General features: G+C 53.9%; 7 protein-coding genes and 4 long non-coding RNA genes across 28 annotated transcripts; 6 read left to right on the forward strand and 5 right to left on the reverse strand.

The window, feature by feature from the left end:
- The first annotated feature begins 7101 nt into the window (after positions 1–7101).
- On the forward strand, positions 7102–15019 carry SH2D7 (SH2 domain containing 7). Its single transcript, XM_072784767.1, has 6 exons — positions 7102–7305; positions 8392–8481; positions 11688–11853; positions 12079–12276; positions 13206–13868; positions 14969–15019. Exons 1-6 carry the CDS (start codon positions 7118–7120, stop codon positions 15017–15019), a joined length of 1356 nt encoding a protein of 451 aa, XP_072640868.1. The 5' UTR covers positions 7102–7117.
- A 1120-nt stretch (positions 15020–16139) lies between these two features.
- On the reverse strand, positions 16140–30610 carry CIB2 (calcium and integrin binding family member 2). 5 transcript variants are annotated; one of them, XM_072802292.1, is made up of 6 exons: positions 30415–30610; positions 25388–25618; positions 20449–20560; positions 18842–18989; positions 16860–17055; positions 16140–16735 (listed from the first exon to the last, which is right to left on the reverse strand). In XM_072802292.1, the coding sequence occupies exons 3-6, from the start codon at positions 20515–20517 to the stop codon at positions 16714–16716; spliced, it is 435 nt and encodes a 144-aa protein (XP_072658393.1). In that variant the 5' UTR covers positions 20518–20560; positions 25388–25618; positions 30415–30610; the 3' UTR covers positions 16140–16713. The 5 variants fall into 5 exon arrangements, with proteins under 5 accessions (XP_072658393.1, XP_072658383.1, XP_072658373.1 ...); XM_072802282.1 differs by having other exon boundaries at positions 18893–18989; positions 25584–25618; positions 30415–30601; XM_072802272.1 differs by having other exon boundaries at positions 25584–25618; positions 30415–30593.
- A 9670-nt stretch (positions 30611–40280) lies between these two features.
- Positions 40281–57294, forward strand: IDH3A (isocitrate dehydrogenase (NAD(+)) 3 catalytic subunit alpha). Of its 6 annotated transcripts, none has more exons than XM_072802369.1 (11): positions 40281–40417; positions 45421–45483; positions 47543–47626; positions 49270–49384; positions 50700–50887; positions 51293–51426; positions 52198–52300; positions 52401–52465; positions 53234–53318; positions 53727–53879; positions 55952–57294. In XM_072802369.1, exons 1-11 carry the CDS (start codon positions 40391–40393, stop codon positions 56033–56035), a joined length of 1101 nt encoding a protein of 366 aa, XP_072658470.1. In that variant the 5' UTR covers positions 40281–40390; the 3' UTR covers positions 56036–57294. The 6 variants fall into 6 exon arrangements, with proteins under 6 accessions (XP_072658470.1, XP_072658481.1, XP_072658506.1 ...); XM_072802380.1 differs by having other exon boundaries at positions 40311–40417; positions 45421–45459; XM_072802405.1 differs by having other exon boundaries at positions 40321–40417; positions 47568–47626.
- A 297-nt stretch (positions 57295–57591) lies between these two features.
- ACSBG1 (acyl-CoA synthetase bubblegum family member 1) lies at positions 57592–105436 on the reverse strand. Of its 5 annotated transcripts, none has more exons than XM_072802331.1 (16): positions 89325–89509; positions 88601–88751; positions 86125–86223; positions 85056–85156; positions 75429–75649; positions 74901–74989; positions 74496–74616; positions 67689–67769; positions 67454–67603; positions 66984–67160; positions 66127–66308; positions 65106–65336; positions 64317–64534; positions 60264–60403; positions 59598–59844; positions 57592–58180 (listed from the first exon to the last, which is right to left on the reverse strand). In XM_072802331.1, the coding sequence occupies exons 2-16, from the start codon at positions 88648–88650 to the stop codon at positions 58095–58097; spliced, it is 2193 nt and encodes a 730-aa protein (XP_072658432.1). In that variant the 5' UTR covers positions 88651–88751; positions 89325–89509; the 3' UTR covers positions 57592–58094. The 5 variants fall into 5 exon arrangements, with proteins under 5 accessions (XP_072658432.1, XP_072658441.1, XP_072658422.1 ...); XM_072802340.1 differs by having other exon boundaries at positions 89442–89457; XM_072802321.1 differs by lacking the exons at positions 88601–88751; positions 89325–89509 and adding an exon at positions 105140–105434.
- Positions 99153–102061, forward strand: LOC140610323 (uncharacterized). The gene is made up of 3 exons (XR_012012027.1): positions 99153–99464; positions 101176–101223; positions 101857–102061. It is a non-coding gene; the product is annotated as an uncharacterized lncRNA (long non-coding RNA).
- A 7134-nt stretch (positions 105437–112570) lies between the features above and the next one.
- Positions 112571–127690, reverse strand: LOC140619264 (uncharacterized). Of its 5 annotated transcripts, none has more exons than XR_012019182.1 (3): positions 127460–127682; positions 121864–122543; positions 112571–112877 (listed from the first exon to the last, which is right to left on the reverse strand). It is a non-coding gene; the product is annotated as an uncharacterized lncRNA (long non-coding RNA). The 5 variants fall into 5 exon arrangements; XR_012019180.1 differs by lacking the exon at positions 112571–112877 and adding an exon at positions 117555–117993; XR_012019181.1 differs by lacking the exon at positions 112571–112877 and adding an exon at positions 118014–118643.
- A 191-nt stretch (positions 127691–127881) lies between these two features.
- On the forward strand, positions 127882–139571 carry DNAJA4 (DnaJ heat shock protein family (Hsp40) member A4). The gene is made up of 8 exons (XM_072802460.1): positions 127882–128037; positions 128671–128809; positions 133044–133224; positions 134626–134730; positions 135542–135769; positions 136671–136901; positions 138969–139069; positions 139158–139571. Exons 1-8 carry the CDS (start codon positions 127958–127960, stop codon positions 139371–139373), a joined length of 1281 nt encoding a protein of 426 aa, XP_072658561.1. The 5' UTR covers positions 127882–127957; the 3' UTR covers positions 139374–139571.
- Positions 139572–141434: 1863 nt separating this feature from the next.
- On the reverse strand, positions 141435–158900 carry SKIC8 (SKI8 subunit of superkiller complex). The gene is made up of 11 exons (XM_072802449.1): positions 158826–158900; positions 156764–156813; positions 155931–155958; positions 154308–154413; positions 153776–153948; positions 146768–146916; positions 146505–146598; positions 145639–145732; positions 144226–144318; positions 143563–143641; positions 141435–141670 (listed from the first exon to the last, which is right to left on the reverse strand). The coding sequence occupies exons 2-11, from the start codon at positions 156773–156775 to the stop codon at positions 141581–141583; spliced, it is 918 nt and encodes a 305-aa protein (XP_072658550.1). The 5' UTR covers positions 156776–156813; positions 158826–158900; the 3' UTR covers positions 141435–141580.
- A 22665-nt stretch (positions 158901–181565) lies between these two features.
- Positions 181566–187809, forward strand: CRABP1 (cellular retinoic acid binding protein 1). The gene is made up of 4 exons (XM_072802473.1): positions 181566–181702; positions 182161–182339; positions 184282–184395; positions 187502–187809. The coding sequence occupies exons 1-4, from the start codon at positions 181633–181635 to the stop codon at positions 187550–187552; spliced, it is 414 nt and encodes a 137-aa protein (XP_072658574.1). The 5' UTR covers positions 181566–181632; the 3' UTR covers positions 187553–187809.
- On the reverse strand, positions 185733–190473 carry LOC140619283 (uncharacterized). Its single transcript, XR_012019199.1, has 3 exons — positions 190290–190473; positions 188111–188186; positions 185733–186195 (listed from the first exon to the last, which is right to left on the reverse strand). It is a non-coding gene; the product is annotated as an uncharacterized lncRNA (long non-coding RNA).
- Positions 190474–193254: 2781 nt separating this feature from the next.
- On the forward strand, positions 193255–196595 carry LOC140619289 (uncharacterized). Its single transcript, XR_012019201.1, has 2 exons — positions 193255–194193; positions 196071–196595. It is a non-coding gene; the product is annotated as an uncharacterized lncRNA (long non-coding RNA).
- The last annotated feature ends 18896 nt before the right edge of the window (positions 196596–215491 follow it).

The raw sequence follows: 215491 nt of genomic DNA on the forward strand, positions 1-215491 counted from the left end.
ACCTCCCTACCACGTGCTCCCATACCATCCTGCCCTGATGGGGTCATGGGAGGGAGCCCGAGTAAGGGGGGTGAGAGGGACTGTCACCACCCCTGCCTCTACCTCCATTGGGTGCTGTGCTGAGTCTCAGAAGGGCCTGGGCAGGCGGGATGGTGGCTTCAGAGAGAGAAGCCCCACCGCACCCCTCTGGCCTGGATTTGCAGACTCTGGCTTCCCGAAGGCCTCATTTCCCTGCCAAATGTGCAGGCAAATCTCACAGCCTATGGCTCCCCTTCCTGGGGGGGTGGGGTCACCTGAAGTGCTGGCCACTCTCTAAGCCCTGGGGCCCAGGGCACTGATGGAGGGCAGAGGGTTGGCAGGGGCTGGGGGCCAGCAGGTGAGGACTACACAGGAGTTGGGGGGACATACAGGCTGGGGAGCGGGGGAGGCCTGGACACAGGGCGGGCTGCAGGTACAGAGGCCTGGTCCTTTCTGTCCCAGTCCTGGTTCTCGGCCTGGCACCACAGCCAGGACAGCAGCCCGCCTGTCTTGGCTCCTCCCCAAGCCCCCTGCCCTCAGAATCCACCCCCCCCTCCAAGGCCTCCAGGCACTGCAACTCCCCTGTGAGGCCCTTTTGGGGGATGGAGGCATTTCAATGGAGGGAAGGTGCGGGCAGACGCAAACCACACAGCGGGAAGGCCCTGGTTAGGAGGGAGACCCCCGAAGGCAGGCAGGATACGAGGGCCCAGCAAGAGCCCCTTTGGAGTCTGTTGGAGTTTCTTTTGTATTTTGAAGTTTAAATATACGGCTAAATAGCTACTAATATTGATCCATTGCATTTTGAAGGTAGGTACAGAATTTGCAGGGAAAGGTGCTCCCGGCTGGGGGATGGTGAGGGCGAAGCAACAGCAGGTGGGCAGATGCCCCACACATATGGAGAGGCCCTGCCGCTGACTCCATCTTTGGCTGAGGCAGGCCAGGCTGTCTCTGGTCCTGAGTCTGTTTCCTGTCTTGGCAGTGAGGACAGACAGAGTCATACCACCTTGCCTGCCGGGACAGAGGACAAAGGAAACAGCGTGTACTGGAAGTGCTTGGTGCACATTAGGGGTGCCATATTCCCGCTGCAGGGGACAGTGAAAGTCAGGGCCCCCTGTGCAGGTGGCCAGGTGTGCCAGGCCCACCCGGCCATCAGTCTCCAATAGAACAAGGTTTTTAACACCCGGTCTCTGACCCCTGGTCTTCCCCCTGGGCCTTAATGTACCTCTCCCTGGTTGTCCCTCCTTCAGGCCTCATGAACACATGGCCTACAATTCTGCAGATTTTCATTTTTAAATGGGACTCAGAACGACTGGTGAGGCCAGATAATCTATGGAGAACACTTGTTCCTGACGCTAAAACTGAGAGGTAGTTCACAGGGAAGCCCGCTGGCCTGAGGGATGGTTTCCCTTTCCTCTGGGCAGGTGGGGAGCCCACAGCCCCAGGCGGGGTGCTCTATGGAGCAAGTGGGGCTGCTGTGGTTTTAGGACCATGGTGGGTCCAAGGCTCTCTTTGGGGTCCCATTTCACTTCATATCAAATATATATAATTTTAAAATGACAGTCACAAAAAAAATAAATAAAATAAAATAAAATAATAAAATAAAATAAAATAAAATAAAATAAAATAAAATAAAATAAAATAAAATAAAATAAAATAAAATGACAGTCACATCTTACGTTATAAACTGTGTGCCTGTGTGTGTGTATATATATATAACTTTTTTCCTTTGAACTTTTGGGAAAATATTATTTTTATGATTGGGCTTTGAGAGTTCAATTGGTGACTGGTAATGATTTCTCAGCAGTTCTCCTGCACACTCAGAGGTCCTGGCGAGGGCAGACCATCTGACCTCCAAACCATTTTCAGATGCGATGAATCTTTTGTGAATTCTCCATCAAATTGATGCAATATTCCATTTATAGACATTTGCTTGCACACTTATTGTGATTTTATAGTTTCCTATTTTGGATTCTGGAGTCAACGCTGGTGCAGGCTGGGGCTGTTTCCTTATTTGAGTTTCCAGGACTGTGTCAAGGCCCTGGGACCTGGCCATTGTCTTGCTCCTGTGTGCAGTGGGTGCAGGGCCTGAGGACATCTCTGGGGGCCACCATCCACCCCAGAAGGCATGCAGAAACAAACTTGCTCAGAGGCGCTGAGGGGCCAGATTAAGGTCAAGAAACTGGTGACCTCTCCCGCCCAGCAGCAGTCCCTCCCCTGCGGGAGGGCCCCATATGACAGCGCTTGAGAACACAGTCCATTCATCAGCCCAGTCCTTTCATGTTTACTGATCACAAATACATGCAACCCCAAAAGGAGGCAATTTGGCAACATCTGTTGAAACCACAAAGGCAGGCGTCCTCTGACTGGAGCGGCCCCACTGGGGGATGTGTGCTGTGGGTGTTCTCACTTTTGTGCTCTGTTGAGTGCTCCTGAAGCTGTCCCCTGCCACATTGTTGGACATTGGGGAACCTTAGAAATGACCCAAGTGACCCCCTATAGGGGACTGGTCACAGAACATACAGTGCAGCCACACAGCGGAAACAGAGTGGCTGCGGCCGACAAGGCCTCCCCAGCAGCCTCCTGCAGGCAGAGCTCCAAGAGGCAGCATTGAGATATTTTACAAAGTAAAACACTGAATGTATACAGAAGGTCAGATGATATCCTGCCCTCTGAATTAAGAATATACGTGTCGACTTGGTGGTGCAGAGACCTGGGAAGGACATTCAGGAAAGGAGTAGCCGCAGGTCCCTGGGAATGAGAAGGACATGGGTGCCTGGGACTGAATGCTTGGAGGGAAAATATTTGTACAGATACTTTTTAATATTTTTTATTTTTAAAAGCCACGTGGGTATGTCATCTATCTGAATAATAATTTAAAATACCAGGATGCCGGGGTGGCTCAGTGGTTGAGCATCTGCCTTTGGCTCAGGTCGTGACTCTGGGGTCCTGGGATGGAGTCCCTCATCGGGTTTCCCGCAGGGAGCCTGCTTCTCCCTCTGCCTATGTCTCTGCCACTCTCTTTGTGTCTCTCATGAATTAATAAATTAAATCTTTAAAATAATAATAATAAATATAAATAAATAAATAAATAAATAAATAAATAAATAAACCTATTGAATGAGCATAGGGTATTATATGCAGCTGATGATGAATTACTAAATTCCAGCCCTGATACTAATAGTACACTGTATGTTAACTTGAATTTAAATAAAACCTAAATCAATCAATAAAATGAAATATGCTCATCAAGCATCTAACTGTGCCACGCACTGCTCTAGGTACAGGATGGAGTAGATGATGATACAGACAACTTAAGAAACAACATATCAAGACGCCTGGGTGGCTCAGTGGTTTAGCTCCTGCCTTCGGCCCAGGGTGTGATCCTGGAGTCTCGGGATCGAGTCCCACATCAGGCTCTCTGCATGAAGCCTGCTTCTCCCTTTGCCTGTGTCTCTGCCTCTCTCTCGCAGTGTCTCTCATGAATAAATAAATAAAATCTTAAAAAAAAAATAAAAGAAAGAAACAAGAAATCAGCTCATTCGTTCTCCATGCCCTCATGTTGGGGAGCAAATCTGTGCCACTAGCAGGATAACTATGAGTGTGCAAATATAGTGTCCACAGGCAGCAACAGGCTGCCTTGGCCTCCTGTCCCCATGGCATGGGTCTGGGAAGGAGGAGTGGGGGCTGGGGCCAGTTACGTGGTCAGGACAGCTGGACAGGCCTGGGAGGGGTCCCCAGGAGGGGAAGCCAGACTCGGCGCCCTCAGGCAGGAGCCCCAAAAAGGACGGCACATTGGCATGTCTGGGTCCTACAGGAGGAGCGTGACCTTGGCAGGGGCACCCAGCACCAGATAGACACGCTTGGCTTTAGAAGACCCCTCAGGTGCCAGGCAGCTGGGCAGAGGCTGATGTAGCTTGCCAGTGCCTTCCAGCCACCCTGCTGCCTGGACTGGCCTCTGAACCCCCAACCCCTGCCAGGTAGGTAGGTTCTCCCTCCCCTCCGTTCTTACAGATGAAGACACACTGAGAGGTGGTGAGATTAGGACCCACCTCAAAATCCCCCTGCAGAGCCAGCAATGGGGGCCAGGTGTCTTAGGGGGTCAGTCTGACACCAGAACCTGTGCCCCTCAGGGCACCCTGGGGTAGAGCCATGCCAGTGTCATCCATGTGCCCAGGCCCAGCTCCCTGGGTGACCACAGTGGGGACTGAGCAGTAGGGTGCATGCCCTCAGAGACCACCCACCCCCTAGTCCTTCCCAGAGCCCTGATGCCACAGTCCTGGGCCCCCACATCCTCAGAGCTCAAACACAGACTCCCCGTCTCCACCCCCCCACCCCCAGCACAAAACGCCTTTGTCTTCACATGCAAATGACCAGGTTCTGCCCACAACAGTATCCCAGGAAGGGGAGGTGGAGAAAATGCCTCATGGAAAATCATAAAAACACATTTCTTTGCATTTGAATACATCTAGGATTGACTTTGGCAGCAAAGGGCCCTGCATCAGACTCTAGCTTCCTTAGCCTTTCCTGAGCCCTGGAGCCCTCTGGGTGTCTGGTGATGCCCATGGACTTCTCAGAATGTGTTTTCAAATGCACATAATAAAATACATAGTATGCTGGTGGGACTCAATTACCCAAAATATCTGTAATAAAGACATATGAGGGGATCCCTGGGTGGTTCAGCAGTTTAGTAATTGCCTTCAGCCCAGGGCCTGATCCTGGAGTCCTGGGATCAGGATCCAGTCCCACATCGGGCTCCCTGCATGGAGCCTGCTTCTCCCTCTACCTGTGTCTCTGCCTCTCTCTCTCTGTGTCTCTCATGAATAAATAAATAAAATCTTTTAAAAATTTTTAAAAAAATAAAGACATATGATGTGCGTCTTTATTAGTGTGTCAAATAAGACTCAGCACTGGGTCTAATTACTATAACTTTGACATAATGATGAGAAAAATCCACTTTCTCAAGATGCCCACGAAAGCTGTGATGCAACATGAGAACATCTGTGATTTCTATTGGTGACAAAGTCACAGGGGATGTGATGATGAATCACTAAATTCCAGCCCTGATACTAATAGTACACTGTATGTTAACTTGAATTTAAATAAAACCTAAATCAATCAACCAAGAAAATGAAATATGCTCATCAAACATCTAACTGTGCCACGCACTGCTCTAGGTGCAGGATGGAGTAGATGATAGCACAGACAATTTAAGAAACAAGAAATTGGCTCATTCATTCTCCACGCCCTTGTGTTGGGGAGCAAATCCGTGCACACTAGCAGGATAACTATGAGTGTGCAAACATAGTGGGATTTCTGTTCTGAGCCCAGTATATTCCAGGTTTAGATCTGTGGCAGGAAAACCATGCACCCCATCCCCACCCCCAGGGACCCCCGGCTAGAGCTGGCTCCTCGCCATCAAGGCTGGAAATTAACTGTTTATAATGGTGATACTCAAACAGCTGCGTGTCTGGAACACTTCCTGGCCCCAGCACACCTGTCCCCATACAGAGGGCCTGCTAGCGCTGTTTCTCTCTTTCCCCGGGAAGCGAGGTGAGTGTCTGTTACCTTTTGTATGAATGTGGAAAAGGAGACCCAGAGACGGGACTGGGGTCACGGGCTTGCCTCACAACATGCCTGTCCTCGCCATCACATGCATCCCACAGCTGCCGCAGGCATTTCCATCTTGCTTGGGATGACCACGGTGGGGCTGTAGCAATAGTATAATCATGTACATCCTTACCCACAGGGAAGGATCCACCGGGTCAGAGCCGTTACATCACAGTCACAGTCAACATATGGCGAATCCCCATCACTCACGGTATGCGGAGCACTGTCCTCAGGCCCCAACTCCTTAGCCTGCCCAGACATTGGAGGGCTTTTCCTGTTCCCCTCCTCCAGCCAGGATTGGAGCCAAGGACATAGGGCTGCAGCCTCCACCCATCCACCGGGGAGCTGTCTTGTGAAGCCACTATAACCACAGCAGTGTCTACCTAAATCGTGAGCGCAGAGCGCAGGGAGATTTCAAAGTGAGCACATGTCTCTCCCCCTCTGCCCAGACCAAGGAACAGGATGTCGCAGGCACCCGCTGTCCTCGCTTCCACCAAGCGCCGCCGTTGTGGGGTGCTGTCCAGTGATGGAAGTGGATGTGTGCTCTCACCTTAGCCACCATGCACTCTCACTCAGCCCAGGCACCCTGACTGCTTCTGCCCATTCCCATTTTATAGACGAGGAAGTGGACCTTCTGAGGTCCCGTGAAAGCAGGACTCTGACCTGATCCTGTCCCCAGGGCCCACACTTTACAATGCCTACTGCCCCAGGATCCCCCTGGCTGGGTTTCTGCCGTGGAACTCAGAAGCACAGGATGCATTTAGGGATGAACACATACCCTAGCTGGTCCAAAGCCTTCTTCAAAGGCCTCTGCCTGGCCCTTCCAGACCACCCGTCCACACTAGCTGCTCCTCTCTGCTCAACCCCTGACCAACCCTCCATCTAAAGGAGATAAGCCGCGTCCTCTTCCCTTCCTTTATTGGGGTGCACATGATACTTGGCACCATATTCTGTACATGGACTCGACGATTGCCTGTCTCCTTATGCTGGAGCCACGAGGGCAAAATGCTGTTTTGTGCACGACTTTATTCCCACAGCCCAGTAGACACTCAGTAAATCTTCAGTGGAAGGAAGTTAATCAGTGAACTTCACCAAAATACAAGTGGCCTCCACTAGGGAAGGATGAATAGAATTGAAAGCTACTGCTTTGCTCATGAAGCTGGGCTGAGGGCCTCAGCCAGGCCTGGCCTTTAGCTGAAGGCGGAGGCTAGAGGTTGGGGGAACGGGGCCAGGCAGTCCATAGTCTCCTCCCCTAGCCAGCCCCACCCCTGCTAATATGACCCTCCCCACAGTGTCCCCTGCCAGAGAAGATGGCCACCCCAGAGTCAGGAAGGAGAGCTAGCCACCAGCCAGGGTGACAATTGGGCTCCTGTGTGCTGGGGCGGTTGGGGCGGGCACTGATTCAGGCAAATGAGCGGGGTGCCCACACATATAGAGGCGCGTGTGTGTGTGTGTGTGTGTGTGTGTGTGGTCTGCGCTCTGCTTCCGCTCCATGCTGGCCAGGATGGAGGGCAGCCCGAAGCAGCTTGGCCCTGGGAGGGGGCCCGGAGAGTCGGGGGACAGCCAGGCCTTGGCCAAGCTGCAGGAATTGGCCCTGACCTGGTTCATGGAGACACAGGCGCCCCTCATCCTGCAGGACGGAGCCCTGCCCCCCTGGTTCCACGGATTCCTTACCCGCAAGTAAGGCTACCCCTTGGCATGGAGAAAGTGGTCTGGGGACCCTGGGATGAGGATGGCTCCTGCCGTCTCCCTGGGTGAGGCCCGGGATGGGGTGAGGAGCCTGCGGTCTCTGGGCAGCTGGGCGAGTGCAGTGGCCACTCTGGGAGTCCCGGCCTAGAGAAGAGAGAGAGCAGGTGCACTCAGACATGGCAGGGCCTTCGGGTCATTGTCCAGTCGCACACCATTCACAGGGAGCTGAGAGCTATCTTGGGTGGGGACCGCCTTGGGGAAACCTGGATGTGCACTGCCCCCCAGGAAAGGGTGGCTCTTGGATTAGCAGATGCCAGAGCTGCCTGAGCATGAGACCAGAGACAGCAGATGCAGCCTGGCCCTCCCTGCCCAGCACCAGGCACCAGCTGTCTACAGGGGCAGCTTGGGGTCCAGCACTTAGCTTATTGCCCTGCTGTCCCCATCATCAAATCCTTACCTGTTGAGCTCAGTGCTTTCATTTAGTCGCAGGCTGTGCAAAATCCACAGCTGGCCTTACAGAGAGCAGGTGCTCAGTTGGGGCCGACGTGCTGCCAAACCAAAGGAAGCTGGAATTTCTCACCATGTCGCCAAAATACTTGGCACTGTTCAAAAATATTCCTGGCTGCCCAGCTGGAAGGGACACACAGGGGACATGAGAGCCTGTTGGGATCAGGGTCCAGACAACACAGCACCTCCTCCCTATAGAAACCTGCACAACTGTACATGGTGGCCCTGAGGCCGGGACCTGCCAAACCTAAACCTTTCTGGCTCTATGGATTCGTTCTTGGTGGGGGGCCAGGGTCAGTGGCTATTGTGCCTGAGGTGAAGCTGCAGTGTGGAGGTGCACGTGGGGCCTCAGGACTCTGACCCAGCCCAAGTCTGAGTGTGGACAGGCCACAGTGGCAGCCCGAGGCCTGGGAGAGTCTCCAACCCCTACCGTGGAGAGGGCTGGCTATCTGTGCACTGCATCTGGCACCCAAAGGCATGGCCAGCAGGGATTCTGAGGCAGGTCCAAGTCGGCCTGCTCCTGCTGCCAGACGGGCACAGGCCCCAGTTAACTGCATGCCCTCTGCCCAGGCAGACAGAGCAGCTGCTCGGCGACAAAGCTCTCGGCTCCTTCCTCATCCGCCTCAGCGACCGGGCCACCAGCTACATCTTGTCCTACAGGTAGGAAAGAAGCTTGCTTTGCAGATAGGACAGGTGCCCCCCACCCCCCTGTGGGCCACACTGCCTGGCTCTCGCTGGGCCGCTGGCTCCCCCACCCCGCTCCATCCATCATGTGTTCTGCAGACACAGCCACAGCCCTCAGTGGGAATGGGTGGGGAGGGGGGGCAAGAGACAGTCCCCCTCACCGGCTTCCCGGAAGTAACCTTGAGCCTAGGGCAGAAGAGAGGGTGTGATGGGAGTTCAGGAGGGCCTCTCCACTGGATGGGACAGAATGTGCAACGGTCCAGAGGTACTGAGACAGAGGCGCTGAAGGAGCCGCGAGGGAGGTTCCCAGGAAGGAGTGCCTGCGGAGGAGGAAGCCAGGCGCCTGTGCAGACCGCCAATGGCTTCTCCAGGGTTCTTCCGGCAGGCTGTGGGAGGAGGCTGGACATGCAGGGCCATTGGGCCCCTGAAATGATGAGCTCCGGTCCAGGAGGGGGGCAAGATGGTCAGGATGAAGCCAAGAGGATGACATCAAGCCCAGTCTGGAGAGGATGAAGGGAGAAGCTCTCTGCCTGTCAGGGTCAGAGGGTCAGGGTCAGGGTCAGGGTCAGGAAGGACTGCTAGAGCTCCAGGGCAAACCTCGGAGGCCCCAGGCCGAATCCTAACCTGGAATATGTCTGGCTCCATTTCCTCCTCTGTAGGATAGGGACACTGTAGAACTGACTTTGTAGGGTTGCTGAGGGGGTTCAGTGGGTTCATCCGTCAAGAGGTGCTCAGCACAGTGGCTGGAACATCGTGAGAACCAAATAAACGTCAATCACTGTGAAAACAGTAATTATATTCCATGTGCCACCTGCTCGGCTACACACTTTGAAAGAGATGAACCCAGAAGCTTTCAAATGGCTTTTTAGCATCAGGGCTCTTTTGTCAAACATGACCGTGGATGGAATACCAACTTATCACATTTCTCTGACATACGTGACAGGGACATGGATCTGCGGACCCCCAGCATTGGGTCCCCGGATTTACAGCAGTTCTGGGGGAAAGGCAGGGCTTTCCAGTAAGCGGGTGGGAGCAATCGGATACCCAAGTGGAAAACAAGGGACCATAGACCCTAGTGACAAAAGCAAAGCAATATATTTCTTAAAGAAAACAGGAAGAATCGTCAAGACTTTGAAAAAGGCAAAGATTTCTTAAGACACAAACCTATTAACCATAAAAGAGAAGGTTGATAAATTTGATTTCTTTAAAATTAAGATTTTTTGTTAATCAGAAGACACCATGAAGTCACTAAAAGGACAGAGTATTAGGAGAAGTTACACATTGTAATAATGTATTTTTTTAATATTTTATTTATTTATTCATGAGAGACAGAGAGAGAGAGGCAGAGACACAGGCAGAGGGAGAAGCAGGCTCCATGCCGGGAGCCTGATGCGGGACTCGATCCCCGGTCTTCAGGATCATGCCCTGGGCTGAAGGCGGCGCTAAACCTCTGAGCCACGAGGGCTGCCCTGTAATAATGTATTGAACAAAGGACTCTTGCCAGAATATACAAAAAGCTCCCACGAATCAATAAGACAACATGGTAAATAACGTGGGTAGACTAGAATGGGTACTTCATAAAAGGGGTCGTCCAAAGGGCGATAGTATGTATCGTTCGGCAGCATTATAATCGGGAAAATACAAATGGAACCTGCAACGAGTGGCTGAAATGGGAAGACAGAACACAGTAGTTGGTGAGGATGTGCGGCAGCTGGAACTCTCCTGCATAGCAATGGTTTCAGGAAAGGATTTGCCAGAACCTAGGAGCTCCACAGAGGCCTGTCCCCACCCACCAAGGCGACACCCTGGCACATTCTCAACATCAGTGAGCACATGAACAGAATATCCAGGGCAGCTTTGTTTCTAGCAAATCTGGAAAGCCTTAAACGTCCAACAGAAGGGGTAAATGGTGGATTTTTTTCATTAAATGGAATTTTACACAGGGGGGTATGGAGCTAAATGTCCCTGGACATGAATCAATCTCAGAGATATGATGTTGAGTGAAAGATGCCAGACACAAAAAAGAAAGACCCTGGGATTTCTTTTTGCGAAGTTCCATAGACAGAAGGGGCAGGGGTTGGAAATGTTTTCTGTTTTGCTCTGGGGGCAGGATCCATAGGACTGTGCACTTGCAGAGTCACCCTCCACACCCTCATGACACTGGTCACTGTGGGGTTACTGATCCTTAAAGGAGGGACCGACTGAGAGGAGGGCGCAGTGAGGGGATAGTGAAGGAGTAGTGAGGGGATAGCGAGGGGGTAGTGAGAGGAGTGAGGGGGAGGAGGGGGTAGTGAGAGGAGTGAGGGGGAGGAGGCAGGAGTGAGGGGGAGGAGATGGGAGTGAGGGGGAGGAGATGGGAGTGAGGGGATAGTGAGGGGGAGGAGGATGTAGTGAAGAGTAGTGAGGGGATCTGAGGGGGAGGAGGGTGTAGTGAGGGGTAGTGAGGGGGAGTGAGGGGGAGGAGGTGGGAGTGAGGGGGGATGAGGGGTAGTGAGGGGGAGTGAGGGGGAGTGAGGGGGTGGTGAGGGGGTAGTGAGGGGGTGGTGAGGGGAAGTGAGTGGGAGGAGGTGGGAGTGAGGGGTAGTGAGAGGGGAGTGAGAAGGGAGTGAGAGGTAGTGAGGGGTAGTGAGGGGAAGGACGGGGTAGTGAGGTGGTAGTGAGCGAGGAGGGAGTAGTGACGGGGAGTGAGGCAGGAGTGAGGGGAAGTGAGTGGGAGGAGGTGGGAGTGAGGGGGGGATGAGGGGTAGTGAGGGGGAGAGGTGCTAGGGGTTTAGGGCTGCATGCAGTGGAGCCTGAAGTCTCTATCTCTTGCAGGGATGGGGTTTGGGGGAGGAGTGATGCTCGTGCAGGGTTGGACCTGTTTTGGGTGAAGATGTGGTGTTTCGTTCACCGTGGATTCCTCGGCATTGAATTTGATTTTCTACACACCGCCTTGTTGGATGTTTGCTCAGTCTGTAGGGCCCTTAGGTCTCGTGCCCAGCCTCACAGGGGCAGGGAGGGGACCCCAGGGACCTGGGATTTGGAGGCCACCCCCCTGCTCTGGACCCTGTACAGCCCCCCACGGGGCAGAGCTCCTCGAAGGCCAGGCCCCCAACCTCCAATGCGGAGCCCCCACAGACGGTCAGCGTCCCCCGAGCCTCGTCCTGCACCCAGGACCCAGGGTACGCGCACTTGTGTCGTAGGGGCAGTGACCGCTGTCGGCATTTCGTCATCAACCAGCTCCAGGACCGGCGCTACCTCGTCTCTGGGGACACCTGCAGCCACAGCACCCTGGCTGAGCTGGTGCGCCACTACCAGGAGGTGCACTTTGAGCCCTTTGGGGAGACCCTGTCTGCCGCCTGCCCCAGGGTAGGCACCCCTCTGCTGCGGCGTGGCGAGGGGGGACAGGGTGGGGTGTCCAGGCCTAGGTTGTGCCCCCGCTCAGGCCCATGACCTCGTGGTCACGCTCCCTATTTAAAAGGGGGAGACTGAGGCAACACCTTACCTGAGGTCAGGGGCTCGGTGGGCTGGTGTGGGTCCCTCACCAGCTGGGGGTGCATGAACATGCCCCTACTGTGCCCCCACTACCCTCAGCCAGAGGACAACGATCCCTATGATGCCATCACCCTGGGTCTCCACCACACCAGCCTGGGCCTGGAAAAGCCACCTGCCGCAGCAGCCCCCACGGTGGGCGCAGACGCCACCCGCCCCCAGCCCCCAGTCTCCTTCGTCCACACCAGGAAGAGCCTGGAGGCCACTTCCTGTAGCTTCTCCGAGGAGGGATGTGTGGAGGTGAGCAGGGTCCTCAGCGCTCTGGGTGGGGCTGCACCAACACCCACAGGTCCGGCCCACAGGCTGGCCTTCCTGGCTGTGCCTCAGTTTACCACTCCTACGGTTCCTCTGCACTTGAATAAGAAAATGGGTAAGAGATGCCTGAAACTCGTGTACACTGTGCGAGTGTGGGGGGTGCTGTGAGAGGGTACTTTCCCTCCACAGCACCTCCTGGGAGGGGCTCAGATTTTACTCCTATACAACAGATCACAGCACACCTCAGGTCTCACCTCACCCTGAGGCCTCACGGGGCCCTCACCCGGGGCCCTGCTGCCTCCTCTCTGCTCTCTTCTCCAGCTTCACCAGCCTTTGGATCTTCTCAGAACACACCAACCTTGCTCCCACCCCAGGGCCTGTGCACTTGCTAGGTCTTTGCTGCGATGCTCTTCCTACCAGAAAGCTGCTGGCGCACTTGGTCCACTTGCATGTCATCTCTCCAGGAAGGGCACCAGGGCTGTAGGAAAGGCCCCTTCCCACCTGCCATTCTGTTCATCCCGTTACCCTGCTGTGCTCTTCTTCATGACACGACTAACGACCTGATGGTCTAACATGTGTTGTGTCAGGCACATTAGACCATGTCACAGGCTGGTCTGTTGCCCACCTCCCCGGTTAGAAGGTGGCCTTCGAGCATTGGCTGTGTTGCCCATAGAGTCCTTGGCACCTGGGACAGAGTCTGGCCCCAGCTGGTGCCCAGCAGACATTTGTGGAATCATTTACAAATGACAGCCTGGGGGGTGGTCTCCTCCGAAGGGTGGGCTCAGGGGCTTCTGAGCGTCAGCCAATGCCCACCCATGACAGTCAGGTAAGCCGAGCCAGGACAGGGGACAAGGCTTGTCTGGGAGCATCCGTGTCCCCAAGGGTGTCGCTCCAGAGGTTCTTTCCCTCCCTAGCTCCGCGCCAGGGTGCCTCCCCTCCCCGAGAGGAGTGCCTCCCTTCTGGAAGAGTCTTTTGGGAGCCCTGGCAGCACCATCTACTCAGAGCTGAGGAAGATGAACCAGGCACGGCTGGGCCTGGGCGCAGAGGGGTCCAGCGAGCCTGGGACGGTTCCAGCTGGCAGCCGGGCTTGCTCCCCAGGCGAGGAGCCCCTGAGGAGACACTCAGTGGGAAGCCAGAACAGGCCTAATGGCCCAGAGCCTGCCCTCACTGGGGTTGGCACAGACCATGGTCGACCGGTGCCTCCTGCATCCCGGGCCCACCTCCTGGCCCCGGGATGCTCGGCTGCCTCCTGGAGCCAGGCGTCCCCGAAGCTGAGCCACAGAGCACAGCCCTGTTCCCCAGGCACTTGTACAGACACATACAAGCTCCTGCAGACAGCAGACCCACCGGAGCCCAGGGAGGCGCCAGAACAGGAAGGCAGTGCCTACGCTCAGGTCCCAGCCTACTGGGGCAGCCCAGTAAGGCCCCCGTGTTCCAGGCCCAGCCCCCCATCCAGCTGGCGGCCAGGATCCTCAGACTATGGCTGTGACAGGTTCTCGGGGGCCCCGGAGCTCCCTGAGCCCAGGAACACCTACGAACAAATTCCAGCAGCCAGGAGCACCGGACAGGCACACAAGGTAGGCTATATGGTGGGATGGGGTGGCTGCCAGGCCCCACGTGTCAGAGAGGTCATGGCCCTCATGCATGAGCAGCTCAGGTCACTACTACTGCCCCCAGGGGCCCAGACTTATCCAGGGGTCACATGTACTCGAAGATAGTGGGAGAGGCAGTTGCTCAGCGGGAACAAAGGGGGGCTCTCTCTGCAGACCAGTTTCCCCTGCCAACCCCCACACCCCAGCGTCTCAGGGCCTGTGCAAGGTGTACAGGGGGCCCTGGCTCCAGCCTGACCTACCTTCCTTCTTGTCATGGCTCAGCCACCCCCCAGCCATGTGGCTTTGGGTATAGCACTTTCCCCAGCAACAACTCCTAGCGAGAGTGTGTCCCAAATACCACAATTGCTCTTTGTTCATCTAAAACTCTAACATCACAGGGCCTCCCATACTATTTAGCCACCTGACCTGGGGCCTCCATTTCTTCATCTGAACCATGGTCTGGTCTCCGCTTGTGTCCAGAGAGGTCTGCCCCAAGGCTAGATGTGCTCACATGTTCAGGACACAGCCCAGAGCTGACTGGACAGAGTAGTCAGAGGGCAGGACAGGGAAAGGGCGGCCAGGAGGTCAGAGGGAGGTGGTCAGGGGCTCCCACAGGGCCCAGGCCCTGTCAACCCCAGCACTCTGCCTGCAGTCCAAGCCAGGGAGGGTCCACGCTCAGTGGGGACAGCCTCAATCCCAGGCACACATGGACCCAGGTTCTGACACCTCCTGGACTAGAGCAGCCTCGGAGGGCCTGCTGTCCTGGGACCACAGGCCACCCCACAGGCAGGCCCTCCAGGAAGCCCTGAAGCCACATCCATGGCAGCTCTTCCCCCACTGCAGTCTCACATCCTCTCTGGTCCCTGGTGGCGGCCTTGCTGCACCAGAGTGCTGGGAATTAGGGGACCCCTGGCCCCTCCACCCCTTAGCTTTCACTCAGAACGGGCTGGAGGTGGAATTTGGCACCGTAAAGCTAGCAGAACCAGCACCAGTCCTCCGAGCTGGCCATGGGCCTCAGCCCCCAATCAGTGCTGGACCCCTTTGTCCGGGGACCCCCGGCTCCAGCAAATTCTCCATCTTTGCAGCCTGACAAGCTCCGGAGGTTCTTCTTCACGGACAAGAAGCATAAATCCTGAGCACCTGGCTTCCTGGGGCCCAGCTATGCCAGGAGTGACTGGGAAGCCCTGAGGCTCTGGAAAGCACCCCTGCTTCCCTAGCGTCCCTCACTCTCCCAGGGGAAGGGTGTCCTGGTCTGAGAGGTGGAGAACTGACCATAGGCAGGGTCGGCATCCCCACCCCCCACGTGGTCCAGGGCAGGCCCTCTTCAGTGGGCCAGCAGAGCCACAGGCCCGGGAATAGCAGGGGAGCCCCTGCCTGAGGCAACAGTTGTAGCCTGCAGGTGCTGGGCTCTCAGGAGCAGCCCCTTGGCCTGTCTCCAACCGGTCTGTGCTGCAGATGGGGAAACTGACACCCACATAGGAGCAGCAAGCTGCCTGAGGTCTCAGAGCCTGGCTGCCTGGGGTCCGCTAGGACGCGTTCCTGGGTGTTGCTGGAGAGCCAGCCAGCATGTGCCGCCCACCCCTGTGACCAGGTTGCCCTCACTTGCCCTCTGCCTCCCAGTCCCGGCCCCCAGGGCAGCTCTCAGGGCCCTCCCACCAGGCCCACACTCAGGCAAGCGGCCCTGCCCATGCAGCAGCTCTGGACACAGGCAATCTGGTGTCCCGCTCCCCCTGGGTCCTTCCTGCTTTGTCCCACTGTCCCCTCACCTGCATGTCCCCACGTGTCAGGGTGGTCTGCTGCTCCCCGCCCATGGCCCCTGGGCAGCAGAGGTGGAAAACAGATGGACCATCCCCAGAGAGAGCGCTGCAGCCCACACCGCTCCCGCCTGTGTCCCTCAACGGTGCTGGGCCTGGTTCACACCTGGGGGAGCATCTCCCCTCAGCAGCCTCACACCTCAAAGATCGGGGACATGAGAGCCCCCACCACCTAGGGTGTGTAGGATGGACAGCATGGCAAGTGGCTTTGTGTCTGACATATGGTTAGTGCTCTGTGAATTCTCACCTAATGTCCCCCGTGGGGCTCACCAGAGACCTGGGGCACCAATGTGTCTCCCTCTCCAAAGTACAAGCATTGAAATAAACGTTAGTGCCCAAAGCAGGAAGGTGATGCTTGACCCCGAGGGGACTAACTACTGGTGGGATTTCAAGGAGAAAGGGACCTTTGAGTGTATCCTAGTGTCAGCAGGCAGACCACGGGGACATCAAAGTGCTTTACTACTGGGAATTCACATATGTGTGGGTAGGATGCACCAGTGAAAATTCCACATCTCAGGAGAGCAGGGGGTGGGGTGCCCAGGGCTCAGAGCCAGGGACAGAGCAGAGCCCTGGGCCCACCATCCTCCCAGCTTCACATTGGGGGGGTTGGGGTGCAGCCCAGCTGTGGGTTTTGGAAGACTGCATAGCTCATAAAATCTTGTCCTCTTTCCCTTTTCACTTTGCCCTGGGCAACCCGGGACGCCTGCCCAGCACTCAGGACACATCTGTGTCCCCTGCCCCATAATGTCTCTGCCTTTCCTCCCAGTGGGGCCCTTCCTGACAGGGAGAGGACCGGGGTCTGGGGGCTCAGGGGCACAGATGGAGGGCCTGGGAGGGGCCCTGCTCCCCACATCCCCCTTCCCTGGTTAAGGATTTTTTGCTCAAAGGGCCAAGGAAATGTTGGTGGGTACAACCCCAGAGGCTGCAGCCTCTTTCTGGGCAGCATGGAGGTCACACTTGCGTAGACAACAGAGCCAGGTGGTCGGCTTTGGGGCCCTCATGCCCTGGTGGTGTCCTCAGATCCGGATGTGGAAGGTGCTGGAAAGAGAGGAAGGGCCCTCAGTAGAAAGCTCACTGAACCCCAGCCCAGTGTCGACCGGTCCCTTAGGAGGACACGGCTGACTAACTCCAAGGGGGGGCCAGTCGTCCCCAGGGGCCGCACCTGAGGAAGTCAGGGGCCTTGGCGATCATGTCCTCAAAGTCAGCGAAGCCCAGCTTGCCGTCCCCATCCAGGTCCGCCTCCTCAATGACCTTGTCACACACAAGCACCACCTCGTCCTCATCTAGCTCCGACTTAGTGAGCCGCGCCAGTGTGCGCTCCAAGTCCTCCTTGCAGATGAAGTTGTCTGTGTTGAAGTCTGCGGGCAGGTAGGTGGGGGTGCTCAGGCCGGGCCCCCAACATGCCACCCTGTGCCCAGGCCCCGGCTGACTACCACAACCCACAGGCCAACACTCATGATCCCATGACACCTCCGCCATGGCTGCAGGTATGAACCTAGCCTGAGACGCTTGCAAGTCCAAGTCTGAGGCTTGGGCCACCAGGCCTCCTGCCACACCTGCAGTACGCCCCGTGTGCCCTCAGGAGCAGAGGGAAGCAAGGCCCAGGAAGGCCAGCGACTAAATCAAGCTCAGAGAGCTGCTTGGAGGGGGAGGCAGGATACTGCCTGGGCCTGTTGCCACTAAGCACCCCTGCCCAACCACGTTCTTTACACTGCACCACAGGGCCTCCCGCAGGCCCCCCAGCAGGCCGGTCATGGTCAGAAGACTCAGAAGCCCCTTGGAGGGAGGGCTGGCTCCTGGGCACACTTGGCAGAAGGCACCACCACTGCCCAAAGCACGGCCGCACGGCTTGCAGCAGTGACTACACCCTCCCCTCATTTTCAGCTCAGCTTCTGGATCTTGGCCCCCTCCTCTACCCAGAGTGCCCCTCCCACTTGTCTATCCAGCAAATTCCCATTGGCACCCCCAGGGGGCTTTCTAAGCCTTAGGGCTCCCCGCTCCTGGGCCTCTGCCACTAGCCACACCCTGACGAGAAGGGCAGTGATGAAGAGCGTGCCCACTAGCAGGCATGTCACACGCTCTGCCTCATGGCCCCGCCTACACAAGCTGAGTGGTAGGTCCAGGGAGAGTCCCTACCATACACAGATGAAGAAACAGGTCCTGCAAGGGGCATGTGACCTAAAGGGACATCCCTGGTCAGGACCAGGACCCAGAGCCCAGCCCCTTGACAGGTACCTCCATATTGGCCCGTGAGTGCCTCTGGGGTCGGCATGGGTAAGAGTCACCTCCACCCCCTTGGGGGCTCCTGGGAAGCTCTGTGGGGATGTGCTGGCTGGCTGGACTCCTGTGCCCCTTTGCTGTGGTGAAGCCAAGGCCCAGGGAGAGCGTGACCTTTGCTGGAAGTCAGGCCCCAACACCAAGCCCTGTGTCCTGGGTGTCTTTCCTGCTGTCCCGCAGCTGGGGCAGCAGTGAGCCTCGGTGCCGCCGTCCCTGCCCCCTCCCCACCCAGCTGTACTCCCATTGCTCACTGGCAGACGACAGCCTGCCCTGTGAGTGATGCCCCATGTGAGATGTGGAGGGTGGACCCACTGATGCGCACACATATGGCAGTGCTGCGTGCACCCAGACCAGGCCTCTGATGTGGGCACAGTGGCTACAAGAGGAGAAAGCATGAGAGGCTCCGGAGCCACAGGGTGGCCACAGGTGCTGGGACAGGCCTGTCGGGGCTCCTCTGCTAGCAGGGACCCAGCCCTCCCTGAACTCCACCTCAGGAGGGTAGACAGTCCATGAAGGTCCATCCTCTGGAGCCCAGTGCCCTCTGGTGGTCAGCATGACCGTGGCACTGGGAACCTGCTGCCTGGCAGAGGCCCCTCCCCAGCCCCCTACCTCTGGCTCACACCTCAGAATCCAGAACTGCCCACCTGCAATCCTGTGGCGCCCTGGAGCCCCAGCACCTGGTCCACGTTCCCTAGCTGGCTCCTCACAGCCTGTCCTGTGACCTCCTCATGAAACCCGGCACCTCCCTACTGTTCCATCCACTGGGCACAGCTGCCCCTACCTGTGGTGTCCACGTGGCCCTTGCTCCAAGGCCCCTGCACCCCTACATGCTGCCACCCACAGGTATGCAGTCCTCTAGGCCCATACCGTAGATCTTGAAGGCATAGTTTGCCTTGAGCTCTCGGGGTGCTGACTCACACAGCACGGAGAACATGTCCACAAAGTCATTGAAGGTAAGGTTCCCCTCGCCATCCTCAGAAAAAGCCTCTACGATCCTTTCCTTGAAGGGGTTCTCCTGCAGGAAACAACCAGCATCACATGGGTACATGGGGACTGAGCGGACTCAAGAAAGACAGCAACGATGTGTGTGGCCTTGGACAAGTGACCTAACCCCTCTGAGCCCCCACATCCCCATCTGCAAAGTGAGGATGACAAATGGGCCTGCTGGGCTGGTGTGCCAGGGGCTGGATAAAGTATGACAGGTGGGGGTGCAAAGCCAGGCTGAGGTGCACTCACAGCAGGCAATGCCTCATGTCAAGCAGGGGCACCCCCCACCACTGCTCAGAGGGGTGCACAGGAGTACCTGCCTCGACGTGGATGGAAGAGAAGAGGTGGCCCAGGGCACAGGCAGGGGACAGGGTTACGGGAGGCAGAGGTGGGGCCCCTGAGGCTCGGAGAAAGGGCCGGGATAAGCAACAGGACTCGGAGGGGCAGTCAGAACCCGGGCCATCACCAGACCGCTCAGGGCCTCTAGCCCCAGGGATCCTCCCTCTGATCCCAGGTCTCTCGGGGCTCTTCTTTAGAGTCCCCCACCCCAACTGGGCTTGGCCACTCCCACTCTGTGCCTGCGTGGCTACTGCCAGTGCCCCTGCCCCTGCAGTGATCCTCTGAGCCAGGGCGCAGGCTTCTCTAGGCAGAGTGGACACCTGCCCAGGGGCAAGCCTGGGCCTCACTGTCCCTCGGGACTGAGGTCACAGCCAGGACACAGGCCAGAGAGGATGCCACATGGTGCTGTGACCCCAGAGTCATACATCCAAGGCCTAGCAAGGGGCTAGTGGCAAAGTCCCACAGCAGTGTAGAGTCCTGCCCCCATGGCCAACCTCCCCTACTGCCGGAAAGCACTTGACCACCAAAAAACACACAAAATGAAACTTTTGTGTCAGATACATGTGTGGTCTGAGGTCCAGCAGGATCGGCCTTGCCTGGGAGCTTGCTGGAAAACAGAATCTCAGCCCACACCACCCACACTTGCTGACCCCATGTGCCTGTGTGTATTCTGGGCTGAGAAGGGAGGGTGCGGATGACCTGCTGTGAGAGGCCAAAGAATTATCCAAAAAAGCAGACGCAAGGGGGCGCCTGGGGGCTCAGTCAGTGGAGTGTGGGACTCTTGGTCTTGGCCCTGTCCGTGATCCATGATCTCAGGCCGAGCCCTACAGGGCTCTGTGCACCTTGTTGGCTTCCACCTCTCCCTCTTAAGTAAATACATAAAAACTTAAGGGAAAAAAAACCAGACACAAGTCCTGCCACATGGAGCCAACTGGCCATCTCACAAGGGGGCAGCAGTGAGCATGGCACCCTATGGCCCCACATATGGAACTCCTGTGTTTAGAGCACAGGGGAGGAAACAGGTACAGAGTTCAGTGACCCTTTTGGGCCCACACAGCCACGAAGGGTAGATCCGGCCTCATCCCAGGTCTGGGGGCCTCTGTTGTACCTCCAGCCCACCTGCCCAGCAGCACTGGCCTCTCTCGTACCCGGAGCTCCGGCATCTGGATGATGAGGCTCATGGGCACGTGGACGATGGGGCTCTTCCGGTAGTCCATCGGGACGAGGTTGGGAGCCAGCTCATAGAACCGTGCATGGAGCCTACAAGGGAGACAGAGGGGAAGAGCTGGAGGGGGTGCTCACCCCGAGCCCCAGCGGCCAAGGCTGCCCCACCTGCACCCAGATGCACTATGGCCCCAGCCCAGGGAGGTTAAGAGCCATTTGTCTAGGACCACACAACTTCAGAGACCAGGGCCCATAGCTGGAATGAAGGTCTGGAGATCCAGAGCAAGGATTCTTCACCACTCTGCCCCAGGCCTAAAGCTGCTGAAGCCCAGGCCCAGTGCTGGCCCGTCCCCAAGCCAGGCTCTGAGGGTTGGGTCTCTGGAAGCTGCCACTCACATCCACAGGCTAGTGTGAACCAACCCGGACCCCGGGCCAGGTCCCTAGCTCCTCCCACCTCGCTGGGCAGCCCGCCACTCAGAACACAAGTCCACCTGCACACTGCACAGAACCTCAAAGGTGTGAGGCCACCTGACCCTGGCTAAGGTGCAGGTCCCTCCCTGATGATTCAGTCCTCTCCTGCCCTATCCACACCCCTAACATCCTAGAGAACAGCCCCCAACTTTAGCCCCAAATACAGCATAGTTCCAATGAAGCCATGTCCATGACATGCTGCCAGACAAGGGGACAAGCTGCCAGGGGCCCAGGGGGGGACCCTGCTCAAGGTGAGGTCCAAGACTGCTGGGGATGGGACTGAAGTGGCCCCACCTGCCCTGCTACCCCAAAGCCAGGACACACTTCAAGATCCCCCCGGAGCAGGTCCGGCAGCACAGCCACCCAGCCCTCTCCAGCAGAGCATATAAGCACTCGCTGGGCTCCCACAGGTAACATCAGCCCCACTGAGCAAGTGCTCCCTCTGTGCCGGGCTCTGCAACAATCCCCCATGTGGATTACTCAATCTCCAAACCACCCCAACAGGTGGGTGTTAAGTCTCTCCATTTCTCAGGTATGGAAACCAAGGCTTCGACGGTTAGGAGCCTGTCCCAGCAAACCAGAGTAGTGGGGTGAGGGCTGAACCTAAGGCAGAGCCCAAAGCCACGAGCCCACTCCCCCAGTCACAAATTCCCAAAAGTCCTGAAACCACAAGGAAGTTCCATGGCTTAGATACACAGAGCTGGAGGGGAAAAACCCAAAGCCTGTCCCCTGCCAGTGAGCAGGTATTGGGTGACAGGACCAAGCAGGACTCTCCCCCAGGGGCACGAGGACTTTCTTTGCTCTTGCTTTTGGTGTTGAGGAAAAATCTGTCCCTCTGCCTGTGTCTCTGCCTCTCTCTCTCTCTCTCTGTCTCTCACGAATAAATAAATAGAATCTTGCAAAAATAAAAATAAAAAAAGATACAGGGACGCCCGGGTGGCTCAGCAGTTTAGCATCTGCCTTTGGCTCCGGTCATGATTCTGGGGTCCTGGGATGGAGTCCCGCATCGGACTCCCTGCAAGGGAGCCTGCTTCTTCCTCTGCCTATGTCTCTGCTTCCCTCTCTGTGTGTCTCATGAATAAATAAAATCTTTAAAAACCAAAAATAAGATATATATAAAAGACCTAATTCACAATAGGAAAAAAACACACCAAAATCCCCCAGAAAAACAAAGTATAAGATAAATACAAAGTGTGTAGAAGATATAACATATTTAGGCAGAATCTTATAATCATGACAACCATTTCTTCATTGTCCTGCAAAATGAATACAATCTTTTTTTTTTTAAGGTTTTATTTATTTATTCATGAGACACACATACACATACACACACACACACACACACACACACAGAAGCAGAGACACAGGTAGAGGGAGAAGCAGGCTCCATGCAGGGAGCCTGACGTGGGCCTCGATCCCAGGTCTCTGGGATCATGCCCTGGGCTGCAGGCAGCACTAAACCGCTGAGCCACCTGGGCTGCCCAAATGAATACAATCTTAACCACAATCTGCAATGGAGTGATTTGAGAACTTACGAGAACATGTGACATGTTCACAGGTCTGTGGGGCAGAATAAATGCAGGAGGGTGGGGATGGCCCTGAAGGAAGGATGTCTGGGGAGTATCGGCCTCTGGGATGCGAAAACAGTTTGAAGAACAGCAGGTCACCCCACAGCCCAGGGATGCCCAGTGTGAGGGAAGACAGTCCATAGCAAACAGCACTTGAAATCACAGACACTTGGATTCTTCTGGAAGTCACAGACTGGTGGTCCACATTTAGGACAAGCGTGCACGTTAACAATAACTAAGTTTAACTAAAATATAGATTTTATAGTTGCCCAAACCTACAAATGAAAGCCCTGGATGAAGAATCTGGATCTGCCCAAGGCAACCAACCCCTGGACTGGGGAGGGGACCAGAGACCCCTCTTACAGCAACTCCCCGACGGGGCTCCACTTATGTACGGCACATCTCTGCCCTGCCGAATGAGAGGACCTTGGGAAAGTGAATGACTGGGGGGCAAGAGACAAAGATACAGACAGCCAGTGTGCCGGGGGGTTTGGAGGTGGCTGGCGGCATGGGCACAGGGCTGGAATGGCGGATCAGCAGTAAAAATCAAAAGACTTAAAAAGTGCCTATACCTTTTAATCCAGAAACCTGTTGGAAATTTATCTCAAAGAAATAATCTGAGGTGTGAGTTATAGTCGTGGTGCCATGAGGCCATTCACTGCAGCGCTAACTATAATGGTGATGTGCAGAAAATCTACGTGTCCAACTAAATGAATTGATAACATGGCCAGGTCATTTCTTTTCTTACCTATTTTTCCATTTTGCCTAAGGAAGAGTAATTTTTTTTAATTCTTTTTTTTTTTTTTTTTAGATTTATTTATTCATAGAGATGCAGAGGGAGAGAGAGAGAGGCAGAGACACAGGCAGAGGGAGAAGCAGGCTCCATGCAGAGAGCCCGACGTGGGACTCGGTCCCGGGACTCCGGGATCACGCCCTGGGCTGCAGGCGGCGCTAAACCACTGCGCCACCAGGGCTGCCCAGGAAGAGTAATTTTAAGTAAATTATAAAACAACATGATACAATATTTTGATACACACTCTCAAAGGAAAAATACTGGACTGATACATACCACAAGGTTCAATACACAGAAGGGTTAATGGTTATTCTCTGTGAGGAGCAGGATTAGGGGTAACACTTTGTCTTCTCTTGATTGGCTTTATTTTAGAATTTTTCTGGAGTCATCATGTATCACATAAGACGTAAAAAAAAAATTATAAGTAATTAAAACAACACAAATTCTGAAAATGGTGGGAAAACTAAAGCATGATAAATTAACACCCAGGCAAGCACCACTGGGTGCCCTGAGGGGCAAGGACTCACTGGGGAGCATAGGCTCCCTGTGGGCAGAGGGGAGTCAAGCATACCCACAGGAAGGAAGAGGGGTAAATCAGAGGGGATGAGGGGGCCCAGTGTTAGGGGTGGAAAAGCTGTACCCTGACCACAACTGGATCCACTGAGACGGGGGCAGGGTGGCCGAAGAGGCCTGCCCGATAGTTCGATAGTTATCAATGACCCAGGGCTGCAAGGAACCTGCTGCTCAGGTTTCATCCCGCCATCTGGTGAATGCTCAGGGTGCAGCTCACCAGCAATGGTGGGCTGGGGGTAAGGGGGAGGAGGGCCCTGCGTCTGGGGCCTGGCTCTGCTGCTGGCCCTCTCCTTGCCCTGCCTGGACTTGAGATGTGAACAGTGGAGAGGGCTCACTCAGCAGGGGTGGTCAGTTCCTGGTTAAGTCCTCCTGGCCCTTGCTGGGGCCTAGAGAGAAAGCTGGACAAAAGTGAAAGTGCCAAACTGGTAACAGAGCTATCATGGTTCCTCCAGAGACAATTATCCCACGCACTGCCTGGTCTCACCACCCTTCCTGAGGGTGCACGGAGAGGCCCCATGACCCCAGGTAGCCTGTGTTGCACCCAGGGCCTCCCAGCCACAGGGGCTGGGCAGGAGACAGCTCCAGGGAACACTGCTATCTCCACGGTCCTCCCCAGCAGCTGCTACAACCATCTTCCTCTCAACACCAGCACTCTGCAGAGGCAGCACCAGGCCTGGCCCCTTGGGTCCCCAGTGAGCATTAACACTGTGGCAGAGCCCCAAATGAACCAGAGTATGCAGCAGGGAATTAGGGGGACATCCAGCCGCTAGGTGGGGTGCTTTCTCCCCATTTGAAATCCAGGTCTACTTCGGGCTCTGGGCTGAGCTACAGAGGCTGGGGTGCTAAAGGGTTCAGAGTTGGGTAGGCCAGGGCTGTGGGAGGCAGCCACAGTTTGGGGCCTGTCCCCTCACCCTGCCTCTCCATGGTGGTGAAAGTGGGTGTTCCTATCTACCCAAGCAACAGGTTGAAGAGCAGCCTGGGCAGAGAAAGGCCAAGGGACACTGCCATCTGAGCACAGTGGTCAGGACAGTGACACAGCACAGCTTGCTTGGGAAGCTGTTACTGGCTCTACCCCAGCCGGCCCTAAGACCTCCAGGGAAAGCAAGTAGTCCTGTGACCTTGCCAGTTTTTAATGCCACCTGGTAACTCAGGCCCAGGGCCTGCAAGGCTCCTGGGGCCAGGTTTCCTGGCATTCTGTGGGTCGTGCTATCTGATCCTGGGGCCCTAAGTTGCCAGCCCCTCCTCATCTCTCGCATCAAAGCCAAAGAATGGGGTTGTCCTGGAAAGGGAAGAGCCCGTGGGCAGCTCACGAGTGCTATGGGCATACAGGCCAGGGCCTGGACTTCTGGACCTCCCAGGAGCAGGAAGACATCACAGTTGGAGCCATGGGCCAGATCTTTGGGTCCTGGCTAAGTGACTGGACATTTGCTAGCCTCATCCGCAAAGTGGGGATAAAAGGATTCTCCTGTTACATGGTTACAGTGAGGATAAAATGAAAAGGTGCCTGAAACCACCCACCACGGAGCCTGGAGCCTGGCGCACAGTTCAGAGATGCTCGATTCCTGGCAGAAGGATGTGGGCTCAGGCGGGTGGGGAGCTCTCGAGTTCACGGCCGCCTGGCTGATGGTCGTCCACACCTCCAGCCAGCACAGCCAGACCTGCGAGGTCCCCAGCCCCCGCCCCAGCTCCGAAGGATGACCGAGAAGCCACTTACTTGAGGATATCCTTCTTATTGAAGAAGGTGCAGTCCTGCAAAGGGAAAACACACACACACAGTCCCTTGCAAGTCCCAGGCTCCTTTTCCCCTCAGGATCTCACAGGAAGGCCCTGGGGCAAAAGACTCACTATTGCCCCTCACTGGCCTGCCCCAACCCCTGCCCTACCCAGTCCCTGGCCCAAAGGGCCCTGGAAGCGGCCTCCTGAAGCTCTTGACCTGGCCCAGGAACCATGTGCATGGGGTGGGGGACTGTGAAGCTCCTTGAGGGAGCTCATTCACAGGCAAATAGAATGGTCAGAGGTGGAAGCCACTGATTTGCGGACTGCCCTGTGGGACAGCAGAGAGAGGGGCTGCGAGACAAGTCAGGTGTAAGGGCCACAGGGGTGCGCCATCCACACTATAGCCCCATGGCACTGTGTGTGCGTGGCTGTGGGCAGCTGCTCATGTGCAGAGACAGAGGATTCCAGGTACACAGGCTGGACAAGCTACAGCATCTATCTGGCATCTGAAGCTGCAGGAATAGATGAGGTCACATGGGAGACAGTGGAGGCTAGGAGTGTGGGAAAGAGTGTGGGAAAGTAGGATCAAGGAGGCAGGTGGGCAGGGAGGAACTGCTGGCATCTGGACAGATGCAAGGGCAGAGGCTTCCAGGGACCCTCGGGCAGGCATTTCCCAGGGTGGGGGCAGCTCTCAGATCCTAAGGTTGCCCGTTCATGGACTCATTTCTGGTGTCCTGCCTTTGTCTGGATGGCCTGCCTGGTGATGATGGCCACTATTCCAGGCCACGATGGTAAGTATGGAGGTGAAAAGATCCCAGCAAAAGGCCTTTGTGCCTATCCCTGCTCCCTGGCCCCTCTACCTTTGCCAGCTGTTGCCCCACGAAGGAACGCAGCACTTAGGCTCTGTTGAGCCCAGAGCCTCCTGGGGCAGCGTGCTGACCAGAGCTGGCTCCAACGAGGGGCTCACGGATGCAGTCCAGCCTTGCAGCCAGCCAGGCCTGCCCAGGATGAGACCTAAAGCCACTAGGCACTGGAGCAGCTTGGACTGGGCAAGTGACTGGGCACAGGTGACTGGGCAAACATCCAGGGACGCACTGGGTGCCTACGGTAGAGCTGAGGGGGGCTGGTAGGCTCCACATAGTCAGTGTGACCTTCTGGGCCACAAGCTACTACCCAAAAGGTAGACTACCCTTATGCTGCCCACCCACCTGGAGGGTGGGGCTTGGCTTTAGGCCATAGCTCCTCTGCTCCCTCCCCACCAAGCATGGATACCCTGCAGGCTTAAGACTCAGCTGTGTGGACTGATTATCTAAAGACCTAGATACCTGGAGCAGGCCCCAGGGGCAGACCTCCCTCAGCCCCCAGGCTGGTTCTGTGGCCTGTAGGAGATAGTGAGAAGGGCCAGGGCTTTCCCCACCAGCCTGGCGGGGGTGTCAGCATAACCAGAACAGGGAGAGGCCTGACTTCTGCTCTGTCCCCCTGGCCTGTCCTCTCTCCTTTGCCCTGGGAAGGAAGAGTCTGGGTCCCAAACCAAGGGCCCCACAAGCAAAAGATAAAAAGCTTCTCACAGGACCCTGGTCCCTTATCAAAACCACTTATACCTAACTATGTCAATGGTCTTCAAGGTGTGCTTCCTGGATCGGCAGGACCCGATTCTCAGGGCCCACTCCAAACCTACTGAATCACCAACTCGGGGGAGAGGGGGCAGGAATCTGCACCTTTAAAGATCCTCGGGTGACTCAGTGGTTTGGCGCCTGCCTTTGGCCCAGGGCGCAATCCTGGAGTCCCGGGATCAAGTCCCGCGTCCCGCTCCCGGCATGGAGCCTGCTTCTCCCTCTGCCTGTGTCTCTGCCTCTCTCTCTATCATGAATAAATAAATAAATCTTTAAGAAAATAAAAAATAAATAAAAGATCCTCCATTCCCAGTGATGCCGATGCCTGCTAAAGTGAGGGCCTCAGCTCTAGAGCAGAATCACCTGGGGAGCTCCTATGCCCTCTTTCAGCACGGACCAGGTCAATTAAAGCAGAATCCCTGAGGTAGAGCCAGGCATCAGAGTTTTCAGAGCTCTTCCGGTGATTGCACTATACAGCCCAGGCTGAGAACCACACCCCCACCAGGCCATGACCATCACAGGCCTGGTCCACAGGGGCTCTGATTACCCAATTTTATTCAATCCTCATCATTAGCCATGGTGGGGGGAGGGGGACTGGCGTTATCTCCCCATTCTGTCCCCATTCTGTAGGTGAGAAAATTGAGGTTCAGTGAAGTGGTTAGCTGGCTCTCAGCTGCACATGCAGCCCAGGACTGACTGCAATTCAGGCCTTTGTGATTCTTGACCACAGTCCATTGGGAACAGAGCCCACCCATGACCACTGTATGCTGACTGCATCTGCTGTCTTATCTCGGGATCTGGCACCTTGTGGGTGCTCAATATGGCAGGTGGTATGAGGAATCAGGCCTCCACATATGTGGAGCCTCTCATTGACTGAAGGTGTCAGTGAAGACATTGGCCCTGCCTACCCTAACCTCTCTCCTCTCTGAACACATGCAACAGCTGCCTCTAGGTTTTCTTTCTTTCTTTTCTTTTCTTTCTTTTCTTTCTTTTCTTTCTTTTCTTTCTTTCTTTCTTTCTTTCTATTCATGAGAAACACAGAGAGGAGAGAGAGAGGCAGAGACACAGGCAGAGGGAGAAGCAGGCTCCAAGCAGGGAGCCCAACATGGGACTCGATCCCAGGTCTCCAGGATCACACCCTGGGCTGAAGGTGGTGCTAAACTGCTAAGCCCCCTGGGCTGCCCGTGCCTCTAGGTTTTCAACATTACCAACAAAGCTGCCATGAACCTGCTCATCAACTGACGTTTTGCTTTGTCCTCTGTTGACTCATCGCAAGGAGGTAGCTTACAGGGGATCAACATGGCAGGAACCTTAAAAGGTTCTCAGGGTTCTGAGTAGCTTGGTGGTGTTGGCAAAAGAAAAGGTCTGTAATCATTCAAATTTCTGTCTTGCTTTGGATCCTTAGGTGGAGAGAAGAGGGGAGTCCACAGGTGAGTTACAGGACTTGCTCTTAACTGAGCACCTGGGCTGCCTGAGAACAGAGCAGAGAGCAGGGCCAAAGCTGCAGTGGTGGGTTCTGGGGAAGGCCGGGCCCTGTTTTGTAGTTTGAGGGGTTTGGGGGATGGATCGATTGATCAGGAAGGCAGAGGAGTCTGGAGAGAAGCCTGCACTTAAGAGTCACTGGCACCTGCATGGGGGTGGGGTGTCTATAACTGGGGCCCTGTCTGGCGTGGGGCTGGCTGGCTGGACAGCAGAGGGAGGGGTGCTGGGGCTCTCAGGTTCCCTGGGGATGGGGAGGGGGGTTGGTGGCAGTAACTGGGGCACTGGCTGGCGAGGGGCCAGTGGACAGAGGGAGGGGGGCTGGGGCTCTCAGGTCTCTTCAGCTCTCATTTCTCCAGCCTGTCTGGCCCTGGAGGAGGATCACAATCCAACACTGGGCCTGGCTCCGAAGGGTAACCCGTAACCCAATGCCAGGCTGGTCTGAGTGGAAACCCAGGCTCTCACCCCCACGGGGCCACTCTTCACTTGTGAGCATGGTCTACGAACTTGGCTGTGCCCACCTCCAAGCCTGCACCATCTCTGAACCTTGCAGAGCAAAAGCCCCCCTTCCCTCCTGGCACTCCGCAGCCCACTAAGGCCCTCCCCTAGAGCAGGCTGGGAAGGCTGGCCTCTGGGAAGGCTGGCTGGCAGGACTCCAGGACACCCAGCTCACACAGGCCCTGCCCCCAAACTAACCTGAAGGGATGGGCTCCTCAGCCTCCATCTACTCTTCTGTAACACAGGTGATAACCACCCGCTGTGAGGGCAGCCATTCTGGGGCCTGGTACACAGCAGGTGCCCATGAGTGTGGCTCTGGCGCCTTCCCAGGGCCTCACGTGGAGCTGACAACTGTTGACAGCCAGGGTTTCTGAGGCAAAGGGGCCTTTCTTCACCTCTGTCCACATCACAGGACTCACATGTCAAGCCCATTACCAAAATAAAAACTGGTGAAGGCAGCAGGCGGTGCTCATCTCCCCACAGCACACACTCCACCTGCGCCCCTGCCCAGGGGAGTCGGGTGGGGGCATCCAGTAGGGCCTCCACCGAGGAAGAGCACCCACCAAGGGAGGGAGGAGAGAGCCTGGTGCCTCAAGGGAGCTGTGGACAGTCCAGGGTGGCTGCAGGGCACAGGGCAGGGGAGGGGTGTGGGAGGCTGCAGGAGCCCGCGGGTCAGGCTGTGGGGCTTCATCCTGCACCAGGAACCCCCCAACCCATCAGGGTCTTCATCCTGCACGCCGTCCTGAAACTGTGGGCAGCGGGCTGTGGATCTCGCTCCAGCCGGTCTCCTGGCTCTGGACGGGGTGGTCCAGCAGGGAGGTGGGAGGGTGTAGCTGCGGAGGGGCCCGGGGAACCAGCACCTGGCCTGCCTCCTTGCTCCAAGCATCTCCATGCTGGGGCCAGAGGGAAAGACCCCAACAGACAGACAACACACCAACCTAAGCCTGCATTCGGGAGCGGACGCGGCCGACTGAGCCAGGCGGGCCCCCGGTGGTTCCTGCTCCGCACAGACCACGTCTCCTGCGCGGCGGGCCCTCGCTCCAGCCCACGGTCAGTGCCCGCCGAGGACGCGCTCGGCGGGAGCGGCAGAGCTGCCTGGGGAGGGCTGGCTCGCCCCCGGCGGCGCGCCCGCCCTCCACGCAAGGCTGGGGAAACTGAGGCTGGAAGTCCCGCCCGAGGTCACGCCTTGGCGGGAGGCGGGGGGGGGGGGGGGGGGCAGGGTCCGGACCGCCGGCTCACCTGGTAGTTGTCCAGCTGCTCCTCGGTGAAGATGGTCTGCTTGTTGCCCATGGCGGCCGGAGCCCGAGCCCGCGGCCCCGCGGCCACCCCGAGGCGGGAGCGCGACCGCGAGCCGGGCGGGGAGAGGCCGGGCGGGGAGAGGCGAGCGACCCCACCCCGTCAGCGGCCCTTCCCGCCGCGGGCGGCGCTGCCCCGCCTCTTCCCGCCTCCGGCCGGGTGCGGCCGGGACTTCCGGCAGGGCGGGGCGGGGACTTCCGGCAGGGCGGGGCCGGGACCTCCCGCGGCCGGGCCAAGACTTCCGGTCGAGCGGGACCAAGACTTCCGGTCGGGCGGGGCCAGGACCCCCGGGTGGGCGGGGCCAGGACCTCCGACTGGGCGGGGCCAGGACCTCTGGGTGGAAGCGGTGAGGATCAAAGGCAGCGCCGGGTTAGGGTGCCGAGGGCCTGGCGGCCGTCCACGTGGGGCGAGCCCTGGACAGGGTGCGGGCATCCAGGTGTCGCAGCGCTACCCCACGACCCAAGAGGGGTCAGTGAGCGGGAGGCCCACCTGGTCTCTGCCCGGACGTGGCGTCTCCGGGTCTTGCGGGGGCGGGCAGGATTCGTCAGCTGTCTTTGCATCCTGGGGCACGCACAGGGGACTGGAGACGATTTACAGGGCTTGGGAGTGTCCAGGGAGGCTCTCTAGGACTTTTAAGCAAACGCCAAAGACCTCAGCAGATAGTCACCGCCACGTCCAGCCCACACGTGCGTTCCTGCTAACCCCGGGAATGCTGATTCTACTGGTATTATCTGCATTTTAGTGGGGAAACAAGCTGAGAGCCGATCAGCCACTCGCCTCGATCCCACCCGCTGGACCTGGGTGCTGCTGACTCGTGGTTCTTCTGCAGTTGCACTTCCTGAGCTTAGGACCTTACGCTTTAAAATAGGTGGTTGGTTTGTTTAGCCATTTGGGAATCTCCAGTCCCAGGGTTTCTGATTTAGTACATCTCGGGTGGCCCAGAATGTGGCGGTCTGACAAGTTCCCGGGTGCTGCTGGTGCTGCTGGTGCTGCTGGCCCTAGACCACACTTTGAGGATCACTGCTGGAGGCTTGGGGTTCCCATGGGAGCAGGGGTCCCTCTTGGCAGATAATCCCTGCTGTTTTTATATTTTCCTTTTCTACCTGACGTTCCTGTTTGGGGTTTCCCAACATTGTGCCACCTTCAGCTGAGAACAGCAGCCATCCCCTAAGCAGACAAGCCACCCTCTTCAAATCCCAATCAGTCGCTATGAGAAGACAAGGAAGCAATTCAGAAGCCCAGGAGATTGCTGACCAGCCTTCATGTAGATTGGACACATGTGATGGAGGCTTCCGCCGCAGTAAAGGTGACAGGATATGTGAGCAGAAATTCGGGATTTTAGAACAGAAGGACTTAAGGTTCTGTGTACCTCTCTTCTCTCCTGCATTCGAGCTAGGGAGCCTGAAGCCATCTCAGACCACACAATCACTGGTACAGGTTTTTCTTTCTGCTGTCTTAGATTGCCCAATGCCCAGGAGCAGGCCAGAATTCTGTGTTCAGATTCTGCTCGTACCTTGTGTCCCAGGTAGAGAAGCCAGAACCTCTACAAAGAGGACTGTTTTTAATTCCAGGATTTTGTCCTCACAGGAGACAGAGAAGCAACCAACCTGGAAATCCCCTTAAGACCTTTGTGATGACTATTGCCATGGCCCTATAGGAGGCCCTCCCTCTTGAACTATTAGAACAGTGCTGTGAGGAGAGGCCAGTTACATTCCCTTTATAGTTGAGAAGCCCTGGGCTCAGGCAGGGGGACCTGCCCAAGGCCACCCAGCGAGGAAGGGGCAACATGATGCTCTTGCCTCATTCTCTGATTTTCTGTGCTTCCACTGTGGGGTGTGGTCCCAGAAAAACAGTGTGTGTTTGTTTGATGGGAGGGTGGACAGTGATCACCTACCCTGTGCCCAGGGTCGGGCTGGATGCTGTACACTGACCAAATATGATCATTCCATTAACGCCTCTTAAGTCTGTAGAGTTGGCGTTATCATCCATTCACGGATGAAGAAATAGTTTGAGAAGAGTGGCCAGAGGTCACTCAGCAATGTGTAGATTGAAGTCTTGACCACACTAAGGGAACCCATGATTACCGCCTTTTAAAGAGGGCCAACTCCTCATCGACTGCACTCTTGTAAATGATACAACATGAGAAGGTAGCACCAAGAGGTAGCGGAGGGCCCCGTGGCAGCACCTGGCACTTTCTGAGCACTCATTAAACACTAGCTTTTTTCATGTCTGTCTCATTCCATAAAGTTTATTTCAAAATTTGGAACAGAAACAGGAGGATTAATGCTACATAAAACCCAAGGAGTGACCTTGATAGGAGGTAAAGGGTCTGAGTACAATAAAACATTAATCTTTCCTCCTTTCCCATCCTTCCTCACTGGCTGTTACTGTTTGTGAGGAAATGTTCTTGATCTGCAAACAGTTCTTCTAAGACTCATTGTCTGAGGGGATCTTTACGGTGGAGATGAAGTGTCCTGGGCTCCTGGGCCCAGGGTGTTGTCCTTCGCTATCCCACCTCTAGTAACTTATCAGCTTCAGAGCCCCTCCTGGAATGTCCTACCACCATCTCGGCTTACTCGAGTCTTTTTTATCCCAGGGGCAATTCAGACCGGATTCTTTTCTGCAGTCTTATCCCTGCTCCCAGAGCACTTGTCAGGTTGGCCTCTCCCCAAATAGAGGAGAGCTGTTATGTTCTGTGAGCTGAGCTGTTACTGAGTCCACTGTCTTGCACACAAGTCCCCTGCAACCACCCATTTAATGTCAATCTCTAGCACTGGACAGCCTGTCTTTTCCAGTATCTCCAGCATTTTACACACAGATTTTTTTTTTTAAGATTTTGTTTATTAATGAGAGACACAGAGAGAGACACAGGCACAGGCAGAGGGAGAAGCAGGCTCCATGCAGGGAACCTGATGCAGGACTCGATCCCGGGTCTCCAGGATCACACCCTGGGCCAAAGGCGGCGCTAAACCTCTGAGCCACCCAGGCTGCCCTACACATAGATCTTAATATTTCTGGAAAAAGGAATACACAGTCCAGAGCCATCTATTTTGAAGGGGGCAGGTATTATTTCCTCTCAAATGCTAGGGTTCAGGAGGGCTGGCACCATATCCTACTTGGCTCTATCTCCAGGGTCTAGCTCAAGGTCTTAGTAAACACTCAGTCAACATTCTTTAAAAGAATACATTTCCTGGACCTGTTTGCACATTGAGTCAAGTGACTGCTGCCACAGGGTCTTTAGTACAGAGCAAACATGGTGAGCCCCCTCCCTCCCTCCCTGAATGGCTCCTGTGGGCCTGTGTTGGAGCCTCCCCCACAAGCCATTCTGGGTGTGGGAAGTTCCCAGGTGGCCTAGAATGGGACTGAGCTGATGGTGACTTTTTTTTTTTTTTTTTTTTTTTTTTATTCATTAGAGACACACAGAGAGAGGCAGAGACACAGGCAGAGGGAGAAGCAGGCCCCATGCAGGGAGCCTGACGTGGGACTCGATCCCGGGTCTCCAGGATCCCGCTGAGCCACTGGGGCTGCCAGATGGTGACTCCTCTTGTTGAGGGAGGAGGAGTCAGCCTCTCCTGCAAACTGTCCTGTCCATCCTTTCAGGTGCCTTTAAAATCCTCAGCAGCATGACCCCCTCCTTCCCTAACCCCATAGTCATCCATCAGTATAGGCTGCTCTAGCCAGAGTCCCACTGCTTCGAGCATTGTACCCCATCACTTTGGCCTGAGCCCCCTCCCCTCTCCTGGACCAGCATGACAGTGGGATGGGATTTCTGTCCTAAAATGACCATGGCATGTCATTCACCACCAGGTTCCATTTTGCTGTAGATCCAAGTCACCTTCAGTGGTGAGTGCTAGATGCACAGATCTTGCTAGGGGGGTGGGGGGTTGGGGGGTGGCCCAGCCAGTGCAAGTGAACTGGACTGTGGGCCGTGGGCCATCACTTACTAGCAAAGACGTCCTCTGCAGTCACAGAACCTGCTCTGTGAGCACAACGCATGGCTGAGGACTTGTCCTTTTAGATGTTGCAACAAGCTTCCTTGTTGATTTACTCCGAAGCAGAAGCCACAATGTTTGAGCAACAAAATCCAGCCTTGAGTTCAGGATCAGATGACAGCGTCCTCACTCAGCAGCTCGAAGCTGAGACGAGATGGGACATCTAAGACCTACAGCCCATGGAGTCTCCTGCTCTGCCCAACCGAGAGTAGAGGCCGTTGGGCCAGCACCTCACATATCGGAACAGTTGCTTGGGCCATCCTGGTGCTAATGAATAGATCCTTTGCTGCCAGGACGCTTCATTGCTGTGGAGGCATCTGGAGAAAATCCCCACTGCCTCCAGGGAGTCCCCCAAGCACAGTCCCCAGGACCTTTTCAGACGGTCTGTGAGGTCCACATTATTAATTACAACCAGTAGAATGAAGCCGCAGACAGGACAATCCAGCTGTCTTCCATTAAATTAAGCCAGGCTTTAAAATGTTTGCAAACATGTGGAACAATCCCACTTGTCTCACTTAATGTTTATGTCTTTGAAACTATTTTTCATAAAAATAAGGGAACTAAGCTAACATATAGAGGGGTTATTTTGTAATTATCTAAAGCACATGTTTAATACAGCTGTAGGGGTCATTTGCAATTTTATCTTATAAGTTTTAATAGATATAACCTGTATTAACAAAGCTTGGGCCCTCAAATTTTATTTTTTTAAAGGTTTTATTTATTTTTTTATTCGAGAGACACGAGAGAGAGGCAGGGACATAGGCAGAGGGAGAAGAAGGCTCCATGCAGGGAGCCCGATGTGGGACTCAATTCCAGGATCCCGGATTCACACCTCAAGCTGAAGGCAGACACTCAGCCACTGGGCCACCCAGGTGCCCCAAATTTTATGTTAATTTATTTTAAAGATTTTATTTATTAGAGAGAGAGAACACGAGTGGGGGGTTAGTGGCAGAGCCAAAAAGAGAAGCAGACTCTCCGCTGAGCTGGGAGCCCGACGCAGGACTGGATCCCAGGCCCGAGATCATGACTTGAGCCAAAGGCAGATGCTTCACCAACAGCCCCCCCGGGTGCTCCAAAGGGCCTCTAATTTAATTTAATTTTAATTTAATACTTTATTTTATTTATTGCCTCAAATTTTATTTTATTTTAAATTTTTATTTATTTATGATAGTCACACACAGAGAAAGAGAGAGAGGCAGAGACACAGGCAGAGGGAGAAGCAGGCTCCATGCACCAGGAGCCCGATGTGGGATTCGATCCCGGGTCTCCAGGATCGCGCCCTGGGCCAAAGGCAGGCGCCAAACCGCTGCGCCACCCAGGGATCCCTGCCTCAAATTTTAAATTGAGAAATAGTCTTGAGACCAAGACCAAGACCAAGCATTGCTGTGCGGCTCAGAAAGCTTTCTGTGTGGGCCAGGTGGGATGGTTTAGGCTTTGCAGGCCACCCAGTCGCAGTCTGTGCTGCATTTCCTTGCCTCTGCTCTGAATGCTGCCATCCCAAGCATGCGGGCTTGGCCATGTTTCAGTGAGACATTCCTTATCAACACTGCAATCTGAGTTTTATGTAATTGATGTCCTCCAAGTATTATTCTTTTGATTTTTATGAGCCATTTATTTTTTTTAATTTATTTTTTTTTATGAGCCATTTAAAAGTATAAGTGTGAAAACAATTCTTAGCTGTCCAAAAGGGGGTGTTGAGCTAATGCCTGCCTGTTGACTGTAGTTTCCAAACCCCATGTGAGTAGGTTCAAACCCGTGACACACACATAATTCACATTATTGAAACTGAAATGTTTGAAGACAACATAACAGCTCTGCCCCTGGTTCCTGACACGGAGTCTCCAAAGCTTTTGTAACCTCCTGGGTGACAGGAGCATCCTTCATTCTAGTGAGATGACCCTGGGTGGCTCCTAGAGAGGTCTGGTCATGAGAAGGATCCAGCCGTGATCAGAAGTTTGGAATTTGGGCAGCCCGGGTGGCTCAGCGGTTTAGCACCGCCTTCGGCCCAGGGTCTAATCCTGGAGACCTGGGATCGAGTCCCACATCAAGCTCCCTGCATGCAGTCTGCTTCTCCCTCTACCTGTGTCTCTGCCTCTCTTTCTCTCTGTGTCTCTCATGAATAGATAAATAAAATCTTAAAAAAAAAAGTTTGGAATTTACGGCCTCCTTCCTCATCCTCTGGAGAAGGGAGCTATTAAATGATGGTGCCCACTTGGTGCAGCCTCCATAGAAATCCCATGTGTGTGAGGTTGTGGGGAGGGGAGGGTTCAGGTTGGCAAACACACCCACAACATCCAAGTCTACAGAGACAGAAGCTCCTGTGCTCGGGACCTTCCTGAGCCGGCCCTCTGTATCTCATCTGGCTGCCTGCATTCTTTTTGTCTTGTCCTTCAATAAACTGGTAAAAGGGTTTCTCTGAGCTCTATGAACCTGGCAAATTACTCAAACCCACAGAGGGGATCAAGGGTATGTCAGAGTTGCGATGGACTGTCAGAAGCACAAGTGACTACCTGGACCTGCAACTAGCATGGTAGTGGGACAGTCTGGATGGACTGTGCCCTTGGCCTGTGGGATGTGACACTCTTTCTGGGAAGACGGTGTCAGAACTAAGTTGTGGGACATCCAGCTGGTCCTGCAGACAGCTGCTGGTTTTGGGGGAAAACCTCACATCTGGGACACAGAGGGCAGGGAGCAAGACCAGACTACTGAGGGCCTGCACACTTCAGCCAGAGCGCTGGCTCTTCCAGCGGAGGGTGTATTTGTCTTACCCTTTTTTTTGTTTTTTTTTTAAATTTATGATAGTCACACACAGAGAGAGAGAGGCAGAGACTTAGAGGGAGAAGCAGGCTCCATGCACCGGGAGCCCGACGTGGGATTTGATCCCGGGTCTCCAGGATCGTGCCCTGGGCCAAAGGCAGGCGCCAAACCGCTGCGCCACCCAGGGATCCCTGTCTTACCCTTTAACAGGGTCCTGGAGGCAGGAGATGGGCTGGAAGCAGAAGGACCAGTCTGCAGGCTACTGCACTGGTTCTGCCCAGACTGGACTCTGGCTTAGACCAGGGACAGAGCAATGCAGGTGGTAAGTATCTAATTCCAGATCCACGTGGAAAGATAGAGCTGACTCTCCCAGTCTTCTATCTGAGCCAACAGGGAGGCGGGGGCTGGATCTCACTGAGAGGGAAGTCTGATTCAGGGAGCAGAAAGAAGTGATAGCAGAGCAAACACGTTAACTTCTCATACATTTCTTACTGAACATTAAACTGTAAATAATTACCAAGATTCCAAAAGGTCTTCATAATACCTTTGAGGGCTGTATGTTCCACTCCATTACCCTCAATTATGTGACCATTTCCTCTGTTATCATCTAGACTGCTTCTCTTTCAATTAACAACATTATAGACATTCCTTTAATGAATATCTCTGATGGACTTGTCTTTGTGGTTTTTCTCAAGGGATTTTTGGGGATGGGTTTATGTATGAGGTGAAAGAGTAAGAACCCAGAAGCTCTCGAGACACACTGCTAAAGTGTTTTCCAGAAAGATGGTGACAGTGTTTAGTAGGAGGCCAGCCAAAACTAAGTGCAGCAGTACCACCGTAAATGAGACAGTAGAGGGCATTAGCATTTTATTAATATTTCCTAATAAAAGGAGTAAAAAAGTTTCTAACTTTTAGAATCCTCTTGGGGCAGCCTGGGTGGCTCAGCGGTTTAGCGCCGCCTTCAGCCCAGGGCCTGATCCTGGAGACCCTGGATCAAGTCCCACGTCAGGCTCCCTGCATGGAGCCTGCTTCTCCCTCTGCCTGTCTCTGCCTCTCTCTCTGTGTCTCATGAATAAATAAAATCTTTTTTTAAAAATAAAATTTTTGTAAATACTTGATTGTGGCTAAAGCTGAACATTTTATTTTGTTAAGCAGGCTCCACACTTAGTGTGGAACACAACGCAGGCCTGAGCGCATGACCCTGAGCTGAAATGAAGAGTCAGATGCCTAACTGCCAGAGCCACCCAGGCATGCCCCACCGTTGGACATCTTTAGAGTATCTCTGGCTGTCAACAGATTGTTCAGGTCCCTTGCCCATTTATTTACTAAAGCTCTAATATTTAGGAAATAAATTAGGGAAACCCTATTGAAGCAAATTTGTGCTCCTTTTGTAAAAAGAAGCACTTGGTATGTTAATAATGTATTTTGTTGACATTAATCTAAACATTACCATCTTGATTAAAAACATTTTCTAGAGGGAAGCAGACCTGGATTGGGTAGTGCTGTAGTCACAAACATGGGCACACCTTCTAGATCCGTCCCCGAGGGGCAAACACCTTGCTGATGGCATCTCAGGATGCTACAAAGTGCAAGGACAGGACGGAGGGGCTTGTCTGGAGAGTGACCTGCAGGCTGGAGTAGCTCCAGGATGGCTCTCAGGGATTCTGGAGACTGTGGCTTGCTCCAGGGAATGACTCCCAGTGGGGGCAGGGGTGGGGTCAGCTAAATGTCTCTCCCATGACATCCCTCCAGCTGCTTGGCAAGCCGGGAGCACCTTGTTCGTGAGAGCTGGGCCTGGGAGGTTTCCTCTGGGGTCTGTTTCAGTTCTGAGAACCCGACGCTTTCCTGCTCATTCCAGTCTCCTGGCCCCATCTCAGGCTGCTGACATTTTACCTCTTCAAGTACCACCTCCACCATAGCATCTTCCCCAGTCAACGCACCAGGTCCAAACCCCTCCAGGCACCTGTTGGGGTCTCTTCCTCCCTAGACTGGGAGGACAGGGCTCAGGCTTACTTCCTGTCCTCACTGCATCTGATAGGATGCCCCTTGCCTGGGAAGCCTTGCTGAACCGCTGACCTCTCGGTAATTAGGTTTCCCAGTATAATGCAGCACCACTGCCCGCTGCACTTCAGCTTCCTCACGGGGTTCTGGTGAAGATTAAAGAGAGTATTGGAGAAAGTCACCCCATCTTTGTTTTACAGTCACTGAGCACAAACGTGCTAGTTTCTGTCCAGAAGCAGAGACACCGGAGATCCTCTGTGGGCTGGGAAGGTCTTCTCCAAGACTGGGCAGGAAAGACCGATTGGGAAGGGTTCGGGTTCCCTGGGGACAGGGCGCACTGAGTAGGGGACGGGATGGGGGGGGCAGGCCTGGGGGGTTTCCCCAGCGGGGCTGCAGACACTGGTGAGAGGTGAGGGCCTGGGAGAGCCCGGGGGTCGGGCTGGCGGGGGACGGGGCGGGGCAGAGCAAGGGGAAGGACGGGGTGCGTGAAGGCCAGGGACAGGGGGAGGCTGGCGAGGTCCCTGGTTTGGTGTCAGTGAGGCCTTGGGCGTCATTTCTCACCTACTCCATCACCTTGCAGGGCGGGCAGGGGGAGGCCTAGTCTGCTTAAGCCACCCCCGACGCCCTCCGGGACGAGCCCGCCCCCCCCCGCGGCTCGAAGCCCCTCTCCGCCCCCCCCCCCCCAGGGCGAGGCCTCCTCCCCGGGCACGAGGGCCCTCGCGCTTCCCCGCAGCGCCCGCGGCCTGGCCCGCACGACCTTGCCGCCCGAAGCCCCGGGGACGCAGCGCTCCCCACGTCGGTGACGCTGTCCCACAGCAACAGGCGTGTGCGGCGAGAGCCAGGCGTCCCCGCACCCGCAGCAACCGCGAGCAGAGGCCGCCCGCACCCGCACCCGCACCCGGACCCGGACCCGCACAGCAGCAGCCGTGGGGGGCGGGGCCTTCCCGGCCGCTTCCGCGTCGCGCCTCCGTACGTCACCGCGAGGGGAGCCAGGCGATTGGCCAGCGGGGACGGCGGCCGCCCGGGGCTACCGAGCCGGCAGGGGCGGGGCCGGGGCTCCGGGGGCGGGGCCGGGAGGGGGCGTGGTTTCGCCGGGGGAGGGCTCGGCGGCGGGCTGCGCGGCTGCGCACTGCGGTCGCTGCTGCCGTCGCGGCGCCAGGAGGGACGCTATGGCTGGCCCCGCGTGGATCTCCAAGGTGGGCGCCGGGCCGGAGTGCGGCCGGCGGGCTCGCGGCCAGGGAGCCAGCGGGCGGGGGCGGGGGCGGGGGCGGGGGCGGGCGCGCGGGCCTCGGCGGTCGCGGGCTGTGGCGGCGGCCGGGTGCGCGGACGGTGGCGCCTGAGGCGGGGCCAAGGTCACGGCGGGGCCCGGGCATCCCCAGGAGCGCCGCGCGGGAGCCCGGCCTGAGCCCGGCCTGAGCCTGGCGCGGGGGCCGGGGTTGCGGGGCGGTGGGGACGGCGGCCCACGGGCCCACCGTCGGACGGCGCGGGGTTTCCTCGCAGCCGGGAGATCCCCGCCCAGCCCCTGCCCTGTCCCGGGGGCGAGCGCCGCGACCTGGAGAGCCGTCGCTGGCCCTGACAGCTCGGGGCGCGGGCCGGGCCGCAGGGGCGCCAGGGGGCGCGGCGACGCCAGGGGGCACCGAGGTCGCGGCCGAGCCTGCCTGCGTCTGCAAGGCGCTGCGGCTCAAGGTCACGCGCGGCGTCGGGGTCGGAACTGGGCGGCCGCGGGGTCCGGCTTGCTAGTTCTCACCCCCGTACTGTCTGCTCTGCGGCCAAGGTCACACCGGTGACGCCACGGGAAAGTGGGCCCTCGGGTCTCCTGTTGCTCCTCACAAGCCTGGCCCCCTAGAAATCTACTACAAGCAGTTCAGGTTGTTTTTGGTGAAACTTGGTGCTATTCTCCTTTTGCTTTGAGCTTAAAGAGTGACCCAGATCGCTGTGATTTAATGAAAAGAGCTCTGCGGGGAGTCTGCCCCCAAGTCCTAGGTTTGAATTCGGACAATGCTGCTAATGGGCTGTGTGACCTTGAGCAAATTACTTTACTTCTCTGAGATTTGGATGCTCGTCTGTAAAACACCTATACTTGCCTCACAGAGTTGTTTGAGGATCACATAAAGTAATGTGAAAGTACCTAGCACATGCGGAAGGAACACACATCTGAAGGTTTCCCAGCAGCCACCAGCAGACAGTGGTGCTTGGGCCTCAGTAACTGGGCTCTGCTTGGTTACCCTCTCCAGACCTGGATGTGTGTATGACGGTGACTGTTATGCCACATTTGCTCCTGGAGGTAAAAGTGATTTCTGTATCACTGTCTCAGCAGAAATCAAACCTTGAATCACGGAGTTTACCCCCACTTAACACCTGCTTCATCTTTGGTAGGTAGAGTGGCAGACTAATAAAGCAGTTCTGTTGATGGTGGATGTGTTGGGAAATTTGCTTTGCCTTTATTGCAGACTGCAAGAAAAAACCCATATAGTGGGTATTCAGAAAGCAGTGGGTTGTGGAGTCAGATGAGGTTCTCCCCTGACACGGACTCCTGTGTGACCTTGGCCATCACTGGACCTCTGTGGGTCCCGCTTCTCCCTTTAGGGGTTGGAGTGGAAGGTGCTTCAGAGACCCACGCCCCAGGATGCTGGAGATGCTGGGCTGATGTGGGTTTCAGTCACAGTAGTTCCTCTGTTGGAGTTCCTTCTAGACTTTTATTTGAAAAAAAAGTCTGCAGCTTAATTTTTTTTGAAGATTTATTTACTTATTTATTCATGAGAGACAGAGAGAGAGAGAGGCAGAGACACAGGCAGAGGGAGAAGCAGGCTCCACGCAGGGAGCCCGACGTAGGACTCAATCCCGGGACCCCAGGATCATGCCCTGGGCTGAAGGCGGGGCTAAACCTCTGAACCACCCGGGCTGCCCCTTAATTTTTTTTTTTTAATCCAGAAAAGCTTTATTTAGAGAAAACACTAGCTTTCTAAAGACCTTTCCGGTTCTTTTTTTCTTTTTCTTTCTTTTTTTTTTTTTTTAGATTTTATTTATTTATTTATTTATTTATTCATTCATTCATGAGAGACACAGAGAGAGAGAGAGAGAGACTCCATGCAGGGAGCCTGAAGTGGGACTGGATCCCAGGACTTCAGGATCACAGCCTGGGCCGAAGCCAGGTTCTCAACCAGCCACCCAGGCATCCCAAGACCTTTCTGGTTATAAAATGCAGTATTTACAATAAGCCAGTTCCCGAGCAGCAAATATTTATTAAGTGAGTATCTGTCATACGTCCAACACTGTATTTGTGTTTTTAAGTTGGATTATGAAGGTAATAAAGGAAGTAAGAAGCAATGGATTCAGATGGCCCAGGACAGGAAGTCTATGAGCCTGGCCTTAGTGTCCTCATCTGAAAGGGACCACTAATACCTACCTTTCCAGGTTTTATAGAGATAACACCATGTAAAGTATGTACAAGTACATTATAAAGTACAAGACAGTCTCTGCTTTTAAAAAAGCTCATTTTGGGGCAGCCCGGGTGGCTTAGCAGTTTAGCGCTGCCTTCAGCCTAGGGCGTGATCCTGGAGACCCAGGATTGAGTCCTAGAGTACTACATCAGGCTCCCTTCATGGAGCCTGCTTCTCCCTCTGCCTGTGTCTCTTGCCTCTTTGTCTCTCATGAATAAATAAAATCCTTAAAAAGTAAAAAAAAATAATTGAAAAGCTCATTTTACTTAAAGTTCTGGGTCATTTTACTGACTTAGATGTATACTGCCTTATTCTAAGATCACGTAGGAGAGATGACAAACATGGACAAGACTGGCTGTTAGAGAAGATGTCCTAAGTATTAAAGATGTTTGCTGGGGTGGGGACTTGTCAGATAAGAGAGATGATTGAGGCCGGCTTGTGTTTCTCCAAAAATACTCCAGAGGGAACACTTCTTGTGTGTCCCATGCTGTTCTGGACACTGGAGAGCCAACAATGAGCAAAACAAAAATCTTTGTGCTTGTGGATTGACATTTTATTTTATTTTATTTTTAAAGATTTTATTTATTTGAGAAAGTGAACAAGGGAGAGCGTGAGCAGAGGGAGAAGTGGACTCCACACTGAGCTCCCCATGCAGGGTTTTATCTCAGGACCCTGATCATGACCTGAGCCGAAGGCAGGCGTTTAACCCACTGAGCCACCGAGGCATCCCTGGATTGACATTTTAAATCATTTTGGGGGCAGCCCCAGTGGCTCAGCGGTTTAGCGCCGCCTTCAGTCCAGGACATGATCCTGGAGACCCTGGATTGAGTCCCACTTCAGGCTCCCTGCATGGAGCCTGCTTCTCCCTCTGCCTCTCTCTCTGTCTCTCATGAATAAATAAATAAAATCTTTTTAAAAAAAATAAATCACTTTTGGGTTGAGTCTTTGTCACAAAGACATGGGCCTGTTTTGTAGGATTATTTTCCCCCTCTTTCTGGGGTGGGGCGGGGGATGGGGAAAAACACTCATGCACATTTTATAATGTTGCCTGTCACAGAGTGGCTTTACATGGCCTCTCTTCCAGTAGCCCATCTGTCTGTGGATGAATCATGTTCTAGGATTAAGGTTTTTTGCCAGTGTGTTCTTTTGGGTCTGGCCCTATTTTTTTGGTTTTTCAGCCCAGAGAGATGACTGTAGATGCCAGGTTAGAGAATACGGTTCATTCATACCTGTTTGGCTGCTGCTTGGCATCTCATTAGTAGATGCCAGCAGAGGGTCGGGCCTTGGGAGAATTCTCTCCAGAAAGGAAGACTAAGCCACCATATGACAAATGTATCTGCTTATTTGTCTAGCATGAAAAAAGTTACCTTTATAATTTTTTTTTTAAGATTTTAAAAATTTATTTGTGAGAGTTAACAGGGAGAGAGAGAAGTAGAGACACAGGCAGAGGGAGAAGCAGGCTCCATGCAGGGAGCCTGATGTGGGACTCGATCCCGGGACCCAGGATCATGCCGAAGGCAAGCGCTAAACCGCTGAGCCACCCAGGGATCCCCTACCTTTATAAATTTTAATGAATTTTAGTAACTACCCTATGTACCCAATTTCATAATAGGACTTTGTACCAGTTTTCAACAACCAAGTTATTAAAGTTCAAAACAACCTTTTAAAACTTGTTTCTAGTGTCTGATAGTGTTGAGTGGAAAACAATATACTGGAAAAAAATAAAATAAAAAAAAAAAAACAAAAAAAACCCCACAATATACTGGTGGTAATATCTCATAGTGGGGTTAGTAGGTCACTTTTTTTTTCTGTATCCCCTAACCTGACAGTTAACAATAATGACCATGTTACCTATATTATCAGAAAAATAAGAAAAAATAAGTAAAATCTTCATTCTATATGACACAGGTATCAAATGGTATTAAATAAACTTTGTTAGATTTTTGTTATTATAAAGTATAATTACTAAATCATGGGAGAAGAGTAGGCATGACATGTAATTGAAGGATCTCTGGACTAGAAGTCAGCAGACATAAACTCTGGCCTCTGTGATCACTCTGTGGCCTTAGGCAGATCCTGACCCTTGAGACACCAATGTCTCCAGCTATAGAATGAGTGAGTTGGGCTCTGGAATTTGTAAGGACCCTTCCAGCTCTAAAATTAGTGATAGCTGGGTACCTGAGTGGCTCAGTGGTTGAGCGTCTGCCTTTGGCTCAGGTTGTGATCCTGGGGTCCTGGGATCGAGTCCCACATCGGGCTTCCCACGGGGAGCCTGCTTCTCCCTCTGCCTGTGTCTCTGATTCTCTATGTGTCTCTCATGAATAAATAAATCAATCTTAAAACAAAACAAAATTAGTGATAGTTTTCTTAGAGTATGGGTTCACCCCAAATTGACCCAGTAGTCAAGAACGTTGACATAAAACCTTCCAGGTCATCTGAGAAAAATCCAGTGTTTGAGCTAAAAGGGTATAGTTTCATTCCACCTTCAATATTTTTTGACAACTTCTATTCATCAAATCAACTTTAAAAGTGTATAGTACTTAAATTTTCAAAGCAAAGATAAACCAAATATTTAGGTTTTCAAATCTGAGATAGCTTGTCACATTGAGCTAATTCATGAGAAAAATATTCCTCCGAAGTTCCGGAATGTATGTGTGCAAACTTGCAGCAGCAGCAGCATCTATCAGAAATGGCCTCGTCCCCACTTGTATATGGTTTTTAATTCTATGCATGACATTTCTTTGTTGATATTGATGTAGGTCTCTCGGCTGCTGGGGGCATTCCACAACCAAAAACAGGTGACCAGAGCTTTTGCTGGTGGTGTGAGTATAATTATCTTTTATTTTTTTCCTTTTTAGAAGTTTCTCAAGAAAGATGCTCTAGCACATTTATTATATAGTTTTTTGTCACCATTTATTTAAAATTAGGAAAAACTTGTCATACTTATACTGGATATTTAAATTGTTGGCTGACACGCGTAAATCCATCCGATTGCTTGCACATTTAAGAATTATGTTACAGCTGGCTCTGTAATGTCTTAAAGGAGCCTGGTTAAAAATAGAAATTACCCTTGAGCCTACCCTTGAGATTACTTTACAATCTCATTTTCGTAAGACTGGTTTTTTTTGAAACCAGTACAAGTTGAGAGAAAATTGTTGAGAAGCTTCAAAACCTGCTTTGCATTTTTCTTTTATGAGCTTCCCTAAAAACAGTAGATTGACCGCTAATTAGGAATGCCTCAAACTCATCTGAGCCCTGTGGGCTCATATGTCCTCATGCAGTCTTTATAGACTGTCATTGTAGTGGATCACCTCTTTCTCAAGAAATCTGCTGCTTTTAGAATCTCCAGCATTAGAATTCTGTGCTTTAAAAGCTGATACCACATTTTTAGAGCATTCTAAGACTGTGGGTCAGTGACTTCCTGTTTGTTTTTTATTTTACCCCTTTCTCACAGAATCTGATTTGTATTTCATAATTCCTCTACTCTCATATATCTCTATAAGACCTGTTTCTTCCGCTTACTTTCTCTATCGCGGAGGAAAAGTAGATTCTTCTGGTGGCCTAATGCCATTTATTACTATGTGTTGGGAGAACAGGAAGAAGAAGCCAGAGGGTTCTTTGGCTTGGCTTATACAAAAGATGCAGAAGGAGGCTTATGCTTCACGCACAAGGCTGGCCATGCTAGCATTTCTATGCACTCCAAAAGCTCATGAGACCATCATTACTCTCCACTATCACTTGAAATGTCTGTTTTGTGAAGATATTCGCCTGGCAGGGAGGGGATTATATCTGAAAGAAAAAAGAACAGAGACTAACTTTTAAAAAACTTTCTTCAGTAATACAGAGGAATTCAGAAATAATGAGTCTACCTGCTCAGTGACTATCAGTGGAAGGCAAAAGGCCAGGGACACTTGAATCAGTGATTTCTTAAAAAATATAGCACAGGCAAGGAAGACTGGAAAAGTTGGGGACCACTGTCTGGGCAGACTTCCTGCTGAGAGAAGGTCCCCTGATAATGACACGTATTGTCCGCAGTTGGCGGGGGGGGGGGGGGGTTCTGAATATGATCTTAACTCATTGAAATCCCATCATGATTTCCCTTTACACATTTTTATTTCTACATTTGAAATGCTGACTGGATTGTTTGAAACCTCTGTAATAAACCCCTGATGTTACATTATAAACACACTTGCCATTCTAGGTCTACCTCAGACTCCGCTGGCGTGACCGCACTTGCTGTTCTTGTAGGTCGCACATAAAATCTCTGCCGGGCTCCCTCAGATGACATTTGTCATGGAGGAGCCAGTGTCTCTGCTCAGAAAAGCAGAGGACACCCCACCCCCACCCCCCACCCCGGCGATTGGAAGTCTGATTTTCTCTGAGTTCTAGAACAGACTGCAGCCGTATTCTGGAAATGTGTCTGAATGTTTTTTAGCCTGGGTTGGGTGAGGACCTAACTCTCCAGAATCCCACTGGAGAGGAGAGCAGTTGCCTTCATGAGAAACCCCCTGAATTTCAGTGAGAGAACATTGTGGAAACTTTGTTCTCTTTGGTTTCATAGACTTAATTGGTCTCTTTGTAGCTTGTCTGAAATGTGAATTGGGAAGTCTACTTAGTAGTTTATTTTTGTTTTATCTAAAGAGCATCACTTACGTTTTTTCAAAGCCTCAGAATTCAGGTGAAGAGTAGAGTTGAGTCTCTAGAGTCTCGCCTCCATCTTGGTGAACTCTCCAGAGGGACATCTCTTTACTCGAAGGCCTTTGAGTCTTCTTGAGCCCCTCACTGCTCCCCACCAATGAACTGGATTTCTCTGTCAGTGATGTTCTTTCCCAAACCTTCCAAAATTAATCCAGACTGTCTTTGCTGATATCTCACACTCAGGTTCAGACAGTCACTTTAATTCCAGGAGATGGTATCGGCCCTGAGATCTCAGCTGCAGTTATGAAGATTTTTGATGCTGCCAAAGTAAGTGCGTTTAAAAACTGCCTTTAATAATAACGTGTACAGATCTTTTCTTAGCCAATTGGAGTCTCAGGATAAGTTACTCCTGTTTGTGTAAAGTGGGGAGGTTAGTGCAGGGTGCACGGGCTTCGTTGGACTCAGTCACCTGAGCAGTGCTGTTGCTTGCATGTGTGGGTCTTGAGGCCCTGCCAAGGCACCTGTCTGCCTCATATCTGCCCTCCTGCCAAGAAGAATAAAACTGATATTTTAAAAAACTGTAGATGAGATTTTTGAAAGATAAAAAAAAATCTTTTTTTTTTAAGATTTTATTTATTTATTCATGACAGACACAGAGAGAGAGAGAGAGAGAGAGAGAGGCAGGGACACAGACAGAGGGAGAAGCAGGCTCCATGCAGGGAGCCTGACGTGGGACTTGATCCCAGCTCTCCAGATTCACACCCCAGGCCAAAGGCGGCACTAAACCGCAGGGCCATAAAAAAAATTCTGAAGCATTATTACCATCAAGTAGGAGATATGATTATTCTAATAGCCCAGCCTCCCATGCAGCAGATAGTTGAAAATGCTTTTGTTTGGGGAATTCGGGAAAGTTGGTTGTGTTTGACATGGCAGCTAGGCAAGGTCCTGCACTGTCATGATACCGCCCAATGTGGGGTGGGGACGGAGATTTGTTTAAACCATACATACTTAGTTTTCCTAACCATGTTTCCTAACCATGATCCTACAGAGGATCCAAGACTGGGATAGTAGAACTGGGTGCAATTGCTCACCCGCCGTCAGTGCCGGTGGGGAAGGCTGGGGCTCCTGAGCAGCTTACATGCTGTACCTGGGGTTTTTAACTGGCTTTATTGAAGTACCCCACGGTTTGTCTGTTTGCAGGGTGCGGTCCAAGTCCGTGGTCTGCAGCGCATGCAGACTTGTACAGCCAGCACTGTGTTCTAACTTTAGAGCATGCTCAGTCCCCAGACAGAAACCTGACCCACCTTCACACCCGCTGCCCATCCTGCAACCCTCTCAGTACCCTCCCCGCTTTGCTTGCCCCAGGCAGGCACTTGTCTACTTTCTGTCCACACACTTGCCTCTTCTGGACATTTCATATGAGTGGGGTTTTGTACTATGTGGCTTTTTATGATGGGCTTCCCTCACTTAGCATGTGATCCCTGGGTTCCTACGGCAGGCATACTTCTCCCTTCCTTGTGATATTCTTTTTTTTTTAAGATTTTATTTATTTATTTATTCATGAGAGACACACAGAGAGAGAGGCAGAGACACAGGCAGAGAGAGAAGCAGGCACCATGCAGAGAGCCCACTATGGGACTCGATCCCGGGACTCCAGGATCATGCCCTGGGCTGAAGGCAGACGCTCAACTGCTGAGCCACCCAGGCGTCCCATCCTTGCAATATTCTAATCGTAGCCACATTAGGGCTTTTGAGAGATAAGTGGGCAGGTGGCAGCCAGGTTTGAACCAGACAGGGTAGCACAGAGAGGCGCTCTGGGCACACTAGGGAGTGACAGCTCTTCGAATGCCAGGAACTTTCTGGATGTATATTATGTGTTATCACTCATTGCACCCAAAGTTGGAGAAGTTTGTAACTGTGTGCGTGCCAGTCACTGTGCGGCTCACTGTGCTCTGTGCCTTGACATCTAGGCGCCCATTCAGTGGGAGGAGCGGAATGTCACTGCCATTCAAGGACCGGGGGGAAAGTGGATGATCCCTCCTGAAGCCAAAGAGTCCATGGATAAGAACAAGATGGGCCTGAAAGGTAGTGGATGTGGCGGCTCCTATGGGTTTCTGCTTCCAGTGTCATGTTTCTGAGAGATTCTGTGTTGAAGCTAAATAGGGCCTGACCATATTAAAACAAACCATCCTGTGTGAAGCAGCGTACTTCTTTCTGTTCTCAGAATGTCTTTATTTGAAAAAAAAAAAAAAAAAAAAAAAAGAATGTCTTTATTTGAATGTTGCTAACACACTGTTATGTTAGTTTCAGGCACACAACCTTCTCCACATGTTGTATTGTGCACCCCAAATGAAGCTACTTAGTTATGGTCAGATTGTTTTCATTTGGGGTGTATTGTTCCCCAGTAAGAATGTTCAAGGGTGCTGACACGTTGTGTTTCGGCGACAGGCAGACAGACAGGCAGACGCAAAAGAATGTTCAAGGGTTACTGGCCAGTGTCAGTGAAAGTGTATATTTGTGCTAGGTTTATCTTCTGCAGACTTTTCACGGTTTTATTATTTTAATTAATACATGCTTCAGGTCATGATTCAAAATATGAGCATGTACCTGATTCCCATTCAATACAGTCCAGACAGACGTAAGTTTGAATCCCATCCCACTTACTGCTGGGAGGCTTAGGCAATTTTCTTACCCTTGCTTTTGATCTTTTGTTTTTTTTTCTCTTCACTTTTATTTTATTTTTTAAAGATTTTATTTATTTATTCGAGAGAGAGAGAGCACCAGCAGGGAGGGACAGAAGAAGAACCAAACTCCACACTGAGCAGGGAGCCCAATGTGGGACTTGATTCCAGGACGCTGGGATCATGATTTGAGCTGAAGGCAGACACTTCACCCACTGAGCCCCCCAGGCACCCCTTTCCTTCACTTTTAAATGACAGTAAGTGTTGTTACCTCATTGGTAGGGGCGAGGGTCAGATACTGCCGAGCCTGGCCCTCTCCCATGAGGTATGCAGTGTTACTAAGGAAGGCAGTAATGTTCCAGAAAGCTTCCATGGAACTCTTCCTCCTTCATTTGAATCAGGGAGATAAAGTCAGAGACAGACACCCTCATGGTGGCCCGGGTAGATTAGCCGGTGACCTGGGAGTGCCTGAGAGTGACAGCCATGCTTAGAAAACAGAGAACTGCCTGTCCTTTCAAGTGACCCTTGGTCTGTTGTAAAAGTGTCTGTTAGTTCCTAAGCATGCATGTTACATGTGTCACACAGCTACTTATCCAAAGTTCTAGTGGAAAAGTGAAACAAGGAAGAATTGGAATTTCAAATAAACGTTCTATACTTGTGTTTATAAAGAAGCAGAAAACCCCAGAACCCTGTTGTCATCTGGGTGCTCTTTACTACAGGCCCTCTGAAGACCCCAATAGCAGCAGGCCACCCATCTATGAATTTACTGCTGCGTAAGACATTTGACCTTTATGCAAATGTCCGACCGTGTGTTTCAATCGAGGGTTACAAAACCCCTTACACCGACGTGAACATTGTCACCATCCGGGAGAACACAGAAGGAGAGTACAGTGGCATAGAGCATGTGGTATGTTCATTTCACACACTTGCACTTGGGACAGTTTTTCCGATTCCCGTTTGTTGGACACATCTCGCACAGACAGCTGCCTGTGACCTCTGCAAGGTGTGGGCATGGGCCTCAGTCCTGGCTTGGCGTCAGGCAGTGGGGCTTGGACCCAGGCCTGGGGAGTGCCCTCTGTTGGAAGTTTGAATCCTCCAGTTCACAGCCGTGTTCTTGGGGGCAGGTGGCCACCCCTGCACCTCAGTTATCCTCATCTGTTCAGGGGGCCTTATGTTACCTACTCCATGGGGCTGGGGTGGGACTGGGGCTGATGATGTTATTAACCTCTGGGACACCCCACATCGGGGTGCATCCTCACCGGCCACGGCCCGGCGCCGGGCCAGTCCAGTGAGGCAAGGACCTGCTCTTCAGATCGTGGATGGGGTCGTTCAGAGCATCAAGCTCATCACTGAGGAGGCGAGCAGGCGCATTGCTGAGTTTGCCTTCGAGTATGCCCGCAACAACCACCGGAGTAACGTCACAGCTGTGCACAAAGCCAATATCATGTGAGTCCCGGCCAGAGCCGCACGTGCTCAGGCAGTTGGTGGGGGCGGGCAGTGATCCAGCTTCCCTTTCTTCCCCTCAGTCAGTGGGTCCATGTCTCTCTCGAGTCTCGTGTCCTGTGTATGCAGCAGATTGGAGGGTGGGAGTTCAGGTCCTGGTATGTCAGGAGAGACTGGGCATTATCAGAGAAGGATGCTGGAGTCTGGGTCCCCATGTGCTGTGGCTGTGGTGTACCCAGGCCATGCAGTTCAAAGGGCAGGGGCACTCCTGTTGTCCACGTAGACCAGGGGAGCATCTCTAAAATGGTCACACTGGGGCTGCCTGATGGATGGTTTGTGGTTGTCTTTCTGCTCACTCCACTGCTTAAGGCAGCTCCGGGTGTGTGCAGAAACCGGTTCCCTGACCTAGGAAGGGGGTTGAGCGTGTGCAATAGTCCAACCACTTAAATGATTGATTAAGTTTATCTTTTAAAGCAATTTTAACATTTTCTTATTAATAGATATTTCTTAATTCTTGCTGGACTTAGAACTAGTTAAAAAGCATAGTCTTTATTATGATAAAACGATTTTACATTTTTATGCCCTTTTGTGCTTCTGGAAATACTCTAAAACATTTTCAGTTTGCATTTTATTAACTGCCAAAAAAATAATTTTAATATAATTGAAATCTGACGTCTGGGCTTCCGAAACATTTCTTGAACTTATCTTTACTCTCTGACCTGATCCTTTTCTTTCTGCAAGTCTTTTCAACAATTTTTATTTGATTAAATACAGGCGAATGTCAGATGGGCTTTTTCTACAAAAATGCAGGGAAGTTGCTGAAAACTGTAAAGATATTAAATTTAATGAGATGTACCTTGATACAGTATGTCTGAATGTAAGTATACGTGCTTGCTTACCTGCTACTTTCTGTGGCGTGCTGCGGATGCAGCAGTGTGCCGTGTTGGTCGCTAAACACACAGATTTGTCTCTTACAGATGGTCCAGGATCCGTCCCAATTTGATGTCCTTGTTATGCCAAATTTGTATGGAGACATCCTTAGGTGAGTCCAGCTATTCCTTTTCAGTCTGTAATTTATTTATAAATGTCCTAAAATGAATGTGGCTTAAGGAGTTTGAATCAATTTTTATTAAGTATAGCGTGTGTCATATGAGTTGGATCCTAGCATTTGGGTGGTGATGTCAGTGATTAGAGGTTGGATGGGTTATTCATCTGTTTGTCAGATCGGCTCTGGGCTGTTGTCCCTCTTCCCATGCTGAGATGTATTTTTGGTTGATTGATTTTGCCGTGTTATGTATAGCCCTTGGGTGGTCATTTTTACCAAATTTTTGTGACTTTTGGCAGAATTGCAGGCTTACAGAAAAGGAAAATTGCTGTGTCCCTGGCCCCCACCACCTGAGTGCCCGCATCTTAGCACCCCTGCTGGTGTCGCTCCTCCCCTCCCCCTTCGTCCCCTTGTCCCTTGCCCCACAAAGGTGGCCACTATTCCTTCTCCACCTGTTAGTGGGTATTCTTCTGTGAGAATAAGCTTCTCTCATTTATTTGCATCCGTTTTTGTATCAATTTGACTCTTGGATACAACTGTGAGTTACATCCGACATCACCATCATTCATACTGGCCGGTGCATTGCCCTTTGAGCTGTGTTGTGTCCCCTGGGCATGGCCTACTGTGTGCTTTCTGAGACAGTACGCTGCCCCTTCCTGACTGTGGCCCTGGATCAGCTGTTTCTCAAGGAGCTCTGCTTCCTTTTGGCGGGAAGTCTGGGTGAGGCTTTCCAGAATACTCTTTGAAATGTTTTTCTGCTGCTAGTGACCTGTGCGCGGGATTGATTGGAGGTCTTGGTGTGACACCAAGTGGCAACATTGGAGCCAACGGGGTAGCGATCTTCGAGTCGGTAAGGCCCTGGGTAACCGTGAAGCCGCGGTCACAGGAATGGCCTGAGGCCAGGGTGGGTTATCTGCATGGATATGGTTCAATTGTTGAGTTTTCCCTGGGGTTCAGGTTTTATATAAGCTTATTCATTGATTTCCTCCTTAATTTTGTATCCTTATCATTTATTATGTCTTTCCTCAGTTACATTTTATCGGAAATCGGAAAAGATTGTTAGTCCATATTTTGTACTTTTTCTCTGTGACTTTGGCTATTTTTCTGAGCCTTTACCGCCAGGACCCATATCTGATGAGTTGGGCACAGTAGCCGTTCCGTAGCTGTTGCTCATTGATGAGGAGACAGGACCAGGCCCAGTGTGCTGGGAAGAGGCTGTTGGCTGTCCCCCGACTGTGGTTGTGTTCCCCACCGCTAGGTTCACGGAACTGCCCCGGACATTGCTGGCAAGGACATGGCCAACCCCACGGCTCTCCTGCTCAGCGCTGTGATGATGCTGCGCCACATGGGGCTTTTTGACCATGCTGCAAGGGTTGAGGCTGCGTGCTTTGCTACAATTAAGGATGGAAAGGTATCAGTCATCTGCCATACTTATGCTGTGCCAAATACCTTCTTTTTTTTTTTTTTTTTAAATATTTTATTTATTCATGAGAGACACAGAGAGAGAGGCAGAGACACAGGCAGAGGGAGAAGCAGGCTCCACACAGGGAGCCCGATGCGGGACTCGATCCCAGGACTTCCAAGATCACGCCCTGGGCCAAAGGCAGACGCCAAACCACTGAGCCACCCAGGGACCCCCCCAAATACCTTCTTGAACACATTTTGTCCGGGTGAAAGCAACAGGCAATGGCACCCCAAGCATACTCAGGCCGTGTGCACACACGGGAGTGTGTTCTGTGAAGAGAGGAGCCCCATGTTTCATGAGGGAGGGGTCAGGAAGCTCTGATGCGGAGACCTGTGTGCAGCAGGAAGAGCCGAGATTTGGGAGCCAGAGCCATTTAGGCCTGGATATCCTGTTGGCAGTGCCCGATCTGGGCCAGGCCCCTGATTCTACCGGCAATAAACATGTGTCATGTACATCGTGGGGTCTGCAGAGTGTAACCCAGCAAGCAAAGCTAAGGTCCAGGCCTCAGGGGCTGGAATCTCAGGGCAGATCCAGATGCTGGACATGGTACACAACATGTGTCTGTGTTAGGAAAGTAAAACAGAGCTTTTCTGAAAGTAATCATAGTGGCCAATAGAAACAAAGTACTTGCATGACTATGTTTTTTATGTTTCTCATCTCCACAAATCTCTTCTGTGAAGGAGATGCTACAGTTAATCCCCTTTTCTAAGTGAAGGGACTGGGGCACAGAGAAACGGATTATCCACAGTCCCATGGCTCCTTCATGGCAAAGTTGGGGCTCACACACAGTCTGGCTCTGACTCAGCAAGCTTTGCTGTTCCAAGCATGGGCAGAGAGTACGGGGCTCATGGACACTAAGCTGGGCCTCTAGGGCCTAGGATTCGTTTCTGGAAGCTATCCCACCAAGCCCCCAGAGCCCAACCTGCTCTGCAGAGCACCGCCTCAAGTACACGGTGACCCTTATAATTGTGCAGGACACAGTGGGACAAGAGACAAGTATCTCAAGATCCCATTCAGACTGAAGGGAGGACAGACTGTCAGAGGACCCAGGGCAGTATGGCACAATTTCTCTTCTAAGGAGGAGAGTTGGAGAGGCAATGATTGAGGGGTGCTGGGCCAGCTCCACTGGCTGAGCACAAGATTCCTTATCTTGAGCTCATGAGTTCAAGCCCCACACTGGGTGAAGAGCTTGCTTAAAAAAAAAGTTAGTGGGGATCCCTGGGTGGCTCAGTGGTTTAGCGCCTGCCTTTGGCCCAGGGCGTGATCCTGGAGTCCCGGGATCAAGTCCCACGTCAGGCTCCCAGCATGGAGCATGCTTCTCCCTCCTCCTGTGTCTCTGCCTCTCTCTCTCTCTCTCTCTCTCTATCATAAATCAATCAATCTTTGAAAAGAAAAGAAATACTTAAATTGTTAAAAAAAGAAATTAGTGATTCAAACATTACCTTAGTATTTGTTTCTCAGCTTCCAAAAATATCTCAAAGTATGTTTTTTTTTAACTTTAAAAATTCCGGGATCCCTGGGTGGCGCAGCGGTTTGGCGCCTGCCTTTGGCCCAGGGCGCGATCCTGGAGATCCGGGATCGAATCCCACGTCGGGCTCCCGGTGCATGGAGCCTGCTTCTCCCTCTGTCTATGTCTCTGCCTCTCTCTCTGTGTGTGTGACTATCATAAATAAATAAAAAATTTAAAAAAAAAATTCCCCAAGGGATTTATTTATGCTTTTGTTTAAATGTCCATAATCAGATGTTTTCTTAGGATCTACTGTATGGAGGGAAATTTTTGGAAAGCCTCCTGGCTTCCCATTGTGGTGAGAGCGTCTTGTCTTCCCCAGGCGTTTTGTGTGCGCTCACTGGACCCTAGTCTTCCTGGGTGGGAACATAGTGCCAGCCTTCGGCCTTGCTCTTCCGTGGGTGGGGAGCCAGACTTGCCCTGCCAGCATCTCACCGGGGGGCTTTCCATAAAAACAGCCTTGTTTTGGTCGAATGTGTTGGTGCATTTTTATCTTTGCTTTTTTTCTCAGAGCTTAACAAAAGATTTAGGAGGCAACGCAAAATGCTCAGACTTCACAGAGGAGATCTGTCGTCGAGTACGAGATTTAGATTGAGGATCCAGCGAATGGAGTCTGTCCGTCATTCCCACCCGATGAGATGTACCTTGATACAGTATGGCACCTCCTGTCTTGCACACATTTGGTTCTCTTCTTTCCTGACAGTACATTTTTAGATACGGCCTTTTCTTAACAAAATATGTGCAGAGGGTGCAGGTGACGTCCCTAGGCCTGCTTTCAAAGGACTTTCCCTAAGCGCTTGTTTTATTTATTAAATGTCTATCCAGTATATGTTTTTTGTAAACTCTTAAGTGGACTGTATCGTTTGCCATGTTAATCATTTTAACACTTCAGTTAAAATGGTTTCTTCAGCTATAAATACGATACAGAATTAACAAGAGAAAACAACTTTTTTCAGAAGACACTGTTTTCCTTGGTTTATGAAAAATGTAATAGAAACAAAACAGATTACAGACATGATAGCACAAGGTAACATTCTTATAGAGCTAAGTGGGCATAGGAGGTTTCCTGGAAAGTTCAGGTCAAAACCAGTGACAACGGCATATTTTTTAGTGATGTGGAAGTAGACAGGTGGGTCCTTCTACGTGGATTACTGAGTGTGAATAAAGATTTCAAACCCAAGCACTATGTAATGAGAGATGTATTTTTGGTAATAAGACATAGGTAGTATATTGGATACAAAGACACGTGTTTTGTTATCTGGAGATGCACCTTCATGGCCAGAGCTTTAATGGAGGGCAGGGGCGGCCTTTCCACTGGACATGTGAGGGTGAGGAGTCTCTGGTGCAGAGCCGGCTACAGGAGCCTGCAGCATGACTCACACCCCCCATGGCAGCTGAAGGACCCCACCGGGAATATTCTGGCTGTGAGGAGCTGGGGGTGCTGGCTGGCCTGCCTTGTCCCCACGGCACTGAGCCACTGCCCTCCATGTGCCATAGCAGTGCCAGTGAGAGCTGACCCCGCAGTGGGGGCTGGGCTCTGCTGCTGACCTCTGCCCCTTCCCCTCCCCCCCGCAGCGCGACTGTCCTTTATGTCAGACTCTAGGTCACTATTTTTGTGAAAAGCTATGCGACCCCCACAGCAAAGGCCACTCCTGTCCTCTCCTGCCCCTGTGTGGCATTCAAACCCCTGCACTTTGCACACTGCACCCAGAGCACAGGGGATTTTTAGCATGTGTCCCACCTGAGTATGTTTAGGCTTATAAAGCAGACTTCAGGCTCACATGTATTTTACTTTGTTCAGGCTGCAGCTTCCTCTGTTGTGTTGGATCACCCTAATAAAGACTTCAGAACTGACTGAGATGCATGCTTTCTCCACCTGTCTCCTGGCGAGATGCCGGAGGTCCCTTTGTCTCTGGGTATTCAGGGTGCAGGGGGCTAGCGCCAGCCACTTGCCTTTACAGAATATTCCCTTCAATGCTCTCCTGCACCTGTGCTTGTCCCAGGGTGTCAATGGTCACTCACGCCCATGGCACACCGTCCTATGGCTTAAATAACCACAACTCTGGCCTGGCCCGCCTGCTCAACCAGCAAGAAAGATTGGGTACTTGTTGGCAATTCTGTTAAACAGTTTAATATTCAAATTACACTCAGTACAATCAAACAGGCAGCAGCAATTTATTAAGCTTCAAATCAGTTGGCAATTGTGAGGTGCCCGAGTACCTGGACTCGCAGGGCAGGGTCGGCAGCAGCCACAGGATTCCAGAGTCAGTCCGCCGTTAGGTAAGTTAAACTGTTGGCTTCCCTGCAGGGCACAAAGTCACTCTGCCTCCCCCAGCACACAGCCTGTGCACTGGACTGTCCCTCTGCCTGGGACTCAGGCCAGCCACCCGCCCTATAGTTCTGGGAGGACAGCTGATCTCATTTGTCACCTGAACAAAAAGCAGTGCTGAAAATTAAAACTATGCACGTGTGAAGCTTCTTGGCATCATCAGCTACTGTTGGCATCAGACCTGGCAGAGGGCCATGCCAGTGCCGTGCCTGGACGTGGAGGCCTCACAGCCTTGCCAGGAGCTCACACGCCCAGACTAAGGGGCTCAGGATAACCCTCCAAAAGGCCTGCTGTCTTCAGCGGAAACTGGGAGGATGGCTCCAGCTCACTTTCTCTGCTCGCGGTAAAAGGAGTCGATGATGTCTTTATACTTGTCCAGAACCGTGAGCCGTTTCAATTTCATCGTGGGACCTGAAAGAGTGATTGGAAGGAGGAAGTGAGGCCTGGACTCAGAAGTCTGGGAAGGGGTGTGGACAGGGTCCGGGACAAGGCCGGCCTGCAAGGTGGTGCCCATGACCTGTGCTCCTGGGGCTGCACCCCGGCATGGTCCCAGCTCCCAGCGGAGTGATATGCATCACAGAGGACTGGGTCCTGGCACAGCCCCGATAGAGGTTCATGCCCGCCTTCTTTAACTTGCACCCATTTCTCCTCCGTATACTTTCTGCTTTGTCCTTTGGGTGAAGAGATTACTCAGACTATCCAACATAACAGCAGAATGATGGTTTCTTGGTCTCTCAGGGATCATTCTGGAACAGGCGAGCCACTGTGCTGTGAGCGCACAGGCAGCCTGGCAAGGAATAGAGGTCTCTGGCTAACACCCACAAGGGTGAGCAAGAAAGTGGCTCCAGTGGCAGCACCAGGCCAACATTTTGACTACGACCTTGTGAGACCCCCAAGCCAGAACCTCCCCACCGCCCACCGCCCCCGGTTAAGCTGCCCTGGATTTCTGACCCACAGAAATCAAGATAATAAATGCTTATTGTCTCAAGCTGCTAAATTTGGGGGTAATTTGTTACAGAACAGTAGTGAGTGACTGGACTGCCACGTGGGGCATCATGCTTTGTTCGCCTGATGGGCAGGGGACGGCCTGGGCTCGTCAGGCCTCTACCGCAGTCTCTGTGAGCGGTCTTTCCCAGACCATTGTTTTTGGGCTTGGTTCTTCCCTCTGAAGCATGGTTGAAAGGGCTCTGATTCAGGTCAGGGGCAGTGTAGCATCCATATGGCGCTAACACACTCCTGGTTGTGTAACTGGAGACCTCAAAGCCAATTGCATATGTTAGCTGTTTAGAGAGGATACCTGTCCTCCATGTGTTGGCACCAGACGAGCAAATGAGCTGCAGTGTCTATGGCAGCTCAGCAGCTCCCTCGAGGTGCTGGAGGCTCGCCTGGCCGCGAGCACCGCAATGTGCTGCAGCCCAGAGTGACCTCATCCATCCAGCAGGGGCTGCGCCAGAGCCAAGGGACTCCAGCCCACACACTGACAGGGCCTGGGGACCGGCCACTGGTCCCATTGTGATTTCAGGGGGAAATGGCTGCACGGTTCCCACAATGTTAAAGGTTGTAGTTCAAATTAATGGATTCAAAAAAAAGAAAAAATGGATTCCAGCACACATTTTGTGAATGTGGCCGGCTCTCCACAGGCTCATGCCCAGGCACAGGGCAACTGTGACCCCCCCCCGCTGGAAGGAGGTGGCTGTCCACGTGTCTGTGGCTTGCGCTTGTCCTGGCTGCTTCCCGGCAGGTACCTCGAGGGCTCTGCAAAGGCCTCCAACCTCCCACGCAGCCCCTGGAATCATGAAAACAAACAAGCAAGAAAACAAACCCCTACCCAACTCTCCACCGGAGATGGAGAAGTCCTTCTGCAGAATGGCCCACTTCTGGATGTGGTAGGGTCGGGCGGCCGCATTCTTGTTGACCCTCTGGATTCCCTGCTCAATGGCCTGGTACACAGCCTCATCCTTTGTCCCCACGATCTCAGACACGGTGGTGGCTTTGCTGCCCACCCGCTGACAGAACTCCATGGCTTGCTCAGTCAGGTTGTCAGTTGGGTCAGATGTATCGGGGTCCAGCGTGCACTGAAAAGCCAGAGGTCAGGCAGGCTAAGCCTTGCTCTGCGAGACACCAGGCCTGGTCTTGCTGCTGAGGCCAAGGGTGTGGATCACAGAGTTGTCTCAGAGAGAGGGCTCTAGAATGGATAGGCCACCCTGTGGTGGGAGGACACCTGAAAGGACCTCAGCCAGCAGAACTGTGGTCTGCCACAGGGACCTCTTGAGGCCCCACCCATCATCCTGGACTCTGAGCTTCTAGCACCTTCGGGGCTGGGCTGAGCTGGGACGATGAAGGATTGTCGAGGCAGTACTTTACCAGCCGTGTTCCTGCCCCTTAGTGCACGTGGCCAACAGAGGAAAGTCTCGAGATCTGTGGGCGTCCTGGCTGAGCGTGGCTTCTGACCCACGGAACCCCTGCCCCTCTAAAGCCAGACCCCCCAACATACCTTCAAGGTGAGAAGCATGGATAGGAACTTCCTCTGGTCCCCGATCAGCATGGCATTGCTGATGATGGGCAGCTCCGTCTTCACGGCCTCCTCGATGGGCACGGGGGGCACATTCTCTCCACCGGCTGTGATGATTAATTCTGGGGAGGCAGGGCGGAGCACCCCAGCACAGGCTTTAGTCCTGGTGCCCAGCTGACCCAGGACACCAGCCTTGGCCAAAGACCCTGGAGGCAGGAGTGGCTGACAGTCCTATGGGTACTCGGCAAGTGGGGGCATGCTCTCAGAAGCCCCTCACACCTGTTGGGGGCACACCTGCTTGGGGGGGTGGCTGTTCCACACTCAGTGTTCCCACTCTTTTGCTCATCATCCAAGACCCTGCCTGCTCAGACTTCCCATCCATTGCCCCCTCTGCCCAACTCGTTCCTCAGTGGACCTTCCCCTGACCCCCTGCAAACCCTGCCAACCCCCCGCACTGCCGTGTACCAGGTCTTGTGCTAAGTGTTGCATGTGCACTGGTTCACTGCCCCCTCATGACCAGCCCATGAGGAAGCTCATTCTACAGATGGGGAAACCAAGGCACAGGGAGGTTGTTAGGTGGCATGTCTTTGTAATGATTCTATTTATTATCACAAATGTTCACAATATCTATGCATTCTTGTTGGCATGCTAGACGGTTTTTGTAATGACATGTCTGAGGTCACATAGTGGAGCAGAGCACAGTGAGATTCCAGAGCCCCTGCTATAAGCCTCTCACCCTGCCTACACCTTCCCAGTACGCCCTCTTGTCTCTGTCTGGTGCACCCCCTGTTCTGTGGGGGCCAGCTCAGCTGCCCCCTCAGGAAGCCTGCCCTGCTTGAGTGCACGCTGGCTCTCCCTGCTCTGAGCGCCTCTCACTGTGTCCACCCCTTGTCCACCGAGTCACTCATTCAGGCTCCACCCAAGACACCTGTGTGAGACCAGGTGTGGGCACTTAGTGCTCTGGTCTCTTCTCTGGAAGGTGGCTCACTGCCAGGCCAGAGGGTAATAAGTGGGCATTTACTAAACACACTGGGACTGCCCCCCCGCCCCATTCTAGTTCAGCGCGCTGATCACATTGTGTGCAGGTCTTATGTGGATGTTGGGCCAGGTAGGGTGAGACAGGCCCTGGCTGCAGGGAGCTCACCAGGCCATGGAATAGGGGTCCACCCAGATGTTGAACACGAACTAGGTCTAACAGGCAGAGGGCATGTGTGCGCAGCAGGTAAGGCAGGGAGGCCAAAGCAGCAGGGGAGCAGGGCCAATCACAGGGTCCCGTGGCCACTGAGGGGCTGCCCAGGCAGGGGGCAGCCCCTAAATGGCTGGGGCTCCAAGTTTCAGGGCACCGGTGGTCGTCGGGGTGAGGTGTGGTTACCAAGGCATGCTGGCCAGAGAGGAAGCCTTCAGACCAGTAGGCTGGGGGTGGGGGGCAGAGGTGGGGTGGGCGGGGCTTTGGCCTTGTCTTCCTCCTTACCCCTCCCTTCCCACCAGCACCTTTCACACGTTAGTAGCACAGAAGCCCTCAGCAAACGGTATAGAAAGGAGCACCTGCCAGAAATCCTCACAAAACACTCAGGAATCAAAGGTCGAAAGCATCCTCCCCCATCAAGACCAGGAGCAATCCACAGACGACCGGGTGGTCTGTGTCTCTTCACCGCTGCTCTCAAGGCCCCACCCACACAAGACTCCAGAGAAACACTCAGAAAAAATGGAAAGGAGGAAACGAAAGTGTTGGGTATTTGAAGACAAGGTCCCAAGACCCCAATCCTGCGCAGAAATCAGCTGGCATGCCGGTGGCATGCACATGGATAACCGCAGTGTGTAAACAGCACCCCAAACATAAACTACTTCGGAGCAGATCTAAGGAGATATGTGCAGAAGTGTCTACACCGAACACAAAAAGACAGTAAACACAAAGCATCGCCAAAGGCAGGACATCTAAGGGAACAGCAGGGATGTTCTTGTGCTGGACGCCGATGACAGGAGCTGCGGGCCAGCTTCCCAGCTGTGACATTTGTCTTTGCTCTTGGTGGTGTGACTGCCCAGAGGTTTGTTTTGTCTTTAATGCAGTACAGTTTTGTGAGTCCCCCTCCACAGCTCCTGTAGCAGGAGTCCCAGGTAGACCCTCCTCCTTCCTATAGGATGAAGGGTTTCTGTGTTCCTCAGAAGCAGGGAGGGCTTCGTTCTTCATAAATAAATGTTCTATCATGCACGAACTAGTTTATTCTGTGATGCCTTCTAGATGTGCTGGCACAAGGCATGGACTCCCTGTGGCTGTCTTCTGACTTTCTGTTTGCAAGATGCTGCTGGACGGTGTGGCTGACCGTGGGCACCACGACCTGCCCCTTATGTCGGAGGCCTGGGCTCTGCATTTCCCAGGACTAGCCGGCTTCTGGCTTGGGAGACTCACGTTTCGTGACGTTGTGGAAGTAGACACCCATTTCTGTCTTTGTCCATGAATGAGGATATTCAATTTTTGTTAAATGCCTTCGCAATATATGCAGACATGATGATAAACATTTTAAAGCTCCATTAAAAGGATTTGTTACATTATATATCCTGCATTTCCTGAATAATTCCACTTAGTCATGATGGGTTATGTTTTATGTGCTGGCATAGGCTGTTTGCTACTATTTAATTTAGGATGTTAGCATATGTATTCATACAAATTGGTAATCTACGGTTTTCTTTTTAAATACAATCTTTCAGATTTTGGTGTCAATGTTAGACTCACCTCACTGAAAATTTGAAAGTTTTCCTTCTTTTCTATGCTCAAAATCAGGTGAAGTGCTGTTGTGATTCCTCAGTGAACCTGCTGGTCATGGTGTGTTGTGTGTATGTGTCAGGGGGATGGTCCCTGTTTGTTCCTTGGGAATCCATCTCTTTAAGTTTTACTGTCTTTTCTGGAACTGCTTGCATTTCCCCAGAAAATGACCTAAGTCATGTTTCTAAATATATCTGCACAGTGCTGAGCGATCTATTCCACGTTTATGGATTGGACGATGCGATATTGCAAGGAGATACATTCTCACCAAATTAATCCACAGATCTGATGGAATAAAAATAAAAATCTTGGCAAGTGTTTGGAGGTTGTCCTACAGATAAAGACAGAGGCTGCAGGCCTCACACAGCCTGATGTCAGGCCCCATCACAGAAAATCTCAGGGTCCCAGGACAGGCAGCCCAGGTGCCTCCCACAGTCCCCTGGTGGGTGATGCCCTGAGGAGAGGCTGGGTCAGGGGCTACTGACCTGGAGAAAAGGCATCTGGGTCCCAATCTCTAACCATACTGTTGTAAAAGGTGGTCCAGCTGGGCCTTCCCAGGTGCAGCTCCTCACTGGCCGGCACCAAGCCAAGCCCTAGGCGGCGCTCTCGACCCACCTGAGCCACTGGAGATTGTGTGTGCAGCCTCAAGGCTCAGTCCAGGCTCCCCGACTCTGTCCTGAAAGTCAGTCCTCTGTGGCCAGCAGGACCCAGGCTGGATGGCACCCCGGCCTGCGCGATTTCCAGAGCTGTTCACCCACTCCCTGAGCTGGTTTCCCCTGGGAAACGGTGTGGACTCCCCAGATGGATGTGTTTGGGCTTACGCTCCCTTAGGCAAAGTCCCCAGCTGACCGCTGGGAGGGCCACAATCTTCACGGGAAATTTCTTTGAAGTCTCCTGTTTTATTTTATTTTTTTTCCTGTTTTATTTTAAATGCTATATCCAATCTGTGTTCTTGATATCATGCCCACATTTGCATGTAAAATTCACACTATGTCCCAGAATCTTCTGGAAAGACCTGCTTTGCTTTTCCAGGGAGTCTGGATCCAAGCTCCACCATTTCCTAGCTGGGTGACCTGACACAAGTCCCTTCACCTCTCTGGGTGTCCTCATCAGGAAGCCAATGTGAGAGTGCCCCCAGGACACAGCAGCGAGGTCCAGGTGCACAGACTTGACTCCTCCGGGCTCAGGACTCCTGGGCACAGATGGCGGAGCGCACCCCCCACTCCCCTGCAATACACACGCCTGCAACTGCCAAGCCGGCCAGTGGCACTCACCTTTGAGGCGCCCAGTGATGTAGAGGAAGCCGTCTGCATCCAGGCGTCCAGTGTCACCCGTGTGTAGCCAGCCCTCGGCGTCAATGGCCTCCCGCGTCTTGTCCTCCATGTTCAGATAACCCATGAAGATTGTGCGGCCCCATAGACAGATCTCCCCGACGCCCTCCGAGTCCTCGTTCACCACTTTCGCCAGGCAGCCGGGCACCACCTTCCCAGAGCTGGGGTTGGTCAGGGGGCTCAGTCAGGCCTCAGCCCAGGGACAGGCCCCAGCTGGGAACTCCAGGTCTGCAACCTCTCACTCTTCCCAATGGCCAGAAGGCGTCCCCTCCCAGCATTTTTGTATTTTAACAGGGACTTAGAGGTAGAGCCAATAAGGTAATGATGGAGGAAGGACGGCACAATCTCAAGCTCTGTGATGGGCCAGCAGGACGGTGAGGGGGCAGGGTAAGGTCACAACAGGTAATCCCTCCATTCTCCCCAGAGCTGACTACCCTGCCTGCCTACCAGAGGATCAGCCCTACCCCCCCAACCTCCTCCTGTCCCCGCTATCCATCCCTGGCCAAGTGAGGCACCCTCCCACATACCCCACCCACAGGACAGAGGGAAATCCCTCCCCCAGAACCTGCTCAAGGCCCCAGGGCTGCAAGGGCCCCATGACACTTGGGTGCAGACCACCTGTGGGAGACAGGCCTCCAGTGGACCCAGCCCAGGATGGACCTGGTGACACCTGAGACCCAAACAGCAGTGGGCACCAAGGATGTCAACAAGGGCATGTGGGCACACACGTACCTATAGAGCCGGTAATTGTAGGGGCTGGACATGAAGTGCGGGCCTGACGTCTCACTGAGGCCATAGCCCGCATACAGGCGGATGTTGAGGCCCAGGAAGAAGTGCTGCGTCTCGGCTGTCATGGGAGCTGCTCCATAGAAGCTCTTCTGACATTTGGCAAAACCAAGTGCCTGGCGGACCTTGGCCAGCACTAGGTAATCTGCCAGTCTGGCTGTGAAGGGCTTCAGGTCACTGGTGGGGGAGAGAGACTGGTCCACAGAGGGACACACATGTGTTCACGTGTACCAGGTGGGCATTGGGCAGGTACACGCTGGCTTGGAGACAGATGTGTGCATGCACCTGTGTGCACTACGTCCTGAGCTTGGAGGTCAGAGTGGGCTGTGAACAGGTGCACAGGCAGCAACATACAATAAAACACAGGTGCGGAGATGTGAAGTATGTCTGCACAGACATGCATGTGCAAAGGTGTGTGATCCCACCTGAAGCCCACAGATGAGTCGTTCATGTATAGTCAATTCCCATGACTATGCAAATGAAGCCATATTTGCAGACATGTGTACACACCTCACCAGACATGATACAGTTTCACGGAATCACCAGTAATGGAAAATATTTCTAAATTGGAACCAGCCAGGTCCTTGCCACTAACCCTCCCAAACACTATTGTGTGAATCTGGGAAGCCGTCAGAAGGCTGCGGGTCCCTCGGCAGCTGGAAAGACTGAGTGCTCATCTCTGTGGCCCTCAGCTCCAGCCCCCTACAGAGTCAGGAAACCTTCAGGAGCCATTGTCAGAGGAGGTGAATGCTGCCCAGACAGAGAGAGTCAGTCTTCCTGGTCAGAACCCAGGGATGGGGTGACAGTCTCCTGTAGAATCTGGGAAGAGATCTGAAGCCCGGCCCCCGAGTGGGCTTCTGCACAGGGGTCCCCTGGACCAGCCCAGCCTATCAGATCCTTGGTTGCTTACTGGAGTTATGCCCCAGCCCTGATACCTCCCAGACTCCTGCCCCCTGTCCCTCCATACCTGCCCGGGCAGGTGAGGTTCTGCTCCAAGGTCACTGACATGGCCCAGAGCAGCATCTTGCGCCGGATGAAGCCAGACTGAGCCGTCACCTCCTGGATCCTCTCCATGATCTTCTCCCATACGCGAGGCACCCCCATGTGGGATGTGGGCTCCACCTCCCGCAGTGTGTTCAACAGGCTCCCCTGTCCAGTGCCAGAGAGGAAGGCCTGCTGGCTCAGTGCCAGGAAGCCCCCACACCACAGGCAGCTGCACGTACCTCCCAGGCACCCACCCACACAGGTGCATACACCCACCTGCACACAACCTGTCCCATACTGTCAGCCTCCACTGGGCGGCCATCCCCATTGTTCATGGGCCAGATGCTTCAATGCTCTTCAGTCCCCTCTCAGCCCTGGCGGTGGCCACTCTTTCTTCTCTAACCCAAACGTGACCATCCCGTTCCCCTAAGCAGTGACTAGTTTAGGGATGGACGAGGGACACCATTTGGGCCAGGAGGGGCAGATGGAGGGGGATCTGTGGGGGGGCGTCTGGGAGAGCTCTCCTCACAGTTGAAACAAGTTTCCAAAGAATGGGTGCGGCATAGGAGACTAGGAAGCAGGGCAGGGCCGTGGCCATCTGTGGCCTTGCTCTGAGGACAATGTACCCCTTCATGGCACGTGGACCCTCTCCTTATGGGACACCTCAGCCCCTTCTCAGGTGGTCACGTGGGCTGTGCTAACAGCAATGGGAAGAATTCTGACCGCGAAATGCACCTGCCCGCTCACAAGTGCACACGCCAGCCCTCCACCCCCCATGAGTGTACCCGGGGGTATGCTGCTGCCCACACACTCGGACACCTGCTCTGCAGAGGGACTGACCTTCAGGGCATCAGGCTCGGCAAAGCAGACCTGCGCCCCCCACTGGATGCCTGTCCACAAGTCGTAGATCTGAGCAGCAATGTGGCTGAGGGGCAGGTAGCTGACCACCACCTCCTGCTGGACTTCTGCTGGCTGAATGTCGCCAGCCTGGCTGCCATACCGGGCTGTCCATGTGATCTGGAGGACAGGCAGATGGGCCCTGGCGTGTTCCCAAGCCTGCCCTGGAAGTGCTCACCCCGGGGGCTTGGGCTACTTCTGGAGGGCCTCCTCCCAGCCATCTCTGCAGGGAGTGCCCAGCGCAGACCTCCCTCCCCTCTTCCTCACCACCACTGTATTCGCTCTGGACCACAGACCCAAGGGCTGTCCTATGTCTCCTGCACCCTGAGCAGCAGGGCCAGAGGGCTGCTAGGGCAGGTCCAGTGCACAGGTCCACCCGCAGCTCACACCCACCCATCTGGGATCTGTCCTACATTGTCCTGACTCAGCATCACGCCCTTGGGGCTCCCAGTGGTGCCGGAGGTATAGATCAGTACGCAGCACTGGTTAGGCTGCTGCGTGTTGATGATGGCGTCCAGTGTCTCCTCAAGCAGCTCATCCCCCAGCTCCATTAATTCCTCCATCTGCAGCCAGGAGGGAGGGGCCGGACACCTGATCAGCTGGGCAGCTGGGCAGGCCCCACCTGCCCCCTGGGCCCTCCACCCATACCGTGTACACATTGGCCATCTTCTTTGGAGGAGCTTCTCCATATATCACTACTGCCTTCAGATGTGGCAGATTTTTCCAGACCTGTGTTGGCAGGAAAAGCAATGGGGATTTATTAAGAAAAAGTTACCTGCTGAGAGGAGCCCCATCTCCAGGTGTCAGTCAGCCTGCCAGGCACCGGTCACCGGGTTCCCATGCTCCTACCTCTGACCCAGTGGTACACCTGCCTTCTTCATGCATAGCTATACCTCAAGAGAAAACCAAGCATCCCAAGGCCTGTTATCCCACGTTAGAGACCTTTGTAGGAGAGAAAGGGATGGGGGGGGGGGGACAGAGAAGGAGGGGAGCAGAGAGGGGAGGGGGACAAAAAGGGGGGAGGGGGAGGGAGGGAGGAGAATAGGATTTGGTTATCTTGCTGAGTGGAGGTCACAGCCCAGAGATCAGGAAAGCCATGATGGCTAGAAGCTGTGGGACCGGACACTAGTGAGGAGAAACTAGGAAGAGAGAGTTCTAGAAATCTCTGGTCATGTCCCTGTGCTCCGGAGTGTTTGCTGCGTACTAGCATGCAGGGTGGAGAGTGAAGCCCAGGGCAGGAGCTCCTGAGGGGCCAGAACCATCCATGTTGGGATGGGGTGCTCAGTGGGACCCAGAAAAGCCAACCTATAGCCCTGGCGTTAAAAGGAGCCTTAGAGCAAAGGGCCTGTAAACCTGCCCAAAAGGTTAAACACAAGTCTCAAAGTAAAGTTCAGAGAGAGAGAAAAACAGGAAAAACATGATCCTGGGAGAAGACCAGAACACCCAACATACATGTAATTGGAGTCCCAGGAAATATTTTTTAAAAATTGAAAAGCAGTCTGAGAAATTTCCAAATTTGATTATAAATCCACCAATTCAAGACTCGCAATGAAGGCGGGCTCAGTCGGTGAAGTGTCTGCCTTTGGCTTGGGTCATGATCTCGGGGTCTTGGGATTGAGTCCCACATTGGGCTCCCTGCTCAGCAGGAGTCTGCTTCTCCCTCTGCCTCTGCCCCTGCTTGTTCTCTCTCTCTCTCTTTCTTTCATAATAAATACATAATTTAAAATTTTTTTATTTTAAATACATAAAATCTTAAAAAAAAACTCACAATGAACTCTAAGCAGGATAAACACAAGTAAAAACCACACTAAGAGACAATATAATCAAATTGCTAAACACCAGTAATAAAAAAAAAAAAATCTTAAAAGCAGCCAGAGAAGAAAAAAGAACCTCTTACGCTATTGGTGGGAATGCAAGCTGGTGCAGCCACTCTGGAAAACAATGTGGAGGTTCCTCAAGAAGTTGAAAATAGTTACCCTACAACCCAGCGATTCCACTACTGGGTATTTACCCCAAAGGACATAAACACAGTGATTCGAAGGGGCACCTGTCCCCCAGTGTTCATAGCAGCAATGTCCACAGCAGCCAAAACTGTGGGAAGAGCCCAGATGTCCACTGACAGATAAATGGATAAAGAAGATGTGGTGTATACACAATGGAATATCACCCAGCCATCAAAAAGAATGAAATCTTGTCATTTGCAACAACAAGGATGGAGCTAGAGAGTATTATGCTGAGTGAAATGAGTCAGAGAAAGAAATTATCATATGATCTCACTCATATGTGGAATTTAAGAAACAAAACAAATGTGCAAAGGGGAAAAAAGAGGCAAACCAAGAATCAGATTCTTTTTAAAAAAGATTTTACTTACTTATTTTAGAGAAAGAGCACGCAAACAAGGAGGGAGAGGGACAAGCATGCTCCATGTAGAGCATCGAGCCTAAGGCGGGACTTGATCCCATGACCCTGAGATCAGACCTAAGGGAAACCAAGAATCAGATGCTTAACTGACTGAGCTCCCCAGGCACCTCCAAGGAAGAAACTTTGAACACAGAGAAGACACTGCTGGTCACCAGGGGGAGCTGGTGGTGGGGGCATGCGGGAACAGGTGATGGGGATAAAGGAGGGCACGTGTCCTAATGAGCACCGGGTGGTGTAAGGAAGTGCTGAATCACTATAGTGTTACACCTGAAACATATTAATATTGCTGAAAACTAAAATTATATCAACTACACTGGAACTAAAATAAAAACTTAAAAAAATCAAAAAAATAAAGTAAATAAAAGCAGCCAGAGAAACAAGCTACCCTAGATACAGGGAGAAGATACAAAGATACAAAGTTTCTTCTCATCAGAAACTATGTAAAGTTGAAGACCTTGGAATGGAATCTTTAAAAGGCTGAGAGAAAGAAAAAGAAAAAGAAATCCTATCAACACAGAATTTTAAACCACATGAAAAGACCTTTCAAAAAAATGAAAATAAACATGTTTTCAGATATGCATTGCAAGAAATGTCGAAGAAAATTCTCAAGGCAGGAAGACCATGGCCAAAGCAAATGTGAGGGAAGGAAAACTGTCAGAAATGGCCAATGCGGGCTGCCTGGGTGGCTCAGCGGTTGAACACCTGCCTATGACCCAGAGCGTGATTCCAGAGTTCTGGGATCGCGTCCCACATCGGGATCCCTGCAGGGAGCCTGCCTATGTCTCAACCTTCTCTCTGTGTCTCTAATGAATAAATAAAATATTTTTAAAAAATGGCCAGCGTGTGGGTAAATATGAAATACATTTTTCCTTCTTTTAAAATGCCTTTGAGGGATCCCTGGGTGGCGCAGCGATTTGGCGCCTGCCTTTGGCCCAGGGCGCGATCCTGGAGACCCGGGATCGAATCCCACGTCGGGCTCCCGGTGCATGGAGCCTGCTTCTCCCTCTGCCTGTGTCTCTGCCTCTCTCTCTCTCTCTCTCTCTGTGTGACTATCATAAATAAATAAAAATTAAAAAAAAAAGTTTAAAATGCCTTTGAATGATCCTCGACTGTAGAAAACAATGAGTTGTAGGGTTTGTAACCTGGATGGTAGTAGAATGGAGGCAAGGGCGCCAAGGATGGGGAGGAGGAGGGATGTTGGCGGGAGCCCCTGCGTGGAGTAGCAGAACCCCGTCCTGGCGTAGGCAGTGAGAGTTGTGTAATAGCCAAGCAGACCGGGCTGAGTTAAACACGCAGAAGGTAAACCCCAGAGCAACACTAATGCAATAACTAACTAGCCCCTGGAGATAGAATGGAATAATGAAAGACGAAATGTAGATAAGAAACTCAGGCCAAAGGAACTCAGGACAGAGGGGACGCAGGCCAAGGAGAAGATGGGAGATAGAGAAACAGTCGGTTTACAGACAGTGTGGTCGGGTGGGAAGGGCGAGACCCAGCTCTCTGTTGTCCACGAGAAACCTGCTGTCAACACAGGGACACAGGTGGGTTACATGGGACTCAGGGCAGGCATCAAGCAGGAGACGTCTGCGGTTTATCAATTTAAGACACAGTAGCTCCTTTTCAGGAACGTTTCTTACTGATAAAGGTGCTGTTGCACCAAGAGGACAGATGAGCCTAAAGACATGTACATCACAGCACTTCAAAGTATATGAAGCAAAACCCAATAGAATGGAAAGGGGAAATGGGCAAACCCACAGTAATACCTGCAGATTCCACACTCCCTCTCTGAGTCTTTCATGGAAAAGTAGACAGAAAATCAATAAGGACAGACAATTTAAACCTTATGGACACCATCAACCATGCTGACATCATTAACTTTCATAGGGCGTTGTACCCAACAATTGCAGAATGCACCTTCTTTCAAATTGGCCCCGAACATTCGTCAAAACAGACCACACTGCGCCTGGCGCAATGCCAACAGGGCACTCCAGAGAGCACAGAGCCCCAGATAGTGAGAGAAAATTCTTCCTCTGGAGGAGAGTCCCAGCCGATGACTTAGAAAACCAACATTTTGCCACCACTCATGAAATAATTAATTCAGGCAAAGACCATCAGGGCTCGAAGGTTAATGGGAAATGCCACAGTGGACGACAAGCAGTGCCCCCTCCCCAAATGCGCTGATGCTCAGCTGCCCGCGGGGTACGGGGCGGGGGGGGGGGGGGGGGGGGAAGCAGGCGTCTGAAATGCATGAAGCCTTTCCATCTTACAGCAACGACAGAAGTTAGCGGTTGAGTTGAGCAGCAGGGAGAATGTGGGACACTGCTCAGGACAGCCGACCTAGTTCCACAGCCTGTCAATGGCAAAGACTCCTACATGGTCAGAAGCACCCATGGGCGTGTTCAAGGCAGGGTGCTGGCCCCACGCCCAGTGTCCCCTGCAGGAGTTCCAGGTGGGGCATGCAAGGCTGCTGGTGTCCACACGGAAGCAAGGTGGGGCTTTGCTTTGAATTAAAAGACCCTTGGAGACTCTGCAGCAGCAGCCCGTGCCCTGGGGCAAGTATTTCCTAACTCAAGTCTCTTCAGTTGCAAATGGTCAGGGGGACGGCATCAAGGGTCCCTGGTGAGACCCAGAGCCAGAGCCCAAGCCCAGAGCCCGAGCTGGGCAGGATCTGCTGGGAGGCATGTAAAACTCCCCTGCCCTCCCTGCCTGGGATCCTGGGGAGCCCATGTGGAGAGTGAAGAGAAGGACCCCTGCCTGCCTGGCTCTCAGGGAAACCAGGAAGATTGAGGCCCAGAGAAGTTGGCTTGGGGGACCTGGTCAGCTCTTGGCTGCACATGGGGCTAGTGACTCCTTTGCTTCAGAGCCCTCTGGGGCCTGCAAAGCCCCCGAACCAAGGGACATCAGAGCCCACGAGTCCCAGGGCACCCGGGCAGGCCAGTGACAGGATGCCCCTGATGGTTATCACTCTCTAAACTCTTGCACCCTTTTCTATCTCGTGAATGGCCTGAGTGCTTGGGGTGTGGGTGTGGGTGTGAGCAGGGGTGCCAAGGTCAGCTCAAGTTCACCTCTACCTCTCACAGCAACTCACTATGGCCCCGATAATTCGCACCCCCTCCACTCCCTGATCTCAGGCATGTATATGACCCAGACAGGATGGAGACATCCGAATGAGATCCTGAAAACACGTCAGAGGTTCCCACGGGGGCAAGGCAGTCCCCTTCCTACAACGGTGAGCCAACTGGACGGATCTTAGTTGTAACACAAAAGCAGGTCCAAAGTGCCCATTAAAAAGAGGGTTTTCGAAAGAATCCAAAAGGGCAGGGACAAGGGAGCACTCCTGGGGACTCCTGCCAGCCATTGGAGGGGCCTGGAGGCTGCAGGCAGGACAGGCCCGCTGGGCCCTCATCTGAAACCAACCAAGCAGGGCAGCAGCAGAGTGTTCACCCAGGCACAGGCCCAGGAGACCCACTTGTTTCCCCACTGAGATGCTGGTGGGGTGCGAGGCTCCCTCTGCACCCTCCTCCCCAGCGACTGTGGCTCGGGACCATGTGATGAATTCCCTTCTGGTCCCAACGCAGCCCCTGGGTCCCCGTGCTGTCCTCACCAGCTCCCTTGATTGGCTCTCCCGGTTCCCTTATAAAACCTAGCGTCCTTCCCCTGCTGCCACCTTTACCAGGGACAGAACGTGGAGCAAGCCGTGCATCACCTCTCTGGCACTGTTTCCTTGTCTGTAGGATGGTGTTGCAAGACAGTTTCTTGGGGCCTCTGAGATGTAGGCTGGTGCTCAGCACCTGAGCTCTGTTATCACCATGGAGCTCTGGGGCCTCCTCCCTGAGACCCCTCGGCCCCTCAGGGCTGAGATGTACATGGGGTAGATGAGATGCCTTTCTAAACCTCCAGGTTATGAAAGCCCCCTAAGTCCTAAAAACAATCCCTTTCTTTCTTCCCATGAAAGTCAAGACTTAAGCAATATAATAATTGAAAAGCACATATAGGATACTGCTATGGTTTAAAAAAAAAGGGGGGGGGGTGGGGGCAGCCCAGGTGGCTCAGCCGTTTAGCGCCACCTTCAGCCCAGGGCGTGATCCTGGAGACCCAGGATGGAGTCCCATGTAGGGCCCCCTGCATGGAGCCTGCTTCTCCCTCTGCCTGTGTCTCTGCCTCTCTCTCAGTCTCTGTGTCTCTCATGAATAAATAAATAAAATTAAAAAAAAAAAAAGAAAAAGGATACTGCTATAGATTGAATCGTGGCCAAGTCTCCGGCTTGGGCCCCTCTGGGGATCCAGATCCCACAGTACTGATATCAGGGGCAGGTCAGGAGCCGGGGCCCTGATGACATCTCCAAACCAGAGCCAAGCCACCACGTCGATCCCAGAGGCCTCTGGGATGTAAGGAGCCCTTGAGATCTGGCAGGCGGCCAGTGTAGCTGGGCCAGCTCAGGGGTGTCCCTAGGCCACCACACCCTGGCCGTGGTTCATGTGGGATATAGACAATCAGAGGTGGATGTTAAGTAAATCCCACCCTGCAGTGGAGATCTAGCTGGCTCAAGGGGTGCTTTCAAGTTCTTGCTATGCCCCCGCTGTCCTTAGAAGACTTTATAAAACTTGTACCCCCTGCCCCATGGCAGCCCCCCACCCCTGACTCTGCACTAAAAGTCAGGTTCTAGTGCTCAGGCTGTCCCAGCCCTGGGCCACCCTCCAGGCACCAATCCTTCTGCCAGCAGAGGACCCAGTGCCCACGGGAAGACCCTGCCCAGAGGGAGAGCCACGGGAGGCAGTGGACCTGCAGGTGGCCCTAGCCCAAGGCCCTGCCACCCCCTCCTGGGTTCCCCAATCTTCAGTGTCCCCACCCAGCCAGTGGGTAAGCACCCTCTGCCCTGCCTTGTTCTATGTGTATCTATATTTCATGGGGTTGCTGTTGAGCATGAGGAGGACCCCAGGAGGGAGGGTGGAAAAGTCATCTGTGAGCTGGACGACCGCACGGACACCTGGCCTCTGGCCCCCACATCCGCCTCCGCCTCCCCCTCCCGCAAACCTTCAGGATCTTCTCCAGCTGCTTCTGTGTGTCAACCACAATGATGTTGGCACGGCTGTCGTGGGCAATGTACTGGCAGGCCTCAGAGGAGCTGGTGGTGTAGATGCCAGTGACAATGCCGCTGCAGGAGACCCAGGAAAAGTTTGTGTCTGAGCTGGAGCAGAAGGCCACTCCCTCAGCCCAGCCTCTGCCCCAGAGAGCTGCCACACCCGGATGGGCAGGGCTCCCAGACCAACTCAGCACCGCTGTTCCAGCAGCGGGGGCCGAGGGGTACCCAGAGGGCACCTGGGAGGAGATGGGGTCTGTGGAGGGCACAGGGGCCTCTGAAAAGAGGAAACAGCTCTCTTCCCACTCTCTGCCCGCCCCTGACCCACCAGACACTCTGCTTCTCCCCCAGCCACTCACCCTGCAAATACTGTGCCCACCGCCGAGAAGAACCACTCTGGGGAGTTGAAGCCGAGAATGGCCACGCTGTGGGCCTGCTCCAGGCCGAGCTCCAGGACCAAGGCAGACAGGTCAGGTCAGCAGGCATGGAAGGGGGCCTCTTGCTCCCAGCAAGGCCCCTTCCAGACCACAGGGACCACCCGCCCTGGCTGAACCCAGTGGGAGATGCCCTGGGCCCTCGCTGCCCCTCCAGGGGCCTTCCAGGGAGTGGGGGCCTCCACCCAGCACACCTGGCAGCCCAACCCACCTGGCACATGTGAGCACAAGGGAAAAACAAGTGTGGAGTGGCTGACAGGCGTGGGGAGGGCTCCTAAAGCATCAGAGCCCTGGTCCAGGGCCCAGCACACACCCATGGCCCCAGAGAGGGTAGTGGTTTTGCAGTTGTTTGTCCTAAAGGCTTGCCAGGTGGGGGTCAGGGGGAGGTTGTCGAGGGCCCAGAGCTGGAAGGCAGGGCTGGGGAAGGGAAGGGCTACATCTCCAGGGCCTCACCTTGAGGAAGCCCTTGGCAGTTCTCCGGGCCAGCAGATAGTACTGAGAATAGGAGATGTGTTCCCACGTGCCCTGACGCTTGAAGCCCAGAGCACTCAGGTCCCCGTACTTGTCCAAGGCCTCATAGAACATCCGGTGCACAGTGTAGGGGGGCTGCGGGCAGGCCGGGTGCAAGCGTGGGCGCACACGGCCATCGGCCCGGGTGGTCCACAATGTCTCCTCTGTGGGGGAGGGGAAACCATAGCTGGGACCAGGCTGGCCTAGGGTCATCCCTCCGGGCCCTGGTCCTCCTGTGGGCAGAGCTCCCCAGCCTCTGGCCCCAGCCATGCTTTGGGTCCTGGGCCATGGGTGCTGGTGGACAAGCAAGGGACTGGGGTAGGTGGGAGGCTGCCTGGAGGAGGCAGTCTGATCTGCAGCCCTGAAGCCGGGCAAGGGTTCAGGATGTCACGAGGAGGTGGAAGCCATAGAGACATCGGGGGCCTGGACCTTTTCCTGTCTTCATGGCACCGGGCCTGGCTCCCGGAGGCCAGGTGGTCAGCAGAAGCTGGGCCTCCTCTGAAGAGCAGGGCACCAGACCTCAAGGGTTTCCTTCCTTCCTCTGCTTCCTGAGAACTGGAGACCCAGCTGGACAGAGGGTCAAAGCCGCAGAAACAGCAGCCTTCCCAAGGGGGTGCCTGGGCACAGATGGCTGGGACTAGCCTGAAATATTTCCCAGCCACAGGGACAGCCTTCCCTCGTGCCCACCAGGTGCCCCACCCCCAAACCCCCATCCTTGGGATCCAGCCAGCAACACAGGGGCTGGCGCCTCATCTTGCAGACGGGGCAGCGGCAGCTCAGAGAGGCCCAGTCATTTTCCCGAGGCCACAGAGCAGCCTGGTGTGCCCAATGTCACTGCTCACGGGTGGGCCACCATCCAGCCTGCCAACTGCATGTAGTAGGTGGGATCAGATTTGGGTTCAGCACGTGAGACTTTGGGTCTATTTTCAAGGAGGAAAGGCAAGGATTCAATCATCAGGGATGATAAGAGGATCAAGGGAAATGGTGTATATGAAGAACCCCGGCACCTCATCGGTGCTCGATAAATGCACACTAATGCTTTTCCAAGTTCTCCAAATTCTGAGGAGGCTTGGATGTGTAGTCTAGATGCTTCTGTCCATGGGGCCTCCTTTCCCCAGGCCAGCACCGTCATTCTCAGCAGATGATCTGCGGGGGAAGGAGGGCAGCTCTGCCACCTACTGGCCGGACGGTGTGCGTGGTCCCAGTGGGCACATGTCCTTTTCAGGAGACAGGACCTCTGAACCTCAGACATTTGGCTTGCGTGTGGACTGTGAGGTTGTGACAGAAAGAGGTGCAGACCCCAGGCTAGGGCAGGACAGCTGGTTCCTCCTTCTGAGGAGGCCACTGAATCTGCTACACAAAGATGTGCATAAGTGCTACTTATGACAATCAAAATGAGGAAACTACCAAACACCTGTCAGCTGCTGAGCAAAAGTCAAATGTGGCTCTCCACACCTGAGAATACAGGTCCGCTCTGCAAAGGCACCCGGGACTGGTCTGGACCCAACGCACCTGAGCCTCAGAAGCCTGTTCAGTGAAAGCAGCCAGAAGGAAATGACAGCCTATTGAAGGAACTGTTCAGAAAAGGCAGACAGGAGACATGGTAGGGTAGTGGTTGCCTGCTGGCAACAGGGAGTCACCCCAGACGGGCACTAAAGATATTTTTGGGGTGATGGAAATGTTCTAAACTTAGATCACAGTGAAACTGGTGCAACTATAAAAATTTGCTACAAATAATTGAAAAGAATAATTTTTTTTCAGTGAAAACTCATTATTTTAAAATGGTAAATTTGATGCCGTACAATTATACCCCAATAAAGCAGTTCTAATACCTGGGCAGCTGTTCCCTTCCTGGCCCCTAAACCAGAAAAGGTGGATCCTCCCCACAGGTGCTCCTCCCTGAGGGTACTCTTCCTCCCTGAAGGTGCTCCTCCCCATGGCTCCTCTTCCCCATGGCTCTTCCTCCCCATGGCCACTCCTCCTGATGGCTCCTCCTCTCCTGCCAGTGCTCTGCTGCATTTACCCATTGTCCCCTGATTGCCAAGATCAGAGACAAGTTTTATAATCTGTTGCTACATCTTCCCTCAGCCAGAAGTTTTAACTTTATTATTTTTTTTCAAAAGTTTTAACTTTAACACATAATCTTTTTTAAAATCACAAAACAATATGTACTTGTCAGAAATAGGACACAGTTTAGAAATGTGTGATATAAAACCTCATGGGCTGTCCTGAACTCTACGCCTCTAGGGAGCCTTGCTGATGTTGGGCGTGTGTGCACCGTACTCATACAAACACGCACAAGGAAGTTAGACTTTCTCTTGTCACTGGGGCCGCTTTCATTTTCTATCCAAAGGACAAAAAGGACCCTGTTACTCTTGTGTTATTTATTTATTTTTTTAAGATTTATTTATTTACTTTAGAAATTGAGAGTGAGTGGGAAGGAGAAGGGGAGGGAGAAGCCCACTTGATCTCAGAACCCCGGGATCATGAAATGAGCTGAAACCAGGAGTCAGACACTTAACCTAATGAGCCACCAGGCACCCTGGGCCTTGTTACTATTGTATTAGTCAAGTGTAATAAACCCCAAATGCCCAAAGGAGTCAGGTGGCTCAGGTGTCAGCATCACAATAAATAATGTGTAATGATGGGCGCCTGGATGGCTCTGTCAGTGAAGCATCTGCCTTCGACTCAGGTCAGGACCTCAGCGTCCTGGGTGGGGAGTCTGCTTCTCTCTCTCCTCTGCCCCTCCTGCCCCCAGCTCATGTGCTCTCTCTCTCTCAAATAAATAAATAAAATCTTTAAAAAAAATAATGTGTAAAGATAAGAAGGGCAGGAATGAAGCGATCCAGGGTTTGCATAGGAAACAGGCCACAGTCTGCCTTCCCACAAAGACACAGGGTCCTTCTCACCATCCTGGAAACACACGGCTCTGGCCGCGCTCCTGTTTCTGTTCTTGATAAAGAACAACATTCAGGAAGGACAACTACAGTCCATGGGGACGGTAACTGTGTCAGGGAGGCCACAGGGCGTGGTGGGGATGGTGGGCACAGGGCGGTCACCTTGGCTCTGGCAGCTGGGGCCAGCAGGAGGACATCTGGGTGTCTGTGTGCAATCCCGGCATTTTTAACTGTTGGCTCACACTTTTAAAAAACATCATGCCGACCAAATCAAACGTAGCTATCAAAAATGACCTGTCCTTGGTTCTGTGACCCCAGCAGATCTCTGGGGGCACACGGGTGGGTGCAGCACCCGCCGCAGCCCCTTCCCCAGCTGCATGCACTCAGATGGCTCCCAGCTTCCTGCCCTTGATCCAGGCTTTCCAAAGGACAGATCTCCAGAAGGGGGTTCATTGAATCTGAAGAAAAAAGCCTTTAAACTTTAATGGACATTTTAGACAGAGCTGCTCCCCTCCTAGGGCATGGCCCTGCCTGTCCCCAAGTCAGCTCTTGCCCTATGGTGACCCCATCAGAGGAGGACAGAGGGGATGTAAAGAAAAGGGATGGTGGTGGGTCTTCGAGCCTGGCTGCTCCGCCCAGGGATGAGGCCGGCCTGGAGGACAGGCACCTGGCTGCGGGTGATGAGAGGCCCAGGTCTCCAGAGGCCCAGTGACTCTGCTGCACACGGAGGACCGCAGTGGCTGTGGTGCGTTGTGTGCCTGCCCGCCTCGTGACAGGTGGGGTGCCCATATCCTACTCCCAGCCTCTGCCGCAGCTGGAAGCTCTTGAAAGCAGGTGTGACTGGAGTGCAGACGCCCAGCCCAGAGCAGAGGTCAGGGGGCTTTGGGGAAGAAGGTACTACCTTCTGTCCCGTCTTGGTCCCCGGAGGCTGGGCTGACCGACCATGGGTCTAAGGGACACAGGCCTCGCTGCTCTTCCCTCCCGCTGCCCTCCGGCATGGCCTGACAGTGATGCAGGTCACCCCTGTCCCCAGCGCTGAGAGAGGCCGGCCCCCAGCAAGTGTCTGCCCGACACAGCCTCGTGAACCCCTGTGCTACACACCTGGCAGCCCGGCTCAGTGTCCTCTACTCCTGCCTGCCGCAGCTCGGGGCCTTAGGGCCTGAACGAGGGGAAGATGACGCTCCAAGCCTGGGGGCCTCACGCTGCCCTTTGTCATCACACGGCCCTGTAGGGCCCCTTGGCCATTGGCTCATGCTGCTCCCTCTCCCAACCTCAGCTCTGTCTGAAAAGAAACCCTGGATGATGAGTTGGAAGCCCCACTTTTAGCTATTAGCAAGGTGGGCAGAGCAGTTGGAAAGGCTGAGCCTTGGAGCCGGGCTTGCGCTGCAATCACAGGAGCGGGAGCCCCACGCCCCGGCCCAGGCCCATGGGGTCACCTCGTGGGGCTCTGTGCCTGGGAGCCTCTGTCTTGTGGGTCTGAATGCGACTTGCAGAGGCTGTGACGGGGAGCCTGGAGAGGCAGGCAGAGGGCTGAGTGTGTGGGAGGGCTGAGTGTGTGTGAGCACGGTGCCAGCAGAGCAGAGAGCCACGGGGCCTCTTCCTTCCCATTCCCCTGGCTGCTCCCGAGCTTCTTTTCCTCCCTATGTTCATGACGACCTCCCAGACTGAGCCATCTGGACACACCAGCCCACCTGCCTCCTGACCTGGGTCTCTCCCAACCTGCTGTCTCCAGGCCAGCAGACCACATTGTCCGGTGGCCGGAGTGCCAGGCAAAGTGGGACTGTGGGTTGGATGACTTTCCTGGGGGCAATCAGCCAATATATACCAAAGGGCTTCAAAAAGGAGTGACCTGTGAGCCACAGCCACCACACTTGCAGGGAGTGCCCAGGGGAACGGATTGGAGATGCAGAGGCCCATTTCTCTGTGGCTCTGTCTCCCTGAGCAAGGTCACTGAAATCGACCCAGTGTCCCCAGCAGCAAAGCCATGGCATGGGTTCCAGGTAGTCATTAAAATAAAGCATTTAAAGAATTTAATGACAAGGAAATCCCGCAGAACGACATCCGGTGGAAAGTGGTATGAACGCACAGGCAAAGCAGAAACTATGGGCCTCCTGCATCCCTGGGGGGAGCTGGCCCACCGGGCACTCCAGAAACCTCTCTTCCTTCTCTGGGAATAGACCTGAGCCCGTGCAGGCGCTGCCCTTGTGGCAAACGTTCACCAATAGAATAAGTACAACTATGGATGTGGCTGAGATATTAGCTGGGGGTGCGGGGGGCGTCCTTGAGAAACAGTGGGAACTCCACAAGCAGCCCATCAGCGGTGAGGAATCTGTGTCCAGAGGGGCAGAGATGTGTCCCAAGGTCACAGCAGGTCAGGAGCACAGGTGGGACCATCCTCGGTCAGTCCTGCTCGCTGGATGGGGTGTTGGTGTGGGGGTCCATGGTCCATTCCTTTGGGGATGGCATTGGGGGAAGGAGAGCATGGTGCCCAAGTCCCCTGACAGTCTGCTGGACCCAAGGGGTGGGGTTACCGTGATCTGGGGGTGTCCTCAGCCTGCTGCTCAAGGCCAGCTCCTGGGGCCCCAGCAGACTAAGCAATCAGGATGGGCTACCCGACCTTTTGCCCTTTCTTTTCTGTTTATTAGTTTTTATTTTAAGTCGGCTCCACGCCCAACACAGGGCTCGAACTCATGGCCCTGAGATCAAGCTCACGTGCTCCACCGGCAGAGCTGGCCCAAAACCCCGAGTGGCCAGCCTTCTAGAATTGTCCCCATCCCCCCACCTTGAAGTTCAACTGGGACACAGGTCTGCTGAACCCAACTAAGCTCATGGCTACAGTACCAGCCAAGAACACAGGACCCAGTCAGGGTCATGTACTCGGGGTCCCAGCTGGACTCCAGCAAGCATTTGAGCCCAGAGCACCCAGCTAGCAGACAGTGTGCAGCCATCCCCCACAGCACACTCGAGAGGACGGTGCTGAGGGCCCAGCCTGCACTTCCCCCTCCCGGCCTTGTCCCTCCTTCTCTGGCTCACATGGCTACTGGTCCTGGCCTGACCCTGGCTTGTGTCGTATCAATCCCCCATTATACTGGGGTGGCGGGCGGGCAGGGAGCCCTTGTCCATGGGTCTCTGGACTCAGGCATGTGAATACAGAGGAAATCACTCAGTTGGCTGGGAAAGGGAAGGGGTGGAGGGGAGGTGAGCCCAGGGGTGTGGGAATGGCCTAGAACCAGCCTGTTGTACAACTGGTGGGTTACAGAGGCCCAGTCAAGGTCAAAGTGGCTCTCAGGCTGTGGACAGATCTGCCTGGAGACCCGGAAGGCCCTGCTGCAGGGGTCAGCCAGGGACAGGGCCGGGGCACTTGCTCTGCACGCAGTGACCCTTTGCTGCGGCCCTTGGACACAGCTCAGCCCCATTCCTGGGGATATTTAAGAGAAAGAGGCCATGGTAGCCTCAGAACATGGCTTGAGATAAGGCCAAGGCCTGCCTAGGACAGGACAGTCTGTGTAGACTTTGTACAGAATGTACCAGATTGTGAATTTGGCTCCACTGTGCCTGAAGTGGGAGAGACCCCTCCACCTGCTGGCCACTCCCTAGCCTTCTGGCTCGAGGATCAGGAGCTCTGGGTTGTGGCCACTCAGCAGAGAAAGCCTGGGCAAACCCATGTGCTCCCTGGGTTCAGTTTCCCCATCTGAGTGACAATTGGTCTTTGTGGGCTCCCCAGGGTCCCTGTTTTGGGTTTTGGGTTCTACCCCCAGGGCCCCACCTGTCCAGGCATGGGGGAGCTGAGAGCGGCTTTACCTGCCTGTGCTGGGCCTGAGCCAGTCTCCCTGCCCCAGAGACCTCTTGGCCTCACAACCCTGCTTCCCTCTGCCGGCACCTCCTCTGGGGGCACCACTGGGGCTGGGGCTGGACCCCAGGTGACCAAGGCAGTTGTCTTGTCATTTTGGGGCATGAGCTAGCCTCCTAGCCCCACCCTGTATACAGACCCTGTGGCCCCCTGGGGATAGATGGGAGTGACTTTGAGCCTGGCGTCCCCTCATGACCTGGGGCAGCATCTTTACTCGCCCGTGGATCCTGTGCCCAGGCTTTAATAAACCCCCATTCTGCACCAAAGACATCTCAGGAATCTTTTCTTGGCCATGGGCGCCAGACCCACCAACCTCACCTGTGTTCTAGAACCACATCAGACATGGGCAACTCTGCACAAAGCATCTAACACACTCCCAATGCGATGGAACTGGACACTTGGCTAAGACACTTGGAGTAGGAAAGTTTTTATAAGGATCCCCACTGGTTTGGGCTGGTGAGGCCGGGTTACCCTCAGTTCCCATTTCTCAGGCAAGGAGTTACCTACACAAATGTCCCTGTTCTCTGCGAAGCCTTCTCTGACCTCCCCACCCCCACCCAGGGCTGAAGTAACAGTGGTTCTGTGAACCCCACTGTCCCCACCTGCTCCCCACCTCAGGTTGAGAGCTCTCCTTCCAGCCCAACAGAGGCCTTGCCCTTGAAGCATGAGGGAGGGTGGGGGTGAGGAGCACAGGGAGGCCCCGTGCTTCCCTTGACTCAGCCTAGGGCCTCACGGGGCTAGAAACCCTGGCCTCAGAGCTCTCTAGTTGATGTGGGGGTCTCCCAGCAGGAGTGGGTGTGGGGAGGAGCCCCATTCCCAGCAGCTGGTCCCCCTAGACCCCTCCCCTTCCCTGTGGTCTGGCCTTGCCCTGCTCCAGTTGGGGTTCATGCTCAGCTAGAAAGAGCTAGAAAGAAATGTGTCTCCAAGGCCGGGCACAAGGCTGCCTTTGTGTGGAGGTCACATTGTGGCAGCTAGCTCGGTGGCCCGGTTCAGGCCCAAAGCCTGGCCTGGGGACAGGAGCTAGAGGACCCTTGAGCTTCTGGGAACTCAGGGAGGCTGGGGGATGCTGATTGCTGAAGACAGGATTCTCAGAGCTCCTGGCAGGGCTGCTAGCTCAGTGGCTAGCTGGAGGGGACCACACGGCTACCCAGGACCCCATGGGGGCAGCATGGCCACTTAAGAGTTACACTGCTTACTAGCTGTGTGACTCTGAGAAAGTCTCAGGACCTCTCTGAGCTGAGTCTCCCCCGTCAGATGGGAATGGTAAAGTGCCTACCCCAGTGCTGCTGTGAGGATCACATGAGTACCAGTCAACCCCTCTGCACAAGGCCTAGCACATGGCAAATGTTTAATAAAAGCTAACTCCTCCTCCCGAGGGGCAGCTGTTTGGGGAAGGGGGAGTGAAGCCCCTCATAACCCTCCAGCACCCCCTCCAGTCTTTCAAGTGGATGGTGCCCTCTCCCAATCTTATGGAGAGGGCTTCCCCTAGCTGCGGCTCTCCAGCCTCTGCCGCACAGAGCCTAGAGCCTGGGCTCCTGGAGTTGCTGGAGGTCTCGAGAGAAAGGGTGTCCAGCCCCACACCAGGCTGGCACGTGCAGACACTCAGCCCATGATGGGTGAGGGGGCTGCACGGGAGAGGCTGGGCAGGGTGTGATCCCCATGCCAGGCCTGCCACACGTTCCCAGGGCAGGGTCCCCGTCCCCGGGGCAGCTCCTCCAGGGGCCTGCTGACAGCGCTGGTGCCAAGAAGCCCCTTTAGCCCAAGATGCTGGGCCTGAGAGAGGGGCAGCTGGTCTGACGGCAGTGCCAGCCCTGCTGGGGGACATGATTGGGATTTGCTCCCCAGGGAGCCAGGCTGCCCCGGGTGGGGGGCAAGGAGCCTGCCCTCCCTATGCCTCTTTTAGACATGGTGACCTTTGCCTTCATGCTGTCTCTGTCTTCCAACCAGGAAAGCCAGGCCAGAAGAAATCTGGGGGAAGAGGCTGCCCTCTCCTCTGTCCTGTGCAGGGACCCAAGGAAACGGCCTCCCCAGCTAGTCCCACTTCATACACTACCATCTGCTTCCCCAGACCCATACTTAGTCCAACCACGAGGACAACACCAAGTGGACCCAAACTGAAGACACACCCAGTTCAAACGCTTCCACCCAAACAGCTGGGGGTTGGTGTTGGGATCAGGCCTGGCTGCTCCCAGGACCTCGCAGCTGGAGAGTCCATAGCTGGGCAGACATGCACTGCAGGGGCAGCTTTTTCCCCCAGAGGTGACACAGGACAGCGGCAAAATGGCAACAATGTCCCACCCCAAGGATAGCTCAGAACTCAGGAGGCAGTAACCCTCTGTGCCAGGCACTTACTGTTGCGAGTTTTGTTTAACTTGTGCTGTTGCTACAATATTGTGGGACAGCCAATAAAAGTGAGCAAAGCTGTGTTGCTACTATGATTGTGTTGACTCTTCGGGGTAAATGACAACTCTGCACCCAGCACTCCAGGAAGTTCTTGTAAGCCTCCGACAGACTCTGCTCACTTCCGGCCACCTGCAGGTGCCTCACCCCAGGCAACCAGGTTGCCAGCTCCTGGCCTGGCTTACCTGGGCCTCCACCCTTCCTGAGGCCCCAGTGCCCACTGCGTCCTTCGTGCTTGGCCCCGATGCAGCCATAATGAGTGGGGTGTGGGAGTGTCCCTGGGGGATGCAGCCACTAGCAGGATTCCCACCTGCCCCGGCCCCCAGAGTCCTGTCCAGCAGCTCCCCACTGCTCGCCTCTGCCTGGACTCTTCCTGCAGCCCCCGGCACCCCAGTGCAGCCTGCAGCCTCCTGGCCGGCTCACCTGACCCATCCAGCTGGGCATCCTTCGCCTTCTCTGGGGACGGGAGCGTGAGAGCGTGGCTTATGGACTCTTTGGAGAGCGTCTGGCCATCAGTCAGGGAGCTGGCAGGGAGGAGATAAACAAAGTGAGATCCCTGGGGCCTGGCTTCCCGGTGCTGGCTCAGCACATGTCTTGTACCCCGGGGGTGACAGTGGCATCTCTGCCCCTGGCAGGTGTCTCTGCCTACCGGGGGAAGAGGGGGTAGTCAGGGGACAAGAACTCAGTAGCTGCAGGGCTGTGCTCACCACCCCCAGCCTCTCCCTGCAGGTTCTAAGGGCTCAGGAGAAAGAACAATCAAGCCCTGCCCGCTCTAGTTTGTGGTGTGACTCTGGCAGGTACACAGCTCTCGCTGGACTCAGCGTCCCTCTCTGGATAAGGAACGGCTTGGGTGGCCCAGCAGTGGCTAGTTCTGGGCACAGCTCCAGCGGAGCCCCTCCTCCTTGCTCCCCATACCCACTGGGCCCCAGGCCTTGAAAACAGTCATGCTTAGAAGCTGAGAGCAGAGCTGAGGACATTCCCAGGGTTCTCATGGGTCCTCTGCAGGCCCCAAGTGAGGATCTCCCCTCCCCATGGAGAAGACAGCGTGAGGCCAGAGACATCTGGGGCTCCAGCCATCTGCCTTCACCCCCAGTCCAGATCCTCCTCGCTTCCCAGGCCTGGTGACCCTGGACAATGGATCTCCTCTTCCTGCCAGATAGCCCCAGGACTTATAAGGTCTCTCTTGTTGACCTCAGCATCATTCTTCCTCAGGGTTCAATTAGCCAGACCTCAACGTCCTGGGGGATGAGTGGGTGGAGTTCAGTACACGCACCACACTCAAGCAGGACTGCAGCTTTTGCACAACTCCTGGGGCATATTTCATACTCCTCAGCTATGCAAACAGAGCCCATTGGAGTTGTGCAGTGTGCAACCTGTGCAGCTGGTCATGGCAGCTCCAAGAGCAGAACCCTGGCTTCAGGGAGTCCCATCCATCTGTCAGGATGGGGCTAGTTCCATCCCTGCCCACTTCCCAGGCTGTTGGGCCAGTTACCTGCTTGTCACATTCGGCCTTACTCCTTGCCGGCACTGCAGGCTCAAACTAAGTTTGCGAACACACCCAGGCCCACCTGGCAGCAGTCTGCTTAAGAACCTGAATTAGGTTTTAAAGCGAAACACATCAGGAGGTTAAGAAGGGAAGGTGGGGAGGAGCCCAGCCCGGTTGGCTCAGCAGTTTAGTGCCGCCTTCAGCCCAGGGCATGATCCCGGAGACCCTGGATCGGGTCCCACATCGGGCTCCCTGCATGGAGCCTGCTTCTCCCTCTGCCTGTGTCTCTGTCTGTCTGTCTCTCTCTCATAAATAAATAAAATTTAAAAAATTAAAAAAAAAATAAGAAGGGAAGGGCGTGGGGAGAAGCGGGGTGAGGTGGGGCCAAGTTGGTCCCGGTCTTGGGAATTCCGTGAGTGAGGCCTTTCTGTCCGTGAGTGGGGACCTGTCCCAGGGAAGCCACTGGAACACTGAGATGACAAAGCGTGCTTCTAGGGTGGGGATCTGAGCGTGTGGGACTTGTCCTGCTGACTTTGGGTCACGGGTCACCACCATTACTCGCTTGGGTCGCAGAGTGGACTCTGCCTCTGCTTTAGGATGGAGACAATCGTACTGGTACCGAGCGGCCTGGAGCTCTGGGCACAGACAAGTAGCGGGCGGATGAAGGACACACGCCTCGGGTCTGGCACTGTGAGTCCCTGCGCGCGGATGGCGGGCTGCGGATGGCGTCCGCCCCACTGGCTGGGTCCTCAAGGGCGAGCGAGGCCAGCCTTGGAAATCGCCAGCTGGGCAGCCACCCCAGATTGGCCGAGGCCGTCGCTGATGGTGGTCGCTCGCCATCTGAACGGCCTCCTCACAAGTCTGCTTTGAACCCCCATCTAAAGCTTCAGGCGGCATTTTCCCACCTGATAACAGGTGTAAACTGCCTCTGGTTTCAGAATAGCTAAAAACAGATGAAGTGAAAAGATAGGCGCCTAAGGGAGCTGGTGGCCAAGTGAGAGCCTCCTGAACCAAATCCTCTGTTTGTGGGGGGCCCTTTCCCGAGTGCCCGGCACCCCTGTGCTGGCCGGGCCCTGGTGGCTCAGACACACTGCCGTCCACTCCCTGTCCTGCTCTCTCCTTCACAGGTGACCCGGTGGAGGGGTCCTCCTCTGCCGGTGTGACAGGGTCTTGTCACCCTGTGCACAGCTGCGTGGGGCAAACGGTCTGGCTCAAGCCTTCAGCCCTGAGCCTGCAGAATACTGGGTGCCTCAGTAAGAGGCTAGGTCCAATCTTCCAGGCGGGTAAAGCGTGTCCACGTCCTCGCCAGAGCTTGGCCCCTTGGAGGGGACGGCACCCTCGCCCACCGTGTGGGCGGTGCCAGGGCCTGTGCCCTCCCCGCATGGCCACCACCCTGTGTCCGGGTCCAGGGGGCATGGGTGGGGTGACCTCCAGTCCTGCCCCCGCTGTGTCCCCTACAGTAGGCCCAGGAGCTCAGAGGGACCAGCGGGTGAGGTGGCACCTTCGTGATCTCCACCAGCGCCTGGCAAAGGTGATGAGCACAGTATTCCCGTCCTACTTGTACACACCCACCCTCAGCACCTGGCATTACTCGTCCTGCACAGAAACCAAATGTCTGCGGTGCCTTCCTAGTGGCTCGGGGAGCAAGGAGCTCTAGAAGGGCGTGTGTGCACAAATACACCGTGAGGTGCTTGGCCAGGAGAGCCTGCCTGCACTCCCTCTCTTGACCGTCTCTGGTGAGCTGGTCTTGCCTCTGTCCTCCTGTTTTGCCAGAGGAGCTGAAGGGAACCATTTGATGGTAGAGCCGACCAAGCCTCATTCAGTTCCTCCTTCAGGAAGGCCTCGAGGATTATCCCCAACACCGTCCCCCTCTCACGGCCTTGAAGGCCACACATGGCTTGGTCAGTTCCATGAATCTTCTTGTCCTCTGGCCTGACACGCACCGAGGTACACAGCGGGAGCTCAGTAAACATCCTCCTCATGTTGCCACTGTGTGTGTGACCCACAAGCTGAGAGGAGCTCTCGTTTTCCACGGGAGCCTCTCCCAGATGGGGGTCCATCTCCTAGTTATTTTGTTGTCTATCTTCCCTTTCAGCCTTCAGCAGCCACGTCTCTGTATGCAATAGGTGCTCAATAAATGCTTTCTTGAAACAATATAGCATTGAGGTTCACCAGAATTCACCCCCTTCACTGGCTGTGTGAGTCTGGGCAAGTCACTGTACCTCTCTGAGCCTCGGTGCTCTGCATCACCCTGTGTCTGTGGTGAGGATACGGGACATCTGCAAAGTGCTTAGTGCACAGTAGCTCCCCCATATTACTGGGGGGCTGTCAAGGATCTTTCAGGGAATCAGGAGAAGAAAGTTCTTTGGTACGATCGGGAGGGTGACTCAGTGGAGCGAAAACCCCCAAACCCAAGATGGGTCTGGGTGCTGAGCGGCCTGGGTACTCTCCCTGGGAGGGGGGCGGGGTCCTTGTTCCTTACACGGTCCTCAGGACGGAGCCGGCAGACATGAGCAGGAGCATCTCTGGCATGGTCCCCGTGGGGCGGCCGTGCCCCTCGAGCTCACAGAGGAGAGAGTGGGGACCTCCGGGAATGCATCGGCCCCAGGGAGGCCCCGCTCCACCAAACCACCCTGCAACAGATACAGGGTGTGTCACGGCCCGCAGCTGGGCTGGGCCCGGACGCAGGTGCCTTCCTTGCTGGGCAGGACTCACCGGCTCCTGGGGCTGGGCACCTGACTGTAATTTACTGCCTGCTGAGCCCACACATCTGATCGTGTTGAGAGCAACATGGGCTCGCCTTCGGGCTCTGGTTTCCATACCCCGGGCCAGGCGCTTACCAGGAGGACCACGATGAGCGAAGCAAGCAGACTCCAGGACTCACGCTTTGCAGATGACTGAGCACCCCTGCCGCCCTCCCTGTTCCTTATTCCAGTGCTGGCCGCCCTCTGCCCCGGGCACAAAGCTGAGAGCCTCCCTTCCCGGAGCACAGCAGTGCAGGGCGTCGCCTACACATTCCCCGAATCCTCAAAGGCCCTCACTGAGGGAAAAGCAGGATGTCCTCCAGATCCCACTGTCCCGACCACCCAGGCTGGAGTGTGCCACGCCACAGCCCCCCCATGGGCTACTTTCACACGGGCCTCTCTGCCCCCCACCACGGTGGCCCACGCCCCTCATGCTTCCTTTGTCCACATGGCCTGTCTCACCTTGAAGATCAGACCCCCAGCAGCTGTCTCAGGATCAGGGGTCCTGGCTGAGGATCCCCCGGAGGCCTCACGGCAGAATGGGTGCCTGACAGGATCCAGCCACAGAGGGGAGCTCACCTGGTCTCCCGTGTGGAGGCAGGAACAGGGCTTGGTGCTCCCTGAGCTCCGCCGGCTAAGGCATCGTGAGTGTGGGAGCTGGCACCGCTGGTAATGAGGCGCTGGGGCTGGGCGTGTGTGGGGACCCGCCCCGGCCTACCCTGGGGCTGTGGGTGAGGTGTGGCCTGAGACACCTCTGACCCACCTGGCGCGGGCCCCAGCTGCCCACCTGCGAGCCTTACATAAGAGGGTGGGAAGCAGGAGAGGAAGAGGGACCTGCCGGTGTGGGCCAGGGAGGCAGTCTTTGGCTGCCATCCTTGGCAGGGCTGTGGGAGGACTTGGCTCCTGCAGTGGGCCCTGCACCTGGAGCCAGGCTGGGCCCCAGCCTGGGTGGAAGCTTGACTTCTGGTTGGGTTGTGTCTTGACTAACTTTTCTTTAGTAAATGCATGAACTGTGCCAAGCCCTGGACATGCAGTGGCCCCTTGCATCCTCTCCACGACCCTGTAACGGCAGTGGTATCAACAGCTGGTGCCCCGGCTGAGGCAACAGAGATGTCCAGAGAGCCGGACGGTGGCTCCGTGTCACATGCCCTGCGAGAGGCAGAGCCGGGTGGAAGCCCAGGTCTCCGTGACCCGCTCTGGAACCGGGAAACCACATGAGCTAGATTTGCCCTCCATCCACACTCCATTATCACCCCTGCCTCTGCACCTTGCCCTTTGCCCTCTAGCACCCTCTCCTCTTCCTCCCTCATCTCAGGACTTGGTAGGAGTGTGGCAACAAACCCAAACTTTCTGACACCAGGGACCCTGCTCCTTGGACACCCTGCCCAGCCAGGCCTCCCGCCCCGAGCTCCCCACCCCTTGGTGATCACTTGCAGGCCACCACCTCAAAATGCCAGGCTACCTCTGGGGGTGGGGGTACTGGTCGGGCGAGGTGGCCCCCTGGGTGTTAGGGGGGATTTTAAGTCCCCTCTGAAGGCCCAGGGGCAGGGCATGGCAGCAGCGACAGGGATGGCTTGTTCCAAGGCCTTGAACCCAGGCAATGGTGGGTGACCCCCAGATTTCCACACTGAGCTACTAGCTACTCAAAGCCAGTACACTCACTTCAAGAAAATTCGGCCCATCACCAAACTCCAGTCCCTTAAAGTTCTCTTTTCCAGGCCCTCCCTCTGAGGACGCCTTGATAGTCTGGGTCTGGGTTACTGGCCACAGGGGTTAGGACCCCTTGAGAACCTGCTGGAAGCCCTCCCCTGCCCCCCATCAGTGCTGTTTCGGGGTTCCCAGTGGGCTCTGGAAGCCCATGCCATATCACCAACCCAGCCCCAGAGAACCCCAGGAAGGAATGCAGACCTCCTCTGTCCCCAGGACGCGATGACTCTTCCCTTCTGGTGCTGCTCTCCGGCTGAGGACTGAGCAGTGGCGTTAATGATCTAATGATCAGAGTTGATGCTGGGAGTGGGTATAGGTGAGGGGATGGCACGAGAAATGTCCTCAGGTCATGGGCTGGCAGGAACCCCATGTCCGGGTCTTTTAGCACCCTCCGGGCAGCTTGATGTGCACGCTGGATGTACAGTTTCTAAATTGATGTGGAGGCTGAACAAATAGGCTTATCCCTGGATCAGGATGGCTTGGAAAATGTGTAATCTTCATTTTCCATGCCCTTGCAAAATCCACAAGCTGGCCCACCTACTATTCCTCAGACGACTCCTCCTCCAGGAAGTCCACTGGAAGGGACCCTCTGGAGCTGCCCTGGCTGAGCCTCTCCTGGAGCACTTAGCATAGAGGCTGGGTGTTATTTTGTTAAACATAATTGTCTACCATGAAATAAAAATCTTAAGTGTATATTCCCTTCCCCTGACTGATAGATAGTTCCTGGAAGATCCTTCTTTCTGCACCGATCCTGTGCTGACACTGCTGAGGGCCTGGGGCCAAGGAAGCTGGCTGGCCGGATTCTTGCCTCGAAGGCTGAGAGGTGATGGCAATCAGGTGGCAGTTGGGGAGCAGGGGAGCACTCAAGGTCACTGGGGTTACCAGACCCAGGCTGGGGTGAGGGCATCATGCAATCAAAGGAGAGAATTGGCAAGGAATGAAGTTTCCACCATTTTATGGGAGGCGAGGACATGTGTTCGAGGCAATGGTGCAGAGGGGGAGGCTGGTCCAGAGGGGACCCTTGGCCAAGCAGAGGACTTCTGGGGATCCACGGTTTCTCAGAAAGGGTGAGGATAGGGCAGGAGTGGTCGAAGCCATGTCCCCCAGACCCTTCCAAAGGAACATATTTGGGGCAGGTGCCCTGGGGACTGAGCCCCCCATGCAAGACCCCCAAGGAGTGTGTCTGGGGAGAGGCTTTAGCTCCAAAGTCTGGTCCCAGCTTCACCCAGGCTCCTGCCAGTTTGGGTGGGGCCAGCCAGCCAGCTCACTTCTAGCCCAGCTGGCAGCACACAGAGTGTACAACCCTGTCAACATAAACACGCCAGCCTGTATAGAAATGAACACATTGATCACCAGGCTCTGTTGCAAAACCTGGACCCAGTTGGTTGACAACCTGCTCCCAACTAAGACAGAGTGTTCTGGGCACCGGGACATGTGGGTTCTAGCTTGGGGCCAACCCTGACTGGGTGACCGTGGGCGAGTCCCTAGTCCTCTCTGTGACTCCCTTGCAATTAAAAAAAATTATTTATTATTTTAAAGATTTATTTATTTATTTATGACAGACATAGAGAGAGGCAGAGACACAGGAGGAGGGAGAAGCAGGCTCCATGCAGGAGCCTGACGTGGGACTCCATCCCAGATCTCCAGGATCACGCCCTGGGCTGCAGGTGGCGCTAAACCGCTGCACCACCAGGGCTCCCCTCCCTTGCAATTTTTTTTTTTTAATTTTTATTTATTTATGATAGTCACACACACAGAGAGAGAAAGAGGCAGAGACACAGGCAGAGGGAGAAGCAGGCTCCATGCACCGGGAGCCCGACGTGGGATTCGATCCCGGGTCTCCAGGATCGCGACCTGGGCCAAAGGCAGGCGCTAAACCGCTGCGCCACCCAGGGATCCCTTCCTTGCAATTTTTTATCAGTGACGGGATTTGAGTGCCTGGGCTGGAATTGTGCTGCCCTAAGCAGGGACAAGGCTCTCCGATCGGGCATTGCCAGGTCCCTGGGCCCAAGGGACCTGAGAGCAAATGGAAATAATACTATTATGTAAACAGCCAGTAGCTCACATTTATATGGCACTACTGGGTATGTACATTAACACATTCGACCCACAGCCAGCGCAGTGAGGTAGTTCCTACCACCATTCTCACTCCACAGATGAGGAAACAGGGTTTACTCGAGGTCTTTGGTTAGCAGACTTGAGGCTGCAAATTCAGGCAAGTGGGTTTCAGACTTTGTACTCTTGGCCAACAGGCCACCCCAGAAATCCTGGGCCTCCTGGGCAGGGCACAGAAGGGTGGGCACCCCACAGTCCTGTTCCCAATCATCCACCATCAGACCCTTTTATTACATCCCTCCATCCACTCATATTTTGAAACATTTTGTGCATAAGAAAGGTGTGTGTACTAAATCAGAATTAAATCATTTTCTTGTGTTGTATTGATGACAGATGACAGCTACTTGGTATTTTTTATTGTTGGGAGGGCAATATGAAGCTCAGAGTTGACATAATTCAAACCCAGAGCAGAGAGCCCTAGAAAACTACCATTTCTTGCCATTGTTATTTACTATGCCGCAAGTACAACATGGGGCCCAGCTCTTGTCCTGTTAGGGCTTCGATTACCTGGTCTATAAAAGGAAGCGGCAGATGGGATGGTCTCTAAGTGCCAGCTCTAATGGTACGTGGTTTTCCATCTTTCCTAGAGGGAGATGAGAGGAAGGAACAACACCACCTATTCCTCAGGCTCTGGACCATTCTCTTGGCCAGAGGAGCTTTGTGGTGTAGGGTAGGAGTGAAGCAGGGGTTTGAACTACCACGAAATGGGGCATGGTACCCCTGTAGCATATGCATGACAGCTTCCAGGCCTGGTCCTGGCCCTGGAGGAGACCATAGTCTAAAGAAGAGGGTGAGGAGAGAGGTGTACACAGGAGAGGCATCTATGAACAAGGGGGCCATGCAGTAGGGTCACAGAGCAACAGGGGACCAGTCTTCTAGAGAACGTCATTTCACTTTTTTAGAAAAGATTTTTTTATTTATTTGAGAGAGAGAGAAACTACCCATGGGGGGGTCGGAGCAGAGAGAGACAGAGATAGAGACAGAGACAGAGAGCACAAGCAGGAGGAAGGGCAGGGGGAGAGAAAGAGGAAGAAACTGGTTCCCTGCTGAGCAGGGAGCCTGACACAGAACTTGATCCCAGGACCCCGGATCATGACCTGAGTGGAAGGCAGGCACTTCACAAATTGAGCTCCCCACCACGCCTCATTTCGCTTTTTTAAAAGTGCAAACTAACACCTACTGAGCACCTAGTATATGCCAGGCACTGCTCCAATTGCTTTACATGTATTAAGTCATTTAATTACATCAATAATCCTATAAAGTAGGTACTGAATTATAGTCCGCATTATATGAATATGGAAGCACAGAGAGATGAAGTAATTTGCTGCAGGTGATACAGCAAGTAATCTGAATAGTTGGGATACAAACCCAGATAGTCTGACTCCAGATTTTAAACTCTAAAGTACCAAAGCCATTGCCTAAACTTCAGTGTCTGTGAGGTTCCAGACACCTCTGCACACAGCTCAGCAAATCGGGATTTCTTAGGAGCAACTGGCTCAGAAAGGCAGAGCCCTGTGGCTGAGACACTAGTTTAACACACATGCGTATTTAAATTCTTTGAATCAGCATACTCCTAACATATCATCAGAATTTCCAACATATAACAAAAAATGACCAGACATCCGAAAAAGCAAGAAATATGAGCTAAAATTGAGAAAAAAGGCAATTAATAGAAATAAACTCAGATATGACACAGATATTGTAATAAGCATACAAGGACTTTAAAACAGTTACTAATACATGTTTGATAATTTTAAAAAAATATAGACATAACTGATGAACAATGGAGGATTGCCATATGAAAATAGATAGTATAAGGGAAGTATAATCTCTGAAATGAAAAGCTTACCAGATGAGCTTACCAGCAGATTTGAAACTATTTTATAAACAAGTTTGTGAACTTGAAGACAGAATGATAAAAATTATTCAATCAAAAGACTAGAGAGAACAAAAGATTTTTAAAATTAAACATAACAAAACGTTGTTGAAATAAATTAAGATATAAACAAATGGAAAGTCAATTTGTGATCAAGAGACTTAATATTGTTAAGATGACAATATCCCTCAAAATGATCTACAAGTCAACACAATTCCTATCAAAATCCCAGATGACTTTTTTTGCAGAAATTAACAAGCTGGTCTAAAGTTTATATGAAAATTCAAAAGATCCAGAATAGCCAAAACAATGTTGAAAAAGAACAAAGTTGGAGGATTCACACCTACTGATTTCTTTCCTTTTTTTTTTTTTAAAGATTTTATTTATTTATTCATGAGAGACACACAGAGAGAGAGAAAGGCAGAGACACAGCAAAGGGAGAGACAGGCTCCATGCAGGGAGTCCGATGTGGGACTTGATCCCAGGTCTTCAGGATCATGTCCTGAGCTGAAGGCAGACGCCAAACCCCTGAGCCACCCAGGCTGCCCACACCTACTGATTTCAACACATACTACACACCTACAGTCATTAAGACAATATAGTACTGGGGATGCCTGGGTGGTTCAGCGGTTGAGCGTCTGCCTTTGGTTCAGGGTGTGATCCTGGAGTCCCGGGATCAAGTCCCACATCGGGTTCCCTGCATGGAGCCTGCTTCTCCCTCTGCCTGTGTCTCTGCCTCTCTCTCTCTGTGTCTCATGAATAAATAAATAAAATCTTAAAACAAAAAAGACAATGTGGTACTGGCATAAGATAAATATAAGGATAAATGGAACAGAATGTAGAAACCAGAACTCAACTTCACATATACAGTCGATTGGTTTCAACAAGGGCGCCAAGACCATTCAGTAGGGGAAAGAATAATCTTTTCAACAAATGGGACAGCTAGATATCCATATGCAGAAGAATGAAGTTGGACCACACCATATACACACAAAATTAAGTCAAAGCTTATCAAAGGCTTAACAGTAAGAGCTAAAACTTTAAAACCATTATAAGAAAATATATCTATGGTGCCTTGAGTATGGCACAGTCTTCTAAGATATGACGTCAAGAGCACGAGCAACAAAAGAAAAACAGATAAATTGGCCTATGTCAAAATTAAGCCTTTTTGTGCTTCAAAGGATGCCATAAATAAGGAAGAAAGATAACCTGCAGAATGAGAGAAAACATTGGTAAGTTATGTGTCTGATAAGAGAATTACATGTAGAATATACAAAGAAACTTTACACTCAATAGTAAGAAGACAAGTAACCTGATCAAACCAGGCAAAGGGTTTCAGTAGACATTTCTCCAAGGAAGATGCACAAATGGACCAGAGTCACATTAAGTGATGCTCAGCACAGTCAGCCATCAAGAAATCAAAACCACCGAGATACCACATCCCCCCACCAGGATGGCTGTAGTCAGAAAGGTAGATCATGATGCGTGCTGCATGGATGTGAGAAATCAGAGCCCTTGCACTCAGCTGCTGGGGATGCGAGGTGGTGCAGCCACCATGGGCAACAGTTTGGCAGGTCCTCAAAAGTTTATGCACAGAGTCATCCTATGACTTGGTGATTCTACCCCCACATAGATACCCAAGAGAAATAAAACATGTCCAGATAAACACTTGTGCATAAGTTCGTAGCAGCACCATGCATAACTGCCATAAAGTGAGAACAGCCCTAATGTCCTCCAACTGATGAATGGGTGAACAGAACAGGCGCATCCATGTACTGGAATGTTATCTGGCCGTCCAAGGAATGAAGCATGGTCATGAACCCATGCTCCATGAAAGACCATTCACAATAGGTGATACACAAGTTCACTGATGTAAAATGCCTGGAAGAAGCAAATCTATGGAGACAAAATCCTATTAGTGGTCGCCTAGGGTTGGGGGCTTGAGGGGAATTGGGAAGGAACTGCTAAGAGGTTTGGGGTTTCTATTGGGGATGACAAAAATATTCTAAAAGTGACCGTGGTGATGGCTCTGTGAAAATACTAAAAACTATTGAATTCTACAGTTTAAGTGGGTGAACTGTATGATAGATGAATTATATCTCAATTTTAAAAAATGAACAGAGCCTCAGTGACCTGCAAGGCAGTATTGAATGGCCTAATGTACATTTAATTGGAGTCCCTGAGAAGGAGAGACAATGGGTCAGAACAAAATTTGGGGAAATCATGTGTAATTTTCCCTAGCATTTGGTGAAAATACCAGCCTACAAATTATAGATGAAAAACATAGAAATTATACATGTTGACTGTTCCTGAGCTGTATCAAATAAAACTAAATAAAGTAAACCCACACCTAACTTCATCACAGTGAAACTGCCGAAAATCACAATGTTTTAAATCAGCCAAGGCGGGTAGAGGAGAGAACCTGTCACCTAACAGGAAACAGGAGTAGAAATGATGACTGACTTTCTGTAAGTAAGAGGGTACTGGAAGACATCGGAACAATATACTTTAAAGTACTAAAGTGAATGGTGGGTGACCTTGGAACTCTTTCCAGTGAAGGTAGCTTTTTTTTTTTAAAGATTTTATTTATTTATTCATGAGAGAGAGAGAGAGAGAGAGAGGCAGAGACACAGGCAGAGGGAGAAGCAGGCTCCATGCAGGGAGCCCGATGTGGGACTCGATCCCGGGTCTCCAGGATCACACCCTGGGCTGAAGGCAGATGCTCAACCACTGAGCCACCCAGGCGTCCCTGAAGGTAGCTTTTGAAACAAGGATGAAGTGATGACATTTCAACTAAAGGATGAGTGGGAATTCTCACTCCCCATCTGTGAGGGCCTGAAATCAGGTCTGCAAATCCTCTTACACCCTCCCATGGTGGAGGCTGCGTCCCACTCCTTCTCTCGGAGATGGGCTGGCCTTAATGACTGGCTTCCCCCAGATGTGGTGTGTCTCAGTGATACTGTGTGGTTTCCAAGGCTAGATCCTAAGAGGTAATACAGTTTTCCTCTGACTCCTAGGACACATGCTTTCTGGGTCCCCGATCCACCACATCAGAGGTCTGGCTGCCTTGAAGCGATCATGAAGGAAATCATGTGAAGGCACCATGTAGAAATACAGAGGAAAAACTGAGGAGCGCAGCTTCTAAATCCTAATTCTGAGCTTTCTGAGTCTTCCCACCTCAGACACCTGATGGACTTTGGAATGACCTCAGGCCCAGCCACCTGCTGTCTGGCAAGAGGACATCAAGCAGCTGACAGGTCCACTGGCAAAACTAGTCTCTGACCAGCAACGAATGCGGTAAATTGAAAGCTGCCCCACCCCCAATATCTATCTCTTAATCTCTGGAACCTCTGAATATTACCTTATGTGTCACCCCCTGCCAGACAAAAAAGAATTTTATTAATGTGATTAAATCCAGGACCCTAAGGCAGGGAAATTGGCCTGAATTCTTCAGGTCGAGTCTAAATGCAATCACATGTATCCTACAAGAGGGAGATGCACACAGGATAGGAGACCCAGTGTGATCACAGTGCAGAGATTGCAGTGGTACAATCGCAGGTCAGGGTGAAAGCTGGTGGATGGGACAGGCTGGGGACGCATTCTCCCCAAGACTTCTCGAGGGGGAACAGCCCTGCTGACATCTTGACGTGAGCCCAGTGGAAGTGTGGCCTCCAGAACCTCAAAAGAATAAATGTCCATTGTCCAAGGCCACCAGGCTTGTGGTGGCCTGTCAGAGTGGCCACAGGAGACTAACACAGCCCTAACACAGTCCTCCAATTCCAGATGGTTTGACCTGGGAGATGCCTTGACCTGCGACCTCCAGAGACCCCGCGTCAGAGCTACTGGTGAATTACTGATCCCTGGAAACCATGAAAAATAATAACTGATCGTTATTGAGTTAAGGCTGACAGGAATTGCACCAGAAGGAACATGAATCTCCAGGAAGGAATGAAGATCATGGGAAGTGCTAGCTATATGGGGAACAGGCAAGGATGTTCCCTCTATGACCTCTATTTAATGTTACATCGGAGGTGCTAGCCAGCACAATAAGGCAAGAATAGCTTAAAAGCAAAATGACTGGAAAGGAAGAAGTGCAGCTTTATTAACAGATAACAAAATCATGCAGATAAAAAATCCTAGGGGTACCCCAAAAAGTAACTAGAACTAGTAAAAGAGTTTAGTAAGATCACAGAATACAAGGTCAATAATTTTAAAAATCAGTTGAATTACTATATACCAACAACGAATGTTAGAAAATTAAGTGTGAAATACGTTTACATTCCATCAAAACCCATACAATTCTTAGGAACAAATTTAAGATTTCTTGCAAGAAATCTACACTGAAAACTACAGCTCACAAATGAGAGAAATCAAAGACCTAAATAAATGAAAATATAGACTATGTTCATGGATCAGTCCCAGTTAAAATGCCAACAGTCTTTTTTGTAGAAACTGACAAGATAATTCTAAGTTTTGCATGGGAATACAAGGGAGTAAGTGTATGAGCCATTTATTGTTACATAACAAGTATCCTAAAATGCAGTGACTTAGAGACACAAGCACTGATGATCTCACAGTTGCCATGGGTTAGAGTCTAGTGTGGTTTAGCTGGTGCCTCTGGCCCGGAGCCTCTCAAGGGCAATGATCAAACTGTCAGTTAGTCTGCATCGCATCTTGAGGTTCAGTGGGGGAAGGACCTGCTTCCAAGTTCACTCACATGGCTGTCGCTGGCGTTCAGTCTCTGCCAGGTCGTTGGACCGCACGCCTCAATTCTCCTCAATTCTCTGCTGTTGGCTAGAGATCTCCCCGGGCCCTTGCTACACGGACCTCTCCCTCAGAATGAGCAAGAAAATGAGGGAGGCAATGAAGTAAAAGCATGGCCTTTTTGCAACCAAACCTCTGAGGTGAAATCCTAGCACTTTTGTGATATTCTATGTGTTAGAAATTAGTTTCTAGTTCAGCCATGGTGGGGGGTTTGGTGGGGGAGGGGAGGCGGCTGCACAGAATCTAGAAGGCAAGAGTCCTTGAACATCTTAGAGGCGCCTGCCTGTGGCACTGGGCACAGCTGGAGAAAGAACAAAGTGGAGGACCAGCAGTGCCTGGTTTCTTTCTTTTTTTCTTTTTAAGATTTTTTTAAAAATTTATTTGAGAGAGAGAGAGAGAGAGAATGCATAAGCAGAGGGGACAGGCAGAAGGAGAAGCAGACTCCCTGCTGAGCAGGGAGCCCAACAGGAGATTCAATCCCAGGACCCTGAGATTATGACCTGAGCCGAAGGCAGACATTTCACTGATGGAGCCCCCTAGGTGCCCCCAGTGCCTGATTTCACAACTTATGATATAACTAAGGCAAAGAAGACAGTATGGAATCAACACCAAGTGGAAGAAAGCCCAGAAATAGACCCACACATATATGGTCATTTTTTTTTTCTACAAAGGAACTTTGGCAACTTGATAGTCAAAAAAAATTATTTTGACAAATGGCACTTGAATAACTGAATAAATACGTGGAAACGTTAATTTGAGATTATCATGCACCTAAATGTAAAAGCTAAAACTATAAAAAGCCTGGAAAAACACATAGAAAAAAATCTTTATAACCTTGGCATAGGCAGATTTCTTAGCGAGGACACAGTGTCTCTAACCATAAAAGAAAAAAGTAGGTACATTGGATTTTATCAAATAAAAGATGTTTGTTCATTGAGACACCATTAAGAAAGCGAAGATAAGCCACAAAGTGGGAGAAAATATTTGCAATACATAGGCCTAGACAAGATGTCCAGAATATACAAAGACTCTCTGCAAACAATAAGAGGACTAAGAACCCAGTTACAAAATGGGCTAAAGATTTATATAGACACTTCGCAAAAGAATGTGGAGAAATGGCCAGTAAGCACTTGAAAATATGCTCAGCATCATTATCAGGGGACTGAAACCTGAAACCACAAGGAGAGTCCACTGTTCACCCAGCAGAAGGCGGGCGGTTGGAGGATTATCACGACCAGCGCCGACAAAGACGTGGGGCAGCAGAAAATGCTTGAGCGGACTGTACCTCCACGAGGGAAAAGCTCTGGCGACTTCTTCAATGAGCTGCCACAACACTTTGCCACGGGGGTTACTCCCAGGGACATGGTGTGAGGCCCCCTTGATAAAACAATCGGCAGCAGCCAGAGCAGTGTCTGTCTGAACCAGCTGCTTGCACAAGAGGGGCGGGGGCTCACTGCCAGGCACTTCACGAACGTTGGGATGATGAAAGCTCCTGTATTTCTACCACGTTGCTGTTATAGGAGTCTATGTTTTTTGTCACAAGTCCTCAAGTTATACTGATTGTGTATTGCACTGGATGAAAAATTTACTTCCGTTAATAAAAAACATACAACCTATTAGATTCTGCAGAAGTAAAGTCTCATTTTACAACTTCTTGGGGTGAGAATCTGAGCTAAGTCCTAGCTGTCCTGCACACGGTCATGACCTTCACAGTTTCCAAAGCACCATCCCAGGCCTGACCTCAAGCGTCCCCCACAAGGTCCTTTACAAGGAGTCAGTGCTGCCTGGGAGGGGGGACTGGGACCCAGTGTGATGTATGGCTTTCTCTAAATGAAACCATGTCTTTTGCAGGGTCAAAGAAGTAGTGAGTTCCCCATCACTGGAGATATTCAAGTCAAGGTAGGTTGATAATATGTGAATATTGTGAAGAGTGGGTTAGGCTCAGTGACCTAAAAAAAACCCACTAGCCTGAGAGTCTATGATTCAAGGGCTTGCCCGGGGACAGAATGAGTCAGCTTCGGGCCTGGCGTCCTGACTCCAGGCCAGCTTAGGCTCTACTGTCCCTGGGCCACAATTTGGCATCCCCTGCAAGGACCCAGGGCTGACCTGGGCTGACCTACATCCCAACAGCATCCAGACCTGTATTCAGATGTCTGGGACCAGGGACTCTGATTGTCCGGAATGTGTCCTGCCCTTAGTCTGAAGACTCTTGACACTAGCACTCTGCCTTCCTGTGGCACTTATACTCCCAAGTCCTCTGTCCTATGCCCACTGGCCTTTTAGATTCTCAAACACTACGCGCAACTTCTCATCCCAGGACCTTTGCACGTGCTGTGCCTTTTTCCTAGAAAGCTATTCTCCTAATCACCTCCTGCTCACCTTTCAAGTCTCAGCTTAAGGCCTGCTTCCCCTAAGGAAGCCTTCCCCAACCTCGGAGACTAGGCTGGACATCTGTTACATGAGGTCCATAATTTCTTTTAAAAAACTACCAGCATTTTATTTTTTAAAAGATTTTATTTATTTATTTGACAGAGAGGGCATGAGAGAGCATGAGCAGGGGGAGGCGCAGAGGGAGAGGGAGAAGCAGGATCCCCACTGAACACGGAGCAGGATGCCGACTCGACCCCAGAACCCAGGGATCATGACCTGAGCCGAAGGCAGATGTTCACCGACGGAGCCATTCAGGCACCCCAAATTACCAACATTTTAAAGATACTTTTTACTGTGGTTAAATATATGTAACACAAATTTGCCATTGTAGTCGTTTCAAAGTATACAGTTTGGTGGCATTGATCACAATCACAATTTAACACGTCACTGTATAATTACTGTTCGATGTCGGGTGTCAATGCAAGTACGTAAACTGCTAGGTCAGAAGCTTTCTATGATATTCTCCACCACTTAGCACGGGGCCCAACATGGTCAGCGCTAACTGATTTTGAATAAATGAATGTGCATTTATGAAAACAGAGAAAAACAATAAAGATACCAAAACCAAAACCAAAACCCCCCACCATAGTGTGTTTCATAGCATGGAGGAGTGGGGAGGAGGCTGGGAAGACCCAGAAGGCACTGGACATTCTATATTCTTAAAATGCCTGTATCCTTCCCCTAATATTTGCATTTTGACTATTTGCTCCTAGGCTTGCACATCCCAGAGATGTCGTCCTTGGAGAGCTCTGTCAGCGAAAACAGCCTCCTCCCCTGGGCTTGCAGCAGCCCCCTGTGCCTGCCCCGAATCCCTGGCTCCCAGGGGCCTCCTCTCTGCACCCAGTCTTTGGTGGGCAGTGTCAGCAGGGCAGCTGGGAGCTTCACCACACTTCCCTGCCCTGGGCCAGCCTCATGTCCCCCCAGACTAGGCTCTCCTCTGCTCCTGGGGCTCCCCTCGGTTTCCTCCTCTGGCCCCTGGCTACCTGCATGCCCAGCTGCCCCAGTCTGGCCACACTGGCCCCTCCAGACCTAGAAGTCAACCTGGCCCCTATCTAACCGGTCCAGTGGCCACCTGTAACTCCCACACACCACCTTCCAGTCCACATGCTGCCCTTGGCTGCACCTTTACAGACACAGAGGGTCCCTAGCAGGGGTCCCTAGCAGGTATCCCTAACAAGGGTCCCTAGCAGGCCTTCCTCCCAGCTGGGCCTTCAGGCTCAGGGAGGCTGCTCTCTCTACTGGATGGAGGACCTGACAGGGGCTCTGGACACACTTGGGGGTGCTCCTGATGGATGGCCTGGCTCCTTCCCATCGATGCTATCTCTCCCTCCACTGACCTTCGGTCTCTGCACCCCCTCCCCGCCCCCAGTGACCCTGGGAAAGGGGGTGGGATGATAAGGCCCCTTGGCTATTGGAGGAATGCAGCTGCAGTCTCCGGGGGACAGCAAGACAAGGCTGGTGGGGGGCCTCTGGCACCGGCTCAGCCCACAGGCAGAGAAGCCGAGCAGGTTCACAGAAGCTGTAACTGTCTTGACTTGAGAACAACAGCAACCCAGGGCTCAGAGTTCTTTCCTGGGAGCCACATTGCAAAGCCAAGGGAGCAGGAATGTCTTGCTGACCGACAGGGAACAGAGGCTCAGGAAGCCCGTCCTGCCTGGGGGCAGAGGAGGTCCAGAGCAGAGCTGGGTGGGAACCCCAGGCAACCACCAATGCCCCCACTCTCCCCCCCCGCCCCGCCCACCATGCTGCGTCACCAGGACGTCTACCGGGCCTGGCAGCGTGACCGTTCTGCTTCTGGAACCATGCACCAGCTAGCGGCTAATCGGATCTGCAAGGTCCATGGGGCTCAGGTGCTCCGCCTGCAGCGGCACAGGGGGGTGCTGAGGCTCAGGGAAGTGACACAGCTTACCCAAACCTCGATGCCAGAAAGCAGAGAGGCAGCTCCCCCAACTCTGGGTTTTCAGCCCTCTGTCCCCAACACGGGCTCTGGCCCCATTTGACAGCCTCCTGTTCATGGTGTCTGCAAAGCAGGGTCAGCCTCTGTGAGTGGCTGGCCCCCACCAGGTGCACAGGACTCTCTGCCACCTCTTGTCACCACGGGCCTTCTCGGCGGACCTCACAAGCCATGGACTCCTGACCCCCACCTCATTCATGGGGCCGGGAACCTGGAGAACCAGCAGAGCTTGTTGCCTCCTGTCCAGGGCTAAGCTTTTGAGGCCAGTCGACGAGGGCTTTGCCCCCAGAGGTGGCCGGACCACCCGCGTCCAGAAACTACCCTGGGTGAGGAATTCTGGCCAGCTTACCTCGAGGGGCCTACTGACCCCCCGTGTATGGCCGTGTCCAGGGAGGGGGCTGGACCTCATGCTCTTGAGGCCTTGCAGGCAAAGACCCCCTCACCCTGGGGGGACAGAAGTCCACCCTGCGTTCCCTGGAGACCTTGCCAGGGACCTGTGTCTCTGAGGCACATTCGCCTTCATCCTTGCTCGGCCATCCCCTTCTCCCCCCGCTGCCCGTGAGAACGGTGGCGATGCTCTTGGAGCTCAGAGGGCTCAGACCCCGCAGGTCCCCATCCTCCTCCCGCCTCGCGGCCCCTGGACGTCTCCCAGCCCAGAGTCCCCTGACTTCCTTCATGTCTTCCTGCCGTGATGCTGTCCTGTCCCCTCGGCCCACAGGTGTCTTCCTCTCCTTTCTGACTGTCAGCATCCCTTTGGTCATCCAAGGCCTAGAGCCAGCGCCCTCAGTTAGAAACATCTCTGCCTTCCCATTGGCCGGCACCCCTTCTGGGCACAGATCACAGTGTCTGGACCCCAGAGAGTGTCTGCCTCTCCCTGCCTCCTGGCTGGGGCGCTCCAAGGCCGGGACGGTGTCCCTCCTTCTCAGGATCCTGGGCGCCTTGGATGGATAGGGCCTGGGTCAGAGCGGGCACCAGAGAACGTCTGACTAATTGAATCTGCTTCATCTGAATCACAGATTGTGCAACACACACAGTGCAAGGGCTTCAGACAGGGACGCTACAGCCCAGAGAGAGCCAGGGGCCTGCCAAGGTCACACAGCTGGCTAGAGCTCTCCCATCCTTATCTCTTATCACCCCCACATGCCAAAGGGCCCTGGGGACACAGGGAAGGTTCTTAAGAACTGAAGGGTCCTTCCCCCATTCCCCGGCAGCCCCTTGCTCTTGTCCCAGGGGGGCAACTCCTTTTTCAGTTGAGTCCCTCTTGGCCACCCAGGGTGGGTGGACACAAGTAGCAGCTCAGACGACTCACGTCCCAGCCAGTGCTCATTCCAGAGGTCATCCAGACCCTTCCTTCCATTTCCCAGATGAGGAGGCTCAGAGGGTGGAGCCACTTGCCCAGGTTCACGGACACCGGCCTAACCGCTGGCTCACCTGGGTGTCAAGCTTTCCTGGGCGGGCTGGCTGGCCTGCGGGGCCTCTGCGCTGTCCGGCATGCTGGGGTCCTCGGGGGCCACCGTGTCCAGCTATAGAGCTGTGTGGCATCTGCCGCGGGCACCTGCGCCAGAGCTCAGTGACCCACTGGACGAGAGGCTGGCCTTGAGTGGGCAGTGGGGGCGGGCCCGGCAGGGAGGCGGCGACTGCAGCGCCCAAAGAGGCCCATTTCCTCTCTATTTTTAGAAGCTCAAAACGCTCCTCAGCGGTGAAGTTGCTCAGGATGAAAACTTTCCTTTTCTTGGTGGTTTTGTTTCGCTGGAAGCCAGGAGAATTTCAATGAAGCCAGTGTTCTTTTTGATGCAAATCCGCCCCAGCTCTCCCAGGACGTCTGGCCAATGGGCTCTGGGCTCTGGCCCCCGGAAGCCATCCTCGCTGGCCTTCCAGGCCACAGTGGAGCCCTGGGGGTGTCAGCACCAGGGTGCCACAACCGGGACCCTGCTGGGGCTGTACCCCAAGGGCCAGCACTCTGCAGCCTTGCCTTACCCGCTACAGGACGGGGCCCTGGGAGGCCGTCTCACCTCCCTTCCCTGCTGCCCCTGCCCAGCCCTGGGCGCTGGACACCTGAGGACTTCCTGTCATTGTCATAGGCACCTTCACCAAAGCAGATGTGAGAGGGGGACCGAGGACTGTGACCATCCAGGGCACCAAATATAAGCACGGTAGCCACAGATGGATGTGGGCAGGGAGGATGGAGGGTTTCTCTGAATCCCAGAAATCTCCTCTTTGACTGTGCATCGGTTCTTGAAGGTGACAGGAACAAAGCACCACAGAATGGCGGGCTTAACACCCAGAAGTTCATCGTCTCACATTCTGGAGGTCAGCCATGTGGAAGTCAGGGCATCGGTGGGGTTCACTGAGGTCCAGAGCCCTCTAGGACTCTGGGTGAGCAGCTTTCCTGGCCTCCTCCAGCCCCCGGACGGCCCTGGCTTGGAGGCACTGCACCCCAACCTATGCTGGTCTCCACGTGACTCTTTTCCCTCCCTGGGCAACATCCCTCAACGTCTCTTCATGTTACAAGGTCAGCAGTCACTGGATGAGGGCCCCCTATGACATCATCCTAACTGATCATATCCACAAAGACCCTACTTCCAAGTCAGGTCACATTCTGAGGCTCTTGGGAGAGCACAAGTTTTGGGGACCTGATTCAACCCAGTGTAAACTATATACAGGAGGTATTGCTGGAGATTCCTGTAAGGTGTCCCCAGAAAGGGGCAGAGGGATTCCCTGGGTCACCTGGATGCGGTCTTGCCCAGTGGCAGCAGGTGGCTGAGAAGGGGCTTGGCTGTCTCCAGGAAAATTCAGGCATTGACCTCAGGCCTTGGGATGCTGCCTCCCAGTACACAGGACAGGAGGCCCAGGGTATGGCTTTGTTTTTTTTTTTTTTTTTTTTAGATTTTATTTATTTATTCATGTTAGACACAAAGAGAGAGAAAGAGAGGCAGAGACACAGGCAGAGGGAGAAGCAGGCCCCATGCAGGGAGCCCAACTTGGGACTCGATCCCGGGTCTCCAGGATCATGCCCTGGGCTGAAGGCAGGAACCAAACCACTGAACCACCCAGGGATCCCCCCAGTGTATGGCTTTGAAGCCTCAATCTTCACCCATGCCTCCTCCCCTGTGACTTTGGGTGGGTTCCTGCCCCTCTCTGGGCCTCAGTGTGACTGTTTGAATCATGTGGGTTTCCCCACATGAAGGTCTGAGACTGACCACCTGGTCAGGGCAGGTTGAGGAGGGGCATGTTACTGAGTTGGTGGGGATGCCAGCAGGACTGTGCCTTGAGTTACAAGTCTGAGAACCCCCAGCCATGGGGCAACTGAGTCAGAGAAGAAAGATGTCCAATTCTTGGCTGAGATGAAGGCCTGGAAGAGTGTGGAAGGGGGTGTGAAAAGGCATAGCAAGTGCCTCTCGTCCCTTCCCATCACCCAGACTCTTAGGGGTCCTAGGAAGGAAACCAGCCCTGGGGAGGGGCATCCTCAGGCCATTTCCTGCAGTGGAGGTGACAAGGCCCCTCCACAGTGCCACAGAGGAGATGGTACCAGGGCATCATGGATGGGAGGGCCTGGTCAGCCCCCTCCTCAGAGCAGCAATGGACCGGGGCCCACCTGGGAGATGGCAGGGTGGGGGGCTGGCAAGAGAGGCTGCTGGCCACTCCACTGTGCCCCAGGACCAAAGGCACATGCCATGCAGAGAGTCAGTGCTGAAGGGAAGGACAAGGAGCAGCCAAGTCTGATTTAGTTGAGCTGTATGGACGGTTACCCTGTACCACTGTGACCACTTGCTGGTTATTTGGCCTCCTGTCCCCCCCCCACTCCCAGATTTCCTCTGTGCTGAGCTGTGTGGACATCACTGGGGTTGAGTTAGGCCAACGCAGGGGGACATAGGGTGAAGGGAGAGGCTGGGGGCTCTTAGGGGCCCACTGGTCAGCAGCAGCTTCCTTGCCCCTGTACGCAGCCCCAGGTGACCCGGCCCCATGGCCACAGGAGAGGTCTGGCTCCCCGCTGCCCCGGCCCCGGCCTGTACGAACATCTAGGTTGTTTGCAGCCACAGCAATTGGCTGTGCCTGGACGGTCAGCACTTAACCCCAGGACAAGTTCCCACTGTGGAGCTGCTGGGGTATGACTTAAAGTTAAAAATGACAGTTTTTGTGATGTGGACAGATCGAACATTCTGCCATTAGGAGGAAGAAGGGGAGAGATTTAGATTTTTTCCATCAAGTTACAGAGAAGCAAAGCTGCAGTTTTGCCCATGTGAGTCTGCAGACTGGGAAGCCCCCACCACCACCACTCTGCACCAGTTGTAGGGCCTTCCCTCTGCTAGGGCACGTGGGGTGCAGGGGTGGGTGGGCAGGGCTTGCTGTCTGTGGGATGCTGTGGGCCCAGAAGCAGGAGGGGTCTGTGGATGGAACAAGTATTCTTAGCTGGGAGTGCGGGACGTCCCTGAAGTCACGGGCAACTTGTGTGCGTGTCCCCCCATCCCTGTCTTTCTGGGGAGGGGGCTCCTAGCCCTTAGCAGACCCAGAGACCCCCAGACGGCAGGACAGGGAGCAACCTCAGGAGTGGGGAAATCCAGCCTCGCAGTGACACAGCCCTGGGCCCCGAGCTGCCATGGGGAGGGGGCTGCAGCCCGGTGAGCCTGGGGGCAGCAGGGGCTCCCGAGAGTCGTGGGTGACCAGGGTGACCTTGGGGAAGGTGTCCTGCACGGATGTGGCGGCCGATGGGGCTTCCTGTGGCTCCGCTGCACCTTGTGTAATAGCCTGGTCTCTGCCTCCTTCTCTGCACCGGAGCCCGTAGGGACCGGTCCCGGGACTGGTCCAGGCAGAGCGGGGACGACGGTTCCCAGAGTGCTGGCCTGAGCAGGACCGTGGGCAGAGCCCATTCTCCTCTCCCGGAGCCTAGATAAGGCGGGGTAATGAGGGGGCGGGGTGGGACAGGGCCGAGGAAACAGGGGCTGGGGAGGAGCGACAGGGGTGAGGCGGGGCGGCGGGGCTGGCGGGGCAGGGGCGGGCTGCGAGGCTGGGGGCCAAGAGGGCGGGGCTCGGGTCGGAGGCTCTAGGCTGAGGGGGGCTGCAGGGCTGTGGGAGTGGGGGCGGGGGCTATGGGTGCAGGAATGAGGGTACGAGGGGCGGGCGGGGCAGGGGACGGAGCTGAGGGAAGGAGGAGGAGTCCTGGAGGGGACCCAGGGGCCTGCGCGTGCTGAGGGTGGAGCCCCTGCCCCCATCTCAGGTGGACGACTGGCCTCCCCAGGTCTGGAGCTGAGTGAGCAGAGGGGAGCCTTGGAGGCCCGCACAGCGGTGAGGCCGCACAGGCCCCTGCAGGCCTGCAGTCCGAGAGCACATTGCTCCCCCGCCAGATCCAGCCAAGAGCTTCCCTTGTCAGGATAGAAGCCACCGTCCTTGTGCTGGGCCAGCAGGCCCTGTGTGATCTGGCCTCCGTTATCTCACATCACCTCCTACAAGCCCTCTGCCCCCTAGCCACGCTAGCGTCCTTAATGTCCCCACCACCTCAGGGCCTTTGCAGTGTTCCCTCAGTCTGGAACATACAGTCCCCAAATACTGGCTGTCTCTCTGCCTCCTCCCTCAGCCTTGCCCCGGTGTCACCTTCTTAGGAGGTGTTCTCCAACCACCCCAGCTGGGACCGCACTCCTCACCCCCTTTCTGGTTATTTTCTGCATGCCCCCTAACTGTTACCCGATTTTGGGATACTGTGGTTTCTAGCTTTACTGGCCCACTAGAATGCTGCTCCCAGATGGCAGAGATTTCTGTCTGCCCCTGGCCACTGGGGGGAGAATAAGCAGCTTCTTTTGGAAATAGGTCCAGGATGTCTCCCAGTAAAAAGGGGCAGTCCCTATAACAGGCCTTACTCCTGGCTCCAAGACTTGGCCTGAAGAGACAATGTTTGGTGGATAAGAACACCAAGCAAAACACAAGGTGATTTAGAACATCAAGAAAAAACAACTTGCAGAGATAAGTCATGGCAAAGATGTGAAAGGGCAAAACTGCAAACATTGTGAACAGTTGGGAGAAGCTGGAGCTCGAGTATGTGTCCCCAGTGCTGGAGGCACTGGTCGCAGAGCCCGGATGGGGGCTGGTGCAGGAGAAGATATCTGGCCCAGACTCAGGGTGCCAGGAGCCAGAAGGCGGGTGCTGAGTGTGATGCGCTGTCATCGTGCATAGGTGCCATTTACGGCTGATAAACCAAGGCTCAGTAGATGAGCATATGCTTTTCACCTGTGGGACCCTCTCCAGGAGCAGGTGTTACAAGTAAAAATGGTTAAAAAAATACCCAAAGATGCCGCCGCAGCTTGGGCAGGGGGAGCACGGTTATATATTGTCAACATCAGAAACTCTGGGCTACTTTTCTGTTACCATCTCTATTACCAGGGCATAGTTTTTGCTGTTGTTTCTTTAATTTTGAAATGCTGTGCTATGGAGCTCTGGCTTAAGGCTGTGCTCAGGAAGTCAGGAGGACAAATCCTGGCTGTGGCATCTCTCAGAACCACCTCCACCCCCCAAAACTGCGTCACTCCCCCGCCCTGGCAGAGTCCCGTCAGGCACGGTGCTCTGCCCCGACGGCTGGCCTGTGTGCACGTGAGGGCTCTGCGGCTGGGGCTGCATCTGCATCCTGTGGGTCCCCTCTACAGTGGACCAGCTGGGTGTGGGTTCCCTCCAGCTGAGGACAGAACCCAGCAAGCGGTTCCTGAGGCTCAGACACCTCTCCTGGGGCCTCGGGGTCTCACAGACTTCCCACCAGGGCAGAACCATGCCGAACCAGGGGCCGAAGGATGCGGTGCATTGGGGTTCTGACCTGTGGGCACAGGACAACGGGGCTACCTGGGGACAAGGTGTTTGAGGGAGGAGACAGGGGCGGCTGAGGAGGAGGAGGCCACCCAGTGGCCCCAGACAGAGGCCATGGAGCCACGTTCTCAGGGCAGAGGCTGAGCCCTGGTGTCAGGTTAGCCACACTGCCAGGACAAGTCACCCCCCGAGTCTGTGTGTTCATCTATAACATGGGGACTTTTGGCCACAGTAGCAGAAACCCTAAATGAAACCAGCTTAGGGAACAGGGACAAGAAGCTGCGCTCCGCGGAAGGGCTGTGCAGGAAACATGAGCTGAGCAGGTGGCGGAGGGGTGCAAGCTGGGCCACCCATCTGTCCCCCTCCCCCGGGGCCTCAGCCTCGCCCTCCCCGCTAGTCGCCTCTGCCCCACACCCTCTCCGCACCAGCTCCCTCATGTGGACACCTATGGAGGAGCTCCTCTCAGCGGGAAGGCCTGCCTGGGCAGCCATGGGATATCACAAAGAGCCGTTTCCGTGTGCAGCCGAGAGCCACTCACTACCTCAAAATTGCTTTCCACCCTTTACTGCCCCGCACCTCCTCCCCCTGCACATCTGTGCCCTGGGAATGCAGTCCCAGCAGAGTCTTGGGGCAGAAGACTTGGCCATGGCTCTGTTTTCTGGGAACCTGGGATAAGATAGCTGCTTACATGCTGTGTGACTTTGGACATATTATTTAATCTCTCTGTGCTTCCATTTTCTCATCTGAAAAGTGGGGTCACAACAGCTCCTATCCCTTGGGTTCCAGGGAGTTAAATGTACGGAAAGGACCTAGGGCTGTGGAAGCTTTCAATAAGAGTTAGTGTTTGCTATTTTTATTACCCTGGGTCCAGAGAAAGCTCCAAAGTGGCACGGAGGCAGGTCATCACTGAAGAAGGAGGTTTGGACAACCCCCTCCAGGGCTCTCAGCAGGGGAGGAGCCTCAGGATGGAACCTGCTCATTGTTGCCCAGGCAGCACCCCTGCCCCCACTGTCCACCCTGGGGTGGGGGCACGGTGGCAGCTAGCTGCCCTTGGAGCTGGCTGCTGGGCCAAGGTTGGGGAAGGAGCCTCAGCCCTGGACAGGGGTCTGCAGGCCTTGGCGCCAGGCTGCATGACCCTGAGGAAGGCCTCAGTTTCCCCACTTATGAAATGACATTTACATGCATACCTATCTCTTAGGGGCCTTACCTGGGGTGGGCCAGCAGAGCTCCAAGAGCTCAGTTGGCTAAACACTTAGTGAGCATTTGCCCCAGGGGAGGTCTGTGCCCCAATGTCAGAGAGCCCGGGGGTGGGGATGTGGGCAGCGACTGTGGCCTCTCCAGGGAGTCCTGACATATGGCCCGGGGCAGCCAGGAGCTAGGGCCAAGGCAGGCTGGTCACCACTGAGGCTGGACACCCAAGCATGCAGTGTACTATCTGCTGAAACCCCATGTCCTACTTAATGACAAGACTTGAAGACCAGGCAGTGGGTGTAAGGAAAGAGCATCCTTAACAGAGTCAGGCTGGGGCCTTCTCAGGTTCTAGCTGACCCTTTCCTACCCCAGACCCTGCTCCTTGATGTACAGTGGACACCAGCAGGGAAGAAATGAAGAGCCCAGGTATGTTCACATTCAGGTGTGAGTGGCTGCTTCCTGGCCTAGTGGTGCCAGCAGCCCGGCCTCCTAAAACAAGAGCAGGGGCAGGTAGGTCCCACTGGCGTCCCATGTGCCAGAGCCAGGCCATGCATCCACACCTGGGGCTTGTGTGTAAGTCGGGACGGCCCTGCCAGGAGGCATCCATCCACCCTGCAGATGGGGACACCCTGAGAGGTTAGGACATGCCAAAGCCCCGCAGCTGGCCATTACAGTCTTAACACCAGAACCTAGGCCTGGCTCTGCAGCACGCATGTAAGTCAGGGCCTTTGTCACTTCAGGTGTGTCAAATTGAGCACAACCCAAGGATGTGTGGAAAGCAAAGTAGTCTTTATTACTTATTACAGGTATGGAGCCAGGGAGGTGGCTCTAAGCTCCATCTCCTGTGGGGTCAGTGCAGGAAGCTTCTATTGGGGAATTAGGGGCGGGGGCGGGGAGCGTGGGGTCAGTGCAGGCAGATTCTATTCTGGGTGTTGTAGGGGGCTGGGAGTTGCCCAAGCGCTTGGGTTCAGTCATCTACGTGCCTGTGCACACACACTGTGGGTTTGAATGAACAATGGTACAAAGCTCTACCCGAAGCAGGAGCTCGCAGTATGATAATGTGCTAAAGGTAACTCCAAGACAACGCAGGGGGTTTGCAGGGTCCGTAGCTCCAATGAGGCTCAGACCCAGTCACGTGAGGGGCTGTCAGGAGACACCTAGTTGGGCTTCTCCTTGGCTGGAGCTGTGGGTTCTGCAAAAGCAAACACATTCCTTCCCTGTGTCGGTCCCTTCCCATCCTCTCTTCTGTAGATGGTTTTCAGCCTTCTGACGGGAGTAACTTCCAGACGCACCCCAACTATCAGGGAGGGATTGCCAAGCTGTGGGTAGGAGCTCAAAGGAGGCTGCCCTTCCCCATGGGGCAAGTGTTGGCTTGGGCTGGGGGGCCCAGTGACAGAGCTCAGTGCAGGGTATAGTCGCAGCTAAATGGATTGTTGCTCTTTCCTGTAATGCTGCCCAATTCTTCTTCCAAATGAGAATCTGATGCCTTGATCTGGTAGGACTTCGGGAGATCCATTCTTTATGGACATCTCCCTGGGGCAGAATGCAGTCAGACCTGGAGCCCCCAACCCCTGAGAAGACTGGGTGAAGCCCCAGGGGGGGACTGGGGCCTCTGGGGTCAGCTTCCATCAGCCCTTTGTGAGGACCTGGGTCACAGAGGAGCCAAGTCAGCCTCAGGGGCCTTCTCAACATCATAACTGTTTCCCCTTGGGCTTTGCCACCATTTGGAAGGAGGAGCATTCACACCCAGGGCCATGGGAGGCTGAAGAGGTGATGGAAAGGTGCAGAAAGTGGGGAAGGCTGCCTCCCACAGTCACCTCCTCTGGGAAGCCTTCCCAGATATCTCTGTATTCTCCAACCTTTTCAGGTACATTCCTTGGAGACTTCCTCCCTGCCACCAACAGCTACCCTGTCACCTCTGCTCCATCTGGGGCTTGGAGCCAGGTTTCCTGGTGGCCCTGAGGTCAGACCACAAAGGCACAGAGCTGAGGGCACTGTTTGCTACACAGAGTTTCAGCCCGGCTAGGAAGGGGGTAACGATGGAAACAGGACCATTGTTTTTTTTTTTTTTTTTTTTCTAATTTATTTATGATAGTCATACAGAGAGAGAGAGAGAGAGGCAGAGACACAGGCAGAGGGAGAAGCAGGCTCCATGCACCGGGAGCCTGACGTGGGATTCGATCCCGGGTCTCCAGGATCGCGCCCTGGGCCAAAGGCAGGCGCCAAACCACTGCGCCACCCAGGGATCCCAGGACCATTGTTTGAATCAAGCTGTTGTTTACTGGGCTCCATGCTAAAGCATTTTATGTACATTCTCTTATTTAATCCTCATACCTTATAAAACTGCCATTACCATTATTATTTTATAGAAAAGGACAGGACAGCAAGACACATAGCATGTGACAGAGCCAGACTGAGCCCTAGCGTGCCACCTGCCAGAGCCTTCTTCCAGGTGTGCAGCTCAGGGCTGGCAGCCTTGGGAGGCGGCTTCCAGGGGATCAGAGCGCTGAGTTTTGGGGGTGAGGGTTCTGGGAGCCAAGCTGTGTGAGTAGAGAAGTGGAGGTCGTGGAGGAATGAGGGCCTTGTGCCGGTGTGGGTGTGGCCAAGCAGGCAGCTCCTGGGTTTCTGGCCCTGACTGTGGGCTGAGGGTGTGGGGCTGAGTCACGGCCTCCGAGGATGCCTACATCCTCACACAACCTGCGAATACGTCAATGTCCATGTCAGAAGGGACTTGGACTTCAAGATGGGAGCCTACCCTGGATTATCCAGGTGGTCCCAATGTAGTCCCAAGGCTGCTTGTAAGAGAGAGGTGGCACCTGGGTGGTTCAGTGGTTGAGCATTTGCCTTTGGCTCAGGTCGTGATCCCTGGGGTCCTGGGATCAAGTCCCACATCAGTGCCTCTCCCTCTGCCTATGTCTCTGCCTCTCTCTGTGTGTCTCTCATGAATAAGTAAATAAAAAAAAATTTTTTTTCAAGAGGGAGGTGGGAGGACCGGGTGAGGGGGATGCAGCCAATAACACAGTAGGAGGAGAATGGAAGCTGCTGGCTTAGATGATGGGGTGGGGGCCCGGGGGGTGAGCCCAGGCCTGGGAACTCAAGGCCACGGGTCCTTCTCCAGAGCCTCAGGAGAAACCAGCCCTGCTCACACCTTGATTTTGGTGCAGTTGGAGTTGGTGTGGATTTCCGTCCTCCAGAAGAGAAGCAACATGTGCTTCATGAGTCCCTCGGTTTGTGGCTGCATGTTATAGGAACCACGGGCACACATGGGGGCTCAGGCCACAGTCTGCACGGTGCTTCTAGCAGTGTTGCCCTGCCTGCAGTTTAGAAAGCTAAATTCAACCCCACGAGCACTTCCCAGGCACAATCCAGACACCAGGCAGTGCACTGCCCCCCGCCCCCCACACACACTGTGGCCAGGGAGCCGCCCCAGCCCTGTGAGAGGAGGCAGGAGGCAGGTTATCTCTGACCCTCAGGCTGATCAGAACCAGTCGGACTTGCCCCTGTGGGGCCTTTGTTTATCCCAATGAGGTTACCTGAACCTGAATGGTTCTGAGGCCAGCGCTTCCCGCTGAAGCTGGCACACAGTGCCAGCGATGTGTGTCCGCGGCTGCCCACCTGCCCGTTCTCACCCGCCCCACAGGTGCTTTCTCCAGGCACTGAGCTGGGGGCTCCACTGTGGGGGGATGCACGAGCGCCCGATCCATGCAGCGGCTCCTGGGCTGTGCGCTCTTGACGTGTGAACACACGTGGGCCGGGAAACAGGTGCTGGCATGTCCTCGCTACATGAACCCCGACCTGGAACGACCCAAATGCCCCTCAGTGGCAGAATGGCCCACTTGTGACATATGCATGCCATGGGGCAGCAAGCAGCACTGGGTGACTCCTGGGTCATCGCCAGACCCAGGAACTGATAATTCTCGAGTCACTCTGAGCAAGGGCCGCAGGACCCACGAGATCAGCTACTACAGGACCCCATGGAGAGGGAACGAGGCTCCACGTGTTAGAAGTCAGGACGGGGGCGGGGGGCAGCCTGAGTGGCTCAGTGGTTTAAGCGCCTGCCTTCCGCCCAGGGTGTGATCTTGGAGACCCAGGATCCAGTCCCATGTCAGACTCCCTGCATGGAACCTGCTCCTCCCTCTGCCTGTGTCTCTGCCTCTCTGTGTCTATCATGAATAAATAAATAAAAATCTTAAAAAAAGAAAAAAAAAAGAAAGCTCTATTTAAAAAAAATAGAAGTCAGGACAGGGTGGGGGGCTCCCCAGGCAGGGCTGGGGGGGTTGTAGGAGGAGGGTACAGGACGGTGCTGCACTGCGGGGAGGGCTGGGGGCTTCTGGAGGGGGCTGGTTGCTCTAAGTCTGGGCAGGGGTTAAACAGGACAGTTCACTCGAGCTGTATACTTATGACTACTGTATTTTTAGTGAGTATGTTTTATCTCAATAAGAAGTTATTTTTGAGATCATTGAGTAGGCAATCGTCTTGAACCCTGGATAATGGTGTATGTTAACTGTACTGGAATTTAAAATAAAATAAAATTGGGGATCCCTGGGTGGCTCAGCGGTTTAGCACCTGCCTTCGGCCCAGGGTGTGATCCTGGAGACCCGGGATCGAGTCCCACGCCGGGCTCCCTGCATGGAGTCTGCTTCTCCCTCTGCCTATGTCTCTTCCCCTCTCTCTGTGTGTCTCTCATGAATAAATAAATAAATAAAACCTTTAAAAAATAAAAAATAAAATAAAATAAAATAAAATAAAATAAAATAAAATAAAATTACTGAGCATGCAGCAAAGATTGCCGGTGATACGGTGGAGAGGTCATTGTCTGGGCTCGAGGAGGTTCAGATTTTAACGCTAAACTGTCTGGCCTGAGGGGCTGCATGGCCCTGGGCACACCGGGGCCCATCTTGGGATCTTGGATTCCTCATCCAAAAACTGGAAGGGTGTGTTATGTGGATTATATGACTTTTGCAGAAATTGAGCAAGATGTTTGCACTGTAGCTAACCTGCCTCCTCATGTAAAAGAAGAAAGAAGCCAAAGTGTTGGAGCCGGACAGGTTTTCCTGTATCCTTGTCGTGCTGGCCACATGGGGATTTGCCTGCATTGCTCACGGCCCAGCTCTCTGACCTTGGCTACAGAGGCAGGCATGTGGTGGACGGGAGAGAGCGTGGTGGGCGTTGGGAACATGACGACAGGGCTGTGGGTCTGGCAGGGTCCCCATTTTTGCATCGTGTGACCTGGGGGAAGCCCTGAGTCTATGTCCTCACCGGTGAAATGAAGCTGATGGTGCCCACTGTGCTGGGCAGCTGTGACACTCAGTGACAAGGGCCCAGCCACAGACAGATGCGGTGCTTTCCCAACACCTGGTGAGGTTCCTAAATTAGGTGGGTCTCTTGCTGGGACCGGTTCAAAGATGACATCTGATCATCCTGACAATTTGTGGATCCAAACTAAGCCAAGACATAGAGGTAGCCAGGGAGCCCTTGTCACACAGAGACCAGGGCATGAGGGCCTCCCTTGCCAGCCTACGAGCCCTGGGAGGGTCAGACACCATGCTGGTGTCCCATTTCCCATGGGTCCTTCTCACGGCCTCGGGGACATGCTGACCCCAGGACCAGAGACACCTCACCGGATGCTGGTCCAGCCTCTCATTCTGAGCTCAGCTCCAGACCCGGCTTGTGAAGCAAACAGGATTCCAGGGAGGGGTTATGATGCAGGAGGGATAGCCACAGCGGCTGCTGGGCTGGGTGCTGCAGCTCAGAGAGGATTCCAGGGGCCTCGGGTCACCACTTCTGCAAGTCCAGGCCTTCTGGGTGGAGACTGGTGCTCCAGCCCCATCTCAGAGAATCCAAACCTGCTTATTTTTAATGACTTTTTCCTCATTATATTTTATATAAATGCTTATGCAAAAAAGGGGGGGCACAGAAAAGCAGAATAAGAAAAAAAAAATCACCCATAACTTCAACATCTGGAGATAGCAGTTGATGGCATTTTGTGTACTTCCTTCAGATTTGGATGCCTAGTGACCAAATAGATTTCGTGGGTCAGAGTTCTTGGTTCCAGGCAACAGAAACTGTTCTGGCTAGCTCTATGAATTAAGGTGTACTTAGGTGATGCATTAGGAAAATCCCTATGATAGCTCTACGAAGCACAGATTTATTTTTTGCCCTTGTAAAGCTCCAGACAGCTGTTCCTGACAGGTGTAGGGTGTGGGGGCTGCTCTGCTTCATGCAGCCACCCAGATACTCAGGCCGCAGGTGGCTCTGCCGCTCAACACATGGACGCCGTTCCGGCTCCTCGGGCCTCCCCCGCCAGCCTGGAGGCCAATAAGGAAAGTCAGAGCCAATCTGGTCCATGAAATTGCCTGGAAACCTCATGGAAAGTAGCCATGTGGGGCCCAAGGTGGCCTAATGCAGGCCACATCTCACCATGGTTTCCATGTTAAGCCCCCAAATACATGGGAACGACTTCCTCAGTCCTCTCGTCGCCAAAACCACTGCCAGCCCACAGGCAACAGCGAGAGGGTGAGGGAAAGGACAGCAGATATACCCCCTATTTGGACGTGAGCTGTCTTTGGGGGACCTCCCTGCATGATTCCCTACGCCTTCGACACACCCCATTGGCATCCGAAACAATAAGCACATAAACAGATGATCAACAAGGTGGGTCCTGAGGGCTGAGCCCATGAGAGCCTTCTGACCACATTCACAGACACGGCTGCGGCGGACAAGGTCGAGGAGATCCGCTGTGGACGAGGCCGCAGGGCCGCGGGGACTCGCACGCGCGGCTGGAGGGTGCACACAGTGGCACCTGGTGACTCCACGAGCAGCGTGGATGTGATCTCCTCTTGGCCAGGGTCCACTCCTGGTGGTTACCGATCAGGACTGAAGCCCTGTGGTCACATGAAGATTTGCCCTGCAGCTTTGTTCAGGATGGCTTGGAGCAGGGCACAAGGCAAATGTCCGTCTGCAGGGTAAAGGGTGAACAAATGGTGTTCTCTTCATGCAACAGAATGCTTCCCATCCATGCCCATGCACCGACACGCACAGAGTTGCGGACACAATGAGCCAGAGTAGCCAGACGGAAGGAACACATCCATGATTGTCCCATGGACGTGCGCCCCATCGGGACAGAGCTCAGAATAAGGAGGAGACTCTCTGGGGTGATGGAGATGTTCTCTCTCGTGCCCAGGGCAGTGGTCACATGGGCAAACACACCTAAGGAGTCATTGGGCAGTCCTCTTGGGCTGTGCCTTTCCTTAAGTGTCATTTACACTTTACTGTGAAAATCTAAAAATTCACAAGGCTGGTTTTCAGGGTTCTCTTTGGGGTTACTGTGCCCCTTGCAAATGAATGCTGGTCTGTCCTTGAGTTCTGGCCCTGCACCAGCTACTGGGGGTGCTGGGGTGGGCCTTGGAGTCAGGTGTGGGGTGCCCATCTGTGGTCCAGGTCCTGCTGGCCTCCTCCGTGAGGCTTGCCACGGGTGAACGTGGGTGCACTCTGCTGCACAGTGACCTGTGGTTCGCTGTGGACTCGGCCTCTACTGGTCATGCTGCTGTTTTCAATTTGCATTTTTTTTTTATGTCATGAGAGGGAGCTTCTGAAATATTGTTATTGGGATCATTTCTTTGCTCTGGGCCTGACATTTCCTAGGGTCCTGTTCCACAAATGACTTGTTAGCCAACCAGCAAGGGAAGACCTATTTCTGCCAAGCAAGTTATTTCCAAAGGGATTTTTTTTCCCCACCAAGACCATGCTCGTCTTTCCTCTGTGCTTCTCCTAAGAGGGAGGCTCTTGAGCTGGCTGTTTTCTTGTAATAACCATGAGAGTAACAGTCACAGATAGAATCAGATTGTCATCAGAGTAGGTAAAATTGGTTCATATCCATCAGACCCAAGCTCTCTCATGATTTCTATGCCTTCCCAGAGTCGGAGAATCCTGTGAGCTCCTCTGAGGATCCTGAGGGTCCCCCCTGCAGATCGGCCCTGCCCTGCACACACATGTGCAAACACACACACTCACACATGCACACGCACTCACCCACACCCAGGTCTGTGCATTGGGTCAGCTGGAGGCGGGTAGGTGGTGGGGAGGACATGGGCAGGGGTGGGGAAAGCTATCAGCTCCAGCTCGGTGGGGCCACCTTCTTGCCACCTCTTCTCCATGTGCCTTCCTGGAGCAGAGGACCCTAGAGGTCCCCCCCTTAGCTGTCATCTGTGAGGACCTTGCCCTTAGAATCACAGCCTCCTCTCTAAACTGCATTTCAATTTGTCTTTTTGAGGGCAGTGCCCATTCTAAGAGCAACCTAAAGCTAGCTTCTCGGGGGCACATTTTATTTATTTGTGTTTTTTTAAAATATTTTATTTATTTATTCATGAGAGACACAGAGAGAAAGGCAGAGATGCAGGCAGAGGGAGAAGCAGGCCCCCTGTGAGGAGCCTGATGTGGGACTCAATCCCAGGACCCCGGGATCATGACTGGAGCCAAAGGCAGAGGCCCAACCACTGAGCCACCCAGGTACCCCCCCCAGGGGCACATTTTAAATCCCCCTTCACTGTCACCATAACTGAAGTGCACTATCTCTGCTTCTGAATCGACGACTCCAGGCTCGTTCTTGGACCTCCTAGCTGGCCAAGCACACTGCGCCATCCTGACAGTGCAGCGATGCATTCTGGCTGGACCCAGAGCCAAGCAGGGTGAGCTGGGTTCAGGCCATGGGGCAGCTGCCACACCAGGGACTGGAACTGATTATTCCATACAGGGGCCCACCAGAACCAGGCTCCTGGGCATCTTGTGGCCGGGCTGCTGCACGAGTAGCTGGAGTGGTTCCAGGGGTTGGACGAGGGTGGTGAGGGTTTGGGTGACATCGCACAGCCGTTGGTGATGCAGGGAGCGACAGAGGAAGGGATGAGTCTCACCATCCAAGGGGGAAACCAAGTGCTCTGTCCTGGGCTGGAACAGTTTGTCATTTGCTGGGAACCATACTTGCCTTGGGCCTTACTGCTGTGATGGGACCAGCTGAGGCCACAGAAAGTTCTGAGGAAACGATTCAATACGTGTAGCATTACCCAGACACACAGCTGTGTCAAGGCGAGTGTCTTGGCTCCATTCCACTAGAAAAGGGAGGGATATTTCAGCTTTCCATCTTGTTGGGTTTTTTGTGTTCCCAAATGTGTTACTTCCAGCAGAGACATTGACAGGGCTCTTTGCATCGAGTGATAATGGTCAACACTGACTGCACATGGTGCCAAGTGCAGCCCTAGGGGTTATTGTATGACTTACGTAGACACGTATATGTGCGCGAGTGTGTGAGCACATATGTGATCTCATATACCCATATACTCCCGCAACCCTATGAGGTCAGTACTTCTACGGATGAGAAACTGACATGGAGGTAGAGTAGCAGGCCCAAGGTCACACGGCGAGGAAGACGGGGAGCCAGCATCACACCCAAGGGCACTGACAGGAGGAGTTCCAGGGAAAGAATCAAAGTAGGAGGCAGCAGAATTGGCCTCTGGCTCCAGCCCAGCAGCTGATCAGCACAAGCTGGACACACCATTTTTCATGTGCGCACTCCATCGGGGGGCTCTTGGGAGTGATGGGTGCGTTCACCACCTATTTAAGTGATGGTTTCGTGGTTTTGTACATATGTCAAGCCTTATCACATGGTACATTTTAAACACAGGCAATGTGTTGTAGGTGAATGACATCTCAATAGAACTGTGAAGAAAACTGATAGCAACTATATGGAATTAAAATATTTGTAATATTCTACAGTAACTCTTATTTACCTTACGTGACCCATTACAGTGTTTGAGCATGATGCCTAAAATTCATGATTCACTTCTGACTCTTAAGCATTGCTTTGGGTATTTGCTATGCCTCAGACCAAAGTGCCTGTAAAGCCAAGCTAAAAGCCGCAGTGGCTCTGGGAGCGTTCTGTGATCCCGCACCACCAAAACAGGAGACGGGAGTGTGCAAAAGTGCTGTTTATAACAAGATAGTGATCCTTCTGAAATAATGCGTAAAATGAAAATACGGAATATAAACGTTTACTAATTCTGTGCAGCCTGTGAGGCCTCCGGGACCACCCAGACGCCGCAGTAGAGCAAGGTTTCCCAGGGCACGCAGTCAGGTACCTACTAGGTATGCAGCAGCATTATGGATAAAGAATACAATGTACATACCTTGATTTAAAGACGCTCTGTGGCAGAGGAGAGCTAACCATCTTCTGAGCTTTCAGGCAATATTCTTGCAGGTGGAGGGTCTTGTGTCATGTTGAGGGCTGCTGAGGGTGGGTGTTGTGGCAATTTCCTTGTAAACTTTTTTTTTTGAAGGGGAAGGGGCCAAGGAAGAGGGAGAAAAGCTCAAGCAGACACCCTGCTGAATGTGCACAGCCCCACGAGGGGTTCAATCTCATGCCCCTGAGCCAAAACCAAGAGTTGGCCGCCAAACCGACTGCACCACCCAGGCACCGCTGGCAGCTTTTGAAAGTAAGATGATGGTGAAACCTGACGCATGGATTGATTCTTCCTTTCATGGATGATTTCTCTATAGGGGCAATACTATCTGATAGCATTTTACCCATGGGACTCCCAAAATGAGTCTGTCCTCCGACTGCTTTCTCAACTCAGTTTATGAAATGTTCTAAATCCTTCCTGTCATTCCCACGGTCTACACAGTGTGTCCACTGGGAGTAGCTTCCATCTCAGGAAACCACTTTCTTTGCTCATCCTAAGAAGCAACGTGTTCATTCAGGTTTTATCGCGAGATTGTAGCTGTTCAGTCCTGTCTTCAGGCTGCACTTCCGACTTTCGTTCTCATCTGCAGTCTGGAGCCCCTCAAAGTCATCCACGAGGGACAAAACCTGCTTGGGATAAAACAAACTCCTGTTATTTTGTCCTCTTCCCATGAGTCACGAATGTTCTTAATGGCATCTAGAGTGTGAACCCCTTCCAGAAGGTTTTCCATTTACTTTGCCCAGATTCTCAGAGGAACCACTATCTAGAACAGCCACAGCCTTACAAAGGCTATTTCTTAAAGAGTCAGACGTGACAATCAAAATAACTCCTTCATCCCCGGGCTGCGGCATGGACACTGTCAGCAGGCATGAGGACGTTAGCCTCATTGCCCATCTCCATCCAAGCTCCTGGGTGACCTGGCGCAGTGTCAGAGAGCAGCAGGTCTCCACAGGGTAATTAGGATACCCGGTAGGCCATGTTGTAAGCAGATGTGCTGTCATCCAGGCTTTGGGTTTTTGTTGTTGTTGTTGTTGTTGTTTTTAAAGGTAGTCTGGCTAGGTCGCATGACAATTTTTAAAAAATGTCATTTATTTATTCATGAGAGATACAGAGAGAAAGAGAGGTAGAGACACAGGCAGAGGGAGAAGCTCCATGCAGGGAGCCTGACGTGGGACTTGATCCTGAGTCTCCAGGACTGTGACCTGGGCCGAAGCCAGCGCTAAACCGCTGAGCCACCTGGGCTGCCCTATCCAGGCTTTGTTGCTCCATTTACAGAACACAGAGCAGGATTCTTAATGGCCCTGGGATTTTCCAAGTGGTACATGAGCATTAGTTCAACTTAAAGTCAGCAGCTGGGGTGCCTGGGGGCCTCCGTCAGTGAAACGTCTATACCTTTTGCTCAGGTCATGATCTTAGGGTCCTGGGATGGAGCCCCGTGTTGGGCTCCCTGCTCAGCAGAGTGTCTGCTTCTCCCTCTGCCATTTCCCCCCTGCTTGTGCACTCTGTCAAATAAATAAAATCTTAAAAGTCAGCAGCTGCGTGCACCCCTACAGAAGAGTCCCTCTGTCCAAGCCTTGAAAAATTGAAGCCAGGCACTGACTTCTCTCCAGCCATTAAAGTCCTAGCCAGGTCCTCTTCTGACGTAAGGCTGTTTCACCCACCCTGAAACTCTGTGTTGTCTCGAAGGGCCTCCTTGTGAATGGTCCTAGCTGGACCTTTTGGAGAACCTGCTGCTTCACCAGGCACTTCTGTTATGGAGACGGTGTCTTTCCCTAAACCTCATGAACCCATGCACCCACCTCTGTTGCCTTAGACTTGTCTTCTGCAGCTTTGTCCCCTCTCAACTCTCAGAGTGAGCACCCTGCTCTGGTTGGGGTTAGATTTAAGAACATCGTGGCTGTTGGATCTTCTGTCTAGACACAGTCTTTCTCCAGATCAGCAATAAGCCGGCTTCCCTGTCTTGTCATACATGTGTGCACTGGTTTGGTCTTCAATTTCCTTCAAGAACTTGTCCTTCGCTGGGATGCCTGGGTGGCTCAGTGGTTGAGCATCTGCCTTGGGCTCAGGTCATGATTCTGGGGTTCTGGGATTGAGTCCCACATCGGGCTCCCCGCACGGAGCCTGCTTCTCCCTCTGTCTGTGTCTCTGCCTTTCTGTGTCTCTGATGCATAAATAAAATAAAATAAAATAAAATAAAATAAAATAAAATAAAATAAAATAAATAAAAAAATAAAATAAAATAAAATAATAAAATAAAATAAAATAAAATAAAATAAAATAAAATAAAATAAAATAAAATAAAATAAACTTGTTTGCATGCACAGCTTGGCTAACAGATGCAAAAGGCTGAGCTTTTGGCCTGTTTTGGCTCCTGACATATCTTCCTCACAAAACCTAATCATTTCTAGATTTGGTTTAAAGTGAGATGCGTGTGACTCTTCCCCTTCACTTGCACACTCAAGAGGCCACTGTGGGCACTGTTCACGGTGCCTCCAACAGTGATGGCAGTAACATCAGACGTCAATAATCCCCATAACATGTATACGGAAAACATTTGAGATATTGGGAGAATTATCAAAATGTGCCACAAAAACACAGTGAGCAGCACTTTCAGAATCGCGGTGCCAGCATATGTGCCCCACACAGGGTCCCATACGCCTTCCATTTGCAAGAAATGCAGTAGGGCAAGCACAAGGTGTGCCCATGCTTTTCCTGCATGGCTCTCATTGAGTGGTTAAAGGCTGATTTCCCTGCCGGCCCATGTGAGCTCCACGCAGGCAAGGGTCTCTGCGTACACGGTCCAAGCCCCAGGGGCCCAAAGCCCTCCTGATGGGAAGACCTCAGTGTCTTGTGTGGGGCACGTCAGTGAGGTGTCTGCCTTTGACTCAGGGTTCTGGGATCAAGCCCCATGTTGGGCTCCCTGCTCAGCGGGGAGCCTGCTTCTCCCTCTCCCTCTGCCCCTCCCCCTGCTCACGCACTCTTTCTGTCAAATAAAATCTTTAAAAAAAAAAAAGAACGTCGTGTGTGAACTACAAACATGCACCAGGAAGGCCACTCCCTCACTTTCTTTGTTCTTCTGAAACAGACCCCCCGCCCCCTTTCTGGTGGCAGCAGCTCTGGGTGAGGCCAGTGTCCCAGGAGGAAGTGGTTCTTGGAGATAACCCACAGAAACAGCAGCAGCACCAGCTTGGGCTCTGCTGTTAAAGGTGGTGATGGTTATTTCACTAAGGGTCTTGGGGGTGTCATGCTGGCAACATGGCCTGGGCGAGGGATGACCCAGACTGGTTAGGTTCAGGGGCTCAGGCATGGCTGGTCTATGGGCTCCTAGGGGTGGGCACTGTGTCCACCCCGCTCTGTGCCGTTGCTCCCAGCACGGAGCCAGGCACACGGCAGGTGCACACCCACCGCCAGCGGTGATGAAATCAACACTCCACCTTGGGAGCACCGCCGCATTAGGCACCGCATGCACATGGTCTCCACTAATCTTTTTACAACCCTGTGAGGTTGGCATTCTTGCTCCCATTGTACAGAAGGGGAAACTGAGGCTGTGGTGACACCCAGACAGAGGTAGGGAAGCAGAAGTCCCTTGGGAAATTAAAACAATGGCCTGGATCGACAACTGCTATTTTGGGTGCCAACAAACAAATATCCCCTCCTTGGAAAAGCCCCGTGGCTGCTGCCCCTCAGAGCCCTGGCTCTCCTCTGTCTGCACCCCACCAATGTGGCCCCTGTGGGCTCCGCTCCTCCCCGCACTCTGGCTTCTTGTTGCCTTCCCAACGGCTGCTCTCCCTCCTCCCACATTCCCACCTTGGGGCTCTCTTCCTCCCTCTGCACCCCCCTCTCTGGGCCAGCTCGTCAACCCCCTGGCCTCTCAGATCTGCCCCTGCTGATGGTTGCTGGCTATTTCTTCCAGAACACAGCTCCTGCTCTAAGACCTTCAAGGGCTCCCGGTGTCTGTCAGAGGAGAAGCCAAGTCCTTCCAAGGCAGCCAGGACTCCAGGACCCCATCCCCACACTTCAGCTCAGAGCCTTCCTCACCCTCACACTTTGCTGCCCCTTCAGCACGCCCCCTCCCCTCTGTGCTCACTTCTGGGACACGGCACAAAGTCCTTCCTGAGCTCCCTGCCCAGTCTCCGTAGAGGACACCATGGGGAGGACAGTGCACCTCGATGTGTCCCGAAGTAGCTGGTGCTCCAGAGGGAGGATGGGGGCATGGGGCAAGGGGGGCTCGGGAGGCACGGGCCCTGACAAAGGGCCAGTGGAAATGCAGCTACACCGGCTGTCCTGGCGGGCTGGTACTGAGGTTAGGATTCCAGCCTCCCACAGACACAGCACACGGAGGCCCTGTCCTCAGGTGCTCGATAAGTCTCGGCAGCCCTGCTGATCCCATGCATGCGCTTTGGGGGTGGGGTTGGCGGTGGGGTGGGCGTCAGAGGCATCTCCAGGATGTGGCCTGGAGCTGCTGGAAACCGTGCCAGTGTTGATTCAAGTCTTGACAGGTCAAGGTTGAGGCCTCATGAGGAACGGGGCTCACAGGAGCCTGGGAAAAGTTTAATAAAGGAGAGAATCTTCATTAGCTCTTTTATCCCCATTGAAAAGTGAAGGACTCTAAGGCTCAGAAAGGTCCATCACCCACCCAGGGTCACACAGCCAGAAGCAACCGCACCAGAATCTGAATCCAGGTCTCCCTGTGATCCTAACCCCTATCCTGTGCCTTGGATGCCCACATACGCCGCCGTGAGGATATCACTGGCCCAGAGCACAGGACCTGGTAGGTGCGTGGTGCTGGGCAGTGGTTCTCAGCTCTGGTTGGACACTGGAATCACCTAAGCAGCTTTAAAATACTGACTCTTGGGTTCCATCCCAGGGGTTCCGATGGCCCCGGTCTGCAGGGCGGCCTGGACACGGATTTGTCCAAGCTCCCATGGGATCCCTACAAGCTGCCAAGTTGGGGACCCACCGTGCCAGGTGCCTTCACAGTCATTCCCATCTGATCCAGAAAGAAGCCAGAAGGGCAGGCCCACAGGCAGGTGGCAGTGACCACGGCGCACCGATGAGCAGGCAAGCCCAGGCAGGCTGAGGCTCCGCGGCCACCAGCATCTGGCCACCAGCATCTGGCCGCGCAGTGCCGCTCCCTGACCTCCAGCTCCGCCCTCCGCCCAGACGTTACGGCCCGACGCCGGCCTGGGAGGAAGAAGGGATCTCTCCCAGACCAGAAATGGGCAGCTGAATGTCGCCTGCACGTTTAAAGTCCTTTCAGTCTCGCACTGAGCCCGTAGAGGGCAGTGTGCCAGCGACCCGTCCAGCGCGGGGCAGAGCGGGGGAGGGGGGCTGGAGCCGGCAGCCTGCAGCCTGCAGCGCCCCGATAACGCCTGCCGCGCCCGCGCTTCTGCGCCCGTGAGCTGCCAGCGGCCCGGGCAGGTCCGAGGCCTTGGCTGGACCCTCCCTGCCGGGCCAGCCACCCCACGGGCCTCACGCGGGCTCCCAACACCCTCGCGACACGCGAGCCGGGTCCAGCCTTCGAGGTCCGCGGGCTTCCCACCTGCAGACACGCGGGGCGCTGCCCACTCTCGGGAGGCCGGGGAGGCCGGGACACGTGGCCGCCCGCACCTGAGGGGCGCCACTGGCCACCTGCGCCGGACGTCACTGCTCCCCCGCGGGGGCTTCAGGGGGCCCCGGGGCTGCGCAGGAGGCCGGGCGGGGCCAGCACTGACCGCTCACCGCGCCTGCCGGCCCCCGGGACGCCCCTCCGCGGCTGCGCACCCCGCCCACCCCACGCCCTCGGGGCCGCGCTCCGCCGCCCCCGCCCCGCCCCCGCCGTGACCGCACAGAGCACGGCCACACCGCCCCCCCCACCTCCCGGGCGCGGCTCCGCGGTCGCGGACGCAGCTCCCGGGCCCCAGCCCTCGGGGCAGGGTTCCCGCCCGCGCGCCCCCTCGGGCCGTCCGGCCGTCGGACCTGCGGCCCCCACGCACCCGGGGCGCACGCACCTGGGCGCAGGGCGGCCCCCTCGCCGAAGCCCCCTTCCCAGCTCCCCACCATGGCCCGGGGCGGCGGCCAGAGCTGGAGCTCCGGGGAGTCAGACGGGCAGCCGGAGGAGCCGCCGGCCGAGGAGCCGGGGTGAGCGGGCGGGTCGCGCGGGCGGGCGGGCGGGCGGGGCTGGGGGCTGGGGGCCGGGCAGTCGGCCGTCCGGGCGCGGGGGTCCTCGAGCGGGGAGGGTCCCGGGGTCCGGGGTCCGGGGGTCCCGGGGTCCGGGGCGGGGCTCTCGCGTCCAGGGACCAGGTTCGGGGTCCGGGGTCGGGTGTCCCGGGTCGGGGATCAGGCGTCCCGGGTCCAGGGTCTAGGGTACGGGGTCGTGGCTCGGGGGTCCCGGGACCGGGTGCAGGGGCGGGGTCCGCGGGTCGGGTGTCCGAGGCCCGGCGTCCTGGCTCGGGGTGCCCCCTCCCCCCTCCCCTCCCCTCCCCTCCCCTCCTCTTCCCGCCCCCTCCCCCCACCCCTCCCGCCGCCCGCCGGGGCGCCGCCGGAACCTCCGCGAAGGTTCTGGGCGTCTGTGGCGTCACTGTCTCCTCGCGGAACCTTCCGCCGGCGCCGAATAAAACCCGCGGCGGAGGAGCCGGAGGCCGAGTGCGGCGGTGCCCGCGGCGGCGGCGGCGGCGGAGCGGGAGCCCGAGCGGGAGCGGGAGCGGGAGCGCGGGCGGGCGGCGGGTCGTCGGGGGCGCACTGACCGGCCTCGCCCGCCCCGCCCGCCCGCAGAGCCAAGATGGTGAAGGAGACGCAGTACTACGACATCCTGGGGGTGAAGCCCAGCGCGTCCCCCGAGGAGATCAAGAAGGCCTACCGGAAGCTGGCGCTCAAGTACCACCCGGACAAGAACCCGGATGAGGGCGAGAAGGTGCGGGGGCAGCAGACGAGGGGCTGGGGTCGGCTGGGGTTAGACTGCGGGTGTGGGGGGCTGCGGTCAGGGTCACCGCGGGCCCTGGGACCCCTGGGGACCCCTGCATCGCGTCTCCCCCGGTGGGCAGGCCCCACGGCCCCTGCAGCGCGGGTGGGCACAGGCCGAGGGCGGCTCGGAGGAGGGGCAGCCCTCCCCCCACAAACGGAGGCGCGGCCGGCAGAAGTCATGCACTTGCTGTGCTGGGTGGAATTTTGTGTTCTTTCCTCCTGGATGCAGAAGCCCAGGGGACGAGCTGCTTGGACCTGGGCCAGTACCAGGGCAAGCCCGGGTCAGGCTCGGTGGCCGGACCCAATTCCGTTGGTGTGCCTAGGTCTTGCTGGGTCAAGGTCGTCAGGCCCTGAATGATCCTAGTTTTGAAACAGACACGCAGATCTCTACCCTGACACATCATTTTGCAGGATTATTCCACGTTTTCGGTGACAAATGACCCACAGTTGATTCTAAGGACCGAGTGCCTGGAAATACTCTGTCTAATGGGGACCTGAATGAAATGTTCCTTGCAGGGGGCAGAGCCAGCCTGAGTCGGTGACTGGCAGGACCTAAACTGAGTCTTGGGAAAGCTGCTGGCAGTCCCAGCCCTCTGTCCACTGTCTGCCACTTTCTCATGAAACTCTGGAAGTCTCAGTGGTGGTGGGGAGGCTCCTGGAACAGGGCCAGCACTGACACCCAGGCCGCTGGGGAAGCCGCCGTCCGGCGCCCAGACCCTTGGAGACCAGGCCAGCCTGTGTTCACTCTCCACGAGGAGCCGTCAGCTGCAGGAGGGGCGGCTGCTGGCTGCCATGATGGCATATTTATATTTAGCCACATGTGCCGAGCGTGGCTGTCACAAACGTAACATGCTCTCCTGTGAGACGTTTGTGCATTGCTCACTCGCGTTCTCATCTATATTTAGAGGGCTTACTGTAGCTTTCACAGGCCCTGGCTTTCTGCGCACTGCTAGTGATTCAGGACGTGCTAGCAGGGTCGGTGGAGCCTGTTGGTGAGGATCTCCCGCGAGGGGAGCACGTCCAGGCTTCTGGTGTGACACTCAGAAGGCCGCTTGAGCCTGTTCCGGGTCACATCTCCGAAGTTCAGGGCTGTGCATGTGCACGTGGAGTGGGTCTGTGCTCTAGAACTTGGGCTTGACCTCCACAGCATTTCTGTAGGTGTTGTCCTGTGCGGACCTGTGGCAGGGGCCATGTGGTTTGTTTTCAACCTTTTAGAGCCAGGCACCAAACCTTGTCACCTAAGTGAGGCTCTTGGTGAGTAGGCAGGGTTTTGTCATGTCCCCCCATCTCGTGAAGCACGAAAGCCATCAGTGTGGGGGTTCCAGCGGGCTGCCCTAACCCCTGCCCAGAGCCTCTGGCCCCGTCCTCCCCTCCCTGGTGGCGGCCAGGGCCTGCTGTCCGGCTTTCGTAGTGCTGGCACTAGGATGTGTGCAGGCTGGCTGAGTGAGGGGCACTGTGCGGGAGGAGGAGCAGACCCCGTACCCAGACTGTTTGGGCCATGGGGCTGCAAATCAAAGGGGGGTGAGGAGACGGGGATGCAGTTCATAGAAACCTGACAGGAGACTCACTGACCCACCAGATCCCTACTTTCTGGTCCTGCTGTGTGCTGGGCGCACGGTGTAGACTGCTGCTTTCTCCTGTATTTGTCATGGGGAGAACTGGCACAACTTTTTTTTTTTTTTTTTTCCCTCCTAAGGTTGTCACTGTATTATTAATGTCTCTTCAAAAATAGATTCACTACTTTCCTCTGTCGGGAGGCAAGTGAGCCAGCTCTGGGTGCTGGCTTTTGTTTTGTGCCCTGTTGTCCTGGGTTGCTAAGCATTGGGCAGCCCGTGCTTGCTGTCAGGTGCTCCGCGGAGTCTGTACTTACCCCCTCTACGCTGCTTTTCTGCAGGATTCCCGGGCAGGGGGTCAGGAGGCCAGTCCCCTTTGGGGGCCGTGCTGGGGGCATATTCTTGGCTGTTACCCTCATCAGCTTGAGATGAGTTTGGTTTTTTTGGCCAATTTCACTGTAACTTTTAGTCTGAATAATAAATTTTCAAGTTAAAAATCATTAAAAAAATCATAAAAGAGAGCATTACAGTACAGGAAATATGAGACTCTAGAGAAAACCCCCCCGTGTACACATCTCCCAATGGCTTTTCCTGTGCCTCTCTGCAGGCAGCCTTTTCCAGGTGGTTGATCCTGCATGGTCATCCTGGTAGCTTTTCTTCTTACCACCTAATATTCTATCACAAACCCTCTTCCAAGTTACAACATCATCTCAAAGTCATTTTTTCCTGGCTGAACGGTGATCTCATTAAGGTCCCCTGGCAGATGATCACAGTCTGAAAGGTGAGCTGGTGTGGATTTTCAGCTTAGAGGACAGGGTACAGGCCGGAACCCAGATTAGACTCTGGAATTCTGGTGCCTCAGAGGTGGGCCAGACCTGCTCATGCTGGTGGGAGCCCTGACCCTGGGGGAGACGCTCCTCTGATGAATTCCCAAGTGACGCGGTGTTGCTTTGCTTCCTAGATTGACCAGAGTATTTGGGGAGTGTTTCTAGTGGAAATTCTCGAGAAGTGTATTTATCTGGTCCATGATGTGCGCCCCTACTGTCAGCAGGAAGTCGAAGGCATAGGGAGCAGGTGCAGGTCACGGACAAGAGTCTGATTCTGACATCCCTTGAGGACTTGTTTGTTAGGTCTTACTTATTATTGATGAATTACAGATTTCGATCTCTCTCAGGAGTCTGTAATACAAGAGAAAACCTAGCTTCTCTGTTGAATTTCCATATTTGCTTCCTCAGAGCACATTTTCCTGTTTTACGGAGCCAGTGGTGTTGTGGGCTATTCTCTCAGACTGCAGACGGCTCTGCAGGGCCAAGACCCTTCTGCCCATATTCCTCTAGAATTGAGCCATTCACCTGACAATATCTGCCACCTGCCTTTCGCACGCAAACGTTGTTCTAGGCCCTGGGACACAGCAGTGGACGAAGCTGAGCTCAAAGTAGACTCCGTGGGGCAGGGGGAGAGGGGGGTCTGACGGAAGCCTCAGGGAGCGTGAGGTGGTGTGGGCTGGCCACATGGCCCAGAGCGAGGCCCGGCTCGGACTCTGGTGCCACAGACCACCTTTGGGACCTGGGTCAGAGGACTGGTGGCCCACCATGGCAGCAGTGTGCTCAGCGGAGACGGGCTTGAGGAGGTGGGAGGCCGTTGGGATTATGGCTGTGATGTAGGTGCAAGCTGGTGGCCTCCATAGGCTGGGTAGGTGGAGTGGCAAGAAGGGGTGGATTAGGGATAGTGGACTGTGTTCTAATTTTACTTTAAAACCTTCATGTACCTGGAGGAGAGGTGGGCGTGGGGCAGTGAGCACCTCACGCTGTAACCAGGGGCAGCCTCTGCTTCACCAGCCTCTCGTTATGCTTGCAGGCCTCATAGCCTGTCCCCCGAAACACTTCAGTGTGTTTCTCCTGTGAAAACCCCATTGTACGTAACCGCAGTCCACTTAGCACGTTGGAGAAGTTGAACATCAAGGAATAAACTCACATTCTCTGGTCGTTGCAACGTCTCCTGTAGTGATTTTCCCTAGTCCTGGATCACACGCTGCACTTTGTTCTCTTTTAGTTTTGCAGAATGTCTTTCAATTTGGTTTTTCTGATACCTTTCTTACAATTGGATTCTGGTGACATACTAAGCGTGAGTGCGACATGTGGGGCATTTTGTGTGTCAGGGTGCTGGAGGTCAGCATTGGGAGGCAGTGCCAGAAGGATGTGTTGACAGGTGAGAGGGACAGGAAATGAGGTGTTGGTGTTGGTGTTAACTGAGCTGGGGAGACCGGGTGGGGGTGTGCACGAGGCGTCTCACGCAGGTAAACTGGGGAAGTAGTCCTTGTGTCCCTAAGGCCTGCGGCCATACCTGGGAGCCTGGGGTAAGCCCTGGCCTGGCCTGACTGCCTCTGGCTTCCTGTCCGGGGCAGCTGAGGTAGGGAGGAGTGTCCATTCCCCACCACCACGGCACACTCTCTCGTGTTCATTGGCTCCTTAGCAACGCTGGCCCTCGGTCCCTGTCCGTGAGGGGAGCACACGGGCTGGCCTGCTGGTCTGGGTGTCAGGGTACGGAGTACCTCCATCATTGCATTCCTTGCCGTGGGTTGCTTCAATGAAACTCAAATCTTCTTTCTTTTCTCTTTCTCTCTCTTTAAAGTTTAAGCTTATATCCCAGGCATATGAAGTGCTTTCAGATCCAAAGAAAAGGGACATTTATGACCAGGGTGGTGAACAGGCGATTAAGGAAGGAGGCTCAGGCAGCCCCAGCTTCTCTTCGCCCATGGACATCTTTGACATGTTCTTTGGTGGTGGGGGACGGATGGCTAGAGAGAGAAGAGGTAAGTGCTTTTTAAAGGCACTAAGCAAGTTTTATAGTTTTAAAATCCTACATGTTCCTGGAATCAGGGTGGACCTTCAGCTGTAAGTGTTTCCCCGTTCTGTGGTATCCAGGCTACCTGGAGCCTCCTAGCACCTGATGCACTCACCTGACACCTGCAGATGCCACCTGAGAGGCAGCAGATGGGGTGGCGAACAGAGAGGAGGAGGGGAGCTTGTCCTGTTTCTCCCTTATTGGGCTCAGGCCCTTGCACATCCTATGGGACATCATGGCACCTCCTGCCCTGCGCCCGTGTAAGCTGTTTCTGGCTGGCACTCTGCAGTGTGTGTCATTTTCTGGGGCTGCTCAGATTTTCCAGAGAATGGAATTCAAGCCATTATGTGGGGACATCTTTGTAAGAGACCACCTGCCTGTGTCTTTGGAGCGTGAGTCATGGTTGGCAGCATCACCCCCTGGGGTGAGGTGAGGGCCTTTGTTCTGGGGTTGGTTTCCCCACCTCTTCCCTCCTGCCGGCCCGGAGCCGCCCCTCTGGCTGTAGGCAGTGGTCTCTAGTCGCCGCTTCCCCCAGGTTACCAGGGACCTGGAAACTAGACAGCCAGCCAAGCTTATTAAAATCCTGGGGCCCTGGATGGATAAGGCGGTACTTGTTCTCACATTATAATCCATTCTGAGCTTCAGAAGCTTGGTCATCCAGTCTTGAACACAGGGTGCGGATAATCAGCTGATCACGAGGACAAGCCCTGGCCCCATGACCCCTGTGTCGCTGGCTCGGATAATTGACAGGGACACAGTTACAAGCTTGGGTCTTGAGGTGGACAGCTTCATACTGAGTCCAGTTGTCTTTCCAGGTTAACAGCAAATAAATGGGGACAGTGTGTCTCCACGACAGTGTGAGCCCCAGGGGCAGTTGTGGGCTGTCTGACCCTGGCCTGGAGCCCCAAGGTGCAGGGTCCACAGATCAGGTGTCAGCAGAGTTCCCACTTGACCACAGATTACAGAAAGGCTCAACCGTGCAGAGCTACAGAGCATGAGGCTCAGGGAAGAGTTTCGGTTAAAAGTTCCCAGACTGGTGGTCACACCATCTTCGAGGGAAGGAAGGGCTTTCCTGGGGAGGACCCATGGCCCTGCTGGGGGCCTCCCCTCCCCACCATCGCTCTCAGGTTTGTTCTGAGGAGATGGGAAGTCTTACTGTTGACTTCTATAAATGATCGAATAACCAGCTCTTCACTACAAAGGGCATTTGTTCTCAGCTGGGGGAGGTGGGTGGGGCAGAAGCAGCACCTCCAGTGGGAAGGGAGTGTGGGCGTGGCTCCGCAGCTAGGGCTCAGGCCTCAGGCAGGCGGGATTTTCCATGGCCCGTAGTGTCCACTGTGGTACTAACTGTGTCTCTCTTCTCCATAAGGCAAGAACGTCGTACATCAGTTGTCTGTAACTCTGGAAGATTTGTATAATGGAGTGACAAAGAAGTTGGCCCTCCAGAAAAATGTAATTTGTGAGAAATGTGAAGGTAAAAATTAATGTTTGAAAGAGTCCTATAGCTGTGATCCCTTAGATCTAGAAAGTTCTGATTGTTTTCTAATTCAGAGAAAAAGAATTGTGTATCTTTTCAAATGTAAGGGTCAAACAGTTGCAAACAGGTAGCCTAAGGGCTGAATCTTAGTTTGCCCTGTATGCTTTTTCTTTGGACTGACATTTAACATGTTGATCATTATTTTGAACATTAGAAACCTGAGATAGTTCACCCAACTTAGGGGCCAGATAGGAAGTGTTCCAGGTCCAGGGGCTACAGGGTCCCCAGCGGCTGTTGGCACAAATAAGCAGATGTGTCTGGGTGCCAGTAAAGCCTGATTCACAAAGCCAGGCAGCTGGCCATAGTTTACTGTTCCTGACTCAATGTAACTCCATGTAAATGTAACTAACACAGTTTTTAAAATAGGAATTTTCAAGAAAAGTCGTGTCTGGTGATTTCAGACACATGTCCTGAGTTGGTTGAGCTGGGCTGCCCCACGCCAGGTCTCTCAGCCCAGCCCCCTCGGTTACCTGTAGGCAGGGGTGGGAGACAATATCGCTGGTGAAGCTCAAGGAATGCATTTGGCTGGGCATGGCCAAAGCTACAAACATTCGAGGTCATGTGTTAACATCTGGATGTTACTGCTTGGTTAGAATCATCCAGACTCTGTGCATTGCTTTCCACGCCTATAAATAGAGCTCCAACCCCGGGGTCCCATGTCAGGGCCCAAAACCCCTGCCCTGGCGCCCAGAGGGACGGGCTGTCTGCAGAGGAGCCCGGCTCTCACTCCTGCCGCACCTCCCTCCAGGTGTTGGCGGGAAGAAGGGGTCCGTGGAGAAGTGCCCTCTGTGCAAGGGCCGCGGGATGCAGATCCACATCCAGCAGATCGGGCCGGGCATGGTACAGCAGATCCAGACCGTGTGCATTGAATGCAAGGGCCAGGGCGAGCGTATCAACCCCAAGGACCGCTGTGAGAGCTGCAGCGGTGCCAAGGTGATCCGAGAGAAGAAGATTATCGAGGTACACGTCGAGAAAGGTGAGGCTACACAGCTTAGCACTCCACACCACTGGGAGTGCTTCCGGCAGCTGACTGTGGGGTGCACAGGTCAGGCTTCTGGGATGTGGGACACAGGGCAAGACATCCGGACGGGGCCGAGTGCGCCCCAGCCCTCCTGTTCCCAGTTCCCCACCTGGCTTCACTGCCATCCCCATCACCAGCCCAGTCTGCCTGCTGCAGTCTGCTGCCTCCAGATCAAAAACGATCCATTTTAAAGGTTTTTCAGTGCCCTCAAAGGTGCTTGACCTTGATTTTGGTTAAGTGCCCTCCCGTCCTCCTCAAGCCATCCCCTTGGAGTCACGGGGCATCTTTTTCTTGACCACCTCGGCCGTTCACTGGCCGGAGAGCTCCTTCCTTTACACGTGACCCCCGACTGCCGAGATTCCCCCACGTACAGCCCTCCCCTGCTCTCCATCCTGCTGACACTGTCATTTTAAGGCCTCGCTCATTGTTAGTGGTTCTCCAGGTATTTCTGGATTATTTTGTGAGCTCCTAATCTGGTGAATATATTCTACGTGAGAGACGAGACCAAAGTACACAAATCAATACCCAAACCAACACGGGCATCCTTAGAGGACTTCTGTTTAAGCATTCTGGTACACACCCCCAGAGCCTTGCACCATGCGTGCAGCATCAGTGGGTGGTGACCATGTGCATGCAGTGGCGGGTGTGGCAGCCACCCAAGGGGCTGTGTGCCAGGGGAGGCGTGGCCTTCTTTCTCTTGGCGATCCAGCTATTGTTCTGGTCCCCATGCCCATGAGGTTGGGAGGTTTGACGAGTAAAAACCCTCAGGGGACTGTGTGCCATCTTCATAGCTTTGTAGAAAGTATGGTTTTTTTAAGAGAGAGAAATGCTAATCAGAAAGGATGATGTCTCATAGGTATGAAAGATGGGCAAAAGATACTGTTTCATGGAGAAGGAGATCAGGAGCCTGAGCTGGAGCCTGGCGATGTCATAATTGTACTTGATCAGAAGGATCATAGTGTCTTTCAGAGGCGAGGCCACGACCTGATCATGAAAATGAAAATTCAGCTTTCTGAAGCCCTCTGTGGCTTCAAGAAGACGATAAAAACGCTGGACGACCGAATCCTCGTTATTACATCCAAGTCAGGTAATGTTTCAGGGGCGTGTCTGTGGCTGTCGTGCTGAAGGGCGGCTGTGTGTGACATGGCTGGCCGCTGGCCTGGCTTCGCACTGGACAGTAGTGAGACTTCGTCTTCTTTGAGTTGAGTCATCGCTAATGACTTGAGAAGTTTCTGAATGTTTTAAATATTCTAGAAAAAAGAATTCAGAGTCAGGGGAAAGAGCCTCCCACAGGAATCCTGGCATCCAGTGCTCTCACTGGAACCTGCCAATTTAACTCAAACTTTTAAAAATTAATTGGGTAAGACATGAGGGGTAACAGGTGGTGGCAGTGCCACCTTCCTCATGTGCCCCCCCCAGCTCACGTGCTGCTGATTACCCATCAGGGATATTTTAAAGTAGAATTTTCCTCAGAAGACGTTGCCTGTCAACTCAGCCTTGGCTGCTCATGCAGACCCACTCACCTGCACACGCCCACGGGGGCCGGGAGGGGCCAGAGGAGGACGGCAGAAGGCGGGGGGGTGTGTGGACTGAACTTGAAGCAGTCTCCAGGTAGCACGGAGATGACTCATCCGTGTCAGCACGCATCTGGGCAGTGGTGGTGGTGGCTACATACCCAGGCTCCCTGACAGGGTCAGGAGCAGCTTGCTGAGGCATCTGAGGTTTAGGGTGGGTGGGGATGCCCGCTGCCTCTCCAGAGGCGGTAGTGGCTGGTAGCTTGAGAGGATCTTGAGCTGCCTGCTTGCCTGCTGGCTTCTTTCTTTTTTTTTTTTTTTTTTTGCTGGCTTCTTTCTGTGGCTTCGTTCCCTCTGCTGCTTCTCTCTGTTCTTTCCCTCCACTTTCTTCCTTTTCTGGACATAAAATGATACGGATTCTATATCCAAGCCTTGATCAGAGTTCTTTAATTTTTTATTTGGAAACCACTTCAAACCAGAAGTTGTAATGATAAACACAGTACGTGATCTGCCTGTTGTTAACATTTGACCTACTTTCTCATTTTGCCACGTGCGTCTACACTGATGTGGGGGGACATGGCAGGGTAACACGCCACTCTCATGAAAACATGAAATGCAGCCCTCACAAGGTCCCTGGTTCCTCCGCTTGCTCGAGTGGGGGCCTTGGGGGCCACGGGGGCCACAGCCTCCCTGAAGCCCCAGGCAGCAGTCATGAGTGTGAGGTCCAGGCCTGCTCCTGGGGCCCTATCCCTGACCGTGGTGCTGAGAGTGCAAGCAGGCTGGCGTCTGTGCAGCTTTAAGATGGCTCATCCTCCTTGGCCACAGTTGATGGGCAGCCTGGCTCTGGGTCAGTGATGGGGGGCAGAGGAGACCCCACCTCCTCACGTAGTGACAGGGAATGGCCAAGGCTTCAGAGAACCTTCCACTGGAGTAATCTCCTCCTCCTTCATTTATTGTCCTTTCCCTTCACCTTCTCATTTGGGCTTCTCGTTGCTTGGCTGCTGCTTCCTCCTCTGTCTGCTGCCGAGGGCTGAGACTCAGGGTTGGGGGGGGCAGGTACCTGGAACTGCTGGAGGGCCTCATGCGTGTATCTTCCCAGCCTCCTCTGAAGTAGAGGCAGAAGCATGAGGCGTAGGGACAGAGATGGGAGAACTTTCCAGCCCATAGGACGGCCATAGGCCCTGAGGCTGAAGGCCCCACACCGAGTAGGACCCTGCCGCTCACGACCCAGAGAGGGTCCTCGGCACCTTTCCCTTGGCAGGCTATGGAGCAACCATGCTGGGCGTCCCCTCCCCACCCTCATTCTGCATGGAGCTAGCTTCTGGCGACCGTTGCGCCCTTTCTTTTTCAGGGTGGTGGTGGGGAGACAATGTTTTTAGATGTGGGCCAGAACCCTGGAGCTCAGGGGCCTAAACCCCATGATGCCTTTAGAACGTGCATCGTGGGCAGTGCCGGAAGGCAGGCTGGACCACCTGCAGCTCCCAGGCTCCAGTGCTCTGGTCTGGTCGGCATTCAGAGTGGTTTACCTTGTGCTGGAGGGGCCAGCACGTTGCCCGGGGTGCTTCCCCTTGCCCCCCAGCAGGGTCTGTCACCAGGCCACTCCCGTCTTCTGCTCCATAACTGACCCTTCTCTGCGGCAGGCGAGGTGATAAAGCACGGGGACCTGAGGTGTGTGCGTAATGAAGGGATGCCCATCTACAAAGCGCCCCTGGAGAAGGGGACTCTGATCATCCAGTTTCTAGTAAGTTCCAGATGGTGGTCGTGGGCTGTGTTAGGCATGCCTCCCTGGGAGGGGCAGCCGCTACCTAGCTCCACCTCACCCTCCACAGGTCATCTTCCCTGAGAAACACTGGCTTCCTCAAGACAAGCTTCCTCAGCTGGAGGCCCTGCTGCCCCCACGGCAGAAGGTCAGGGTCACAGATGACATGGACCAGGTGGAGCTGAAGGAGTTCAACCCCAGCGAGCAGAACTGGCGTCAGCACAGGGAGGCCTACGAGGAGGATGAGGACGGGCCACGTGCTGGGGTGCAGTGCCAGACAGCGTGAGGGACCAGACAGCTGGACTAGCGTGCCCTGCGCATAAAGTTGGCACAATGAAAATGGCATCGCCTAGTGGGCTCGTGTCTGGGGTGTCCTGTGTGTGTGTTCAGCCTTCTCAGTTGCTGAGTCGTCTTGTTTTTTTTTTTTTCTTTTGGTTGTCACTTAAGTTACAGCTTTATATTTAAATGTTTCAAGTGTAAATCACCTCTAGTCTGCATATGGAATGTTTATTTACATTTTCAGGATACTTTTGAAGCGCCAGTGGCTTTGCCATAACCACCAGGGCAGCTGTTTGTAGACCCCTAGGCTCGGCCTCCGGCACGGATGGCTTCCCTGCCCCCCTCCCGGGGCTGCTGCTGGGATGGTCCTGAATCTAGATTCTTCATGAACCTCCCCGAAGACAAAAGCACAGCTGTGGCCTGCACTTGGTCCACATAAAATGGGGGGCGAGGGGGGGAGTATGATCATCTGTCCTGGAAGCTTCCAGGCCTTGTGGGGGGAGGATAATCCAGTGTTGTCTACGAAGCGCTGACCCCACACCTCCTCCTCTGTGGTTGTGATGACTTTCTGTTGGCAGCCTTTGCACTGCTCTCCCACCAAAGTGCTTACCGTAAAGACAAGGACACCCCCAAGTGCTCCATAGCCTCAGGGCAGCAATGGAAGCCGCAGGAGCAGCCTGGTCTGGGAAGGCACCCCCTCCCAGATCTGGCTCCCTTCGACAGATGGTTCCTCTGGCTACATGGCCATGGAACAAAGGGCTTCTTGCTGAGGGGACGTGGTTCTGGTGAGCACACTGCCTAGCCAATGCTGTGCACTGTGGTACGGGCTGCCTGCCCAGATGGACGGTCCTCACCGCTTTACTCCCAGCAAGTGGCCACAGCTCACGTGTAGGGTCATCATAGCCCTTAGCCGTCACTGGTACCTTCCTTCCCACTGCAGTTGGGAGAAGCTGCTGGGCTACAGAAGGGGTCACTCGTCAGACCCGCCCTCTCTTGGTTCTGCAGAACCTGCAAGTTTGATGCAGACCAGGGCCACCCACAGTAGGGCTGAGGGGCCCCACAGGCCCACACTCAGGGTGAGCCAGCTCGCGGGACCAGGCTCCAGCAGGACTGTGTGGGCAGGCAGGCACCACTTGCTCAGAATAGGTAACCCCCAGTGCCTGCTGTTCAGGACAGCCCTAAAACCTACTCTTCCAACCAAGCCTGTGTGCAAACCCATTTACAAATGGGACCATAGCTCCAGGGTGTCCTGTCTATACCACAACTTCCTGATCACCGCCGCACAGCTACTGCTGACGGGGTGGCATTACCTTCAGCTCCTTCCTGGTGGCAGGAATGGGATTTGGAGGATGTTTCTTAAAACTGACTCCACCTGTATCTTTGTCACCTCAGAATTAAAATTGAGCTGGTCTGAGAAGAATGGCTCTGGCTGTTGACATTTTCTTGAGATCCAATGAGGGTGTTAAGTGCCAGCCTGCCTCATGCTGCTGGACAGGCGCTCCTACCTGGGGTGAAGGTATGTGCAGACATCAGGCATACAGGCAGCTGTAGAGAGAAGGGGTGGTGTCTGGTGGCAGCTGTGGTGCAGGCTTTATTTGGGGATGGCACAGGCTTTATCTGGGGATGACAGGGGCTTGGGGGACAAGCATATAACCTCACAGGCATATGGAGTCAGTAATAAAAAGCAACAAGCTTCAGAGTGTGAGCCATTTCCATGCAGACCCCGTTGAAGGGACACCAGCTTCTGGGGTATGGAGGTGGGGCTGGCACGTACGGACACCACAGGCAATACCCCCCTAAAGTCTAGGGTGCCATGTGGCAGGTGACATTCAGGGTACCAAACATGCCCAAATAGCAGAACTCCAGGACATTTCCCCCCTGGGCAAATACCCTGCTCCCTTCAGGCCTCCATTCAGAAGCTTCTGCAGGACAGATACCCCGAGGAGAAGCCTGCAGCCATCTCAGCTGGGAGGTTTGGGAGGTGCCCGGATCTCTGCATCTCTGGGGCAGATCCTCCTCCCACTCTCCTACCTGCAACAGGGCAGGTCAAAGAGCCCAGAACGCAGTGTTTGTGTTATGAACACTTTATGTTAAAGTATGAACAGATACCATATCTACAAAATTTAAGCTTCTGTTCCAATAAACACTCTGTTTTGTTAAAGCTAGAGAGGTACGGAATGTCATGACCTGCACACCAGCCTGCGAGACTGGTGTTTACACGGGGCAATCATAGACGTGGATTTCCTGGTCATCGCCCACGGACACAATCTTTGAGCCATTTCCATTGTATTTTACTCCCCAGACCTGTACATCAAAGAAAAAGAGAAAGCAAAGTTCTCATGCTTTCATTCTTCACGAGCAAACATCCTTCTCTATTCTCACTATACTGAATCTAGAAAAACAGTGAGATGGGGATGTTCTGGTGCTTTCTGAGCCAGTACACTCCAGGGCTTTCCCTTAACCAGGCACCTTGCATTGCTAGGATTTATCATCCCTCCCCTCCCATATTCCACAGTGTCATTTCTAAACCCAAATCGGGATATCTACAAACCTTTCCAGAGTTTCAGGATCTGGGGAGTGACCTTATGCCATGAAGCTGGTACCCATAGGACTGGTGCGGGCTCTCATTTGTGTTTCCAGAAAGAAGGCCCACAACTGCCCTGGGGGTACTGCCTACGGGGAAAAACTGCTCCTCACCTCACTCCTGTGCCCCCATGCCCAGCCCACGAGTCTCTGTTATCAGAGCCTCTGGAGCCTGTCTGTTCTCACAGCTGGACCAGTAGGCATCAAGGAGCCCTGGTTTTACTTGCTATGTTAAGTCAACGGTCATATCTCTTTCCTGACAAAACTGACTCTGAGTGGGGGTTCCAGCCCTGAGTCCAGTGCTTGCACCTGTTAGGCCGACAGCCTTACTTCCACCCAAACACTCCTGAGACCGCATCATACTCTGAGCCACGTGCAGCCAGATTTACTCGCATATGAAATGTTGAAGTCCAGAGGTGAAATATCAAGATTAAATCCCCTCGACTTCATTAGCAGTCATTATTTCACATTAGATGTAAAGAAGCATAAACAATTATATTCACTTCAAGCTGCATTCCAAAGAGGTCATCGGGGCTGCTGGTTGGCTCAGTTGGTAGAACATATGACTCCTAATCTTGGGGTCATGAGTTTGAGCCCCAATATTGGGTGTACATATACATTACTTGAAAAACAAAAATACGATAAAAAACCTGGGATCTTCATAAAAACATTAAAAATATATTAAAAGTCAACTTTTTACTGCCATGGGCATTTTTAAAAGTGACTAGCTTCCTGAAACTTGCTACTCAAAGTGGTTGGGACCAGCAGCATGTGCCCCTCCTGGTGCTGGTTACACATGCAGAAGCCCAGGCCCCGTGCCAGACCTAATGAATGGAAGAGCCCCAGGGATTCCTGATGCAGAGGCACTACATCAGACCACCTTTTCCTTTCACATCCACACGGGCAAAGACAAAAAGTACCCTGGGAGAACAGAGTCACCGCCTCATTTAAAAAGTGAAGCAAAGGGATGCTGGGTGGCTCAGTGGTTGAGTGTCTGCCTTTGACTCAGGGTGTGATCCTGGAGTCCTGGGATCGAGTCCCACATCGGGCTCCCTGCATGGAGCCTGCTTCTCTCTCTGCCTGTGTCTCTGTCTCTCTCTGTCTCTCTCATGAATAAATAAAATCTTAAAAAAAAAAAAAGCAAAGTAAAAAGTTATTAATGTCACTAAAGCCAAACAACCTGTTAAGAATTTATGGCTTTAAGTATGTTGAAAAAAAACACTTCTATGGCCAGCTCCAAAAATGACAAGAGCTGTGTGTGTGAGAAATGGGCACTTCTAAGGAAGGCCCTTCCTGGGCCAGCGGTGGCACACATGCAGTGGCTGCACATGGAGAAGTGCTCCCGGCATGCCCTGGGCACCCTGCACTTTCCAAAGGCACCAAACGGCTGCGTGGCTGGTGCCGTGTTCCCTGGCCCTCAAAGGGACATCACGTCTCATGGCCTACCTAGCCGCCAGCCCATTCAATGTGTGCAGGACACTGGCTGATGGACACTCAAGCAGGTCAAGCAGCAGGTCAGGAGAGGGGACAGGTGTCAGCAGTAGTCAGGTAAGGCTAGCACATCTGCAGGTCTAACCAAAGATAAAGGAACGTGAATGTGAAGTTTGCTGTACCTGATCCTGGTGATCGAAGAAGGTGTGAACACAGGTTCTTGTTCCAACATCCCAAACTTTCACACTTTTATCAGATGAACTGTGTAAAAAAGGGAATATCAGTTTCAAAACAGTTTGTATTCTGGGTTTAGGTTGGAAGGAATGTGACCAGAAACCCCACCATCCTTCGCTCCCCTATTCTGCCTAGCTGTGTGCACCGTGGCTGGCCTGAGCCCCACAGGAGCCTCAGACACGTGTGCCTGTTCCAGGTTGGAGGGGGCCTGTGAAAGCTTCCCAACAAAGAGGCTGCCGTAACCTCTGTGCAATGCTAGTAAGCCGGCCATCTCCTTTCTTTACCGTGTGGGCTGCCCTGGCCCTGAAACACCACTTGTACACCGATTTATGTATTTTGAGTTACTGTTGGAACACAGGTATCCCTACAGCAACTGCATGTGGAAGCCTAGATTTATAAGGAAAAACTAAAAATTGAACTATTCTAAGAATCCACCTTTGTTCCAGCTAGGACAACTACCTTCACAACTCAGGCAACCACTCACAAAATCAATGTAGAAAACAGTCTACCTGAATGAAAAAGGGTCGGACCATCTTCAAATTTTAAGGCAACTCACAAAGGACAGTCTTCATTTCCCCAGCATTTAAGAAATGGCTAAGAATCATAAGTACCTGGACACAAAGTGGGTGTCGTCAGGACAAAATGCAACATTCAGCACCCATGATGCATGGCCACTCAGCGTGCCAGCCAAATTGGCATGTTGTCTGAAATGGGAAAGTTTCAAACAAAATGGAAATGATACAAATTTTTACAGGAGCATTAGCACAAAATGTCTGAATTTCCCCCCATAACAGAGTAGGACCCACAGCAAGCTGAGAGCTTCACAGCCCAAAATCAAGAAGGAGAAGAACCACAGGAGAAGAAACTAGCAGGGGGGCTGGCTGCCTGAGGACAGTAGCAGGGTGTCCCTGCCCGCACAGCCGGCACCCCTTCCACCAGGGAGCCAGTGCCTCCTGTCCAATGGAGCTGCTCATATTCACGCTTTAGGACAGATGTGGCATGGACAGACCATTTTAATCAAACCAAGAACAAGACGGGTCTAATTACAAAAGCCATTTTTCACTTTCAGAAAAGTGAAATGCAATCAGCAAAGGCAGGAGAACAATCCTGAGGCCTGACTGCAGCGTGGCGAGGTCCTACATGGGAGAACAGGCTGCAGCCGCACAGAACAGACCTTGGGGGGGGAGGGGCGGGGTCCAAGGAGAGGCTCCTGCTCTGCACTTAGGGGAGACTAGTCACTAGTCCCTCTGGAGCCTGAACTCCCTCTCCAGCTCTTGTTCAGAACCTGCACTTCTGCCACCTTGCTGACATTTTGTCCTCCGTGTTCCTCCACCCCGGTGCAAACCCCCCAGAAAACCCTCACGAGCCCACATGAGGGCACACAGGTGGTCAGGGTTGTGGCACCCACTCACTGCTGGGGCACGGACCAGTATGTCCTGTGCACCCATGGCACCAGACTACCATATTCGGAGGCCATGAGCCAGAGGCACATAGACCACATTGCTGAGTCCAAGCATCAAGGACACAAACACCCTCCAAGGGATGCCTGAGGGTGGAAAAGAACAGTGGGGAACCCTGAAGATATGGGCAGCGCACAGGCTTACAAGAGAGCTGTGACCTGAGGAGAATGATCACTCAACTCACTCCTACACCTGCAGTCAAACCACTAACAGTCCCGGGAGAGGCAGAAGAGTGCAGACTGGATGTTTGTGGTTCTGCCATAACTCTGCACCAGTGACCACCAGTGGTTCCACCTCCTTATCTGTACACACCTTACTTACCTGAAGGAAGTGAAAATCCATGAGCTCCACAAGGGACAGGATAGCTGGAAACAGGCAGGAAGTGCCTGATCCTAGCAGGCAGCCTGTGACATTCTAAGTTCAAGGTCAGGAGTACTGACCTGGGAGCAAAGCCCAGGGCCCTGCACACAAGCCCCCCCCTGGGCCCAGGACTCCTTCAAGCAGTGGGATACAGGAAGGGCACTGATACTGGGTGAGAAGCCTCGAGTCTCCATGATAACTTACACATCATAGATCTTGATGTAGCCATCATCTGATGCAGTGACCAGGAGCTGAGAATCCGGGGAGAATGTCAGGGAACGGATAGGCATAGCATGGCCTGAAATTCACAAAGGCCCCTGTCAATCTGGCAAATCACAGGTTCCCCACTGACAGTGAGTGTCCCTTTTAATGACCACAGTCACTGAGCCGCACTGCTTCTGTCAGAGGGTGGGGAGGGACTGCACAGGCTCTCCTGCTAGTGTTCCAGAAACATCCACATAACACAGGCCCCTCCTCCTGGAGCCATTTCTCCTGGGTTCCTTCCCTCATCAGCTTGACCTCAGCATACATGGCTGGTCTGCTATCGACACGGACAAACGAGGAAATATACATGCTGATCCATACGGATGGGCTACAGGATGCTGTCTCCTACTGCATCCCGTATTGTATGGTAAATGGTAAACTAAGCAGGCCCCGTATTTGCTTGGTCAGAATTGCAACTAGTAGGAAGAGCAGAGTAGAAGCCTCCCTCCCAACCATGCTGTGAAGCCGCAGGGCAGGGCACAGGTACTGTGCATTCATCCACCTTCAGGTTTTTGACAAAAAGTCGTTCTTAATCACAACGTTCTGCAGAACCAAACAGGACAGAAAGGAAACACTCACATGACTGAGATACACGGACACATAAACAAGTGAGTGTTCACCAGAACAAGCACGTCCAGGTTCTACTGGACGACCAAACTAGGACCTGGAGGCATTTCAGATTTCCAACCGAGATCACTCTTTTGCAAATGTAAAACTCATTTGTCATTTAGTAGCATTTTAATAAAAGACTAATTCCTCCTTGGTGATCTGATAACCCACTTTACACAAAACAAAATGAGCCATACCTTCCAGCGTGTGCAGAAGTTTTCCAGTTGCAATATCAAAAATATTGATGATCCCATCTATGGCTCCACTGGCCAGATACTTCCCATCAGGGCTCTGTGCAGAGAACATTCGGAGGACATCTGAGACTCTGCGGGGCTAAGCCGTCCCCACCAAACACAAGCAGAGCTGCTACTACAGGCTGTGCCAGCCAGACAGCGGCGGTCACAAGCTGCAAGCGCATAAAGTAGAGTTGGGGAGAGAAGAGAGAGCAAGGGTTCCTTACATATGCAATACTAAGAATGAATTTTCCTCTCGTGTCCAGAGAATATTCCTTTTTCCCACTTTCCACACCAAAAATGTTCACTTTCCCCACATGAGTTCCTGTGGCCAGATACTGGGAATCAGGAGAAAAGGCCAAAGTCCAGGCATCCACTGAACAGAAAAAAAGAAGGAAAAAAATACGGTGAGAAAAAGTGTGACCTTAAGTTTTAAAACTTTTACAATTTTGCCAAAAGATACAGTTTTTAAAAATTAGAAACAATGTCCTGATTCAAAAACCTATGCGTGAAGTTGCTAATTCTTTACCAATTTAGTTTATGGGCTTTTAAAATTTTTGATAAAAATAGGATAATACCAACTGTTAACAAGGATGTGAAGAAACCAAAATCCTCTTGTACTGGTGGAAACATAAAATGGTGCAGCCATTCTGAAGAACAGTTAAACAGTTTTCTTTTTAAAAATGTTAATCACCGGGACACCTGGGTGGCTCAGCGGTTGAGCGCACCTTTGGCTCAGGGTGTGATCCCAGGGTCCCAGGATCAAGTCCCACATCAGGCTCCCTGCATGGAGCCTGCTTCTCCCTCTGTTTCTCTGTCTCTCATGAATAAATAAATAAGATCTTTAAAAAAATGTTAATCATTTGGCACTCATCAGGATACGTAGCCTCCTTTACCCCTATCACCTGTGCACAGAGGTGCCCCCACCACACCCCCACACCCCCGCTGGTGACCAGCAGTGTGTCCTCTGCGGTTCAGTTTGTTTCTTGGTTTGTGTTTCTTTTTCTCTTCTTGTTCGTTTGCTTTGTTTCTTAAATTCCACATGAGTGAAACCATATGGTAATTGTCTTTCTCTGACTGACTCATTTCACTCAGCATAATACCCTCCAGTTCCATCCACAACAATGTAAATGGTAGATGTTCATCCTTTCTGATGGCTGAGTAATATTCCATTGTATATATAGACCACATCTTCTTTATTAATTCCATCTGTCGAAGAACATCTTGGCTCCTTCCACAGTTTGGCTATTGTGGACATTGCTGCTATGAACATTGGGGTGCAGTTGTCCCGGCATTTCACTACATCTGTATCTTTGGGGTAAATACCCAGTAATGCAATTGCTGAGCCATTGGGTATCGCTGTTTTTAACTTCTTGAGGAACTTCCACACTGTTTTCCAGAGTGGCTGCACCAGGTTGCAGTCCCACCAATAGTGTAAGAGGGTTCGTTCCCCTTTCTGCACATCCTTGACAACATGTTTCCTGTCTTGTTAATTTTAGCTATTCTCTCTGGTGTATAGTGGTACCTCATGGTGGTTTTGATTTGTGTTTCCCTGATAGCAAGTGATGTGGAGCATTTTTTCATGTGTCTGTTGGCCATTTGTATGTCTTTGGAGAAATACCTGTTCATGTCTTCTGCCCATTTTGTAACTGGATTGTTTTTTGGGTATTGAGTTTTATTTTTTATTTTTTTAATTTTTATTTATTTACTTATGATAGTCACAGAGAGAGAGAGAGGCAGAGACACAGGCAGAGGGAGAAGCAGGCTCCATGCACCGGGAGCCTGATATGGGATTCGATCCGGGGTCTCCAGGATCGCGCCCTGGGCCAAAGGCAGGCGCCAAACCGCTGCGCCACCCAGGGATCCCGAGTTTTAGAAGTTCTTTATAGATCTGGGATACCAGCCCTTTATCTGAGATGTCATTTGCATGTATCTTCTCCCATTCTGTAGGTTGTCTTTTAGTTTTGGTGACGGTTTCCTTTGCTGTGCAAACCTTTTTATCTTCATGAAGTCCCAAGAGTTCAATTTTGCTTCTGTTTCCTTTACATTCATAAATGTGTCTAGTAAGAAGGTGCTACTGCCAATGTCACAAAGGTTGTTGCCTGTGTTCTCTAGGATTTTTGTCTCACATTTAGGTCTTTCAACCATTTTGAGTTTATCTTTGTGGTGTAAGAAAATGGTCCGGTTTCATTTTTCTACATGTGGCTGTCCAATTTTCCCACACCATTTACTGAAGAGACTTTTTTCCATTGGATATTCTTTCCTGCTTTGTCGAATATTGATCAAAGAGTTGAGGGTCCATTTCTCTATTCTGTTCCATTGATCTATGTGTCTGTTTTTGTGCCAGGACCATATAGTCTTGATGATTACAGCTTTGTAATATGGCTTGAAGTTTAGAATCGTGAGGACTCTGGTTTTGCTTTGCTTTTTCAAGGTTGCTTTGGCTTTTTGGGGTCTTTTGTGTTTCCAAACAAATTTTACAATTTTAGGATTGTTTGTTCTAAATCTGTGAAAAATGCTGTTCGTATTTTGATAGGGATTGCATTGAATGTGTAGATTCTCTGGGTATCACAGACATTTTAACAATTTTATTCTTCCAATTCATGAGCATGGGATGTTTTTCCATTTCTTTGCATCCTCTCAATTTCTTTCATCAGTGTTTTATAGTTTTCAGAGTACAGATCCTTTACCTTTTTGGTTAGGAAAATTCATAGGTATCTTACTGGTTATGATGCAATTGTAAATGGGACTGTTTTAACAGTCTGACAGTTTCTTAAATGAAAACAAACTTACCAGAATATCCTGCAATTCCACTCCTGGGTATCTAACCCAGGAGAAATGAAAACACATATTCACACAAAGACTTGTGCACAGATGTTCATAGCACTATAGTTTTTACATAGTAAAAATTTGGAAAGCATCCACATGTCCATCAAGTGGTTGGTGCAAGAACAAAATAAGGAACTGCTGATACATGCTACAATGTGGAGGAACCTTGCAAATGTGATGCTACAGAAAGAACGAAGATGTAGAAGACAATACAATTCCACCTACACAACATTTTTCAGAAAGGCAAAACTACAGAAATGAGGAGCAGATCAGTGGCTGCCTGAGGCTGAAGGTGGAGGAGACTGACTCTACATGGACACAAGGGTATTCTCTAAGGCCTGGAACTGCAGTGGTGACCATACAACCCCAGAGATTTACTAAGACTCACAGAACCAAACACAGAGGGCTACCTTTACATTGCAATTATACAAGTGAGAGCTTATCTCAATAAAGCTATAACTAGGGACGCCTGGGTGGCTTGGCGGTTGAGCATCTGCCTTTGGCTCAGGGCATGATACAGGGTCTCAGGATCGAGTCCCACATCGGGCTTCCTGCATGGAGCCTGCTTCTGCCTCTGCCTATGTCTCTGCCTCTCTCTCTGAGTCTCTCATGGATTAAATAAATAAAATCTTAAAAAAAAAAAAAAGCTATAACTAAATCAAGATGTCCTACCACAAATACTCTTCTGTTAAACTAGAATATGACAAAGTATTTACCACAAATTAACAAGGACTGGAAAGAGGCACTGCTGCTTTTAGAAAAACCACCTAGTTTCTAAGTTACACCATTCAGCTTAGTTCATTTCAAGAGCTCTATTCCAGTGTGATTTGTGCATCACACTACTTCCTCAGCTGGATTTGGGGGGGGGGAGGGTCATCCTCTGGACTCCCCTGGGGTAGGGGCAAGTGATGATTTCTATCTGGGAACATGCCACTGGTGGTAGTCTAGCATTTATTTTCTGAGCTACTCAGAACCACTTCAGAGGCCATCCCAAAGACCTCTAGGGGCCTTTGGGGTCAGGGGTTGGAGGCCAGTTGCTATCTAGTTGCTCACTGTCTGCCTGTCCCTTTATCCACATGCACTCTTGTAGAGGAACACACCCCAAGTCTTGCCACCCTGCCCTGACACAACAGTGCTTGTCAGATCAAAGGGAAAGCAGAGAAAGGCTCCCTCCCAAGTCTCTGTCCTCATTCCTAGGAAGAGCTCACATACAGCAGGCCCTTCCCAACCTACAGGACTGAGAAGAGGCTGCTGTGAGCTGACACATGGCAGATGGCAGGTCCCAGCACAGAGGGCTCAGCACCATCTCCCATGGTTTTGTTTTCTTTTTTTAAGAGTTTATTTATTTACTCGAGAGAGAGAGACAGAGAGAGCGCGAGCGAGTGAGACAGAGAGGCAGGCAGAGACACAGGCAGAGGGAGAAGCAGGCTTCATGCAGGGAGTCTAATGTGGGACTGGATCCCGGTACTCTAGGATCACGCCCTGGGCCGAAGGCAGGCGCTAAATCGCCGAGCCACCCAAGGATCCCCTATCCCCAAGGTTTTTTAAAACAAAAATCTCGGGTAGCCCTGGTGGCGCAGTGGTTTAGGGCCGCCTGCAGCCTAGGGTGTGATCCTGAGGACCTGGGATCAAGTCCCACGTCAGGCTCCCTGCATGGAGCCTGCTTCTCCCTCTGCCTGTGTCTCTGCCCGCCCCCCCCCCCGAATAAATAAATAAATATTAAATAAATAAATAAAACAAAAATCTCTTGCAAATTTCAACACACATATTCAAAGGGGTAATAATTTAGTTCTATCACTTTTCTCACGAAATGTTCATTTTTAAAAGGAAATTAACTTCAAGAATGCTCAATTTTTTAAAAAAAAAATTTATTTATTAATGAAAGACACAGACAGAAAGGCAGAGGCATAGACAGAGGCAGAAGCCCCATGCAGGGAGCCCGATGCAGGACTCGATCCCGGGACTGCAGGATCATGCCCTGAGCCAAAGGCAGGTGCTCAACTGCTAAGCCACCCAGGCATCCCATGAGAATGCCCAATTAACCAAGATCTGAAAAAGCTTTTATAATCAATCTCTCAAATAGCTGTTTTTAATCTCTTTACTAATAAATAACTAGAATTTATTCTAACAAGATTATGCTTACTTATTCCTATTGTAATTTAGCTGTTTATTTATTTATTTATTAAAGGTTTATTTATTTATTCATGATAGACAGAGAGAGAGAGAGAGAGAGAGAGAGAGAGGGAGGCAGAGACACAGGCAGAGGAAGAAGCAGGCTCCATGCCAGGAACCCAATGTGGGACCCGATCCTGTGTCTCCAGGATCGTGCCCTGGGCCAAAGGCAGGCGCTAAACCGCTGAGCAACCCAGGGATCCCCATAATTTAGCTGTTTACAGAAATAATGGTTACTAGAAAATCTGCTTTGAATTCCTTTCAGTTTAATAAAATATTTCTAAATATTTTTATATTTCCCTGTTAGCTGGTTTACGATATAAAATTTTTAGCATCAAATATCCTGATGCTCAAAATTGAAGGGATTTTTGTTCCCACATTCTAAGCCTATAATTTCTGCACAAAAGGTATCTATCATAATCACTAAGCTCCACCTCGTCACTGGGAGCAGCTCCTTACTCATGGGGGTCCTGCTTGTCTGAGGGCGCGGATGCCTATCCCAAGTGTCCAGTGCAGGGAGCACAGCTGCCTTGTTCATGAGGCCCTCGCCTATGTCCTCACTGCCATCCACATCCTTACATTCCCCGGGATCAGGGATTTTCTCTTTCCCTTTTCCCTGTTATTTGTGGTGGTCCACATCCTCCATGTATTTTCAAGACAGGCACAACGTATGTGTTGTTGTCCCCACACTCATGAGCAGTGTGAGCCTTTGCATGGCTCAGTTGCTCTTTAGCTATTAACAGCAGCACCTGCTTTTACTACCCAAGTACCTGCTGTGCCACAACCAGATTCCTGTCCAAAGAGAAAGTAAATCTAACCCCTTGACGAATCTCTGGACCTTGTTTCTTTCCCAACAGGAACCTTTCCACAAGCACTTGACATACACAGAACCGACACCCAATTGTTTAGGGCACTGGGTGTCAGGGAAGGCAAGCTGCGTACAGACTCATCCTCTCCCTTGAAACCAAGCCAGTACTCATCTCTCCAAGTGCAGCGCACCCAGGACCACAAGATCAGCTCACTGCCCTCAGCATCACAGGTCTGGGGAAGGCTTTGGTGCCCAAGGTAAAAAGGCAGTGACAGATCTGCCTCCTCCTCCTCTCCGGGGCTCTTTGTCTTCATAGGCTTTGGGGGCTGGTCTGGGGCCTCAAGTCCTCCATGAGCGATGTCAGCAGGTAAGAATACAGGCAAAGACAATCACCTGGGAAGTCAGTGTCTGAGTAGCTTTTTCCAAATACATATCCAGCCCACACACCCTGATGATTGCTCAGGGTCTGGGCATGCGTATTCTTTAGAAAAGCTCCAGCGGTAAGTACCATAAACATGAACTATTGCTTCTGAGGGGAAATGCACTCAGTCCCCAAATAATCTAGCTTCCCTATAAACTGTGGGACTATTATTCTTTACAATATAAAGACAGCCTGTATTGGCTACTGAGCATAACCACTGGGAGGCAAGTCCACCTGGGGCTCCAATCAAGGGAATTATGTTCAGGAAACACTGAAGTAACTTTTCTGTAGCCAACCCTCGAAGGGTGTACCAGAGAGGCAAGTAGCTCTATGCTCTCTGGGGGTCATGACCCATTCTGGCCAAATAGCCTCTGGTCGTGAATGCTATGCAGTCATTTACAAGCAGACTGAAGGCTACAAGGAATTCTGAGATGTCGTGTGGTTGTTCCAAGTTAAACCATCCACTGAAACCATTAATTCCTTTCCCCCAGATATTTATCAATGCTGATGGACAAGATTATGCTGTCCTATGGTATTTTAAAAAAAGAAATGTTATTCTAGCAGTTTCATGTCAAATGCTGGGAATCGGGCACTGTAATCATAATTCATAGAGGTTACCATGATACAGATTTAAGACAACACAATACTTTATACTGAAGACTTCTATTAGCCATTGCATGTCAAATCAGACTATGGCAAACCCAGAACCTCCGGACCATCCAAATCCACAGCCCCAAATCGACAATTCTAAAATCTAAAACCTCTGAAAACTCTGAGGTTTTTAATAGGCTTAGCACTAAAATTTACTTGGCAGTAAAACCTGACCTAACGGATGTAGAAACACTGTTTAGTTGCTGAGACATTAATGCTTGGAGGGCACTCCTCCCAAAGCTATTACATAGTTCATGCACCCATGTTAATTAGCCCCTCAAATCCAAAAACTTCTGAACTACAGGTGTGGAAAGGGGTTGTGTCTATTATCTTCCTGGCAAGTAAAGCTCTTACCTGGTCCTGCATCTATAGATTTTATCTGTTTGCCATTATCCAAGTCCCAGAGACGAATATGAGCGTCAAGAGAACTGGATGCAGCGATGGGCAGCGTATGGCTGATGTCCACAGACACCACGCCCAGTTGATGTCCCTCTAGACTCCACTGTAGGTCCAGCCTCTCATCACACCTGCAGTGGGGGACAGAAAAATGGGTTTTTGCACAACAGGCTGTACCAGCGCCTAAAATTCTAGGCCCCCATGACCTGCCCCCTCCCATTACCAATAGTCTGTAAAATGCAGACTTGGAGTGGAACCCATGGGCATGAAACACCAAGGGAAGCCAAGTTTTAACTGTGGGACTTTTTTTTTTTCTTAAAGTATAGGCCTTAACATTGAATAAGGGGAAAACGTAGGCTGCCTTTTTATACCATCAGACTGCTACTGCTTTCTTGCCTAGGAAACACGACTCTCCTGATTGCACCTTGGGAGTCCAGAAGCAAAACTGTGAACCCCAATTTCCAAAGCCATAAGGGGAGAGGGCACTCACCACTTCCAGACTTTCACCAGGTCATCCAGGGACCCCGTAACCACCGTCTCAGAGTTTTCTTTCTTGTTTGTCCCCCAGGCAACCGACCAAATGGCATCATCATGGGCTAGAATTAGAAAGCACTTCATTTAAGTCTTCCTGCAATGTCTAAACCGCACAGGCTGAAAGGAAGCAGAAATGCTGCTCCGACAACTCTAAGCTCACAGCCACCTGCTTTAACTGTCTTGCCAAGTGCTTTCCCATCAGTTTCTGTCAGAACTGCAGAGGGACACACGAACACTGGACATTCTGAAAAAGCCTCTTGTCCCAAATCACAGGTTTACCTGGTAGGAAGGGAGTACCAGAGCCATCTATGTCCTTTCCACTTTAGCATACTGCCTGCCTGTGTCACCTGGTTAGAACCAGGGAAACCAGTGGGAAGCCCCTCACCCTCCAAAGACCTAAACTTGGTAAGACTGGTGCCTCAAGGATCCTTGGCAACCAGTAGGCAGTTCAAGTGCAAATAATACAGGTCTGAGAACAAATATCAAGATGCTTGAGCTCTCCAACACAAATGTCTCTTATGCTTCATCAATCAGTAACTACGTTAATTTTATATAATATTATCTCAATTAACCACAACAACCCTATGAAGGGTTAATATCCTCATCCTACAGACAAGGAATCAGAGGCTTAGGGAAGCACAGTAACTCACTCAAAGTCAAAAGCTAAGAAGCATCAGAACTGGGATTTAAACTCAAGCTCTGCTGACTAAAGTCCAGCTTAAATTCCAAGTCCACCAACTGCATATCTGGTGGCCTTCCCTGTCAGGTCTGCAGACCTGGCGCAGGTCCAGGGATGTGGCAAGTGCACACAGAGGCTTTATTCATGCCTTGTAGCAATGATCGAGGAATACCTTCCCAATACGTATCAGGGCCATGAACGGCTGTGGCCTCAGTGAGAATGCCCACCTGAGTCTAGCCTGCTAGCTCGCCACCTGGAAGGCATTAGCAGCATGCCAGGTAGTTGAAGGTAGTTGATGGCATGCCTGACTAGTTAGTTACCCATCTGAGCTAACTTGAAGAATGCGTTTGGCTTTAACTTCAGCCTATCTAAACATCAGTTACCTAGAGTGGAAGAGCTTTTACAATGCCTTTCCACAGGTTCCTCCCGGCTTTGCCCAGCTCTTCCAGGTGTGGTGAAGAAACGGGGCACATGAGAAGCCCAGCGTCCTGGCAAGCTGTGTCCCAGACTACACTGACTGTTCCCCATTCCCATCCCACCTCAGCTACTGCTGCACAGCACCCAGCCCATCCTCCACTTCTACTAAGGGTCACGGTCTGAAGGGGGGAACCATCGTAAAGGCGCCAAGACATGTTCAGAGGCTCTAAGGTTCCCCTTCATCACCCTGGCTACTGAGAAGCTCAGAGCTTCATCTTTCTCAGGTGGGAAAGCTTCCCTCAGACTGCAGCTTCCCAGTCTATTCTGTGACCCCTGCTTTTTCTTTCTAGTTAGTTGTTTGGGGGCTTCTGTTGCTGTTTGCTTGTAAATATGTGTTTTCAGCTGCCCCTGCCATCTCTTGTGCATGTCAGTTCAGCCTTCCAAACACCAGGGACAACAATTCTCACAGATGAGGCTGCTTACCTTGTTCTTGTTTGAAGAGAATACTGTACTAAAAAAGAAGAGATGTCACATTAAACCAACAGTCAGACTTCAGAGGTATCCCCTCCCTCCCTAAAACACCCCCCCGGACCCAGTTGACCACACATTCCCCACTGTAAGCTACTCCGCCATCCTCACCCTGCCCATCCTTGCAAGCTCCCTGATTCCTGCTCATGCCAGATATGCAGACTCAACTACTACACCAGAAAAAAATCAGTTCTTGCAGAAACTGTCCTCTCCTCACCCACTGCTAGGAGACTGATAAATCCTGTGCATTCCCAGCTATGATCACCAGGAGACTCTGCATCCGGGTTCCAGCATAATTTTTGCAGTTGTACAAAACCACATAGTCTGCCTAACCTGTTATCATTGTCCCTAATCTTATGATAAAAATTTCCCCATTTCTGATTTTTGTTTCTTGTTTTTGAAGACATTTTTTTTTTTTTTAATTAAGGACGCTCTACGCCCAACATGGGGCTTGAACTCACAACCCTGAGATCAAGAGTCGCAGGCTCTAGTGACCGAGCCAGCTGGGTGCCCCTGAGTATGAATTCTCCCCAATCCCTCTGGAAACTGTGGAAATATTTCGATAGGTGAAATCCTCCTCCTGCTGGTGTTGTGCAGCTTATAGTGCCCCCAACTGTCTGGTGATTTGGGCTCAGGGTCACCCAGCACTTTATTTTTTCCACCCAGGACTTTAAAAGCAGAGCAGGAACAGATGCTAGTTTCCTGACTACATACCCAGACCACATCCTGGGCTTCCACCTGCCAAAGGAACCAAGTGTTATTCTTCCGAACGTCCCCATAGGCCTTACCTGGTTGGTCATTTCCTCAACCAAGGAGGAAGGCTACAGGCCAGACAGTTCTGTGGAGACATGAGGGCTTCAGTATGGGGGTGTCATCAGGACAGAGGCGGATACGGGATAGGGCAACCCTCTGTCAGAGCGGCCCTGACATTCTTCAGTGGATCAGCCCCAAGGACCCCTCCACAAGCCCAGCTGGGTGCTACCACCTTCCTTCCCCCTTGGAGCCCAGGGACTCCACTCACATATGCCCCATGCCAAGTCTGACTAGAGAGGGACTGGTCTCCACTGCTTGCTGCTCTTCAGATAAAACCATAGATCCTGCCCACTCGAGCCAACAGGCATGTGAATGAGGTCCACAGCTGCAGACACACATCTCCCAAAATCTTAAAGGACTCAGCTAAGCACAGACTCACTCTAAAAATAGACATATTTATTTTCTCAGGCTGCAAGGACTCTTGGACTCTTTGTATTCTGTGTGTATGGACCCTCTAGCAGCCTGGTGAAGCCTAAAGCCCCTTCTCAGAGCTTTTAGATGCACGGGGACTACAAAGGGAACCAAGTACACTCAATGCTTGTTGCTTGAGACTCTCCCATTCTCGGAAGGACTAGGAACACCAAACTAGTGAATACTGACCCCACTGCTTCTAGAAGAAATACTGGGTAGGGTCCTGCAAGCTGATTGTAACATTTCTGTCAACCGATCGATACATAAGTTCCTATGCTAACCCCTCAGTAGTGAACTCACTGCCAACAGCACCCTAATTCAAACCTCACAGAAGCTTACTGAACACACGCATCTTCTCTGTACACACCTCACAGCCTGGCACTGAGGAACCTACCACTTTGCACTGTGTTGGAGGCTATTTTAACGGTGATGTCACCAACAAAAAGCACAAAAATGCAAAAATCATGACACTGAATAGACTGAAAAAAGGACCTTTGTCAATGCAAGAAGGCAGCGTCACCTTGTTCAGCCATAGCTGAAATCATGGCAGGCGACTCAAATTTTTCACCACCCTGCACATGTCCACAAAAGACCACAAAAGCTCTCCAAGTATGGATTCTGGGATGACAAATCAAGTATAGCGGGTAGGCAAACTTGCAAACACAGAATCTGAGAATAACCAAGATGAACTGCACACCTAAAAAAGTTTTATCAAAATATGAAAATTAAAGTTGTGATAGCGCAGCACATGTGACTCTTCATCAGCCGGTCAGGCAACAAGGTCCAGCAGCACTTCTGGTAACGCCGTCCTTTCAGAGTCTGATGAGCTTTCACAACATCCGAGGATTGGGGAGTATCTATGATTTACTACTGCGGACAAAGTCACGCTGTTGCTACTGGGGTTTGTTGCCTACCTTCAAACTTGGAGGAAATGCTAAATTTCCATCAAAATGAAGGTTTTCTTCTCATCCACACTCGTGCCCCCTTGATTCCATCCAGGGACAGAGGAGACGGAACCACTAAGGCCACTAGGAAGGTTTCTAACTAACCCTCCTCTGTGTCGTGTGAAGTCCGTTGTGGCCCAAGTGCAGGGTCCTGCCCGGGGCGGGGAGGCAAGGCGAGCGGGCGCGGGCTCTCCGCGGTCCCGTTACCACGTCCACCCCGTGACCGCCCCAGAGGGCTCACGGAAGCCCCCCGCCCCCCGCCCCGCCCCAGCACCCGCAGCAGATGAGTGCACACCTCGCGGCCCGGGGCCGTCTCTGCCCCCTCCCCGGGTCCATGCCGGCTCCGTCCCTCAGGTCGCTGACCCCGCGCTCCACGGGGCCGGCAGTGAGCAGAGGCCGGCCGCTGCCTGCAGCCGCCCGGGGACGGGAGGCTCGCTCGCGGGAGGACTCCGCGGCCCGAGCCCCGGAGCACGGCCCTCTGCCACCCCTCCCGCAGAGGCACAAGCGCCCCTTCCAGCCGGCACAGAACGTTCCAGGACGTCCTCCCGGGCCCCGCGCACCCACACGCTGCCGGGGCGGAGGCATCGCAGGAGCCCCCGGCGCACCCTCGCTTCCCCGCTGCCGGCCCCGCTGCCCCGGAGACCCCCCACCCCAGCCCCAACCGCCGGGCACGTCCACTCACCGCCGCCCTGCCGGCTGCACAGCCGCCACACTTGTGACGTGCGGCTCGCGGCGACCGCGTCGCGCAGCTATGAGCCGGGGGGCGGGGCACCTGGCAGCCCCGCCCCCGCCCCAGGGCGCAGGCGCGCGCCGCAGCGCCCCCTACCGCCGCGCGGCCGTGCTGCCCCCAGCGCCCGCCCTGGGCTCCGGGCTCCCGGCTCCCGCCTCCCGCATCCTGGGCGTCCGCGGAGCTTCTCCTCCGCCTGACCACTTCCGAGGCCCAGTTGCTGAAGGAAACGGCCGTGACCGTGACGTAGTTTTGTTTTTCAAACTGAAGGTCACAGCCGGTGTGTGCGACAGCTCTAGATTTCCTAGGTTGTGACCAGCATTTCCCCCACCCCCAGGTCACTCCGGGACCCCAAGCGAGGGCCTCTCGGGCTCAACACTTCTCACCTAGCAAATGGGGTGGAGAGCAGGACCCGCGCTGACCTGGTCCTCGCAGCACCCGATCCTCTCCCGGGGTCACCTGACCCCGCAGCATTGTACCCCCCACGGAGGGAGATGGGGGCCACCTGACCCCACCTCAGTGGGTGCAAGGAGATGGGGGCTGCCGGTCCCTGCAGCAGTGTCCCCCCTGGGAGAGGGAGACAGGCGGGGTGAGGGGCACTGGTCTCCACAGCAGTATCCCCTCCAGGGGTAGAGGGAGATGCAGGGCCTCGGGCTGTCTGGGGGGCAGCCCCTGAACGGCCAGCCCTGCGTCAGTCAGCCCCAGGGACAGATTGCCATCTCTCCTGATTAAAACTGGGGTAGAAGGTGATGAAAGTGAAGTGTGGTCACTGTGGATGCGAGCCCCAAAGTCTCCCCGAGTCTTTTTCTCCCTGGAAGTTAGAGCTTCATAGGGTCTAGTTCATTAGGACCATCTGCAGGTATACCATCGATTCCAGGAAACTGTTAGGCCATACAACAGTTTATTCATACAACAACATAAAGTTCACCTTTGGAGGCTTTTTGAGGAGGGTGTGTGGCCCAGAACTTGGCTGGAAACACACACTGTTCCCCCAGGGTCGGTTGTCTGGTCCTCAGGAATTCCTTGCATGACTCCTGGGCCACAGAAATTTCATCCGGCCCCAGTGGATCCTCTGCATGTCACTAGTTTAGGAAGTTTGGGTCAAAGTGAGCAGGCTTCAAGACATCCCAAATTACCAAAATCTTATGTGGTGCCTCTTAAGAATCAGGCTATTGCTGTAACCATTCTGGATATATTTGACCACAGGATGTTTGCTCCTAAAGCCAAGAAAGAATGTACAAATCATACCTTTAGGCCAGGTGAGCTCGTCTTCAAACTGGGGACAGTTCTCATCACGTTGACCCACATGCTGAGTGGACCCTGTTCAGGTACACCCCACAGAGTCAAAGCCACAGAAATCCCCCCTGCAGTCATGGGAACCAGTTCCTAACGTGCAGAAAGGTCACAACAGTCTGCAAAGCACTGGCTTTTAGCGGAGAAATCATGAAGAATCCCCCACCCTTCTGCACAACCAGTGCCTTAGTTTGGTCCAATCTGGCCCCCCCTTTTTTTATTGGCAAAGTTTGTGGGTTTCTCTGGTTTTTGAAAATAGACTGATTATATATATATATATATATATATATATATATATATAAAAAGACTGATTATTATGTGGCCACTCCCAAACCAAGATAATTGGACCATCTTTACTTTGACTTGTAGTTTTGAACATAAAGAAGCATTTTTGAAGTCTCCCACTCAAGAATGCTAAAACTGAGGTCATCAAATTGCCTCCAAAGATATAAGTAAGTGAATTTTAGTTTTTATGATTTGAACTTATGTGGATACTTTTTCCTTTTCTGCACATTAACTGGAAATCCCCCACCTCTAGATTATTCTTTTTTCTTTTAAGGATTTTATTTATTTATTCATGAGAAACACAGAGGGAGAGGCAGAGAGAGAAGCAGGCTCCATGCAGGGAGCCCGATGTGGGACTTGATCCCGGGACCCCAGGATCACGCCCTGGACCAAAGGCAGGCGCCAAACCGCTGAGCCACCCAGGTATTCCCACCTCTAGGTTATTCTAAAAGCACACTGATCACTTGAATGTCTTTTCCCTGTTGTCAGAATACTAAGGCTTTCACCCTTCTGTTTGCTTGCTTCTAAATCTGCTACTATTAAAAAAATAAAATAAAACAAATCTGCTACTATTCATTTCCAATTGATGCAAGCTGGGTACTAACTCAGTTTATGTCAGGCATTATGGTTGTGAAAAAAATCAATTAATCATTTCCCAAAAATCACATAGAATAGATCAAGAAAAAATAGCACAGAATATGTAAGAGTGCATCATGTATGGTAAAACTACGTTGAATAAACAACCCATTTCGTGTACGCAGTCAATGCACTGCAAAGGAAAATCTATTTCTTGCTGTGAGTTGTGCCAAGAAGTTTGGAAATCATTGAAATAAAGGCTTTCTAAAGACTTTCCAGCTGTGTGATTTTATAATTGTGTTGGAACTCCATTCATTTAAAAAAGATGTGTTGTGGCCGTTTTCACCCCTGTGCTGCCAGAGCATCACCCATGGGGTCACTGGCACAGCCTAAGCAATGGTACTGTGACACAGGGTGGGTGGCATTTGTGGGGCCGTGGACACCTTTGGCATCTCATGAAGTCCCAGAATCCTTTCTCAACATAACGTATATAAATGTATAAAATAAGGTGCATAGGTTTACAAAAGAAATGGGTTGTATCAGAAAAGATCTGGAAATATTTGTTGAACAGTATAAGTGCTGCTTTATTCCTGAAGCAAGTGGAAGAACTGTGACTGAGGAGTAGCAAGGAGCGTACACTCTCTCACATTATCTGCAGCGGCTCTAAAGTGATGGGAAGTATCTATGGTTTGTGCGGGACAAAGTCGCAGGAACTGCTAGCACTTCTGGGGCTCATTGCTTCCACTCATAACATCAGAAGCGTTGCATCCTAGGTGGAGGGCAAAGAAAGTAAAGGTGTAGTTATCATCCACCAGTGCTCCCAGCTCGCCTGAACGCCTGTGGCAGAGCAGGGGCAGGTTGGGCAGGACTGCTGTGGCCAGTGGCAGGACCCTGTCGCTCCTTCTCCAGCTGGTCCAGGGAGGCTAAGCTGGGAAGTCCCTGGATAGGGCTTTCCACCCTGCAACTAGATCCTTGGGCCACCGTCTTGGGGTCAGAGGTGCAGGCAGGGGAGCCGGCAGCCTGGGGCTTGACTGCTGCTGACCAGAGGGTGGCAGTCACTGCCTGCTCACAGTCACTTGGCTGATCCCTGCTCAGCTCTCCAGACCCCAGAGGCAGGAATGCCCCCCTCCCTCCGGTCATTCCGGGACCCCAAGTGAGGGCCTCTCAAGCCTAACACCTCTCACCTAGCAAATGGGGTCAAATACCATCACCGTAACTGCTGGTGGTTTCAGTGTGGTTCCCAGCGTCACCTGGAAGCTTGTTCAAATGAAAAGTTCTTGGGCTCCACTGCAGACCTGGGGGTGGGCCCAGCAACCTGGTCTTAACGTGCCTGGTGATTGTGATGGGGGGCAAGGGTGAGAACCACAGCTGTTCCCCAACCCCCCTCCCCTCCCGGGCGAGGAGACAGAGGCAAGACAGGCACCACCTGGCAGTGTAGCAGCTCCACCATGCCTATAGCGCGGAGGATGGAGCCCCCTGGCCTGTGGGTGCCCCACCATGAGCCTTGCAGGTGCTAGCAAAGAGACCCCCCCCAAGGGGGTGAGGGCAGGACCAGGGCAGCTGAGGTCTCCCCATGCTCTACACACCCCTGGCTAGAGGGCTGGAGCCCCTTCCTTGCATTGAACAGTGATTCAGGGCAGATCCCGCTGTGCTTTGTTGGATTTGATTCACCAGCTGCTGGCCTGTCCCCTGCCACAAGCTGCCACTGTCCCCTGCATGGGGATTCACATGGGAATCCCATGGAGCCTCTGCTCCCAAGGAGTTCCCGGAGACTCCTGCCAGGACTCTGGACCCCCTTACCCAAGGGTCAGTCTTCTGGTCAGAGATGCCCCCTTGACCCCCGAACATCAGAGGCCTGGCAGTTCTGTAGCCCCACGTGGAAGAGAGAAGTTGGCACAGAGAGAGCAGCTAGTAGGGCTGAGGCAGAGTGGGGCCTAGCAGCCAGGCCGCGTGTCCCTGTGCAGGGTGCCTTGCTGCCCCGGAGGGCTGGAGCCCCGCCACCAGCACCTGCAGTGCCTACACTCCTCGGCAACAGGAATAAGGCAGTAGTGGACTCTCCCACCCTGGGGCCGGAGTCATGGGCCCAGTGGGCGCCCACCTGTTCTGGGGAAGTACAGAAGTCCTGCTGTGCCATCTGCACTGTGACTCTCTGGGCATTGCTGGCAAAGTCAGGCCAGGAGAACAGGCCACCTGAGGGAGGGTGAGGACAAAGAGCCCCCAGATGTGCCTGCCGAGGAGGCTGGGCCCCAGGGTGGTGGGAACTTAAGTGAGGGGCAGTGAGCCAGTGGCATAGCTGGGGCTGGGAGCAGAGATGGCCAGGTGGGCGTGCTGAGTGGGTGGAGAGGGTCCACCTGGTGCTGAGAGGCTCAAAGGAGAAGCAGGGCCCCCTCTGTGTGCTGGTAAGTGTTCAGTAACAGGGGAAAGGCCAGACCTGGTTGACAGCATATACCAGTTTCTGTGGCATGGGTGCAGCTCCTGGGGACAGCTTCAGGTTTCTGCCCTGCTGTCGCAGACTACATGGTCGCCAAGACCTTCAGAGTCTGGTTGTGTGCCTGCGCCAACCCCCCCAGCGGTTCCAGCACATTCTGGAGCTGTCAGCCTCAGCCCTGCATGCATTGGGTGAACACACCCTGCAAGGTCCACCCCAGAGGCTGCCAGGAAGCAGTGTCCTCTGGGGAGAGCTGGGGATGGTGACAGCAGGGTGGGCGTGAGGGACCGTGAAAGCACTGGGAAGGCAGGGGCTTCCATTGGCAGAGTTGGGGGCAGTCAGAGGATTGAGAGCAGCACTGCAGGGAAAACTGACCAGATGGCCTCACCTGGGGGCTTGGGGAGGAGAAGTCACCACCAGAGCTTTCCAGCGGAAGCTGCCACCCCTTCCTGCCGCTGCTCAGGCTTCACCTCCCGCCAGGACAAGCAGGTGCTGGTGCCAGGCCCTAAGCTCCAGGAATCCTGCCTCGGACGCCATGGTGAAGGGCATCAGGGACAGCCTGGCTGCCCAGCACCACTCCCTCCCACACCCTGATCTCAGGGACGAGGACTGAGCCAGGGTCTCCAGCCAGAGGTCTGGCTTTCCTCCTGGCACGGCTCCCCAAACTGCCCCACCAAACCGTTAGAGATTCTGAGCCGGAGGGGCCCTGTCCTGTCCTGGGGGGCCCTCCCCTGGCCCTGGTCTCCTCGTCGGCTTGTCCAGCGAGGACCCACCTCAGCTGCTCCGGCCCGGACCGCCTCATGTGCCCCATGTTGCTCAGGACGGTCTGTGTGCATCACATCATGTACTATTGGCCTCACCTCTTAGCCTGGCCCCACCCGAGGTCCCTGTATGGGTTTCAGCCAGCTTGGCCCATGCGATAGCCACCCCACCGCGAACCTCTGCCAGTCTTCCTACCTGGAAATCCACTGCACACTCACCCACACGACCCCGGGGTGGCCTCGGCCAAGGGGGGATAGAAGTCATGGGGACTGTTCCCCCTGGGTCCCTGAGGGGCAGTTCTGGGACCCCCATCACAGGGCTCTGGGGAAAGTCTGGCAGCACTGGGCCTAGCTCAGCCCTGGCGAGGGGGTGTTAGAAGAAGGGCTGGGAGGTCAGTGGGCAGGCAGTACAGGGTGGGTGAGGGTGCCCTGAAACTCATCAATGCGAGTTGGGGGGCTGGTTGCTACTGGGGGTGTCCCGCGCCTACAGATATGAGCTTTGCTCACTCAGCCCTGACGTGGGGTCAGCCTGGTTCAGACCTGCAGAGGAGAGGCAGCATTGGGCTCGGGTTGAGGGGACCACGCCCGGGCCACAGCTCACAGATGAAAGCGTCTCTGACCCAGGCAGTCAGGGCTGGGCCAGGGTAGGTGCTGAGCCTTCTCCACAGACTTCTGCAGGGCAGTGCAGGCCAGAGGGGCAGCTGTGGGCTCTGGCCTCAGGATGGGCTCGTACACAGGTGTTTGGGTGATAGCAGGGTTGGGGGGGGCAGCACTGGTCCATAGGACAGGAGCCATGCCAGCAGAAGGGGACAGCCAAATGCAGGGACAGAGCAGCCTCCGACCACAGCGCACCCTAGGATACAGGCTGTTGTCCTCTCCCCAGCGTGCATTCTGGCCCCGGCACCTGGTGTGGCCCCACCTGCCTGGCCTCAGGTTCTCCCTACACCAGGCCCATCTCCCTTACGTACCACCTGAAAATCCCAGTATCACTGTGTGTCCCGCTGGTCCATGGGGCAATCCGGAGGCCCAGCTCATTCAACGGCTCCCTTTGCAGCTTTCCCACAGGTCCTGCAATGGAGACAGACAGCCAGTCTGCAGGGCAGGAGGCAGAGTGCTGTGCTAGAGTGAGACATTTCCCGTCATGAACCAGTGGGTTCTGGGTGCCTAGCAAGGGCTCTGGGCTCCATAACACAGGCCAGGGCCTCTTGCCAGAAGTGCTGCAGGTGGGGCAGGGCCGAGGCCAGTGCCCTGAGATCTCTGTGATGACCAGGCTGGCACCAGGCTGGGGTGTGACACCCACAGGAGGGGCCAAGGAATGCCTGGTGTGAGGAGGGACCACGGGCACAGATGGAGGGGGACCTGCGGGGGCTTCAGCATGTTCTGCTGGCAGGTGGGCTGGGCCGTCAGGGATGGGGAAGCTGCATGGTCCCTGCAGCACCGCATCTCTCCTGGGGGCCCAGGCATGATGGCTGGGGGGCCCACCCACTCTGGAGCCCCCCTGACCTGCCCCCCGAGCTGGACCTGGACTCTGGAAGTCTGTCCAGCCTCATTCCCTGGAACCCCTACTGCCCTCCTAAGCCTGAGTGGTGCCCATGGGGGGCCTAGTGGAGGTTTGCATACTCTATGTGGCCAAGGTTCTAATCTGGGTTCAGCTGCTTCTGAGCGACAGTTTTCTCACCTGTGAGAGGGTTGGCATGACCCCCAAAAGTCTCTGTAATCGGAACTTCTGGGGTCACCAGTTCATTTCCTGAAGGCAAACCAAGGTCCAAAAAGCGGGCTGATGGACCCCATGGGGGAGCAGAGGTGGTAGGCATTGGACCCTCATTCCCTGTGTGCAGCCCCCTGCCCCCCATGCAGGTCCTTGGGCTGTTGGGGAGTGGTCAGCTCTGAGCAGCACTTCATGTTCCACACTTGCTCTGGACCTGCCTCAGTGGCTGTCCGGAGGGAGGAGGCCAGGCCCTGGGCTGGCTCAGAGGGTGGGGAATGGGCTGGGGGCTGGCTTGGGGGTGCAGGGTCTGGTCCACAGAGTAAGGGAGGCCACCTGGGAGGGGTGAGGAGATTCGAGTTCCAGCAGCTGCTCTGGCACCTTGCTGTGTGCAGGGAGAAGATCACAGCTGTCCCCAAGACCCCATGTCCTTAGTCACATATGTGGGACCTTCCGCGGTGACCAGTGAGGGCCTGGCCTGGCAGGAAGAACTCTGGCCTCCCAGGGCATGGTGGCTCCTTGGGTCAGGCCTCTGGGGACGGGGCTGCTGCTCTGCAGTGGCTGCCTCGGTAGACCCCTTGTCAATTAATTTGGCAGCTCAGTGTCCGGGGCAAGTGGTGTTTGAGAGGCATCATCTATCCATGTCAGAGATGAGTTATGGGACTCTCTGTGGGGCTGCAGCCATGCCTTTCCCCAGGCCATCCCCCAGAGGCTTGCTTTGTCATTAGCTCCTGTGTTTGCATGTGTCATTCCTCCCGACCCCCGTCACTGTGTGGCCACGGGGGACTCATTGGAGGCCCATTATCGGTGCTGGTTTTGAGGGATGATGTGGGGGCAATGGGGGCAGACCCATCTGCACACACATCAGCCCTTTGTCTCGGGCCTGCTAGGGAGATGAATGAGGCCTGTCTAGGCCTGCAGTGCCTGGGGGACCTTGGGGGCCAGGGCCGGAACTCATTCTCTGGACCTTGGGGGCCAGGGAAGATCTCGAGGGCAGGGATGGACCTCAGGAGCTGGGGATGGACCTTGGGGGCCAGAGCCGGACCTCAGGCTGCATGTCAGGTACAAAGTGGCCTGTGCTTACCTCTGTTATCACAACCACAGCAAACAGGTCTAAGCAGACACAGGTGGAGGGACGGGTACCAAAGAGGGAACCTGGCAAAGCTGTGCCAGTCAGCTGGGGTTTCTGCTGGGCCAGTGCTGGGCATCCCCCACCCCCCGGCCCCCTCTATCGGGGCCAGGAATCCTTCTCTGCATTCAGTCCAGGCTGACCCAGGTCTTAGACCAGCTGATGCAGATGCCTCTCTCTGTGGTAGGGAAATTGAGGCCTGAGAACCCTCAGGAGTCAGCAGCTGGGCTGGGAGCCGACCTGATGAGCTCACAGACACCCCTGCCCCATGGGGAGTGACTATGAGACAAGGTTCTGGGAGCATGAGGCAGCACAAGGGGCTCCCACCCATTGCTGAGCTGTGAGGGGCCTGAGGATGCAGAGGGCTGTCTGGTTTCACAGAGTGGGCAGAGCCAGCCACAGGGCACTGAGGGGCAGGGGAGACACCCCGGTGGGGAGCAGCTACCATGTGCGTGGAGACCCCACCTGGCAGCTGCCAACCTTCCTGGCTTCCTTGACCCCTTGGCCTGGCCCCTGAGGCCTGCCGTGACCGTCTTGGCCCACCTCCCACAGCCACCTAAGAGGGCAGCCGGACTGGCCACTGGAGACCATTCCTCTGGACTCATGGCTCACTGCCCTGGCACTGACTCTACTGGGTCACTACCCTGATCCTGAAAGTCCCCCTTCCATGTCTCTCCTCCTGCTGAATGACATTCGCACGCCTCACCTGGGCCCCCAGTCCCACTCCTGGTAGGCACCCAGTGGATGTAGGAAGGAAGAAAGGAAGGGAACCGCGGGCAGGGAGGTGCCCATGCTGTGAGAAAGCATCAGTCTTCCTCACCAAGGGCCTTCACCTGGTCGTCCCCTCTGTCCTCGTAATCCTGTTCCTGGGATAATCTCTAAAGGAAATAATGCAAGACACAGAAGGAAAAGCCTGCAGAGATGCGATTGCATCCCAGCGGCCCTCATACCATTAAATGTGGGCCAGTCCTAAACGCCCAGTCCAAGGGGCTGCACTGTTCCGTGGACACACATGCCCCCGATGACACGGTCATCCTCACTGGTGGCAGGAGGCTGGAGGCCAAGCCAGGAGGGCACCGGGTCGGAGGTGCCAGACTTGTGTACACCGCAGTTTACGGCCGCTTGATGACACTTGTCGGTTTACTCCTCTGCCAGTTTCTTTTTTTTTTTTTTTTTCCTCTGCCAGTTTCTATGGTTTCGAGATAATTAAGCTATAGGATCGTGTTTTGTATCTGCTGGGACTATTCTCCATTTCCAGAATGATCCCGGTGTATTGATTCTTCTGTGTAAATTCTAGAGCCAACCCACCAGATTTGGAAATTCTCTGTTAGCATTTTGATTGGGCTTGATCTGACTTTACAGAGTTTCTGAGAGAGAACTGACAGCTCTATAGCATTGAGTCGTCGTATTGGTTTTGGAAACTGCTAATTCCATTGGACTGCGGGACGAACATGCCGTCTGACCACATGGAGCGGGTGTGGGGGCCTGGAGGCCAGCGCTAAGGGGCAAGCAATGCGTTTACCTCCTCTTCTCCACTGTCTACTTCTTCTATAAAATGTTTTAATTTTTTAAAAATGTAGACATATTCTTTTTTTTTAAAGATTTTACTTATTTATTCATGAGAGACACAGAGAGAGAGGCAGAGACACAGGTAGAGGGAGAAGCAGGCTCCCTGTAGGGAGCCTGATGTGGGACTTGATCCCAGGACCCTGGGATCACAACCTGAGCCAAAGGCAGATGCTCAAACACTGAGCCACTCAGATGTCCCTGGAAACATATTCTTAAAAAGGGAGGCACTGACAAAGCCTAACATGTCCTCCAGAGGGAGACCAGGCAGAGGAAGGAAGCTGGCCGTGTCCCTGCAGGAGAGATGGGAGCTCCGGGAAGGGGGCCAGGCCCGGAAGGCGGCACCGGGCAGGGAGGACAGATGGAGGGGGCATCTTGTAGGCAGTACTCCTGGCCCTGCGGGGGCAACCTTGGGATGCAGGCAGTGTGGGTGTGTGGCGGGTGATGTCCAGTGCAGCTGCAAATCCGTGGCTGTGATGCTCCAGCATGGAGCTGAGAAAGTCCTCTGTGCTCAGGTGCCTGGTTCTCTGGGGAGCACCCCAGAGCTGGGGCTGGGGCTGGGGGAGGAGAGGTCCAGGGCAAGTGAACTAGGAAAACATGAGAGCCGGTGGAGCCCCGTCCTGTTGAGTGAATGACAGACACCTGGAGGTAAGAGGTAGCTCCTGCATCCTGACCACTCCCAACTCTCTGCCTGCAAATCACAAACAAGGACTGTGGGGCACGAGCATCTGGTCAGCCTGGCCCCTTCCCAAAGGGGGCCCCACGAGTGACCCGCAGGATGGTGGCCATTTACAAGTTAACAGTCCGGGTGTCAGAGGGGCAGTGCTGGTGTTTGCTCACCGTCCCCCCCCCCCCCCACCTGTGCAAACACCTGAGGGACTGGAGGGGCTAGTCCCCAGGCTGTACGGAGGTGACCTGCCCCAAGCTGTGAGCAGGAGGGCCCTGCAGCCGGCATCCAAGCAGGTCTCCCCACAGTGTTGTGCAGTCTGCAAGGGGTTGGAACAATAGAGACATTTCCCCAGCAGACTCTGTTCTCCCGCTGCAATGCCCACCCCCACACAGAGGGCAGAGCCTCCAGGACAGTTGTGTCCGCCCTTGGGGGTCATGGATGCATCAGGGCAGAGACAAGATGGATGGGTCATCCGTAATGAGCTAGTCCTAAGCCCCCTCTTGGGCCGGTGGCGGGTGGCTCTAATGACCGCTGGGCCCAGCCTCCCTGAAGACGGGCAGCCCAGCCCACCATCCTTCAGCTGTGCCTCCCAAAGTGACTGCGGCTGGGACCCTCACCCCACTTTCCCCATCTCCAAGGGGACAGGTAGCTGAGGGGACGTAGCTGAGCTTTGTGAGGAACAAGCCAAAGGCAGAAGCAGTGACAGTGGCATTTCAAGGAGGGGAAGGAGGCAGGGACTGCATCCTTGGTCACCCAGGCCTGGAGCAGCCACCAGGTTGGTCGGTGGAGCTCGAACCCCATCCTGCTCGCCTCTCTCACCTTGCAAAGCCAGGTGCTTCCCTGCAGGCCTTTCTGAGATGTAGTTTTCGATTCTCCCCACCCTGGGGAAGGTAGGACGCCCAGACTGACCCAAAGCCTCAGACAGAGGTTCCCTGAGCACCATAAGCACCTGCCCCAGCCCAGGATGGGGACAGATAAGGAGACTGCCCAGTTGCCTACCCCCCCCCCCCCCCCCCCGTGGACTGGGAGGCCCAAAAAAGCTGCATCGAGGGGGATGGCACTCCAGATGCACAGTTTCCCTCCCACCCCCTTGTCAGGCTCCTGGCCCTGAGGAGAGGGCAGACAAAGGCTTGGGGAGGAAGAATGTGCAGCTCCTAGAACAGCTGCTCCATGGACAATGGGTCTGAGAACCGCCCACAGGGTCCTCCCGTCACTATCACACCCTGGCAGCACTGAGGTCACTCTAGCATGTCCTGGGCTGGGTGCCTGGCCCAGAGCTGCTCTCAGGCTGCAGAAGGGGATGTGATGGGGCCGCGGGGGCCTGAGGATGTGAGCTGGGTTCGAATTGTGAGGGGGCATTTGTGAGGCAGATGAAAGGAGAGCAGCACAAAGCAGGAGCGTGAAGGGGCCCATGGTTTCGGGGTGGGGGGGGCAGCCATGGTTGGGAGTGAGGTGGGATGCAGGTGTGAGTCCCAGGAGGGTGGGAAAGGCCCATCCACTCCCCAGAGCCAGCACCTGTGTGCCCCACAATGTCAGCCTGCCAGAGCGCCAGGGTGGACCCCCCAAAACAGGAAGATGAGGCCAGTGGCCGTGGCTGCAGCATCCCATGAGAACCTGCACTGTGGCCCAGGGAGAAGTGCACCCCTTGGTCCCATGAGGATGACTACCAAGCATAGCAGGGATGGCACTGGAAGAATAAAGTGGTTCACTTCCAAACTCTGTTGCAGAAGGCAATCCTGGCTGAGAGTCAGCAGGCCCACAGTTCTGGCCCGCTTCGGCTAGGCTTGTAGGTGAGGCCTTGTCCCTCGCGGGGCATCGGGCTCCCCATCTGCACCATGAGATGTCCTCCCCCAACTCCCCCACATTTCTCAGCTGTGGCTTCCCAGGGTGCCCAAGATGAATGTCGATGACCTGGCCAAGGTCAGCAAGCACATGACGGAGCCTGGGAGAGCCTCCCCACCCCGCCCCCGCCCTGCCGGGCTCCTGCTCCCTCATCTGACTGTCTATCCAGGGCACTGGTATCTCCTCCTTCCTGCTGGTGGAAGGAGGAATTGCTCTGTAATTGTCCAGTTCTCTTGTGCATATTTGTTTCTATGGAGGGGTCATGCCTCCTGTTGGGGTCCTTTCCTGCTCCCTAGAACAACCAGCCTGGTCTGGCCTCTGGTCCTGGAGGCCACTCCACAAAGACCAGCCAACTAACTGCTGGTCCCAACAATGAGGCCTGTGATTTGCCCCCTGGGGGCCATGTCCAGGCCTGGGGTCCCTGGGATGATGCCCCCTTGCATGGGCACCTGGGTGTGGGCAGCTCAGGGAGGGGTCTAGCTGCCTGGTGGCCAGCTCAGCCCTGGAGATGCTGGCAGGCCAGGGACTGGGGGGGGGGGTGGTCGCTGGGAACACTCAGCTGAAGTAACAATACGGCCCATGAATCATATTTACAAACACTCCAGTGAGCAGGAGAGGGACGTTAATTAAATATTCACATCCTGCGGGGCCTCAGGGAGCCCTGAGGATGAGGACATGATTGGGAGCCTGCAGGAAGTACGAGCTGCTGGAACGTGGGCTGCCGTGGGGCTCCTTCAGCAGCCTGGCAGGTCTTATTATGGTGATTAATTTTGAGTTATCAGCTCTAATGCAATCACCATCATAGGCCAGGAAAGCCCTCTTCATCACTCCAAGCCCAGGCTGGGGCAGCCTCAGAGGAAGAGAAGGCAGGCACTGAGTTTGTCTTCAGAGGGGGTCAAGGGGGACCACAGCCTTCAGGATCGCTTGGAGGCCTTCCTGAGAGGGGCCGCCAGTTGTGAGAACGAACCCAGTGTCGTGGGGGCCTGAGGCCGAGGCCCCTCAGGTGGGGCTTGCAGGGCTCTCCCAGCTGCCTCATTGATCGGGAGAGGAGAACAGAAGCCTCCGACACCTGGGAAGTCTGGGGCAGCTGGAGGAGCTGGCTGGGACTCCCGCAGGAGCCCGGGGGCTTCTGGAGACCCACATGCCCCACATCCGTCAATCTCGATTAAGGAGGGCCACAGGGAGCTGGAGGCTTCTCCAGCCACAGCAGCATTGTCCTGGTGACGCCCGGCTGGGGGATGAGGGAGAAGGAGGTGGGCGTTGCTCGCATCTGAAAAACCATTAATCCTGCCATGGTGATTGAGCACCCGTGACGAGCAGTCATTGTGCCGTGCCGCACGTGCCATGGGAGGGGCAGCTAGGGGAGATTGATCAGGGATGAATGGGGTCTCTTTCTTTATGGACTTTCAAAGGCACCATTTGGCACCCTGAGCAGTGCGATCGATGCAAGGCAGCTGACCCCCCTGTGGCCACCTCCAGGCAGCAGGTGGACAGGCCCACGTGGGGGACAGCCCGCGAGCCCCTCCACCGCCCGCTCTGCACGGTTCACCAGGCCGGGGGCCCTTCCTGGTGCAGGGCTGTCGGCCATCAATTCAGCCTCTCCTTTTGCACTGGAAGGGAAGCTGGGACAGTTGCCGTGTTTCCTGATAAATTATAGTCGCCGGTTCCCCAGCCTCGCAGCCCAGAGGAGCCTGGCGCTTGTATAAATCAGACTAATGAAGGCTGAGGCTGTTGTTTCTGAGAGCAGGCATTCATTCTGCAAACCACCACGGAGTGCCCGCTAGGTGCCCGGGCCTAGGCCGCCTGTAAGACAGATGGAAACCGCAAAGGGCCCCCAGGCCGGCGGGCAGGCAGACACATGGCAGCCCTTAACGGCAGGCAGCGCCGGGGCAGCCCCACTTGAGGGAGTATGCCCGCTGGAAGCAGCTCCACCACCTCCCATGAGGCTTCAGGCCAGAGCCTCAACCTCTCTGAGTTCTGCTTCCTTTACCTAAAAAGGTGCCACAAGGACACCTACCTCGCAGCACCCTGGACAGGTGGAGGGATTAGGCGCCCTCTCAGCAGGGCCCAGCCCTGTGCCTGGCACCCAGGGGCACAATAGATGGTGAGCCCCTCTTTCTCCTGTGCTCCCACTGCCTGTGGTGAGCCCACCCCGGACTGTGGGAGGCAGGGCATGGATGCCAGATGCTGGACTCCACCACGGGGTGGACGAGGAAAGACATGCCAGCAGGGATGATGCAGACAACTTGAGTAGGGGCTAGGGGATAGCGGGGTTGTGAGAGAAAGGGGTTGTGAGGGAGACACAGGACGGGTCATGGAGGACACAGGGGTGCTGAGAGAAGAGCCAGGAATTGTGTTGGCCACGCAGAGCTGGGAGAGAGGGCCGGTCCTGTCAATAGTCTGCTGTGAGGGCCCAGGGCTGGGGCTGGGCCTGCAAAGATGGAGAGGCTGGACTGAAAAGGAGCATCAGGCACTCAGAAGTTGCCTGAGCCACAGGACGGCCTGGCCCGGCAACAAGCCCATGGCAGGGACACATGCGACTGGACGGGCCACATGGGAAGGACCAGTGTCCACTCATCCCCTTCAGACACAGGCACACGGGCAGAGAGAGACAGCCACGCAGAGTGTCCCAGAATGCACAGTGCAGACACACAGTGGGCACACAGTAGACACAGTGGACAAGCACAGAAAGCACCGTCGTGGCATATGTTCATCCAGGTACTCAGACTATACCGGAAACAGATGACCAGTTCATCCCAGTCTGTCCAGGGCTTTCCCACTTGACCTCAGAGGGTCCCCATCCTGGAAACCCCCAAGTCCCAGGCCAACAGGGACAGTTGGTGACCCCAGGTCGGAGACACACAGACACACACAGGCAGATGCAGCATGTCACACACAGAGCAGAGACAGCCCCTCCCCGCAGAGATTGCACTCCACAACCATGCACCCAGACACACGCACACAAAGAATGCCAAAACCACCGCCATGGAAACAAAGGCCACGCAAGTTCTAGGAAGAATGAAAGCAGCAGTGGAGTTGGTGGCTGCTGCTCTGACGTCACCAACGCGGGCTCACTACCTGGGGGCTCAGAGACTTGAATGTATTGACTCTCAGCTCTGGAGACAGGACTCCAGAATCATGTTGCAGGGTGGCTCCTGTGCGGAGGGAAGGATCTCTGCAGCCTTCTCTCTGTGGTGAGCGGATGGCCATGTCTCCTGTGTGTCTTCACAGCATCCTGCCTCTGGTGCGCATCACACAGGGTCAGCTTCCACTCTCACGGCCTCCTAGCGCACTTCCACAGGTGGATCTGGGGGACATGAGGGAACCTAAGAGCTCATTGCACATGGAGTCCACCCCACGTGGCTCCATCATTTAGGTTTTCACGAGGAGCCAGAAATCTGGATTTACAGAAGTCTGATTTCTCCACGCTGGTGGCATCTTCCCTTTAGAGAATCAGTGTGAGGACCTCACTTGCGCACCTGCCTACCAGGCGTCCTCAGGCTGCTCACCCTCCCCAACTTCTCCCTGACACCGTCAGGCCGCCGCTCACCCTCCCAGATGCCTGCCTTCATTTGGCTTTCCCTGCCTTTCAAGCCACTGGGTCTGTGCTCTTGCTGTCTGAGATGTTCACTCGGCAAGCTCAGCTCAAGTGTGGACCCTTCTCCCAAGCCCCTGCCTGGCCATGGCACCGTCCCCCCTCTCCTGCTCCTGAATCTCGTGGGATATTCCTCAGCACAGGGCCTGCTTCCCATTACCAGGGCTGGCTCATCGCTCTGCCTCTGCTCTGTGGCAGGGTGCAATTTGGGAACCAGCCTCACTTATCAGCTTTTAGGAGGCTCAGACGCTGGATGAGACAACCATGAGTTCAAATCCTGGCTTCTGTGACCTAGAGTCACCTAATGTATAAGCCCCAGTTTCCAAATCTATCAGATGGGTATGATAGCAAACCCCACAGGGTTAGTTTGAGAACTGCGGGCCCTCATGTGTAGTAGGTGCTTCCTAAATGTCTGCTGAATGAGTGCCGCAGTCACTCCAAGGAGGAGCCAGAGCTCTCCTGTGGCTGGTGGACGGGCCAGGAGAGGACTGGGTGCAGATTCCAACAGCTCACAACCGTGGTACTCACACGGATGAATTTCTTATTTATTTATTTATTTATTTATTTATTTATTTATTTATTTATTTATTTATTTATTTATTTATTTATGATAGTCACAGAGAGAGAGAGAGAGAGAGAGAGGCAGAGACATAGGCAGAGGGAGAAGCAGGCTCCATGCACCGGGAGCCCGATGTGGGATTCCATCCGGGTCTCCAGGATTGCGCCCTGGGTCAAAGGCAGGCGCCAAACCGCTGCACCACCCAGGGATCCCACGGATGAATTTCTTTTAGCTTTTAGAGCAGGCACGGTGGTGCTTGCATTTCCTCTGGGGGTAGAGGGACAAGAGGAGCAGGCTGAGGTTCATTGTGCTTGTGACTTGCTCCGCATGAGCAGCCACTTGGCAGTGATTGGGAACTAATGTCCAGGTAGACAGACCTGGACCTGCCATGCCCTTTCTCCTCTGCCGGTTTTAAGCAGAGTCGCCCTGGTCAGCATGGAGGTGGTGGGAGGTCTCCAGGAGCCTGACGCCTGGGGCTGCTGGGCAGGCACGAGGACCTCCCTCCACTGCTTGGCCAGGGGCCAGAACCCACTCTGGGCCTCAAGTCCCCCCATCTGCCTGCTCAGCCAGCATCTGGGGCTAGCTCTCCTGGGCCCCTCCCGGGTCTGTCTCCACTGGCCAAGTGACCTTGGACACTTCATAGCCTGTGATTTAGCTTCCTCATCTGGGACCGAGTGCCACTCACAGATCAGTGGTAAAGGATGAATGAATAAATGAATGCACACCCCTATGCCCAGTGCCCAGTACCCAGTAAAAGCTCACAGAATGTTAGGCAGTTGTATTCATTGTACCAGGGGGCTCCATGTCCCCAGGTCCCCTTCACCCCTGGTGGTGCCCCCCCCCACCCCAGCTTCCAGTCCAGAGCTCCTTCCACTCCATTAACCTAGAAGAAACCCAGCGGGACGAGTGGGGCCCCATCCTCAGGCTTCCCAAGATATCAGCTCTTGGCCTGTTCTCCTGACTCCTGGCCTGGGCGGCACAGTGGCCCCAGCCGCCACCACAGAGCCATCCTACAGACCCCCACCGGGACCCTCTGCAGAGCCCCCAGCTTGCAGGGACTGAACTCTGACCCCCATTCTTCCAGCACGAATTCGGCCCGCCTAAGGGCATGGGGCCAGGCCAGCGGCCCCTGGGAAGCTGAGGCTCTGGCATGCCTCCAGGCAAGACTAGCAAAGCTCAGCAGAAATGCCCCGGACAGGGACACGCAGGTCAGTGGCCTGGCCAGCCTGTTGCTGGCAACATGGGGTCTGCAAAGGCAGGAGCTGCCAGCCTGAGAACAAAGGGGTCTTGAAGAGAAGGCCCAGCCCTGGCTCTTGCTTCAGAAAAATCTGCCTCGGGGAGGAAACACTAGGGATTGGCCACATCCCACAGGCAGCTACGGCTGCTGATGACAACTGGCTTGGCCTGGACTCGGGGATCCCTGCGTCCCCAGGTGAGGTGTCCACAGCGAGCTCCTGGCAGATTGGCCCCTCCTGGAGCCCAGAGGCCGTTTCCCCCTACTCTGCACTGGAAACACCTGTCCCCCTTCAGAGCCCTGCCTAAGGGTGTCCACTGTCCTCTCCTGGGCCTCTCTGCCCTTCACAGCACTTACTGAATGGTCCCCAACTTAATCTTCCCCAGCAGCCGTGTATCACAGGGCCAAATCCCTCCATCTCTGAACTCCATGCCAGGCCCACAGTATCTCTCCAAGGACACCAGGTGAGCCGCCGGGATCTCATGTTCCCAGAGTCTTTGCTCTAGAGATTCAAAGATTGGTGTTTCCAACCAAAACAGAAAGGGGATCCTGACTGTAAGTACACGTGTGTGGGTGTGCCACATGCACAGGGGGCATTTGGGAATGTGCTGGAACCCCAAGGACGTGATATTGACCTGGGCTGCTATGCTCGGCCCGGAAGCACCTCTGCACACTTGACAGCGTGGGCTGAGTCTCCCTGAGCCACACAGTGAGGGCCCAGGGCTTGATCCCCTTTGGGCCACCTGCACAGGGTGCTGCCCCACCAAGCTCCATTCTGAAGTCTCAGGCACCCCTCCCCCCACTCAGCCAGCTGTCCTTTGTGTCCCCTTGCATCCATTTACATGCCCAGCATTATGCCTCTCACTCCCACCCTGTATGCTGGGGTCCCCAAGCTGTGGGAGGAGAGCCCCGGGCCCTGCTTCTTTGCAGCCCCTTTCACCTCTCCTGCTCCCCCATGGCTCTCACCTTGCAGCCCTCCTCAGCCTCTGCGGAGCCCCATCTCCTGGTGGCCAGGAAACAACCCAATTTCGACAGGAACCTCTGGCCTCTAGTTCCCCAGCCCCTGGACCCTTCCTGCTCCGGGTGGACACCACACCTTGCCTTCTAGGTCCCATTGTTTCCCCTTTACTACCTGTACCATCTTGCACGCCTCCTGCCTTCAGAGACAGTAAACACCGAAACTCTTCCACCCAAATGCCAACACACAAAACCCCAGCTAGTCCTTGGGACGCAGTCCGTCCTTCCTTTTGTAAAACACTGTAAAGTGTAGTGCCCCTGGCTGCTAGGACATCACAGTCTGGTTTCCCTCCTCCTTCCTAGACTCTTCCCTGCTCCATTGGCCGCTCAACGCTGAGATTCTCCTCCTTGGCCTCCCAGGCATCTCGTGCACACTCATGTCTTCACCTGCACCTGCACACGGGTGACCCCCACCCCCATCTCAGCTCAGACCTCATTCCTGAACTCCAGGGCCATATGCCCACGGGGTCCCGGATGCCCCAGATGACTCAGACCCAACACATCCCAAATAGACCCATAGCAGCAGATGAGACACAACCCAGAATGTGGGAGTCACCCTGGGCTCTTTTTGCCCCTTCTCCTGCCCTGCCAGGTGCAGTGGGTCATGTACTAATGCAGGGCCAAGTTGTGGCTGTATAAGGAGAATTGCCTGGAAAGCTTGCCAAACATAGCTTCCTGGGCCCTACCCCTGACTTGCTGAATCCAGAGTTCCAGGGCTGGGGCCTACGAGTCTGAATTTCTAGAAGGCTCCTCTGTGTTGCTGTGAGGACTGGGGTTCAGGCCTCTTCTCTAAGCCACCTCCTCCCATGTCCACCAGCCGTGGTGCCACTGCTTGCCTATCCTGGGCATCTGCTTCCTCCTGGCAGCCCCTCCCATCCATTCTCCACACTGAAGTGGCAGCCACTTCACCAAAAAGCAATAGGACCACAGCTCACCTCTGCCTAAAAGCCTCCCATGTGCCCCCCCCTCTGAGAACACTGCTTCTGGCCCTGCGTGCTTAGTGGGATGACTTCTGCTCACCTCCTGGAACCTCCTGCCTTACCCCTTCAGACTCTGCATGGGTCGCCCGTGTATATGTGCTGTTATAGCTCCTGTCTTTACATACGTGGTCTTTTCTTTTCTTTTTTTTTTTTTAGATTTTTATTCATTCATGAGAGACACACACAGAGGGAGAGGCAGAGACACAGGTAGAGAGAGAAGCAGATTCTATCCAGGGAGCCCGACGTGGAACTAAATCCCAGATCCTGGATCCCAGATCCATCTGCTGAGGGCAGATGCTCAACTGCTGAGCCACGCAGGTGTCCCCACATGGTCCTTTCTGACCATATGCCCCTAGACAGGCCTATGTCTCAACCCAGGCCTGGATAACTGCCTGCCTCCCAGGCTCCATCAGTCCACATAGTGATCACAGATGTTCTAGGTTCCCCTGTAGCTGAACAGTGGACCCTCAAGACAGGATACAGTGGTGCCAACCCAGAGCTGAGCCCAGGTCCCAGCTCAGAGAGCTGGTTGGCAAGAGTTAGTGAGCAGGAGAGTAAAGCAGGAGAAGGAACGGAGGCTGGCAGGGAAGCCCAGGCCTCGAGCTGATCTGTTACCAGCAGGGACCTGGAGGTAGGTCCTGAGGCTGGCCCCACAGGAGCCTTGCAATGGTGTTTTCTGCTCTCTCCATGCTGGGTTCCACCCCACCTCGTAAGCAGCCAGGCCAGTGACAGGAGCTTGCCCTCCTCTCCATGTGCTCCCCGGTGAAGGAGCTTCCAGGAAGGTGAGGTTTAGGGCTTCCAGGAAGTCCTGGCCCCTCCTGTACCCTGACCACCTCCATACTATATGAGTAAGAACAGGAGGCTCACAAGGACCCTAGGACCACCTCACATGTGAATGCTGAACTGGCCCGCCTTCCCCATTCCTGGACTCTGCTCCCATGCTTGGCTTGTGCTGGGAAGACTCACCATCGTCTTGCTGTCATGGCAGTCCCAGCTGGATGGTGGACCCTGTCACCTGGCACCTCTGCCCATCCCTCTGTTCCTTTACCATGATTTCTCCCCCCCTTTGCCCATCCACTGCCTCTGCTGCAAGACCTGCTGGTCACATGATGCCTTATCCATAGCCCTCTGACCATTCTCAAGGGTTTTCCCTGTGGTCCCGAGTCCCCCCTGTGGAGCCCCAGGCCCTCCCCGGCCCTGCTCTTTTTTTTAAACAGAGACTTCATGTGATTTTTTTAAAAGATTTTATTTATTTATTCATGAGAGACACAGAGAGAGGCAGAGACATAGGCAGAGGGAGAAACAGGCTCCATGCAGGGAACCCGATGTGGGACTCCAGGATCAAGCCCTGGGCTGAAGGCAGAGGCTTAACCGCTGAGCCACCCAGATGTCCCTCCCTGGCCCTGCTCTTAAGATGCAGAAGCCTTATGGGGAGCAGTGTTGGCTGGGGTAGGGGCTTGCCTAAGCTGTGTGACACCCCTGTTTTGCCCCCTCACTGTAGAGATGCCAGTCCCTCTATGAAATGAGTCTGATTCGATGGCCACCTTATCTTCTGCCTCCCACACTCAGGATCAGCTACATAATTTGTGGATCCCAGTGCAAAATGAAAATGCACATTGTTCAAAAATGATGAAGAATTTCAAAATGAACCAACCACCAGGCTCACCTAAGCACGTGGGCCTGTGTGACTGCTGGCGTCTCAGCCCGATAAGCCCAGCCCTACCCACATCTCTTTCCAGCTGGTGACGGTCTCTCCGCCCTCTCTTATCCTCAGCTGCTTTCTAAGACAGATCCTCGGGGCCCCAGCGCGGGAGCCCAGCCCCAGCCCCCTGCAGACAGCAGAGCCCTGTTCACCAGGTGGTCAACAGAATCCTGCAGACCTCTGGGGGTCTTCCCCCCACACGTCCTCCGGGCTGCAAAGCACTTACATCCTCTCAAATCGATGCTTATTTATGGAGCCCCACCTGGCAGAGCTTGAGCCAGAGAGGAAAAGATGAACATTCAGTCATTGCCCTATAGGAGCTCAGGTGATAGATAGCAGGGATACTATCTGGAACAAGAGCAAAATACTGGAACAAGAGCAAAACCAAACACGGATCCTGTGGGTTCAGAGAAAAACAATTGATTTGGTTAGGAAACTGAATATCACAGAAGAGAGCATAGAGATGGACTTGAAGAAATGGGCATGATTTTAGGACCTCGGACAGGAAAGCGAAGGGGCATTCCAGGGAGAGGGCACGGCATGGGCAGAAGTGGCCTCGGGAAAGTGTGTAGCTGGCTCTAGAATCCTGAGTTGTGCAGTTTGGCTCAGGCATGGATGATGGTACAGTGGACAGGGACTTGGGGTCAGCCATGCACGTTCCAGGCAGCCAAAAAGTGGCGTATCTTCTTGCTGGGGACACTGAAGGGGGTGTTAAGCATGGTGCACACTTGGGAGCAACGGGAGAAGATAAGGGAACCCCTCTGCAGAATGCAAGCCACACTTCTCTGCAGAACGGGCTGCTCCTACCAGGGTGCCGGTCCCGAGGCTGTGCGGCCTAGGCAGCCTCCTGCCCCTCGCGCCCTGGGCGGGGGTCGTGGGACTGCGGCTTTCCCTCCCCTGCCATCGCTCTCATTGGTCCTGCGCGGGTGTGTGTGCGGAGGGGGGTTGCGGAATAGGATCCAGCACTGAGTGGGGGTACAGCGGCTGCGCACGCCCGTAAGGTGAGGCCGGAGTGGGGAGAGCGCGGCTCGCCACTCTGCTGGCCCCACCATACACTGCATTTTCACTTTATATTACGGTTATTCTCAAAGTGCACACAAGTAGAGAGAATGCTGCAGTGCTCCTCCACGACCCTCCCCGCCCCGCCCCGCCCCGCTGCGCCCACCCTCCCCCAGGGCCGTCCCCCAGCTGCAGGAGTGCGGGCGCCAGGGGCGCAGCAGCGAGGCCGGGTGCGGGCCGCGGGGGGCGGGGGCGGAGCGGGGGCGGGGCGGGGGGCGGGGCGGGGGGCGCCCTCCCAGGGACTCCGGGCGCGCGGGCCGGGCGCCGAGCGTCAGTCTCCGCCCTGCAGCCCGCAGTGAGCCCGCCGCGCCGCAGCTGTCCGCCCGCCCGCCGCCCGCCGCCCGCCGCCCGCCGCCTCGCCATGCCCAACTTCGCCGGCACCTGGAAGATGCGCAGCAGCGAGAATTTCGACGAGCTCCTCAAGGCGCTGGGTAAGCGGGCGGGTGGGTGCGCGCCGACGAGGACGAGCGGCTCCGGGGTGCCCGGGCCCGCAGGCTCCGGGACCGGCCCAGGCGGAGGGAGTCCCCGGGGCGAGGGCGAGGGCAAGGGGAGCGTGCCGGGGCCACCCCGGGGGCGGCGGTGAGGGGAGCCCCGAAGCCGCGCGCCGTCCCCCCCACCCCCCGACGGCTCAGCCTGTCTGCGCTGGGTCAGCGCGAGGAGGACTCTCGCTGGAGTCCAAGGAGGACCAGGGACTTGCCATTTGGAGACTCGCTGTGAGGCCGGGCCCGGCCACGAATTCATCGCGCTGCGCAGGGAAAGCCACTTGCCCTCGCTGAGCCTCAGTTTCTCCTCCCGAAAATTGGGGCGAGGGTTAGGGGAGGCGCGGGAACGCTTTGCGGCCGGGGCTCGCGGCCAGGGGTCCGGTGGCGCAGCCCTCGTTGCCCTGCAGGTGTGAACGCCATGCTCAGGAAGGTGGCGGTGGCGGCGGCGTCCAAGCCGCACGTGGAGATCCGCCAGGACGGGGACCAGTTCTACATCAAGACGTCCACCACCGTGCGCACCACCGAGATCAACTTCAAGGTCGGCGAAGGCTTCGAGGAGGAGACGGTGGACGGACGCAAGTGCAGGGTGAGGCCCCAGAAGCGGGCGGCGTTCCGGGCGCGCCCCCTCCACGCCCCGGGCCGCCGCAGCCCAACGCGCCCCTGCCTCCTCCTGCAGCTGGGGCGTGCTTCCCTTGCAAGGGCGGGCAGAGAGGGTTCTTCGTGCGAGCGGCTTGCCCTGGGCTCGGGAGAGGGGCCTCCCCAGCGCGCCCCCACCCACCCCGAGCCGCCTCCTCCGCGCTCACAGCTGCTCCCGGAGCGGCGGGGAACCCCGGGCGGCGGCGTCCGCGGGGGTGCGGGCAGGGGTGTGGATGAGGCTGCGGGTGCGGGCGCTGGTGCGGGTGCGGGGGGTGCCGGCACGGACGCGGGCGGGAGGTGGGTGCGGGGCCACGGGGGCCGTGCCGCAGCCACGTCTCCTGTCAGCCACGTCTCCTGTCGCAGGTGGAGCACCAAGCGCCCGCGCCCCCCCCAGCGCCCCTTCGGGGTCCCCGATCCCTGACCCCCACCCCCCCCCCCACCCCGGACACCCTGGATCCAGTTTCAGCAGCCTTGTGAGCCAGCAAGGTCGACCTCTCCGTGCGACCCTCAGCCTGGTTTCTAACGGGAAAGGCGGGATCCTTACAAAAGCAAGGCAGATTCTGGCTGGGAAGATGGATTAAGTGCTTTAGTCCTCAAGGGCCAGAGTTTTGCATTTCTATGTATATTGGCCCCAGGGATGAACCAATGGAGTGAAGCAGCGGTTGTACATTCCTTTCTCAGATGGGCAAAAATTACATCTGGTTGAATAGAATGGCCAGTTAGTCCTGTATTTTGAGCGTAGATGGAAAAATTGTCGCTGCTGCTACCACTTATTTAAAAAGTGACAAAATGTCTCCCTCTCTTTCCCGTGTGAAAAACAAAGAAATGCTAATAATGTTCCAGAAAGTGAGGAATTAAGTCTCCCCTAAGTGGTGCCTGTCTGATCTGCAGAGTGGGACTCTCTGGGCTCTGGATTTGGGAGGAGGACACACAGACACGGCCACAGGAGCTGGCCCCCAGAACCCGAGTGGCCAGAAAGCCATGTCCAGGCTTAGAGCTGGCAGAATCTGAGCCGCTCGCCACTGCACTGTTAGAAAACACAAAAGAGTGGTTGGGGGTAGTAAGAGTGAACATCTTGGAATCACGGGGAGAAGGCCTGGCAATTGGCAGGGCTCAGGTGGGGACATCCAGCTACCGCCAGAGATGGTGATTCTGGTAAAAATCAGGTTCACACGCCGGCCTGGCAAGTGTCAGAAAGTAAATATGTGTGCATCCCGAATCGGTCTCCCACCCAAATGTCGAGCACTCTGTTTTGTGCAGACTGGGGAAAACCCCACCTCCCACCTCCAGGAGCATCAGATTGTTTTGTCTTTGGGACCTAGCCTGGAAAGTGGTTGTGTTTTTATCCTTAGAGCTAATGACACTTGGGTTTATCAGAGCAGCGAGTGTGCTGCATCTGATGAGTGCACACAGAGAGGAGGGTGTTATCCCCAACTCTGTGCAGTGGAGAGGGCTTTGGATCTGCTGGCTGTGGTGTCTGAGTGGTCCTACAATAGTACAGTTGATGGGAAAGTTCTTGTCCTTAATACCCCAATTGCTTGAAGTGATAGTCCATTCTGACATAAATTAATCACTGCGTGCTGTAAATGTCATTACTGGAGATGTAAAGCATGCCTCAAGCGTTGCTGGTTCCCCTGAGTGTGTGTGTGTGTCTGTATGTGATGGGGGAAGACTTGGGGGGATACAAGGTAATATTTATTCCCCATAAAACCTGTGACCGGCCGCCTCCTGAATCTGTGAACTCCATAGGGCGCAGCAGAGGGCTCTGTGCCCTGCTGACGGGGACCATGTGCTGCTTCTCTCCATAGCAGTGACTCTCCGGAGCTCACTGTTATCTCTATTCCTGCTGCCAAGACTGTAATTAATGTCACGAATGGTTTTCCTGCCCACAGAGTTTGGCCACTTGGGAGAATGAGAACAAAATCCACTGCACACAAACTCTCCTTGAGGGGGATGGCCCCAAAACCTACTGGACCCGCGAGCTGGCCAACGACGAGCTCATCCTGGTGAGGTCATGGACCCCTAAATCAACCCCACAGCCCTAGATGATGCCTACAGTGCGCCACGCAAATGCTTTACCCTGGGTTAAAATGTGAGCGGAAAGCTCGAGGTGACAGTTTAGGTCACAGGCAATCATCGTTCCATGGTGTGGTTGGGAGGAGCGTGGAACGGGGGCACAGCAGGGCTATGACAGGCTGCAGTGTCCTCCCTGTGCATCCAGTGGAGCCTTGGTGGATTCTCCGAGCTGGCCTCCCCCTTGACCCTACCCTGGCTGTGAGGCCCCAGGGATTTTCACTCTGCATAGGGATTTTTCCCCCCTTCTCACTCCTCATTTTGCTGCCAGGGAAAGATTTCAGGAATTTTAGTATGTCAGCACTGGGAGCCTCAGAGAGCATTTTTACCCTTAAACTTACCAACAACGGAGGCCTTCAGGGGCCAGGCGAGTTGTGCTGATGGGGGAAGGGTCTGAGTGAAACACCGTGTGGGGCTAGGGGAAGGGTGGGCCCCACCTGAAAGACATTCAGATTAAAACATTTTAAACATTCCTGGCCACACAAAATTCACCTGGTGAGGCCAATTTAGAAACCCCCACCGTTTAATCACACACCTCCTTGTCCTTTAGGTGTGGGGGCAAAGGAGGTTGGCCAGGACAGGGGAAGGCTCAGTCCCTCTTCTTTTGTGTTTCAGAGTAGACCAGGCTTTCCCTGCAGCAACCCCACCCCTGCCAGACCCACACACACACATGCACACACCCCCCACATGCATGCACGCGCACACACACACGCACCAAGTGTACACGCACACACATGCACACACACGCAAGAAAAGGGAAAAGCTGTGTGGGTAACCAGGAAATGATATCCTTTGTTCTCCATCAGGCATATTGTTACCATGTTCCCTCCAGGATGCCTGAGGCCCCATCTTAGCAGTGTTGGGGAGGGAGCCTGCAGAGTGGGGTAGCCTCCCTGTGTGACCTGGGCGTGGCTGTAGAGTGAGGGCTGACACTAAGTCTGATCACCCGGCTGCTCTCAGCCCTGAAATTGCACGTTGATCCTGAGAGCAGACCCTGAATGGAGCCGTCTCCATTAGTTTAACTGGGGCTGTTTGATCTTAGGCTCTCCTCTTGTCCTCCTCTGCCGGATTTCATTTTGAGCACTGTCTGCTTTCATAGAGAAGGGGACTGGCTTACTTTGCAACCTAGTGAATGCTGTTTCTAGGAAGGAATACTTGATGGAATTGGAGGAGGAGTTTGAGGCTGAGATGTGGAACTTAGAGAAAAAGGAACAGAACAAAAGGTTCACTGGTACGAGAGTTCTGGAGCATGGCTGCGGGTTGAGCAAGCTTGTCTTGCCACGAGAAAGTATGATTTTATTAACCTGGTAACATGCAAGCAACCAGAGCACACTGCTGCACGGTGCCTCCCTCCCCACCTCCACCCCTGCATCCTTCCCTGGCTCAGCCGACCAGACAACCCTCAAAGGGCACATTAATCCTTGGCATTTGAGACCTGAAATATGGGCTTTTATTTCAAGGGTTGTTATCGTTAATAAATCCAAAACGCAGGGAGATGCCATCTCCTTATAACAAGAGGCAAATTATCCTAGTTAAGTTGAAATAAGTGCTCCCCGTGCCAACAGTAAATTGTCCCCCGGGGGCTATAAGCTGCCTTCCGTGAAAACAGAGTATCTTCCCTCAAACCACCCTGGAACATTTCTAGAGTTTCTTGCAGGAGTCTTTCAGTACGGGTGCCAGCTGAGAAAGACGTTTCAGATATGGTTGGAAATGTGATTTCTTCTTGTGTCGGCCTGTGGGAGGTGTCAGATACGAGGATGGTCAGATCCATGGAAGGAGTCAAACCCCAAACACTCCATGGTTGTAGAGCTGAGAGGTTGGCACATCTAGAGGTGAATGATGGTGGGAACCCCTGCCTTCCTCCCAGCACAGAATCAGGTGCAGACGGAGGAGGTGTCCAGAGCAAGTACACCTGGGCTGGTATGAGCAGCTAGCTCCCTACTTGGAAAAGGAGTTGGTGATGGACATTTGCTTCTGAGTATCACTCATGACTAGTATTTCCCTGAGACACACATTGGCATAATAGCACCTGCTCCTTGATTGCCTCTCAGCTTGATTGCCAGCTGACAGGCCAGGGCAGGCAAAGGTCCAGGTCTGTCCAGGCTCTCAGCCTCTCCCAGGCCTCATGCCCCTTTGAGAACTGCAGAGCTAGGGATGCTCCTACTGAACGGTGTACATCTGCAGACATGCCTGCATCAGATCTACAGAACAATTTTGATTCTTGGTTTTGTTTGTGAAACAAACATACTGAACTGCCTGTGGGAGCCCAAGAGAGCAGGCCTGTGCATAATTGCTAGTTTGGGGGAGTTTTGATAGTTTATTTACAGGCGACACCATTTTAGGGGCCAGAAGGAAAACCTCCATCTGTGGAATGGCTTGTGCCTACAGCACAGCAAACAAAGAACCGTAAAATTTTAGCTGGAAAGAGACTTTGGGATCATCCTGTTGGATTCCACCCATCTGAAACCCTTCCTTTCCACTCCAAACCAGCAAGAGGCAGGGCAGTGCCCAGTGTGCCAGCTGTATGCTGCAGAGCTGGGTCTGGGAGCCAGCACTGGGCCTTTACAGCTCAGACCAGTTTTCTGGCTTGTGGGTGGCTTGAGGGGTGGGCAGCTGCTCCCTGGAAGGTGCTTCTGCGCTCTCCTCAACAAGGCCCCATCTCACTGGTCAGCACAGGACCCTTGCTCTCCTGAAGTCATGTGAAGCAACAGAGCCACTTTAGAAATGTCCAGTGTGACATCTTCCCCTTTCAGTTTAATTTTTCAAACCAAGTATTTATGTCAGTATTCACAGGCTCCAGAAACAAAGGGAAATTACATAGAATTCTACACCACAGCTGCCTCTCTGCCAGTACGGAGCTTAAGGGAGGAAAAAAAGAAAAAGAAAAAAAAACCTTAGCAGTTAGCATGAACACATGGCACAGGAAATTGAATGTCTGTTACAAAGAGTCTTTAACGGGGCCGTAAGCGGCCTTATTAGTGATATGCTTTAAACGTATCTGCACAGGCATCTGCTCTGATTGCTTTTCCTTCTCTGCAGACGTTCGGCGCCGATGACGTGGTCTGCACGAGAATTTATGTTCGAGAGTGAAGGCGGCCGGCTTGCTCCTGCTTTGGGGGTGGGATGCATGTTCCCCTGAGAAATGTCCTTAGGTCTGAGTTGCCGGGGACCTTCCCTTACCCTGTTCTCCCCATGCCAGTGGTGTTGTGCCTCCCCAAGAGCCCTGTTCTCCCTGTGCTGGTGGTGTGGTGCCCCCCCCCCCACCCAAAGCCTCTGTGCCCCTGCCCCTGGTGCTCTGTAGTTTGGCATCTGCATGGTTCCACCCATCATTAAACTGGTTGGCCAAATTTCAAGGCTCTTCCTTTCCCTGAGCTGCCTCTTCAGTTTCAGCATGGGTTACTGTGCACCCGCGGTCCTTGGCATTGCACTGCCCTGTGTGGTGTCTTCAGTGTCAGCCTGCTGCCTGGGTCCCCTGGGTGGAGCACACAGGCTCCTTCCAGCTGGATCTAGACTGAGATCCAGGTGTGTTTGGGCTTCACAGCGTTGTCCACTAGAATTAGTCTGTGTCCTAGCAGGAGAGGGAGGGTACATTCAAAAGGTATATTGAGGGGATCCCAGAATAAAGGGATAGTTTACATAGGCACTGACCTGGATAGGATGAAGAGAATTAGAAAGGATGCGGTGGCCCTCAGACTAGCAACAGAGGAGCTGTTACCTGCTGCGCCTGCAAACAGAAGGCACACAGAACCCCAGATCATAAGAGCTAAAGCCCAGGGGAGAGGCCACCATATAGGAGCTGTGGCCGTGCGTGGAGGGACGTAGCCACTGTCCAAACCATGGCCCCAGTGACATAAGGGGTGGGAGTGGGCGTGGAGTTTGCCTCGGAACTCCACGCCCTCCCAGGGTTAAGTATCCTGACCTCCCAGCTTTCCATCTCTGATCTACCCGTGCTGCCCACTGGCCACACCCAATTGGAATCCAAGGGCCGGTGAGGTGCTGTCCTCGAGAGTCACCCTCCCTGAACACTGCCAGGCACAGAATGGATCTGAACATGTACGTGGATGACACTCCACAGTTGCCAACTCTTACATTTTAAAATCAGGAGATTTCACATAAAAATCTGGATTTCTGTTTCCTTAGGAGAAAAATTGGGAAAATCTGGCATCCTGGAACTGACATTCCCACGGGGCTAACAGCTTCCCCCCCCTTTTATGTGGACCTTGGATTGTCTATCTCCCCATGGTTCCTGCCCTCATGTGTGTTGTTTTCCCAGCTTCTTGGGCATATCTCTGCTCTCAGGTACATGGGTTCTTGGCGAAGCCAGGCTAGAGTTAGCTGACCAACACGTGCAGGGATGGATGAGGCCAGGAGACAGTGACCCCCAAAGAGCTCACAGTCTCATGGGGCAGATTATCTAAGGGCCAGGCACCACGACCTGAGAGTAAATGAGGACACGTTTACCTAAATCCTCACACTTCTGAAGTGCAGGTCCCCACAGTGCTCTTGCAGAACTTCAAAGTCTCCCAGATACTCTGTTGCTTACGTGGAACTGTGTGGGGAAGGGGGTCTTCTGCTGAATCTTGAACACAGCTCACATCCTACAACCTGCAGTCTAGGGATGGTCTGGGCTGTGCTGCCCTCCATGCACACCAACAGCTCTGGTAGCAACTGTTTCTCAGCCCCATCCACTAGGCCCTGGTATATCAGAGCAGGGCTGGATTATGGGTAGAAGAGACTCTAACACTGGGCTATACACTCTCTCCAGGACCCTGAGTGACCTCTGCATGTCCCAGAACTTCTCAAAACCCTTCATGGGAACAGCCTGAGTGCCACCTGGACAGTGGGTACAGACACCATGACATACTTAACATTTTGCTCCAGGTCCACACTCAGTCCAACATGAGTTTCCTATAGCAGAGAGCAAGTGTTAGAGGTATTCCTTGATGGCTTCCTGCAGGAAGGGGGTCAAGTTGGGCCTGTAAGGATAGGGAGCACCTGGCCTGGTGTGCGGTGGAGAGGAAGGCTGCATGGATGGCTAACCTGCACAAGGATGTCAGACTAGAGGGAGGTGAGGGGCCCAAGCTGGCCACAAAAGAAAGGGTGAAAGTCAGGTCGGCATAGAGACGGGGCTGGCGTGTCTGTACTGCACTACGGGTGCTGGGAGCTCCGCAACGGGGACGGACAGAGTGAAGCCTCAGACGTCTTGGGGTATATACTTCTGGGCTCTTCTCCGGATCTAGCCCAAAGGGGGCAGGTCCGGGTGGAAGGGCAGGTGCAGGAGGGCCTTCCCCTTTCCTGACCGGGATTTAGGGTGTCTCCATCACGTTCTTTAGTCACAGGGCACATGGGGCACGTCTGGCACACATGTATCCTTCTCTTTAGGGGGTGGGTGGGGTGGGGAGGCCAGAGGGAGGGAGAGTCCCCGGCGACTCCAGGCTGAGCGCAGCGGCCGACGTGGGGCTGGACGTCCCCACCCTGACGTCGGGACCCGAACGGAAATCGAGTCCCAGGCCGAGGCCCCAACGCGGGCACCTCTGGACGCCCGGGTCACCCGCAGCACGTGCACCGTGTCCCCACTGACTCTGGAGCGCCGAGCTCCCCAGAGCCTGGTGCACACACACTGCCTGGCACATACGGGGGACGAAAACCCACGCGGTGTCACTGTCCTCAGTCATCTACAACACTGCTCCCAACTCACTGCCGCCCTCGCATCCCCGCGCTCGAGCTCTGGGAGGTCCAACTCCGCCCGGCATTCAAGGCCCACCCCCACTCCCACCCCCACCCCCTGCTTGGCCTAGCCAGGCACAACAGAAAAGGCAAGGGCTACCTCCTGGGCACACCTTCAGGTTGCCAGTGCTAGAAACCGAAACACAGCCAACTTCGGCTCCACGGCAGCACCGGTAAACCTCGACGACACCGGGCAGGTGGGGCCGCCACGAAGCCAGACCCCTCAGCCCATCCCTCCATTTGGGTTTCCTGCGCAGCGGTCCGGTCACATGACCGCCCGAACCAATCACCGCTGGGGGCGGGGCCCCAGACCGCATCACGTGACCACAGCGGGGCGGGGCCAAAGCGTGGGCGGAGCCAGAAGGCGGCGGTGGGGCGCCCCGGCATGGCTGGGCCATGGGGTTTGGGGTGAAGGGTCAGTATGCTGGGCTTCCCCGACGCCCGTGAGCCCGGCTGTGCGGCGCCGGTCCGAAGTTGCTCCTGCGTCTGGGCCTTGGCTGGTTCGCGTTTCCAAGACCCGAGCCCGCCCGCTTGGGGCCCCCTCCGCGGCCCCCTCCCGCCTCTGTGGCCCCGTCGCCTGGCCCCTCCGGGCCGGGTCTCCCACTCTCTGGCCCCGCCCCTCGGGCCCTGGCCCCGCCTCTCCGGCCCTGGCCCCGCCTCTCTGGCCCGGCCCGCCTGGTGCTCCGTAGCACCTGCGGCTTGTCTGACCGCTGGAAGAGCCGAGAGTCCCTGGGCCCTGTCCCCGAGGCCAGGCGGCGCAGAGGACACGCGTTACCTGCTCCGTCTGGGGGGCAGGCGGCCAACATCCCAACCCCATTTGGGAGAAACGGGAAGGTTTCGGCTGGTCGCCTGCCCTGGTGTCTCCTGCCCTCTCCCTGCCCACCTCCCATAGTGGAGGCCCCGAAGGCCCCGAAGGGCACCGCTGCACCCTGCGTGGAGTTGACCATGAGACTTAGGGGAGGTCGGCTCCGGGCTTGGATGCCGGGAGCAGAGCCCAGGAGGTAACCCCCGCCTGTGGCAGAGTGTGGAGTGAGAGCCAATACCTGGAGCTGGTGCAGCCATCTTACACCCCTGAGGAAGACGCCGAGAGAATCTCGGAGATGCCAGCCCAAGTCGCTGAGATAATACAGTCCCCACCCCTCTTTGAGGGTATTGCTGTGTGATTAAGGAAAAAAGGACAAGAAAAAAGCCCTTTGTTTAAGCCTGTTATACAGTGGCTTCCATACTTGGAAGTAACACAATCATCACTAATAGGCGGAGGCAACAGAAGGTCAGAGGCCTGTCTGGCTGGCAGATGTCCAGGAAGTCTTGTGTTCATGACACTGCCACACAGTGGCACTACACAATGTGCTGTCCCCCTCCAGGAAAGTGATGCTGAAGTATCTTATGCAAGACCCCATTCATATGGTAACATCTTCCTCACTGCCCTCTTCAACCCCTTCCGGTCACCATGGCAACTGGCACTGGAAGTGAGCAGCAAGGATGCATCAGAGAAGATGTGGGCTACAAGCTTAGGAAGGTGGCCTGCACAGCACCAACCTGACCCGCTCTGGCCCCTCAGAGATGTTAGCCCACTCCAGCTGGGTGCACTCCGGCCACCTTCCTGCCTTCTTGGTACCCTTGCCGTACCTGCGTACCTGCCCGTTAGGGCCAGCAACGGCCTCCGTCATGTTGGAAACATGCCTTGCATCTGTGTCTGCCCTCCCTACTATCTAGGATACACTGTGCTCCAAGGTGTATGTCATTGGGAGAAAATCTGTCTTCACGGAGTCTCTGGAGAGTTCCTTGCATGGCACCTGGAGTGCATGTGAAATTCTCTTCTACTGCACACTTGTAAATTGCACAGACCGCTGTGCTTATCCCAGCCTTCAAGCTGCTCCATCATCAGCATCCCAGGTGTGGATAGCTAGAACCCAGGGCACAAGTCCGCCGGGGTCGTTGTTCAGGGGCTTGTCAAGATCGGAGGTTCTCTCTCTACAGTGCCCTGTCTTTATTTATTCATTTATTTTTAACTCTTATAGAAAATTTGAAGTATCTGCCGCAGTAAATAGTATAATGATTCCATGCACCTATTACCCGCTTCAACAATCTTTGTCTCCAATCTTGTTTCATGTACAGTCCCCACTCTTGGATTACTTTGAAGCAAATCCTAGACAATTTATGATTTCATCTATAAATATTTCAGTGTATGTCACTAAAAGTTGATAATTACCTTAAAAGTAACCATGATTATCATACCTTAAAGATTAAACGTAATTCCTAATATCATCAAATATCCTTCCAATATTCAAAGCTTCCTGATTGTCTCATAACTTCCTTTGCCTGATTGTTCAAATCGGGTTTGTAAAGGAGAGTACTTTGTGATTGATTCATCTTTCTTTTAAGTCTCTTTGGATCTCTAATTCCCCCTCACCCCACCACCACCTCCTTTTATTTTTAGGTGTGTTTGTTGGAGAGATTGGTTTTTGTCCTGTAAAGTTTCTCACAGTCTGGATTTTTATGGTTACATTTCCGCGGTGTTGTTTGCTGTATTTCTTGTAAAACAGTGGGTATGTCTAGAAGTTCAGGCAGATTCAGGCTTGATTTTTCTTGTGAGACTGCAGCAGAGGCCGTGTGTGCAGTACCTCCCTAGGGGACTCGGAAGATCCAGTTCCTCTCCGTGCTGTCAGCAGCCAGCGGTGGTGGCTGCCGAGATCCATGGCTTCACTGGAGGTTAGGACACAGGGTATCCTAAAGCCAGCATTTCTTCATTTATAGCTAGATACTTCCACGAGAAGTGAAGCCCCCTCATCTACCATGTGGTGATCCTGCCGGGTGGGTTACATGGGACAAGCAGGAGATGTGTTGGATTCTTCTCTGTACCTACTACTTTTCAAAGTAAGGAGTTGGTTCTCCTGTCATTCTTCAAAGGGAACCAATGCATTTTGGTGTTTTGGGTTTTGCTGTTTTTTTTTTTTTTTAACTTTTTTGGGGGTGTCACTATAAATTTGTAGATTGAAATATGTTTGCCTTTCGCTCCCCTGCAGGTGCTGTCCACGATTGACAGCAGGTAATTCTTCTGTCCAGCAGAAGCCTCTTTGAACTTACTCCGAAGCCTTTGGTAGGAGCCTTGTTGTTTTTGAGAATGTCCTTGCCGTTTGTGTGACAAGAATCCCCATGTTCGTTGGGTACGTGTCCTGTGTCAGCCCTGCTGTCGGGAGGCAGCATCTAGGGCCGGGAGAGGGCTCTAGTTTTGATTCTAAGATAGAAGCAGAGTCTGAGCAGTCTGAGAGCAGAGTCTGAAGGCCAGAGGCAGGCCACAAGCACAAGAGCTACTCCGTCCTTCGTCTGTACTGTCTTTTGCCCAAGACGGCGCTAACAACTTTCAGATGTTCCCAGCACTGTGGGCGGCTGGTCCTCTTCCCTTGGACTCAGGAATCCGAGCCGTTTCTGACCAGCCCCTTGGTGCAGGGGCCTCAGTGGAGGCAGAAGCTTCCAAGAGCATGTGACTCTATGGGCAGGGGTCACTTCCAATCAAACTCTTACCTCGGGGAGGAGGGTTTCCTGGGCCTGTTGCTTAGTCGGAATATGGAGCTTAGTTTCTGGGCAAAGAGCAAATTCTCACAAGGATTCTGCAAACATTACATGTTCTATCCCTGACAAGTGGATCGTTTATCCTTCTGGAAAGGCTACCTACAGGACTTGGAGAAATTTACTTAACAGCAAAACAGATGACAGCCATAGCTTTCTAATTCCATCGGTTCTTACCAGAGGGAGAGACCTATCAATCATGGTGCATAGGGGGGAGGGGGTCTCAGGCTAAAGTGAGGCTTCGCCAGGTCTCACAGAGCAGCTGTACCACGGGGAACAGGATTTCGGGATGCCAGCAAAAACAACATTCGCTTCAGAAACAATGTGTAGGAAATATTTATGGAGTCATGAACTCTTGCAAAGAATATAATGAAAGGCAAAAACTCGGAGAAAGTTGGAGAAAAAAATCCAGTTCTCAGAAACGCATGGGATAGGTAATGAGTTTTTTTCTCTTCTCTACTGTCAGGAGAAGGTTCAGAAAGATATTAAGTTCCCTTTGAACATCTTTTTAAAACATAAACGTGTGCTGTGATTGGATTCAGAGAGCATGTCAGGGAGCAGAGGTATCAATCCCGGTTCTGCCCCTGCCCTCCCGAGACTCTGGGCCTCTGCCTGCCCCTCTGCACAAAGCTGGGGGACAGAGGCTTGACTGGCTGCGCAGGACAGGCAGACAGAGCCCACAGCATCCACCCCTGGGGGGACGGTCACTTTGACCACGACAGTCATGGGATTCTCTGTGGCTATTTAATGGAATGAGGCGGTCCTACATGTCCTGTTGTGGAAAGATGCTCAAGCTATGTGAAGTTTGACCAAAAATGAGCGATGGTGATTCTTGTTTAGTGGGGGGGGGACAACTATATGGTCCACTCTTTCCAGGAAAAACACAAGACCCTAGATTACACACACCACACTGAACAGCAGTTACCCCTGAGGATTGGGTGTGTTTATTCGTTATTTCTGTATTGTTGGAAGTCGTTTAGAATGGGCATTATTACTTTGGAAATTTAAAACACATTTTCATTTAGAAAGTGAGAGAATCTGATCCCCTATGTTTGGGCTGGAGTCCATGAATCTGAATTTTCGTGAATTTTCTTGTTCCCCAAGTGATTTCAGATAGACCACCTAAACTAAGGGTCACAGAGTTCTCTTGCGGGTTGAACACTATCCACCCTCTGCTCCCCAGAAAGTATTTGCCTTGTGACTTTGGAAACAGGCAGAGAAGGACCAAATGGGAGAAAAGGAAGGAAAACACTGTGCTGGAGGCATGACCAATGACCTGCAAGGTGTCAGCTCCAGCCTGTGGCTGCACGGCAGTCCTGGGGCCTGCATAGGACCTGCGTCACTGGGTTCCCCATTGTGGCAAGAACGCGGGGTTCAGAGTGGTCATGCCCTTGGAGTGAGTCGCCCGGTTGGTAAATGGCAGAGCTACGGTTACAATTCTGGGTGATCTGAACCTGGAGCCCGTGCACCTTACATTGCATTACCTGTCAGGGACATGAAGTATTTCCCCTACTGGAATCAAGGGTTTTGTTTGCAGTTTAACAATATCAGATCGCTTCTATGGAAAAGGACGGAGGGAGAAGGCCTAGCAGTTAGTACCTAGGCCTCACTGTGCACAGGATCCCGTACTAAGCACTGTTCATAGCATTCCTTTTAATCCTACGGGAAACCAGCCAAGAAGGCAGTTTCCACCCCCATTTCACAGGCAATCAAACTGAGGCTTAGAGATGGAATAACTTTGCCCCAAATGAATGAGTTGGTGGTGGGGTTGAACCTAGGTCTTCCATGTGAAGAGAAGCAGACAAAGAGCAGGAAATGGAAAGAAAAGACAGACAAGTGGGTGTGTTCCCCGAGTCTCCATGGGACTCCCGTTTCTCAGCGCTGTCATCACCCCACATGGCAGTCCTGGGGGCCTTCCCGCCAGCCCAGCACTGCTGGGCCGCCAGCCAGCCTCCCTCCCTCCCAGGGTGCATTTCCTTTGCCTACATAGATAGGTATCCAGTTTCACCAAAGGCCCCCAACTCCTGGATCTGGTTTTAATCAGGAGCTCCAGCTGAGCCCTGGAGCAATTGCTGGCTGTCCTCAGCAAGGCCCAGATGGAGCCCAGCCACCTTCTCTTCCCCAGAGGGCTCCTGGGGAAAGGCGCTTGATTTCTAGAGCTCTGGCTTTGGGTGGTGGCCCTCTGGACACAGCATTCAAGGCCCTTCCTTCAGGCAATGTCTGCAGAGGCTGGGAGATACGCAGGATCAGGCCAACAGCCTCTCTTTACCTAGTGGAGGGCTCTCATTCCTCGGTGATTGTTCAATTGCAGATCTCACCTGCATCTCCTCCTCCCTTCCTGGAAGTGCAAAGTGGCCATACGTGCTGTGCTTGAGGAATCTGTCTTTGGCCAGAAGAGACAGACAAGGAATCACAACTGAAAACCTGCATGACCACGTCTGAGGCAGAAGCCACAGTTCTGTGGGCACATGAGGAGCTCATGACTTATCCTGGCCAGTTCATGGAGGAGTAGGGTTTGGACGAGGAAATGAAGGTGAGGAGGAGTTCTCCAGGCCGTACTGCAGCACCAAGGAAAGGAAAGTGTGCCGGACATTGCAAACGCCAGCAGTCATCCACATGGCCACCTCTGTGTGGATTAGATAAAGGAGCCCCTTCAAGGCAGACACAGAAGGCATCCCATCCCCCGTTTGTGCAGTGCACAAACTACGCAACTGTGCTAGTGGCCCTGGGAGGAGGCCTTGGCAGCTAAATTTTGTTTGTCTTTCACATCTTCTTTCCCCTCCTGGTTATGGACCCCCCTCACCTTTTCTTTAAATGAAGTGATTCTGTGTGGTTACAGTGAGGCTCTCAATCCCAACCTGGGGTCGGCATTTGGTTCAGTCATGGCCAGCCAGTCAGAATACCACATCTTCATGGCCGTGGCGATTGGTTCTGAGAAGGGCATGTGAACCAGGCTGGGCCAGTGAGACCCTTCTGTGTGATTACAGTCCACACATTCAGGGAGGGATGCCCTCTTTCCACTGGGTTTGCTGGGTCTGACTGCTACGGGTAGAGCTTTCGAGACATCGGGTGTTACTTTTGAGAAGCTTCTGCCTGAAAAATGAAGCCAACACGGAAAAATACACAGCTGAGAGATCAGGAGAAAGAGAATTCTGCTATTGTTTGATATTCTTTAAACTCACTCCTAGAACATTCCACGTACAAGAACCAGTAATTTCCCTTTTTGTTTAATCTAGTTTGAGTTTTTATGCCTACAATCAAAAGAACTAACTATTATGGAAAGAATTGCTGGGATTCCAGCCAGTGGACACAGAGCCTTCAGAGCTTTGGAAATCCAAACCCAGAAAGCTCTGGCTGGGGCCTCGACGTTTCTAAATCAAGAGCCGGGGATGAGAACACGGCATGGGGACCAGATGGGCTCCACTCAAAACCTTTCCCAGGTGGTATCCCCTGTGTGCTTGCTGCTGCCCCGGGAGCCAAGGGGGGCTGGGCAGCTGAGGCACAGGCTTGGTACCTGGTACACGGTAAGGCTGGTGATGAGCTTGGGGTGCACTGGGGTCTGGCAGTCTGGGGAGGACCAGCAGGGGATGGCTGCCTTGTGAGTTGGCAGGAAGAATGTCTTCCGTGAGCTCCTGGGAAATCTGACGGGACTCAGGACTCGTTTTGTGTAATGCAATCCACTCTCATGCCCCTGGGCCTTTGTATGTGCTGATCCCTCAGCCTAGGACCCCACCCCCTGACTTCGTCCATCTGGCAAACTTCTAGTCTGCCTCTGAAATTCAGCTTGAGGGGTACCTCTTCTGGGCAGTTGTAGACATGCCCACAAATCTCCTGCCTCTCCTCCCCATGAGAGACCCACTGCGTGTCCATGTACCTTGAATCAGTTTGGCCTTACAGCTCTGACTCTGACCAGTCATAAGTGTTGGAGGGGACGCTGTGTGTCTTCAGAGGCTACGTCATCAAAGGCCGTGCAGCATCTGTCTTGTTCACTTGGGGCATTCATCCCTGAGTCCCTGAGATGCCATGTAGGAAGTCTGAGGCCACCACACTGCAGAGCCCACCCAGAGGCCTTTAAGGGGCAGTGGAGCCCCTTCTTCAGCCGGCCCAGTAGTTCCCCAGGCATCACGAGGCAGGCAGGAGGCAGCCCCCCAGTGCCCGCCCCCCATTCCTGCGCCCTAGAATCTGCAGACACACACAGGTTCTTCTGGAGCAAAAGATAACTGGAACTCCACCCGAGTCCTTCGGGCAAACTCAGTGCTTTCTCCTCTGGTTTTCTTTTCCTCCTGAGTCCCTGGAATGTGGCTCCAGCAGAGCCCTGACCACACTGGCTGTAACCGTCTCAGTGCACACCCGTCTCCTCTGCTGTACTATGTGGTCCTGGGAGATAGGGGGCCCGGGGGCAGGAGACAGGGACAGGTCTCCATCTCCGTGTTTCCCTGCCGGGGAACGGCACTCACGAGGTGTTAGCAGAGGGAGAGGGAGGGACAGTGGCTGGGGGAAGTTCTATGCAAGCTCCGTGGTCACAGATGGCCAGCCAGGTGGGCAACGCAGGCTGTGGGCGGTGACCCTGGAGGTCAGGGTGAGGCCCACGACAAGTATGATGGCAAATGAAGCCATTGCAGTAAATGCTGCCTCAGGCTCCTTCTGTCTGCACCAACCCTGGGCAGCACCAGCCCCAGGGACTGGAGAGGGCAAGCCCCAACGTGGGCGGAGAGATGTGGGCCAGCTGGCCTGCCTGGAACATTTCCTGGGAGACTCCCCTGTAGAAACAGAGGCACGATGAGCATTTTCAGCTATGGATCTGGTCGTCGTGATCCTCAGGGGCAATTCTTGGCTTGCTGAGCAGAACCGGGGATGAGCTCTCAGGGGTTCATGTGTGCTTGAAGCTGAGAGGCCTGCCGGGGGGGAGCTGAAGGCTCAGGCCCAGAGAACCTGTGAGCGTCTTCTCTCAGGAAACCTGCCCAGGATGTTAGCATTAGCGGACAGTTCTCCCCGCTGCTGGTGCTGCCCTGAGTTAGGAGGGGAGCTGGGGCAGATCCGCCTCTGGATCTCGGGACAGGAGGGCTGCCCCAGGCTTTCCCAGGGATGTGGGTGCTCTTGCTGGAGTCTCCGATCGCCCTAGGGGTCTCAGGATGGGGATACTTGAAGACAGGGAAGACAAGAATCCTTGAGGCGCTGTGTGTGGGAAGAATCACAACTGTTGACACTTAGGTCCCAGCAGAACTTCTCGGGGAGACGGGAGCACCCCGCCTGCTAGCCTGCAAGGTGCAGGTGCGGATGGCTTCAGTAGGGCAAGCGGCAGTCTGCTGTGAGGTCCCCAAAGGGGTGGCGGTCCAGCGAGGCCAGGCAGAGACCTCTGGGCCGAGGCCTCTGTGACCCCTCGGTGGCCCCACATCTGTGGCTGACCAGCTGCGGCCCTGGACACCCGCCTCCTGAGTCCACGCTTTCCCTGGCACTCCCTGGAGTCCAGCAAGAGCAACAAGGGATCGTGTCCAGAGATGGGGTGGCCCCGGGACCGTCTGCCACCCCCTGCGTGCAGTGTCCAGTACGGAGCGTGTGTGCAGGGTCGGGGGCACTCCCTCCTGCAGGCGGCGGGCAGGCCAGGCTGCGAGCTGAGGCCCTCCCCGGCAGTCTGCTAAGTGGCTGCAGATGTGCAGTGAGATCATCCAGCAGGCCAGCTGCCGATGACAGGAAGCGTCCCCTCCAGCTCGCACTCCGCCCCTCCGCCCTTCCTCGAGCCAGGCGGTTTGAAGAGGACACCGTGGAAAATTCATACAGAAGAAATGCTGTGCTGTCCCTCGGGGTCCACACAGGGGAACTGGGGCAGATTTTGCTGGCAGGATGTTTTCCAGGGTTAAAATAGAGCAGCCTTGGCCTTTCCAACATACCAAATGTGAACGTCAGGCAAGCATCTCGTTTCAAATAGGTGGTATGTACTCATGGTGCAAAACAAAAGTGCTGGGGGGGTACCTACCACAAACTAGGTTTCCTCTGGGTCCCCAGCTCCTAGTGGCAAACACGGTATCACTTCTTAGGTGATCTCTGGGAGGCTGTCTGCCCCGTATGAAGACACACTCACATGCACGGCACCACCATGCTGCCCTATGGACCTGCTCCTTGCCTTCCCCAGATCTTTGCACCCCAAGAGGCCACCCTTGCAGATCCCTGTTTCCCAAGGTCCTGGGTCAGCGGGCTTTGGGATTAGTGGAGGGGTTCTAGGGTAGGAGGGGAAAAGCCCTCGCTTCCCGTGTTCTCTCTGCCGTGGGTGGCTTTTCCAGTTGTGTCTCCTTGGTGCATGGGGGACTGGTCTGCCAGGGCTCCAGACCTCCTGGGACTGAAACCCCTCAGCTCTGCTAACAGCCTCAGGCTGTGTCCTCTGCTTTTGGGTCCAGCAACGTTCTTGGGTGGCCGGTGCCTGGGCTGCCTTACCCTCCCTGTGTCTGGCTCCTCACCTCTGGTATCATGTTGTCTAGCCATTTCCTGAATTAAATTCTCTTCATCTGAAAAACCTTGAATGGGATCTGTTTTTCTAATCAGTCTGATTCCCTCTTTCTTAAAGCTCCCGGTTAGCTGAAAACTTTCGTGGATTCACATAGGTATTTCTAATTTTTTCACCCAGATTATGACCTGTAAACACAGTTCTTCATCTCCCTTCTTTGTTTCCTAATATGCCTTGTAGGGCTGTTATTTTTTTAATATCAGCATATATAGAACCCCCTCTTTTTATAAATAGCTACATAAGATTCCTTTTATTCGACCTGTCATTGATGAACACGGAGGCTTTTTTATTTTATTTATTTATTTATTTATTTATTTATTTATTTATTTATTTATTCATTTATTCATTCATTCATTCATTCATTCACGAGAGACACAGAGAGAGAGAGAGAGAGGCAGAGACATAGGCAGAGGGAGAAGCAGTCTCCATGCAGGGAGCCCGATGTGGGACTCAATCCCGGCACTCCAGGATCACGCCCTGGGCCAAAGGCAGGCGCTTAACTGCTGAACCACCCAGGCATCCCCTGCGTGCAAAAATAACTTCTGGGTGAATATTCCAGTGCATAGGTCATCTGTATGGAGGTCTGTCCACAGGATGGACATCTAGAGGTGGAAATGCTGAAACCACACTTACGGTTCTGAAGATGCGGCCAGTTTGCCCTGCAGAGAAGCTGCAGGATGCATGGCCCCCAGGCATGCACAAATCTGAGCACGATGCATGGCTCCCATGGCCCACGAGTCTGAGCAGGCCCGGTGTGGACACGGTGTGAGAGCCCGAGTATAAGCGTCCCGAGGACAGGGAGCATGTCTCTGTTGCTCACCGGTGTGTCCCAGCGCCTAACATGCTTGTCACATGACATTAATACATGGAGAGGTGTTGGGGGGCAAGAAGATCAGGTCAGCAGACTCCCGGCCCTCAACAAGTCTGGATTCCATGAACTCGGAGTCCTCTCCCACCCTTACCACCTGGGATCAAGGGCTTCCCAACCTGGCAAGCATCAGAACCATTGGCAGAGCTTGAAAGATGATGACTCTGGACTCTATCCAGGGATTCAGCTGCTCCAGGAGTAGGTAGAACCCGTGGTGGACTGCAGGCCACCACCCAGATGCCCCCCAGGAGCCAGTGACTCTCCCCCAGCTATCAGCCCTCTATGGGGACTGCCTCTGCTGGATAGAGTGGCCTGCCCAAGGTCATTTCCCCATCCCAGGGTGATTGCATCCAGTAACTGGCCAACGTAGGGGTGCAAAGGCCTGGCCCCCTGACCCCAACTTAGGACAACTCAGCAGCAACATCCAGCTTCAGGATGGGATGTGGGGTCAGCTGGGGCCTCTAGCAAGCTACTTCTGCTCCGTCTGCCCAATCTTGCTTCCCTCCTCTCTCTTCCACAGGAGTTGATCCCAAAGGCGCTGAACTCAGTTCAGAGTTGGCTTCCCAGAGAAGCCTTCCCAATATGTGATGGGCCCTGGAATCTGTATTTCAAAGATATTACCCAGCCACCCCCAGGGTATGTGACATATAGCTTCTGCCCATGGGGAACCCACACTGAGGATTACTTTGTTGTTGTTGTTGTTTTTTTTTTTGTATTTTTTTTTATTGGATTTCGATTTGCCAACATAACACCCAGTGCTCATCCTGTCGAGTGCCCCCCTCAGTGCCTGTCACCCAGTCATCCCATCTCCCTGCCCACCTCCCCTTCCACTATCCTGAAGGTTACTTTGGATAACATGAGATCTTCATGTTTTTATTTGCTTGGTGCCATAGACCCCTTCTCAGAATAATGTCTGTAAATATATAAAATAAAGTGCATTGGATTACAAAAGAAATCAATTATATTGAAATAGGGCTAGCAACACATTTTTCAAGTTGTAATATGATGTTTCTTTATTAGCCCATCAACTGAGATGAAGCAGTGCATCTAAAAACTACCGTAATTTTGAAGCAGTGAGGAACGTCAGCCGTATCTCAAGATGCCTGTAAGGAGATAGCAGAACACCAGTGATTTCTGTTGGGAAAGAATCCCGAGTGTGGCCAGTACAACTGGGGTTTGTTGCTTGCATTCATAGTGGAGGAAATGCTCAATTCATCTAGAGGTTTGGGGAAATAAAAATGTTCTTGTTTGTTGTGATCTAAGTCCACACACACCCCAAATTCTATCTGCAAATCCCTGCTCCAGTGGGTGACCAGTTCTAGTAATCTAGTGGCTCCATGGCCTCGTGGGTCCTTTGACTTTGTTGGTACTTTGGTCCTGTGGGTCCCTTGGTCCCATGGGTCCCTTGGCTTTGCGGGTCCCTTAGCCTGGTGGGCCCCTTGGTATAGAGGGTGTTCTTGCTGTAAATATCCAGGTGGGCTCTACTGCCAGCCTGAGGACAGATTTTTAAACCAAGAGTAGGTGGGATGTGCAGGGGTCTCTCTAACCTCCTTGGTGGGAGCCTCAGGCACTGCTGAGCAGCATAGCAGAGCCCACGTTTCCCAGTTAGAGCAGGTTTCCAGTTACACCAGAATAAGGCACCAAATTGTTTTCCAGATCGTTCAGTGGGACTGCGTGTTCCTCCTGTAGGGGGCTGAGGCTCATCTACTTTGGGCTCTGATGCTTCACGAAAGGCCGCCATTCCAGCCCTGGTGGACAGCCTCAGTCTAGGCCCACAGCAAAGGCACCGGCCTCACCCCTCTGAGTAAGCAGTTGTGGTTCAGCACAACTGAGCCTGTAGCGGGGAAGCAGGTTTAATCATGTGGGGAGGAGGGGTACTTGCTGAGTGTCCCAGACATGGGACCAGAAAGACAGAACCCTGAGAGCAGGGAGACATGGGCCTCTGACTGCAGGTGACCAGTGGACCTTGCCCCTTCCCCCAGGGCCACTTTGTCCTGAGAGTGGAATGAAAAGGACACTTCTCCATCCAGTCTCACCACCTACCAGCTGGTGACACTAACCAATCATTCTTGTCTTTTAGCTTCCATTGTCTCACTTCTAAAACAGGATGATAATACCAGTGAGGCTGGTCTCACAGTTGTGCAGCTGTGGATAGGTAGACACAGAGTCTGGTGAGCTGAATTCATGGGTGGCAGGAGGATATGGATGCAGCTGCGAAAGCAGGTTGCTGTTCACAGATGTGCCTGTTGCTACCGTTTGAAGGAGATCCCTGCCCTGCTTGCCGGGTGTCCGGCATCTACTCTACTTGCCAAGCCGTGCGGCCTGGCTCAGGACTGAGGAGAGCATGCCTTTTGATAGTGCACACGGTGTCCCTGCCTGGCCTGCCAACCAATTCATACCACCCTGCCCAGAGGGATTGAAACTACGCATTTCTTGGGGCCTTGGGAGGTGAACATCAGCCGGAGGGAGTGTGCGATCCTCCTGCCTGTTCACTGATGGGCTTCTGTTGAGCTCTTAGATGATCTAACTTGTTCCTGTGATTATCTGTAGAGATAACTTTGTAAAAAGCAGTGGATGGTTTTTTTTTTTTTTCTTTTTAGTAGCTTCATACACAGTAAGTGCAGCTGCAGTCCTGAGAGCAGACTGTCACTGAAGAGGCCACTGAAGAGGTTGTGACCTGGCTGTGTGATACCCACAAGCCACAGGTTTCTCTCCCCTGACTCCTTGAGTCACAAATATATTGCTGGTTTCAGTATGAAAACCCTGATGTTGGAGGTTTGCAAAACTTCCATCTTCTCTCCCTGATGTCTGACATAAGAGGACAGTCCTCCTGAGTACAGCGACGGGGTGGCTGGGACGGAGAGCAACAAGCCCTCAGCCAGTGGTCATGCCTCAAGTCTGTTTTCTGTACCCAGATGGAGGTCTTTCAAACTCAAATCCCTTGAAACTCACCCCAGTTTTGAGAGCAGCAGAGGCACAGTGAGACTGGGACTTGGGGAAGGGAGGCCTCATCTCCCAGCTGGGCCCAGAGCCAGGGGCTGGGCCTTCTCCGTCACCGGACATGCTGCTCAGCCAAGCCCGGGCCTCGGGCACTGCTTTCCAAGCCGTTCTGGTGCAGGGCATGGCATGGCATATGAGAGTGCCAGTCCTGGGGCCTAACTAGGTCAGGCTCATGGTCCCGAACTCCGCAGCCGGAAAATGGAGTGACACCGTGCCTCCCTCCCAGGAATGGCATGAAAACACAGCCCTGAACTGGTGCACAGCATATGCTTGGGCCTGGGGCTGCTGCAATTGGCTCCACCTGCTCCTGGCTTTGGAGACCCAGGAAGGACACCTGATCACCTCTTTTTGTCAAGGGACAGACCACTGTTTCTCCTTGGGCAAGTCCCTGTCCCATGGTGGACATCAGCCTCTTCCTTGGTGGACATCAGCCTCTTCCTTGGTGAAACGCTGGGGCCTAAGTGGCAGCATGGGTTCAGCTGGGCCATCCCTGGGCCTTTCCACCGCTGGGTTCACTTTTATTCATGCCTAGGCATCTCTGTCCCCTCCGTGAGTGTTCATTGAGCCCCTACTATTGCCAGGCCCCGTGCTGGGCAAGGGGACACAGCAGAGCAGAAGGGTATGGGCCCTGGTGGGTATGGACCATACCACCCTGCCCAGAGGGATTGAAACTACGCATTTCTTGGGGCCTTGGGAGGTGAACATCAGGAACCCCCAACTGTGCTTTTATCTCTGCCCTGACTCTGAAGGGCCCTATCAGACCGCCAATGGTCTGTAACCGGTTGCAGCCAAAAACCACGCACCCTCACCGGCCCCTCCTGCTGTCCCCTGATCCTTGCTGTGCCAGGCCTGCAGCTCCAGCATGTTCTATAGGCTGATGACGACCGCACTTTCCCAATGCCAGTCCAGTGTTGTTCCTTGTCGATACAGAAGCGGCGTCTCCATTTTGCACAAACACTGATCACAGAAATACTGCTCAGTATTCCCTTCAGCCTTCCTGGTGGCACAACCTGATGTCACTGGTCACCCACTGGCTCACACAACAGAGCTCGACATCCATGTGAGCATCTGACTCGCAGAGAGACTTGTTGGCTCCCTGTGGCCCTGACCTCTTGTGTATCTCCACTTGAACCCAGGGCCTCTGTCCTCTGTCACCGGGAGCCCACAACCCCTGCTCCAAAGCTGCAGGCCTCTCTCTGAATGGCAGCCGGATGAGCTTTGGGAACACCCCTCCTCTGTGCCAGTGATACTCCGGTCTTCAACTGCTCCTGCTGTGCTTGCGGTAAAATCCCACCACCTCACGCCAGCCCCTGCTTCTCCTAGAATTCACCTCCCTCTGTCTTCAGGACGGGCCTCCTCATTGCTTAGAGGGACTCAGTTCACTTCCCCCAGGAAGCCCTCTGGGACCACTGCTGCGCCTCTCTGCTCCCTTCCTGAAACTACTCGTGTGCATGTTTATGCTCCAATGGGACCAGCTTCTTGAGGACAAGCTCTCCGACTTCACGTCATACTTTTTAATCCTCCAGCACCTAGAACAGTGCCTGGCCCACAGATGGAACTCAATCAACGTTTGCTGATTGACTCTTGAAAAGAAAGAGCAAGCTTATCCGTGAAGGATGGAGTTTGTAAGGGCTGGGAATCCTTCCTAGCTTAGTCAGAACCAGCTGTGGTCTCTTTAAAGCTAAAAAAAAGTTCTCGAATGCAGCCCTCTCCATCAATCAACCTCCTGACAGTTGATCCGACAGGTCGGAAAGCTGGTCCATTTAAGCCCCTTCCCTCTGTGCCCGTATTTCCCGTGATGTCAGGGGGACAAGCTGGCATCACATCAGTCCCAGCAGGAGTGGGAAGGGCTTACGTGTTAACTTATCTCCCTGCAGGGGGATGTAACATTTGCCCATAAATAAAACATTTTATTCTTTAGCTCGAACGTTACATTTCATGAGTCTGTAGCATGTGTTTCATTACAGCAGACACCACGGTGTACTTAGCAGTGAGGCTGTGGAGTGCTGCCCTGGCTTGCAGGACCCCAGCAGAGAGATCCCGCACGGCCTCAGAGCGATGCTCTGGGTCTCCCCTTGCAGTATGGTGCTGGCAATCACATTTTCCCTTCACGTGGCCCTTGGTGCTGATTAAACAAGTGGCATCGGATGCTCTAATCTGCCTCCAGCTGCTTTCGTCTGCTGTGGCCGCCAATTTACCGCAGGCTGGAAACAGTCCCACAGCCAAGCTGTTAGAATGGCGTCCAAAGTAAGTACCAATACTGCCCGAACACGCAAGGTCCTGAGGTCCGAAGAGGCAGCAGAGGTTCCAGCCCACTAGCCTGAGGCTCTTTCCTTCACCCCTGCCCCCCTGCTCTTGGCTGTACTCCAGAGTAATGCTCCTCAGAGGTCAAAATCTGCATAGGAATCACCTGGGGCCTTGTTAAAATGCAGTCTAATTCTGTAGGTCTGGGGTGGGGCTTTGCTCCAAGGAGTTCTCAGGTGATGCTGCTTTGCTGGTTGTGGAACCACACTTGGGGCAGCTCTAGAACTGGCCTGTCCAACATGATAGCCACTAGCCACTGGTGGTCATTTAAATTAAAATTAATTAAAATTAAATGAAATAAAAAAGTTTCCTCAGTCGCAGCGGCCACTTTTTGAGGGTTCAAGAGTCAGTTGTAGCCAGGGTCTGCGGCACCGGGGGACACAGATACAGGACGTTGGTCAGACAGTGGCTCTGCCCAGTGAGGCCACGTCCCTGCCCCAGCTCTGTGCAGGGCCCCCGGGCGACAGGACTCCAGGGGGCAGCAAGTGCTTGAGCACAGTGTATCCTTGGGGATGGAGCCCTGGCTCTCACCGGCACCATTGGTCATCCAGGAGGCCAGGCTCCCTGCTGTAGATGCATGGAGGTTATGATGGTGGGAGACCAGGGGCCGAGATGCAGTGTGGGGGTGAGCTGCCCCAGGCCCTTCCCCTCACCCCGTTTAGCTGCGAGGGTGGAGGGCAGCTGACGGGCCCTTTGCTGCTCCTACTGCTCTGAGCAGCTTCATTCCGCAGGAGGTGGGGAGCAGGGAAGTTAGCAGAGAACAGAGCTGATTCTACACACATTGGAGTAATAAGGCAGGAGACAGGCTCCCTCCCCTCCCGGGATCCTGCGCAGGAGGGAGGGAGAAAGGGGGAGAGATTTTTCAAGAATGCCTTTCATGTGGATGCAGAGCTGTCACTTTCCAGGCAATTCTGTGAACCAGGACCCAGGGCAATTTCCCAAAGTGCAGTTGGGGAACATGTGGCCAGCTGTAGTGGTTTCGGGGAGAGGCATGTATCCTACCCAGCGCCCAGGGACGCTGCTCCACCCACTCAGAGTTCAGGCCCTACAGGCTGGAGGGGCTGGAGAGGGGCTGGAGGGGGCACTGATACCAGGCCTGCGAGTGCTCAAAACAAGCACTTGCCCATCGGTGATTCTTCTATGTTTTGCAACTGGGGCTTCTGCCTTTTTGTAAAAAAAAAAACCAATGGACCCCCGCCCGCCCCAGGCGCCTTGGCCGTTCTATTCTGGAAAGCAGAGCTGTGAGGAGCTTTTCTTTTTCCCAAAGGTGGGACAGCCACTGCCTCCCCCGTCACGCGGGCAGTGTGACCCCGTGTGACCCGGAGGACTGTCAGAACCGTTACTGTGAATGAGCCCCCGGCTCCCAGGCTGCCTGGCGCAGGGGGAGGGGAACGGCCACGTTTCAACATTGAGAAATGTAAAAAAGACAAAAAAAAAAAAAAAGTTTTTTAAAAGTCGGGGGAGAACACCCGAGCACTTTAACTACCGTACCAGGTGAATCGATACAGCTCATTTCCTTACACCAACTGTCATGCCGGACTTTTGTATTGTTTTGTAAGGATTTAATAAAAGTCAAAAACCCGTGAAAAAAAAAAAAGTCCTTGGACCAGGACTCTGCTGATGTTGGAACAACAGCCCGAGTCTATAAACTCACAAGCAAGGTCCATCTGTCCCACACGGCAGGGTTAACCCTCCCACTAACCCAATGGTGTGCAGCTGGTCCACAGGCGGGAGTGGTGCTGCTGCCAGGTCAGGAGAACCAGGCTCAGGGCCTGCCTCTGGCCCTCACCACATGTGTGACTGAGCCAGTGTCTCTTCTCCCGGCCTCAGTGAACTCCTCTAAGGAGGATCATGGCTCATCTTCAGAGCTGCTTGGTCTCTGGTACATGGCACCAGGTGCTCAGGGAACGTCATTCCTGCTCTCCATACTTGGAAGGTGTGTAGGCAGAGACACACTGCTCAGATTCACATGAAATCATGTGCCAGGCGGAGGAAGGGGAGCTTCAGAGTGCAGGGAGAGTGAGTCCTGGGGCCCACGGGCCAGGGAGGCCAACTTCCCAGAGGAAGAGCTGACCCAGCTGAGAGCTCGACCAGGGAGGCTGAGGGAACAGCACCTGCGAAGGCCCTGTGGCAGGAGAGCACTGGGGAAAGGCCAGCATGGGAAACAGGGAAGGAAGGCAGGTGAGGGGAGCCAAGCATCTGGGTCATAAAAGCCAGGCTAGAGGCTGTGGGTCACTCGGACCACTGACGCCCGGGTCTCCAGGAGCTCCATCCACAGACACAGGGTGGTGACTGTTCCAATATTCTTCAGTGTCTCAAATGTGTTGTTGCATCAGGGCCGTGTCCTGTAAGAAGTGAAAATGGCCAGGGTCTGAGGAAGTGTACAGAGAACACAGGGGCTCCTGGTCCCCAGGGTGGTCAGGGGCCACACGGGCACCATCCACCATGGTGGCTGGGTCTTAGTTGGGAGGGTCGGGGAAGGCAGGTCCAGAAGTGAGGCTGTGGGGTTCAGATCCCAGCCATCCTGTTCCTGGCCCTGGACTTTGGGAGACATCATGTGACCCCTCACAACCCCAGATCCCTCTGTGAGACGGGGATAACCGCCCTGCTGACTCACCTGCTCCTCCAGAGGGCTCCAATGCATCAATGCACCTGAGGTGCTTTAGGTGACAGACCTGCTCCTCTGTGTGGGGGCTGTGACAGTGTTACCCCCATGTCCATCCCTTCCCAGTGGCCCGGCCTCTTGCTTTCCAGGACACCAGGTCCTATGCAGTTCCTATGCAAGCAGGACCTCAAGGAAGTGGGCCCAGAGAGGTGCTCTCGGACCCGGTCAGCCTGGACATGCCCCACAGGACTCCATCGGTGCCCGTGGTGCCCTGCGCACTAGACCTAGAGGGTGCAGAGCTCGGACCCCTTTCAATGGGCCCCCAGCTCCCGGTCTTCACTATCCTCTGCTTCCCCCCAAAACCCGCAGCCATAATCTCTTTTCTCCTCTAGAAGCTGAGAACCACACCCTCACTCATCCCCAGGGACTTGGCAGTCGTGCCTCAAAAGCAAAAAAACCCTCTTTGTTCTCTGAGCTCTGCTGTGTTATCTCCCCCATCAAGTCTCCCAGGACAAACCCTTTCCCTGGTGGGAGGGAGGGAGGGTCAAAGGGCAGGAGGAAATGTTGGGGGTGGGGTGGGGCAAACAGTAAGATGTCAAATGTCTCCTCCCCACAGTGTGTTGTCACCTGACAGAGGACTCACCCAGGACTTGTGCCTGGTCCTAGGAAGAGTGGTGTTAGGGCTGTGCCCCTGCCCACCCCAAAGGGAGCTGCGGAGCCCTCTGGGTCAAGGGCAGGAGCACCTGAGGATCCCCACAGGGTGTCAGGAAGCATGTTCTTGACTTTGCCAGTTGGTCCAGCCAACCACTGCCCCCAGGTGCACCAGGCACCCCGCCACATGCCGATGCTGGCAGCGAATGTGCTTCCTGCCAACCAGCCCATCAAGCTGTTTCTGATCACACAATGGGACTCACCCTGGCAGCAAGAGGACCAGCTTTATACATCCTTCTGGAGCCAGTTTCCATGGAGACCTCCTGCTCTTTCTTTGCATTCCAGCCACGCTGTTCTCCTTATTGGGCCTTGAACATGCCAGGCCTGCAACCACCCCAGGGCCTTTGCACTCCCTATTCCTTCTGTTCAGACAGCCCTTTCGCCCAAATATCCCATGGCTGCGCCCTCCACCCCCTTCAGGTCCTTGATCAATTGTTGCCCTAGCAGTGAGGCCTTCCCTGAGTGTCCAGTTCTGAACTCTATCCCAGCCCTGCTCACGCTCCTCTCCCTTCCCAGGTGTTCTCCAAGACACTTAGCATCATGTGTCCTATTTCTTTCCTTTCCCACTCTGCATGAGCAAAGACTGTGTCTTGTTCACTGCGTTACGAGGGTTGGATGAAAAGGCCCTCACACGAGCTCTCTGCCTTCTCCCCATTGTTCACCCAAAGCACTACGGCCCAGAGAGTGTAAGTGACTTGCCCAAGACCACATAGCTGTCGAGAGGAGGGGAATCTGTCCTGGTTACTTTGTAGCGCCCTCATCCTGCTCTTTGCAGCCTTCCTCACAGCGTCCATCCTTCCCTCCTTCCCATCTCCTGTGGCAGAGTCCTCCATCCTCCTGCCACAGGGCTCTCTCCGGGAGGACCCCCGCCCTGGGCACCCTCCCCGGGAGTGATGACTTCCCATGCACCTGCTTGGCTTTCTCTGCCTCGTGGGAGCATTTGGTTGTGTGTGTGCTGGGCTTCGTACAGCTCCGGGCGTGGGCTGTGGTCCCCTTTCTGTGCACCAGGCCCTAGGAAGCAGGAGGAAGTGTCCACCCCTCCCCAGCCCTCCTGTGTGGCCCCCAAATACCCATTTTTCCCTGAGAGCTCGAGGGGAGGAGGGGATGGCCGAGACCTGACCCAGGATATAGAAGACGGGCTGGAGGCTGGACAAGTGCCAACTCCTCCAGTTTATCTTTCTTCATGGACAGGATTCGTAGGCCCCCCATGGACCTGCCTCTGCATCTGCAAGGGTGTTGGGCCCCACTTTACGGAAGGAATTGTAGAACCCTGTCTACACCGATCTCAAGTTCCTTTCCACTATTGTGAGCAAGCTGTAGGCCTTCCTGGATGGCTCCCCGCTTCTGCCCCCCACAGTCCCGCCCCTTGATGGGGAGGGCCAGGCCCGAGTCAATGCTCACCCCCAAGCCAGGGGGCTGGCAGGTGCAGCAGAGGGCAGACCCCAGCGGGGCAGGACAGGAGGAGCGGCAGACGGATAGGCCCCTCTGGTCTCAGCCCTCCTGTCCCAGAACAATTCAAGCGCCCGCTGGCAGCCCCGATAGGAGAGGCAAACCCGCTGGGCCTTCCAGCTTGGATTTCACATAATGAGCCTTTGGAATCCGGGAAGTGATTACAAGCGCACTGGGGAGGGACCACCTACGGGTTCTGGAAGCTTTCGCTGCAGTGACTACAGGCTCCCCAGGAAGCTGCACAGAGATGAGGAAATAACCCGTTTTGGAAATGTAGGGCTTGGGAACCCTTGGGGGGCGCTGAAGGCAGCCCTGACTGAGGGGTCAAGCCCTCACCAAGATGCAGGGCTGACAAGCCCCAACGGCCCCGGCGCCCCCACAAGCCCCCCAGCCCCAGGTATGCACACTGAGTTAAGTACCTCCTTTAGAATCAGAGAACGTGAGTTTCACAGTCAAGCTGCCTCTTGTAGGCGAGACCACCAAGGCAGAGAGAGGGGAGATGGGCGGTGGGGAAAGCTCCACCAGGCTTAGGTCTCAGCACCCCCATCCGGGGTGGTCTTTTGGCCGCCCCACCATTCCTGCTCAGATTAGAGCTAGGAGGGACCTAAGCCAGCCTGGAATCCCACCCACTCATTTCTCGTCCAAGCTGAGCCATGTGAAGCCCTGCCCCTTGAGGTGCTGGGGTCAGGGTGGAGAGAGCAGTACGAGCCCTAAATGCCACTCACCGTCGGGACTTCACCACATCTTCTCACTCCCCAGACTGTCCCGAGGCGGTGGTAGGAACTGCGCTCCTTACTTTTCAGATGGGACAATGTGGCTCAGAGAGGTTCAGTCACTTGCCCAGGTAACCCAGCGAGAGAGCAGTAGTGCTGTGATTCATACCAGGCCGAGCTGACTCCACACCTTTGCCCCTCCAGTGTGCTGGGCTCAGGGAAGGTTACCTGGAACTGTTGAGGCAAGGGCTGCCATACAAGAGGAACAGCAGTGGGAAATGTAGCAAGGAAGACAGAGTATCATGTCTCTGAGGCCAAAGGCTCTTAGTCACAGAGGTATGGTTACCAGGCCCTCAGGCAGTCACTGACTTGCTGGGCAAGGCCTGCTCATTTCTGCTCAGACTGTAAACACACGGTTCTCTGGGCATGAAGGCCCAGCTTGTAAAACAGAGATGGGGCTCCAGGGAAAGGGCTGAGGGATCGTCCCCCATTTGGGGCAGCTGGCATCTAGAGGGCACTGGGTACAGGGAGGGGGCCGGAAGCCTGCCAGAGTCCAGCTGAGCCCTGGGCCAGGGCCAGAAGCCAGTCCTGCTAAACAAAGCATTACACAACCACCTCATTAACTGCATCAATCGAGAGGGTCAAACTAATTCATCCCAGCTCTTCGAAGCTCTGGCTGGAGGGGGTGGGAGAGGACGGCCCCTGAGTTCTGGGACCCTGTGTCCATGTTGGTTTAATTAGCTCCATGGTTGCTGCTTCCCTTGGGTACAGCCTTGCATGCCAGGCCCCGGGCAGCTGCCTGGTGCCCTTAGAGGACCCAGGAAAAGAGGAGGGTGCCCAGGGGCAGTGGGCCAGGGTGCAGGCCAGTGGTGACGCTTGCCCAGAGCCTCCAGGGCTGGGAGGCCAGGGGCAGCCACACAGTGACACAAATACAGAGACCAAAGCCAGAGGATCCGTGGTCTACTCGGGTCAAAGCACCAGGAGCATCCGTCCCTGGGAAAAGGAGGTCAGCAAGCTTGCAGAGTGTGAGGCAAGTCAAGGCGACCCGTTCAAGACAGAGCATAGAGAGCGCGAGGGTGTCGTTGGCCCATTGTGGATCATTGCCAGCGACACTAACACAGACTGGAGGGGCCCTGCACAACTGGACCTGGGCAAGCAGCGAGGGTGGAGGACTCTAGGAAACATCGCAGAGTTCCAAGAGCTCCAGCCCCGGTCCGGAGAGAACACTGGAACTCAAGGTGCAGTCCCTGCATCGGCAGCATTAGTATCAGCTGAGACCTTCTTAGAGAGGCAGATTAGCAGGCCCCACCCGAGGCCTCCAGGAGAAATCTGGGGGTGGGACCCAGGAATCTGCAGCTTTACTCATACCTGCAGGTGCTTCTGACGTATGATAAAGTCTGAGGTCATCTGGAACTTGCTGGAAATGCAGTGTCCCAGGCCCCAGCCCTGCAAATCAGACTGCACTTTAGCGGATGGACAGGGCCTCAGGGGGGTCGCGTGTGCCTTAACAGTTTGACATGGGCAGCACCTGAGCTCCCGCCCCAGATTCTGCTGAGTGTGAACGGGTCTATGGGAGGGATACAGACAGATGGCAAAGGGGACGCGGACCATACAGCTCCAGACACAGGCGAGAGCTGTCCTTGGGTCTTCAGGAACCCTGTCGACTCCCAGAAAATGTCACACACACACACACACACACACACACAAGTAATAATGGCTTCTTTGCCTGCAAAGATGCACATCGCTGACATTGCGCAGAAAGCAGATTGCAAAGGCAACAAGACAAACAGCCCATCGGGCGCTATTCATATTCCACGGGAGACAGCGGGGGCTGGCGGTGCAGGCAGGCTCCCAGCCTCCGGGAGGCGCGCGCATGATTTAGGGAGAAGCAGCCGGGCTGCTGCAAGCAAGGGCTCAGCCCACAGAGATGCTCCTGAGGGGACAAAGCTACACAGGCGGAGGCTGCACCCGTGACCTGTCTTCACGGCAGCCCAGGGTGACCCGGGCTCTCATTTCTTCCAGGGAAACCAGCAGAGCCGCGCTGATGAATTACGGGAGGGGAGCCGCCTCGGATGGCTCTGAGGCAGAGCGAGATCGGCTTTCCCCCATGACACTAGAAGGAATTCCTTCCTTCCCCATCTCCCGCTGGCTTCTCCGTGCTTGGGATTCTCCCACAGTAACCTTTCCGCTCCCTTTAATACGAGCTGCTAATCAACATTAATGTTGATACGTGCCCGGCTCTGGGCCCAGTACCGTGGAGGCACTTTCTCCTTTGATTCTTTCAACAATCCCACTAGGTAGGTGCCATAGTTCACATTTCTGCTAATATTTCTGTATTTACTAAATACTAACAGATATTTACTATTGTACAGATGGAAAAAGTAAGACTAGAAGTTAGGTGGCTTTCCCAAAGTCCGCTGGAGAGAAAGGGTGCAGAAGACAACAGTGTCCCGGCTCCTGTCCTTGGCACTCAGAGTACAGTCCTGGGCGCCAGTGGCCTCAGCATCACCCACGGCTTGTTATGCAGGAATCTCTGGCTGCATCCTACAGACTCTACATTTGAACAAGACCCCCAGGATTGGCTGCGAGTCCCCCTTGCATGAGAGATGCAGCTGATTCCAGTCAAGGACCCCTCAAGAGGCAGGAGTGTCGGGTCCTCTCTGGGGACCAGGATGTCAGGACCCCAGTCAGAGCCACAGCTTCTGGGGGACACAGGGAGGGGAGAGAAAGGAAGAACAGGGCGTGCCTTTGTGGCTGCCATGGGCACAGACAGGCTGGCCTGACAGCAGCCTTCCCAGAGGAAGCATTGTCTGCACTTTCTCTGCAGCCTCTGAGGAACAGGGATCCTGTAGATGCTCAAAGATGGGCCAGAGGGCGCTTCTGCGTTTCTCTCCCTGGGCCTCAACAACCTCTCCTGGGGGAGGGGGGGTCACTGTGCCCAGCTTCCCCGTAGCTGTGCTTTCAGGACCATTGGTGGGAAACAGTTTGCAGGTTCAGGGCAGGGCATGAGTGTGGAGTGAGAGCCTTCCACTGGGTAGCCAGGTGGCCGATCCTGCTGCCCCATTAGCTGCTTGCGGCAGCCCCTCACCGAGAGGCTCGATCTGGGTCCCTCCCTGTGCCCCCTGCTCCTCACACTAACCTGGGGGCATCGTGGGCCTGCTGTCCTGCCTGTTGAGACAGTGCCAGCACAGAGCTCTACCCACGGATGACTCTGCTCTATGGGACATGGCACCTCCCACGCCCTTGATGACCATGTCTATGCCACTCATCACTGAATCACAGTCTGCTTCCACAGGACCCGAGATGGCAGGGTCAGCAGGGCTTAGGCCCGGCTCCACACTTTATTAGCCACATGCGAGGCTGGGCCACACTGCTTTCTAGAACCAACCAGATGCTGTGCGGTCTCTCTCCTCCCAGGCTCCCATTCCCTGGGACACCGAGGCACTTGTGTGGTGGTGCTGCTGGGTGGGGGGCACTCTAGGAGTTATCCAGGCCAGGCTCTAAACCCACTCCAACACGTGCTAGCTGTGTGATCTTGAGCTAATTACTTAACCTCTCTGGGCCCCAATGTCCTCATCTATAC

This window comes from Canis lupus, chromosome 2 (genome assembly GCF_048164855.1).
Source record: "Canis lupus baileyi chromosome 2, mCanLup2.hap1, whole genome shotgun sequence".
NCBI classification, from domain to species: Eukaryota; Metazoa; Chordata; class Mammalia; order Carnivora; family Canidae; genus Canis; species Canis lupus.

What these genes read in the sequence shown, in the direction of transcription:
- SH2D7 (XM_072784767.1), top strand. Translation starts at nt 7,118, where the DNA reads ATGCTGGCCAGGATGGAGGGCAGCCCGAAGCAGCTTGGCCCTGGGAGG. An exon ending in TGTCTGCCGCCTGCCCCAGG is followed by an intron (nt 11,854 to 12,078) that starts GTAGGCACCCCT and finishes CACTACCCTCAG; the next exon opens with CCAGAGGACAACGATCCCTA. An exon ending in GCACCGGACAGGCACACAAG is followed by an intron (nt 13,869 to 14,968) that starts GTAGGCTATATG and finishes CCATCTTTGCAG; the next exon opens with CCTGACAAGCTCCGGAGGTT.
- CIB2 (XM_072802272.1), bottom strand. Translation starts at nt 30,465, where the DNA reads ATGGGCAACAAGCAGACCATCTTCACCGAGGAGCAGCTGGACAACTAC. An exon ending in AATAAGAAGGATATCCTCAA is followed by an intron (nt 20,561 to 25,583) that starts GTAAGTGGCTTC and finishes TCTCCCTTGTAG; the next exon opens with GCTCCATGCACGGTTCTATG. An exon ending in CTATGCCTTCAAGATCTACG is followed by an intron (nt 17,056 to 18,841) that starts GTATGGGCCTAG and finishes ACCTGCCCGCAG; the next exon opens with ACTTCAACACAGACAACTTC.
- IDH3A (XM_072802369.1), top strand. Translation starts at nt 40,391, where the DNA reads ATGGCTGGCCCCGCGTGGATCTCCAAG. An exon ending in GCCCCGCGTGGATCTCCAAG is followed by an intron (nt 40,418 to 45,420) that starts GTGGGCGCCGGG and finishes ATATTGATGTAG; the next exon opens with GTCTCTCGGCTGCTGGGGGC. An exon ending in GAACAAGATGGGCCTGAAAG is followed by an intron (nt 49,385 to 50,699) that starts GTAGTGGATGTG and finishes TCTTTACTACAG; the next exon opens with GCCCTCTGAAGACCCCAATA.
- ACSBG1 (XM_072802321.1), bottom strand. Translation starts at nt 105,201, where the DNA reads ATGCCGGACAGCGCAGAGGCCCCGCAGGCCAGCCAGCCCGCCCAGGAA. An exon ending in AACCTCACCTGCCCGGGCAG is followed by an intron (nt 65,337 to 66,126) that starts GTATGGAGGGAC and finishes CTCCCCCACCAG; the next exon opens with TGACCTGAAGCCCTTCACAG. An exon ending in CATCACTGGGCGCCTCAAAG is followed by an intron (nt 60,404 to 64,316) that starts GTGAGTGCCACT and finishes CTGCCTCCCCAG; the next exon opens with AATTAATCATCACAGCCGGT.
- DNAJA4 (XM_072802460.1), top strand. Translation starts at nt 127,958, where the DNA reads ATGGCCCGGGGCGGCGGCCAGAGCTGGAGCTCCGGGGAGTCAGACGGG. An exon ending in CCGCCGGCCGAGGAGCCGGG is followed by an intron (nt 128,038 to 128,670) that starts GTGAGCGGGCGG and finishes GCCCGCCCGCAG; the next exon opens with AGCCAAGATGGTGAAGGAGA. An exon ending in ACCCGGATGAGGGCGAGAAG is followed by an intron (nt 128,810 to 133,043) that starts GTGCGGGGGCAG and finishes CTCTCTTTAAAG; the next exon opens with TTTAAGCTTATATCCCAGGC.
- SKIC8 (XM_072802449.1), bottom strand. An exon ending in TCTCTTCAAACAAGAACAAG is followed by an intron (nt 154,414 to 155,930) that starts GTAAGCAGCCTC and finishes TTCTAATTCTAG; the next exon opens with CCCATGATGATGCCATTTGG. An exon ending in TACATCAAGATCTATGATGT is followed by an intron (nt 144,319 to 145,638) that starts GTAAGTTATCAT and finishes TTCCCATTTCAG; the next exon opens with ACAACATGCCAATTTGGCTG.
- CRABP1 (XM_072802473.1), top strand. Translation starts at nt 181,633, where the DNA reads ATGCCCAACTTCGCCGGCACCTGGAAGATGCGCAGCAGCGAGAATTTC. An exon ending in CGAGCTCCTCAAGGCGCTGG is followed by an intron (nt 181,703 to 182,160) that starts GTAAGCGGGCGG and finishes GTTGCCCTGCAG; the next exon opens with GTGTGAACGCCATGCTCAGG. An exon ending in TGGACGGACGCAAGTGCAGG is followed by an intron (nt 182,340 to 184,281) that starts GTGAGGCCCCAG and finishes TCCTGCCCACAG; the next exon opens with AGTTTGGCCACTTGGGAGAA.